The 287,059-nt window shown below is 41.3% G+C and overlaps 11 protein-coding genes across 20 annotated transcripts; 8 read left to right on the top strand and 3 right to left on the bottom strand.

Annotated features, from left to right (window-relative positions):
* Positions 1-11,136: 11,136 nt before the first annotated feature.
* Positions 11,137-22,533, top strand: LOC129205200 (cysteine-rich venom protein TEL1-like). Its single transcript, XM_054822402.1, has 8 exons — positions 11,137-11,326; positions 14,259-14,320; positions 15,625-15,744; positions 16,243-16,330; positions 17,897-18,042; positions 18,781-18,875; positions 20,582-20,670; positions 21,642-22,533. The coding sequence occupies exons 1-8, from the start codon at positions 11,152-11,154 to the stop codon at positions 21,650-21,652; spliced, it is 786 nt and encodes a 261-aa protein (XP_054678377.1). The 5' UTR covers positions 11,137-11,151; the 3' UTR covers positions 21,653-22,533.
* A 31,014-nt stretch (positions 22,534-53,547) lies between these two features.
* LOC129205201 (cysteine-rich venom protein TEL1-like) lies at positions 53,548-64,454 on the top strand. Its single transcript, XM_054822403.1, has 8 exons — positions 53,548-53,637; positions 57,572-57,633; positions 59,356-59,487; positions 60,698-60,788; positions 61,326-61,471; positions 62,054-62,148; positions 63,159-63,247; positions 63,893-64,454. The coding sequence occupies exons 2-8, from the start codon at positions 57,574-57,576 to the stop codon at positions 64,018-64,020; spliced, it is 741 nt and encodes a 246-aa protein (XP_054678378.1). The 5' UTR covers positions 53,548-53,637; positions 57,572-57,573; the 3' UTR covers positions 64,021-64,454.
* Positions 64,455-81,215: 16,761 nt separating this feature from the next.
* RHAG (Rh associated glycoprotein) lies at positions 81,216-101,272 on the top strand. 2 transcript variants are annotated; one of them, XM_054821199.1, is made up of 11 exons: positions 81,336-81,459; positions 86,910-87,076; positions 88,966-89,149; positions 90,410-90,560; positions 90,757-90,904; positions 91,655-91,821; positions 92,745-92,882; positions 93,685-93,806; positions 94,443-94,528; positions 94,981-95,054; positions 96,798-101,272. In XM_054821199.1, the coding sequence occupies exons 3-11, from the start codon at positions 88,986-88,988 to the stop codon at positions 96,873-96,875; spliced, it is 1,128 nt and encodes a 375-aa protein (XP_054677174.1). In that variant the 5' UTR covers positions 81,336-81,459; positions 86,910-87,076; positions 88,966-88,985; the 3' UTR covers positions 96,876-101,272. The 2 variants fall into 2 exon arrangements, with proteins under 2 accessions (XP_054677173.1, XP_054677174.1); XM_054821198.1 differs by lacking the exon at positions 86,910-87,076 and having other exon boundaries at positions 81,216-81,459.
* A 2,975-nt stretch (positions 101,273-104,247) lies between these two features.
* LOC129204304 (cytochrome P450 2K6-like) lies at positions 104,248-112,959 on the top strand. Its single transcript, XM_054819996.1, has 10 exons — positions 104,248-104,352; positions 104,395-104,703; positions 106,068-106,224; positions 107,596-107,745; positions 108,830-108,990; positions 109,657-109,830; positions 110,899-111,040; positions 111,212-111,396; positions 111,621-111,762; positions 112,060-112,959. Exons 2-10 carry the CDS (start codon positions 104,518-104,520, stop codon positions 112,245-112,247), a joined length of 1,485 nt encoding a protein of 494 aa, XP_054675971.1. The 5' UTR covers positions 104,248-104,352; positions 104,395-104,517; the 3' UTR covers positions 112,248-112,959.
* Positions 112,960-115,645: 2,686 nt separating this feature from the next.
* Positions 115,646-124,578, top strand: LOC129204303 (cytochrome P450 2K6-like). The gene is made up of 9 exons (XM_054819995.1): positions 115,646-116,066; positions 117,874-118,036; positions 119,157-119,306; positions 119,589-119,749; positions 121,264-121,437; positions 122,054-122,195; positions 122,914-123,098; positions 123,301-123,442; positions 124,252-124,578. Exons 1-9 carry the CDS (start codon positions 115,881-115,883, stop codon positions 124,437-124,439), a joined length of 1,491 nt encoding a protein of 496 aa, XP_054675970.1. The 5' UTR covers positions 115,646-115,880; the 3' UTR covers positions 124,440-124,578.
* Positions 124,579-132,716: 8,138 nt separating this feature from the next.
* GLYATL3 (glycine-N-acyltransferase like 3) lies at positions 132,717-142,028 on the bottom strand. Of its 3 annotated transcripts, none has more exons than XM_054820393.1 (6): positions 139,764-142,028; positions 137,223-137,308; positions 136,672-136,779; positions 135,342-135,468; positions 134,464-134,590; positions 132,717-133,566 (listed from the first exon to the last, which is right to left on the bottom strand). In XM_054820393.1, exons 1-6 carry the CDS (start codon positions 139,780-139,782, stop codon positions 133,140-133,142), a joined length of 894 nt encoding a protein of 297 aa, XP_054676368.1. In that variant the 5' UTR covers positions 139,783-142,028; the 3' UTR covers positions 132,717-133,139. The 3 variants fall into 3 exon arrangements, with proteins under 3 accessions (XP_054676368.1, XP_054676367.1, XP_054676369.1); XM_054820392.1 differs by having other exon boundaries at positions 135,342-135,483; XM_054820394.1 differs by having other exon boundaries at positions 135,342-135,483; positions 139,687-142,028.
* Positions 142,029-142,157: 129 nt separating this feature from the next.
* CENPQ (centromere protein Q) lies at positions 142,158-148,511 on the bottom strand. Of its 4 annotated transcripts, none has more exons than XM_054820389.1 (9): positions 148,177-148,290; positions 147,312-147,467; positions 146,520-146,574; positions 145,703-145,817; positions 145,371-145,439; positions 143,964-144,093; positions 143,582-143,701; positions 143,246-143,323; positions 142,158-142,819 (listed from the first exon to the last, which is right to left on the bottom strand). In XM_054820389.1, exons 1-9 carry the CDS (start codon positions 148,246-148,248, stop codon positions 142,691-142,693), a joined length of 924 nt encoding a protein of 307 aa, XP_054676364.1. In that variant the 5' UTR covers positions 148,249-148,290; the 3' UTR covers positions 142,158-142,690. The 4 variants fall into 4 exon arrangements, with proteins under 4 accessions (XP_054676364.1, XP_054676363.1, XP_054676366.1 ...); XM_054820388.1 differs by having other exon boundaries at positions 142,161-142,819; positions 146,520-146,577; positions 148,177-148,286; XM_054820391.1 differs by lacking the exon at positions 148,177-148,290 and adding an exon at positions 147,992-148,153 and having other exon boundaries at positions 142,162-142,819; positions 146,520-146,577.
* Positions 148,512-148,535: 24 nt separating this feature from the next.
* MMUT (methylmalonyl-CoA mutase) lies at positions 148,536-172,557 on the top strand. Of its 4 annotated transcripts, none has more exons than XM_054820384.1 (13): positions 148,536-148,612; positions 149,988-150,399; positions 152,494-152,861; positions 153,633-153,790; positions 155,173-155,344; positions 157,582-157,830; positions 159,155-159,266; positions 160,505-160,620; positions 161,279-161,394; positions 167,255-167,386; positions 170,381-170,528; positions 170,644-170,811; positions 172,127-172,557. In XM_054820384.1, exons 2-13 carry the CDS (start codon positions 150,021-150,023, stop codon positions 172,253-172,255), a joined length of 2,247 nt encoding a protein of 748 aa, XP_054676359.1. In that variant the 5' UTR covers positions 148,536-148,612; positions 149,988-150,020; the 3' UTR covers positions 172,256-172,557. The 4 variants fall into 4 exon arrangements, with proteins under 4 accessions (XP_054676359.1, XP_054676362.1, XP_054676361.1 ...); XM_054820387.1 differs by having other exon boundaries at positions 148,611-148,745; XM_054820386.1 differs by lacking the exon at positions 148,536-148,612 and adding an exon at positions 148,772-148,915.
* A 5,647-nt stretch (positions 172,558-178,204) lies between these two features.
* On the bottom strand, positions 178,205-185,750 carry LOC129203981 (opsin-5-like). The gene is made up of 4 exons (XM_054819096.1): positions 185,678-185,750; positions 181,635-181,967; positions 180,702-181,033; positions 178,205-179,911 (listed from the first exon to the last, which is right to left on the bottom strand). The coding sequence occupies exons 1-4, from the start codon at positions 185,748-185,750 to the stop codon at positions 179,564-179,566; spliced, it is 1,086 nt and encodes a 361-aa protein (XP_054675071.1). The 3' UTR covers positions 178,205-179,563.
* A 28,698-nt stretch (positions 185,751-214,448) lies between these two features.
* LOC129205105 (zinc finger protein 493-like) lies at positions 214,449-221,008 on the top strand. The gene is made up of 3 exons (XM_054822186.1): positions 214,449-214,575; positions 214,885-215,517; positions 216,214-221,008. The coding sequence occupies exons 1-3, from the start codon at positions 214,533-214,535 to the stop codon at positions 218,865-218,867; spliced, it is 3,330 nt and encodes a 1,109-aa protein (XP_054678161.1). The 5' UTR covers positions 214,449-214,532; the 3' UTR covers positions 218,868-221,008.
* A 1,260-nt stretch (positions 221,009-222,268) lies between these two features.
* On the top strand, positions 222,269-259,743 carry CDC5L (cell division cycle 5 like). Its single transcript, XM_054821735.1, has 16 exons — positions 222,269-222,449; positions 224,840-224,943; positions 225,889-226,050; positions 226,896-227,023; positions 228,290-228,389; positions 228,617-228,835; positions 229,826-229,970; positions 230,092-230,280; positions 231,720-231,868; positions 234,643-234,805; positions 237,079-237,243; positions 238,859-238,939; positions 239,290-239,535; positions 242,203-242,400; positions 257,258-257,470; positions 259,237-259,743. The coding sequence occupies exons 1-16, from the start codon at positions 222,405-222,407 to the stop codon at positions 259,339-259,341; spliced, it is 2,412 nt and encodes an 803-aa protein (XP_054677710.1). The 5' UTR covers positions 222,269-222,404; the 3' UTR covers positions 259,342-259,743.
* Positions 259,744-287,059: the final 27,316 nt, after the last annotated feature.

Consider the following 287,059-nt stretch of genomic DNA (forward strand, 5'->3'; position numbering starts at 1 on the left):
CAACTCTAAGACAAACATAAGGGAAAAAGACTTGATGTGAATGGATGAATGGTCCAGGCTGACTCATAGAGTATGAACTACAAATCACCCCATCGCGATCCTCCTTCATTTGAGTACTTACATGGCACCTGGTAATGCATTTTCATAAGTCTAGCATGGTTAGGGCACACTTGTCTAAGGTACATTGCAGTGAAGTCACAGTGTTTATCCAATGTGCTGGGGCTCCGAGTGAAATATCCTCTTGTACTGTAACAAAAAGCTGTTGTCTTTTCCTACAGCACCAGCTGAATCCTGCCTGTAAACAGGATGGAGTATTCACAGAAATCAAAAGAAGCATCTCAGGTGCATCCGGTCTGGAATCAGGTCTCAAAAAACCTTGTTTGTTCAAGATCTGGCCAAGTAAAGCACCTGGGCTGGAGTACACAAATGACAAAAGAAACTCCTTGATTTTCTTGTGACTCAGAGACATATTTTAGATCCATTAGGTTGCACGACTCTTTTAGTGTAATCTATAAATCTAAACAAACAACATGGACCACATGAGTATCTCTAATATATATTAGTATTCTTAATGTCTCTGGATGCCTGTAGACAACTGAATCTTACTGCCAGTGATTACTACAAGAGTCACGACATACGGGTCAAGTGTAGACACTTCCAATTAGGTGTGCGAACGTGAATCCTGCCATAGGCTCAGTCTTAGTCACTGGAGAGATATAGGCACCTGTAGAGGGTGGTTCATCCTTTTCTAAGACTGAGAAAAGACGTGTCAAATATAAATTGGATAGAAATGTCTGAATTTTATCTTCATTGAGTATGGACTGAGTCCTAAAGTGGACTAAATGCCTAACATTTAGACAGCTGAGTCTCCATTTCTTTCCCTGAGCTTAGCTATTCTTCGCTGTGTAAGATGCCCTGGCATAGCTGAGACAGCCACCCAGGGCTGTCAGAGATGACAAAACATCAATGGGAAGCTCAAACTTTCTGAACCAGTGGCTAATGTTAAAGCAGAATATCTTACAGCATCTCAAGACAGTGCCAGGCACTGAAGTTGAGGTAACTGGATTCAACATCTAAAGGAAAGTGATTGAATCAGGCAGTGGGCTGTATTCAGCTGCCCCAACTTCGGTATTTACCGTCATTTTAGAAGCCGTGCAGATATGACAGACAACTTCTGGGAAATCCCCGAAGTTTTGAAGCATAGCTGAGGCCAAGCAAGATAACTCACGAGGCCTGAAACAATAGGGATGTGATTGTAAGTACTGCAGGATGTCCTACCTAGCCTCCATCTGATACTCCAGAAGGGTAGTCTCCCACAAGTGCTGTGTAATACCTGACAGTACCACGCATATGTCTCAAATATGCTACAGCAAAATTGGCAACAGACATCCGTGTTTCAGCAACAAAATCCTCTCTTATATGTCTGCACTTCAAACTTCCCTGAGCATGTGGAGATCCAACCTTGCACGTTGTCACCCGCATAGCACAGAACTGCAAGTATCAGCCAGCTAAGGCACAGAGCAGTATAGTGCAGTATGGTGAGTAATCCAAGGCAGATAATCCTCATCCCCAGCCGGCGTTCATGTCTCCATGAGTGGAGGCATTAGTGCCTTCTTGCAAATAATTCTAGCTTGCTCAGTTTTCTCTACGCTTGCTACAGAGAATGTCCAAAGAGGATGGTCAGACCCTTCTGGTGGATGTACAGCATACGAGTTAAGATCTGCAGCATGCAGGTCTCCCTTAATGATGTTTTTTGTAAGACATGGAGAAAGGAAGGGCTGTCTTTGTGTACAGAAATAAAGTTCCATTTGTGACTGAGCCACAAACTTCCTGCATTTGACAAGCAACTCTTTTCCTCTTGTCTCCTCCTATCTCATCCTGCAATTAATATTACTTCCCCTTTTCTGAGATAATTTGGGTGGACACATTCATTGATGCTTATCAAATACATCCAGAAATATTTTTACCACTGAAATTTTTAGAATCCTCAGGGGTTCTTGCCAGAGAGATAACAATCATAGTTACCTTCTGACAATGATGAACTTTTCACTTCTCTTCCACCTCTCTGGTCCTTCTTTTTTTTTCTTTCTGATGAGCACCAAAAAGCCCCTCTTAACCTCCACAAATTCAGCCTTCATCTAAAGACAAAGAGTTCACTTTCACTTCCACACTTCAGCATTTGGCATTCTCTTGCCCAGCATGAGAAACCAGAGAAAATTGCACACAAACCGGAGAGAAGCTACAGAAATTCCCTGTGAAGAGAAGAACAGAAAAGACTAACTATCCAGGGGTGTGCACCAGCTTTGAAGATGCTATTCCCTTCCTTCACGCATTTCCCTCATCTTCTGCTACACATTTATCCTAACAAGGCTAACTTTTAGTATCTTTTTCATTAATTAGTTAAATAATTTTTTTTTTTTTAAAAAAGGAAGAATTAAAAAAATCTGAAACTTTAGTATGTCCGTTCAATAATCATAAGATAAACAGGGACTTCTAGGACACAGTATGATTTTGTTCAGATGTTGACTTCAGGATGAAATGAAACATACCCTAAAGATGCCTGTTAATTTCCAAAATGTATGAAAAGAGTTTTGCTCAAATGTAGATGCCTGTGTTTAAATAAATTGATTCCACTTCTGGTACCTAAATGACTCAGAGAATGTACTCTTAATGGTCTTTGTAATATTCTTTTCTCCAGAACATTTCATCATCTTTCCTAGTAGCCCTTGTTTTTAAGCGAATGCAAAGGGGATGTGACTATATAAGCCACTAATGCAGGAGATGGCCACAGCTATAATATTGTGTAGACTACAAATACTTGCTTCTTAAAAAGAAACAAAATGCACGATTCAGTAACATTGTCTATATTTCCTTCTTATATTGTAATCACGCTTGACTTAGTTTTGGCACAGCACTTCTTTAGATGTGTAGGTTGATAGATAAGGTTTCCTGTATTGCGTATGTCTATTAACATAGTATACCTAAAAAAAAAAAAAAAAAAAAAAAAAAGTTTAGCTTTTATTATCTTTGTATGCATAGGATTTAGTGTGGTGATGGAGACCGTATTACTTCAGAAGCCATTTGAAATCATGTCCAGGTACTTGACAGCAGAATATGTTGTTAACCTGTAGAAGGAAAGGAAATTACTCCCAAAGATTTTGGGGGTTCTCAGTAAATCTGGAAGTACATTATTCATAGAAATAATTATTAAGGTCTCTGACTGTGGTAAATTTGTGCCTGAACATTTCCTGTTCATGGTATTAAGACAAGGCCTTTTTTGTGGGAGGCAGTCCAAAAAGATTTTAGGCTTTTGTCCTTCTTTGAAAGGCCATAAGGTGTAATTCTGCACCACCATTAACAACATTATGTGTGTTCATAGAGATGTTGAAAAGGTCCACAGAAGCTCTTTTGGCTCTTGGAGCCCTCTCTTTCTCCTACACATTGATGAAGGACATAATAAAGAGCAAATAAGATATTGGGATTCAGGGTTGAGTGGACACCTTGGCTTTGGCCATAAGGGGAGATGTGACACTTTAGTTCTCAGGTCCTTTCATGTCATAACATGTATACCACCACAGCCAGTGAAACAATGACTGAATTTCCAACAAAATTGTCTTGAGTCAGCCCAAAAGACCTGAAGATTTGCTCTGATGTGCAATGCTTGGGGAGCCACGGGAGCTGGAGGAAAATGTGTTTGCACTGTGAACACAACTCACCTTGCCCAGTGGATTTTCTTCTCTACTATGAGTCATGGAGAGATAAATAAACACCTACAGGGATATAGAAAAACAGAAATACAGTTTTACAACAAAATTTTCTTCCGCTCAGATTCCTTGATAGAATTAATTTTTAATTCCAAATCTACTTTCTTAATAAAGTACATTACTAGTGTTAAACACAAGACTTCGCTATTTCTGTAATGGACTCTTGCTTTAGACCACCTCAGGGTTTGATGAGGTTAAAGGCTAGACTCTACCTCAAAAATCCCTTTGGGAAGAGGAGAAATGAGAGCTCCACTAGTCCAGTGCATAATTCAGTGAAGATACTGAATTTTGGAACATATCCATGGAAGTAGTATTTCCCCAAATGATCCATGTTCAACAAAGAGTGAGAAATATATATCAGACATTTATAAAAACCCACAGAATGCTCCTTTTCTATCATCTTTTCCAGGTCCAAAATGATTATCACAGATGTTCCCTTCTATGATATCTAACACGTTCTTCTTGACATTTTTAAATCAGCACTGATAACAGCAGGTATGCTGGGAATTAACTGTACCAAAAATCTAAATGAGGCCTTATAGAAAAGCATGGTATGGTACAAGGATATTGTTATGCAACCTTGCTATACTGCTAAAATAGTGGCAAGTAATATCTCACCCTAAACTTGGAAAAACTTCCTTCAGATAAACTATGGAAATTTAATTTCATTTTTAGTTGCGTTTTTCTATGTGACCGCCTAATAGAATAGATAATTGAAACATAATCCTTCTAAATAAATATACCGTTGCTAAATGCGTTTACTATAGCAGAAGCCTGAAGTCACTAAATAAAGGAGTTGTTTAACCTTCTTCTAAGTTTTGCTTGCTTAGAGTTACTGGCTTTAGTACTCCGAGAAGAGCTACGGAAGAGTCTGGGGTTTTTGTTCCATGTGCAGAAGTTAAGGATGATGGAGAGGGAAGAAAGAACCATTGCCCCTTGAAAGAACCAGTATCATCTTTAAGATGGAAGCGCTATACCTCGGTGATTGACTTTGCAATCAGGCTGTTCCTAGAGATACATAGTGGAGACTTCAGGCTGCTGTTTTGCAAAGATTATGCTTGATGGCACAGTATTTCCATCGGTTTACTGGTAAAAATGAGGCCTTGGGAAACACAAAAGTGAGGTAGAAATAAAAGCTGAGGCATCAAGTTTCTTTCAGGATTATTAATATTGTTTGGAATCTCAATAATGGACTCGAAATATTTATCAAGTATGTGATCTGAGGTTACACTGTTCACAGAGGAATTAACTCCCTGAGATAAATGCATATGATACATAGAAAAGAGCACACTTGTGTTCAGGGTAATAAAAAAATGATATGGTCGAATAATTGAGAACATTTTGGTCATATGGAGCATGAGGAAAGAATGTGGCTGATTATGTCTAAAATACCAGTGGGAAAGCTGCCAGAAAGCCTCTTTGGCCTTTAAAAGCAACACATTTATTGACTGTTCCATTTGCGTAACAGGCATGAAACTCCAGATGAGCATTTGGGCTTTCAGCTTGTGGCAGGCAGAAAATGAGACAGCTCCACCCATTTATAATGCAGGACTGCTGAACAGAAGTGATTATATGGTTGGGAAGATGAAATTTCTCTCTCAAATGTTTTGACATCTCTAATTCAGGTGTCTGATTTCTTTAGTGATCAGGGATGTCACCCAAGGTTGGTCTTTAAATAGGATGAACTTGGAGATTATCTGCCACTTTAAATACTAAAAATGAATTTTTAGGTTGATAAACTTAGCTGAGATTAGTCTTAATCTATGATAACAATTATTTTTTCCTCCACTGCAAAAAATCTAATTTTTTCTACATCTAATTCTCATCTTTCTATAATCATGAACCAGGAACTTATAGATATTTGGAGACTGCCTCCCACACATAGGAATATTTTGGCAGAGTGGAGTTTAAGGGGCTTTTGTGGCATCTAGACTAGGTTAGACCCTCTTTGTAGCCAACAGTAACAGAACAATATTTTCAGAAGCTAATTTACTTAAGATAGGTGTCTAAGATAGGAAAAGAGAAAGATATCTCTTACTCTCTGTTGACTACTGAGAGACCCTAGACATCTAGTTTGTGCTAGATATGCATCGTCTGGACATCTAAAGACAGGTGAGAGGAATCTGAAGTATGATTCTTTATATAGTTTATTGTTGCTTTTTGTACTTACTGTGATAGTCTCTGGGGCCCTGTTCTGTGCTAAGAAACCATTTTAGATGTTGTACAAATGAGAACAAATAGATGATAAATGGATGTCCTTCTTCCTAGAGGGTATATAGCTAGCTACCAGACAAGATAAAAAAGGGGTACAGATAAACAGGAATAGTAAATGGAGATAATAAGAACAAAATAAAATGGTTTTGACCTATTTGTAAGACAATATCCACAGACTAGAGCTAGCTTACTGCACTGAAATATTTTGTAGGCATCAAAGCAAATAAGATCCAGAGATAGCTCCGCAAATGTTTACTGACCATTTTCCAATAACAAAACTAACGACGCTGAAAATTTACAACTAAAACGTGAAAGTCATCACCAGGGGCTGAGGAAGTCATGGTCAAAATCTGAAGAGTAGTTGAAAGATGAATGCCAGGAGACAGAGAGGGTCTCTACATATGTGAAAAATGGAAACAAGTAGCTTATGACTGATGAGATAAAGCTGACATGAAAATTTTAAGAAAGATAAGGAATTGTATTTATTTGAGCAATGCCACGCATACAGACACATTATAAATGCCTGAGACTTAATGGGATTTACTAGAAAAGTGAAGTTTAGATAATCATGTTTCTGTGTGCATGACCACTTTGCTTCCTCAGTGGACTTGATTTATTTCATCAACCTTTAGACATCTTCAGTATAGAAGTCTACAGCTGAGTTAGTTGCTCTAGGTTTTATTTAGAGAAAATGAACTAAACCAGACATTTGTAGGCTTTCATGGATATGATCTATTTTAGATAAGTAATAGAGGATGAAATGATTCTTGTCCTGGAAGTGTCCATTTTTCTCCATATGCTATCAAGGGAGATGCGCCTGACTAGCTTCAATGACATCACAGTTAATTTCCCAAACTTAATGAAAATTACCAGCCAGGCATAAAAAGAAGACATTTACGGGGTGGGTGGGCGGGGGAGGCTAGTAGATCAACTTTTACTAAACATTCAAGAATTTACATATCTATCTTAGATCTTATTTTAATAGGAAGCCTAACACTGAATTTTCTGATTAGCAATAACAAGGCATTTCAGTTCAGTGTAATACTACAATGAATTCTCTACAAAACAGTACAGAGTAAACTGATGAGAGCTCACAAGAAAACCAGTTGTTTCCTCTCAAGGGTCAATACTGGCGCCAATAATGTGAGACATCCTCATTAATCAGTTAGTTGATGGGACAGCCTACACCTTCAGCAAGTTTGCTCATGATATAAAACTGAGAGGAGTGACTCATACACCAGGTGGTTGTGCTACCATTCAGAGGGACCTCAACAGGATGGAGAAGTGGACCAACAGGAACCTCATGAAGTTAAGCAAAGGGAAACACCAAGTCGTGCCCCTTAGAAAAAATAGCCCCATACGTTAGTATGTGCTGGGGACCAGCTTGCCTGAAAGCAGCTTTACAGAGAGAGACCTGTGGATCCTGCTAGACAACAAGTTGAATATGAGCCAACAATACACCTTTGTGGCAACAGTGGCCAACTGCTTCCCGGGCTGCAGAAGACAGAGTGTTGCCAGCAGGTCAAGGGAGGTGATCCTTCCCCTCTACTCAGCACTAACAGGAGTGCTGTGTCCAGTTCTGAGCTCCCCGGTACAAAAGAGAAATGAACATACTGGACCAAGCCCAGAGAAGAGCCACTAAGATGATTAAGGGACTGGAGCATCTCTCATATGAGGACGGGCTGAGAGAGTTGGGTCTGTTCAGCCTGGAGGAGAGAAGGCTCAGGCCAGATCTTATCAGTATGTACAAGTATCTGATGAGAGTGTGTAAAGATGATAAAACAAGACTCTTCTCAGTGGTATCCAGGGAAAGGATGAGAAGCAGCATACACAAATTGAAATACAATAAATTATTGTTAATATTAATATTATCTATTTAAACTTGAGAAAAAACTTTTTACAGTGAGGGCAATCAAACACTGGAACCTGTCTTGCCCAGAGAGGTTGTGGAATCTCCATCTTTGAAGACATTCAAAACCCAATTGGACACAACCTTGAGCAGTCTGCTCTAAGTGACCCTGCTCTGAGCAGGAAAATTGAACTAGGTGATCTCCAGAGGTACCATTCCAACCTCAATTATTCTGCAGTCCTGAGATTAGCATAACTAAGTCTTCCAGCAAGAACAGAATTCTGTGAGAGGGAAAATTTTGACTGACAATAAATGAGATCCAAAGTCTAGCAATGGAAGGCATGGAAATTCAAGGAAGTGCTTTATGAGAATAAATGTGTTGTATCATTGGCCTCTAATAGGAGACTGAACTCTAGCGCCAGAGAGGCAATTTCTAAGCCTGTGTTTACACAATGCAAGTTTTTGTCAGTCAAGGTAAAACCACTTGATATAGCCACCTTTTATCATCCCTGATACACATTTTAGCAGTTAGTTTTGCTTCAGAATCAGGGAGAGGAGTCTCAAGTCCCCTGTACACATGGAGGTGGTGTTCCTTCCACTAGAAAAGCTTTAGTAGAAGTCCTTTATATACAAATTAAAGCCAACGAACAGGACGAAGTGGAGCCCCATGCCCAGTCTGACAGTTATGATATCATATCATAACCAAAGAGCCCCGTACAGGCTAGGATCTGTGTGGCTGGGAAGCAGCCTTGCTGAAAGGGACATGAGGTTCCTGGTGGATAACAAGATGAATACGAGTCAGCAGTGTGTTGCTGCAGCAACAAAGGCAAATTGTATCCTCAGAAGCTAGCAGAGATAATACATCATCATCCCACTCTACACACTGCTTGGCAGGCTGCATCTGGGATATGGTGTCCAGTTCTGGCACCCACAGTTCAAGGAAGACGCAGACAGACTGGAGGGGGTCCAAAGGAAGGCCACAAAGATGATCAATATGCTGGAGAACCTGCCCTCTGTGGAAAGATTGAAGTTAGGTCTCAGGAGGGCTCAGGAGGGACCTCATCGCAGTATTCCAGGATTTAAAGGGCAGCTACAAAGATGATGGATAATGTCTCTTCACAAGGCGCCACATAGAGAAGATGGGGGCAATGGGTACAAGTTGCACCAGGAGAGGTTTCACCTTAACATAAGAAATAAATTTTTCACAGTGAGAACAATCATTCGCTGGAACGACTTCCTCAGGGACATGGTAGAGTCCACATCACTGGAGGTTTTCAAGATGGGACTTGACAGGGTGCTAGATAATCCCATGGAAGGCTGAACCAGTGATCTTTTGAGGACCCTTCCAACCTCGTCTATTCTATGATTCTATGATATTAAACTATAGGAACAATTTATGAAGTGTCATGACAGAATCTCTATTCACAGAAATGTTATTATGGGATTGGATGTTGTTCTGAATCATTCACTCAGGTTTATAGACAGCGCTCACACTTGAATGGGGTGTTGATTCAAGAGGTCTCAGTGTACATTAGGCAGAAGGATGAATGACATGAGTATAATAGGGTATAGTCTTTACCTTAGGATCCACGGTTCACTGATGACCGGAATGCAACCTTTTTCATTAGTAATTGCTATAATGATTATGTTAGTAACACTTGCTTTCTCATATAGCAATTAGAGGTTCCCACTGTAATTAATTAAACTGTCATCTCTGTCAACAAGTAAAATAAGACAAGTCTGATTTGGTGCCTTTCCAGTGTAAACAATATAAAAATCACACAACCTTAGAACAGTTTTGGTTGTACAGCACCTCTGAAGCTCATTTGGTCTAACACCATGTTCAAAGCATTGCCAACTTGAAAGTTAGATTAGGTTGCTCAGCACCTTGTCCAGTTTCGACTTTCTCCAAGTCTGCAAAAAGTACTACCTCACTAGACATTCTGCTTCAGTGCTTAACAAGCATCACTGTAAAAATTATTTTTCTTAATGTCTAGTCAGGTTTACAATCTGTTACTTCATGTCCATGTTGTAAAAGGGTCCACCTCTGCCTTTCCCCTTTCTGACATAGTGGCCTTAGCTAGGCTTACTCCAGTTTGTTAATGTCTGTCTTGTAGTGGGGACTCCAAAACTGGACACAGTAGTCCAGACACAGCTTCAAAAGTGCTGAAAAAGTGGGTGTAATCACTACTCTCAGTACTCGCACTACGTAGTGGCTAATGTAGCGCGGTACTTGGTTAGCTCTCACTGTTGCAAGGGAGCACTGTTGACTCATATGGAACTTATCGTCCACCAACAACCTTCAAGTGCTTTTTGTTAGAGCTGCTCCCTAGACAACTGGTCTCTCCCAATTGTTTACTTTCAGATCCTTTCTGTCAAATCACTTCTTCAGCTTTTTGATATTCATCTGAATATCAGCCTTAGTATCCAGCATATCAACTGCTCCCTGCAATTTGGTGTCAACCACAAACTTGCTGACAGAGTGTTTCTTTCCGTATAATTACAAAATAACAAATCACACCACTACCATTTTGTCTGGTAGGGCCAATATACTGGTTTCCCAGGCAATGAAAAGCAAAAGGTTGTTCTGAAGGCATACTTCACAAGGGACTAGGGTAGGATTTGAGTGACTGCAAGGAAGGAAGACCTAAATTTAAATAGAAAAATAAGATTTTATATAAAAGCAGACAATGACAGGTGGTCTGGTCAGTAATTACTTGAGACTGAATGTGGACAGAAACAATCAATGTGCACAGAAACAGTCAATGTGCACACAAATACTCTTTTGATGTGGCAGCCTTTCCACTCATTCTCAGCTTACCCCATGTACCTGGAAACGCCAAAACAAATATGTGCTTTAATGTTAATGCACACAATAATCTTTTAATTTTTATCCAATACTGGGTAAAAGTATCAATTACAGAAATATCCTTGTCTCCTTCTTTGACTTTTACACTATAGAACTGATGTAAAGAAGCCATAGCATGAAGAGGAACTTGGCCCAAGACATTTTTTAGCCCATGGAAAAATCAATAGGCAAGATTCCATCTTGGTTATCACAACGTCAGTCTGGAGCCACCTCAATAGACAGGTGAGCTTATTTGGAGCTGGAGATTAAGATCAAGTCTTACTATAACTGGATACGTCAATCATTAGCAGAGAGTCTTTGTACCTGGCATTCACGCTGACTGCAAATTTCACATATAAGGACAAATACACACAAAACTCAGAGTATTGCATCTCTTCCAATACAAGAAGTAAAGAGGAAATAAAAATGGAACACAAGCAAACAACTTCCTTCTTGGAAGAACGTGCAGTTGACAAATGCGCTGTTCTATCTGGTCACTATTTGAATTTTATAATACCTGTAACGCTGAGTCACCTTGTCCTATCAGGAAACAGAAGACCTATAAATCACCCTCAGGTGAAGAACTCCAGTCACTTCCACAACCACCTGAAGAAGGACAGAAGAAACTTCTGATCTTCCTGGAAACAAAAGGTAGGACTTAGATTTGTTTGTTTACTTAAAGTATTGTGATTTTTTTCCATGTATTAAAATGTATTTTAAAAAACCCCTCTTGTCAGAAGATTTGTTGAACAATTTAGGACAATCACAGAAAGAGGATTTTATTCAGCAAAAAATAAGGATTACATAGGCAATAGTGTAAAAGGGAGGAAAAATTGATGAACAGTCAAAACCAGATGCAAAGCTGCCTGTCCGCAAGAAAGCAGTATCTTGGCAGATTATATGTACACAGAGAAAGAGACAGAGACAGACCGAACATATTGAATTGGATATATATTCTGTTCAGTATATTCTATTGCTATATGTAGCTATCACCACTTATTTTCAGAGTGGGGAAATTACCACCTTGTGCAACTTACCACTCTTGTGTAAGGTAGCTGCTAAGCAGGACTTTGTGCAAGAATGCTGTACAAGTGAAGTGACAGCTTGTATTATTCCATTCCAGGTCTTTTTCAAGGGTAATAAAAAACAATGGGGATGTTATTTTGTAATAGATATTCAATTGTATGAATAATTTAGGATACACTTCCCCCCCCCCCCCCCGCCCCAGGAAGAGGGATGGGAGAAACGTATTATATTCACACAAGTTTGCTAAACTCATACAAACTAGGGATGCTAAAGCACTATCTTTCAGTAGCAGATCCCTGTACACAGATGGAGTTGCAGGAAAGTCAGTAAGACTTGGCACATGTCCTGATTTATGTTTGATTGAGGGGGAAGAGGGGAGGGGGACAGAGAGACTGATTTTAGGACCAGTGCCTAGAAATTAATGCAGAGCAATTAAATTTACATCTCATAAACTATAAGCATTTGGTTGAAATCAGTGGGATTGCCAAAAGTATGTTAATATCTTGGAGCAGGAAACCCACTGGGTCTTAAAAAGCATTCCAATGGCATTTTGAAACTTGCATCAATATTAAATTACCAATTATATTTAATTGCAAGATAATTCATAGAAAATATTACAGTGAATGAATACTTTGCCCATGTCTTTAAGTTAGCTTCTTCAGTTTGGTTTGCAAAATAGAAAGTTTCACCTTTTCAATGAAGAGTTATTTTTTCTTTGAAACAGAGAATTTGTTTTTACATGTTTTAGGTGCAAAAAGGGTTGTTTCCATTTGCATATCATCACATTTTGCACTCAAAAGACATATTTTTGCTTGTAACTTGAGTACAGCTAAAAATAACCCCCACCTTTATTTACTTTCTAGTTAGAAATTAACTGAAAAGAAGAATTTTTCATGTTATTGGGAGTAAAATCTTTTATTCCTAACCACCTAAGTCATATTCACTGCAAAGTTTTGTAACGACTCTGAGAAATAAGTGGTAGAAAAGTTACCAAGAAAAAACTTCTGTGATCCTAAAGCACTTCAAGAAGGCATAGGTGATGTCAAAATTAAACAATAAGTGACAAAGGCAATACCAATAACAGGAAAACAATGACTTATACTGTTAATTACCAGTATGTTTTTCCCCTGGATCAGCTAGATCTTTCCTTAACTATAAGTGCTTGGAATAAGCCACCCTATTTTGAAGGCTGTGAGAGTTTAATTGTACAGATGTGTCCAGGCTGCCCAGTTTTTTGGCCTCTGAACTACAGCTGCCCATAGTCACAGTCCACCTCAACGGGCTTTGCTCTTTAGCAGAGCTGGAGCAGCATCCCTGCTTACAGCTGGGGTCTGTGGGTCACCTCCAGTGCAACGTGAGCTGGCTGGTGAGGAAAATGGGCCTTGTTGTACCATTTGGAAAAGGGTAGTTTTACTTACCCACATGTTCTCCACAAGCCGGAGCACCTTGTGTTTTATATAAACTGGTTGCCTTGAGGGAAAGGGGCTTTGCTGAATATCGAAAGATCAGCAAATCCTATTGGCCTTTCCCCAAGAATAAATTAAAACTAAAACCAGAAGCCCCTCAAAACCAAATAAGAAGTTAAGCTTATAATATATCTCTGTGGTAACATGCCCATAAATTCCCTCGGAGTTGGAGGCTTGGAAAAATGCCAAAATAAGCTAATTTCACTCTAGTCACCTGCTTGCCTGCCCAAGGTAGCTGAGCAGAAACGAGCTGAATGTAACTCTGACTGCAATCAGGCACCTGAACTTTGAAGTGACCTACATTACCTCCTGGATCGCTGTAGTGGGATGATATGGTGCTTTGAGCCTCCTAAAGCAAGTAGAGTCTTGGCATCCCAGGGTCTGGTGGTTGCTTCTTCAATCAGAGAAGGCTCCCATTTCTCTTGCCGTTCCACACTACCTGTAAGATAATCAAGAGTTGTCTTTAAAAAATAAAACCAAAAAATGCTTTCTGAAACAAACCTTTCCCAGGAAGCCAGTGCTGGTCCGTTTCTGGTCCAGCCAGTTCTTCCCCAGCTCACATGCAAGGCTTCACAGTGCTGGTCATTAAGTAAGGGTTTTGAATCCTGACTCAGACACCTAGGTGTGGAGGTCTGCACATGGGCTGAGTGTCTAATTCCCCTTTCAACCAATGCAGTCCAGTCAAAGCAGGCAATGGGGAGTAGGGAGTTTCAGGCTAACACAGACATAGAAACAAGCTAAAAGCAGCGTCCTACTCCAGCCATTCCACAGCGTGGCAATGAGCAGAATGCTTCCTACAGGAAGGGAAACACTAATTTCCTCCTGTACTGTGAATTCAGGTGAAGGTATTTGGCCAGGATTTCATTGGGAAGTATGAGATGTACAGAGCAGTTGATTCATAGAAATTTGGAAGTGCGGTGGGTGAATTAATTTTATATTTTTATTTCTAAAAATGTGAGGAGGAAAGAAAAAACTTTACTACTTAAAAAAAAAAAAACCACAAGGAAATACACAGGAGAAAGATGCATTCAGAGAAATGGAAGAACCATAAGAGAAAAAAATGAACTAAATCCTCATTCTCCCCTTTTCAGAGATGATTTTGCCAGTGGTGTTCCTGTGTCTCACAGCTGTGCTGCCTCTGTCCACTGCAGAGGTAGGATCCCTGCTTTGTACTCAGAAAATCTGGATGGGGCCTGAGGCACCCATGGTCTGCCTGAATGTGGCTTTTCTTGTGCACACCGATCAGATGCAGAGTCTGATTACATATCTACGATCTGGAAAGCATTTATCCTTGAAGTCTGTTTAATTTCAAAGCAGTAGACAGGTTCCACACTTGTATAACAAACTATCTGTATATGCTCAGCGTTACTTATGAACTGGGTCAGAGATAACTACATGTTCCACAAGCTCCCATACACAGATCCAGTAATCTGGATCTCTCCAAGATCCAGCCCTTTTCCTGGTAATTCCCCCCGGTTTTGCAGGCAGCAGTTACCTAAGTCTTTTCCTTTCTTGTCCTGCAGGTCCTGAGCTATGTGCCTCTCCCTTTGCTCAGTCTCATCCTCTCAATATGTATCATTGATTTCCCTCAAACAACCAACCAACCAAACATACTCAACGCACACTGAAAGTGGTTACTCCCAAACCATACTTAGTCTGAAGTTTGAAGTTTGCCACTTCTGCTTCAGAAACACTAATGTGACTGAAGGCTTGAGGACATTTCCCCCTAATTCTTCAATTTCTGATCTCCATGCTGCAGTCTAGAAGACTAGTGAAAATGGTTGTAAAGTGGAGGCTGAGTTCTTCACAGGGCTATTTTTTAATTAGAAAAAACATGAAAAGTTTGAGAAATGCTTCCAGTTACGGCAGGAGTAGAACACAATCTATGGCATGCAAAGCATAGGCACACATTTTTGTTCAGTAGGATGTTGTGGTAAGTACCACAAGAGGTCTGTGACGGTCCTGTGATTAAACAACAGGTTCCTTCAATTAAAAAAACATTGATAGGCATGTTAAAATACTGAAGAAGGGGAACACATCATAAGCACATTCATGTCTTCAGCTGATTTTTAGATCTTGTTTCCTCAAAGCCTCATGAAGGAAATTATAATAGTAAATGAAGTCTGATGCAGTTGCCCAAATTTAAGAGTCTGCAAGCACATGAAATGTTCCAGGATATCTCAGCCATCCACAGAGGGTTGGCAGATATGACGCAGGAACCGGTGTTTTTCCTGCTAAGCTCTATGCTGTGGAACCACTTAAAGTGTTACTCCACATGGAAGCACACCTAGAGATACTTGGGAGACAAAGTGTATCACTGTCACAGTACCTCCTCCAGCACAAGAATCATCTCCTTGATTGGTGTTATTATTTTGGTATTTTAATATTTCCTAGACAGGATTCAGGATTTAGTTACATTCAAATAAAAAAGAAATATAACATATCCTTTCAATTTAGAAACCTGAAGATTTCAATGCCCTGTCAACCAGCAAAGCAAATCAGCAAAAGCTGATTGTTGACAAACATAATACCCTCAGGAGAGGAGTAAAACCATCTGCCAGCAACATGATGAAGATGGTAAGTTGCGTGCTGTAAATCTATTTTTAATGAGTAATGGACCCTATGAGAGATCTGGGACTGTATGAATGGTCATTTTATTTTACTTATCTGGAAGTTCACCCTCCAGACCTTTCCTAAGGCTTGAGCATGGCCAGCACCAAGAGAAACATAAAGATGGGCAAGTGGAAAAAAAGTCTGGAAAATTTTGTGGTGTATGAACAATAACCTCTCTTCCTTTTGGAGGAAAAACGAAAGGGAAAGGAGGAGCCACAGCACTGTTCATTTCTTTCTGATACATTCTTCATCAGTCTTCACATTTTCTATTCTTCTCCTGGGTGTATAGCAACTTTGTTCCAACTCCCCTTACCCCCCCCAAAAAAGGGAAGAAAAGTATTTTGTATATGATTTTTTTCTGGTTTGAAGTGTAATTTCAAAATGTTGGGTTATTAATTGGTGTAATGTGGGGTTATTAATTGGTACATGTCTGAATGATTAATATTTTCTTCTTTCATTGAGGAATGGTGTCCTCCAGCTGCAAAAAATGCCAAAAATTGGGCCAATAAATGTACTTTAAGACACAGTCCTGCTAACATGAGAAGAACCAGTAAGTGAAGCATGCGTGCTAACTGAATGTCATACACGTTACTGATGTGACCAGTTTGGTTTTTGTTTGTTTGTGGGTTGTTTTTTCTTTTGGTTTGTTTTTTTTTTTTTTATATGCCATTTATATTCAATGTGATTTTATTAGTGCACAGGACAAAGGCAAAATTCTAGATATAAATCTGTCCAGTAAGTGAGAAAAGTTCAATTCCATTGTCATCCCATTGCATCAGTTTTACATAGGTATATCCTATTTTCTTCAGTAGGTGAAAAAAAATCAGTGAGAAAGCATATTCTTTCAAAATATCCATCAGAAAGAAGAGAATCTAGACCCAGTTTACTGCAGAACCCAGATAGCATGTGCTGGATGAAACTGTCTGGGAAGGAAGGGGCAAAGGGTGAACTTCCAAAAACCTCTGGTGGTGCCAAGCATAATTGCTGAGCCAAGACTCATAATTTTTAAATGCCCTGTCAACTTGCAACCTATAACTATCTTGGAGGTTCATATAAACACTTCAGTCTTTGAATATTGAAGTTACAAGTGTGCTATGTAAACATAGAATCACAGAATTGTTTGGGTTGGAAGGGACCTCAAAGATCATCTAGTTCCAACCCCCTGCCATGGGCAGGGACACCCTCCACTAGACCAGGTTGCCCAAAGCCCCATCCAACCTGGCCTTGAACACTGCCAGGGATCCAGGGGCAGCCACAGCTTCTCTGGGCAACCTGGTCCAGTGCCTCACCACCCTCACAGGGAAGAATTTCTTCCTAATATATAATCTAAATCTGCCCTCTTTTAGTTTCAAGTCATTCTCCCTTGCCCTATCACTCCCTGCCCTTGTAAACAGTCCCTCTCCAGCTTTCCTGGAGCCCCTGCAGGTACTGGAAGGTGCTATAAGTTCTCCCCGGAGCCTTCTCTTCTCCAGGCTGAACAACCCCAACTCTCTCAGCCTGTCCTCATAGGAGAGGTGCTCCAGCTCTCTGATCATCTTCGTGGCCTTCTGATTGACCTCTGTCTATACTGTATGTAAGATGAGGACTGTCCTTCAGTCCCCATACTTTTTTTGCCTAAAAAACAAATCTTCTGGTTCTTGCTAAGGTGAGCCTCAGATGAGAACTAATGCACATGCGGTAGGGTGGATCAGGGCACCAGACCTGAATAAAAACAATAGGTGAATTCATGTGACAGTGTAGACCCTTTCCTGTGTACCAGAAGTAAACTTTAAATTATTGGGATTTTCCCAAGATTTCTGAGCTGTGATCACAATAACTAGGTTGCTAACTTTCAAATAGCAAAATTACAGCTGTGAATCTGTGGTGCACATGTGCAGGTGTATCTACAGACATGCAGAAGGTCTGTCAATAACCAAACTACCAGCCAAACAGGCTGGCAAACTGCTCAACTGACAACTTCAGTGTTGACAAAGGGTTATGGCACTGAACTGGATAAAAAAACAGCCTTGCTGTCCCATCTGGGATGAGAATTTCCCTGGAAATCATACCACCTTTTGCTGTCTTTTTCTTGCACATGTTTCTTTTTTTGCCTTTCTCACTGCCTTTCTTTTTTCAGCTGAACAATGTGGTGAAAATCTCTTCATGTCATCTGCCCCACTCTCGTGGTCCTATGTTATTCAGGCCTGGTACAATGAGGAGAAAGATTTCCAATATGGAACTGGAGCAAAAACACAAGGTGGTGTGGTTGGCCATTACACTCAGGTAGGTGCAACTTTTTTATGTTTCAGGCTGCATAAATAAATATCTGTATGTTAGCTAAGCAACATTTACCCTCTCATTATCTTTAAAGGGAATAAGCACAATGGAGACATGAGAGTTATTCTGACAAAGCAAGATGAAAACTTTCGATGTAACAGAATTAAAAAGAAAATAATAGGCTGTGTATTTACAGAGTAAAGCATAAAGATACTGGTATTTCAAAATTTCAGGAAGAAATAAAGGGAAGAAATTTATTTGTTTAACTTCTGAAAATTGCTCAGACACTGGAAGAATGGGGTTATTAAAATATCAGGAAGAAAATATAAGTAAGTTTGTTACGGTCTACAGAGTTCCATTGACTCAGAGAGTTTCCAGTTTGAAAGTGGCGTATGATAACCTCCTCTATTCAACTGCACGAAACACAAGATACAAAATTTTACAGCATGATTCCAACATCTTCTTCAACAGTTTTAATTGAATGAAAACATATATAACTGAGACAGTTTAACTCAAATGTTTTATATGTATAGGTGATAAATTATCAGTATATCCTTAATGTTGTTTGGTTCAAGGGTGAAAGCAGGGGAAAAAAATGTTTTTACAGCAAGATGGGATTTATATTTTACTATAAAGGGTAAATAACGTGACTTAACGTTAATGTATCTTTAAAGCATATTGTACTTCAATGATTTTCATATGTATATTTTCATTCTCTCATGATTTTTATTCTTATACCTACAGGTGGTTTGGTACAACTCTTATCAAATTGGATGTGCTGTCGCTTTCTGTCCCAAGACTACGTACAAATACTTTTATGTCTGCCAGTACTGCCCCGCGTACGTACTGATTCTTATTCTGGAACTTCTTATTACATTATCAAAATTAGTTGGGAGATGGTGAACTTTGTAATAGGGCACATCACCTATAGCTGAGCAACAGGTTTGCTGAGTGTATTAGGAGTATGAAAAGACAGGAAAATGCTCATCAAAAAAATTGACAAACAAGCAAAAACATAAAACACGTAAAAGTGACACTGATTTTCAGATTAAATTTCATGTGCCTAAAAATCCTAATTTTCATAATAGTAAATCACAAAGAAATATTTTCCACATTCTACTTGAAATCTTGGTTCAGAAAGGCATAACAATATGTACAATACAGTGAAGACTACAATTAATACCAAGAACTTTAGTGGGAATTTTAAGACATAATGATGATTTCATAAACTGTCTAAAATTAATTTTCACATTCACATTACAAAATATTGCAATGGGTTGACCTTGGCTGGCCGCCAGTAGCCCACCAAGCTGCTCTGTCACTCCCCCTCCTCAACAGGACAGGGGGAGAAAAAAATATGACAAAAAGCTCGTGGATCAAGATAAGGTCAGAGAGACTCACTAGTTACCGTCACGGGCAAAACAGACTCAACTCAGGAAAATTAGTTTAATTTATTGCTAATCAAACAGACTAGGTTAATGAGAAATAAGAATAAATCTAAAAACACCTCCCCCCACCCCTCCCTTCTTCCCAGGCTCAACTTCACTACCGATTTCTCTCCCTCCTCCCCGCCCCCAGCAGCACAGGGGGACAGGGAATGGGGGTTGTAGTCAGGTCAGTTCATCACACGGTGTCTCTGCCGCTCCTTCCTCCTCAGGGGGAGGACTCCTCACACTTGGCCCCTGCTCCAGCGTGGGGTCCCTCCCACGGCAGACAGTCCTGCACCAACTTCTCCAATGTGAGTCCTTCCCACAGGTTGCAGTCCTTCATGAACTGCTCCAGCGTGGGTCCCTCCCACGGGGTGCAGACCTTCAGGAGCAGACTGCTCCCGCGTGGGTCCACCACGGGGTCACAAGTCCTGCCAGCAACCTTGCCCTGGCGTGGGCTCCTCTCTCCATGGGGCCACAGGTCCGGCCAGTAACTTGCTCCAGCATGGGCTTCCCACGGTGTCACAACCTCCTTCAGGTGCCTCCACCTGCTCTGGCATGGGGTCCCCCATGGACTGCAGGTGGAATCTCTGCTCCCCCATCATCCTCCATGGGCTGCAGGGGGACAGCCTGCCTCACCATGGTCTTCACCATGGGCTGCAGGGGAATCTCTGCTCCAGCATCTGGACCACCTCCTCCCATCCTTCTTCACTGACCTTGGTGTCGTCAGAGTTGTTCCTCTCACATCTTCTCGCTCCTATCTCCCAGCTGCTGTTACACAGCAGTTTTTACTCTTTCTTAAATATGTTACCACAGAGATTTTACCACCGTCACTGATTGGGTCAACTTCAGGCAGTGGTGGGTCTGACTTGGAGCCAGCTGGAAATGGCTCTGTCTGACATGGGAGCAGCTTCTGGTGTCTTCTCACAGAAGCCATTCCTGCAGTCCCCCCACTACCAAAACCTTTCCAGATAAATCCAACACATATATAAAAATTGCTTCACATATAACAAAGACTGAGAGAAAATTAATATATGTATGTATCCATATAATTAAGTTTTACTCTCAGATGTGTTATAGTGACTTCATAGCTCATGTTGGTAATCTTGATGTTTCAGGGGGAATCTTCTAAATTCAATTCAGACACCCTACAAAAAAGGAGAACCCTGTGGTGACTGCCCTAATGCTTGTGAGAATGGATTATGCAGTAAGTTTTAAGCATTTTAATTGTATCTCAGGTAAAGTTGATGCTTTTAAAAAATCCTAATTAATTTATGCAGATTGAAAGATTTTGAAATTATTTGTTCAAATACCAGGCCAAAAGCACTATTACAGAATCACACTTGAGCATGCTAGGTGCCTCACCTAGGTGGAACAACTTGTGGAGTGAAACCAAAGGAGGAGTCTCTGATAAGGGTGGGCAAATGTTAGACAGTAGTTGGTGTACATCAGGATGCAGTTACCCTCCACCTCATGGATCAAGATACTCATGTGGCCTAGATATCTTCATTAAAGATTACAATGTCTGAATCTCCATATGGAAACTTTCATGAATACTTCCTAGTGTAAGAAGATGCATTGACTGTTGTGAGGTCAAAGATACATTTATACCAATGGAGGCACAGAAATCTCAGCTTCAGATTTCCAGCTGTGGCTTATATGGTTTTCCATACCCAAGAGAGCCAATTCTCATCCTTGAATCCAGGAAATGCCAGGGAAGGAGAAGAAGGGGACTTCTTTATCTGTTTTTCTTCTTCCTTCTTTGAACAATGGTGGCTGATCAGGTAGCAGTAGCAACATACTTGATAAGAGCAAGTAGCAAATCTGAGTTTTAAGAATTCTAGTAGAAAATAAAAACATATGAGCTGAATCTCATAATGCAAGACTTAATTTCAAATCTAACTTCTGTTACATAATTAACCTAATTCTCATCATGAGCTATAGTATAAAGAAATAAAGCTTCAAAACACCTTGCAAGTTCAGTGAGAAACCTCCTGGAAAGAGCTACGAATTTCGTATGTGTCGTCAAAGGTTTTAGATGCTGCTGTGGACTAAAAGGAAACAAAGAGGAAAAAATTGCAGAGAAAAGAAATATTGATGGCAAATTATTCTAAAAGGAAATGCTGTAGGTTCTCATTCCCCGTTTATATCTAATTTTGTGTTTCAATTCATTTTCAGCCAAGCTTTGAAAGTTTGAAGATGTTTATTCCAACTGCCTTGGCAAAGTCTCCTGGACATAACCATATCTTCATCAAATTCACTGCCCTGCTTCCTGCTAATGCAAAACTGAAATAAAATGACAGGCTCAACTTTTCCCTTCCTGGACATCCATCTCCTTAGTGACTTCTTCCATAAGAACAGATTCCATCCTGCCTCTCCCACATATGCAGAAGAACTAACTTCAGTCCAATGACCCACACAAAAAAAAAAAAAAAAAAAAAAATGTATATATTCTGTTCATATAATGGTTTAGAATACAGTGGAGATCTTAATTGAAATTTGGCATTTGTGTACCAAGTTCCCAAAATGTTATCTAAGGAGCATTGTTTGAAGTTCTGTGCTTCCATATGTTTCATATGATGAACAGTTCTTGATCATGCAACTAGTCTTAACTTGACCAACATTTTGAACTATTGTACTGTTAACAGAACCAGAAGATAAACAGAATTACCGGAAATATACAGTTCTCAAAATGAATTAGGAGAGCAGTGCAGTTTCCACTAGAACTATTCTGGTTTAGAATCTGTATCTTTTGCTGACGTACATTCTACTTTATAATGCTCAGTTGTACCTAAACATTTTTTAAAAAGTGTATTTCATTTAAATTAATAATTCTGCTTATAGTATAAGATTACCTTTAGTGTAAATACAGCTAACCAAACCTGCCCTCTAATGGAAAAGAACTTTCTGAGAAAAGGGCTTAATTCACAAAAATAGGTAGCCATGTGGAAAGATCCCTGCATTTGGAACCTTTGCTTTTAATAACAAGTAAGAATGTCTTCCAAAATTATTTTTTTAATATCTGCTTTTGCTGTATCAATCATTAAATTACTAATTCTTCACTGACAAATTCATTGTATTTTTTCTTATTACTGTGAAATACTGTTCACTTAACTTCCACCAACTTTATGACTTTATAAGCATTAAGCCTGATTCTTTAGTAGCGTAAGCAGGAGGAGTTCATGTGAGAAACTGAGGATTTCCTAGGCAAAAACAGAAGCCAGGCAAACAACTTTCCTTCAGACTCTCTTTCAGAGAGAATAACTATTAAGATAAATAACATGCAATATTCACTTCTGTGACTTTTGGGAAGCAAGTGTTCTACTGTGCAGTCAACAGTGGGACTAAATATCATTTCAGTCTCATCTTACAATGGTTTCAGATTCTAGTCCTCTCTTAGTAAGGAAGCTGCTGTCATAATTGAGATTCCAGGTCCCTGAGTCTTTGGCACAGAATAATTTTAGCACACACTTCTGACTCATTCATTTCAATGGCAATTTCAACACACATTTCCAACTCATTCATTTCAGTGGCATGTCTTCTAGTATGAAAGATGTGCATTAAGTTAAAAGCCTTTCACAATTTAAAGTGCTTATTGTTTCTGTTGTTTGGTTTCTTTTCTCATTCATCTCCAACACTTTTTCCCTCTATGGTATACTGACCTCTCAAGTGGGTACATCTGCTAGTAAATTAAGCAATGTCAGGACACAGACGTGAGCGCTGGAACATGACTTACTGCACTTTTAAATAGCACAGATCCAAGTAAGAATAATGATAATGCAATAGCTAATCCAGTGTTGTTACTAGTAGGGAAATGGGTAGACCTGTCACCCTCCACTCCTAAAAAAGTCCGTTTACTGTGAGTAACGGGTCTAGAAATCTATTCCCTTCCATTGCAACCCATAACACAAGAACTGATTTCTCAGTCACTCACAAGAGGCAAGAAGTAGTGTAATGAGGTAAAAATCAGCCCTCATACATCTCACCTGTGAAGACCCAGGGAAATAAAGTTCAATAAGCCTAATTTAGGTATCCAGAAAGATAATGGACCAAATTGTTTACTAGTCATTTTGTCATCAGTAAAGTATAAAATACCAGCATGTATTTGTCACAAGGTGATATTGCCAAACCAAACTTTCTTCTTCAGTGAGTAAATTGGACAAGTGGATGTTGTTTTGGCTTAGGTAGCATGTTTGACAGTTGTAAAAGACATTTGCAAACCACGGAGATGTGGTTCAGATGAAAGTAATAACATATGGCACATACACACTGTTGAACACACAGATCCATGATGCTCCTGTGCAGGGGGAAGAGATAGAGGCCTCTGGCAATGTGGTTAGCCTTTGACACCATTTCCCACAGCATTCTGCTGGAGAAACTGGCTGCTCATGGCTTGGACAGGAGGACACTTCGCTGGGTAAACAACTGGCTGGATGGCTGGGCCCAAAGAGTTGTAGTGAAAGCAGTTACATCCAGTTGGTGGCTAGTCACACGTGGTGTTCCCCAGGGCTCAGTACTGGGGTTAGTTCTCTTTAATATCTTTATCAGTGATCTGGATGAGGGGATCGAGTGCACCCTCAGTAAGTTCGCAGACAACACCAAGTTGGGCGGGAGTGTTGATCTGCTGGAGGGTAGGAAGCCTCTACAGAGGGGTCTGGACAGGCTGGATCAATGGCCCGAGGCCACTGTATGAGGTTCAACAAGGCCAAGTGCCAGGTCCTGCACTTGGGTCACAACAGCCCCATGCAATGCTACAGGGTTGGGGAAGAGTGGCTGGAAAGCTGCCCAGTGGAAAAGGACCTGGGGGTGCTGGTTGGCAGCCAGCTGAATACGAGCTAGCAGTGTGCCCAGGTGGCCAAGAAGGCCAACAGCATCCTGGCTTGTATCAGGAATAGTGTGGCCAGCAGGACCAGGGCAGTGACCGTCCCCCTGTACTTGGCACTGGTGAGGCCACACCTCGAGTGCTGTGTTCAGTTTTGGGCCCCCTCACTACAAGAAGGACATTGAGGTGCTGGAGCATGTCCAGAGAAGGGCAACGAAGCTGGTGAAGGGTCTGGAGAACAAGTCTTATGAGGAGCGGCTGAGGGAACTGGGGTTGTTTAGGCTGGAGAAAAGGAGACTGAGGGGAGACCTGATCGCTCTCTACAGCCACCTGCAAGGAGGTTGTAGCCAGGTGGGCGTTGGTCTCTTCTCCCAAGTAACAAGTGACAGGACAAGACAAAATGGCCTCACGTTGTGCCAGGGGAGGTTTAGATTGGATGTTAGGAAAAATTTCTTTGCCAAAGAAATCAAGCACTCGAACAGGCGGCCCAGGGAAGTGGTGGAGTCACCATCCCTGGAGGTATTTAAAAGACGTGTAGATGTGGTGCTTAGGGACATGGTTTAGTGGTGGACTTGGCAGTGCTAGGTTAACGGTTGGACTTGATGATCTTAAAGGTCTTTTCCAAGCAGAAAAATTCTATCATTCTGTGATTCTATGATTCTATATATTATAATGGCTTTCAAGTCTTTTACTAGCACTGCTTGGTTGTAGCACAATGGTTTGGTCCCAGAGTCAGTCACTAAACCTTTCTTATGCCCAAGAAAAAACAGTAGCTCAACCCCACATAAAGCAGTGGTCATAGCCATCTTCCTTCCAATATATGCTTAAATGAAAAAAGTTGTTGTTGGAGGTCTACTTTTACTTCATAATGCATTGCAAGGCATTGTGCCTTGTCCTTGATAGCTCCCTGAGGTCACTGGGGTCCCTACATCAGATCGTGCATTCCTCCTAACACATCCTGTTCCTGGGTTGTTTCACCTTTCATGGTGAAACCCTTGAAACCCTTCCTACCTTTACCAATGATCCAGAGCTGACAAAGAGCTGCCATGGGAGGGCCCAAGGAAAGGGGCTGTTTCCCACTCATCCTTCTCACCTACTTCTGATGGAGCTCCCTGAAGACAGCTGGCTGCTCTAGGACAGTGCCTGAATTATGTCCCATAACATGGGCCCCTGCTTCACTGTGGAAAAGTACACAGTTTGGAGAAGGATAGGATAGGGTAGGGTAGGGTAGGGTAGGGTAGGATAAATTCAGTTGGAAGGGACCCAAAACAATCATCTAGTCCAACTGCCTGACCACAAACTACTTAAGTTTACTCTCACTTTGTGCAATGGTGTAACAGGAACAGCAAAACTTCATCATACACATGGTTCAGCTAAGGCAGTATCCTGTCTCTCACCATTACAAAAATAATGTCTTTTGATGGCAGGTAGAAATTTCCTGTGGCAGGTAGAACTGAGTTTGCTCTTTCCCAGATTTGATATCTAACAGTCATGACATCCTTTTAGTGCTGAAACAGAAACTTTAATGTCATTTTGAAAATGTATCATCATTAGTTATGAAACTTCTGGATATTCCTAGAACGTATGCCGCCTTCTGAAAGCTGTAAGATGGAAGTATTTTACACCCTTCTCATGCTGTAGGCCTTATTTTTTCAGAATTTGAAGAAATGTTCTTGAAACCTGCAAAGCAAAAACATGCAGTACAGTTTTAAATGTGTGCCTAGAGCCTTGATTGATTTGACACTTTAAAGTGTTACAACCATGTTTCAAGGGTAAGGATGGAAAAATAGTGAAGTCTTGTTATGTGCGGTGGGTTAGAAAAATCCCTCCTGAAACTGTGGATTGCCTCTAACTTAGCATCTCTCCTGGTTGCACGATGCAACAGCTCTTTCCCAAAATTCAAGAAAAAGATATTTTATGTGCTTTAAAGTAACATTTGTTCTCTGTGAGAGGGAGCTGAATGAAACAAAGTGTGTGTCCATCTGAACAACATAACTGCAAGAAGGATCTCTAATTTTTAAATAACACCCTCATCATAGAGCCAACTTCCCCTAAGCTAATGAATGCTTTGCACTCGTTGGCATGTGACAGGAAGATACTGTTTAACAATAGATTTGTATATCCAACAGCTTTATGAAAGAAGTTAATTTTAGGTAAATGGCAATGCATTCCAAAGATTGGTGAGACCTATTATAACTTCCAAATTGTATATCATGTAGGATATACAACAGGAGGAGAAAAATGACTACATGTCTCTTTTCAAGACTATTTTCACATGAATAGGTTGGGGTTTTTTTTACTTCATTTTGCTTGTACCTTTTTATTCATTTTCAAATAACAGCCAAGGAGCACACTCCACGTGTTAAAAGACAGGGCTAGCAACCAATCATGTGGGCTTAGTATAAGGATAGCTTGTCTTTGGGAGCAGAAATGACAAACCAACAAATCTCATAAATTAATCTAAACTGTTGAAAACTGACTTTTGATAATGTAATGTCTTCAGTGAATTTCTTTCCATACTTTCTTGAGATTTGAAGAGGGAGCTGTGTTTTTTTTAATCTGCCTGACAGCTTTCAGCAAAGCACTGCCTGGCATGTACCTAAAAGACAAAAATGTACTTGCTGCAAGAGACATCATCATTAGATAATACAGTTCACAAATATTAATGTTTTAAAATATGCTAATGAAATTTAACATCCTGCACACTATTTTTAATATAGCTATCAACTTTTTTTCCCCTTTTTCACACTAAACATAAGTTATTAACATTTGAGGAAGCCAAGAAATGTAGGCTCTGCAATTACTACCAACATCTTGCTATGAAAACTTACATGAATGCAGTGATCAAAATATGGAAAATTTCCTAGTATTCAAATACAGTCTTGAAGAAAGTCCTGAGCTTTAAATGGAAGGACAGCTTGACTTGTTGAAATGCATGTCACAAGTAGCTGAAATTGCATGGTAGATAAAATTTTCCATTCCTCAGCTAAACCTAATTGGATGATAACTAAAAAGAGAGAGAGACTACAGTGAGCTTTTAAGGACTGGGAGTATAGTACCATAGTGAAGTTACATTTGTACTTTTCACACTTCCGATTTTGATTGACACAGTAGACAAATACATTGATTTTTAGTGCATTTTTTCCCTATGTTTTTTGCAGGAGCATGTACCTTTGGCTTTATCTCTTACATAATTATGTAAACCCAGACAAATTAATTTGAATTGTACGTTTACACAAAACCAAGAAATGGTGGGTTTTTTTTTTTCCTATCCAGTTAAATCCTGCCAATGCTGGGTTGTCCTTCCATACTGTTTGTCTAACTTTTAACCTATCATATGTAAGATTGGATTTCTCAAACAGATTTCCTCAGAGGCTGAGTCATCATCTGCTACATACTATGCTGTATCTAATACCAGCCTGTTCACAATCTGCATTGGCCAGGTTTTTATTCTGTTCTGCAAGAGTAAAGACATCATAAAAAGTACAGTGGACTTTAAAATGGCCTAAAAAAAAAAAGATACTTCAAATATTAATCATCTGAGCAGAAAGGTGCCTTTTTTACTTGTATGGAGATAATCCCCACTAATTTTCTGTGTAACAGCCACGGAAAAGCCTTTTAGATAAGTCTTATGCAACAAAGTAATGAATGTTGTTCTAACTCTTTCTATGCCATTTTCAGATAGATTTCCTGACTTTACATGTGCGTCCACCTGCTCTGCTACATCACCTTGCTGGACAGGTAAGCATGATAAGACAAACTTTAAAGAAAACAGAAATAATCTACAGATAGTTTTGCCTATTTGTAGATTATTGTTTTATCATTTTGCAGCTGCAAAATAAAACAATGGATATATACCCAGGAGATGCATGTGCAGGTCTTATGAAGGCCAGAGATCATGTGTGCCCTCAGCTGGTCCAAGAAATACTGATGTTTTTCAGCCTGAAATCCAGCCGTGGCACCCACAATCCTCTGTTTGGCACCCAGGCTGCCTGCACAGTGCCTTACACAAGAGGTAACTGTCTACAAATTAGAGGCAAATTGCAACAAAAGACTGAGCAAGGAGTGGCCTATTTCAATTTAATAGGGAACAAGGTTTTAATCCTCCCACTCCCTCCGTGCTGTGGCACGCATGAGGGTTACAGATTTCCCTTGGCATGGCAGAGAGCTATCAGAGGGGGTTAGGACCACACATCTGGATTTAAGCAGCTGTATTTCTCCCAGAGCTGTCTGTAGGGATCTTTTAATCTGGGTCTCAGCCCGTCCACAAATGAGCAGTCTCTGTAATATGTCAAGAATAAACCTCTTACTGTTTCAGCTTTAATGGCAGGGACTGTCCATTGCTGTAAGGATATTTATTACTCTGCCCATAATATGCTATGGCCATAGTTTGCTAAGTTCATCATGTAGTAGCAGTGCCGTATCAAACAATTTCCATCAATTTTTCCATAAGTATTGCTGTTAATGCTGTTCTGGCTGTTTTGGAGGCATCTGGTTTTCAGGGAGTTGGTGTACGATTCAAAAAACTTATCAAAAATCAGTCCATTTTGATCTGGGTAAGCTCCTCAGCACAATTTACCATAAGGTCCAAAATCAAGTCTTTTTGTTACAACTGAGGGGCTGTAAAAAGGCAGAAATGAGCTTTGTGGGAGGGGGAATGTTAAAATATGCTGTTACTTCATGCATAGCTCATGGGTGGGATTTCAGACATCATCTGTTAAAGTCCAGACACTGAGTTTGTAGGGGTGGAATTGAGAGACAGGGAAGCAGCAAAAAATTACTAGAACAGTTTGGCTGTCTCATCTAACAGCACCATGGAAGTGAAGTTACCTGGGATGGCTTACACAGGTTACCACCAACAGAAGAAGATTATCCCCAGTGCCACCACTACATTTCCTCCTTATTGATTCCATTTCCCAATCTGGCAGAAAACTCCGCTGGTCTGGCTGGTACTGAGACATGCAGACACAGAAATGAATAGAATCTCCCCCAGCAACAGTGGGAAGCTGCTAGATGGCTCCAAATCAGGTGCATCCCAGGAGCGTATTTGGAAGAGATGGCTAAGCTCCCCTTTTCTCTCCTTTCATCTATTTCCCCACTTCAGCCACCAGCAAGGTCCCTCCTCATCAACAGTAAGTTGATGTGCTTGTGGTCCTTATCAAGTAGATGTGCTGTGAAGGGAATGAATTAAAAGCAAAGGATAAGGAAGGCTGTGGGTGGGAAGTGGTCATCTCATCCACTGTTTATTCAGCCCGCACTGCAGCTCGGACAGAGGGACAGATCCAGCTTTTCTTATTTCTTTAAGAAATCCAGTCCTGCTGCTGCAAGCAGTCCCCAGTGCTGTGCAAATCAGTGCTTTTAATCCCACAGTCCTCAGTACAGGAAAACAATAAATGAAAGACTTGGGATGGTCCACCTATATGTAGTCGCAGTGCTGCATTAAAATAATTCACTGGGTTTTCCAGAGCCTGTGCTTCTCCATTTACATCCAGTTATGTACCACACTTCATTCTGGGGACTCTCACCAACACCCACATCCCTATGCATGAGACTCTTGCTTCCATGTGAAATCAGGCTTAGTTCAGAGAAGAAATTTTCTTCTTTCAATACCTGCTATTTATTACCAGCAGAGTGGTCAAGTTTTTCACCTAGGGGTGTGAAAATTAAGTGCTTAATCCCATTCTGTCTCCGTCAACTGTATTGCTAAATTTTGAGGATAATTTGTCTCTATATCTTTGCTTGGCTGCATAGTTTGCTCTGCCTAGTTAGGCATAATGGTTCTCTGAATGGTAGACAGGAGTTTGTACAGCACCCTTTGGGATAAGCTCTAAACTAGATTTCCATCCCCTCGATATACCCTTTGCTATGAGGTTCAGTACACCAACTGTGTACAGGTCAGATCTGGCCTTCATTTTCTGTATATCTCATACTCTAAAAATCAGTTTCATAATTTACAGCAAATCAGACCCTTTAAACAGATGTTTAAAGCAATCTGAAGGAAAGCAAATATCTTCTAAAGACTTAAGTCTTTAGAAGTCTTAGATATGTCGGTTCTGGAAGATGGCTGAAAACATTTCATGAAAAGGATCTCATTCCCTAGTCAGTCTGGTTTTTGAGAGCCATTTCTCATGACATTTAATCACGAATAAAGGTACTTCTTGGTATGAATAAAAATTATAAAGCTTTGGAGAGGTTTTTGTCCAAAACAGGTATGAAATACAAGACTTTTTGTTAGCCCCTTCACAGAAGGGTGTCTTTGGGAAACATTTCTTGTGAGACTGACTGGCAGAGATTTGAACCCCTTGCCCAGGTTAGACTGGTGAGGTGTATGGTGTAACCAAAGGTTCTACCCTTCTGACTTGGAAAATTATAGAAAAGAGATAGCACTTTAAGAAAGCTGCATCTTTCTCATTTCCACTTCATTAAATCAGCCATCTTCCCATTTGAAATCAGCTAGGACGAGCACACACAGCAGAATGGACTTGCAGTGCTTGGCAATCTGTAATGTTAAGTATGGCTTGAAAGCTGGTTCATCTATCACGTTTTCAAATTTTCCATTATTTATATTTCAGCAAACTCTTGCAAATGTGCAGACAACTATACAAATTGTCATGTATACAAATTTAAAAAGGAGGTGAACATATTACTGCAATTTAGTTCAGCACCATTGTCAGGCTTCCTGTGCACTATTGAAATAAGATAAGCAGGGCCATATTCCTCACAGTGATATGACAACGAAAACACTGTTTGCATCCTAGGACTGTGGTCTTTAGTCTAGTCACCCAGCTTAGCTTTAGGCAAGGTGTGGGGAATCCCATGCTCTCACCTGCAGTGACACCATGGCTCAGTTACTGCTGCTCTCTCTGCTTTCCTTTTGTCTCATAGCGTCCTCTTGCCATGACATGCTCTCTGGGAAGAAGCTATCCCCACGGTGTATCCATGCTGTTATTTTAATGACTGAAGTCCATGTGGCTCTAAGTGTTTCTTTGGAACTGATTTATCCTGGCCGTAGCTCAGGTAATACCAGCAGCCTCCATGGCTCCATGGAGTGCAGCTGCCCTGCTATTTACCCCCCACCTGTGTGGGTTTTGTAGCCTTTGCAAGAGCTCTGGGTGGCCCCCAGGATCAGGCACAGCCTCAGGGGGATGGAGAGACCGTGCAGTCACACAACAGTCTCACACCATTACCATCATACTGGCCAGTACTAACAAGGACCTGCATTTCCCTAATCCATCCCTTCGTCTCTCTCCTCACCAAATCCGTATCTGCTTGCCATGAGCCGTAGCCAAGTTAGTTTTAGCTGTCTGTGAAAGTGTCCTGGTGCCTGATTAACCTTTACTGAGATAAATCAGCACACTAACCCAGCAGAAAACCATTCCTCTAGTTACTTTTCTCTTAGAGGGGATCTCTCCTCTAATCACAGCATCAAAGCTAATACAAACCAGGACCTTAAGCAATTGAATGTGTTTGACTTGCCTGCATCCTGTACCTGTCCTGAGCTGCTAGCATTAAACACCCACACTCACACAAAGACAAAAAACTTCCCGAGGCGTGGGGAACGGCTAAACAAGAATTTGTTTCTCGTTTAAATGTGCCTTAAGATCTGCAGCTGCAACACTCTAACAAAACAGAAAACAGGTCAAAAGAAGCACTCATTAGATGCAACCCCTCTACAGCGTTACTGCTAAGATTTTAGTGCCAGGGGAATACATTGTGGAGTCTGTCATGTATTTATCTCTCAGCTTATCAGAGGCTTGTGTCAAAGAAAATGATAAGTAAAAGATAAGTTAGTTCGAGACTGACAAGACCATGTTGTCTAGGTTGCTTGAACAGCAACACAGCAACATGTTAACCAGCATCGTTAGCAAAATCGTGAATAGGAATTGCATGCCTGATGGCACTTGTGAGGAGCAGCTACCATCTAATGAGTGCTACGGGTCTTTGGTTAGTGCCGTGTACTGCCAGCTACATCTGTGAAACAAGGTGAAGATAAAAGATAAGGAATAATAAAGTAGGATGTCATTAATCAGCTTCTACAAAAGTAGCATATCAGTAGATAGCATTTAATAATACATCGCCCCAAGCAGCTCGATGTCTGAGCCTGATCTCATCTTCTGCATAAAGCATCTCCCTTGAGCCCAAGCTGTCTTTGTTCACTTTATGAACTGCAGCATCGGACCCGCTTTGCTGTTAGTGGGTGGTAGGAGGAGGCTTATCCTGCCAGGAGGTGATACACAATACATAGGTTACCTTTTTGCTGCCTTTTAGGGACTAACGAGAAATAACAAGGCCATTGAGGTTAACCCATCACCTAATGAGCCATAACTGCCAGCCAGTCCACCCATTGCCAGTTAATAAGAAACAAGATTGCACAGGTTAGGCACTGAAGACACCTGTTAGCCAACAGGTACCACACAGCTCCTGTGTCAACCAAAGGAAATGAGCTTACCTATTAAAACATCAGGAATATCAATATGGGGGGTGGGATCCATCCTGAGTTACTTTGATCGTCTACAGCCAGTTTAGTCATACTGACTAAAGGGAAATAGATTTGTAATTTTGTGGAATAATCCATAGGAAACTCAAAAATTTTTCTCAAACAGCATTATGTGATACTCTGGGTTGGCAAAAATCTGCACATAGGGATGGTGGGTACTCTACGGGATCTACAGAAAAATGAAAGGATAGTTTTAGAGTGCTAAAAGCAATTGCTATGGATCTTCATCTTTGCAGTCAGTGAAGCTGTTTGCCATTATATTGTTTTTTGCAGGGCTAGAATTAATTTTCTTCATTGGGAGCTCGTATGGTGCTGTGTCTTGGATTTGTGACCAAAACAATGTTGATAACACGCTGGTGTTTTAGTTATTGCTAAGCAGCGATTACCCAGCTTCAAGGTCATCTCTGCTTCTCACACCACCTCACCAGTGAGTAGGCTGGGGGTGCCCAAAAAGATTAAAGAAGACACAGTCAGGACAGCTGACCCCAACTGGCCAAAGGAATATCCCACACCAAATGATGTCATGCTCAGCAATAAAAGCTGTGGGAAAGGAGGAGGAAGGGAGAGATGTTTGGAGTGATGGTGTTACGCATGATGGAGTCCTGCTTTCCTGGAGATGGCTGAACACCTGCCTGTCGATGGGAAGTAGTGAATGAATTCTTTATTTTGCTTTGTTCGTGCATGCAGCTTTTGCTTTCCCTATTAAACTGTCTCTATCCCAACCCATGAGTTTTTGCACTTTTACCCTTCTGATTCTCTCCCGCCATCCCACTGAGAAGGAGGGAGCAAGTGACTGTGTGGGACTTAGCTCCCTACCAGGGCTAAACCACAACAGCCATAAAAACTTTGCCATCTCTCATGATGTTCCTGTCGATGGAACTAGATATCTTTCAAGGTCCCTTCCAACCCAAATCATTCTATGATTTTATGAGACCCATTATTCTGCACGAAAAGCAATTTTTTTTCATGCCACTGTTTCCAGTAGGTGTCTCGCATAAGTGCACCATGCAGGTGAACAAGTGTATGAGGTCAATTCTGGGGAAGCAGCAGGCATGTTTCAAACACAAAATATCAATTGTGCAGCATGCCTGCATATTCCACGTATATGGAATACGTATGGTATGTGTAGTATTGTCCATCCTCATGAACAGGTGTTGTGTGACTGTGCAACTGGGAAACATGTCAACAACTGCACTGCACTCTAAAAATAGCCCTCATATCCAGGGCAGGAATGGGTGACGTGTGTACACATCAGAGCTATGAAGGTACTTGTGATTAGCTAAGCAGCTGAAGAAGTGGAGAGGTGCAATTTTGCATTGCTGCTCACAGAGTAAACACAGCACATTTTAATCATTCCTACAGACCATATAAAGACACCATCAAGCACACCCTGAAGGCAACACTCTGATGAGAAGATGAATCAGTTGGGAACAGGTTTTCCTCCTGGTGACTTTGTGCCGCTAATTCCAACAAACATGAACTAGCCCATAGGCCTTCCTTACGTGTGTCCATTGCAGTCTAACACATTCCCTGTTTATTTTAGAGGATACATACACTCTTTTGGTCAATCGCTGATGGCATTCTACAGTAGGAAGAATAAATGCTGTCTCCATGGCATGACCTGAATCTATTCTTAGCTTTAGACCTTTTTCTAGATCTTCCTCCAAACCCTTTCCACCTATTGTTTTTTCCATGTCTATCTATATTGATAGGTTACAGATAGCCAAAAGACAGGCTTAAGTGCTCATGTGATTTTCTGTGTCTTTACAGTCTTAGTCCTTGACACTATTTTGGCTTAGACCAACCAGCATTACCCTCCAGAAAAGCCTTGACATGGTTGAGAGGTTAGTAATGCCAAGGGCACTTCCTTACCAGCAGCTTGGAAGATGTCATAGTGGTTCAAGAGGTAGAGTTCAGCTATACTGACCAGAGCCAAACCAGCTGGTCTTAAAGCCCGAAAAGTTATCCTAGACACATAGTACTATAGGATAGTGTTTATATCCTTACAGCTCCCCCTTACATCTCTTCCTGAAACAATTGTTTTCTGCAACCTTGTCCTCAAAGAGATATAGAATAGTGAATGACTTGGCCCATATGATACTTCTTTTTAAGTCTTGGTGATGTCAAGGCAGTCATTTAACTTAACTGCTTATCCAGCCTATCATCTCAGACATCTGTTCTATATGGAGATGAAATGCAGATCTGAAGTGCCTCCATTACCTCTAAAGGCAGCATAAGGAGAATGGCTCTGAAGTGGACCCCTAGCTTCTAGAGCTGGATGAGATGAATCCCAGCCCAGCAGTCTAGATCACTCTTGCAGCGGCAGGTCATCATCATCATCATCTGCAATCTCAAGAGACTTGTGTGGAGGCTAGCTATACTGAGGCTAACTTTACTGACAGCAGGCTTGGCAGGGGTGGGGCTGGGAGGTGAGAGATCTGCTGAAAAGCAAGAGATTGCAGAGTGGAGATACCAGCAGGCAGTTAAACATGGAGATATTTTCTGCAGTGGGTCAAAAGAAGAAGTTTAAGAAGTGCTTTAAAACAAGTAGTCACAAAATATTCCAGAGAAGTGACTGATCCCATTAGATGAACTAACTTTCATTCCTCATATTCAGATATTTAATTCCCCATATTCACATCTTGTAAGCACAGAGGTCATCTGTCTCCTCCTGAAGTGCAACATCACAGGTTCATAGGAGACTCTATATTCTTGATCTCCCTTTGATTACATTATGGATGATGAGTTTGGCCCAGAACAGACAGTGACTGATGCATTAGCTGGAGCACAAGAGGTGGCAAGGTGGAGAGGTGTCATCACAGAACTATGCAGTCAAGGAAGTCATCTTATTTCACAGTATGTTTCTCTGTGATTTTCTCTGCTTCTGACTAGATAGGCAGGTCACAGGCACGTGACATCTGTAGGTCCATTAAAGACTGCTGATTTTGTAAGCACCTCTTGGAGAGCTATAACCAGCTGGGAAAAAAACCTGTGACAGAAAAAACATGCCAAAGGTGTCCATAGGAAAAACACAATTGAGAGGAAAGGATGGGAGGAACAAAAAAAAAAAAAAACCCAAACCAAAACCACATGCTTACACCTGTGTTAGCTTAGTCTGGCTCTCCCTTGTTGTCTCCACTGGGTTCAGGTTAATATAGATGCTTCTTTGGTGTACAGCTGACAGTCCGATTTCAGGTTGTTGCTTCTCACTGTTTTCCTGTTCGGTTTAAGAGTTGCTGTGAGAATCTGTCACTTGTGACATGGTGCCAGAACAGGTAAACCATTTGGTGTGCCATACTTCCAATCTCTGCTTACTCTGTTCATATATATTTTGGTCAAATTACCAGAAGAGTTTATTTCCTTCTTAAACTGCTTTTGCCAACTATTTCAAGAACTAAAGAATGAGACTAACTTTAATAAATCCTTAGGAGGTAATTCAGCCTTGACAGAGCCTGTTAAGAAATGTGTTTTAGTCTTATACACCTGGATAAAACAAACTTCTTATTTTCTCTAGCATTGTTCTTCAAAAAGCTTTGGCTTCCTCATGTGGATACCCTAAAAACTATGCATTCTCTTCTGTCATTAAAAAAAACCCCAAACCTACCAAGATTTTCTTCTTCCAAGTATATTACCTTAACTACCTTAATATTGTTCTAAAAATGAATAAAAAAAACAAAAAAGGCTCAAAAAGCCCTATCATATATGACTGCTAATAGGGACACAGTCTAGCTAAACTAACAGGTTCTTCAGTCTCTACGTATTTGACTGCAGATATTTGTTTTTTATTGTGCATTGATATAAATTTTCAGTCATCAAAGCTACAAAATCAACCCAAGCTGCATCAACTCTCAAAGTGATTTACTTTTTATAACAATGAGTATTTCCACGAACTAAAATAAAATCACTGGGCTGTGCAGGGGATGGAATATTCCATAGAAAATGTTGAAATCTGGTACCAACCCTGGTGACACAGGTGGCCTCCTCCCTCCTCAGGAGGAAGACACAGATCCCTTCAGTCACACCCTGGCCACATCGCTCTGTGTATGAACTGGTTGGCTATTTTACGTGCGTAAGCCTGACACATCTGGCACGCTGAGGACTTGCTGTGCACGATTGGCTAGCAGTGGAGGGTGCCAGATGATGCATAGTGTTGACAGATGCGCGGCGAGGTGAGTCTGATCCCGCATTTTTCTGCTTGCCGTGTCGCAGCAAGAACTGTACCATACACGCCAAGCTACGCAAGCCTGCCTGGCGTTGTTCAGAAACTTGCCTTCATTAAAAATATAGGAGTGCCCTCTGGTGGAAAACTGAACGTGTAAAGCTGAAGTTTCAGTGTCACTAAAAATTACCTTTTTCCTCAACTGTAAATACATGCAATTTGTTGCTGGTAAACCAAAAGAAACTGCAGAGCCCAGATCAGTTCTTAGTTACATCAGTGGATATTTTCACCTAAACATTGCCCCTGCTATGGCAACCTGGAGACTTTTTTTTTCTATTCTTACAAAAATTTGGTTTAGATTTCATCTTCTTTCCTACTTTAATAAAAGCATGGGGACACAGCTTGTCTTGGGGTACTAGGGATTGATGTTTCATCTCCTGAAATGTAAAAAGACTACCTGCTTAACAGATACCAAGCGTAACACATTTTATGTTGAATATATAATTTTGGTGGGTTTGTAGCATATGGAGCTCTGGTTTAGGTGACTAAACTTTCTCTGTAGCTATGGGGGAGTTAGGTACTGCAAAAAGGGCATCTTTTACTGACAATATGCCACAAAAACTACTCTTGCAGGTAGTGGTGTAAACTCCTTATGTTTTGGACTTTGGTGAACATCCTGTGCATGTCTATATCATAAAGGAGGTCTATATCTAAATGTATAACTTTTAGACCTTCATGCCAGGGTAGAAGAATCTCCCCTGTTGGTGATTTCGGAATAGGGGACAGTCTGTGTCTGTTTAATGGCTGTAAATTCCTCACACTCAAAGAAAAGCACAGTAAGAAGACAAAAACAACCTCTGCCCACCTCAGGCTTCTGGCAGCCTAGCTTGTGATAGAGAAATGGTTTACATCTAGCAGGATCCCTCTGTGTTAAAATTATTTATTTAAAGCTAACAGTCACTCATGCAGAATTTGATTCTCCAAGACACTCAGTGTTTTGGCTTGAATATAAAAGCTCTTGTGCTTAAACTTACATGTATGCCAAAGTATTTGTCTGGATCGGGGCCCAGTGCAGTCAACTATTTCTTCTGTCAAAGTTGTACTCAGAAACTAGTACAGATATGCCAAAGAGTTTTGCACAGTTATGGTCCAGAAAAGAAATAACATCCTTGTTCGAATATCTTGTAAGTATATGCAACGGGGCTTTACGTATCCTAAGATACAAAAAATGTATCTTGAGGTGTTTGGAAAAATGCAGCACAAAGTAGAGTGAATCAGGAACTCAGATTCAATTTGTCAAGTTTATGAAAATAGTTATTTTTGTGCTAGTTTCTACAGAAAAGGAAGGGGCGGGGGGGGGAGGATGTCCATGCAAGAGCACAATAACTGGTTTCAAAGGGGACAAGGTTGTAAAACCTGATTCTTACATTTGGTAAGGGCTTGGTACCTGCCTTTCTGCAGATGATAACAACAACTGCAGCACTATTTTAAAATATTTCACCTTGTTTTACTTGTATAACTTTTTCTTCTTAAAACTCATTGTGCTATGTTTTTGAAACATTTTGTAGTTTCAAAGGTTATGAGGCCAACTGATGAAAGAAAAATCTATCAAAGGTATTAAATGCAAATACATTATCTCTAATTCAAGGAATCTAGCAGAGGCTGGGAGATAGTCTGGAAAGCATCATATCTTTACCCTGCCCTCCAATTCTTCCTAAGAGTTTGCTTTTTTCCTTTCCTGCAGAAAGACAGTGGGGTTAGGCTGACTTTTGGTGTGACCCACTGGTGCCATTTTCATGTTCATATTCATTTATCTACTTAAGCTTGGACTCACTAGGTCTGTGCTACAGCACTGCAAGATCAGCTGAAAGAGTTAAGTGCAAAAGTAATGTCAGTTCTGCCGTGCAGAGCAAAATTACTGCTTCTCTTTAACCTCAGGGCTCTGAAGACTTCCTTGAAGACCAACAAGGCTCAAGACCAGTTTGAGGTTGCAGCAGAGCTTTCCCTGTGGCCGGGATGCTGAGGGAGACAGTTGGTTTGGGAAATTTCAGACATTTCACCTTCAGAGAGCAGGACAGGAAGGCAGGTGCCATTTCATCCTACCTCTCAGAGTGCGTCTATATGTGTTATCATATAATAAACTGATCTGATATTATGAATAGTGGACAAGTAAGCATAAGCAACAACTGCAGGCAGCATATGTTCAATGCAACTTTTATAATGTTTATAGAGAATAATATAACAAGAAATCAAAGATAAGAAAATTCAGAAGAAAGAAATTAGTCAAGGTTTTTCCATGAGAAATATAACCCAGCTATAAACCAATCACTGTTTGTATAGAGTAATATAACTACGTATTATCAGCAAACACCATGTGGTGCTAATGATATCCGATCAACTTCCATAGAGGAAGAAAAATTTTAATTAGTGATAAAATTATAAAACAAATATTTTGTGATAGGACTCTTTTTTCTGGCACTGAGCCTGTCTTCAGTTAGAGATTTCCGTTCACTCATATCCCACACATTTTTGAAATTTTGTCTCTGAAGGAACATAATCTTATATGTTATTTCTTTCCTCATATTTATTTAAGGTTACATGAGTAATGAGTGAGAAGGAAAATATCATACAGTTCATCATATTGTAATGCACAAATGACTACAACTAAGCTTTTATTTAATGTACAGTGATGTGTTTAAAGTTTGATTTTATGTTATTTTATTATTTACTCTGAGAGACCAATCTCTTGGGAGGGGGTACGGAGGCAATTGTCTCCCAGAGGCAATTCAACAGAGACTACATTCAACAGAGGCGAATCCAATTTAGGCTAACAGCCGTCTGGAATGGTTTAGGTCTGTTGCATTCTGCATTTGGACTTTTCAAAGTTGCTTCCGACTTTATTTTTTATTTAAGCAAGTACCTTCAAAGTGAAGTGCAAGTTACTTTTCATTGTTCACCATTTGTTTATAAGCCTTAAAGGAGAAATGAAAAGCATCTTCTATAAGGAAAAATTACTAAGCAGGGTACTTCAAATTAAAATGACGAATCTCCAGGGGCTCCTAGATATACTGTCATCACCCCAGGAAAAAGTAAAACAGCATGAGCCAAGACTGTAATTTCAGTGGCACTGACATGAAACTGTCCTATAGTGATACGGCTGTCCCTACTGTGAGCAGACCTGTGTGGATATAATAAATCTGTGTCAGTATAAAGCCTTTCTGTCTGCATGTCAAAGTGTATAGATTTGAAGCTGCAGATATCACGCCCTGAGCAAATCTACTGGACTCAGAAAAAAACTTGCCAGGTTGGGCTTGCAAAGAGGTGGGAAAGCCTCTGTCGTGACACCCACGCAGTCGTATCCCAAGAACAACCACCCTAACGAGTGCCCAGCAAATTGCTGTGTATGGCTGCTCTCCGTTAGAGGGCAACAGGACACCATGCTCGCAGGAAGATTATTGTCTGGGACTCCTTTTTAGTGGGACTACTCAACAGTGTGTTCAGTAGCCTCCGCTTTCTCCACGATAAAAGCTCGGGACTGGGGTTTTCCCTGTGTGTTTGGTTAATCCTGCAGGTTGTAGGGGAAGCTGTGCGTGCAAAGTGTGCTAGCCGCCCAGAGGTAACGTCCCACCGATGCTGCAATTAATGGTCAGTGCAAAATCTCTGCTCAGTGGAAATGGTCTCCAAAGTCATTCTGGGGGATCCACCACATTGAACTGAGGGATTTATCATAGCTGGCTGCGCTTTGGACAGGGTTCTCCGTGGGATGGGTCAGGGAAGGATCTCTGGTTTGCTGCCCCACGGTGCCCTGCAGAGAAGCCTCTCTCTGCAGATGGAATCTGGGATGGCTTACTCTGTGTGTTAGGTACGGGCGAGTATCCCCTCTCATTTGTCCCTTTGATTTGAATAAGGGCAAAATGAAATGGAGATCTTAAAACAATATTTGGACTGTATAAGTTTACCAAATCAGCCACTTCCTCCACTTCACAAGAGACTTCAGCTGGCGTAACTGCCCTTGCAAAGCTGACTTGATGCACAGCTTTGACAGCCCGCTGAGCATCCTCTCCCTCACCAATGATCTGTTCCTGGTCCACACATTTGACCAATATTGTTGTCACTATGTATGGTTTTCCCTGTATTTTCTCAGGCCTTTCACACAGGAGTAAGGGACAAAGAAAGAAAAATATTTAGGAAGAAAAATCAAGGAAAGGAGTTGTAATTTGCTCTTAAATTCAGCCTTTCAGATGATGACGTTCTTTTAAGGTAAATATACATTAACTTGTTTATTTGATAAGCTGAACAGGGCTTGTGATTTGTTGCTTGGCACTAAAAGTATTCTTGGAGCAGATGAAAAAATGCCCTGGTTGTACAACATGGAATATTAAAGAAAAATTACTTTAGCAAACAGAAAGTTTCCTGGTAAACATTCTCTGGCTCTGTGGGAGTGGTATTTCACGGACCCAAAGTGTTTGCTTTCCACAGAGCAAAGGACAAGCAAGACAAAAGTCCGTGAGACTGTAATCTACAGATCTGTCATATGAGAATGTCACGATGTAAAATCTTTTTTCTATTTCTCTCCTGAAGCCACACAGGTATGGGGATGACCCACGCAGTGAAATTTAAACACCTAGTCATACACAGGGGAAATACAATAAAACTCCATGTAAATTGTCTTCACTGCAGTAGAAGATAGGACAAATCCATCTGCAAGATTACAGCTAGCAGTGTATTCAAGTTAGATTAAATTAACCACTGATACTTTAGGAACTAATTGAACAAATCTTTGAACTCTAAACAAGCAACTTCATGAAGGCAATAACCTCATGGAAGAAGTGATTTAGATTTTTGGGAAGATGAATATGGAACTTCTGCTTAAAAAGGGAACTAAAGGACCATTTGAATCATTGACCTGGTTTGATCCAGGGAAAAATTCCGTATCAAATTTTTGAAAAATCAATCCATAAATCCATTGTTGATAACAAAACACATCTAATATCTCAAATTTCCATGAAGCAGGCCTGCGAGATGAAGAGGCCTCATGGTAGTTAAGTCCTTAAAAGGGAACTTTTACGTACACAAAACAGAAATGTGAAACAAGTTACTCTGCTGCTCCGGTATGCAGACTACTGGCACATAAGATAAGAACCTGCTTATGTTCAACTGCAGCTAGGCAGAAGAACCAAGGCTAAAGCAGAATATGGTAAAGTAAATACAACCAGTATGAACTGGAAAATGGCAGGGGTGTTTTGGGCTGCAATTATACTCACACCTACCATATCAGTAATACTGTATAAGGGCAAGATTGCCTAGGCAATGCTATCAGAGATACCAGGTTTTGGATACACTAGAAGCAAAACTAGGATCAAAGTGGAAACTGTAATTAGGAAAGGACTGTGTATTTGAGAGGAGTTTGAGAAGAGAAAATGGGGTGCAAGGACAGTGAAAAGGCAGGCTTAAACTAAGAAAAATGGAAAATAAAGAACAAAATCAAAGAACAACAGTAAATTAATCTTCTGGCCACAAGTGTGTGGATACCTACAGACATCTGTGATGCCAACCTGCAGACCTAAGTCCACCAGGACAGTTAAGAGTCCTCCCATTGAACAGTCCACTTTATATCAGGTCAACATCTGGGGGGAGGGGAACAGCATTGGGTGGCAGTATTTATAGAATTGTAATTTAATAATGGATCTAGATCTTAAATTAGATTTAAGAGCTATAATTGAGAGTTGGGCTTGTTCAGCCTAGAGAAGAGGAGACTTATAGCACCTTCCAGTACCTGAAGAGGCCTACAGGAAAGCTGGAGAAGGACTGTTTACAAGGGCATGGAGTGACAGGACAAGGGGGAATGGATTTAAACTGAAGGAGGGCAGATTTAGATTAGATACTGGGAAGAAATTCTTCCCTGTGAGGTTTGTGAGGCCCTGGCAGAGGTTGCCCAGAGAAGCTGTGGCTGCCCCTGGATCCCTGGCAGTGTTCAAGGCCAGGTTGGATGGGGCTTTGGGCAACCTGGTCTAGTGGAGGGTGTCCCTGCCCATGGCAGGGGGTTGGAACTAGGTGATCTTTGAGGTCCCTTCCAACCCAAACCAGTCTACGATTCTATGATTCTATTACTAGTTTCATAGTTGCACATAAATGCCTGCATAGCTATACAAGTCAATTAATATTAGTAGATTGTTATTTTATTAATTGGATTATAGATTATTTTGGTTTCTTAGATTACTGATTGAGATTACTGGCTGCTTTGTTTGTTACCTCAGAGTGTGTTCACTAATCAATAAACAATTGATTTGCATAAGTTACATCTCAGGTGTCTGATCCAAAGGGGCAGTATCAACCCTCAGCTGTAACAGATGGATAACTGGCAAAATGAGTAAACTGAAAGCAACAGACAAGAAATATACTTTGACTTTAATAAGACTTTTGATATTGACTTATATGTCATTACATATAAAGAAAGAAAATTGTGGTTTAGATTACATCTCCATGAAGGAAACACACACTTATTTGAAACTCAGAAAAGTTTTAATTCACTTTGACATGAAGAATTGGTATCAGGTAAGGGCCCTGAGCGCTCCCAGGCTGAGCGAGCCAATCACTATTTTAATTGTTTACTTGTGCAGTTGAACAGGGAGTTCAATTCCTAAAATTTTTTTTATAACTGAACCTGGTTGAGGTTCCACATCATGTAGGGGACGGGACTGGGACTGGATTTCAGAAAAGAGCCTAATAAATTGGAAATATTATCTGGGCTAATAAAAGATGAGGTAATAGAATAACAAACTTTATAAATGCGAATTGGAGGATAGTAAGTTTCAAAATGGATGAAACATCAAACAAGATACGTTTTGTTCTGGGATGTATTAACCACTTTCCTGTTAGCAAGACTTATAAGTTAATTATTTCACTCTGTTCACCATCAGTAAGTCCTAAGTTGATAAACTATTATTCCAAAGCAATTTATAATGTATTTTTATGTAAATATTAGTACAGAGATGACTCAGTATTTAACAACTCTACTGCACTTTCTGGAAATTCCTAGCACAGTTTTTTAGAACAGTGATATATGAGTTCAACTTTATGCTAAGCTAAGTAATTTGCATGGTAACTTAAAATATTACATGGCTGCAGTAAGCAAGAAAGTGGCTTCTTTCTTGCAGATATTTGAAATTTTCAAGGTTTTTTTTCCTACTAGAAATTTACAGCTGTAATAATCCCAGTAGCATCATTTCTCCATCTAGAGCAACACTTTACCTCAGGCAATGGGAATTTTAGTGAGGATACATTTGGCCCACACAATATATCAAGACCTTCCTCAGTTTCTCAAGGTGATTGTGAGACTGATAATGTTCAGAAAAAAGATAGCAGGAAGCAGTTTCAGTAACTAGAACTAGGAGATTTATTTATTCTTCCTTTTTGAGGGGGAAGGAGTAACCAGACCAACATGAATAGATGGTCAGAATGAAATACAACATGCAATATAATAATAATCAAAGACAGAGTTCTGGGTGGCCTGTACACTGTAGTGCATGTTTCCAAAAAGAGATGATCCATAAATCAGTAGTTCTACTTCATAAAGTAACAATCCTCAAAAAATGACAGGACAAATAAGAAAAAGGCAAAAAATCAACAAGCATCTGTAACAGAAAGCTACAGACAAAGTTTTAAGATTTCACCAAAATGCTTTAAATGACAGTGTTGGAAGTTTAATTGCACTTGAAACAAGAACCCTGAAAAAGTCACCACCACGGGACTCCTGTAGCTGCTCTTAAGCACTCCCAAAAAACATTCATATGCATTCTCTATATTTTGCATCCAGTGCATTGTTTCCCCAAGATTATGAGATCATTCTTTGACAAAGTGCTTAAAATTATTGGCTGGAAGTTATTTTTCAAATCTGGATAGAGACTGTTCTTTCTCCCACCAGACCTTTACAAATGCTAACATCAATCCTATTCCCAAACCTCTCTCACCACAGATGAACTGAAAGCTGTCCAGGGTTGTGATATAATAAAGTATTCTCAAAGAGAAATATGAATGTGAAGCATTATTGAGAGCAAGCACGAGGATCTGTAATCAGCAAATACCCTAACCTGCTAAATGCAGTGTCGAACTGTGACTGTAAAAACTAAATAAACTACAGAAAGGTCTATTGAAGAGTCTCTTTAAGAGACACAAATTTAAAATTAAGGCTCAGACTCTGGAAATGACGCATTTGATCCTGTAAAGATGATTAAAATAATGTTACTCTTCTGATGCTCTTTTTCTGCAGCTCAACCAGGGACATAAAGGTGGAACTTCATTTGAAATAAATAAAAATAACCTTTTCTTTCCCATTTTCTCCAACACATTAGGAAAAAAATAATTCAGCCTGGATTACTCCATTCATTTGGGACCAAGGTGCTTAATTCAGGACATTTATGGGAAAATCAGAGACAAAGAGAAGTGGAAGTTGTGCTTGGATCTCCATCTCCTCCACAGTTAGTAGCTACATGAATAAAATACTTTACCCACTGGGTAGCAAACTTGGATGGATCCCTCTCCTGTCTGTGCTAAAGCACATGTCCCTCCTAGAAAAGTACCCTAATCCTCATGTCACCAGGGATTTGGAGTGGCTGGCACTCATGAACATGCCTTCTTTATCCCCTCTTCTCCCTCTTCCCAATGACTTCTGGAAGTGGTTAAGATGCTCAAACGTAAGCATGTAATGCCATATTAGATGACCCAGTGCTTAAAGTACATCTGTGTGGGGCCGGCAGATGCTTTGTGAGAGACCCATACCCTTCTGGAATAGAAGGAAGAGGCCAGGAAAGACCTACGTGGCATCCACAGCCACACTGGGGTATCTGTGCAGGGTTTGCCATTTCTAAAGCAACGCTGGAATGCATCGGCATTGCTTCCTAGGGGAATGTCTTAACCATGAGGCCGCAGAGTTGATATCAACAGGGGAGAATAGCTTCCTCAATGTATAAATGCCTTTTGGGGAGCTCTGTGAAGATCTGCTATGTCTTCTCTGTTAAAACAGAGGGAATTGAACTAGATTTCATGTAGCCTGCTTGGGTGCTAGCCATGCCAGTCAGAGAAAGGACCTGTGTTTATCCAACTCTGAAAAATTACTTTCAAACAGAACTTATTGGCTGATGTGATCCAAACCAAATAACTAAAACAGTGCTCTTCAGCTAGCTCACAATTTTCCGAATGAGAATACGAAAGAAACCCTCTCCTACTTCCACAGCAGAACATTCTGGGCCAGAACCTGTAAAACTTTTGCTCATGTTTGCAGACCCACTGGAGACTTCCCACTCTGAGAAACTGAGCCATTTTCAGAAATTGTTTTCTTGCAGTTTTTCACAGGACTAAAATCTCACAGATTGAAAGCAATCCAGTCACATACCAGAGCAGTACTTTCTTTAGGTCAGACCATCCAGATACGGTATTCCTTTTTCTCAGAAGAAGCTAGTATGTAGTTCATGAGTCATCTAGGTTGAGGACAGCTTGTTACGGCTTGCGAAGGGGACAGATTAAAATGTAGATTGTGTCAACACCACTACCCTTTCTCTGTTGGCTCTACTCTCCTAAGGATCAGTGAATGTCAGCCTGACTTCACAACCCAAGCTGACATTAAAAAGTAACATACTTGTGATATCTCTTCTTCATCTTCAGTGTCAGAGGTAGGATGTGAAAGATCTTCTCCTTACAACGTCAGAGATTTTTTTTCAGCTCTATGTTGACTCCCAGCATGTGTGTGTGGACATGTTACCATGAGAGAAGTCTCTCCCAAGACACCCCTTATTCATTGTCTTATCTAAGCATTTAATTCAGTTGAGAGTCCACAACATCCTGAGATGCCTCAGAATATCCTGCCAGGACTTCAGCTACAATTTGCAGGGGCCCAGGTCTTCCATATGTCCTTTTTATCATCTTTAGCACTGCAAGGGTGTCTGGGACATCTTGTTTTATATGAAATGATGTCAGGTTTCTCCATATAGGCTGCTGCTTTTAGACTTAGGTCTCCACTAACCTAGAAGATCTCCTTCCCTCTGTTGGGATAACTAGCTCAAATGTAGAAACCTACTTTTTAGATACCCTTTTTTAGTTAGACACAACTATATTTTATGACTTCTTTCAAAAGAGTCTATTCATTGATTTATGAAGAAATGTATGTATTTGCTTTTCCCCGCCTTGAACATAGAAAAGCACTAACGTAAGCACACGTGCTTAGATACCGTTGATACTAGTGTGAATAACTGGGTACTTTCCAACCGTAGAAACCTGTAAAAGACGTGTATCAGTTTCAGCCAGGAAATATTTTTTTTCTTAGCAATTATTTTTCTGCAGTTCATTACAGAACAGAGTGTTCCAGGTTCTGCTTCCTGGACTTTGTGTACATTTTCTATCAGATCATGTCTCCCTAAAAGGGAAAAACATTACAGGATGCAGAAAACAGAAATCTATGCCTCCCTTTACACTGCTTTTTCTCGGGGTCTTTTTCATGCAATTACATACTCCTTCTTTCCTTTTTTTCCATCTAGCCCTATGGTTCCTGCACATCAAACTGTGGAATGGTTCAGCTTCAGCAAGGTGTGTGGAAAGCCCTCTCAGTCAAGATACACTGTGAATGGATATCTAATATGTACTCTGGTTACGTAGGTTAGATTCGTCTCTTATCGAGTAGTTTCCCATTTCAGACTGTTATAAGCTCTATGCTCTTACAAAAAAAAAAGGTGAGAAGCCGCTCCATGAACAAGCTTGACTGTGGCCAAATGCAGTTAGTTCAATAATTATTTTAAGTCAATCTGCAATTAATCACCAATATCATTTCCAAATGACTCTTCATGCTTGGATACTGTGATTTTAAATGGAGATTATCTTAATACTTCTTTTCACTGCTACAAACGTTTCTCATTTGCTTACTGTAACTAGTCCAATAGAATGGTCCATGCAGGATTCCTGACTTGCAAATCAGATTTTCCTGTTTTCTTCTACATTTTAACATGCTTCTCAGTCTTAACAAGTTCAAGATATTTTTCATGAACTGGACACTGCTACAAGAAGATCAACCCACTTTCTGTGCCATCTACAATACCTCTGGTATACTCTTATGTCAAGTGCATGAAAAGGCTAAAATGCTTAAATATGGAATGAATTTAGGGCTGACACTATTTTAAAGAATTCACAGCAAAAGTCCCAACGTTGTCATCACTATAGTTAGACTAGAGAAACATCATTTCCCAGCAAACAAATGTAGCAAAGAAAAAGGCATTAATGAAAAACTTCACTTTGTACAGACTTTTTTACACAGAGGTAGTTATGGCTGAAGTCATTATCCAAGTAAAATGAAGCTGAGCCCTTATTTCAAATAATAGATGTGTTCTAAACGATCAGCTGAGCATAATTACGGTGGGGTTTTTGGTCATATTAGACTCTCACAGAGGAAGATATATCTGAAGAAAAAAGTGTTGTTCCACATGAGGTTTCCATACAGAAGTCTTCTGTGCTCACTTTCTTTGTATCCTTCCATACTGTTGTTAACATTTGCTTACATCAGGCATTGGTTTATTTGTTTTATGGGAGAAACGTGAATGAAGGGATGTAGCTTATCTGTCTCATTGACCTGTATCTGATAGCTTCTCCTATTCTAATCTAACATTTTAAATGCATTAGATACGTTGCTTCCTAAAGGTGACTTTATAAGTGGTTTTTAGTTATTTACAAGAAAGGGAGATGAAAAAGACTAGCTCAAATGCAAGTGCTTTCTCTATTGAGTTGTCCCAGGAGTTAGAATGAATTTTACCCCAGATTTCTTTTCTAGAGCCAGATCCTTGATGTCCCATAGTAGAGATTTAGACGTTTCTAATGAATTACTACATTTAAACTGCAGCTGAAATGCCAATCCGTATACAGTTAAAAAAACCCAACAATGCTACATTTTTACATTGCTCAGCTTTGCCACATTTCAACGGAGAAGATTGAAAAGAGCATGAACACATGCACATATTGAGCTTTGATATCAAAAGTGTATGATTTTAGTAATTGAATCTTTTGCTAATCCATTTTGGAATCCATGCACATGACTTCCGCCAAAAAAAAAAAAATTTCCTTCTGAAATTTCATACATTAGACTTTAAGAGCAGTTTTTGAATGGTAAGAATAGAAAGTAATAAAGTTTATTACCCAGGGAAACCATGAATTCTCCTTGAAGCAAACTTTTAAGAACCATGTAGAAAAACATTTGTCAGACACAGCCTATTTATAACAGATCCTGTTCTGTGGGCAGAAGGGAGGCAAAATTTCTTGTCGACAATTTTTTAAATTATTCAATGTATTATGCTTCTGCACAGTTACTGTTGGTTCATTTACTTTTGGGGGGATTTTCCCTTGGGTATGAATAGTCACTTAGTCACACAGTGTCATGAAAGGAGCCTTAGTGCAATCACTCAGCACTGCAAAAGGTTGAATTCCTTTAATGGGGGAAATCCCTCCTGGAGGATCTAGACCCATATTTTTTCCTTCAGGATGAATACTTTCATAGCTTAGCTGCGGTCCAAAGGATGGGTACTAGGAGTAGGTTAGCAGCAATGACTACAATTTGTGCATTGCAGTCAGTGCCGTCTCCATTTGCTTGAGAGATCTGGGGCTTTGCAGAAGCAGGAGTGTCTAGAAAAAATAATATGCCTGTGCTCAAAACATCCAGAAGTATCTCGCCCCCTCCCACAAAGGGGCAGCATGTAGAAGGGACGTGATGGGACTGCTTGTTAGCGTGCTTAGCTCCTACGTCATATGCTCTTAATTCAACCCATGCACCTGAGATCCCTGACTTCCAATGGAAAGAGTGACCTACTGGTTACACCTGCCTCATCCACTGACTACTAAGGGTTTAGACAATGAGTTTGGAGTAGATGTTTAACTTTGCAGCAGACAATGTAAGGGAAGTGAATCCCACTTCAAATCTGGTAGTCATAACTTTATTCAATAAAACTAGCAAATTAAGATATACTCAGTGGGAATTTCCTAGTGTGATGATTATAAGAAGTGATAAACTAGACTAGAGAAATAAGATAGACTCATATTTGACTATGAAAAATAAATTAAAATATTATTTTGGTTTTTATTAACAATATTTTTTTTAAATAACAATTTGCGAGGGTTATTACAAGTTTCTGAATTCAGTTGTAAAGCCATCATTCTTTTAAAAAAGATTATTACTAACCAAGAATCAGACTAGTACTTCAGAACAGATGTTTTGTCAAACAAATCAAAATTGTATTGGAAATTAAAGGATTTAATCTGGCTAGTCCTTGCAGGTAGTGGGAGTGACTAACATGACTATGCTGACAATTTTTTTAAATTGCTAAGATGACCTCTATCTTTGAAAAAAAGAGAGCAAAAAACATTACTCTATATTTTCCTCTCCTGTGCTCTGTTTCTAGGGTGCTGATTTCTGTAAGGAAGAATGTAAGAGTAATGAACTCCTGTTCAAAAAGTCACAAAAAGTTAAAAATCTCCCTTTTCATTTCAAAGCCAGAGATCAGGAAATTTAGAAACCCTTCCTGTTTTGTACATTATTTGCAAATATATTTAAATATTAAAACTATTTATGAGATGATTTGTCTGTGGCAGAAGTGAGTAGTTATTGAAATAACACTGCCTCAGGTGACCACAGTCAGACACAGTTATGTTTGTGCTTAGCCTACAGCCTCACATGCTGTGAAGTTCCTTGCTACTGGCCAGGTAGAAAATATTTATTTGGATTTATTTATTAATATTTATTAATAGACTAAATATTTATTCACAGTATTTTTAAAGTTACAAGTCAGTCACATTATATTATGTATATAAGCATACAAAGCTCAGCAGCAGCCACTAGAAGGACAAGACAAAAACAATCTCAGGATTGAGCAGAAGTCTCTTTCCAAATCTAGCTAGTAGGCACTGGTTTGGGTCTTTCTCAGCTGCTCCTCATCCCTCAACACCGCAGGTCTGATTAAGCCGTGTTCAGCAGAGGCTTAAACTCAGCAGTCAAGTCAATGCAGCCCAGCAAACAAGGAGCAATCACGCTGCCAGTCTGCAGGTCTGCCTCCGGCAGCGGACCTGAAAATTCACCTGGATGCAATGGTACCTGAAACGTCTCCTTTGTAAAGCGAAAGCAAATTTCAACCCTTAAAGACTTCAGCTGTGCCACAGTGGGCAGCGATCTAATCAGTACACCTGCTTGGACTGAAAGATGGCAGAGAAGAGCCATGGTGAGCAGCTTTGCTCTCTGAAGACTGACAGCAGACATGGAATGGTGTGTTTCTCTGAGGAGGGTGGATTTGTTCCACCTGCTCTCCATGCTGGCTGAATGTACACCTCCTCCAGTTCAAAAACAATGGTGCGGTAGTATAATGGTGCTGTAGTCAAAATTTCCAATTTGAAAGTCATCTGCGCCCAGTATCTCAACCCTGGCTGTCCAACAGCCTTCAAAGAGACTTGTAGCTTCTGCATTTTCATGCCTTGCCTTTGCCTGGGATAGCTTTTTTTGTGTGGCATCTACCCCCATCTGACATTAACTGTTTGAATTATTATTCTGTCAGTTATGTCCCTAACAACAATCTGGAGTGGAAGGTGAGTTGGGTTGTGTGGAAGAAATTAATAATGTTCCTTTTTGGAAAATAAAGTTGGCTAAAAGGATCAGGTCTGCAAGGTGTTTTGTACAGCTAAGAGAAAGATCTCTGCAAAGCCTGAACAACACAGAACAGCATGAATTTTAATTGAAGACACTAGTTAAACTGTCATTAACTTCAGTGGAACTGAAGAATTGAAGAAACGGGAACTTTGCCTTCGTTGCTTGGGCTCAAATCAGATTCTTGTAGTTCAGGCTTATATAAGGGCTGGAAGAAGAACTTCCACAGTCAAATCCCTCAATCATCTGATTTTTTTTTTTTTTTAAAGAACTTTCCATAGATTTATCTTTAAAAATTACATTTATTTGCAGAACCCTGTGGAACTGATTTTTTATTTATTTTTTTTTAATTAAATTACTCCACCCCTAGAGGTAATCCACATGAGGAAGTGGGAATTGATATGCTAAATTGCTCTTTGTACCATGGTCCCGGATGTCAGTTTTATTAATCTTTGTTTTCTCCCCAATTATTTTACCCATAGACCATGAATTGTAACATATCTCAGAGACATTCTTTATAGAACAAATGGATTTCACTATTTAAACAGGTGTGGCATGCTTTAAAGAAACACTTGCAGTAGCATTATTTCATTTTACCAATACAAATAAAGCTCAGGTGACTGCAGCAAATTAACGAAAATTAATGAGTACAGTGGATGGGGTGAAATAATGGAACTATCTCCCAGATCATTGAGTATCTGGAGGTGCTACACTGTCTCCCCTCACAGTCAATAGAGGTGCAGTCTTAATAACTACAGTAGGCAGTTTATTAGGCTTTTCTGATGGTGATAACCCTGGTCTCATCAAAGTTGTCACAAGCACTTCAGATAAAAAAATCACCCTTGCCCTTATCTCAGAACATGGAAGGATATGGGAGACCTTATCACAAGGGACTTCCCATAATGCTGCCCGCTATACAAACAAAGAACAAAAGCAGCTGTGTTAGAAAGGAATTATAATCCAATATGAAAATGCTGGCAGCACCATATAGCTGCAGAAATACTGCAGAAAACAGGAAAAAATGAGAAAATATTGAGTTGTACTGTGGACAGCAACCTCAACCCAGCATAATGAAAATGGTGCTCAGTGTGCAAGGCATCACAACAAAAGCATGGATGAGGAAGGGAACTGCAAGAAAAGAATGAGGAGATGTGCAGATGCTTCATGCCTTTTGAAAGTCAACAGGCAGCATGGAAGGAAGCAGGACAGGTTGTGTTTAAATAGAGCAGAGTTGAGCATTGAGGACCTGTCAAAGCTGACTTTGTGATATTACCTTATAAATGAGTGGAAGCAAAGGTTGTGCAAAAAGGAAAGGTGAGCTCAGGGATGCTGCATTGGAGCAAAAAAGCAAACACGTCACACATCTCTTCACACTACAGAGGGAAGATGTACCCATCTGTAGCCATTCTGCAAGTAGGTTACTCTTGAGCAACACATGGGGTGACTTGTATGTACAATAGTGCCTAGTGCCACAGCCTTTTGGCCTCAGTGAGCTAATGCAATATAAATTTTATTTAGCCACTTGGAAGAAAATATCACTGTGGTGCCCAGTGTGCAGGTCATTCTGTGCATGGCTGTGGAGTTGCTGACATGTTTCTGCATCAAAATATTTACCCCACTCTTTTGCCTGAGTCAGAAAAGACAATTGCAAAGTGACCGTCCCTAAACTGGCACTTACATTTTGTGAACACATCATCACTGCAGCTTTCTGATCAGGCTACAAGTATTTTGGCAAAGTGCTGCAAAAGGACAGGCCTTTGATTTTCTTTCTTTCCTTGCCCTGGAGACAAGCAAAAAAAAAAAAAAAAAAAAAGCCAGAACAATGCAGTTGGACTGGTTCATTTTCAGTCACCTGCTCCTTAAGAAAAGTTCTTTCTTCTAAAATGTGCAGCCCCAAAGCTGATGTCATTTATTGGCAATAAATATTGACAAAGAAAGAGAAGGGAAAGCATATATATATATGTAACCCTAGAGTGAGGAAAGCCTCTCACTTCTGCCCTTCTTCCTAGGATACAGAAGGATTCTGGCTGGACAAAGGTAATGTATGCGGAATTTAATTTCAGTGTTAGAGATTTTATCCGTAGAGTCACTTGGTCAGTACTGACTGGGCACTGTGTTACAAAGGCTAATGTAGTTAATATCTAAATTGTACCACATGCGATAATTAAAAGAAAGTATCTGCTTATAATAATCCCAGAGGAAGAATTTAAAAATAAACTATATCTTCTGCTTAGAAGGCACGCCTGCCACCTGTGTGTGGGAGAAATGTCTTCAGTGAAGTCTAATTCCCATATTTTTTTAGATCACAAGGTAACACCTTGACTCGCTTCATTCTTCAAATGTGAACATAAATTAATCCATTTTGCGGAGGGTGGTCAATCATGGGAAATTATTTTCTAACGTCCTTTGAATTATTTTTATGTTGAATTTATTTCACTTGAGTATTGGGATATATCAGTACAGCTGAACTCAGAATTTTGCCATCTAGAAACGTTACCTATCTGTCCACACTTTCAGGTATACATGCTATTAAAATATCTATTATATCTTATACTATGCAGTAAGCTGATTGCATTTTCTTAATGAAGCATGAAAATTCTTTTACAAAATGAAAGTTAAAGATGTAAACTCAGAGAAGGTAGAAAAAATTTATATCAAAGTAAGTGAAAAGAGAAATATTCCCACTCTTACAAACTTTGAAACCTACTATGGTCTGAAAGCTTTACCATGTGGCAGAAAAGAGACTCTGCTGAGGAGTGCAGCACCAGGACTAAACACAAAAATCCTGGACTGTATTTTTCAAATAGAACTTTGTTTCTAGCTTTTTAGCTATAGATTTTATTTATTTATTTATTTATACATCCAATCAAATTTGCACGAAATGGCCAATTTTAAAGCAGAGCTACCAAAAAGTGCATTGCTAGCATTTGTCTTTTCAGAGGCATAGAAGTGATTTAGTGGACTGAATACTATCGACATGGAAGGATAATTGTATCTGGGAACCGTCGTCTTTTGACTTTGAAAGTAATGCCAAGTACATTTACTCCAAGGGACAGATTTGATTGCACAGTCTGACAGTTGAAGACGTGCAGCAGTATTTTAATCAAGTCTAATTCTGGAGATAGAAATGCTTTATGTTTCCAGTTGTAGGACTTATATGGAGAGTCCCAGAAAGATCTTGTTTCTGTATGTAAGGACAAAGCAACTACTCAGTGGTCAAAGATATCCTTTCAGCGTAAGCATTTATTCTTCATTAATATGAGTGAGATCCCTGCCTCTACCTCATGCAAGTGATTTACTTATGCAATCATGGGAAAACAAGCTAAAGAATGAATATCTGAATGACATGAGGTCTTTGGTGTGATAGGATATGTCTTATTTATTTACATCATGCAACGGAATACGGTACTGAAATAAGTGATCAATCTAGCTGAAACCTGTCTAGGACCAGGAGCATTATAGTCACCAGATCACATTCTCCTGATGTTTTCATAGGCTGAATAGACCTCCTAAGAGTTAAGATTTGTTAGCCAAGGCACAATGTCATTGTAACGTAACTATGAAGCCCATTGGATTCAAACTCACATCTCTGCATGGCCGTGCTGTACTATCATTTTTGTTAGTATCAGTTTGGTAATGAATATGCCAAGCTCGTTACTTTGTGAGCTCATGAAAGAAAACAGCACATTGCATAAATCAACAGGGCGTGATTTTGGTCTGAACTCAGGCAACTTTGTCTTGTGTTGCTACCATGCAAGTGAAAAGAGAATAGTGTTACCATTTTTCTTCTTTGTTTTAATTTCCTTAGAGGTAGGTTGAAACTCTGCATAGCTGGGCATCTAAAAACAATAAAGAACTTACCTTGTTCCAACAGTGGCTTGATTGCCTTCTTGTGATGTATGGATTCATGCCTTATACTTGTTCACGAACACTTTGCTGTGAATATTACCCTAAGGTCTTTTGGCTGGGTGTAAAAGTCACATGGTACATTCATGTTCTCTGGTTGATTGATCTCCAGTCTTAGTGGAAAGTCTTTCCTGTGTTGTAAAAATGATGAATGTTTCTAGCTATGCCTATAGTTATCAGTATCTAAATTCAGAGGAAGTAATTCTCAGCCTCAAAGCTAAATGCTGGCAAGAGCATAGCTACATCAAGCCCTTTACCATGACATTATACACCGTGACGTGTATGTTGGGATACTCCTACAGCAGTGTGGAATATTCATAAAATATGAACATAAAAGGGGTCTCACACAAAAGAAAGATGTTTGAAAAACGTCATATTTTCCAGTGTTCTGGCAGGCCTTTCCCAGGCCCTCTGTCCAGGATTGAATTTTAGTTGGAAATTTAGCCCCAAATGAGGGTTATATGTGGACATTCTTGTGCCCAGTTAGAGACCAGAATGTACAGAACTTGCTCCTCGGGGAACATGAAAGTATCGGAGCTGATGCACTATTTGCAAATGAAAGAGTCACACCAAAGCATCTGAGAAGAAAACTAACACTCTTTCTGGACCACCAACATTATTCTTTTTATTATTATCATTATTTTCCTTCACAGCAATTTCTGACACCACAGATGCAGGATGACTCACTCACACAGCACTAGATAGCAAGTAAATCTACTGACTTCAGTAGCATAAACCCAACATCAATAAAAGGGAGATCAGATCAAAGATCTAGAGGCAATTTCAGGTGTTAAACAATGAACTGGATATGAATAATGCTATCAATGCCATCTCTTCCAAGTCATCATTCTAGGAGCAAGAAATATTCATTCTACTCAGTGAAAGAAGAATGACATGGAAGTTGTTTTTTTCAGGACCCTGGTAACTTGCTGTTAATTCTTTGAGATGGTAATCCATTCTACAGTTCCTGATGGAAGGAAAAGCTCTCTGCAGCCTTTCTTAACTCATTCTTCTCACCTAACAGTACTGCTTTCAGCTCTGGGGCCCCCAACATAAGAAGGACATGGACCTGTTGGAGCGAGTCCACAAAGATGATCAGAGGGCTGGAGCACATCTGCTATGAGGACAGGCTGAGGGAGTTGGGGTTGTTCAGCCTGGAGAAGAGAAGGCTCTCTGGAGAACTTATAGCAGCCTTGCAGTACCTGAAGGGGCCTACAGGAAAGCTGGGGAGGGACTGTTTACAAGGGCGTGGAGTGACAGGACAAGGGGGAATGGCTTTAGGCGGAAGGAGGGTAGATTTAGATTAGAGATTAGGAGGAAATTCTTCCCTGTGAGGGTGGTGAAGCCCTGGCACAGGTTGCCCAGAGAGGTTGTGGCTGCCCCTGGATCCCTGGCAGTGTTCAAGGCCAGGTTGGATGGGGCTTTGGGCAACCTGGTCTAGTGGAGGGTGTCCCTGCCCATGGCAGGGGGGTTGGAACTAGATGATCTTTAAGGTCCCTTCCAAATGAAACAATTCTATGATTCTGTGATAATGATGCTGATTTAATGAGGAAACAAGGAGCAGGAAAGAAATGGAGACAACTGTTGATGTTCAGTGCTTCACTCCAAAATACCAGTTCCCATTACGGATGATGCTTGCTTGAGCAGGACACTGATATGACCCTACTGAATAAATTAATGGGCGTTTTTCTATACAAGGAGATAAAGATGAAGGAAATGTTGCAAATTCAAGATATCTTGAATAAAGAGGTCAAGAGGGGGCTGGTCCATCTGTTACAAGAGGCATGCAACTTTATGCAACTTTATGCTACTTACAGCCCCTGCTTCAATGCAAGCTGGAGTATTCTCTCCGTACAAGATGGTGGTGCCCATCCACCATCATATACTCATCTGCACAGTTTCAGCACATTCAACTGTATGAGGTATCAACTAAAATCATCTTCTGTGTTGCAGGCTTGACTTTCCAACAGTTTTGTATCTTGCTCACATACCACGTTACACCACAAACTTTATGCAACAGAGATTAATGGATTTTGTTTTGTTTTGTTTTTCTTCTTCTCTGCAGAAATGGATCTACTAACTGCAATCGTTTTCCTGGCTGCTTTGCTACACCAATCTGATGGACAGGTAGGGTCATTCATCTATGCAAAAGAGCCATATCTGAGCACATTGTATAGATATCTGACATGGTGTAGTCTGGTCTAGTGATATCTAGAGCTTTATAATTCATGGTTGAAATTATTGTCAACATGTTAATATAACACAATAAAGATGAAATCTGATTTTTCAAAGATTTTTGTATTAAGATATTTCTTCTGCCTATCAAAATAGTCTTGTCTTCACAGGTCTAATTTTAAAATCATATTTTAAAAAAAAAAAAATGAATTGAAGCTATTCTAAAATAGTTTTGCTAAGTAGCAGAAATCTAATCTTCACTCTTCTTTAGAGAGGATTAATCTTGTAAGATGTAGAGATCTACTGTGTAGTTCTATTTATCCAGGTCTGCTTATTAATGAATGAAAAGAAATAAGTACTTCAGGGATGCAAATCATCTCTTCAATAAATCTCAGGTGCTACGTTGCTTGTTTCTTTTACCTGAGTATAATATATATAATATATACCTAAAATAACAGGCCGAGATGATATTTCTACCACTGTAAAAGTCTTAAGTTAAATAAGATGTATGACACCTCTTGGGGTAGGTTCAACTGCCCAAACAGAGGTGTCTTAGTGCAGCTTGAGACTCTCCAGAGTATCTGAGCAGTTCATGGGTGGCTGTACAGACAGCTATATCTTTTTGGAGCAACAATCTGAGGCTAGGTAGCGCTCTCTGGGCATTGCAAATGGCATTAGGTGCCATTTTAAGCCACTGACTACAACCTTTAAAACCTACAATTGAACTCTGAAGGCAAAGCAGTGAGATTCACATTACTTGGACATTTCAGAATTTAGTCTCTCTCTTTTTATGCTTTTCTCATTGACCATAAAGGCAAACTGAGATGACTTTTAGATATTTACGTCTATGGTACAGATATCTAAAATTAAATAAGATGAACTAGCGCCTAGAAAATAGACCATCACACCAATGATGGAACTCATCTCACTGACTTAAGCCTCAAAGTATTAGTTGTCCAGATCTCTGTCAGGCTCTCTATACAAACAAAGGAAGAAGAAAGAGATACTTATAGAGAATGGTTCTTCCAGTCCTGAAAAGGAGTTCAGATTTTGTGGGATGAGCTACTTCTGCCCTCTCCAGTAACGATGAGCAGTGAAAGTGTCTAGCTTAGACTGAGATGTCTCATTTTTAGACATTAAGTGGGAAGAATCTTTTCCTGAGGGATGTTCTATTCTGAAAATTCCAACGTAAGCTTTGCAGTAATTTTTCTCTGCGAGGATTTACTATGTAAGAGACAATATAAATTATTGATTGCTTACTTGACCTTAGGTATTTCAGAAGACGGTCTGCAAACAGTCCTAAGTTCTGATCCAGCTTCACATACTTCCAAAGTTTACAACCAACAAGAGCTAGGGACTTTTTTAGTGCACACAAGAGGTCAAAACCAGTCTTGAGATTTGGTTCCAGAGCTAAGCTTTCTCCATGTTTAATGTGGAGACATCTGAAGATAGAATTCCTATGTACAAATTTCATTTAGGGTCATGTCTCCTAATGAGAAGTGCAGTTCAAATCAAGGAAGGAAGAAAAAAAAAATACCAGCAATTATGGGAATAGAAGAACCAGTAAAGAAAAGTTGGGAATTTCTGCAAAGCTTTACTTTGACAAGAAGCTCATAATTTATCTTGTTTATTAAACTTCGGATAACTGGAACTTTTATTATTATTGTTTTGCAGGGTTTTCAGTATAAACAAATTGGCATCCCCTCCCTTCCTCATTTTAAGTTTCAAAACCGAAAACTGATCGTTGAACAACACAATGAAATACGGAGATCTGTAATTCCCACGGCCAGGAACATGCTGAAGATGGTAAACTATACGTTGCAACTAGCCTGCTTTCCACATCATTAGCAGAAGATTGTAGCCTCCTAAACAACCCACAGTCAGTAAACAGAGAGGGCGGGAAAGGTGCTTGGGATTGAGATGAAGTCAGAATTTTATCCCTTTGTTTCTGCAGGCTTCATGCTTAATTTTGCACACCTTGATACTGCAAGCACTTGTAAAATCATTGCAAAGGTCTCAGGATGGGCCATATGTGAAACCTCTCTCCAAACTAACATGTCTCCACTTAGAAAAACTCAGTTAAGCAACATAGAAACTGTTCCATGCCTAGGGTTATTTGTCTACAGTAACCATGAACACAGGTTTGCCCCAACCACATCTATTATTGCTGTCAAAACTACGTTAACATAGCCTGCACAGTGAATCACAAGATCTTGCTTTATGTTTGTTCATTACAACAGACAGTAACTGCAAGCCTTTCCAGGGAAAACATTTAACCTGGGGATAGGGCACAAAATGCAGTGATGGGTAGCACTCTTAGTCTGTGGGATAAGCAGCTGCCTCAGAGGAAGAGAAATACATGCCTTGCATAAAGGAAATATTATGTAAAGCAAAGGTGGAGTAGAAGCGCGAGCAGCAGCGTGCTTCCGAATCGCACAGTCGGGGGGCAAAAAAGACCTAGATCTGCATAGCCATTTGTCCTCAGCTGAGCTTGCTTTGCCCATCACTGCTCTCATCCCTGTCACCCCAGGTATTCTTTGGTATGCCTATCCCATGAGCAGATGAGCTGGTCAGTGCTTTATGGTTAAGTCTGCACGGTAAGACTTGCAGGCATTCCCCAGGTTCAAAGTCCAGCTGGTATCTCTGGCTACATCTCAGCTGCACCTGGGCTCACAACCAGTTTTATACCATTTAGCGCACTGCACCCTGCAAAGCTAACTCGGACACAAAGCCAAAAGAAAGTATCAGTATGTTATAAAATTCCTATTAATCAGGACCATCTGGAGATCAGGACCGTGTGATACTGTGCACGATAACCTGCTCCGCAGCCTTTAAGAGCTGAAAAAATGTGGTGCCTGTGCCCTGATAGTGTAAACTGGCACGACTGCTCCACTTTCTGTTGAGGGCTACCAGAGCATTCAGCACACAACGCCCAAGTCACTCCCCATTTTTTTTCTTCTCATGGACTGCACTAACCTATCTGTGACCCGGATACTTTTTCCTTTGTGTTTTTCAGGTGTGGAGTGAGAAAGCCGCCAGAAATGCTCAGAAATGGGCAAATAAGTGTGGGATGAAAATCAGTCCAAGAGATCAGAGAGTCATTAATGGTACATGGCAAATACGGAGCCAAAGCTGAAGGGTTAACGACAATCTGCAGATGACTCCTGTGAACTAGAAATAAGGATAACTTTTAATCTCTTGTAGAATATCTTTTTAGGATTATTAAATACAAAAACATCATCCTTGTCAGATAAGTACCCTGAAATAGAAATTTTTGGAACTCGAGAGGGAGGGATACTATGTGCTTGCCCTATATTTGTACTTCTCTTGAAATGTCCACGTCTGGCTCCTGCTGGAGACAAGACAGTGCAATAGATGACCGTTGGTATGGATAAGTACAGACGTTCTTGTGTAACATTTTGTAGTCAAATAAGTATCTGTAACTGAAAGCTCATGAAATTTAGAGTAACATTTCCTGCAGCTTTCATAGGATCAGGTGTACTGTCCTCTTCTTAAAATCACAGGGCAAATAGGTTGGCATACTAGAGATTTTTTTAGGATATAGCTACAACCCCTCTGTCCTACCTCCCACGCTACAGCTTGCTTCTCTCCTAAGTAATAAAATAGACTTACTTCTACTTCAGGTGCCACCTGCGGTGAGAACATATTACTATCATCTTACCCAAGAACATGGGCTGATGCAATTCAAGTCTGGTACAGTCAGTCCTCCAATTTCAAGTATGGGTATGGAGCAACCTCAAAAAATGTCAATATCGAGAACTATACTCAGGTATGGAGAATTGAAACAAACTGCAATGATACGCTAGAATCACAGGAGCATACTTAAGGGAACTGGGAGATATTTATCATCAGGAAAAAAAAAAATCACCATCATCAAACCATTATCTATCATTCACACTCTGAACCAAAAATGAATGATAAATTAAAACTCTTTTTCATCTAATTCTGAGGCAATGGAATAAGTATTTTGGAAGAGCTGTCCAAAAGACAAATATTATTCAGTAGGAGAAAAAAAAATCAATACCTTTAAATTAGAAATAAATATTTTCCTATATAGGAATTTAAATATCTGATTAAAAAAAGTCAAAGCAAAATGTCTATGATGAAAATATTTGAATTAAATTTTAGTGTCCTGCTAGAAACTATGTTCAAAAAAATTTGGAAACTGGAGGACATGATGATTAACTCATTTTTCTATTTATAGTTTCTGACAGCTAAACTGTACACTTAAAAGCTAAATGGACAAAATGAAACAAAAAATTGTCTTCTGGTTCTGTTATTTTGTGAGCTCTTTGATGAGAACTCAATAAAACATGACTCTAAAATAATGTGTTTATTTTTTATTCTACAGCTAATCTGGTACAACAGTTATCAGATTGGATGTGCAGTTGCCTACTGTCCTAGGAGCCAGTTCAGCTACTTTTACGTCTGCCAATACTGTCCTCCGTACGTACTGCCTTTTTACTCATTTAAGATGGAATAATTATGGATAGGTTTTCCAAAACTCCTGTGGTCTGTTGGTCATGTGTAGGATAAAATTATTATAGCTTGTTTTAACCATTGATAATTTTGAAAATAGTGATGGGCTGTGGGTTTAACATCAAGTTAAATAGTAATATTTATTTTATTTCACATTTAAACATATTTTAGGGAAATTTTAGCATATGAACAAAGGTCTGTTGCTGTCAGTATCAGGTATCATGCACAAATCATCCTATAATTTTGACCACAAACAAGAAAGTCATATGCAAAGTGAAAGCCAACAGCAAATTAATATTCACAGAAGTAAAGAGTACATCTGAAACAGCTACACGTCAGAAGGCGTCTGCTGACGTTATTTCCTTTTAAGCCACAATCACTTGAAAGCCATTAGAAAACCAGAATTAGAAAGCACATAAAATACATTTTTTAACTGATAATGCAATACAAATGCAAACAAATGATTAATTTTCTCTCTTTAAACCTTATTATCCCTCATTACTTTTTAAAAGGGCATGTAGCAATAGGGCAAGGGGTAATGGCTTTAAATTGAAAGAGGGCAGATTTATGTTAGATATAAGGAAGAAATTTTTTATGATGAGAATGATGAGACACTGGCACAAGTTGCCCAGAGAAGCCGTGGCTGCCCCTGGATCCCTGGCAGTGTTCAAGGCCAGGTTGGATGGGGCTTTGGGCAACCTGGGCTAGTGGAGGGTGTCCCTGCCCATGGCAGGGGGTTGGAACTGGATGGGCTTTGAGGTCCCTTCCAACCCAAACCATTCCATGATTCTATGATGATTATATTTAAAATCAAAGTTCTTGTATTCTGTGAATACCTGAAACTAAACTATGACTGTCTATGAAAATAATTTCATCCAAAAACTTCTGGATGCCTTTCATTGTAATAAATAACTCCTGTTAATGGCTCAGAGATACACTTTGATCTTGTGTTGTGTTGTATTTCTTCCAAATTTCAGAGGAAATAATGCAATGCAAATAGCTACACCTTACAAAAGTGGACCAAAATGTGCAGACTGTCCTGGCCACTGTGACAGAGGGCTTTGCAGTAAGTGAATGTATTTTCTTCACAACAAACATTACATTACCTCAGATAATAATGTTCCTTTGTAGCATGTTACTTTTGCATAGTTACTTCCTGCTAATCTGAACAAAAGATCCTAGAACTGCCCCTTTCATTTCCCCCAAAAAATAACAGTGGTTAAATATCCCACCAGAACAGCCACAGTCTTGAGCAGGAGAGCTGGGTCAGATGACCTCCAGAGGTCCCTTCCAACCTCAGCCATCCTATGGTAATGGGTAAACTGTGTTGCTGTTGAGCAATAGGTGCATTATCACACTACCAATCTTCTGCTGCCCTCTTCTGGAATGCTCAAGACCAAGTGTCTTGATGTACATCTATACCTAAGGGCACAGATTGTCACACTTCACACATCCATATGTCCGTGAAGATCTGCACAGGCTCCTTCCATGTGGAGCAAGACAAAGTGTACAAATAGATGGGAACTGTAAGATACCACCTTTCTGCCTGCATTCCCTTTTCTATAACATTCAAGCAATTTCAACAGCAGAGCAAAAGTACAAAGACTATATAGACATGACAATTTTTAATTTTTAGAAAATGCAGAAGTATCAGGCCAGGACTTGGTTTTCAATTAATATTTCACGGATTTGTTTCTCTCTTGTATTTCAGCCAATCCTTGCCAGTTTCAAGATGACTTTGGAAACTGCAGAAATCTGCAAACCTTGTTTAGCTGTAGCCATTCAATGGTGAAGCAGAAGTGTCCTGCTACCTGTAGATGCACCAAGCAAATCATGTAATGTCCTGCTGGATGTCTTTATAGCTGCTGTGGGACTTACTTATTAGGAAAGAGTAGAACCCAGTATGAAGTGTATTCAGTCTCAGTGCATCAGCTCAGATTGACCTATAGGTAACATTTTTTTTCTGAAATCTCACCATTACTTCAGTCCTAAATAAGTCTAATAGCTCAAAATAACCTCTGATGTTATTTTAGACTTTGTAGGAATCGTGCTTAAGCTACTAATGTGTTACTTTGTGGTTTTCCTTGCAGTGAATCTTCCACTGATTCATTTCTCTTTAACGGGAAATACACTTTTAAAACACTTTAGGTTTGGGTTTTTTTGCAGAATATGTTAAATGCCACTTAACTTTCTTCTGTTACCTTTTCTTTGATTATCAATGGAATGTATTCCTGCTAAATAAATACATGATTTACCACCAGTTCACAAACAGAGCTTTTCATTGAAATTATTTAGAACTCAATTTTTACATTTGGAAAATTCCTTATGGATATTTCAAGGCTCTTTGATACTTCATGTGAGTGGGGATGAGACATGAAAAGAAAGACAAAGCAAAAAGTGATGCATTTTTTGTACAGCCAAAATAGGAGGTACACGTTGAGTCTGCCAGCTGTTACTCTATGGCCTAAACATAAGGCTTCTGATACATCTGTGTATGCAGGTGATAAATGATAATTTTTTCATATGGCACCAACAGTCAAGAAATATGAAGCTTTTTAAAAGCATTCATACAAAAGAAAGATATATATATCCCTTCCCATCCTCTCTATGAGTAAGTCAGTCCCACAGTTGCTTGGAATTCATATTGCAGCATGCAGAAAAAAATGTTGCTTTAAAAAAAAGAAAAGAAAAAGCAGGAGATAAAAGTCCCCAAAAATCCACATCAAAATATCTGATTTTCTCCAGAACTTTCCAGGAACCATCTTAGTGCCTGTTCCTAGCAGGGCACACCTTTAGGATGTCTCCAAGAGGATTAAGTTCAGCTGAGGGCCTTAGATGTACCTTCTCCCACCTCTATTTGGAGGCACACCACCAGCTCCTGCCTAGGGAGAAGTTTAGCTGGATCTGCTGCTCGTGGTCACAGTGCCATGCTAGTTTGTGTATTGCTTCTAATTATGCATTTCCCTGAGTAAAGTTTTTCATTTCACATTTTTCCAGGCCCTTTACAACGCGGGGCATGACTTCAAAGGACTGTGTATGTGTATTGACCCAGAATTGAGGACTTAGATTTGTTGCCTGTCAGTGGCATTGATTACTTGGAGAAACTTTCTGACCCATTTAGTGAGGGGCATTATCACAATCATGTCTCTTTAGCTACTGACAGTATTATTACATTGATAAAACCGTATTGCAGAATCATCTTACAGGGGGGTTTTATATGTTATAGCTTTTATCTGATCTTTATTTATCTAACTTTAATAAAAGGCAGATACAGAGGAAATAGAAGCTCTTCTTACAGTTTATAAACCTTGACAGATGTTAAAAAATGAGCAAACACCTGGAACAGCATCTTCTCACTGAACAGAGAAGCTCCTTCCCGCTAACCTTCCTCCTGACGCTTCTCCCAAGTGATACACCCTGGTGCCGTGCAGGATTCCCTAGGGCGTCCCAACGGACCTCCAGCTGCTCCTCAAGATGGGTGCTGGTCTCCCATAGGTCTTGAGTCACAGATACCAGCCCTGAGCAGGACTGATCCCACTTACCACCTTCCCTTCCTATTTTAGACCAGTAAAAATAATTTTATCCAGAGAACTGCAGTTCTGGTTAAAAACACAAGAGGGTGAACCATACCCGGACATCCAGCTGCGTTGGTTTTTCATTTTGCTACCTGTATAAAGAGCTCCCGCTTTTACTAGAAATTAAAAGTTCTGGGCTTCCCCTGGCCTGTTTTTAACACTTGCTTGCACAGAATTTCTTAGCTAATACTGGATGAATAAATAATCACTACATATAGAAACACTTTGGTAGCGGTTTCTTCCCCTCCATTGTTTCATCCTGTCTGTTGGCCAAATTGCTATCATATTAAAGCAATTTATATCATTAAATTAAGGTAATTTATGTTTTCCAGGATATCAATGACTATTTCTAGTAGCCTTGTTTTTCTGCCTGCCTGAAGCTCAGTTTCAACATCATGACTGCGTGCCACTATTCAAGGCTCCTACACCCACAGTGTTATTTGTAGAAAGTCTAATTCAAACCAAAGATGGGTGAAAATCTCCTGATAAACCAGTTTTCCTCAGAAAACACTATTCTATAAAACCCCAGTTCTCTTACAGGAGGATACATAATTTTGGCAAAATTTTCAGCTGTTTTCTGGGATGTTTCCCAAGATTTAATTTCTGCTTACAACCAAGGAGATGTGTGTTAAAACTCCTTCCATGCACACACTTTCTCTTTCCTCCCTCTTTGTCTGGACCAATGAATATTTAAAGAGGAATGATTTTACTATCAGAGATTTCTGAGAGACCTCCCTCCCCAAAGAGCCAGCTTTTGTGCTCTGGATATCCAGCTGTAGTGTTTGAGCATGGCAGCACCAGGAGATGGAAGAGATCTTCTGCATCACGAAGTGCCACCCTGGAGCATCATGCATCCCGCTGGGCTACTGCAGGGTATCCAGGCATTAAACTTCTTATTTCCATAGGGGATTTCAAAAGATACTTCTTCCTTATTGATGTGGAATAGAAAAAATAGCAGGTGAGATGAAACGCTACCTGAGTGATCCTGTTTCTCAATAGAGACTTCAAGGAAAGCTCGGGTCTCTCCACTTAGTTGTCCATATCCCTGGAAAGGCTGAGATGCTTCTGAATATGAGTTTCTCATATACAGGTGAGGTAAAAGTAATACAATGTTCACTGAGATCCAGCATGTCAAATAACATTTTTCTCCATTCTCTGACTGTATTTTCACAAGTTTATTTTTTTATACTGAGAGTTGTTTCCTTTGTGGTACTAGCACATGGTTTTTGGTGTGTGCTGAAGTTACATCCACAGAATTGTGCTACTTTTTAGGTGTAGTTCAGGCAAGAAGCTCATAACACTGAAAAATTTGTAAAATTTCTATTCTGGTTCCAGATATACTCACCAGAAGTACATATGCTGAGAGATGATAAGAGCAACTAGTACAGTACAAGTCTAAGTCTTATCTGTGGAGAATGCTGTAAGAGCTCTTCAGCAGTTAACTTACATGACAACGACTTTAAATACAGAGCTTTGAACAAACGTTAAGAAGTAACTAAGAGTCTTATGGCTTGTGAAGAAAGAACATTTTTTTATATTTAAAATGTGCCAACTGCAGTAGTCACATTATCAAATTTGGCTGCCTGAGAATCAGCCTCTGGGCTACGCAAAATGGAAGGTCTTTCGCTTTCATATCACAAAGTCTGGCTGAGAGTCACAGACCTAAATCTTCCCTGTTTTTCTCCACCTATGTGTATGACAGAGAGAACAGCTCTTCCGTAAATCTTGCCTCGCTCATGTCCTTATATCACACCTACAATAACAACAGGTTAAGCAGCTAAAGCTGAGACTAGATGGAAAGCAAGGGCTGGAAACCTTGACAAGCCATTAGAAATTTGTGTTGTCGGAATATCCAGTTAATGCCCAAGAAACAAAACTGTAGCAAGGTGCTTGAGCAAGACCAAGCAGCAAAGGGCCATCAGAGCAGGGACAGGACGAGGATGTTCCCCACCCCTGGGCTGCTCCCAACTCTTCTAGGCCAGGCTGCCAAAATTGGATTCCTCTAAGTGTAAGGGCCACAGTTAACCTGTGAAAAACAGGAGATGGACTTTCTCATTAAGAAAGTACTTGGCAGCTACTGTCTCTGCTCTGGGCTGCAAGCAAGACATTTAACCTCCATGCCTCGGTCTCACCAACTGCAATGCAGAGATAAACTGACATAGTCAGGGCAAGGAAGATTAATTAGTGAATGCTGAGAAAGAGCCTATGAAGCACTAAGACCTGTTTAATTATAATATCACATTTGGTAGCCACACCTCCAGTATATTTATATCTCAGTTTAACCACAAGTCAAGGGGACACGGGGCACCAGGAGATAGAAGTGAGGAAATGACACTCCCTCCAGCACTGACCCGCCGGTGATGTCTGAAGGTTCATGGGTTGGTCACTGGGCTCAGTCCTCTGGTCTTAGGTCTGTGCAATGCAGCCATGGGGATGTTCCCTAGGACTAACAGATATTCTGACACCTGCATCAATAACAAGTCTTGAAGAAAGGCAACTTTTAGGAAAAGTTAGGTAACAGACTGGCATGGAAATACTCTCGTGTACATTAAGGAAACTGCCCATATTAACTATTAATTCTTTTACTGATGGGCAACCCATGTGTAATTGAAAATCACTCTTCAAAATGCTTACTGTCAGATCATAGAATCATAGAATCTTAAGGTTGGAAAAGACCTCTAAGATCATCAAGACCAACCGTCAACCCAACACCACCATGTCTACTAAACCATGTCCCGAAGTTGGGTGTTGCCACAATAATAGAAATGATCATTTCAAATCAAATGACATTTTTCTCTTTCTGTTTCGCATCATTAATACTCCTCTGCTCTCTTCTCCCACTTCCACATAAAGTGATGGAAGTAAAGCAGGAAAATCCAGCTTGCTAAACTAAAATCAAATTAAGGCTTTTATATGTTTTGTTGACAAATTTTGAATGAAATACAATTTTTTTATTTTATTCAATTACTTTAAAGCACCAATTTTTATTTTAGAGCATGCATAACCATTCACCTAGCTTCTTTAAAAAGTTCTTTCCCAATGTAAACATATTCCAGACCTATACTGAAGATAATAAAGGAAGTATATGTTAAACCATGTTATTTTTATTTAGCGATATACAGAATTCTTTGTGCAGACACATACCATAACTGAAGTTTCCCACAAAGTGATTCCTGAAGGGTTAAAAGCCGTTTATTTTGGCAAAAGTTGAGATGTAGGCCTTGTGATGTTTGCACAGGATTGAAACACTGAGGAGAAAGGGAGAGTTTCTAAGCTTTACTGCATCTGAAGCACAGAAATTACACAAAACTAGTCATTTCAAAGCAAGAATGGATTCACTTCTTATACAGATGTGGCTATGCAACTCTGGCCATGTAATGGAGAAGACTTTCCTCTCTCACCCAACAATGGATCAGAAAACATAAAAATGTCTCCTATTTTTTTGAAGTAGACTTCTAAGTTAGTGTTTTGTTTTTAGGAGTGGTTCCTGTGCAGGTGTCACTATTTCTTATGTCAGAAGATGTTTCTCAACATATTGGTTACCGCAAGTGACAAAACTGCTTTTTTTCCCCTTCCTTTTACAGGTGGTAATGCATTAGTAATGCAAAACTGTGTTTGATCAAAAGGAACAAATCTGAAAGAGAATTGAGCTTTTGCATGAACATTTAATATCCTGGAGATCTATCACATGGAACAATTTAATCATTCAGTTTAACTACAAGTTCTAGATGTCCTTTGCATTCATCCCCTATTTGTGGCTTACAGGTAAACCCCCTTGAAATTTTTTTTCAGTCCTACGCTTGACTCCATGCATATTTTCTCTTCTGATGAAAAGCACAAAATACAGTACTGTTCAAGCACAGTCTGAATGTTATAATGATTTATGGGAATATTTTTGTCAACTCAGAGCTGTGAAAAATTCTGACCTTCCAACATTTCTATGCTGACAGAAGTTCTACTGCACAGAAGCTTACAGCAGCAATGTCGTTCATCAGAGATTCTTTCTTAATATTGGAAATGTTACCAAAAAAGCTCTTTTGCTACAAAAATCTGTGTATCCAGCTAAGAAGGAGTTGGCAGGATGTTCCATTTATATATGAATACAGACTTCTCATCTACAGGTAGACTAACTCAAAGTCAAGTTTTGTTTTCACCACCTTGATCCATAAAGCAATGGAAGTCTAATGAGACAAGATTCTAGCCATAAATACTTCCAGTAAGTAGAAGAGCCTACTAATTGTTGTGACAGCAGCATATGTCAGAGTGAGTCAGTTAATATTTGGCAAGATCCAGATGAAGATCTAGGAGCATCTAGTTTGCACGCACTCTAACTCTTCTGAAAGTGTAAGGACAACATTCTTTCTCTTGGTTTAAGGTAAAATCTGGGTATCTGAGACAATGGCAGGAAATGATGCAAACACTGCATGTCTGAAAGTTTGGTAAATCTGGAGACATTTTACTCACAAGCCGTTCCAGATCAAAATCAGGTTTTGAGTCTCCTCCCTGCTATTTTTTTCCAAAGCAGGCACTATTGTTGTGACTTGGTGGTTATCTGGCAGACTTTCCTGGAATTCTGTGGTTTCTTGACTGTCTGGAGAAATATTGTTGCAGGTTAAGGAGTTTTATTTACTGCTTTATGTACCCAGAGGAGGAAGCTAAAATATTTACCCTCTCTCCTTCCTCAGGCACCTATACTGAGTGGATTGTTTGCATGCAGAAATGGTGCTATCTAGTACACCTATCTAGTTGTCTCAGCTAACCCTGTTCCTAGGAGAAATTAAAACAGCCCTTGTTTAAAATACCTATTTATTTTTATTACATATTTGTCTTTAGCTGTAAATAACAGGCACAGAGTCATGTGTTTATCTTCAGGATGTGCTAGGAGTAGTCATGCCTAAAAAAAGTTCTTTCCAAAGCCCATTGGAGACAATGGAATGAGTGGATCTGACTGACACCTTCCAGTGACACACAAGATGGGACATGTTTCATTTGCCAAAATATACACCCAAACTTCTTGCTGCCATTCACATTGAATATTCTGATGAGTCTTCCTAGTATTTTAAGAATTACTTGACATTGAAAACATAAGAGTAACCTGACCAGGTGTCCTGCAGTCTCAAAGGAGACCTCAAAAGACAGATTGATGCTTTGACATCTCTTCATATCACCTCATCTCAGCCAGCTGACGACAATACTTGCAGTTAAGGGACTGGTGCTGGACCATAGCAGACAGGAGTCCTGGTGCCAAACTTCTTGCTTGTCCCCTGGAAAGGATCCTGGAATAAGTCAGGGCCTGATCCTCAGACTGTGGAGGATTCTTTGCTTCAATTCCTCATCTCTGAAACAGAAATTATGTTTTCTCAAATTAATAATCTGCTATGCAGCTGAACTTGTTAAAATCTGTGACAATTTCAGGTGGGATTCATCTCACCTAACTTTAAAGGCCTGTGGAGTTAGTCCTTTATATATTTGAGAGAGGCAGAAAGAGAATGGAAGAGTGAGAGAGAAGTAAGTCAATTTTACCTACTTTGGGTATCTGTATTAGGATATGTTTACTTACACTCCTTAAGTAGCTATTTCCCTTACCTCTTATAAAGTGAGCACCAGGTCTCTGAGATAAATGTGGACATCTACAACGTAGATGTTCATTTCTGCAGATGCCACATGGACTTAAAACCTAGAAACTCCCCTTTCTCCCTTTTAGCAATACAAGAAATGTATTATCACAGAAACCTTAAAGACACTTGAAATGTGCTATTATGTGTCCTCCTAGTCTTCTCTTGTTCTAAGTAAAACGAAACCTGTCAATTGTTCTTTCTGGGTCATTGGGTAGAAGGCAGATATGCTGCAGGTAGGTAAAGGACCTTCTTTAGACAATGATAAGTTATTTGTCCGGTTCCGAGCAGCTCAATCTGGAGCACATATTTGCAGAAAACAGAAGAGCTAATGCTATCTTACATGATATCTGTGAGAATTTATTTGAAATTCTGTTTACAGCTCTAGTTATTTGTTATTAAATGAGCTGAAATTAAGCCCCAGAAGAAGAGATATTAAAATATTCAGGAAAACAGACAGTTTGCAATATCAGAGAAAACTAAAGAGCCCACTTGTTTAGAAAAAGTAAAAGCTGAAAGGGAATACGATAGCTCTCTACAAACATCAGAAGGGTTAAAAAAAATATAAGAGCTGTTTGAGCTACCAGGTATTTTTATCACAAGAACAAGATATATACACTGTATTAATAAACTTGGTGAAGAAATCAGTTTATAAGCATTAAAACTGGAAAGGTCAGCAGCAGTCTTCCAAATGAATGAAGGACATAAAAAATTTACAAATAGAGGGCAAAACATTTAAGGAAAGGATTATGTGATAAGCTACCTACAATTCCAGGAAAAGTCCTCAATGACCTAAAAATTTCCTGTGTTCCTAAACAGACAAATGCTGGGTGATTGAAGAGGTAAAAAACGTCAGTCACAATAAATAATGTGTTGGAAGCAGCCAGCGTGCTTCTTCCACAGATTGTAGTGGGTGAGTGTTCATGAGGAAATCAGCTTATAAATGGGAACGGAGAGAGGAGAGAAAGGGAGAAAAGGAAATGCATAAAGAACCAGGAGGGAAAACTGAAATGAAAGCAAGCAGTGGAATATGAAGGCAGGGAGACAAACCATGAGGTAAGGCAGATGCCATCCAAAAATATAGAAAGTTTGCTGGACAGGCAAAAATCAAGAGAAATATGAATGACCGTCCAAGCCTAGTATTTAATTATGAGCTTTGAGGAGATTTTAGGGCACTGAGGACACTCATAGGCTTTAATGGTCCTGACCAGCCTCTCTTGAAGCTTCTCACCACCTGCCCATGGCCCTAGGAGCCCCATTTTGGCTCAGCCTGTCTCATCTCAGTGTACCTTGTTTCTTGCCCTGCCTCCTGGATGGGCCTTGTACCCTCCGTTATGTAATCAATAAACATAAGGATGAATGCTTTTGAAACACAATGATCCAGACCACTTTGACATAATATTGATCATAATATGTCAAAAGCCAATCTTAAATCTTTGGAGCTTATATTATTCCAGTAGCCCCACACTAACAGTCATTGCAGATCTAGCTGGACAGATCAGTCAAACAAACCAGTACAAAAGATTTTTATCCAGCCTTATATGAGTTATTTAATGCTGGTAAGCATATGTTTCAGGTGTACCTGGCAAGTGTCTAAGAAGAATGTGGCATCTAATGAATTATGGCATGAAAAATTGTATCTTTCACAGATTGGGATGAACACTTCAGAGACTGGACTTTTCCATGAAATTATTTTTTCTTATATGCCCATATTTATTTGCTCTCAATTCATTGTAGTACCTCCAGTGTTGGCTTGTCCCGGAAGGGGTGTTGTATTTTAGATAGTAAGTTGGGTTGCAGTTGTTCATTGAATTTGTGTTTGGCCCGTTGCAAGGAAATAATAAATTCATCTCGTCAGTTCAATAGCACAGGACTACTTCTGGGTATTCAGTGATTTAGTACCTACTTCCTGTTAACTAAAACACAGTCATGTAAATTAATTATGAAGGTCACAAATCATGTCTTCCATTTGGTCAGCATTCAAGCTACAAACAAAGAAGTCCCTACTTGCCTAATATTCAGACAACTGAAGGAGATGTTAGTTGTACATAGGAAAAACAAACAACAGGGGAGTTTCTTGTAGGAATTATTTATGTACTGATTGTTCTACCTACATCCGCGACTTGTGCCAAGGTCAGACTGATTAGAACTTGCAGATCAGTGTTAACATATGTACAAAATGCACAGTTTATTTCGGGTTTTAACTTGTGCTGTGGCTCAGAGTTTACAGCACTCATCGAGTCATCTAAATCAGATATTTACTATCTGTCTGTCTTGACAAATCCTCATGGAGGTCAGACCAATTATTTCATGCATTGCCACTAAACGGCACCTTGCTGCTGTGCCATGAAGAACATTACATCTCGGCCTCTGAGAGGCTGATGTTTATATAAATGATGAGAGTGCCACACATAGCAGGAGGTCTTCTGGGATCACCTCCCTGGAGCCTGTTTCCTATAGTCTCAGTCTGCAGACACCCTCTCCGGTCTGGCTGCTGTGGATGGATTGCTGTACAAAAGTAGCACTGGGAGCTATATTAGCTCGGGAAATTGAAGCTAGCACATCTTTTCATTGAGGAATATTCCCTCACCGCCCTCTTTGACTCTTCATGCATGCACTGCAATTATTGCGGCAAACTTAACATTATGTAGCTCACTTAAGATTTCTGTACCATTTGTGTACTCTGCAAGATTTAGTGGAGAGAGAAGTACTTAACCTTCTCAATAGGCGGGCACGATGAAGAGGAAGAGATGGGAACAGGCCCCTTTCCTGAAACAGAAAGCATGCCAATTTTCCCGTAGTCATCACTCCAGTGATGTGGCCTTTCCTTACAGCAAATGGAGCACACAGGACCTTTGCAGAAATAGCAGAGAAAAGTACTCAGTACTGAGCAAAACTGTAACCTTAAAAGACCATTGCGGGGAAAAACAAGAGGATTTATAAAGCTCAAAGGGGTTTCTTTAGTTTTCAGCAAACAGGGAAATGGAAATCACAAACAACATTTACAGATAACGGAACAGACACCTTAAAACTTGATATGAGGAACAGAAGTTCATGGGCCACAATACAGGGATTGTAAATCAACTGTAAGGCAAAGAGACAAAGACACTTACCATTGCAGTTACGTCACCTGATGTCATAGTTCTCTAGAGCCACGATTTCTCAAAAGCGCTTTTTTTTTGCTGTTATTCCTCACAGGGAAACAGATCCCCACCCATATGCAAACTGAGGCACCTAAGTTGATCATTTAAATTATTAAAGTGGTACATGTGATCTGTGCATAAGCCCAGAAAAATACCTTGTATATGTTGAGCAAATACTTTCTACAAGGTGGTGTTTGGAAGCAAGGGAAGCTGGGGGGGGGCGGGGGGGCAGGGCAGGGGCAGGGGGTGGAAGGCCACTACGTAAATGAAACTGTTAGGAAGAAAAGAATTAGTAGAGAAAATTCATATTACTTGCCAGGAAGGGTGAAACTAATGAGGGAAATCAGCACATTACAGAATCTGTGCACATTCACAGGTGATCAAGACTTCCATCCAGAGCTGAAAGTCCACTTAAATTTTATCTCCACTGATGGATGAACATAGAAGGGGTGTGCTGGTTTTGGCTGGGATAGAGTTAATTTTCTTCATAGTAGCTAGTATGAGGCTCTGTTTTGGATTTGTGCTGAAAACGTTGTTAATATAGAGATTTTTTTTTTTTATTCTTGAGCAGTGCTTACACAGAGCCAAGGCCTTTTCTGCTCCTCACCCCACCCCACCAGCGAGTAGCTGGGGGTGCACGAGAATTTGGGAGGGGACACAGATGGGACAGCTGACCCCAGCTGACCAAAGGGATATTCTATACCGTATGACGTCATGCTCAGCCTATAAGGGGCTGGGGGAAAAAGAAGGAATAAGAGGGACATTTGGAGTGATGACGTTTGTCTTCCCAAGTCACCTTTACATGTGATGGAGCCCTGCTTTCCTGGGGATGGCTGAACACCTGCCTGCCATGGGAAGTGGTGAATGAATTCCTTGGTTTCCTTTGCTTGTGCACAGCATTTGCTTTACTTATTAAACTGTCTTTATCTCAACCCACAAGTTTTCTCACTTTCACTTTTCCAATTCTCTCCCCCATCTCGCTGAGAGGGAGTAAGCGAGTGTCTGCGTCGGGTTTAGTTGCCAGCCGGGGTTAAACCACAACAGGGGTTGCTAGAAACTGTTTTGAAGACTCCTTTGTGCATTATGTGATCTTCAGGTAAAAGGTAATTCAGAAGAATAAATAACTTCCTTGACACTGGAAAACAACCCTCCAAACTCCATGTTGTAAATAACTCTATAGCTAGCACACCTATGAAATCCTGTAAACAAGATTGAAAAATTATTTTTAGGTGCACCTTTCCAGTTTTCTTTTTTAACAGCATCCCCACTACTAAGCTTCTACCAAAGTCTTTGCATTGGTAGAATAAAACTTTCTGTTTCCATTTAAATCTTGTCCTGTGATTTGGGAAATTTTTGTTTCGATTAATATGAATGTAACAAGAACACATTGAAGGCAACAAAATCAAGTGATGTTGTAGAGTGTCTGCAATCCAAAAGAAAGTTGGAGGTCACTCAGATTGACATTCACTTGCATTTGCTGATGCCAGTAAGGAAAGCTGTATCACGAACGGTCAGTGAGGAACCAAAGACTTCTCCTCAGTTTCCCTGACAAGTGCCCTTTCCCAGTGCTCTTCTGTCAAGATGCAGAGAGTAGAGTGAACACAAATACAGGTGTATTCACAGCTCCAGATGGCATTTTAAAACCTAGAGACAGTCCTCAGTAAGGAAAGACAACTGAGATGATACATTGCCATGTCTGAAGTCATCTCCTTGTGCTTTTTCAGAAGCCTAATACCTGCTTGCCTTTAGGGCAAGACTTGAATAAGGGACCTCACACTGGCAGGAGCAGCATCTCTGTAAGAGCCACTTCAAGTGCCCAGATATGATTAAGCACAGAAGACTGATGGGGAGCAAGAGAAACACTTACATTACCACAAGAAAGAACAACAGAAATGCATGATTCATCACTAATATCTTTTGCAAGTAGCATCCGAGACTTAAAGCATTCATCTCATTTATACTGTTTCTTATTGCTTTCTCAGGATAATAGGCAGACCTTTAAGGTGTATGTAAAGCATCCATCATCCCTGTGGTGGTCCCTTTTTTATCACAAGAGCAGCACAAACTGGCCCTTGTGTAAGGGAGAACGAACCCCATTATCTCTTGTAAACAGCTTTCTTGCAACTTTGGGATACACCTCAACCAAAAGCTTCTGCTTCTGCATTTTATTCCTTCTTTGCAACGCTCATGCAGTAAAAGCAGAACATGAAAGAGTGAAGTTTTTAAGCCCACCATGCTCCTCTTCAGCGAGGTACACTTTAGCCAAACACGGCTTAACTAGATATAATTCTCTGGCCTATTTTATTTAGAGGGGAGAACAAGAAGACTGAGTAATTCCTAGTCTTAACCTCTATCAGTTCTTTGTGTACTGGAGAGGAAAAGCATTGTATAGTAACCAAGCAAGGTCTTCCATAGAGAAGAAAGTCTGTGTTATTTCAAATGGAAAAATAAAACACAGTTACTTCAGCAAGATACCCTGTAATAACAAGGCAAACTAAACCATCATCTATCTATTAAGCTGTGATTGCTACTTGTCCATTGTGTTTTCTCCTTCTTCCGATGGACATCTTAGTGCTCCCTGTAATTAATTTTTAGTGGTGCATTAATGGCCTTATTTTCCCTGTGTTTGTAAGAAATCAGGTAAGAGGCTGATGGGGGTGATATGGATCCAGTCAAGACAATCTCATCGACACTATCCAAAGAGTCAAAAAATACACTTACTGTTACTTCCCTCTTCAAAGTGAAGGATGCTGTTTAGGGACTGCATGGACAAACTGCATTTACTTGGGTGAGCTTTCAACTGGAGATGAGGTAGGTGTCTGCTGACTCAGAGCATTAAAGTTAATGTTTAATGAAAAAAACTCTTCTACTGTGACACCACAGAAAGGGGATAAATGTCAATGTTCTCAAAAAAACTTATTCAGCTCAAAGTTTAGGAGATCCAAGAAATATTTTTGTCACAGTGTGCAGGCAAACTGCACCTTATCCTACCTTTCTGGTCTCTGTAGCTATGTCCACAATAAGAGCACATACCAAGAAGTAGCTTAAAGATTGGTGTGCACCCAAGTCATGTTCCATAAATCCACATCATTGTCTGAGGAATACTCATAGCTCTGACTTCAGTGAACTGAACTCAGAGTTTTAAATAACACCAGTCTCTTCAGCAGACCACATCAGTTCTCTTCTAGGAGGCATCCTGAAGCTGATTTGAGCCTGTGTCAGCCAACAAGTGTGACCAAAAGGGCATTGAGTGCCAGGTCCTTGCATTCACCTGGCCTGTTTAGCCTATTTCAGGTATCTTCCTTTAAGATTAAATCAATTGCTCTTGGAGGTTTCTTTTTCTCTCTTCTGACTTAAAAGGGAAGCATTACTGTTAGATCAGATACAGAAATGTATAGCATATGTCTGGTCAGGTGAATGCCACTCCTAATGATGCTTGAGGGGATTCTGTAAGAAGATTGTTAAATGCAGCTTCTTTCTCATTCTTTAGGCAAAAATATTGCTCAAATTGACCCTTTATCTCTTATTTCTCTTCCTCTGGAAAACTGATAGGGTGCCATAACTTTTCACACTTATTTACATAAAGGCTGTGTTACCTCATCAGCACCATATTTTTCCATCAGATGGAAGGTAGGGTGAAAAACACAATGGCCATTTAAAAGACAAATACTTGAAGTTAGTAGATCCAGGCATGCAACAATATTTATCAAAGAACACCCTCACTTCTTCCATTGTATTTATAGCCAACATGATTGGGCTGAAGTTAATGAGACACAAGGGAATGTCCTAGACACTAAAGCCCGGCAGCTCAAGGTGTGTTCAATTTCGATTGCCCTATGCAGCAGTTGGATGGACATGTAAAGATCGCTGGTGTTTGAAATGAGATGTTGCAGGTGGCTGTTCCCCATCACCTGGTAAGCTTGTGTCAGAAAGAAGACAATCAGGAAAAAAGATGGGAATGACAGCCAGCCATTGACGTGCCAGCTGCTTCAGCTGGGAAATATATCAGGCCAAAATGCAGGACCTACCGACTTTCTCCTATGCACAAAGTTTCCACTGTGATATAGGGCTGCAGGATCAAGACCTTGTTTTCATGATTTAACAAGATAAACATTTCTTATTCTCCGCAGATGGTATGATTGAGGGCCCACAGCAATCTGTATAAGTTTATGTATTTAATAGAAAATTACTAAAGGTGTGGGAATAATTAAATAATAAAGAAAAAGGGGGTGCAGGAAGAGGAAAAGCTAGGCATTGGGCAAGCTTAGCCTGCTAAGAAGGCAACGTGAGGTTTGCTAAATGTAATTCCTAAGGACTGTGTATTCCAGCCACAGTGGTACATCAGCTTTCTGGCACACACATGCTGGAGCACAGCTTTTGTTTGTACTCTCAGGTAACAGATCTGCATCTCATGCACTGCACAGGCCACGTGAATTACAGCAGAGCAAACGAGCACATTTGGCAAGTCCTCGAAAATCTTGGGTGAAAAGCCTGGTCCTGAGTCAAGTTTCTAGAGTTTGAATGTTCAAATCTGAACAACTCACCAAAGGCTTGCATTATAACCAAATAAGGGAAATAGCTCTCTAAAAGATTATGCATCTTTTCCTAAGACAACTGTTGAAGAGAGTTAAGACTAATCATTTTCTTGAGATGCACATATTTTCATCTAAATACAAAGGTAGTATAACATGACCAACTAAGACATGTGTGAATACTCTTTCAATATAAATTGTGTGTTTGTGTGCGTACGTGTTTATGCATACCTGTATGCAATTTAAGATATAGAGAAAGTCCTGACTGAATGAACTTGACCCATTTTAAAATTTAAACATTTATTAACAGGCACTTTCCCCAATAACATTTCAACAAGGAGCCTTTTCTGGACCCCTGAAAGGATGTGAGATATCACTAGGGAAAACATTATGTAATGAATAACACAAGATATTCATTGCTGAGCTATGGGTAAAAACCAATGAACTTTACTTGTGATTTTGTTCTTTTTTAATCACTTCCTATGCACACGAAGGAGCTCACAGGTCCTTACAATCAAACACTGCCGTCCGTCTTATCCTGTGGTACAGCGAGGATGAGCAATAGCTTTTTAACAAAGCTCTGCTTCCTCTCTTTGAGCTGTTCAAATGAAATACAGTCACTACAAAGAAAAAAATACGTATATGCTTATTTTAGCTTTGCCACTTGCCAGTTTGATTCTGTGATAGACTGGTATGTTCTTCTTGCTAAATAATTTGGTTTCCATTCCAAATCCACAGACCCATTTTCAAGGAGAAAAAGCTGAGATAATTTTAAACTTAGGCAATGGTCTAACTCTACCTGTATACTAGAAGACTGAACAGTGCCAGGGCTTTTACCCTCCCTAAGATTAAAACAGCAGTGTCAAGCAGACTTAGTCCAGGGGTTATCATGAACAGGGCACCATTCCTAAAATGTGCCTGGCATCAGCCACCCCACTTGGCAAGCTAAAGATTGACAAATATGTAAATTGGTCTCATGACCAGAGAAAAGGCCAGGGCACTGACTGGTACACCAGTATAGATGGACCCTAAAAATTATGTACCCTCAGTTCTTTAAAACTCATAGTATATGAGCAGTGCTCCAACAGTAGTCTCACCAGGACAGCAGCCCAATGGAGCGTCACCTCCCAGCATCTATAGATCATGCCAATTTTTATACCCAAGTACTGACACGACATTTTATTGCTGTATCCTAGCACTACTACTTCATAGCCATTTATTCTACTACTGCAATATCGTCCCTTTTTCTAATAGATATTTTCATGAAATAAAGGCTCCTACCATACAATTTTGGCCTATCTTCTGAATACTGAATTAAGAGAGGCCAAGTTACTCAATATCACAACAATAAAATATTTTATCCGTAAAACTTTTAAGAATCATTTTGACAAGCAATGTGAATCTCAAGAATAAGTGATCATCCAACAGTAATCTAAATGAAATTTAGTTTGCTCCTTCATTCCTGAGAAAGTTTACAAACTGAGATTTTTAAAAGCATTTAAGATACTTGGTCTCTGATCTATTTGCATTCTCCGAGCTAAGGGAAATGCAAAAAGCAAGAATTAAAATTGAAAAAATTAGTTGTTTTTTCAAATACCTCTTTTTAATAATCCACAGCTTTTTTTTTAACAACTAGGAATATCCTTTTTTCTTATGAAGAAGTATAATTATTTTCTTTTTAAATAAGGCTTCACAATGAGAAATTGTGCTCTGAGTACTTCATTCACTGTGAAATAAGAACAAGTACTTCTTCAGCCTGCTGAAAGAGATTCTCTCTGTTTATCGTATCCTATATGAAGAGATAGGAGATTATCCATGTTTCATATAAGGTGAAAAATTGTTTACCTTTTAAAATGAAAGCTGCATTTCGAAGAAATTATTGACAACAGGAAACACAATTCACTGTCACTGTGTTCCTTACTATGTGCGGCAAACCAGGCTCTGTGACATTTTCTTTTAGGTTATTTCCTTTTTTTAAAATGCATAAAAGACAGTGAGAAGCAAATCTGTGGCTAAATGAGCCGGTTTGCGTTCCATATTGAAAAAATATTTAAGCCAGCATTTCACGCACAGAAATAACCTGGGAAATAGAAATTGCTATGTTGACCCATACTGTTTCCCTCCCATAGTGGGCGTGACAATGTGTTCGCCTGTCTCTCTGTTTCTTTTTTTTGGTTGTTGTTTGTTTTGCTGTATCACCCAGATCCACTGAATTCGGCAGCTCCGCTGAAGGCAAGCGTCCTTTATCAGGCTCTGACAGCCGCCTGCCCTCCTGTAATGCCTTCAGCCCTTGACACCAACATGAGGTTCAAGTTCTCGATCGTGGCTCTTCTTCTGGAAGTGATCATCATTGTTCTGTTTGGGATATTTGTGGAATATGACAACAGTGATGCCTCTCAAACTTCATACCCACGTAAGTGTTGATGTCTAAGATTTATGGGAGTTAGAATTTCTTTAAACTGATCTTAAGCAAGATTTCTGAATAACTTATGAGACCTACCAATAAAGCTAGAAAAGAAAGGCATGCTTTGGGGCAAACAAACTTTTTCTGAGGTGTGAAAGAAGCAGGCTTCAAAGACAAATTCAAGTTGAACACATACAAAATTCTGAAAGTAGCTAACTGCTAAGAAGTTAGCTGTTCTGGGAGAGAAGAGTCCTGAAAATAGTTCTAGTGTTTGCATAGCAGGTTAAAATTTGGAAAAATATGAATTGTTTTTAACAATTCTAGCATTTTCTAGAAATGGATGGTAGTGCTTCTATCCTGATTACTGTATCAAATAATGAAACTGAACATTTCAATACTATCATCCAGGTTTCAATAGGTTGTCTTATGAGAGCATGGAAATTGGGCAGCATATTCATCATTGTTACAAAATATTTTTGCAGAAACTGGAGTCCACAAAGGGCAATACCTTTCGTCACAATGTGGATAACCCCCTCCTACCTTTCAAAGCTGTGGCTCAGTTTTAGACAGTAATGGTTTAGCCTGCAAATGTTTCTGTCAATTTGTTGTTCTGCAAACACTTGATGAAGTTCAGGGAAAAAGCTTTTGGCCTGAGAAGTAGTTGCTAACATCTCCCACCCTTCTCCTCCTCATGCAAAGATCAGACTGTTGTAAATAAACAGAAAAATAAGTCCGCAGAGCGGCAGCCTGTATTTTGTTGGCAATATTGAAGGTTTGTGGTTTGTTTTCTTGGCTCTGCTGTCTTAACAACTTGTAGCCCTGATTGCAATTCTCTTAACGATTATTATAAGGGTAGAGAACTCCTTGCCTGTATGTAGTACCCATGTAATTTTGAATGTATCCCTTTTTGTCTCATTCTAACTGACGTTTCAGTGACTGTTACTGTGCAATATGATCCCGAGGTCACTTCACTCCCTCGTAGTCTTGTGTTGTGTATTATCACTCAGAGCATTGTCCAGTTGAGAGAAGAGTGAATGCACAGCATTATTCAGCTCCAGAAGCAAGTCCACTGATGAACATCAGGGGCTAAATACTCACATTTGGGTTAACTCCACTGAGATGCAGCAGTATCCCCGAGAGACAATATCTTAGGCTATGCCAGAGCCTGTTGTCCTTCTGAGACACAGAAATACCATGTCCATGATATTGAACTACCCCAGCTCCTAAATTAGGTGGCCTTGACTAGATGTCATATTGGGAATGACCCTTAGGCCACTGCCACCCAGGAGGTGACAGCTGGTTTAGGCCAGAGACGACACTAATAATTTAACAGCACAGATAATTCTACTCTGGTACTGTTATTGCCTAAAACACCTGTCCACCTACCTCTTCTCCGACTCTACCCCAAAACAACACAACAACAACAGATACAGCCACAGAACAATAGTGTTTTGGGCATCTTTGTATAATTTGGTAAGCCAGAAGGATGCTATCTAGGACACAGGTCCTTCAGACTCAGATTAAGGTCTATTTGCCCCGCAAGAACAGGGAAAATGACCTTCTCCAGTCTGAATAACTGCTGGCTCTGGTACTAAAATGACCTGCATTTTCTTGGAGTCCCCCTTAGCAAGGCAAATGAAGAAAGGCGCATGGGCTCCTCATGCTTATGCCAGTAATTTAATAGTCCTCAGTGGCCCCTTACAGAATTGTGGTGCATTTCTTAGTAAATCTTGAGTCTTCTGGATGGAGATTGCCTGTACCATACGCATCACCGTGGGTACCATGTTCCTTGGGGAGCTACCGGGATAGGCTGTTCTCGCACTTAACAAAGCCCTCTCCCTGCCCTTTTGTGCAGCCCTGTTTATTAATTTAATATCTCCATTTTAAAAAGGCATCAGAGAGAAGGCATGAGCCTCATCAACATCACAGAGAAAAGGATTCTTCTCACCAAATATTAACACTACGATATAGGCCTTTAAATGTAATCTATCCAGTTAAGAATCACCTATAGTTATGTCCTCCCTAATACCAGTGTCTAAAATATGTGGGAGAAATTGCCAGCTGTCTGCCATGCCTTTCTGACAGGCAGTGTATGCCCGTTATACCATATATATATATATATATGGTATTGATATCAATATATATCAATATATTGATATATTTTGGTATATATCACTATATATATACTCTCCCCCAGCTGCCCACACTATTAAACTGCTAGCAAGCTTCTGGCATGGTTTCGGCTCATGCACACCAGCACCTTGACCTCCTCCTAGGTATGGCTTTAGGCGTAGCATAGATAAGGGACTAGTCTTAATAAATAGTACAGGTGGGAACAGTGTTTTGGGAGAGAAAATCATGTAGCTGCGCAGATGTAAGTCAACCTATGCCATTTGTCTTTTGGCCAGGCTGTTCGGTTTACCAGTAGAGACATAAACCAAGCAAACACTGTAGATGTAATGCGGGACTTTTAGATGCTGACCTAAAAGTTGATGGATCTCATTCACAATAAAGAAGTGGAATAAAAGCAGGAATTCCTAATACCTGTATTTTCACTTTTAGGCTCTCTTCCTCTCAAACTTCCCTGTCTACAAAGTGCACACAAAAGCACAGTTTGCCTGAGGACCTGGCAGAAAGTTAATGCTATGGTTTTATAAATGTATTAGGACATATCCTGAGCCAGGACTTCCCCTGAGTTCACAAAATGACTGGTTCAAACTACTTCCCATGGCACCCCCAGGGATGTTAACCTCATAGATTTAGTTGTCTCATCCAGAAGCCAAGTTACATGCTAAGAACTGCAGTGCAGGGCCTGTTTTTAGATGCCTTAAATACCTCAGCACCATGAATCCAAACGGTTTCAGTATTTTTGGACTGAAGAAAGATGAAAATAATAATTGAGGATCACCATAGTTTTACACTCAGGTAAGGGGGGGCTGAGCTGAGATCATTCCCAAAGCATAGCTTTGTGTTATAGCTACTTAGAATCATAGAATCAGAGAATGGTTTGGGTTGGAAGGGACCTCAAAGATCACCTAGTTCCAACCCCCCTGCCATGGGCAGGGACACCCTCCACTAGACCACATTGCCCCCATCCAACCTGGCCTTGAACACTGCCAGGGATCCAGGGGCAGCCACAGCTTCTCTGGGCAACCTGGTCCAGTGCCTCACCACCCTCACAGGGAAGAATTTCCTTCTAACACCTAATCTAAATCTGCCCTCCTTCAGCTTGAACCCATTACCCCTTGTCCTGTCACTACACTCCCTGATAAACAGTCCCTCACCAGCTTTCCTGTAGGCCCCTTCAGGTACTGGAAGGCCACAATTAGGTCTCCCCGGAGCCGCCTTTTCTCCAGGCTGAACAATCCCAACTCTCTCAGCCTGTCCTCACAGGAGAGGTGCTCCAGCCCTCTGATCATCTCCCTGGCCCTCCTCTGGACTTGCTCCAACAGCTCCATGTCTCTCCTGTACTGGGGCCCCCAGAGCTGGACGCAGTACTCCAGGTGGGGTCTCACAAGAGCGGAGCAGACGGGCAGGATCACCTCCCTCGACCTGCTCATCACGCTGCTTTTGATGCAGCCCAGGACACGGTTGGCTTTGTGGGCTGCAAGCACACACTGCAGGCTCATGTTGAGCTTCTCATCAATCAGTACCCCCAAGTCCTTCTCCTCGGGGCTGCTTTCAATCCATTCTCTGCCCAGCCTATAGTTGTGCTTGGGATTGCACCGACCCACGTGCAGGACCTTGCACTTGGCCTTGTTGAACTTCATGCAGTTCACATGGGCCCACCTCTCCAGCCTGTCAAGGTCCCTCTGGATGGCATCCCTTCCCTCCAGCGTGTCAACCACACCACGCAGCTTGGTGTCATCAGCAAACTTGCTGAGGGTGCACTCGATCCCATTGTCCATGTCGCTGACAAAGATGTTGAACAGTGCCGGTCCCAATACCGACCCCTGAGGAACACCACTCGTCACTGTTCTCCACTTGGACATTGAGCCGTTGACAACAACTCTTTGAGTGCGACCATCCAGCCAATTCCTTATCCACCGAGTGGTCCATCCATCAAATCCATGTCTCTCCAATTTAGAGACAAGGATGTCATGCGGGACAGTGTCAAATGCCTTGCACAAGTCCAGGTAGATGACGTCTGTCGCTCTTTCCTTGTCCACCAACACTGTAACCCCATCATAGAAGGCCACCAAGTTTGTCAGGCACAATTTGCCCTTAGTGAAGCCATGTTGGCTGTCACAGATCACCTCCTTATTTTCCATATGCCTGAGCATAGTCTCCAGGAGGGTCTGCTCCATGATCTTGCCAGGCATGGAAGTGAGACTGACAGGCCTGTAGTTCCCTGGGTCTTCCTTTTTTCCCTTCTTAAAAATGGGGGTTATGTTCCCCCTCTTCCAGTCAGTGGGAACTTCGCCGGACTGCCAGGACTTCTCAAATATGATGGAGACTTCTCAAATACTTCTGGTGGATCCAAGTACAGGCATGGCGAATTGGATGGACAACTTCAGGTGTGCCATGCCACTAGAATTGGAGAACAAGGGCCTGTGATGGTTTTTCTTTAGTACTGGTATCCTTATGTAATGTCCTGTGAGCAAGCCATGACTCATGGCTTAGGAAAACTTATGCACCCCCTTGTTCAGAGTTCTACAGTTTAGTCCTTTAAGTAGAGCAAAATCAGTTTTAATATAAACCTAGATGCCACAAACATCTTTGCATTGAGACTGACCACCATGCAGAGACCTTGCAGTGGAATTATTATGTTGGTCTTGGGAAGCTTTGCAGAATCACATGCAGCAGTTTTGTTCAGGATCTGCTGGAGAGTTTTTCACAATCTTTATTTTCCTGTCACACAGAATAGAAGTACTATGTCTTGTTAAACACAACTAGTTACTGAAACAGTTTATTTCAAATCATGTTGTTTTCTCCATCCTTTGAAATCATTCCAAGTCTACTCTTCTTCAAAAGGATGCATAAGAGGTAGTTAAAGCACAAGGTATAGGCTAGACTGGTTTAAATTTGTCCTCAACATCTATGAATTAACCTAGTTCTAACCAGGACTTTTAATCTTTAGTGTAAGTAAGTCCAGACAGCTTTAAAACATTTATATGAATCCTGGCTAGCTCTCAGGAGGACCCAGGATTACATGTCAACCAGCTGCTTGTTTCAAACAGAATTGCTTCTAATCTTCAGGGCTGGGGTAAGATTTCTAAAAGCACCTTTCAAAAGAGACCTTAGCATGCAGAAACCCTGTTGATGGGCACTGAGAATTAAACTCCTCAGTCATTAACGTGCCTTTGAAACCTGTTCTTCTGCTCATGTGTAGAGTCAGGTTACTTAAGCAGTAAAGCATCTTTTACTAATCTAGGCATGATTTACTGAGATGTTGGATACATGAATGGGATTGATTTGATGAGAACAATTTACTTGCTTTGTCTGCAATGATTTAACAGGAGATTGCAAACAAGAGCAAGTAATGTGCTGAATGCCAACAAACTACAACTCCTCTGGGAGACTGGGAAAACTTTCTTACCTGGAGCTGACTACCCTGAATGGGCAAAACTAAAACTTTATTGGAAAGTCCATGGCATAGGCTCATTAAATAATAGAAAGAGCAGAAGTAAGTAATTTTCAAATGTACTCCTCATTTTGTGCGTGAAACTCAAGTGTGATATAAACTGAAAACTGTTGAAGTTGTATATCACTTTGACTTGTCATGCTAAGACTTTATTTAATATATTTCCATTTTCTTCTGCTAAAACCAAACAAAAAGGCTACTTCTGTAGACATTGCTGTGCAGCTTTTCTGGATTTGCCCTCTAGTTCTGTTTTGGTTTGGTTTTGTTTTGTAAAAACATTAACAAGCTTTTAATAAAGTAGTTTTACAAGAGTCAGACAAATAACCCAGGCCACTTCTCAAATGCAACAGTGCTGATCCCACAGGTTACTGGGTCAATGGTCACTCATAGAAAATTATTTTTTAAAGGGGTGAAAAAGGCTTGTTCAGCATCCGATTTCCACTTATCCTCAAAAAAAAGAGGGTAAGAGATCTTGGGTTACTCCTTCCTTTATTTAAGAAGAGCTTTCTCATGTGACCTGCCAACATATTTTTGTACCACTTAAAAAAAAAAAACAGGTGGGTGATCACCTGTACCCGAGATCATCAGGGTGGTGTTAGAGGAACACTGGGAAGGCTCTCCACTCTCAGCCTAATGGGCACTAACCACTGCTACATGTTTTCCAACACATTGGAAGGAGAGTTGCTTCCAAAGGACTGCAGGACCTCAAAAATCCCATCACAGGCTATTACTGAAATCAGGCAATAAATGTGAAAATGTGCAGCCTAAAGAGGAAGAAAAAGGGCTGGGGATGTCTGCAAATCTCCTGCATTTCCATGCGGTTTCTTAGATGTGTGAAGCCCAACGTAAAGGATCTTACTACATGTATGTATGTAGGTGCTAGGACAGGGCTGGAATATGACAATGCAAAGAATTAGATTTTGTTAGGAATCTCCAGTAACTTATTATACTTCTGGGCCCTCTTTTGGCTAAACATGGTAATGCATATAGCAAAACTAGGAATGCTCAAAGTACGTAACTGGAAAATGTAACTTCAAGCCAAATATTATACTAACCAGTTCAATGTCTCAAGTCTTTCCCGCATGTTGCATGTAAGAGGCAATGAAATAGAAATGAAAAGAAATAGTTTCTCTATACTGAGGTTCTTATTAGCAATAAGATTAGAGAAAAAACTTTAATCACAGGACTCAAACCTGTTTGGTGTGCAGTCCTTTAAAACACATAAAAGATTTGAGAAAAAAAAATATTTTAAAATATAAAATATCCATGTTGTGATAAACTCAGTTTGTATCAAAAAGTCTAAAAAAGCAAATTAAAAAAAAACACTTAAAAAAGTAGAAAATTAACTAGCCATATTTTAACAAAATTCCTATTTGAAAAAATAAAAAAGCATATTTGAAGTATATGCTGATTAGAAATATTAATTTACTAGTTCAGACACTACCTTAAGTACCTTTTTCTTTTACCCAGGCAAAGAAATCAATCTCTTGTACAGTAATTTTTAGGTATCACAAGTATATCTTTGCAATGGGACAACTAGCACTCTACCAAACAAATCCCATGTACAGTTTTGGAGTTAGGCAGAACACGCTGGACATGACAACCTTTATTTGAGGGAGAAGAGAAGTTTTCTGTAAGGACATGAAGCCATGATGTTCCAAGTAGCTTCACACACAGAGAACAGTTCCAGACACATTAAATTTGCTATTATAGATATCTGGTGTTATTTGCATGATGATATAGCAAGGAATAAAATCAATAATTGGGTCTTGCATTTTCCAGACACTCAATCTTCAACTAGTAGACTGGGCGTGAGGTAGCAAAGGATGGGTCACATTGATGACATGAGTTCGGAACTCTTTTATTAAAACCTCATTTGTCCCTAGCCTGCCTTCCTTCATAGTCGCTACGCAGACATGTTTTCTCTTCAGTCTTTCAGGATGTCCATGTGATGATATTTGTTGGATTTGGTTTCCTGATGACCTTTCTGAAGAAATATGGATTCAGCAGTGTTGGTATCAACATGCTCATTGCTGCCTTCGGCCTCCAGTGGGGAACCCTGATGCAAGGATTTTGGCACATGAAAGAAGGGAAAATTCGTGTTGATATTAAAAGGTACATGCAAATTTAACAAAATTGACACTTCTATATCCTTTAAGATATCAGGAGAAGTGGTAAACTGCATCATCTGTGGGATCAGTCTTCTAAGTTCACTGAAATTTGATTGAGCCTTACTGTCTACCTCTCACCATTCATCTGCCCTTCACCTCTAAAGGGGCAACACCTGGTGCACTGGGCCAAGGGAACCAAAGGGTGTGATGAAATGTGAGGTGTTACGTTACATGTGGGCCATAGGTCGTGTAGAAAAACTGCTTTGAACCTCTGGAGCTGTGGAAGCTGGAAGATTTCCAGCAGTAGCACAGCACCTCCTGCATCCAGCAGGCATGAAAGGATCTGTCCTTCCATGGCACATGGTGTCACAGAAGAAAGGCTGGAATAGTGTGTCTATCCACTCATGAAGTTTTCTCCTAATTCTCAAGGAATGATGTGCATGAGCACTATACTGCAGTGACCCCAGTCATGGAATAAGAGACCTCATGAGCAATGTCTCTAGATACTTTTAGTCCTCCTCCCATTCATCTGTCCTGCTTCTACCAAGATCTCAGAGTGTTTTCCACATCTGCAGTTCTGTTTTCTGAGACAACTTGTAGACAATTTTGAAAGGAAAATCATCCAAACATTACTGAAGGACAAGCAGAAATAATATAAGTAGCTCCTTAATGCTTACAGATAGGCATTTGTAGAGGGACCCTAAGTTAGTGCCCCTCTGTGCTGCAAGTTTTTGACCAATTTGTTGTTTTATTTATCTTTGCCATTCCCCATAACCTGTTAACACCAGTCCTTCCTGACAGCTACTGCAAACATGACGCACAGTGACAGAAAGGCTTGAAAGGCTTTTGAAATGAGATAAACCGTATCACCAAAGCTATGAGTGCCCTGTCATCTTTGGAGTTCAAGTGACAGTCAGAGCTGGAAATATCCCTGCACATCTGCAATACATATCTCATCTGACTTTTCACTGTAATTTCAAGCAGCTAAGCACATGTATGGTTTAAGCAGGAGGTAATCCTCCCACACTTTTTCCTCAGTAGCTGGCAAGACCTCTACAAAACCCATCTGGAAAGGTTTGATTTAATTTTCATCCATAACGATGATGTTGATAATTTTATATTTGAAGAGTTAAAGCCCTATCATTTTGATGATATGACAGGTTTGATATTACAGCCTTATTTCAGATTTCTTCAAACTGATTTTCTTTTTCCCTGTGGTTTTTGTTTTGCTTTGTTTTGGTTTTATTCGTTTTCTTAACTTCAGCATGATAAATGCAGACTTCAGTACAGCAACTGCTTTGATTTCATTTGGAGCAGTCCTGGGGAAAACAAGTCCTGTTCAGATGCTAATCTTGACAGTTCTGGAGATCACAATCTTTGCATGCAACGAGCACCTAGTTACAGAAATACTTCAGGTACAACCATTTAGCAATAATTGTTTTCTCTTTATAACAAATGCTTTCACTTTGTAATACTTCCAGTCTACATATTCTAGGTTCTAGTTTCTACCATAGAAAATAAACCACTGAAGTCATCCAGACTTCTCTTTCATTAAATCCTCATCTTTATGGTGTATAAAATCTGCAGCATTATTTTGGGTCCCTATTACAGGCCACAGATGTTGGAGCCTCAATGACTATCCATGCTTTTGGAGCTTATTTTGGTTTGGCCGTAACCCTAGTCTTGTATCGTCCTGGTTTGAAAAACAAACATGAAAATGAAGAATCTACCTATCATTCGGACATGTTTGCCATGATTGGTAAGTGAAGTAATAGTGAGTGTTGATCAGTTGTTCATCCATCTTTCATCCCTATGTTTTAATGATTGCTTAATATTACACTGCATTTATTTTCTCAAGTACACTCCTAGGGGCATATTTTTTTGGCTGATGCATGCACAATGTTTTCAGTGACACACATATATTTACAGTTTTCCCTTGGTTTAAAAAAAAAAAAAAGGAAAAATCAAATTAAAGATGCATTTTCACTATGCATTTGTGGTGACTCCCTTCTTGTTAAATCTTCTAAGGTTCTATATTTCCATACAAATTGGCCATAATTAAAAGTATTGAGCTGTGCCTGTCCCGTTAATGAATGTTAGAAACCATACATCTATCTGCCTGTGAGATCTATTCATAGATCAATTCACCAGCTAAAACTACCAGTTCTATCAATAGATGACAAAGAATTTGCATGTGAACTGTCTTGCTAATGCATCCTATTCTGGTATGGTTTTCACAGTGGTGGTGAGCTCTGGCAGTGAGTGGGGCATGACAAAAGGTCACAATGTGTTAAAGTCTTCCAGTAAGATTTGGCAGAGACAACGTGTCAAAATCCCAGCTGCCAGTGTCAAAAGCTTCTGCATAATCTATTTTTTTTTTCAGCATTTTGGCTATTTCAAGTTTCTTATTGATCATCTCCCTCATTTCTTCTGGCTAGTTCTGTTGTGTTGGATCTTTCACATTGAAATATCCCTTGTAACTGAATAGTCTTTTTTCGTTTTGATCCAGGTACCCTGTTCCTTTGGCTTTTTTGGCCCAGTTTTAACTCTGCCATTGCATCTGATACAATTCACCAGATGAAAGCCATTATCAACACTTACTATTCCTTGGCTGCATGTGCTGTCGTAACGTTTGCCCTCTCCAGCTTGGTGGATCAAAGGGGCAAATTCAGTATGGTGAGAATCACACCTTGTTAAATCAAATCACTCCTCTATAGCAAGGATGATTAGGCAGATTCCCAATGTCTGTGAGCTCTCTGGAGCCTTTGCTCATACTGTGAGCAAAATTAGAGCTATTACATTTCTAAAAACTATAATGTAAGATTGGGTCCTGAGGCAACCCACCCTGCTCTGGTATGTGGTGATTCCTCAGTGGGATCACTGCATCTGGAGAGTGAAAAGCTCTTAGACATTATAGCGATGGTCCTGGTCCCTTGTTCTCTCTTGTCCATAGAACCTGCTGGACCATGGACACATTAGTCCAACACTCAGGTGGACTTTTGGGTCTTGTTCCAAAGGGATCCTATGTGAGTTACCATATTGCAATAGCCAAAATGGGTCTCTCAAGGCAACAACCTTGAGAGATTCCCTGGCAGTCTCACAATGCAGGTGCACAACAGGCAAAGCCAAACTAGGTTGGGGCTGCCAGGCTGCCAACCTTTCATCTCCTTGCCCTAAAATCCAGCCCTATGTTTTCACCTACATCTTTCCAGCAGTTGCAGTGTTTATCTAAGCCCAGCTTGAGCAGACACATTTCAATGAGCTTGCAGAATTTGCTGCTGCTGTTGCAGGAGGCAGTTCTCACTGGCTCAGCCTGGCTTCTTGAGAGGTCAGACAAGTTTTAGTGACTTTGCAGAAGTTGGACTTCTATAAACTGGCCTCAGTTAAACTGGATTAGATCAGGTTCAAACCAACACCCTGAACATGTAACAGGGAACCCTATTTTAAATTCCTGTTCATTCTTCATTGAAAAAATCTCACCTGAAGAAAAGGAAAACTCCTGTATGCAAAAAAAAAAAAAAAAGCCTTCAAAGTCACTCAGCCCTAAAACAAGCCTCTGTTCCACATAGATCATCTCCACCTCTGTATACTCTTTGCAGGTTCTCATTCAAAATGCCACCCTGGCAGGAGGAGTAGCAGTGGGTACCTGTGCTGACCTGTCGATCCACCCTTTTGCTGCCATGTGCATTGGGATCATTGCTGGAATCATCTCCGTCCTTGGGTTCCACTTCCTGACTGTAAGTATTGAGGACCCACGTCTGCTCTCATTTACTTATTGCTTCTTTGGCTTTACTGGAGCTCCCTTGGTTTGATAGAAAGGGAATTTAGAAGCTGGCTGATACAGTAAGGATAGAAAGCTCTAGATAACGGTTATTTTAAAATCAGTGTGATTTAAATATATGCTTACAAGCTAACTTCAGTTCATCACCTAGCTAAAAACAGAGATCATGAAGACATTAGAGTTCGTTAAAGTCTGGATTTCTGTTCAAGGAGCTGCCAGAATTTTACTCCAAGCTCAAGTTTCAGTGAAATAGGATCAATTACAATTCAATTTCTAAATAGGTCTGTAATCAAAAAATACTTTTGAAGTCTAAAATGGAATTCTTTCATGTGCAAAATGTAGAAACAAAATATTCTGACTAAAACTGTTTAAACTGCCATTTCCTGATGGAGAAACATTCTGGAAGAAAATACCTGACCAGCAGACTCGGAACAGGCGTGTATATGTTACTTAGCCACCTCTCTCAACCTTTGCTGCAGTGGCTGAAAAGATTAGGATTATCAGTGGACTGTCATGTGGTTTGTACCGTTATATTTATGATGGTAGCTTGGACATTTGTATCACTATATGTACATACTTGGTTTTCTCTGCATATAAACAATTTCACAGAGAAGGGAAAGACAGCAGGTTTTATAGCTAAACTTTGCATGCATGAAATAAGTTAAATTGTTTCTTGTGCTTCTGCACTAGTTTCTTTCGCATATCATTTTAGAGATAATGGAAAATCACTATAAACTTCGTATTTCCCCTCATTTCAGCCTTTGTTGGCATCCAAGCTGCACATTCAAGACACTTGTGGAGTTCATAATTTACATGGTTTACCTGGAATACTGGGCGGTATCGCTGGCATCATAGTAACTGCCATAAAAGAAGAAGCTAGGTGAGTTATAGAGAAAAGAGAGAAAGGAGTTTATTGATTTTTGAAGGTCTATACTAATTTTCCACCTTCTTTGGATCTAATTATGATACTTTTATTCAGAAACTGCATCTTTGATTTGATGATCAGACATTGTGTTCTGGTTTAAATAGGACTCTTCTTGATATCCTGCCTTTCACACACTGTTTATATGCCAAGCTTGTTCCAAATCAAAAGATCAAGTAAAGATAAATAAATTAAAAACATCATAAAAAGCAGTATGCAGAACCATTCAAATGTAGAAGAATCTTTATTATGATTCTATAATTACAGTGCTGGTAATGGTAAGATTTCCAAGAAAATTGGCAAAATGGACTATTTTCACTCTCTTAAAAGACTCCAAGAAGATGAAATGTTAGTATTTTTGACAAAGGCTTGCAAGATACTAATAACCTTTTCAAGTAACTTGTTTTTTTCTGTAGCCTAAAACAAAACCAAAATAAAATCATGGTTTCTGTCTTGTACAAGACAATGCAATATCCTGCAATGGCAGGGTATTTTCCTATGAGCCATCCTGTCCAGCAGACAGCAAGTGCAATTATCAGTCTCAAAATGTAACAATTTTTTGATTGTTAATGGTTTATTTTTCTGCCTTTTCAGGCAAAGTGTCCGATTTACTCCTGGCAAGCAGGCTGCTGCCCTGGGCAGTACAATTGGAATTGCACTGGTGGGTGGAGCATTGACAGGTCAGTGTGATGTGTATAGCAACTGAAATATATGTGAATTTAGAGGTTTGCTCATGGAGAACCTCAATGTATCAACAATTTCATGTGAATGGTACAAAACAGAAAAATAGTAATAATGCAGGATGGCACAGTGGCAGAAACTTAAATATGGAAAAGCAGTTTTCCAATAATTTTGTCTTCAAATGGAGCCTAGATATCTTACTGAATCATGCTTCAGAGATACTGGGTTGTATATATAGGAATAGTAAGATGTTCTGGATGAACTTCTCTAGATTCAGACACTTAAAATTCTGAACAGAAACTAGTTTGAGATTAAGACATATCCCTTTTGGTGTCACATGTTTCCATGTGATTGTGGATATTTTCCAAATAAAAATTCAGGCTGAAATAGAAAATTCCACACCTTGGGCATTTTGCCCATTTTTTAACATCTGATGCTTTTTTTCCTTCAGGTGGTATTCTAAAGCTGCCCTTCTTTGGACAAGCATCCGACCAGAACTGCTTTGATGACTCTGTTTATTGGGAGGTAAGATAGAACCTCCCTTTATTTTCATTATGTTGGAAGATGTACAGCACACTCCAGTACTGCTCTCCTGGGGTTTGCAGTTTGCACACATGAGTCAGCTTTCAAAAATGTTGCTCTCCCTCAGGCTGTGAATTTATCAAGACGACCTTCAGGATCTTTTTTGGATTTGCTAGCTAGTCATGACATTTACATTGGACTAACCTTGAACAAAAAGCAGAAATAGAGCCAACAAATTGAGACCTCAGTGGAGCTCTTTATCTCTCTTTTAAGTGCTTGCTGTGTCAGGTATCCTCTTCCTTCTTGTAGCTTAGACACATGACATTTGCATTTTTGGCTAAATGGCACTGCTTTTCTAGTGTCATCTAGAGTTTCATATTGAATGAAATTTAGAGTACTTCTTCAGTATTTGTAGGACAAGTCTCCCTTAGGCTGAGCAGAAGCTCTTCTGCTTCATGGTTGAATGATCTGACTCCTGAGGTTATCAGAAGAAGACGGGCCTCCTGGCACTATTGTTTTATGTATGAAGACACAAATAATGGGGCTGAGAAACAAGTACATCTGAAATAGCCCTGCTAGGCTCCCTTTACGCTCAACGAAGAAATGGCCCTAGATTGCAGTTCATTTGAATCCTTCCAGATCTATCTTAGGTTACATGAATTAAAACCTTGAAAGTCTCTATATTCCCCACTGATAATGAAAGACCTTTCATTGCCTACCTCAAATGTAGAGCTCTATAACATAGATCAGTTTGATCAGTTGAGTCCCACATACGTCTCTGAGATTAACGCCTACAATCAAGCCCAGAGCAGAAACTCAGACATACCTTTCCTCTTGACTAACCTAAGAAGATCCCTGTACTGTTTGAGGGCTTTCTGCATCTCCCTTCATTAGAGACTGATGACAGGTTCTTAATTTAGGCAATCTGAATTTTATCCTTTATGCCAGGACAAACTCAAAAAGGCAAGACAAGAAGAAATACATGATATACATTCCTTGTAAATAAAATGTTGTGAACCCAAAAGGAGATACTAGTTTTTAATGAATTAAACTCCATTATGAACCACACAACTTGGCTTTCAGTGAAAGAAAGTTTGGAGTCTAAGGGGAAGTTTTGAGCCAAAAGATCAGCTGTAGCAATGACAATCAGAAAAAAAATGACTTTTAACAACAGCTCTGCAAGTCATTTTCTGTTTGACCTTGGGAAAGTCAAAGCACTGGTTTTCAGCAAGACCTGATATAGGCTGTCATATATAAATGATAAAAAATGTTAGGAAAGGGAAAGTTTTAAAGTGTGGCTGAAGAATTCAGAGCCTGTGTTGGCCAGTGATAATAATACAATCCTCAATTGAAGGTCCTGCAGTATCAGTAGAACTGCTCAGAAATATTCTATTCTAAGTGAGCTTTATCAGGTAATAGGAAGGGAAATTTATATTTGGCATACAGTATTATTCACATTTCATTAGAGACGGTCACCTTGTTTCTTTAGAGGTCTCTGAAAATCCCAGGTATTAATTTTGCACTCTTGTAGCTAACATCAGTGTTAAGGAATTCTTCTATTAAGAAAACCCTGAATTCATCCCTCAGAATTCAGAACTGGTGGTTCATGTAAGGGTGGGTCAATGTTAGTAAACAGACACATAATATACACAAACAGAATTACATTCTCAGTGCACTTTAGTCTCCTTTTATAGCAAAAGAAAGTTTGTATCTCATCCACTGACTCTTCTCTGAATTTCATGGCAGGTTCCAGAAGAGGAGAAACTACATGAAATTCACTCCAACAACCATGATGAGCACAGCAGATTTGAAGCCACCATGTAGAAAAATAATTCAGCTGTAATATTTGTCCTAATGATGCTCTTTTCAGTTTCTAAAACTGAAAAACATCCAAGTATTGTCCTAACCATACTAGGTTTTCAAGAAGGGGCTATAGATAGCTATATTTTTGTAGTATAAAACAAACTTGATATATAGTCATTATGCTAAGCTCAGGTGAATTAATTAGATCTTTCCAATATACCCACCACAGACTGCTCTACAAAATTATCTGTATTTTACCTTTTGTCGTCACTGAGTCAATATAGCCATTGAAACAACCTTTGTGTTTCAAGCCTATTACAGGATAGGCTGATAGGAAAGATTTCTGAGTTACAGTCACATCCTTCAACTGCATATGGGTAATCAAGAAGAAATGGCTTGATATTGTTTATTTGGATTCTAACAAGTTTTTCACCAGAGCATCCCAGATTAACTTTTTTTAGAAAGTGTGTTGTCCTATTTTTGGGTGGGGGACAAAATGTACTATATTTTGAAGATTGGTTATGACAGGAAACAAAATGTTGAAATCCTTTTCAAGGAAAAGTGCAGAATATAGCGATTTATGAGTTATAGTATCAAGAGTCCTTGTTAATATGTTTATCAAAAGAGAGGAGAAAGTGAAATGATGAAAAATGTCATTATTGGTATAGATTTATTTAGACTGTTTCAAGGACACAGTAAGGGAATTAAGTAGGAGCTGTGAAAAACGGGTAATTACATAGAAGTATTATGTGATATGTCTTATTATGTCCAACAGCAATAAGTGGATATTAGCACTGGTAATGTGAATAGGTATAAACTGAACCAAAAGCTAGCTCCAAGAAAAAGCATGAGCTGTTAGGAATTGGTCAGAAAGCAACTATGTTCAGCCTACAGAAGACCCAGTGGAGAATTTCTGTGCGGTGAGTTGCCATCTTTGAAGTCATTGCCTCCTAAAACAAGAGAAAGCATAAAGAAGAAAATTAAAGCTAAATTAAGGTAAATTAGCTCCACTTGAGAAGTGATGATAATGGCTGTCCAATTAAGAAAGACAAAAAATGAGGTATCTGAAGGAACTCTGTGAGATGACAGCAGCTGGGAGCAGAGTCACACATATGTGCCTACCTACATGGGGTGATGCATTGGGAAGCAATGGATAGGAGATGAAAATCTAACAGAAGGATCACAGTGCCTCTAGGCATTATGCAGACACAGAAAGATACCACTGATGTCTCAGGACAAGCTACAGTGCATGAACTTTCAAGACTTTTTTATATTAGCATCTTATTTCAATTCTTACTTATCAGATTTAAGGTGAAAACTCCTCTTATAAAAATAGCACAGATATTTTCAGTTCTGCTGATGTATTTTTCCTTGAAAAACTTTAGAAAAATATAAGGCAGGGCTGTCCCGTATGTTATATCAGCTGTATACTGCTATATATGTCAGATTTCTGTCTATGAATGAAAATACATTTGTCGTAACACACTTTAGTTCAGCTATGCTCTTTTGCAGATGTGCAATGTCTGACTCTTTTCTACCTTGTTGGCTATAAGACATCTTTTATCCTTTCAAAGCTTTCACACAATCATTTTTGTAAAACCTGAGAAAGCATTTAGCAATGTAAATATTGCCTATGTAAAGATTTTAGAAGTATTTTGTGCATAATTTAAAAACACAAAGTATTGAAGTGCTTTACAGACTGTAAAAATCTTATCCTTGATATACGAAGTTCACCCCTCAAAATCCTACTTGGGGATTCAGAGGGTCTTTCATTCACCTACAGCCGTGAGGTAATTTCACTGATGGTGAGTGTTGACCACAAAGGTGAAAGTGAGTGAAAAAGTACCACTCACTGTGAGTAAATCTTTCAGAATGATGCCCTCAATAGTTATCTTTAGTCCTTTAAAACAAAAGGGGGGTGGGGGGAAATAAACTATGCAGTTTTGTTCTCTGTTTCTCATAATCTTTCCATAGTATCCCAGACTCTCACCAACTAAGTACTCATTATTGTCCTCTGCCTTTTTTCAGAAGGTTAACCCTCCAGAGAAATCAGTCCTTCAGGTTTTCTTAAAAAACAGAGTAGGGATATAGATCCCTTTACATGGTGATTTATTCCACCTAACCTAGATATCATTTTCAGGAAATTCTTTGTTTCCTTCTTGACCAAGAAGGACCCTGGAAGTAGGGCCTGTAGTGATAGGACAAGGAGTAATGATTTTAAACTAAAAGAGGGTAGATTCAGACTAGATGTAAGGAAGAAATTTTTTACAATGAGGGTGGTGAAACACTGGCACAGGTTGCCCAGGAGGTGGTAGATGCCCCATCCCTGGAAACATTCAAGGTCAGGTTGTACAGGGCTCTAAGCAACCTGATCTAGTTGAAAATGTCCCTACTTACTACAGGTGGGTTGGACTAGATGACCTTTAAAGGTCCCTTCCAACCCAAACTCTTCTATGATTCTATGGTTCTAAGCCTAGCTTAGCCTGGGAAACTATATTTTAGATGGCTAAAACCATGTGAGGAGTATATGACTTTAACAACTGGAAGAGGGATTACAAATGCATCTCTGAAAAAAGCTTCGATAGGTCCATTCTGATGTTCACAATACTCAAAAACTAGCGAATAATACAGAAAAATCATTAGGACAATTAAAAATGTAAAAAGCATGTGTTGTAAAAACATCAAATATGAAATAAGACTGGAAGTGACCTCTTGAACAACATAGTGCACCCAGATGACTAAACCCTCATGTGAAGTTAAGTTAAATGAACAGGACGTGAGAAACTACAGACTAATGTATGAGAAAATTGCTGGATGTGACAGGAAACTATATAACATTCTGAAAAGAATTACAGGTAACACCATGAAAAATGAGTTATATGAGAAATGGCCTAATAGCACAGATAATTGTAGGGGAGAATTGGGGACCTTCTGGAGAGCATAAACTTGAAAGGCCAGCAGTGCCCCTGTAAGCATAGCTGAAATACCAAACTCAGGTACAGATGTAGCAAATCTGAGACAAAAAAAAAATTAATTAGTAGTGGGCAAAGATGGGGAAGGCAAAGAAATAGGAAAAGGGACAACAAGGTATGAAAAAAAACCTGCAATGAGGGCTGTCTGGGTATCAGGCAGTCCTGAGAGAGATCACTGCAGCCCAGAGCAAGACAATAAACCAAATCTCTTGCTTTGATCATCCACGCATATTTGATTTCCTCCTGTGGTCTCCCTGTGGTCTCTCCACCCTGCTATGGTGGAGAGCTGCTGATCATGCACAACCCAAAATCCACTCATTACCCATGGTCAGAAGCCTTAGACAAGTGCCTCAGCTCAAGACAGATAAATCCAGGCCTTATGGTTTGACCACCCTGTATGAAAAGGTTGGACACAGAATTTTCCCAGCATGTTTCAGACTGCTTTTCAATCCAAATAGACTCTATGCAACAGAAGGTGCACAAAGATCGCTCACTTCCATACTTCAGAGGTCAGTGGCATTTGGTTCTCTGTCTGAGGGTATTTTCTTCAGTTGGTTATCTCCAAATTAATCAAAACTTTGAATACCCTGAGTCAGTAGAGCTTCTTTTGTGCATACTTACAACTTAGGTGTAATATGTTACTGGACACTATGGGGAGCTGTCCAGACTTAGTGAAGCTTAAAATGTTTTGCTGAGAACCCTTTTGCTCACCAATGACGAGCCATACACTGGTGGAAAGGAAAGGAAAGGAAAGGAAAGGAAAGGAAAGGAAAGGAAAGGAAAGGAAAGGAAAGGAAAGGAAAGGAAAGGAAAGGAAAGAGTTAAACGAGATATAGGGTGGAGGATGGGACTGAAAAGTAAACCAAAGTTAAAGTACAACTACTCCAAATTAGAGGTTCATGATGACTAGCATTTCTTTTCTTTTTCATAAAAGACTGACAATGTCTTATCCTCTCCAATAACCACTGAATGTCTTACCTTTGTTCTCACCTTGACTTGTTTTTACATGAAAAGCTTAAGTAAGTAAAAAGTTATTCAGTATCAACACTTATTAAGCTGTGCATAAAAAATCTGAAAGAGTTAAATGGCAACTGTGTGTAAATTTCCACTTGAAATTAGATTCCACCATCAGGATGTTGAAAGCTCTTAGACTGTCATTCTCAGAAGAAACCTTAGGAGACTGTTCATATTTTTCAAATTAGCATTGTTTAAAAGATATTTTCTGTACCTAGTTCTAATCAGAAAACAGATCTCTTTCTCTGTAAAGGTCAAACTGACAGAATTCACTGGGATTGGTGGTTTTCTAACTGAAAACTACAAATTTTATCTTTCTAATGCAGTGTATCTTTTTTGTGTGTGTGTGTGTGGTTTTTTTTAAGAGACTAAATACAGATAGATTAAATTTTAATGAAATTAAACAAAGGCATTAGACTTAAAAAATAAAAAGTTTTGTCTTATTATTATTTCCTCTAATTAGCAATTATTTCTTATTTAAAATAATCAAAGGTCAAGCTTATTGACATTCAGCCCTTTTCCAAAACACCAGTGGATGATCATAACTTTGAAGACTGTCTTCAGTACTACCTCCTTCAGAGCAATATCTTTGTATCTCATTACTGAAAGGCAAATTTCTTTTAAAGCTATTTACTGAACATTTGCCTACAAAATTTCTTTTAACATTTGTATCCAAATCTGTTGCTGATTAAATGCATGAATTAAATGACCAGATGATCAATTGTATTTCTTTGATGTTTCTTGGGGACATACAGTCCTCTTCCTCTCTCACTGGGTTCAACCTGTTAACAAACTATGTATGGTGAGGCTCTTGCCAAAAGAGAGCTCTTCCTCTTCTTCACAAGCCTCCTGCAGAAGTTCACCTTTCACCCTCCCCTAGGGGTTTCCATCTCAGACCTCTTCCGCTCCACTGGGTTTTCCATCCACCCAAAGCCTTACAAAGTTTACACTATACTGCATCCCTAGAGTTTTTCTCAGGTGTATTTCTGATGCAGAAACAAAAAATGCGTACATTCAGCACAAAATATATTAATAGTCCAATGCCACATCTGTGTCCTACACCTATGCATCTTCTCATCAAGCAAACAGGCCAGGGATCAGTGCCTGGTACTGCACAGATCACATACCCACACAATACCACTTTCTCCTCCCTGACCTCCAAGGCAGACCTTGGTTCTTCACGCATTCCTCCAAATACAGACACGCACACGGAGATGCACACAAATGCTAGTACAACCTACTGCAAGAAAATGACAGATGTTGTCCCAACTGAGAACTACTGTGGAAAGATGTTGGGGTACCAGAGGAAATCCTGTACTTGGAACTAAGAACTAATTTACTTCAGAATAGTATGCATATCGATGAGATCCATTGAACTCTTAAAAAAAACCCTCAACTTTCCCACTTTAGAATCAAACTGTCTCCAGCATTGTCTTCAAAGCTGCAAAGATGCTTACTCTATTATGGGTGACATAGCTAATGTGACCAGATCCCCCAATTTTCCAGCAAGATGTCTGCATATGTTTTGGGTATTTTTTTCTTGAGTTCATGTTAGATGAGGAGAATTGGGACAGTGCAAAGAATTACTCTTGCTCTACTGAGTCTTGCTCACTGAGATAACTAAGCACCACAAGAATTTTCTCCTGTTCCTAAAAGAACCTGGCCAAGTTTTCCTCATGCATCATGTAAAACATCATAGAACAGTGAAGTATTTGACTATCATAAACTTAACAAACACTGTAGAAACAACTCATCTGGTTCAAGATGTGTGTCTAGAGACATTGCCTGTCAGACCTTGAAGGAGCCACAAATATTGGTCCAAAGCAAGAGCTTGAATCTCCACTTCAAAATAAGGCCAAGGGGAAATGTTCCCAAGCAGGGAAGAAACACAGCCTATCACTCATGTCTGTGACAATCTCAGGAGTCAGTATCTGACTCATTTTTTGTTAATAGTTAAGTCCCAGATATATGTGGAAAGAATGACATTCTCAGTGCCTTTTTACCTCCTTTGGGGAGGTGGAGCAGAAACAGGCCAACTGGCACACAGTTGGACATAGGCCCTGGACTTTTTCCAGGACACTTTTCAGGTAGGTGAAATGTCCTGATCTTTCCTCCAGAGACCCCAGGGGCAGCAGCAGGCTCGGGGCAAGCGGGTACAAGAGCAGGCTTGCTCTAGCTCCTCTTCCAGGCTCCTGGCCAGGTGCCCATGCTGTTTTACTCTAGGTCTCTGCACTCCCATCCCCTGGGGGTCTGACTCCTCTCCTACTCCTTTGGTCACTCTCTGCAGGGATCTTGACACTTTAAAGAGTCAAGGACACAAGGCTCAGCCTGGGAACCTCACCTCACACAGGATTCACGTTCTTGCCTCAAGGTAATGTGCAATTTAGATCTCTACACTTCTAGAAAGCTCTTCCAAACACCATTCTGAAGGCTGCAGCTCATCTTCTCTGGTCAGGCTTAATGAAAGCCCTGGATGATTTCTTCTCCATGGATGCATCTTTTAACACTTCCTTCTCTGCTGCTCACTCACTCAGACTCTAAGATACAAGAGTCAGAGTGTACCTCAGCTCTCTTTCCTCAACCAACAGAGGCCATCTTTTCTCAACTTTCCCCTCAGCTTTGGCTCCTCATTCAGAGATAATCATACAAGCTCTTCTTTCCACCTTTCTTCCTGAAATGGCTACAGCTGAATGTCAAAGGCAATTGCCACAGCTGAAGATACAGGCCCTACTGTACAACTGGCTGTAGGTTGCCCTGCTTGAACAGCAGTGTTGGACCAGATGACCTCCAGAGTTCCATTTCAGCCTCAACTATTTTTTGAAAATCTGGAACAGGTAAGGCATGGATTGTCTGACCAATTTCAGCTTCTGGTTTTGGAAGAGAAGGTGTCCCTTGCCCTCTACTGACTTCAAAGGAAGTTGAGGCTATCAGATCAATACAGACCTCACCATTTGGCCAGATCAGTCTGACCCTACATTTCACTCTGCTTGAACTCCTGCTAGAGCAAAGATGTGTTTGCCTCAACAAATTATTCAGCTAGTTCAGAGGAGGTTAGCACTGAGTTCTTCCTCTCTTGAGTACTTCTGATCAATGCAGCTTTCCACTATAGGACCCACAGCGCATCAAGACCATAAATCCACATTCCAGTTACTCAAGAGAAATCTTCACAGCTGTCTCAGATTCCCAGTCAGCTGAGCTTTTGCTCTTGTCAAGACCTGGCATCTGCAACAACATTCATAAAGGCAGAAGGGAAAGCCTGAGCAACCAGTGGAACCTCTTCCTTCTTCTCCCACCTCCTCCCAGTCTCAAAGTTCAAGGCAGTGTTTGAGTTGCTGTTTCTAAATTGGACTTATGCCCACAGACATCTCTGCCAATGCACAGGACTAGTTTAGACATCACCAATTAAACAGTAACCAGCATAGGGTAAAGTGAGCACACACGATGGTGAAAGTGCCTAGTAGGGATTCTCCAGGGGTAAAACCCCAGACAAGCATTTCTACCATTTCTTAGAGGTGAAGCTTGCATCTCTGTATGTGTAGAACCATTTCTTAGAGGTGAAGCTTGCATCTCTGTATGTGTAGAACTGCCATTAATGCTTGAAACTCTTAACTTCTGACAGGAGATTGCACTCTTTTCCTAAATTTTCATCTTCTCAGCTAAGCCTTTGCTGAAAGACAATGGATTGGGTCAACCTTGTTCCTGTAGGGTTACTCTTTATACTCATTCTCCTGCTGATTCTGAAAAGACAACCTGTCTGGAAGAGCCATGCAAGAGAAAACTTCCCCCCAGGACCCAGGCCTTTACCCATCATTGGAAATCTGTGCATCATGGATCTGAAGAGACCTTACCTGACAATGCTAGAGGTAACTTCTGTTGTTCCTTTTCTGAGATATCTCTGTCTAAGGTAGTCACTGAGCCCCAAAAGAAGTACAATTTTTTCTCTGGACAGGTAGATGCAAATGCAACAGAATTAATTATCTGCAGTAACTGCTCTTCCTATCACATGATGTTGTGTCAGTGCAGGGGAATTGACTTCCAGTCGCATCAAGAGAATTGACCTATTTCTGTGCAACATAGGGAATGCTGAGGTTCTCAAGACAAGGGTAACTAGAAGAGAGGGACCCTACAGTTCCTACAGGAACTTCCACCAGGGGCTGCTGAAATATTTAGTGAGGAGACCAGAACTTTCTGGAGGCTGTTTGGTGGACTCAGTCATCAGGGAACTGGCAGAAAACAGCTTCTTTATCCTCTCCCTTCATCCTCACCATGAAGGAGGAATTTCCCTGGTTTCCCAAAGCAAAGTAGGAAACAAACAAACACTATTTATTCTTTCATATCTGGTGGCAGTAAACTCCAGGACTTCTGGGAAGATGGTGTGTGACAGTCAGATAGTGTATGATTTTGGGGGGAAGATGGCATGTGACAGTCAGTGTATGATTTTGGGGGTCCTCTCACTGTGCTACTCCTCAAAGCCATGAACAGCAAACCTAAGAGTTTCAGACAGTTTCCTGTGCCCTGATGTACTACCACCTTGAAAACTGGTCTCCTTCTGGGTTGGGGAACATTGCCTACATATCTCCTACAAGTTCTCAGCTTCTCAATCACAAGTACCTACAGAGTCCGTGTAGTGGACACAGTTACCTCATAACTCAAAATGAAGCCATTCTTAACCTGCTTTCTTGGATTTCATTCCCATGTGAGCCATGCAGTCTATCCCTGCCTGGTTGTGGCTGCAGCTCTTGCACCTGGTCTCTGAAGGCATAACTCCAGACTATTTAAGAGTTGTAACTCATGATTCCAGCTGATTTGTACCTCCCCAGACTTGTATACCAAGAACTAAACAGGTTTTGCCACAATTATTGAGAAATTCACTTTCCGTTTGTCTCTTCAAAGGAACACAGGGCCAAGCCTATCTGCTCTTCAGCCTTTCCTTTAGCCCCTTTAAAAGTCCTTTATTCAAATACCTAACAGAAGATTACAGACCCCATTGTAATTCTTTTTCTTCATAAGAGCTCCAACATTTGTATGACAAATTATCCACGTTTTAGACAGTGAATGAAAAGCCAATGCCATGCAGGAAAGACAATATCAAATCTGCTGAAAAACCAGCATTTTGAGCTTGCTGAAAATCATCTTAGAATCATAGAATCATAGAAATATGGAATGGTTTGGCGTGGAAGGCACCTTAAAGATCACCTCCTTTTATTGTCTCCTTTCATCCCACAAGCTATCCAAAACTTATGGTCCAGTCTTCACCATTCAGATGGGACTAAGGAAAATAGTGGTGCTATCAGGATATGACACAGTGAAGGAAGCTCTGGTGAACCAGGCAGATGCATTTGCAGGGAGACCTAAAATACCAGTCGTTGAAGAAACAGGAAAAGGTGAGTGTGCTGTTCTGTTCCCCATACATCTGCCTTCTGCAAAGAACAATGAGACTTTCTCCATGGAGAGGAGAATGCAGAACGTCTCACTTTGCTTTTTGCTAAGCATATGAGGCAATGGAAATGAGGGGAAAATTGAACAATGTGTGGTGATATTCTTTGGGGATAAGGAGAGATTATATTCTTAATTTCCACATAAACATGTAATTTAGAGGTTTGAATCTTCAGCTGAGTCTTCCCTTAGAGGTCACATGTTGAGGAGCTGACATGGGGGCGTCTCCTGATCTCTTCTCACAAAAGTCAACCCTGCAGCTGCCCAGCTACCACCAGCTACAAAAACTTTGCCTCATAAACCCAATACAAACTGAGAAGTGTTTACTACATCGGCAGCACTATATCCAAATACTCCCTGTGAGATTGATATTATTGAATGCTTATTTTAAATTTTCCAGTTCAATTTACATTTGAGAATAAATCTCTCTTTAAGAGAGAATAAACAATAACTCAAGCCTTTAATTTGCTTCCCCAGAGGGAGCTCGCTCTTGCTCTGAGTTCTTCTGGTGCAGATTTCACCCTCCACAGGTATTAGACCCAGAACCTGATCTTTTGATTCCCATAAAAACTGATGGGATACATGGAAGTAGGGACATGAGAGATTGTAGTCTTCTGACAGGAAAGCAATGATGGGCACATTTGTATCGTGTGACCAGCTCTGAGTAACCAATGTATTGTTAAATGCCAACCTACCTGCAACTGTTTTCTTTCCTCACTATGGACAGTTTTTTAAACAAGATTCCAAGCAAGAATAAGACAGCATAACAGGTGCTAGGAGAGTAACTACCAGCAGCAGCTTGACTGAAACTTCTCCACAGATGTCACTGAGAATTCTCTGTAGCTTTTCTGGTGTGTAGGGGGATGGGATTACCCCCATCAAGTGGGGAGACTTTCCAAACAGATGCCTGTATTTGAGGTTTCATTTACTCTCTACAGTCTACATAAGAACACAATGCTCTTGAGAGAGGATGCATCTCACCTAAGGGAGACATCTAAGGTTAATGAGCACACTCATCATCCCAGGTGATGTCCCAGAGGCACAAATCCAACTCTCCGCTCTAACCAAAGCTGCACAAAAGCCCTCGTGTCTCAGGGCACATCAGACACCTCATGAACTCAGAATGGTTGCTGCTTCCTTCAGAGCTTTTTCCTGACATATTTTTCCTGTCTTATTTCATTCTATGTAGGGACATAACATGTCTTGAGAGGTTGACAGGTTTCCTGCCAGCACTCATCTTTACCAGGATTCAGGGTAGATGAGGAATCTTTGCTCTCATGATGAAATTTCTATTTCTGTGTTTTAATTTTCCATTTCAGGAGTTATATTTTCTGATGGAGAAAACTGGAAAGTGATGCGAAGATTTACTCTTACAACCTTACGAGACTTTGGAATGGGCAAGAAGGCCATAGAGGATCGTGTTGTAGAAGAGTATGGATATCTGGCAGACACCATTGAGGCACAGAAAGGTAGGGGGAATCTTACCTTCATAATACTCTGATTTTCCTCAAGCCTCCTACAAAAATGCCAAGGGTCAAGGAAGAAGAGTCTCTGAACTCTTTTGGAGACCTACCTTTCTCCAGCATCCATGCTCAGAGGAGTTTATACGAGCTGTCTGTCTCTGTCTGTCTACCTGGCAATTGCCTGACATGAGAATGAAAACCATTTGTTGAGGCATTGGAAGTCAAACGTGGAGTCAGACATCAAACAGCACACCTGAGAAGAGTAATTTGTTCCTCCGTGTGCAGCACCTTAGATTTAGTGGCATTGGGAGAGCAGAAGGCTATCGCAAGGACTTGCATATCTATACTAAAAAATCAAATTCCCCTAAAGTCACATCTCTGGGAAATCCCTTCCAATAGGAGGCAGAACATCCAGTTACACATTTTGCCAGCATCATCCAAGATTATTTCTCACTAAGCTCAGTTGCCAACAGGAGGACTTCAGTAGGTAGCTCCTGTGACCAAGCAGATTTGGGATAAAAACAGATTTCTACATTATCATTCTAGTTCAGGCTTCAGGTCCTCACCTTGAACCCCTGAAAGCAGGAGCTGTATCCAGCTGCAAAGGGAATGCACCAGAGGGATCCAGAAGCTGTAGAAGCGAGAGCCTCAGCAGGAAAGACTGAGTGACCAAGAGCTACTGAGTTAGGAGATTGGACCTAAAGGGCCTACAGGGACACAGTCTAACTCTCAAAGAATAGTGGTGGTAAGGAGCAGCCCAGGACAGCACCAATGGGGGAAGTGGCAATGCTGAGCTTCCCTTATACCAGAAAACTTTAAGATCATGTATGCCCAAACAGAGCAGTCTGGGGAAGGGACACAGAGACCCAGGGCCACAATAGTCTTGGAGAAAATGGAGGGGAGAACAATAGACTCGCATTCAGTCTCTGGTCTGTCTAAATGCCAACAGGGACGTGAGAACCCTGAGATGGGGGAGCCTTTCCTCCTGCCAGCTCTGTGCCTATCATGTCCTAGACTTCACTGAGCCTCTGCATGCTACTTTAATTAATTAGAATAACTATTGACTTTGCACCACCTTTTCCTATCCTAGGGAAGCCCCTTGAGATGACTCTGATGATGAATGCTGCTATTGCTAATGTCATCATATCCATATTGCTTGGAAAGCGATATGACTATGAAGACCCCACATTTAAAAGGCTCGTGTCATTGGTGAACAAAAATGTCAGCATTTTTGGAAGTCCATCAGTTTCGGTAATTCATACTGTTTGAATATTGCTCTTCAAAAGAATGATTATACAGCAGTATGCAGAGGTACACCTCTTCAATGCTGACCATTGCAACGCATTTATCTGCACATGACGAATGCACCCAGAAATGGCAGAAAGTCGACCTCTGATGCTATTTATGGATTCCTTTTCGCAGCATTTTCTGGGAAATTATAAGTTCCTCCTTTCATGAAGAATTGAACGACATGTAAAATGATATAAGTATTGTGTCCCCTAGCAATAGAAGTTGGTGATTATTCTCCATCTCCCATTACAAACAACAAGGTCAAAATCAGTGTGGGAATGCCTGTAACTGCCTCTTAAGCTTGAGACTCACAATTCCAACCAGCGTGGAGAGGGAGAGATGAATTCTCTAGGAGTGGAGAGGTAGGAAATAGTGTCAAGGACGATGCACAAACAAGGGATTTCTAGGCCATCATCAACTAGTGTGATTAATACTCAGTGTAAGAGGGAATAAATTTTAACCATTTTACACAGTTGGTCAGGGAAGGAGGACAAAGGGACATATTGCATCATGAGTATAAGGCTATACACCATTTTCTGTAAGGGCTTTTCTTAATATACACTGTTGAACTGTGGTACATTTACTTGGCAACAGTTTTTTCTTCCTAATCATCTCTGCATCTTGCAGATGTACAACATGTTCCCAGTCCTTGGATTCCTCCTGAAGGACCACAAAATTTTTATTCAGAATGTAAAAGAAATCAATGCTTTTATCAAGGTTACTTTCATAGAACATCTCAAAGCCCTGGACAGAAATGACCAGAGGAGTTTCATTGACACTTTCCTCGTGAGACAAGAAGAGGTAATTGAATTCCAGCAGCTTGTTCAAATCTCCTCACTTTCCTTTCAAGCCTTGATAAAGAAACAAATGTTCTTCAGCAGAGATCTAGCATGTGCAAAAGTCCTACCATAACCTGTGGTCAGGCTAAAAGACTGTGCATTCATTTCAGCTAGGAGATAAATTAATCACAGACAAGCATCTTTTATGTGTCCTCAGTAATTTATCAGGAAAATACAAAACACTATTTCAGCAAGCAAAGCATAAGAAGCTGTCTTTACCCATAGTTTAAAATCCCTTTCTGACTCCAGCATTTCTGACTTTTTTTAAACTCACATCCCCCTTCACAGAGACAAACCCAGGGACAGCTCTAGGCCCAGGACTCTTTGGTACATATTTCTTGGTTTCAGTTGCCAGCTCACACAAGATTGCATTTACCTGCTTCAACAAAACTCTAGTTTTACAGTTCTTGTAAAAATGTGGCAGTGTTTGTACCCAGCCCTCACCTCTATGTGTATGGACTCACGAGGTTTCAGCCCAAGTCTGCTATAGCAAAAGTATGGGTTGGCCTCTGGATTACAGGGGAACATGAACCACCTTTCTAGGCTCTCTTTTGATGCTAGTGGCAGGTAAAGGCAATATCACCATGGGCCAAATTCCCAGCACCTCCTGAGTTCATGCCAAAATGCAGCTCTGAGAGCAAATTTATTCTTCTTCCGAACAAAACATCCTGCAAGATGCTCTGCTACATGACCCGGGGGCAGAAAAGCTCTGAAGCAAATGATTGAATCACATGGATGGCCCCAGCGACTGCTCACTCTTTTCCAAAACATTCTTGTCATCACTGACATTATCCAAGGGGAAGACCCTTTTTGACTCGAGTGTGTGTTCTTGTGGGCAGCATGGGCAGTCCAAACTCTCAAGACTCAGCTTAGAACATGTTTCTCAAGGCATCCCTTCAAACCCTTCCTATCCTTTACATGCTTAACTCCTCCTTGAGAGCTGCATATGAATGTTTTTCCCTGTTCTCCATGAAAAAGTGCTTTCTTGAATCTTTAATCAGGTGATATTATTATTGTTTCATATATCCAGGAGAATGGAAAGGCCAATGGGTATTTCCATAATGAAAACTTAACTGGGGTTGTGAGAAATCTGTTTGTAGCTGGCATGGAGACCACATCCACCACTTTGCGCTGGGGCCTTCTGCTCATGATGAAATATCCTGAAATTCAGAGTAAGTGGAAACTAGGCAATCAGCGGCTTCCTTCTCATCAAGTCACCTCAAATGTGACTTCATGTTGAGCAAGGCTGAACAAAAAGTGAATTCTCCACATCCCCCTCTTCCCAGTAGGAGAAAGAGACATTCAAGTGATTTATCTATGTATGATGCCTATTCCTTTCACAGAGAAAGTCCAAGAAGAGATAGAGAGAGTGATAGGGACAAACCCCCCACGAATCGAGCATCGAACTCAAATGCCATATACAGATGCTGTTGTCCATGAAATTCAAAGGTTTGCTAATATCCTGCCATTGAACTTGCCTCATGAGACTACTACAGACGTGACCCTCAAAGGCTATTTCATTCCCAAGGTGAGACAACTTCTGCACTACTTCCCTCAATTCCCAGTGTAACACCTTTCCCTTTCAAGTCCTGCTTGTGTCCAAGGACACTCGCTCACACTGGGGTTCTCACAGCTACTATGGCAGGAGTCCCCCTATTAAAGTGCGTGTTTCGAGCTCCAACACTCGCCGTCGCTCTGATGGTGACAGCAACACCATCCTCAGTGCAATAACTGGTCTACCTTGACTTGCAGGGAACCTACATTATCCCCTTACTGGCCTCCGTCCTGCGAGACAAATCCCAGTGGGAGAAACCAGACATCTTCTACCCTGAGCATTTCCTCGACTCTGAGGGGAAGTTTGTAAAGAAAGACGCTTTCATTCCTTTTTCAGCAGGTATCTTTCATTTTGTTTTTAGGGTTCTTAGGGGAACTGGACACCTAAGACTCCTTTTTTATTGGTGCTGGCCTCACAGCTTCTTCCCAGAGCTCTCTCCTCTCCTCTTTCTCCTCTCTCTCCTCTCCTCTCCTCTCCTCTCCTCTCCTCTCCTCTCCTCTCCTCTCCTCTCCTCTCTCTCCTCTCCTCTCCTCTCCTCTCCTCTCCTCTCCTCTCCTCTCCTCTCCTCTCCTCTGACAAAAGCTCAAGAAGCAGCTCCCACTGACTCTCTTATGGCCGTTCTGCATTTTGTTCCAGGGCGGAGGATCTGTGCCGGTGAGACTCTTGCCAAAATGGAACTCTTCCTCTTCTTCACCAGCCTCCTGCAGAGGTTCACCTTCCACCCTCCCCCTGGAGTTTCCATCTCCGACCTGGACCTCTCTCCCGCCATCGGGATCACCTCCCCACCAGTGACTCATGAGGTCTGCGCCGTGCCACGTTCCTAGGGCTTTTCTTAGTCATGTCCTTTTCCTGAAACACCCAGATGAAATACCGTGTCTCTAGTCCCACGTGAGAAATTTGGCACTTCTTAATCCAGTGCAGGATTTTTAGTCCAAGTTCACCTTGGCTCATAGCCAGAGGTGTCTCACCCACCATTATGGCAGGCAGCAGTCCTGACTTCCAGCCACTCCTTGAAAGGGAAGGTGATGATCACTGTAAGGATGAACCCCATGAGGGAGATGATAGCAAAGTCCATTTCATTCTGTCCTTCCCTACACCTCTGCATGTTCTGCTTGATAAAAGAGGCCGGGGTCAGTCTCTGGGCCAGATCTCAAAAGGTACTGCACTGATCTACACACACACACACAAATATTAAAAAATCCCAAGGGCTCTCACCTTCCACACCTCCAGCACAGCTACAACCAAAATGCCTAGGCAAAATGGTCCGTTACACAATTTATCCCTGCACCAGTGCCCTAAATGCGCACACACACACACACACAGAAATATAACTGAAAGCTCAACCTGAGACAAGGAAATGTAAGAGGTTCACCCGATGCAGAACTGCAGTGCAGATGCATAGAGGGCTCTCAGGTGATGCCATGTGGTTATACACTGCCTGGAAGTTAAAATTAATTTAGTTTACTATAGAGTAATGTGCATATTAATGATAAAGATAAAAGCATAGAAAAATAAAAAACCCTTCTGCATTTCAAATCAAATTGTTGCCAATATTGTCTTCAAAGCTGGAAAGATCTTCTTTCACACCTGTGGTGGGTTGACCCTGGCTGGAGGCCAGGTACCCACCAGAGCCGCTCTCTCACTCCCCTCATTCACTAAACAGGGGAGAAAAGGCATAACGAAACGCGTGTGGGTCGAGATAAGGACAGGGAGAGATCACTCACTAATTATCCTCACGAGCAAAACAGACCGAACTTAGAGAGGGAATTCATCTACTTTATTACTAAGCAAAACAGAGTAGAGGAATGAGAAATAAAATCAACTCTTAAAACACTTCCCCCCACCCCTCCCATCTTCCCGGGCTCAACTTCACTCCCGGCTTCAACCTTCCCCCCCTCAGCGGCACAGGGGGACGGGGAGTGGGGGTTATGGTCAGTTCATCTCACGGTGTCTCTGCCGCTTCTTCATCCTCAGGGGGAGGACTCCTCTCATCGTTCCCCTGCTCCAGCATGGAGTCCCTCTCACGGGGTGCAGACCTTCAGGAGCCAACTGCTCCAGCGTGGGGTCCCCCACGGGGTCACAAGTCCTGCCAGCAAACCTGCCCTGGCGTGGGCTCCCCTCTTCACGGGTCCACCGGTCCGGCCAGGAGCTTGCTCCAGCGTGGGCTTCCCACGGGCCGCAGCCTCCTTCAGGTGCCTCCACCTGCTCCGGCGTGGGGTCCTCCATGGGCTGCAGGTGGAATCTCTACACCCCCTCATCCTTCCTCCATGGGCTGCAGGGGGACAGCCTGCTTCACCATGGCCTTCACCACGGGCTGCAGGGGGATCTCTGCTCCGGTGCTTGGAGCACCTCCTGCCCCTCCTTCTGCACTGACCTTGGCGTCTGCAGAGTTTCTTACATCTTCTCACTCCTCTCTCCGGCTGCAAAAGCTCTCTAAGTGTTTTTCTTCTTCTTAAATATGTTATCACAGAGGCGCTGATTGGCTTGGCCTTGGCCAGCGGTGGGTCCGTCTTGGAGCCGGCTGGCATTGGCTCTATCAGACACAGGGGAAGCTTCTAGCAGCTTCTCACAGAAGCCACCCCTGTAGCCCCCCCGCTACCAAAACCTTGCCACGCAAACCCAACACAACACCTGAAATGGCTTCTGTGGATGCACCCTTGCCTGGAAGAGACCACCAGTGCTGTGGTCCCAGTAGAAACCGAGCAAACCAGTCCTTCTGTGGCACCTCTTAGGCCTCTCCCAATTTCTTTCTCATACATCCCTGCTGTATCTTTTTAGTCACAAGAACAAGTCATCTAAGTCACAAGAAGTCTTCTTAGACTTCATTAAGGCTTTTGACACTATCTACCATAGGCTCCTCATAGACAAGTTGTTCATGTATGGGCTGGATGAGCAGACTGTGAGGTGGGTTGAAAACTTGCTGAAAAGCCAAGTCCAGAGGCCAGTGATCAGTGGTGTGAAGTCCAGTTGGATGCCAGTAACTAGCGGGGTACTCCAGGGGTCAGTACTGGGTCCAGTCCTGTTTAATGTCTCCATTAATGATCTAGATGATGGAGCAGAGTGTACCCTCAGCAAGTTTGCTGATGACGCCAAACTGGGACGGGTGGCTGATACACCAGAAGGTTATGCCACTATCTAAAGGCACCTCAGTAGGCTAGCAAAATGGACTGATAGGAACCTCATGAAGTTCAACAAGAAGTGCAAAGTCCTGCACCTGAAGAGGAACAACCTCAGGCAACAGTACATGTTGGGGGCCACCCATCTGGTAAGCAGCTTGACAGAAAATGACCTGGGGGTCCTGGTGGACACCAAGTTGAACATGAGACAACCATGTGCCATTGCTGCAAAGAAGACCATTGGTATCCTGGACTGTATTAGGAGTATTGCCAGGAGTTTGAGGGGGGTGATCCTTCCTCTCTACGCAGCACTGGTGAGGCCACACCTGGAGTACTGTGTCTAGTTCTGGGATCCCCAGTACAAAAAGAGATATGAACATACTGGAGAGAGTTCAAGAAAGGGACACAAAGATGCTGAAGGGACTGGAGCATCTCTTATATGAGGAAACACTGAAAGAGCTGGGCCTGTTTAGCCTAGAGGAGAGAAGGCTCAGGGAGATCTTATCAGTATGTATAAACACCTGGAGGAAGGGTAGAAAGAAGACCGAGCCAGGCTCTTTTCAGAGGTGTCCAGTGACAGGACCAGAGGCAATGAACACAAACTGAAACACAGGAGGTTCCCTCTGAACATCAGGAAACACTTTCTTACTGTGAGAGTGACCGAGCACTGGCACAGGTTGCACAAGGAGGTTGTGGAGTCTCCCTCCTTGGAGATACTCAAAAGCTGTCCGGACATAGTCTAGGGCAACTGGCTCTCGGTGGCCCTGTTTGAGCAGGGGGGTTGGATCAGATGACTTTCAGAGGTCCTTTCCAACCTCAACCATTCTGTGATTCTGTGATTTGAAATTCCCAATGAATTAAACAGGAGCAAAGTTATACTAATTCCTAAATGCTTAAAAAAAAAAAAATCTTTGTGCACGTGGGCATTGGCATTTTAATTTCAGCTCTCAGGGTATCAAGGCTGTGCCAGTACTAATGACAAAAATATAACTAATCAGTAATCTGAAGAGCGTGCAGAATTTATGACTTTTAGACCAAACACCAGGTTAATGACCTGTGGTTCTCCATGTTCTTGGACTTTCGTGCTTGGACAGTGAGCACACTCACCCAGTCACAGACGTTTAGCTAGCAAACATTTATCTCCTCTGTACCATACTGAGGATTCATTAGCAAGGACAGGGGAAGAGAACAAAACCAGTCACCAATTACAAGAAAAACATACCTTTCACTGAGAAAGAGGTTTATGGTCTATTACAAGTGTCTCTCATGGGAAATTTTTGCAGGACAGAGATCCAGAGTCCACATTTTCTCTTCTGTAGCAAATACTTTCGCTGAATAGAGATGGACTGGAGCAGCTGCACTTCCATTGGTTTAGTGTTCATCCTGGCTTTTCTATCCATTTTGAAAATGGGAGGTTTCTGGAATAACCTCCGGACAAAGAATTTTCCTCCAGGACCAAGAACATTGCCTATCATTGGAAATCTGCATTTGTTTGATTTGAAGAGACCCTACAGGACTTATCTACAGGTAGTCATTATCTTTTCTATTGGTTCCGTAATTGCACATATCACCAAGCCCCATAGTCCAAGATGTCAGAGAGTTTTTCCTATTGCACCCAACCTGTCGCATCCCTTAAGATGACCCTTAGCAAGGTGACAGGAGACTGTTATTTGGGCAGGAAACTTTGAATGCAGCATGATTTGTTCTTTACTGTAATTCTTTCTTTCTTCCCTGCAATTTCATGCATCTAGGTTTCAGCCTTAAACAACTCTCAAATTAATCACCTTATTTTTGTGATAATTTTAGGAATAAGGAGTGATTTTGGTATGTGGTATAACTCCCTCCACCTTCCACTGGTTGACATGTCTGAGGTCGTTGCTGCAGCCTCCTGCCTTCACTGATTTAGCAGTCCTTCTCACTGCCCTTTCCTCCTTTCTTCCCCAGCAGCTGAAGAGAACTATATACTCCTAATATTCAAGGCCAACAGTTGCCAGAATATACAGCAAAGCAGTAAGCAAATCAAAGCAATAAATGTTTCGGGTTTTTTCTAGTGCTTTCTTTACCTAGGTTATTGTAGGACTTTCCTGATCTTAAGTCAGAAGACTTCTGTGAACCTGGTCCTTTCTTAGAGATTTTTTTCTACTCAGACATTAAAATTACATATGTCCTCCTTGCTGATTATTTTCAAAGGGATATTTGCACCTATGTCTCTGTATGTGTGTTACACCCACAAATCAAAAGACTGCTCAGATGCAGTATCTGGAAGATCACCTGTAGCTATCCAATGCAGCCTAACTCTGTTGGCAAAAGCAAGCTCCATCTCTTTTCAGTCCAACAGAGCCAACATGTCTCTGCTGTAATTTCAGTGAATCCATTCTAATGGAGAAGGTTGGTTCTCTGACTTGAGCTTAGCTCAAAGTTTAAGATTCACACATATTCAATGTGCAAATGCAACTGCAGACCATACGCTCATCCTGAGCATCACCATTGCAAGCATCGGAAAGTCCTTACTGGAGAACACGCTTTGAAAAGATCGCATTCTGCCACAGCTACAGCAGTCTTGGGATAACAGTATCACCATCAAAGAAGCTGTTCTTAATTCAGACACGTGTTGGTGCTGCTATGTTATTTCATATAGCTGGCTGGACTTGCTACCAGTTGCTAAACATTTTGCATATCGATGCTAAACAGTTGTCTTCTGTTTTGCTGTGCAAACACACTAGAAAATAAATGCAGCCAGGAAAAGCCCCTCCTATTGTCAGAACAATCAGGTCATATGAAAATAAATCTGCCTTACAAGGTAAAAAGGTACTAGCTGAGGCCAAACGTTGTCTCTGAACCAGATTCATGGTGGATGTAGTCATATTCAAAAAGTCAGAATTTACCTAATCTAGATCCTGGCCCAGAAAGACACTGGCTTTTTTGTACAATAGTTGTAGTAAAGGTTTGAACACGGTTAGCCTTTAAACAAAAGAAACACAATAACATAGAGATCAGTGTGAAAACATGTGTAAAAAATTGAATTTACAGGGGTTCCTGAGGGAAGACAGAGCTGTCAGCACAATCCTTTACTGACTTTGGGTTTCAGCTGTTAACACTTCTGCTCGGTTTAGCACAATGGGACTTGACTCCTGACTGCGCCATTTAGTCATTAGCCATCATAATGTCTGGCACATTCACATTTTTTAAATCAATTCTCTTTCTCTGTACTTAGGAAAATATTTAACATTTTAGTAACTAAGAGGCGGGACAGGAAAATTAGCAGCACTGAAAGGGTGGTGAATTTCTTTGTAAGATGTAAAAGCTGTAAATCACTGTTGTCTTCTTCTGACAGCTGTCAAAAATATATGGTCCTGTCTTCAGTGTTCAGATGGGGCTAAGGAAAATCGTAGTGATTTCTGGGTATGAGACAGTGAAGGAAGCTCTTGTAAACCAGGCAGATGCATTTGCAGAGAGACCTAAAATCCCAATCTTTGAAGATTTGACTAGAGGAAATGGTGAGTTGTTTTTCTTCATCAGCTTGACTTATTCCAAATATTTTTTTCCTACAGAAGCAGCCGGCACATCACTTTGGATCAGAGACCCTATAAGACATTGGAAATAGGGAGAAATTTCATTGATTTCAGTGGGTTTGTTCAAATTTGAAACTACTGACAGTGATAACAAAACAACCATAACTATAACAATAGCCACAGCAACAGATAATCGATAGTGTCACGCTTTTGGGATCTAGAGCAGGGTCATGCATGCCAGGGAAAGCATTTTCAGCTCTCATGATACAGTCCTGGACTTCTGTTGCTTTGGGCTTATCATAGAACCTCCTTTTCCTGAACTGAGTATTATACCACTGCTTCTTATTTCAAGTGGTGAATGGTGCTTTTAAAATCTGAATGTGACAATAGAATGGAACACATACAAAACTGGGGATTTATTTTAATAAGGGAAATACAGTATACTGAGCTGGGTTCCCAAATGAGAATTTCACACCCAAACTTCATTCTAACTTTGCATGAGAGTTTCATATTCACATCTCCAAAGACCCTTGGACAAATTCAGGAGTAATTCTGCAAACATTTTAGCAGTTGAATCTTTTGATCACATTATTGCATGTAAGCTTTCTTTACACCTTACTTTTTTTCCTTGAAAATATACAGCTAAAGTCATTAATTACATGGTGTAACAATAAGAGCAAAAAAGTTGAATGAGGAGGGTTTGAGATGTTACCTAAATGTTAAAGACATTTGTGCCTAGTGAGGTTTCTCCTGCAATCATCAGAGACATGAGATCTCAGTTCAATTCCACTTCAAAAGTATGATGATCAGCGGTTTGAACTTGAATTTCCAATGCCCTCTTTCTTTCAGTGACAAGTGTCTCTCAGAGACATATATTCTTCTTAAGATTTGATTAAATACCTCTTAAATAGTTTATCCTCCTTTTTTGTGTGCAGTAAACATATTGTTGAGGCCTGAAAATATTTAAGGGAAAGTTGGAGTTTTTCCTCAGCCAGGCGTAATTTAGCTTATTTTAAAAGTGACTGCTACTAAATAGCTACACTATTTGTCTACAAATTAGTTACTTAAAATCTTCTGCCACCTTGAAATGTCCTCTTTGCACCAGGGATTGTTTTTGCTCACGGTGAAAACTGGAAGGTAATGCGAAGATTTACTCTCACAACCTTACGAGACTTTGGAATGGGAAAAAGGGCCATTGAGGACCGCATTGTGGAGGAGTACGGGTATCTGGCAGATGCCATTGGGTCACAAGAAGGTGGGTAGATTCTTCAAACCTCTAAGGTTTTGTTCAAGTATCCAGAGGCTTGCCAGTAACCTTCTCAAGTTCAGATCTTTTTAAGAAATGTGGTACTTCAGGATGAACCAATTGGATGAATTTAGCTCCTCTGGCATTTTTGTGTCTTGGCATGGAATTCTAACATTGAATGATAATCAATACCAGCAATCAATAATAAAAAATAAATAAATAGCTCTAATGAGTGTTAAATATACATAGTCTCTTGCCACAGCGTAATGTATTCTTTTGTTCATTGTGTAGGAAAGCCCTTTGATGCTAGCAAAATAATTAATGCAGCAGTTGCTAACATAATTGTGTCAATATTACTTGGAAAACGATTTGACTACAAAGACTCCAGATTTGTGAGACTTCTACATTTGACCAATGAAAGCATGAGGCTTGCTGGGAAACCTTTGGTTACGGTAATGATAAACATTTTTATGTTGCTGTTCCTATGGATGCCATAGGAACACTAATACTAGTGGCCAATTGTTTCTATTAAACAGGAAAACCTGAGACTTTGAGAGATATTGGGTTTAAAAGCACCTCCCGGGACAACACAAAGCTTGAAAGACAGTCTGGAAACCTTGAAGCCAACAATCAAACCCCCCATCTCTTAAAAACATACTTGAGCTATAGTTTGAAGAGTGCTAAATCTGGACTAAAAAAATCAGACCCTAGTTCCCCTCTCTACTTGCTCGAAGCTATTTTGTCCCTTGTGACTGCAGCACTCTGAGGTGATCTGAATGTAGAAAATAATCCAACTTAAAAAAAAATATATATATATATAGGTCAAGAGATTTTTAGAGAGTTTAATTTTCTATGAGATAACTTTCCCAATCAAGTGTATTGTTCAGACACACAGATGTTTGTGTTGGCACAGCAGAGCCTGGTATGAGGAAAGGAGCTCCTGAGAAAAGAGAACAACAAGGCTTGTTTTTTCTGGCAGCAACGCTTGCTGAGATGCACACTGAATTGGTCTTTAAGAAAAGCAATGGAGCCTTCTAAGCTGATGCCTCTCAGGGAAGGGAGAATGCTGAGTGGCCTCCCTGCTCTTCCTACTCCACTTGGTAAATGCAACACTCATGATACAACATGAGGCAGATCTAAACATCCAGCTTATGGACCATAAAATGACTGCCAGGACAATTCTTCTAGACAGACGTAAGCTAGAAGAACTGGTGTGAAGGCAACAGCAACTCCTTTTCCAGAGCACAAAAAACCTCAAAGCTAATTATACACCACATGAATTACTTGTGTGAACACAGCCTTCTACCAGACACTCTTTTCTGAGAGGGCAGAGATTATCTGTGCACATACACACCATTCAGTGCATGAACAGCAAGGACAGCATTCCCCAAAAATATGGTTCACACATATAACATGACGGAGCAATACAGTATATTCTCTCAGAACATGAGGAAGGAGAAGCTATAGAGTATGTGGTCTACCTGTATGAGGAACCCTGATACAAAATATATTTTCCCATGCTTCTAATACACTGAAATGTCTCAATGAGTAACAAATACTCTCTGATACCCACAGGCAATGCTGCCACACACCAGGTTCACTACTGTTCCTTTAAATTTTGAAACAGAAAAAAAGTTAGCAGAAGAGCTGGCCAAAACAATAAAATGTTTCTGGCCAACGTTTCTATCTCCCTGGAGGCAGGTTACAGGTGTTTGAGTCTGACATCCACACTACTCCTGCAAAATAGTCTTTCCTTACAGTAATTTGGGGCTAAGAAGTTTCTTTGTATTCAGTGATCCTCGATGGATATTCTACCCTGATTTAATCCAGTAACTTTTTCATATTCTAAAGAACAAAATATTAAGTCTTGGCATTCACAAAATAGGCATAATATTATTAATTTGTTTCTGCAGTGTTTTCATATCTCTGGCTTGTAAATTCTCTCTGATATCTTTCACTCTTGTAGATGTACAACATCTTTCCACACCTTGGATTCCTCCTAAGGGCTAACAAGACTCTTCTCCAAAACAGAGATGAATTCCATGCTTATATAAAAGTTACCTTTGTAGAACATCTCAAAACCCTGGACAAAAATGATCAAAGAAATTTTATTGATGCATTCCTGGTTAAACAGCAGGAGGTAAATGGATCTTTTCTCATTTATTCCAACTTTTATGGTTACATGAAGATATTTACAATTTCCTTTCAGTCCTTATAAGAATAGCTGTATTTCTTTAGGGAAGCTGTCTTTGACAAAGCACATATAATGAACTAGTAGAGCTGAACAGATATTTCACTCTGTCACAGTTCCAATGCCTTTTAAACAGCAAACATTTATTCTTATTTATGCTTTTCTTCAGACTATATCAATGTATTTACAGAGGCTGCATCTTTTTATCTGCTCTCCCTGTTGTCCTAGCCCTTCTGGCTCTTTCAAAAACATAGTGCTTTACAGAACAAAAGTGCTACCTGTGCTTTACTGGGATCCTAATTTGGGGTCTCTGATATATCTGGGTTACCTTCTTCACAGAGGAACCAGCGCTCTTTGCAGCTGGCCCCAGTAAACACAGAGATCGTGTAAAACATAAAACCTATGTCAACAGTTTCCTCCAGGTAGAAGCCCAAAGCTCTTCTTTGTCTTCCACACTTTTTAAAAATGCAGGATTTACTTCTTAGTAAATGTTTAGCTACATAAATTTCATTTTCACATGGAAAGCTTTACGTTTCCATCCTTTTATCTCAATCACTTCCTTCAGGAGAAATCAACCACCAATGGGTATTTCCATAATGGCAACTTGCTGAGCTTGGTGAGCAATTTGTTTACTGCTGGTGTTGAGACAATTTCCACCACACTAAACTGGAGCTTTCTGCTGATGCTGAAGTACCCTGAAATTCAGAGTAAGTGGTTTTATGACAGATGCTGTTACACCCAGGGAATTAGCAACTGAACAGGAACCTGGAGGGCCAACATATCTGTTAACACACTAAGTTACAAAAAGCCAAGCTTTCCAGCTAATTATTGTCTAGGTTTCGCTGTGCCCTGTGGTTCAGACCCAGTGAGGGGCACGCTTGTCAGCCTACCAGTAGATTATAAATAGACTTCATATGGGCCAGGTCCTTTCCTCAGTAAACAAAACCTCACTAATTAAAAAGAAGAGAGTTGTCCTGTGTTAGTCAATGAAATTGTTCCAGGTTTCCCTCAGAAACAGGATGCTGATAAACCAAAGGCCTGTGCAGATGTTAAATGGACTGTACCAAGGTTTTAAATACCTGAGAAGATTCAGGGAATAGCTCTTTGTCTGATATCTGCATTCCAGTTTATGGTACGCAGTTGTTAGGAGTCAAGTGGGGTTTTTGAGACACCTCTTGGTCAGAGTAAGAAACTTTATGCAGAAAAGAGGGCAGAAAAATACATGTATTTTGATCTCTTATTGATGAAGAAATAATCAAACACTGTACTTCTGTCCACCTCCCATTATTTCTGAAAGGAAAATCAGATTTTTGGAGAATTTATCATTTTTACTCAAGGTCTTTTATGCTTTACATCAGTAAAACATAGTATGTCCCAGAGATGAATAAGCCCTTGTCACTTTCTTATAGTTGATTCTTTCCTCAGGAAAGGTCCAAGAAGAGATAGAGCAAGTGATAGGGTCAAACCCCCCACGGATCGAGCATCGAACTCAGATGCCATATACGGATGCTGTCATCCACGAAATTCAGAGGTTCTCTAATATCCTGCCACTGGATTTGCCTCATGAGACTGCTGCAGATGTCACTCTCAAAGGCTATTTCATTCCCAAGGTGAGATGCCTACGGGATTTTTTCTTTTAGCATTTCTTCTTTCTCAAACCTGGTTAATGTGATAAACATGAACACTCTAATGAAGTCACATAACAGCAGTCAGAATAATCTCTTTCTTCACGCTGACAATCTTGAAGCATTATTGCCATTACTGCCACCAAGATATTTATCCACTGATTAATTCCACTGTCTTGTTTTGCAGGGAACCTACATCATCCCCTTGCTGACCTCTGTCCTGCGAGACAAATTGCAGTGGGAAAAACCAGACATGTTCTATCCTGAGCACTTTCTTGATGCCAATGGAAAATTTGTGAAGAAAGATGCTTTCATGCCTTTTTCAGCAGGTGCCTTCTCTTTTCCATTTACTGCTGTTGCAAGTACAGATCTTAGACAAGAACTTCTTAAATATGAGGGAGGTTTTCAGCAAATTACATGATGGTTTAGATAACAGATTTCTGCATTATACTCTGTAGACCACAACTGCTCTGTGGCCTGGGCTTCTTTGTCTCTGACTCTTACCATCCCCAGCTGCATTGTCTATGACCACAGACAAAGTACACAGAGAAGGTGGCTTCTGTGTCTTTCCTGGGGAACCACATTTCATTTTTGCATGTCCCATAGAATATCTCCACCACCATCCTCCTCAGTCCCACTCTAGTCAGCATTTGTGAGTCTCCAAGATCCTTTCTGACAAAATTCAACATAAAAAAAATGCCTGTGACTACACTAATAGAGCCAAAGTCTAGACTAAACCAGCCAAAGTTGGTCTGGGATCCAAAAATTGAACCAAGTAGAGGAAAAATCTGAAAATGAAGAAAAATACAAATGTTATTGAAAAATGGAATTAAGGAATTCAGACACCATTTCCATACATTTGTCCCCAAATGCAAGCATTTAGACAAAGGGAAAGAAAAAAAAATCACCAGGTGACTTTTTTATCATACCTCTGAAGACCAAGTATCCTCTCTCAGATGATTCTTCTACTCAATAAACTTTTAACAGCTACTGTGTTCTTTATCCATAGCTAGGATATTTCAAGTGTTCTGGATTCAGCGGCTCAGAATAAGAGCTGCTCAGAGGTTTTTCTTTCTTCCAACTATTGAAGAAGCAGCTCCCACTGACTCTCTTATGGCCGTTCTGCATTTTGTTCCAGGGCGGAGGATCTGTGCCGGTGAGACTCTTGCCAAAATGGAACTCTTCCTCTTCTTCACCAGCCTCCTGCAGAGGTTCACCTTCCACCCTCCCCCTGGAGTTTCCATCTCAGACCTAGACCTCAGCCCTGCTATTTCATTTAACGTCATCCCCAAACCCTATAAAATGTGTGCTGTAGCACGTTCCTAGAGCTCTAATCAGCATGAATTTGTTTCAAAAAATGTTTACATTACTTTTCTTTTTCATGATATCTGCCTTTTTAATTCTTTGGACAAAATAATTCACAACATTACATCTTAATGAAGGTTTCCAGTACTTCTAAAACAAAGTGGTGTTCTTTTATTTTTTTATTTATTGGGGGAGGGCAGAAGTGGACTGGCAATGTGGACTAATTTATGACTCATCGATCAACCTATTACATCACCTAATCTCGGCTAAATAATACAGACCCTCAGCTTTCACATTCTTACTTTAATTTTCACTTGGTAATGTGTGTTTGTTGAAAGCATATCCCCCAGAACACTCCCAAGCCCAGGTTTTTCCAAAGAGACATATGGACCATGAAGCTGTAGCTAGGTTGTACTATCCTGCTTAAAGATAAGCACTGCAGAGCCTCTGTGGTGAATATGGCATGTTCAGAATTCCAGGTCTTCAGAACAGAAGGGTGGTTTGGGCTTGGCAGGCAGGTGGGTTTGAAGCTGGGTTGGATATACATATCTGCCCCAATACCTCACCGAGGCTTCTCCCCTTGGGTCTTCCCACAATATTCCATGTCCTGCTATTTGTCCTGAGACGAGGTGTTGAAGTAGGTGAAACTTTTGGGTCTCCTTACTCAAGCAAGGTTCTGATCATTAGGCTGTAAATAATTAAATAATTATGATGAGATTCAATCCACTTTAAAGTTGATCTACAGACAATTGCTTTAACTCCAAGCCTCTAGCACCATTTTAGATACCCTCAGATCTTTTGCTTGGCCTTCAGCTGCCAGGTTGGGGGAGACAGGTCCTATGCCATATAAGCCCCACGTGCATGTTTCAGATAATGTAGATACTGAAAACATCTATGAGTTCAAATGTAGACTGCTAGATAGAGACTAATGATTAAAGACTCAAAAGTGAAAATGAAAATCCAAAAATTACATGAATGGTTACATCATTTTTATTTTCAGAAGCAAATTTGCCCTCCTCTTGAATTCTTCTATTGTAATAATTTCCTTTTAATTTTAAGGAAAAATTTTACATAGGAGTAGTAAACTTTCTCATATAGATCTGTTTATTTTAGTTTCTGGATTCACAAAGGTGTTAGGAAATTAAGCCTAAGGTTTTTCTTTGTTTCCAAATTTCAAGAGGAAAAGGCTTTTAAACTCATGCCTTTCCTACTTTCCAATCTGGGTTGCAGAGCAGGTGCAGGTGAAAACCTTGCCAACATGGAGCTCTTCCTGTTCTTTACAAGACTTTCCAAATCCATCATTCATCCTGGCCATTTTAAACAATACACAGTTGTCTCCATTTCCAGTAGAGGACAGACCAGAAAAGCAATGCAGAAGAATGGTCAGACTAGATATACAACAGGAGAATACTTCTGTATATCTTCATGGTGCCCTATGAGCTGGATATGTTGTTATTGCCTCTGAACTGTGCTAACTGTACATCCCCATTATCAGGTACTGCTTTGCATCCCAGGGGGAACAACTTAAAACAAAACAGAGCTGCTGCACTGGAGGTCATAGTACTCCAGATTCCAGTTCAAGAAAAACTAATGTAACTTACAGGACATTTCCATTGCAGTCTTATGTGTGTTTTCTGAGCTGTGTTTGCACTTGGAGAAGATGTTTTTCATTGGTTAGCTGATATCTGTGAAAATTGCAATTTCATTAGCTTTACCAGGAATATTTTTTTTTTCATTCTCTGTCCCTGAATTTTAAATGTTAAAAAACATTTATGAAAATATGGAGGAGTTCCACTGAAGGTAAGGTTTGAAAAAGGGAATCACTGTAGAAAAGATATTGGAAGTTGGTGTGGTGATCACATTTCATTTTCTGAAACTGTTCTTTCTCATATCATCAAAGTACTCAAAACAGATGCATTTCTTGCTCCTATTAACCTTTAAACAAAACACATTTATCTCGGGAATAAAAGAAATATAATGTAACAAGAAGCCTTGCATTTATCTTATAAATAAAGATTATGAAGCCATAGAAAGAATGTGATAATTAAAAGTGTGATCGCAGTGCATGGAGAGGCGGGAGGTGATATTATTGCACTGTGTTTTCTTGAGAGAGTGTTTCTGTGTGTACAAGTCAGCTAATCTTATCTAACCACCTTTGTATGTATTGATTTACATGACCTCCATTATCCTACTATCTGTATCTGAGGCTTCTCCACGTACATATCTTCAAAGACACAGCTACATCAAAATGGATTTTTTAGTCATTTTCCAACTCCAACATTTCAGAAAAAAACCCACTCAGTTTAAACACTGTTTTTCACTTTGGGGGTTGGAGACAAAATAATGAAAAAAAAAAATTATTTTTCCATGAGCAAAACAGGCCCCTGTTCCTTACACTACTTCTTGTCAGCAGGTGCCATCAGCCCTGAAGAGGCTAAACCTCCATTTCTAGGTCTTTACTAATTCAGAAGGATGTGGACGTCATCTGAAAGATGGCAATGCCAGATTGTGCATGAACTATCGTACAGTTGCTTGGCATTTGCAAGATCACCAGAATGAACACCGTCGTGGAGGCTGTAACTCCTCCAGGCAAGACCCACACACTTCAGAAGAAGGCAGACCCCAGTTGTACTAGAAGCAGGACATTTACGCACATCTAATGTTCACTGAAAAGGCCCAGAGTTATAATCACAAGAGTGCTTGCACAACTGCCTGGGACAGTTGACACACCAGCTGACTGCCTGCTTCTCAACCCGAAAAGAAATTCTCCTTCCACCACGTGACACTTGCATCCGTAAAGTGGCAATTTCCTCTTTAATTGTTATTTCTCTCTTATTTCCCTGCTATTTTCTGTTGACCTTCTTGCAATGACGAAAAGCCTACAATGCTACAAGTAAGTCAAATAGCCCTGAAAATTTACTTCGCAAATATAGATGTATCTGCGCAGCCTACCGTATGCAAAGAAATACCAGTTGAGTACTTTTTATAGCAGATCTCTTCTCAGGAAAAACCTTAAGCCAAGTTAACATGAGTCCAGAGGGTCATTAAGATAACCTCAGTAAATAAAGCATTTTTTGCACCCATGGCAAAATAGCTGGTGCTTTTGTAATGAACCTTCTGACTTGCTATTAAACATTGCATAAACACTGTCTGCAAATTCCAGCTGGCAGAGGGCTCCCACCTCCTGGCGACAGTAATAGGAAGTTAAAATTGACTGAGAGCCAAGAGAGCCTTAGGTTGATATTGCTTCAAGCCTCCACATCTGCTTTCTCCCCGTAGGCAGCACGGGAGTTGAGTGGTACTCTTGGTTCAGGTCCAGCATCCTCAGGGTGCCACCCAGACACATCAGGGCTCATTGGCCAAGTGCTGGTGCAATGGACATCGTTGTTTGTTAAGGAATCATGACAGGGTGCGCAGAGGAACCTTCCCTCATGAAGCGGGATGATGGTCATCCTTTTTGTGTGTGCTTATTGCTTGTCCTGACTTTTCTATTGACTATGAAAAATAGGTGCTCTCTATTTAAACGTCAACCCTGAACTCCACCTAAAAGTGCAATAGGAGGAAAACTTCAAATACTACATAATTCATTCTCTTTACTGCAGATGCCCTTTTATCACACCACCATATAATTTCTGATTTGTGTCAAAAATATTTTTTGGCAATTAAAAGGGATCATCCCAGTTATGAAGAATTCATATCATTTTGGGACTAATATACAAAGCATGACCAGAAAAGAAGGGGTTGTAGAGAGGCACAAGATCACACATGCCTCTGTGCGAATCTGTTGCAAGGACATCAGTATATCTAGACTGTGGGCACAGCCTGCTCCAGTACTGAGTCTGTAGACCTGTCATCTGCACTTCACATGGCAGATGGCTCCTCACACTCTTCCATTAACTGGCAATACTTCTAGGAGTAGACAGAAAAGATAAATCCACTTCCATGAAAATTTCATGTTCTTCTTATCAACACTTTTCTGCAGGCAAGAAGACAGAAACAGCAAAGCTCATATTAGTGCTTCAGTGGGTTCCCCACACTGGTTATACATTGAGGGTTTCCAATCAAAAAGTCAACAGTCTTGTCTGAACTGACCCTGCTCTTTCTTCCAGGACGTTTATTTGCCTAGGCAGCCTGAATTTCTGCCTTTCATGTGACAGGATCCTACATTGCATGACCATCTCAGGCTCTTTGCTGTGGTATCTCTGTTTATCAGATGGTTATTTTCTGTCTTCAAATCAAACCACCACTGGATGTAGTTACCTGGAAATTATTGTCCCTCTTGATAAATACAGGATCTCCACAGCTTCTGTAAAAATGGTCTAATTGGGCTGAATGAGATAGAATTTAGAAGTAGACATCTGGCCCTATTGAATGCAATGCCAGACTTTACCTGGACTTGATAAAGACAAGGATTGTAATCTTTATATATTCCGTTATCCTAAAATACTGGGCTGCCTTAAACCCAGATTGTCCTTTGTATCAGATGTGTATACATCTGTGCACCTGCTCACACACCAACAAAGCACTACCATTTCCTGCAATTCTCACTTTTCTATGGTCTTGCAGAAATTCTCTGTTGTATGACAATAGTTTTCTCCTGTCAGGTATCCCTGCTTTGCTCAAAAAATATTTTCATTTTTTTTAAAATTGATGATTTTGGTTTTCTGAAACCAGATCTGCCAGCCCTGCATGAGTGATTCAGATACACATACTATCTTTCAAATGGCAGCGCACATACAAATGACATTCTTATATTTAATTCAGTATGAAACTCAGAAAGCTAAAATAATAATGGAATATTTGAATATTAATGAAATTAAATGTCTCAATCCACCCTTTTGCCCTCCTTTTAAAAATGTTGTAATTTTTTAGTCCAGGACCTGCTGATCTTTTGTGCGCTAAAAGGATATGTGCCTCCTACTGTGCTCCAGCCATAGATTTAGCAAGGGAAGGTGCCTTCCATTAGTACCATCCTGTCAGGTACCCACTGCAAGTCAAGTTACCCTGGAACTAGCTCATGCCTGTGTCAGCATCACCTCCTCACAGACCTGCAGGCATCCAGCCCTGTATCGCTCTGTCCCTTCCAAAGGTCTATGTACATAAATTATTTATCTTTCCTGCTCACCTGGGCCGTTGTTAGTTAACCCATTAGATCACATTGTTAGTGATGCCAAAGGATGCAGGGAAGAAAACTAGCAAGCAAATCAGTTGGGTACTATATGAAGCTTTGAAACTACATGAAGCCAGAACTCATAATGTCTGAATTTTTAGCATCTTGACAGCTGCTGTGCAGAGGCTCCCTGGCAGCTTTTCGGCCAGCAATATGCCACTGCTATGCCTCTCGTCCACATTGCCTAAATCAAAGGAGATCTGAGTGACAGTGTTGACATAAGTCAAGCCAGCAGCTTAGAGGACAGGCGAACCCTGGAGGAAGTAACAATCTCTTGGGTATTAACCAACCTACTTTTTTACTTGAATATGTGTAGAATGCACTTTTTCCTCTCTTGCTTACACTTCCTGGGCATATGCTGTCTCCATTAAACCTTTACAGCAATGGGGCCAACTGCTTAGCTTTCATATAGGACTAAGGACACCCTTGCTGTCAATACCAGTAGAAAGAGGTAGAAAATACAATGAACAGGCCCATGTTTCCTCCCCAGTCGCTCCAGAGCATTTCTGTAGGCTTGATTCTCTAAGGTCCGTCCCCTGAAGCTCGTGGTTCATTTTCTCAAGTAGAGAAACCAACCTAACATTGTTTCTCCAACAGGCTAGCCCCTCAAACCTTCTTTCCCTTTCCCCCATGGCTTGTCCCTCTTTTTCTCTCTTTTGCTCTGTTTCCCAGAGAAATTCAGGAATTAATCTGCACGGCTTTACCTGAACTCTTTGTTCAGCCTTTTTTTGTCATCCACCTTTCTGCTCTCCTTCCTTTGCCAGACAGGACCGACAAAACTGGTTCTCACTCAGGATTTCGTTAATCTCCTTGTCAAAAGGAAACAGGACTCCTTTTATTCTGGATCTGACTCCTGTGAAGTGCTGCAATCATGGCCCCTTCCAATTCAGTAGATAAACACAAGCTTAAGGCTAAATCTTAATAGTCCCCATTAAGCATTTAACGATCGACTCATTTCAGGTCTGTGAGGTACCTTACTAGCAGTGCTGTGTATATGTTTGCACAGAGAGATCCATTAGAGATACCCACTAGAGATACATAGCAAACTCACCAGAAATCAGCACCTGTAGACACACATCCCCTTCACAGTCACATCCTGCTTCCAGTCACACCCATTCAAATTCAAAAAGGGAAACTGTGATGCAAAACTGGAATGACAATGGATTCACAAGCTCACAGTGCCACTGGATAATTCAGGTTGGAAGGGACTACAGGAGGTCAGTGTCAGCCATGAGGTCAGACCAGACTGCTCAGGGCTTTATCCAATCTGATTTTGAATCCAGATGGAGCCAAATACAGTTTTGGACATACAGAGGTGTAACAGAAAGTACAATACCTCTCCGGGTCAAAGTTAAATGCCAAAATAATATATTAAGCCTCCCACTGTTCTATTTTCCAGTGGAGATCTGATTTTGGTACACTTCTCGCTCTTTAGATGAGCTTGCATGGTGTGATGCTTATTGCTCTACTTTGCCATGAGCAGAAGGCACTGCTGTGACAGATGCAGTCTCCACGACGGTGACAAATTGCTCACAAGGAAAATTATCAATAGAAGACCACCACTGCATTACCAATTTGCTTTTCTCTGGAGATATACTGGTAAATAGACATGCTGTAACATGGAAAGCTAAGAAATACTGACTAAATAACAAAGTCTAGTGATTCTTAAAATATAAAAGAGAAGCGGGTGTATTGGACCAGATGCCCTGTGAAACAAGAGTCCTCCTATTTTAAACTATCTCCTGCAAGGTGCTGGAAAAGGTGGTCCAGAGTAGCAGTTTATACAATACCAGGAATCAACAGAAATACTACAAGTTATGAATATCCTCTGGAATCAACTGCCTCGATTAGCAAAGCACGGTGACCACCAGCAATAAAAACATTCAGAGCTGCTCTTCCCATGTTACCGTGTTGGTAGCACCTCAACACACAAGCTGTTAGTTAAAAGCATGTGCAACTGGCAGGATTCAGCTACAAATTCAGATGTAAATTTAGGTGTCTGATTATCAGTGTCTATATGTGCCCTTGTGATTTATCCAGTTGTTTGCATCTTGAGTGTTGTTTGAGATGCTTTATGAGAGTAGATGTCCAATGGGTAGCCCAGAAGAGCGTTGGTTTCCCATTCAGCCTTTCAACATCAAGAAGGTATCTCAAATATTCTAAGATGCCTGAAGCTGGACTAGACACCCGTGCCTAGGCAAATAAGTAGCAGCTTAGTCTACATTGTCATTATTTAGTGAGGATCTCCTGAAAACAGTCAGTGGAGCCTAGACTTAAACAGACACGTTTGTTCAGCATTAATTGAACCCTGCCCTTAGTGTCATTTCAGACACCATGGAGCATTGGAGATACCTGCACAGGGTTAACAGATGTGACATGTAGGAGATTTGTTGCCTTCTGGACCAGCAGCTGCAGATCAGAAAGGGTACCCTGGGGCACTGCCTGCCTTCGGCCAACCAGATAGAGCCCTCGTTGTATTTTATATCATAGGCAACCGGCCTTTGATAGTTGTGCTGCTCAGGGAACAACCTCTCAGTCAAGTCGTTGTCCTCCTAGTAGGCTCCTGTGCAAAAGCCTTATCAGCTTTGGCATATACAGGACTTCCATGTGTCCTCCCACAGCCTTCAGTGATAGCATCTTCATCGCTGCTCCCAGGCATTCTCCTGGCATGTAGGGTTTAGCCATGTCCCCAGGAAGTGTGGTCACTTCTCTTAAATACGTATCTATACTTGGACACTCTTGATTGAGAGACAACGTAGATATCTGACAGCTTCTGCCAAATTTTATGTAAGCTTTAAACTGGTGTGAAAACAATGAGACTTACTCTACACCCAGAAGGAGTATTTGCAAAGCATTTGGAGTTATTTACTGATAGAACTGATGAAAATGACTTTTAGCAAGCCCTTCCGACTTCTGCTAAAACACCTATGTGTTGGAGTTAAAATCTGCAAGACTTTATCCAGCCTCTGCATGTTTAGCTCTACCATGAGTAGAAGACAGACAGACAGATTTGTCGATATGTACCTTGAGCATAAAGGAGACACACAGTAGAAAGGAGACAGACTTGTTCCTGTATTGGACATTAAACCACTTCTTTATAAAGTTTTTCTTTAATTCAGACAGCTCCTTGCAGGTTTCTCTGCTTCTTAATTTCACATATTTAATTTCACTCTTTTAGGCCATCTTAGGGAAAGGAGAGGCTTGAGGACTTATACCAAAACAGACAGATTGTGTTAGAGGTGTTCAAGGATTCTGCTGTGGATATCCCAGAAAATGGCTATATAGAAGGAATAATTCTTCAGTCAGAAGCAGTACAATCAGAATATCCATTACAGTTCAACTATTAAACTTACAACCATTCCTAGTCTTTTGGATTTGCCATGCACAGCTTTCCCCAAGCAGAGAAGTAACGAGCAGTCAGTACCTTCTATTTTAGGCTTATGCAGGAACCTCTTCTATGATTTCTGATCTCACCCAAGTTATTAAATTCCACCAGAGTGCTCCTGCAGTACACAAAAGTTGATCTGAATGTAGAGGTTCGTGAGGTCTGACTATAAGTCAGATTTGGCTAAAAGTTGAAAAGGTGTATGAATCACTCTGAAAAACGAGCAGGGAAGAAACTGGGCATTCATGCTTTTCAGCAAAGTTATTGATGGTATATTCGTCTCCAGGACATTACCCTGTGCTGGAAAGCCACAGCTATGTAATTTCTTAGCTAAAGTGGTAGCCACAAGCCTGCTATAACCCTTTCTCCGATACTCTGGGAGAGTATAACCATGAATCATGGTGGCAAACTGGTCCGTCAGGCTCCAGGAGAGGGGATACCCATTGTCATCCAAGACACAGACACTGGGGAAGCAGCAAATGAGGTTAGCAAGGTACTTCTGGCTCCTTGGGTTGCCCCCCCGTGACCAGGTTTTGCTGAGCAGGCTGGCATGGGAGATGTCCAGGTAAGTCAGTGTTAATTTAGGGTCCATCCTAAGAGACAATACAGAAAGTGTATTAGGCAGAAAGCTGTACCTCCTAATCTCCAAGCAACTGCACTAGATTTAAAGCTGTCTTCTCCAGACAAACAGATTTCCAAGTTTATATCATAAAGCAGAATCAAAGAGAGCTGAGTTCATTAGGCTGGAGGTTTGGGAATAATTATAGAGGGAAGTGCCTCTTCAATTTAGGTCTTTGTTTATATAAAATCCTGAGTCCACACAACACACTCCAGAGGTGCCTTATTCCTTACAGGAAGAGTGGAGAACATGTTAAGGAAGGCAAGGAGCCCCAGTGACACATTAGGTGGCACAGGAGCGTGGAAAGGATTTGATTTCTAGCCTCTCATCCTCCAAGGCTGATAGCTTCTCTCTGGATTTTGAATCCACTGCTGAGAAATTTATTCCAGGAAAAATGGAGCCTCTGGTTCCCCTACTCTTCTGCTCTGATGTCAGACCGATACCTAACCAGCAGATGGACGTTAGAAAACTTACAAGGCTTCGAGCAGTCGTGTAAAGCCTCCTTGTGAAAAACAAACTTCGCAGGAGTCCCGGGTCCAAATATCAAATCTAAGGAGCTTTGACAGAGGAAGGTCAAAGGAGATGGAAACCAGACCTGTGGATTCCATGTATAGACAAAGAGAGGAGGGGATGGGGACTATTCTGGAATATAAAACTGCAAAAGTGATAGATGGATTAAAGAAAAATCTTGGGGGATTTTTAAGTATTTAAGGGAATAGTTCCTCCCTACCAAGTAATTCCTCAGTCAGGTTTTTGACCCAGTCATAGAAAGACTAGCAGTCTTCCTGATATTTTTTATGAAAATATATTTTCAGGAAATATATTGCTATAGTAAGGACATCAAAAAATGACATGGCATGCTTAGACGTACTGAAGTCTGACATCTGGCAGCGTGTCCGGGTCCGAATGGATAACCATCTGGAAACAGGATATTTTCACATCTACCTTCTTAGATAAAGCCACCGTTCTGGATATTTCACGTATTCCATCCTGGAGCCCTATGTATACAAAGATAAATACTGAGGAACTTTAAAAAGAAAGCTGCTTTTTTTTTTTTTTTTTTTTTAGATAAAGTCCAGTAGTACACTTTTAATGGAACTAGCCAGGTATTTAAAATCTCCAAAATTAACTAGGTTGCCTCCACACTTTGGCTATAGCTTTATATACACGAAGGTCAGAAGACATCACACTTTTCATCTAATCCAATCACTAGAATAATGATTCTCTCCAAGTGACTTCCCTATCTAACTCCTACCCTCAGTTTGATCCACAGTAAATTACCCAGACGTAATGCAAGGATTTCAATCATGGAGAAATCACCTATTCCATAAGCAAGTTCTTCTACTGATTGGTAACCTTCACCATTAGAAATGTGTATATTGTTTCCCATTTAGGTCTTGTCTAGGTTGAGCTTCCAAATGCTGTTACCACATTAACTACTGCTCAGCTCAGTCTGTATGTTGTCCACAGAATTCTATGGCCAGTAGCAAAAATAAACATAAATATACATGCCTTCCTGCCAAGGAAATAGCTCCATCTAATTGAAAGCTGAACTTGAAATGGTAACAGTGAATATGATACAGATTAAATCCAAAAGCTAGAAAAGCTATATCCTAGATCTTGTGTTTTACTAAGTACAAGAAATCTTTCTATAGAGCAGAATGGCAGGGTCTGCACTCCATGAAGCCTTTTTAAACTAACTGCTTTATCTAGTCTGTTTCCTCTAAACCAAGTAAGGCTGCACTGCACCTTGTATCTGAAAAATTTGTCCCCAGTTGATGGCATTTGTGTTTTCCAGTAGCTCCTGGTAAGCTTGTAGCTCCTTGTAGAAAACTGCATGAGCATTGGTATAATGGTCAAGGTCATCCATCTCATTCTGGGGAGAAAAAATCTGCAAGAATCAAATATTCTCCCCCTTCCCACACACACATCTTTCACATTGGAATCAAAACTCAGTGAAAGCCAACCCCAGAGATTTAACAAATGTTAAAAGCTTCAAGGTGGCTTCTTTTAGGACATTTTCAGTAGCGACTCTCAAGCAAGACACCAGAAATATCTGTTGCTCTCTCTAGTGTCATACTAGCAGAAAGCAGCAATGGTAGTAAATGCTCACGTACCTAAGGCACAGTAACCCAAACCTGGCGGCAGTTTCTTGAGATTCTTGCCTAATTCAAAGCTCACGTCTACTACTGTTTGTCCCAAAACCAATGCTGTGTTATTTGGTTGCCAAGGTCAACACATGTAGAACACACCTCTTCTGGTAAACAAAATAGTATCAGTGCTTGCTCTCTGCCCTTGAGCTGAAGTAGCAGAGTCTGGCCTCGTCAATACTATTAAACTCTCATAGTCTTCAAAACAGGTTGGAAACATCCAAACTGCCAAGTAGGGATTGTCCATGTCCTGTGCTGACTCCTGCATTGCTGGCCTAGGAGAGCTGGTTGTCCCAGAGAGCATGCCAAGGATTTAACTGCACAGGCAGTACTTAGGTGAATAGTACACCACCAAGAGCTTGTCTCCTAGTCCGGAGGCACAAATCCATGCAAGTCAGATTGCTTTATCATGGTGGACAGAAAGACTGAGGCAATGCCCTCTCCCAGCATCTCATTAGCACTGCATGTTATGGAATAAGACTGCAGAAGGACCCTTCTTTCACCTTATAGCTGCATTTGCCCCATCACTAAAGCTCTTTTTTTCTGTCTGCACAAAAACTAGAAAGACCAAGGAATCCTGGGAAAGTTCGGTTATGCAGCATGAGTGCAGGTAAAATGTGTCTGCATAAACTATGCGAGTTATTCTTCAGTCGGTACAATCAATTAGAGCATGTACTTCATAGGCAAGCTTCGTTAGGCTGTAATTGCGAGGCAGAACGTTTCTGGAAAGAGCAGCACTCTCTCTAGTGGGCTTTGTGCTGGCACCCACCAGGATGTCCTATTGCACTTTATGGTTCCACATGCTCCCGTTACATGGTTCCCAGATAAAGCTAGACCCATCCACAAAGCTCTCAGATAGCTGAGAGCAACACCCCAGTGATGTTGGATCCACCTCTGAGAAAGAAAGATAAAACCCCATGTCAATCTACCTCCCTCTGCGGCCGGGTGATAACAGCTTTGAAGTCTGGCCATGAGTCCACCACCACTTCCTTCCTGAAGGGGTTCCCTCGGTTGATGTTCATCACAGCTCCATAAACCTGCAGGACGAACAGCCAAGAGAAGAAAGACAGTTTGAGACTTGAGACACCCTAACGTGGCACCTGTGTTATGAACTGGAGACTGAACCGGTGACACGGAGCTGAAAACACACATTTAAATTTTCACGCACACACGTATTTCTCACATAGGTCGATACCTACACACTCACCAGTAAGGCATATTATCATGAAGATAAGCCATTGTCTAATTATGCCAACCCTAATTATTTTGGAGACGAGGTGAACTGGTTTGCTTCTTTCTTAAGTACATGGATTTGAGTTAGTAGGCAGGGCCAAATGGATATCTCAGATGTAGTCATCTAAGCAGCAAATATCAGTCAGTCCAGAAGCGGCACAACCGTTTCCCCACAGCTTTGATTCCCCAACAAACGTCCTGATTCACTGATGGAAATTCCACAGAAAACAAATCAGAGCTGTGTTACCTTGAGGGACTCGGGGAAACTCCACCTTAGCATTTTCTCCAGCATCTGCAACTTCATGGAGCATTTGAGTACCAGCATCTTCCTTGCTAGGAACACACAGAAGGTATAAAGAGACATTCGGAAAAGCAATAGTGTGGAGGAACTGAGTAGCATAATTGCTAGTTTCACACTGCAATAAGTGCCCTGCTTCAGCATTTTCCTATGAAAAGTGTTTCAGAATATTTTTTTTTCCAATGTTCAGAGAACAGCAAGATGGGATGGTGTTTGGCAGACCATGCTGGAGTCAGAAAATCCTGGGCTTAATTTGTTATTCTATACCAGGTTGCTTGTGTAACATCAGGCAGGTCACCTACAGATAGGTTCAAAAAGAAAGCTTTCTCATGTCTGCCCCAGAAAATCATGTTAGTTTTTGCTGGTAAAAACTGTAAAAATGAATTCTTACCGCCAAATTCTTTAAGCCTAGATATGACTGACCTCTTCTACTGGTTACTAATAAGTAATTTGTGCTACGTTAATTCAGCTTCTAACTTTTTAAGCTACATTTCACAGAATCACAGAATGGTTTGGGTTGGAAGGGACCTCAAAGCCCATCTAGTTCCAACCCCCTGCCATGGGCAGGGATACCCTCCACTAGACCAGGTTGCCCAAAGCTCCATCCAACCTGGCCTTGAACACTGCCAGGGATGGGGCACCCACAGCTTCTCTGAGCAACAACAGGTTGCCTCACTATTCTTATCATAAAAAATTTCTACCTTATATCTAATCTAAATCTATCTAATCTAATCTTCCCCTCCTTCATCTTAAGGCCATTACCCCTTGTCCTATCACTCCCTGCCCTTGTAAACAGTCCCTCTCCAGCTTTCCTGTAGCCCTTTCAGGTACTAGAAGGTGCTCTAAGGTCTCCCCAGAGCCTTCTCTTCTCCAGGCTGAACAACCCCAATTTGGGACAGTTCATCCCCCAGGGTAACTTCCTTAACAGAGGAGTTATCACAAGAATGACAGCCAGAAATATTATTAGTGAAACAGCTGCCTTGCCTGGGTAATATTTTTTTTTTCTTTTCAGGTTGCTGTAAATCCAGAGTAGCCCATCCAAAACAACATAGTTACGGTCTGTCAAAAAAACCCCCCAACAAATGAAAAACCTAAAACCAAAACAAACCAAAAAGAAACCCTGAGAAGCAATAAAAATGTATCTTCAATTAAAAAGTCCAAGGAAAGAATTCAAATCCTAAGGTTTCTCAGAAGTACCACATCCTTCATCCTCTCTTTTATCTCTTAAATATGCACCAATTAATCGTAAAAGCATTTCTCTTTGCTGCAGTTCACTATAAAGCTTAACATAAGTTACAAATCATTGCAGCTATCAAGTATCTACCTTATTACTAATGAACATCTTACAAGCAGCCACCTCTCAGGATCACAGATGGAGCAATAAATCCTGTACAGGGGGCTAGGTGGTCATCCATCCTCAGCTCCCATGTTCGCTTATTAGACGTTATATGCCTACTACAAATTTACTGATCCAACAGACAGACCACAAGTAAGACAACAATCAGGTGTCACTCAGTCTGATTTTTAAGGGAAATGAATAACACCCACATACTACAAATGTTGAAGGGTCGGTCTTAGCACTGATGACTTATCTTGTCAGCACTATACATTAACCTTAGAATTGATCTCCTACTGCAAGTTAGTCAAGGAGTCTTTCCACGATCACTGCTACAGCTGATCTGTGACCCATAGAAAAAGGCTTCTACTCACTTATTCTTAACACAATGCGCCAATCTGGCCATTTTCTTATTTTCTTTAATTCTACAGATTGCACAGCATGTATTTTTTTCTAAGGGCTTTTGTATCTCGTAACTTGAATCTTCCTTCCAGGCTATGTTTAGGTTTCAAACAGTTCAGTTTCCAAGTGACAAGGCTCTGTTTAACAGAGAAATTACACAACGGTCAGCACTAATGGCCTCCTCCTGTTGTCCCCAGCGGGCAGATTAAGGGTTGAATAAACCATTGCATTAATTGACACACTTACACAGTCAATCTGCTTCCCCAGGTCAGGGTAGAGATATGTGAACACAGCAAGATAGTGAAGCTCAGGCTGCCCCATTAAGACACCTGCGACTTAGAGAAGAAAATATCTTCCAGCATCCATATGATCCACCATCAGTCTCAAGCCCTCCTCTTGTTCCTTGTCTTGCTTCACCAAACATAAAAATTCTAAAAAACTAGCCCATTCTATGATCACATGTGCATATTTACTTTTCTTGAAGCTTATACTCCATTTTCAAGGGGAAAATTGCCTCTGTATCACAGCCCATCAGTATACATGCAACTATACGTAAAGGCAGCGTTGGTATGCGTTTAAATATACAGCTACTTCTACTTAAGGAGAGTTTTTACACCTGGAAGTACTTTCAGATTTAAAACAAATATTGCACTGAGAGACTACCTGATCGCTTACCTGCTTTCAGTCTTGTAGCTCGTCCTTCCAAAGTGCAATGATAAACTTGAAGTTAGAAAACAATAAAACACACCTACTTTGTGGCTGCTTCTGCATGGGGAATGATGAAAGCCCTTGTCCAGAATCCTAAAACTGTAATTTTATTGATCCAAGTTGTTCTAAACTGGTGTGCTGTTCCTGAAAGCTTTTTTTTTTTTTTTTGGTGGGGAGAGTTTGGAAATAAAAGACGGAGCCAGCCACACCTTCAGAGGAGGAGGGTGTAAGCATCGTTAACAGTCAAAAGGCTTGTTCAATAGTATAGGCTCTAGCAGGAACCTTTAATTTTTTCATTAAGACATTTAATCTCTTTGCATTCATACCAGTGAATGATCTGCTTTGCACATAATTATCCTTTTTTTCCTCAGTGGCAGTGAAATTTAAGTAGTCAAGTCTCATTCTCAGTGCCAAGCTGCGTACCATGAGGGAATTTAGAGCCTGAGATAAACTGAGATGTGTTCTGCCAAAGAGAAAATCAGCCCAGCTAAGCAGACCCAAACATCATTTTGGGGTGGCAGCCCTGTTCAAACTTTGCCTAATTTTTCGGTTGTCCCCGTCAGTCCAGTTTGATGATGCCAACCCATATCGCCCTTTTGATTTGGACTTGATAACCTATAGCACAAGGCAGAACAGTCAATACAGAAGGAACATCAAAGCGTTACAGGAGACCACATGCAGAAAGATGCTTTATTTGAACGTGAGGAAGAGTTGATACGGGATACAGATTGATATTCCTGCTGTATCTTAAGAAAACTGTGGCTTGTAGCTTACCTACTTGAAGCCAAGTTTTGTGAAATTGAAGTTTCAGGTGCTCTCAGGTCAAATCACACAAGTTCACAGCTCCACGCACACTGATCAACAGTGAACCTTCTCCTAGAAGAGTCCTCTCATCAGAAACCACAATCCCATCATTCCACAACTCTGCCCAAGGGCATCCGCCATCAACTTATTGTTGAGCTACAACCACCTCCTAAAAGTCTAGATTTACATTCCCGTTTTATGTTGTCCTGTTTATGCACGCACATCAACACCAAAGTAACAACATCCGCAGCCAGCCTACCGTAAATCACCCAACATCAGCAGAAAAAACCATTAATCATGGCTTGCTTCAGTAAGAATCTAGCCCTGCAATGCAACACCTCCATCACTAGTGATGGCTTTGCACTGCGTTTACAAGGCCTCAGGACTGAGGCTCATCAGGTGAATGTTTTACTTAGCCATCTAATTCAGCATTTTCCCATGTTGACCAGGTGACTATGAATAATTATTTTAGTTATCTTTGGTACAACCACAGTTTGAAACAGACAGCAGCAACAGTTATTCCATGTCAAATGAGTTATTTATGATTAGTATAGAGTATGACAGGCAGAGTATCACAGCAGAGGCCTTGAGAAATGGAGATATGGGATGCAGCACAGAGAAGTACAGGTGTGGGGTGGTAAGCGATGGGACATGGGAGACCGAGGAGGATGGTAAGAGATGAGGCTTGGAAGGGGAGACCCTTCAGCTACAAAGAACTCGCCAACAAAGAGACCTGGAGCTGAACAAAACCAGTTTTACGAGTATCAAAGAAATAGCATTTAACATTAATAAAAAGCATGATACCCTACCCCCAAGGAGTGCTTCCTCTTTTTTGAGCAGAACACACTGCAATCTAAACAACTGGATTTGCAAGGCAGGGAAGAGATCACAAATCTCAATGCCGGGAGTTGACCACATCAGAAGAATTGCAAAACAACTTGTGATTACAGCCTTTCTTGGGGAAAAATAGGAAGTGCCGCAAATCGCATTTAATCCATAATCTGGATTAAATTACTTTTAGTAGTTGTTATGTCAGTAAGTGCTCCCCTCGTTGAGTGATCAAAAATTTGAGAAATATTTCTAAATATTTATCTACTTTTTCATGTGATTTGGTATAAAGCAAGCACATACTCAGTCTGGTTTTCCTGATCCTACATGTAGCAACTACAGAGAGGCTTTTAATCTTGTATAAGAGAATACAGATAATGAGCTCATGTCTCATTAAGAGTACCAGCAGCTTGTAAACAAAAGAACAAGTGTTTCTATGGTAAGTCGATGTAAAGACTACTGCTGTCTTCTAGCAGATAATTTGACTGGAGAGAGCACTTTATAACAACTGAATCTCTTACGGGAGAAGATCTATCATGGAAAAAAATAGATGAGATATCAAAGTGCATGGGAAAATAGACTTTTGACTTAATTTTCTTCCTCTGAAGATGAGGAATATCTGACAATGAAATATAAGGTGAGCACACAATTCTGAGACTAGAACTTTGCTCTATAATGTTACCTGCTTTCCCCAACCACCTGGATTTTTAAAAAAAAGACACCAACTGTGAATATAAGTAGTGAATATGAAAATGTAAAAAACCCAAAAGCTGTACATTTAATAAAAATTATTCCATTTCCTGCCATGGAGGTTTTTTTATTATAAAATGGTGAGAAAGTTGATCAGGGAATTTACAACTGAGCATGAGATAACAATATTTTTACTACATGTTTGGGTTTACAGAGGATTTAACTCCAAAACAAAAGTTAGTTTGGCAAGAGATATTGCTTTCACTGATTTACAGATGTGATATGCAAGTCCAAACGTAATGGAAGATGTTGCCTTATTCTACAAAAAAGCCCAAATAAACCCAGGATCCATTTCCCTCCCTTCACCTAAGACAGCATATATCATCATTAGAAGTCATCACGGGTCCAAAACAAACCCCCCAAAAAACTCTCGACTGATCACTTAAATCACTAAAGGCCCAGAATGTATCTACAGATTTATATACCAATATTAACAGAAAATGTTTTAACAGAAATTCAGCAGTCAGAACAGTAAAGCCATTAGGAAGAAATCACTGTTTCCATGATCAGCATCCTGCTGCGCTACATTAACACGGACTGCTGTCATAGGTTATCTTCTCTAAAGGAGACTCCGTATTATTTTGGTTTCTCAAAGGAAGTCTACCTTCTCATAGATCTTTTCAATGAGGGTTAACATGTTCTTCATGTCAGCTGACTGCTGAATAGTGTTCATATCCTTTAAAAGGCCTTTCTGATTTTTTATCTTCAAAATTTCTTCCTAAAGAAGGAAAGAAAGAATAACAGATAATAAAAAAAACAGCTTTCATTGAGTCCAACAGAAATTTCACTTTCATGCAGCCTAGCTGTATTTAAATAGAGCTAAAATAAAAAGGATTCAAAGACACAGAATTAAGACAGCCTTCCTTCCATCAGTTAGAGATATATATAATTATAGGTTCCCTAGGACCATAGGGCTCCTAGGAAAAGACATGTGACCCTTTAAATGGCAGGTTTTTGAGGGTTTTGTTCTGTTTTTAAAACTTAAGCATATAGTTGTCAAGAAAAAAAGAGAGAGAGGAACAAGAGAGAAAACTTCCAGATATTTCAGAATTGCTCCCTCTGGCAGAGGTTAAGTGATAAAAGCACATTCTTCTGCCTTCCTTCTCATAGCCACGCTGTCTCTGAAAATATATTCCATGCTCACCTGCAAAGTGGGTGCCTGTAAACTGCGCTTGGGGAGTTCTGGAAGGTGGAGTGCTCCACTGCCATTTTCCTGGAATACCTAGAATGGGAAAAAGAAAAAATAATCCAAAACTAAACATCAGGCACACAAGTAGGAAAACAAACCAGCTGTTATGACCCAACTTCTGAAAACTAAACATCTTAATTTTGCAAGTCAAGATGGAAAGACTGAAAAGTTACATTCCCAAAGACAGATAAGGCCTTCCTCATACGACACTCTCAGCAGAAACAGCTTGTATCAGCTAGCTCTGGAAACACCTTCTCCTTGGAGAAATGCACCAACATCTATTGGAAGTACCTTCCTGGCCTTTTTTTCATCTTCCTCTAACTGGTTCTTGAGCACCTGGATTTTGTACTGCAGTTGCTGTATAGTTTCTTCAATGTGTTCTGCTGATCGCTCAGCTTCATTTATTTCTTCCTAAGATAAAATAGACATAAAAACAGAATAACATTTCCTTTAGAGATGGTGAGCCTTTTGTGTATAAAATACTGATAATAAGCATCAGTTGAGTCACTGAAAAAACATCCAAAAAAGATAAACTGCTTTGTAGCAAAGGTGGGTGACGATGCAGTGGACAACTCCTCCACAACAGCACAGGCATAGCCAGCAGTTCTTCTACTAAAAAGTTACAAAACACTGAGCAGCAGCAGACGGGCAAGATATTTTCTTCCCTTCATACCTGCAATTGTACCAAAGACGCTTCGTTTGTCTCAAGCATTTGTTTCTCTGCCATTTGAAGGCCTGGGACATTCTTCAGATTGCCCAGCTTCCCTGGAGGCACCTTTAAAGTCTTGAAAAATCTCAGCACCCTTTATTAGAGAAAAAGGAAAGCATGACTTGTTTGGAGTTCTTTGCAAAACAAAAAGAAAACTGGCTAATGACTTCTCTGGCGAAAAACTAAACTCAGTTTAGCCCAATTGCTGCCAGTGAAGTAACAGGATCCAGACAGCAAAAAAAGCTGTCTTGGATTGTTTTCCAAAAATCATGCAGAATAGATTATCCAAGGAAGGCACCAGGAACAAGAAACCCCACCATTCTAACATTTGCTAATACACTGACGTTGTGCTGTTTCAACCCCATTGGCCTGTACAGTCCCTGACTGTAATTCGACATTAACTAATATTTTCCCAGTTGTGACCTTTCTGCTTTTCAAAGTAAAACTAAGTTCCAAAAGCAGCATTTTTAACTGCTTCCATGAAAAAACATTTTAGTTACATCAGATTTCACAAAAGTATTTACAGATTTTTAGTTTTATGCCAAAGGAAGAGTTTTAGTTTGCTCTCAAAGATCCTTCTGATTCTGAGGAAGACTTGAATTCTTCCAAGTTGGATCTGTCTGTTAGATACACCAAACTGCCACAATTTCCATGCATCTCAGATGAGATTGCAGGAGTTTGGCAACTCAGAAAATCAGACCCAACATGTCACAAATTAAATGTTAAAAAAAAAAAAAAAAAAGAAAAAAGAAAACCATTTATGAAGAACTAGCTCTTCATGTTAGAATCCCGAGGTACTGAAATAACAATGAAAACAACACAGATGCTCAGGCTCTATCTTGATAAGAATCTAGTATATCAACACACATGCACACAGAAGTTCTCAGACACTCAAGCATACATAATTACTCCCACAATGACATAAATTACTCCCCAAGATAAAATTTCAACCCTCTTTGAAGTTACTTCAACAGACAGAAAATGAATTAGCATTTAAGAAAATTTAGCTATAACTGCTCTCACTACTATCGTAAAATGCTAACAAAATAAATAGCCGCCTACAAATTTAAACCCTGCATAAAGCGTACAAAGCTGATTCAAGGAGATCTTAAGAATACCTCCTAGGTTCTGTTACTCATATAGAAGTAGTTGAAGTGGGTCTTTCAACAACTCTTGCTTGACCACTTCAATCAAGGTACTGCCAAGATACTTCCCTCCTTGATTTCACATCAACTCTCCCTTCCAAGATTTCCTAAATGTGATTGCTCCCAGGAAGAATTCTGTAAGCATGGTACAAAACAACTGGGTAAACTAAATCCCTCCTCTCCCTCTTTTTTTGTTTCATTTTCTTTTTAAATTATAATTTCTTACTTTTCTTTCAGTAAATTGAGATGCTTCTGAACATCATCTTTTCTCTCACGTTGTTGGCACAAAACAGATCTGGAAGGAAAACAAAGGCAGAATTTCATCACAAAGCCTGCAAGCACAGAGAACACATCAAGTGAAGTAAACATAGTCAGAACTTCTCTAGCTAAACATGTCCAACTTCAGATAGAAAGTGTTAAATTATACTGGACAAAATATACACAGTCAGCCATATTGCCCAAAAAAGCTCCAAAGCTTTTCCAATTCAAGCAATGTTATGATTTTTATTTTATTCCTTGTAGAAACAAAGAACCACCACAGGGACAGTTGCCACTTACAGTATTACTGAATCCATTACAGTTTCCAGAAACTGCCTACTGCTCTCAGAGAGAGTCTGCCAAGATCCTATTTTAGTGCTGGTTAGCTTCACCTTCTTTGAAGAACCTTTTTCTCCTGTTAACACAAAGGAAAAAAGGAAGATATGATTTGTCAAACCTGGATAGACAGCTTTGTGACTCAGTCAGATCGTAGTCAAAGGTGTAACAGTTAAGATTTTTCCAGGTCACAAAGCCATCAGGACAAATATATCTACATTAGATGGTACCTATTATTTGCAAGTCATAAGTTGTTTAAAAAGCACAAAACAGAACAGATTCTTTCTTACCGTAGTTTCATTCTAAACAGATACTATCCCAAAATCGTTGACGATACAAGTGACAAAACCCAGAATGAAATAAAAAGAGTGGGAATATACATAAGTGAGAAACTCAATGCAGCAGGGGCCTCATCTCATTTGTATGTTCAATACAACACATGCCAGTCTTAAGACAGGAGGTTAACAGAGAAGACAATAAACTGTGACGAGAAAATAAAACGTTCTGGGTGCTTGTGGTGGAATTTTGCAAGAGAAGAGCACTGCTTGCAAACAAAAGGCTATGGTTAATATGTGCATATGCAACACATAATATGAATGCACACTGGCCAAGTGTATACTGCAAATACTCGCTGTTACTGTTCAGAAAGAAAACTGAAAATTATTTCAGTGACATCTCAGACATCTATGATTTCAACACAGCAGTTACTACTATTACTTTCAGTGTTTTTTCAAAACATTGATTTTGCATGAGACAAACATAAGAAAGAATACAATCCTACCTGCAGGGGAATAGTCTCCATGTTCCTTAGCTTTCCTTTTGACTGTCTGAGTGACCTGCTGTAAAGAAAAAATTACAGCAAATATGGTAATTTTGAAACATCCTTTGCTGTGCAACCATTCATTTACTACTAGCAATCCGCTATAAAAAGGCTGTCAAAGCACTTCAGTGCTTGACAGAAGCTTGTTGCTATTGTCCACAAAAAAGGCTTTTTAATAGAATTGTAAAACAATAATTCATCTCCAGCAAGACAGGGAAAGCAATTTGCAACTCTTAGTTCCACCCATTCAAAGAATGAGGTCATGAAATAAGAAATGCACAAGATGTTTGGCTATCAAACTGCATCTTGAGATCATGCCATTCATAAGCAGTTAAGCAAGCTCTCTCCAACAGAAAGCTGCCTACGCCAATCCTGAGAGATGCATAGAATATTTTCCAGAACTGAATAAATGTCATCTGAGTTGCATGAGCTCTGATTTTATCACTCTGTTCAAACAGATGCTATGCAGCTCTTCAAAACAGCCAGCTTGCCTTTTTATTAATTATCAGGCAATGCTTCATTCTACTTGTCACAGGCATAGTGGCATGTGACTAGAAATTCTGAAAACCAGGGAGCAGCCAAGGCAGTGGGTCTCAAAACAGCTGTTCACACTAGACATTTCCTCAAGAGGACTACATTTAGTTAAGAAAATATTTGCTATAAATTCCAGTAGAAAATTGGGCAAAATTGCCCTTTTTTTTTCCCCCCCTTTGGTTACTTTTCTAACTTATTTGATAAAAAAATAATGATTACCTTTCTTTTTTGACCTTGTTTTCTTCCTTCTCCATCTGTTCCCTTTTTTTTGCTGGAAGGCCCTTGCTGATTTTGTGATTTAAAGGCTTTTTTTGCTGGTCCTCCACCAGTGGTCTCCCCCATTTTACCAGAGGATGGGTGGTGGCGTTTCATTATCTGTAAACCAAACAGAACAGGAGGAAATAAAAACAAAATTAAAATCCAATTATAATCCATGCAGTACAAACCACACACTAACAAGCAAAATTATGGAAATACCCTGTACTAAATGAGCCCGAACGTTTGCATGTTTTCTATCCCAAAGCCTAAATCTTGCATATTTATCTAAATGCAAGGCCACAAAAAAAAAAATCCCCGTTTACCTTTTAGACAAGTCTTTGTGTGCTCAACATTTAAGTTTAAAAGTCGGCATATCTGTATGCCAAAGAGCAGCAATGGCAATGGAACAGTAACTACACTGAGAACAGCCTAATTTGCTCCTAAAAGCCTGCAACAATAGAAATTCTTTATCTTTCTAATGCAGTTCAGTGCAGTCATCCTATTACCAGAACTTTTTACCCTAACACCTAACCACAACACTCCTTGCTGCAGTTTAAACCCATAGTTTCTCTTCTTACTCACTGTAGAGATGGAGGAAAAAGAAGTCAGACAGAAGAGAGTAATCATTACACCCCACTAACCTTCTCTTTTCTAACCACAACGACTCAGATGTATTCGGTTTTCCTACCATACCCTCAGGCCGCTTCTTCCCTCAGGCAGAGGCCCCGTCACGGCTCGCCAGGCGGCAGTCGCGACCGACACCAGGTAAGCAAGCCCTGCCTCCACCCCCCCTCTAAGGAACTACCGATTTTGGGGGACAGAATACCTCAGCGTGCGAAGCGCGGACTACAACTCCCGGCATGCAACGCTGCCCGCCACAGCTATGGCCCGGGCCCATCGAGCGAAACGCATGCTGGGAGATGTAGTCTTCACCACTCACGCCCCTCACATCCCCACAAATCCTTCTCCCCGTTGTTGCCGGATAACACCGCAGGAACCTCCACAAAACCTCCCACCAGCTCATCCCGCCCCGAGACTCACCGCCCCGGCGTCTCCTCAGAGCTGCCGCCAATCCCGCCTCACCCCGCCGAGCCGTTAGTAGACCACATTCCCCGCGCACCCACGCGCATGCGCACTGCTAGTTCCCGCCTCCTGCGAGGCAGTCGGAGCTCAGGGCGGCTCTAAGCGCATGCGCGCTAAGCGGAAGGGTGCATGCGCACTGCCGCGCGGGGCGTGGGTGCCGGCGGAGGGGCCGACAGCAGGTAGCGGGGGGCGGCCGGGGCCTGTCCTGAGCCCGCAGCCCGCCCAGCGCTCCCGTCCCTCGGGCGAGCAGGGCCATGAACCCCCTGGGCAGCCCCCAAACCGGCCTCCCCTCCCTATTGGCCGCCGAAGGGGGTGTGTTGGGGGCGGGTTGTGGCGCCGGGGGATTGCTGGGCGCTCGGCGCTGCGCTCGGGCGGGCCTGTCAGGACGGTGTGGGGCTGCCAGGCCGGGCCGGTGAACGGTGCTTTCCGGTCCCTGTCCCGCTCCGGCTGTGGGTGCTGTGCTGTGAGGGGTGGAGGGAGAGGTGTGGAGGAGGGTGGCAGGGCAGCTTTGTGGTTCCTTCGGGGTACGGGGCCGGGGGATCGCGTTGGGACCCGTGCAGCAGCGGAGGCAGGGGTTATCTTCCATCCTGGCTGCAGGATGACGTCTCTGCAGGGAACTGGGTGCTCCTCTGGTGTTCCTTTGCACTCATCAGATTATATGTGTTCCATATGTAGCATATATATTATTAAAGCACTTGTGTGGAATGTGTTGCAGCACCATAACAGCGATAGAGATGCTTTCCAGTTTTGCACAGACTTCCTCATAAAGGTGTCAGGGAAGTGTGTGTTTCCAGGGAGTTGTCAAGGAGATGAGGCACAAAGGAGGTGACTGGCCCTTGGAGCCGAGCTGTAAAGGTTTTAGCTTGGGGAAGAAGTACAGGGATAGGGTACAGAGAGCAGAAGCAGAGGAGCTTACAGCTTTCAAGAGTTAGTGAACTTATCCACCATCTCAATCTTACGCATAGTGAGATGACCTCTGCAACTTGTGTTATCCCTGTGTTCTTGCATACCACATGTTTTGGTCCTTTCTTTCTTAGTATAGCTCTGATTTTCATCCTGCCCAAGCCACCTTTTCCAAAGTGCGTGACATGTCAGTAGTTTTCTGACAGTCCACTTCCTTCAGAGTGTCTGTTTGATGTTGAAGGTCCCTCTTTGACATAACGGAATTGGTAGATGAGAGAGAGATGGGAAGGTGAGAGGGTAGCTAGGCATGCCATCTTCATGCGTAATACTGGCTTTTCAGTGACAGATAAATGATGGTGCTGCTTAGGGACTGAAATAAGTTACACATTTCATACGTGGATATAGAGGAGTTGTAGGAATGTTTTCCTTAGCTAGAGGAAAATGTATAATTTTTCCTGAATTCTGTTTTATGCGTTTTCTGGTTGAAAGGCAAGGACACGGGGTGTCTGTCAAATGAATAAGTGAATAAATACACTTAGTTTTTTTCCTGAGTAATTGTTTTCGCTTTAGCAAACTGCTTGATTTCTCTGTGCTCACTTCTCCCATGTCAGATTTATATGATAATGAAAAACTTGTTTTTATTTTCTTCAGCTTACCCCGTAGTTGCCAACCAGTGGGGCAGACATGCTAAGAGCCAAGGATGCTTTCCTGCGCCTGTGGCCCCACTGCTCCACATGCCTGGCACAACTTCCAGCCTCCATGCTTACCTGGCGTTTGCTGCATGGGCAGCCGCTGCACCCCGAGTGGGCTGCCCTTGCGGAAAAGCAACTGAAGGGCAAGAATCCAAAGGATTTAATTTGGCACACCCCAGAGGGGATCGACATCAAGCCCTTGTACTCCAAAAGGGACACAAAAGACCTCCCTGAGGAGCTGCCAGGGGTGAAACCTTTCACTCGAGGACCCTACCCAACCATGTACACATACAGGCCATGGACTATCCGTCAGTATGCTGGCTTCAGTACTGTGGAGGAGAGCAACAAGTTCTACAAGGACAACATTAAAGGTAAGACAGCTGATTTGGGAAACAACATCGCCTTGCAAAGCAATGGGGAACATTCATATGGTGATGTATATGGCAAATGTGATTATTTTGCCTTGTGAGTTTTGATTTCTGATAGGCTTTTCCCAGTGGCGCTGTATTTCTTTAGTACTGAGAAATTGGGTCATTTTTTAAACTGTCCTTGCTTCATTTTACTATTGAGGTGGAAAAATGAATGCGTTAAATGCTATTTTTAGTTATTCTGCCTTGACATTGACAGAGATGAAATTTGGCTGTATCCCAGGGTCCAACCAGCAGAGATCATGGAGCACTTTACACTCATTTTGTGACCGTGACAGAAAGTTATAGTGGAAAAATCTGTTGAACTTTGCCACTTAGCTAAACTTCTGGTGTTAGTGCATTCTGATGTTTTGGGTTTCCATCTCATGTTGTAAATTTTAAATGAGCTCATATAAATACATATGAATAGTGTCATTCGTGATGTGCTAGTAATGCCAGCTTCCTAGAAGTATTGATATTTTCCTTATTTGAGAGTGGTTTTCTGCAGAGTATTGTGCTTTAGCATTGGCCAAAATACCATTTGGTATTGGCATTGTAAAACCACTACTAAAAGGTTGTTCTTAATAGACTGAAGCATTAGTTTTACACCAGCTATACATTTTAGCAATTGTTTGAAGTTAATTATAACCTTACCAGTCAAACAACAGGCCACTGAAATTTGCCTTCTGAGGCATCTGTGATCCTTTTATTTCTCACTTTACAGGCCTTCCAACTCAAAACATTGCTGTTTAGGGCAGGGGAGAGGAGTTGTTTGGGGAATTTTACCTCTTGCTATATCCTAGTTAGCTAATATGAAGCAATAATAGCTGCTGCAATATTCTTGCAAGTATTCTTGATTCTTTCAATTTATAAAACTCTCAGTAAATTAAGAAATTATAAATACAGAGTATTAGAGGTTTGCAAACAAACATTTCAATAGAAAGATTGTTCTGAATATACTCTGCCTGACTGCTGAACGTTGCTGCTGAAGTGGAAGTGCTAACACTTGAGTTAACTGGTAGCACAGCTGAGTTACTCAAGAACGTTTGCTGCCAGGAATTTTTCATCTGTTCGAGTTTTGACATTGTGATATTGTAATTTTGTCTGTTGTTGTGTTAATGGTTGTATTAATATTGAATTATTTAGCATAGCTTCTTAATCTGACCTATTTATAAAGCATTTTTTATAATTCAATTAAAATCTCTCTGTAGTTAGAGGAATGCTGAAAAAGAATTAATTGTCAGTTCTCATAATTGCTGAAATGTCTATTGGTTGAAACTGGGCAAAAATTGAAATTTTTTTCATTGTGCTTCAGAGCTAACACCTAGCTTTGTAGGTCAAAGACAATATCTGGTGTCTGACAATTAAGAGCTCTGCTGATGTTGGGAAGCAGATTTGCAAATGCAGTAGATATAGTTACTTTAAGAACAGCAGTGCTGGTCGGAGGGTGAATGCCTGGGATTACCACAGTTTCAGCTGCTGCTTTTGGGTCGGAGCAGCAAATCTGCCTAGAGCTCTAATTATCCTGTTCCCTGCTTTATATGAGTAGTTTTCTCTTCCTGCAGCTTTAGTAATGCATCACTTCAGGAATAAACAAGGCATGTCGGTAGAGCCAGGATAACAACCAGTGTGTGTGTGTTTACCTTCTCTTTATCACAAATAGTTGTGACGTAGTTTATCACACTTTTGTTTCCAGCTAAGCTAAGTAGAGTTCCTGTATATAAATCCTGATACTGTCTGTCTATGCACATTTGTAACTTGTGGCTAAACTATTATGCAGTAATTTGTTAAGCATCGTAAGCTGGTTGTGTGGCTGAACTGGAACAACTATGATACTTTCTTTCTCAATTAAAAGCTTTTTCATCTAAAGTTTAAGAGTAGAAGACCTTGGACAAGTTTGGGGAGGGAACAGCATTTAACATCAAAATTGATTTGTTGTCCAAGCCTGGATGATGTAAAATAAAATTAATAAATTTAGATCCAGTCCTAATGCAAATCCATTTAACGCTTCTGAATCTCTCTCTGTTGTGGTTTTTTTTTTGTTTTGTTTTCATTTAGCTGGCCAGCAGGGATTATCTGTTGCTTTTGATTTAGCCACCCACCGTGGTTATGATTCAGACAATCCACGAGTTCGAGGAGACGTTGGAATGGCTGGAGTTGCCATTGATACAGTGGAAGACACCAAAATCCTTTTTGATGGAATTCCTTTAGAGAAAATGTCCGTTTCTATGACAATGAACGGGGCAGTCATTCCCGTGTTGGCAACATTCATTGTAACTGGAGAAGAACAGGGAGTGCCTCAGGCCAAGCTGACAGGGACAATCCAAAATGACATCTTGAAGGAGTTCATGGTCCGAAATACGTACATTTTCCCCCCAGAACCATCCATGCGGATTATTGCTGACATATTCCAGTACACCTCAAAGGTATCAATTGTTTAAATGTAATTATTTCTGTTATTATATCTAGTTAACTACTTATGAGGCACTTGGGAGAACAAAGCAGAAGACAGGAAGACCTGTGGTAGTGTAGAATGATGTGGTTGTAGAAAGGGCCAGGAGGAGAAGTTAAGATCCCAAATCACTTATGGCATAAATTTTAAGATTTTTAAGTCAATTCAAATCAAAGTCAGTTTAAGATGAGCCTAAGCCTGAAAGGATGGCAGGAAGCTTGGAGACGAGGAACAGACAGGCTGTTCTTTGCATAGAAAGTAAGAAGCCACATACTTAAGCAGCATTATACAGCTGTTAGCAGGAGTGAAGAGGTGAGAAAAGTTGAAGGACTTCTGCTCTGAAATTGAGCATGAGAAGCCACTAATGAAAAGAGTGAAGTCCTGAACTGATGAGTGGAAGTTCAGTACTACGAGTTGTTTTCTTAGCTGTTTTCATTGGAGAGGTGGAACACAGCCTGTAATCGAGAAAGGGACTTAAGGTGGGTGATAGTTTAAGCACACTGAATAGTGCAAAAAGGTAAAAGCATGTAAAGTATACATCTGCAAACACTGTTGAATAGAGGTGGGTTGCATTCGCGATCTACAAAGAATGGATTGTTTGTGAATGTTGGTAGAACAATTATCTGATCTTCCCCTCTTCTGCTGTCATGGAATCATAGAATAGTTTGGGTTGAAAGGGACTATTAAAGGTCATCTAGTCCAACCCACCTGCAATGTCATACCATCTTGTCTTTTATTTTTGCAGTATATGCCAAAATTTAATTCCATTTCAATCAGCGGATACCATATGCAAGAGGCAGGAGCTGATACCATTCTGGAATTAGCTTATACTATAGCAGATGGCTTGGAGTACTGCAGAACTGGACTTAAAGCAGGCCTTACCATTGATGAATTTGCACCAAGGTGAGCTAAAGAAATTCACAACTATAAAACTCACTTTTGGTAAAACCTCTAGAGTTTAATATCAAATTCAGTATTTTTACACATACGAGCAATATTGGCAATGTTCACATTGCAGATAGGTTTTGTTTTGATTTTGTTACAGTTTCAGCGGTAGGAGAATATCTGGTCCAATGGACACTTAGACTACATCTACGCTAATAAACTGAATAAAGCTCATGTCCAAGTCCAAGCATTGTCAAGGTCTGTTGGCACAGTTGGTCTCTGGTCAGAAGGAAGATCCCTAAGCTGTTATATCTAATACAGCTGTAGCTTTAGGACTGCAGAATGCAACAACAGCTCTCGCAGTTCTTTTATACTGTAGTATTATTGTATTTTTTTCATTAGTATCATTTTGAAATATTTGAGAAAAAAAGCTTAACAAGGGGAAGGGGTTCAGGTAGTTCAATTTACAGTTGCAAATTTCCTAAAAATAAAAATTATTTTTAAGCAGAATATTGTATTTTTGTGTAGTTACTGCCAAGCTGAGCAGAATCACACTTTCAGTGGTCTAGGTGATTTACAGATAACCTAACTATATGGTGAGTCTGAAAAACAAAAGGCATGGTTCATGTAGCCTGTTGCACATTCAGTATATCAGTCAGCTGAACTAACCTGTTTCCAAGATCTGTGGCAAAATCAAAGTAGATCATGTAGAAAATGATACAGCCTTATTTTCAGACATTCTACTGATGGAGAATCTGTAAGAGCCTTTGGCAAATTGTTTCAGTAGCTAATTCACTGTTAAAAAAATGCATCTTCAGTATAATGAGTTTTACTGGCTTTAACTATGCATGTGTACATTTATAAATCATAGAAGCTTTAAGTAGGAAAAAGTAGATCAATCAGTCCATTCCCTGATATGCCATCCAGTATTGAACTGATATTTGATTCGGGTTTTGATTAAAATCATCAGGAAAAGGATGAAAGCATGCTTATAGTATGTAACGTCTTCTCATTATAAATAGTTTGTGAGCGTAACTACACTAGTAGATTGTGTCCAGGAGCGTTCCCTGGCACTAGAGTGTCACTATCCGTATTAGTGAGTTGCTGGGACACTGCTTGACCTAGGGCTCCCCTAAAACAGTCCCTGGGGACAGTTTAGCAGTTCCAGGGACCATTGTCACTGGCAGTTTGCCTGCAGTCACCTTGTTTGGAGGCTAAGACAGGTTATTGGCATAAATGTCATTCTGTACAATTGGCGGCAGTGTCCAGGAATATTCTCATCATCTTATGTCTGGGTTATATCTGTAAGAGTAAATTAATCAGAGACTTTGCTTCTCCTTTACTGAAACAATTATTAGAATGGTTTAATGTTTTATCCTGTTCATGTGCTGTTATTACAGGCTCTCGTTCTTCTGGGGAATTGGCATGAACTTCTATATGGAAATAGCTAAGCTGAGAGCTGGGAGACGGCTGTGGGCTCACTTAATAGAGAAAATGTTTAAGCCCAAGGATCCCAAATCTCTTCTACTGAGAGCTCATTGTCAGACTTCGGGCTGGTCACTCACTGAGCAGGTTAGAAATTGGACTCTCATCAACTTCCTCATTTAAATATGTTCTCGTGGTGTGTATCTTAAAGGTGGCTGATGGTTTTACTTGTAAAAATGCAGTTTCTGAAGGAGACAACCTGTCTTACTCTCAGTCTGACAAATGCGCACACTAGCATCGGATACATCTTTTTGCTTATGTAACACAAAAAGTCTTGTTGAGTGCCAGCAGCATTGCTTCCCAAAATGCTGGTTTACCAAATACCTCAGTATTCTGCTGAGGTAAAAGGGCAGAAACTAAAGGCTGGAGACTGTATCCACAGAGGGATTGCAGTGTAGGCAGAGTCTCAGTGCCTAGCTTTTCGTTGTCTGGCTTCATTTTCATTCTGGAATCACTGTCTTAAGCGTGTGATCTTTCAGTGTAGAGGCTACTGAATTGAGAATAGGATCCAAACCTGCTACGTAGAGAGAGAATTGCAGATAAGTGCTTATATTAATTCAGGACTCAGAGGATGAAGCGCTCTCTTTGATTTGTCCCGTGAATTATCCTTTCAGAATGCAGCTGAATAAGGAAATAGAGGCATCTTTTTCTCAAAATCACTGGCTTGAAAATTCATTTGAGCATCCAAGGAAATCATTCATGCCCCTGTCTCTCACTGCTGAAGAGTGAAGTAATAGTTACAGCTTATCTGTTCTTTTGAAACCGCGTGCACTTTCTGCTTTTCCTCTTGAGTTATATCACTTCACAACAAGAAAATAAATCATTGGACTGCATATATAGTTACCCAAGTGAGTTGGAGCTGAGTTCTAGCTCTTATTCCAAGGCCTGTTCTCAATCAGTTTCAAGCAATATGAATTATTTTTAGGTTGTTATTTGACTTCTATGCCTTGGTTTTATTCTTTTTATTTTTTCCAAGCAAATGTAATGTTTACTTACATTACAGGAATGCAGTAAAACTAAAACAATGGAATTTTTTGAACAGTAGCCTTTGTGAGTCCTCCAATGAAAAGTATTATATGAGTGCAAAATATTAATATTACCAAAAATATAATCAACCGTCTTCCAGTGTCCAGTGTAAATTTATTTCTGGCTGGATCATAACCCTTTTTTCCTCTCTAAACATTATTTATCTTAATACAGCTTCTCAGTGCCCAGTGTTTGTTTCTTATAGGTTTCAGAGGGCAAATACATTTTCCTTCGGCCTGCCTTTAGATAGGTATCCACTTGTAAATTAGGTTTTACATTCTTGCTTATCCAAATCACCTTTTTTCTGTAATTCTTTAAACGGAATACTTGAAACAGAAATAGACTCTAGTGTGGGTATAATTATCTGTGTCCTTGTAAAATAGTGATATTAATTGCATTTCTTTATGGAAAATAATTCACAGATTTCATGATTCCTTTACCATCTTGAAGGCTCTTAATTATTTTGGATACATTTCATCCCAACTAAGCATGTCAAGAATTAGGTATGCAGTCTGAGCTACTGTTACATTCCTCAATAATCAAATGAAATAAGATGAGCAAATGCAGTGGGTGGATCTTCACTCTGTCTCAAAACGCAAGTCAGCCCCTGGAGATCATGATAACTCTTCTTTGACTGAAAAGGCACATATAGACAACTATCTAGATGTATGAAAAGAGCAGATAAAAATTTTGACCTAAAGGCTGAGATTATATTCTGTAATACTCTCTTTCTATACCTTGTACTCCAGATTATCCATTTGTTTTGGTTAATATCCCAGTTCTCCCATAGATACCTTCCCGTTTTATGGCACCAGCAAATTTCAACAGCAATTCCTACCTTTGTGTAATGCTGTCATTAATTCAAATATTAAGCACATTTAGTTCCAAAACACATCTTAACTAGTCACCTCTCTGACAGATCTGGTATTTGGTACTCCAAGACTTCTGGAATCCCAGGATGGAGGACATCAGGACTATCTGTTCCATCCTCTCCAACTTGGATTCATTAAGTTCTTTGAAACACCACTAAATATAAGTCAGGCTTTGCTTTGTTACTCATAAACTGATACTTTTGGCTTTCTTTATGGATTAATGTTTTTGTCCGAGATATTCATAAATGATATATCAGTTTGACTGGATGTTTTTTATTGACTGTTTTCTTTTTCAGCTTTTGTTACGATTACAGTATTTCAGTGGGGAATCTTGCATTCATTTCATTGCAGTAGTATGCGTGTGACTAATCTGCCTCAGCCCCATGGCAGAACTGTTGAGCTGCAGAGCTCTCCTTTTGCTTCCAGGATCCCTTTAACAATGTTATCCGTACTACAATTGAAGCAATGGCTGCAGTGTTTGGAGGTACACAGTCTTTGCATACAAATTCATTTGATGAAGCTTTGGGTTTGCCTACAGTGAAGAGTGCTCGCATTGCTCGGAACACGCAGATCATAATTCAAGAGGAGTCAGGTATTCCTAAAGTGGCAGACCCCTGGGGGGGATCTTACCTCATGGAGTGCCTCACCAACGATGTCTATGAAGCTGCTTTAAAGGTCAGTTGACATAACCTTTTATGTTTTGTGGGAAGACTTTAGGTAGAGTTTTGAGAAGTGTCCTGTAAGGGACTATTTCATAAGTTGGTAACTTCTGAAGAGGGAATCATTTTACACTTATGCTTCAGTGATTTCTTTGTAAATGAACTTTACAAAAATATTTAGAGAAAGAGAGACTTCAGCCTTCTAGTAGACTACATTCAAAAGGGAAATATCCCAGTGTGGAATAAATAGTCAAGCCCTGCAAACTCCCTTGCACACTGAAGACTCCCAGTTTGCTGGGATCTCTGTTTTATGTATAAGAAAAAAAAAAAAAAAAAGAGTTCAACAGAAGAAAGAGTCAAACCAACCTACTTAGTTACATGCCTACTCATGCTTGTGGTGATCTGCTTGAGACTCTCAAACTAGGGGTTATTGAAAGCAAGGTTTTATAGCCAAGCATGTAGATAGACAATTGTCTGGCTAGGCTTCAGTATTATGCAGAATTTAGGAGAAATTTTTCTGTTGGATCAGAATTTTTTTTTTATAACGTTTTTAGCTACCAGTCATTACTTGCATGTGAAAAGTACTGTGCAGGAGTAGTCTGACCAGTGGCAATCCTGCATAAAGATACATGCCTACATGTCTAGTCTACAGCTAAACCCAGTGATTCGCCTTTTGAGCAAATTATTGCTCTTATGCAAAGTCCCAAATTAATAAGCTAATACAGGACCAAATTAATAAGCTAATACAGGCCCAAACAGTAGCCTGGAACTGTGCAGACAGTTAGCACATTCTGACGTGGTATTTTAGGTCCTTGTCAACTAGGACTCTTCTAGACAGTGCCAGGCATGGTCTGATGGCCATTTTCAGTAGGCAGTTTGAATGTGATCACCATGTTTTAGAGCTGAATAGGCTTCTGCTGTGTGAGAGCTGAACCATGCCATGCCACTTGTCTTCAGGATCAGAGAACTGACCTAGGCTTTTTTCAATTTATTTGTGTTTGTATACATGTAACCATAAAGGCTGGTTGGCAGGCAGAAATCAGTGCAGAGTCAAGGTCTCAAATTGAAAGCCTTTTCATGCATAGATGTTACTGGTTGAACAATATGCTATGCACAGTTATTGAATTAATGGAGTTTTGGTAATAAAAATGCTCTTTTGTTTGAGATGTCTCTTAATTTATACCCAAACCTGTAGTCAGAGACATGGAGATAAGAAACACACTTTTAGAGCACAGGCCTGTATATATAGGTATAATAAAAATTTGGATGGTAGTACAAGTGCAAAGCTCATTTTGTGAACCTTGCTACTACTCACTTTCTCGATCCTATTCATTTCTCAGCTTGTTGAGGAGATAGAAGAAATGGGTGGAATGGCCAAAGCTGTTGCTGAGGGGATTCCCAAACTTCGTATTGAAGAGTGTGCAGCTCGAAGACAAGCCAGGATTGACTCTGGTAGGGAGCGGGGAGCTGAAAGAAGGGAAAACTGCCAATAGTATACCTTTGTATAAAGGTTTTTTACACACATTTTCATTGTTTTTTCTCTCCTCAGTTTAGGAGTAGCAGATTGTGAGTCATAAAATGGTAATTTCTTAGTTTTATCTTTGAAAGCTTCTGGAAAGAGATAGCAGCATGTCTGAAATACATTACCAGTATGAAAACAGTCTTGCCTGACATATTTAAGACTAGATTAGACAGAGCACTAGAAAGACTATTTTAAAGGCGTATTTTGGGTCTTCAGTAGTTAATTGCTTAATTTCTGACACGATCTTTAAACTATGATTCCTGAATTTAAAAGCATGACTGCCAGCAGATGGCGATATTGAATGATCTGGCCAAATTCCTGGTTTTGCTTGAGAGCTGCCCATTTTTCCTGAAGACCAGAAAAAATGTAGTCATCTCAGATTAGCGGATGTGTATACATGTGTGCTTATAGTTCTGTTCCACTTTTTGTAGTCTGCATTCCAGTAGCATTCCAGTAACAGAAACTAGGGATAACTCAAACATGAAAGAAGTTAGATGAACTTTTTTATTTGGAAGATAAATTTGAGGCAGGTCTTTAATTAAGAATAAAGAATAATCAATAAAGTTTTGTGTTTTCTCTCCCAAGGTAAATTACTTCATGTTGCTTTGAAGAGTGTAGTAATGTTATCAGGCACTGCAAATAAAAATGGTTGTTAAGTCCATACTGTCTGAAAGCTAAAATATAGTTTTCCAACATGATAAATTAATTTTTATTCACTTGGAGTAGTTTTAGATAGGAACTTCACGTTCTTATTTATCTGGTAAATCAAAAAAGGAAGTGCAGAGCAGTGCAGGAGACCAGCACTTCTGCTTAATTCTGTAAGATTCAGTTATGTAAACTTAAAAAGAGAAAAATAGCTAATGTACATTAGTAACTCATTACTAAATCAGTTTGTAAGATAAATATTGTTCTATTTCAAATCTTTTTTCTGGCCTGATATTCACTGAGTTGAATGTTCATGCATCTAATCATCTATCATCATAAAATACGGAAAATACAGACTTAAGTCCTTCCTATAAGAAGAAATTTTAAGTTTTTGAAATGTATATAGTTATAAAGCAAAGTGTTACATTATAATGCTCAAAATTTTCTTGTCCTGTTAATATTGTGTCTTTTCACAGTAGTTTACAAATGTATTCTGAGTTTCTGGTGTTTCCACTGGAAATAGGGTCTGAAGTAATTGTTGGAGTAAACAAGCATCAGCTAGAAAAAGAGGAGACAGTCGAAGTTCTGGCTATTGATAATACTTCAGTCCGTAGCAAGCAGATCGAGAAGATTAATAAGGTGGGAACTATCTTCTTAAAAATCAAAGTTCTTGTAATTGCAGGTAGAACTTGAGTAAAGATGGCTTGCCAGAAACTTGACCCTCAAATTTCTGAGAATCCGCTCTGGTCTTTAGTGGAGAAGCTAGATTTCTGTTCAGCTTCAGTGGAGGCTGATGGAAAATCCCAAGAAACAGTATTAGAATCCAAGCAAAAATGTTTTTGTTACATTCATTTGATTTTGATCATTGTATTTCAGATAGTCTCATGTCTAACCTTTCAAAATTGAGAACTTTGCTTTTTCTGAAAAGAAGATAGAAAATATCTATGCAATGTTTTGCTCTAAAAGTATGTAACATTACTTAATCACTCAGACTATTTGGTGCAGCTTGTCAAGTGCTATTAAGGGACAGGGTTACGGAACCAGAAATCAACGTCCACTTTCACAATTAGTAAAAATGTAGATAAAATGGTTTTAGAGTTATTTTATGGACTTGTACACGTTTTAAGGTCTGAGATGCCATTTTACTTGTAATCTTATTGAAATATGTAGCATATATTGACAGTTGACAATTCCATGCCTCCAGAGTTAATATCTGCAATCAGAAAGTCTTACACACTCATCTTCCCAGTTCACTTTGTAGTTTGTTTTAGCTTAATGTTTTTCTCTTCCGCTTTAGGTGAAGGCTAGTAGAGATCAAGCGGCAGCCCAGCAATGTCTTGCTGCTCTAACACAGTGTGCTGCTACTGGGGAAGGGAACTTGCTTGCGCTTGCAGTGGAAGCAGCACGTGCAAGGTATTGGGGGTAGGGGTGAATATCCAACTGCTGTTTAAAGATTGATGGTTCATTTTCACCTTTTAACTGGTTTTGGATATGGTGTCAGTGAGGTTGGTGTCTTGAGATGTTTTGGGGTTTTCTTCAGAGGTGGAAGTAAAAGATGGCTGCAGTTTGACATTGTAAGATAGAATATTATATTTTACAGTCTTTTAAGGCTGTGCTTTAATTTCTCACGAAGAATATGGATACAAAGAATCTCACATGAAATGATGATGTTCATGCACATTGTGTTGTTTACAACTCAAACTCTTACCAGTTTCAGGGTGTAACTAGGTTTCTCTGTCACCCTGCTGTTTCATAGGTCAGGGAGCTTAAGAAGTGTCTGAGATGTGAGAATGGATATTCACAATCTTATCATGGTCTGGTGCTTCATCCTTCCTTGCACTACAGATTGGTGTGAAAACATTTTTTTGATTGAAGGAGAAATAAGTTTGCTTTAGTCAGGCAAAGATGTAAAAGCTGCTTTTGAGAAGAGCAGTGAGGCATCCTGTAGAGTCCAGTGGAATGTTTACTTTTTTCACCTAAGATGCTTTTAAGACTGTTTTCATTCCTGCTTCAAAGGAAGCATCACTTTTTAGAATAGATCCTATCTGTCTGTTCCTTATTTAACTAAATGCCCCCAAAATGAGCAAACCAAATTCACTCCTTATTGGGGTGCTGTCCTGTTTTTACTGCGATGTCTCAAATTCTTTCATTCCTTTTCCTTGAACACTTAACAGACATATTTTGAATACATTTTCTCCCACAGAGAGCTTGTCACAATTCTCCAGCCGCATGTCTGCACCCATCTTTGAACTGTAAAGGTCACGGGAGGGTAGTGTCGAATTTACCAGGGATTCATATCTTCTGTACCAAAATTGACCAGTTAACAAGTAGTTTCTGTCCTGGTCTTGTTTTTATTATTTGTAAAAGCATTAATGGACTGCAGATCCTCTTTGTAAGTTGCAAACACAAAACTTTGCCCCAAAACTATATAGGACGTGACCACAGAAAGCAGTTGTCATGGCATTTGATAAAGAGTGTTTGAAGGAGGATTGTGAGCTCTGTGAATATACGAAGGTGATCAAAGGACTGGGAAGCCTGACAGATAAGAAAGGCTGAGAGGACTGGGTTTGTTCAGCCTTGAAAAAGAAGGCTTAGGGGTGACCTCATCACCATGTTTCATTACTTAAAGGGTGGCTACAAAGAAGATGGAGACTCGCTTTTTACAAGGAGTCACATGGAAAAGACAAGGGGTAACGGGTGCAAGTTAGTCCTGGGGAGGTTCCAATTGAACACAAGAAGAAAATGGTTCACAACAAGAACAATCAGCCATTGGAATAATCCCCAGAGAAGTGGTGGATTCCCCAACATTGGACACTTTTAAGATTCGGCTGGACAGGGTACTGGGCCATCTTGTCTAGACCATGCTTTTGTCTAGACAGAACTTTTGCCAAGAAAGGTTGGACCAGAACTTTTGCCAAGAAAGGCTGGACCAGATGATCCTTGAGGTCCCTTCCAACCTGATATTCTATGATTTACACAAAGCCCTTCTGTTAGGGGCAACATGGGAAAAGATTTTCAAGTGATCCCATTCATCCTTTACTGGTAGTAGACAAGTAGACAGTATGACTGGCATGGGAGTGACAGATGCCTGTCTCCTGCTGAATGGAAAATGATGGGCTTTGATCATGAAGTAATGTAATTCAATGGAAATAAAAGGAGTAGCACAGAATTTTCAGCATTGAGCTATGGAAAAGACTCCATGGACTAATATGGAGAAGTAAAGTCATTTTATTATTGTAACCAAAGTAGTAAGTCAGACCAAAGGTGATAGGGAACAGGAAGCAGTACTGCCTCCCTTCTTTGCCTCATTTCTCATGAGAAGCCATGTTACAGGAAAATGGGTGTACTTAGGTAGGGCTATGAGACAGATTATCCTAACTTCTTTCTCATCTCCTTCATCTGCGGTGCTGTTTTTCTGAATCTCTCCAGACTTGCTGTGCCAGCTATCAGTGATGGAAAAGGAAGGCATGAAATGCAGTGTAGCATGCAGTGCTGCTTCTTTGTCTGCCCAGTCTGTGTCCTCATGGTTCTTTTTCACCTGATTACACAGTGCTACCTCTCATTACTGGTGAGATGCAGAGAGGCAGTAGGGTGAGACCGAACAGACAGAAGATGTCCTAACAGGCACATTATGGTCATTGACTTTCTTTCTTCAAATTCTTATTTGTGCCGCATAGCCTGTGCAGCTGCTTTTGAACCACTGGCAGCAAGTCATAGCAGTAATTGCTCAAGAAGATAGATCTTGTGCCTGATAGGACACACTGAATTGAACAATATCCTCTCTGGCCATCACCGTTGTGGTTGTATTTCATCCCACTGACCTTGTTGAATTGCCCAAAAACTTAGCAAAGAGCTGAGCTCCCCTTATTTGGAAACCCTTTGTTTTTGAGGAGGCTCAGGGAGTCTTTGAATAGTTGAAGGCTCTGATAGAGCACAGTTGGTCAACAGGAATTCTGAGCAGTGCAGAAGTTTGTAGGATGCAGGCAACAGTTCATGTACAAACATGCTGTCCTTGCCACAAGACGCAGTGTAAGGGCTATAGGCTAATAAAACACAAAATGGAGAATATAGCTATCTTTTGGTCTCTACTTCAAAATTTTAAGTTTACATAAAACCACAGATTAGGTTATAAAATACCTGTTATTCATCAAAACAAAGGGTGCTACCAAAACAAATTTATATAGTAAAGGCAAAGTGACTTCTCTTCTGCCAATTTTGCATAATTGTCTAGTAGGTTTTTATCAGCATGCATTGAAAAACCTCTAAATTAATAATAAGAATTGTTGCTTATGCTACTGAAGTTTTATAACAGTGAGATGAAAATGGTTGTCTCCAGAACAAATTTTTGCTGTAGAAATAAACAGAAATGGGAGGCGGCTTATATGTCCAGATTGTAAAGAACTTGTCCAATATTCTGGCTAGCTGATTAAAGAAAAGTGTAATCTTCATTAACAGGAGAGGCTGTATTCCTGGCTTCAGGCAGAGCCATTCCACTGTGGATGCAGAGATGGCACCCACCAATGCAGCAGGACTAAGAACTAAGTAGAAGTGTTTTTTTAAAAAACAATATATATTTGATAAATAGTAGGAAAACAGTCATGAGTAGTTTAAAAGCCAAACTCCTACTATTACTTAGGAATTTTAGATTTAAAGTGTTGTAGAGACTTAGGGCAGAATTTTCAAAATACTCTAAAGGGATTCTAGAAGCAATATTTAGAGAAGAAAGAAATGGATTTAATTTTTTGTGCAGTATACAAAAAACTTCATCCCAGCCACTAGATTATATTTCAATAAAATAGATAGTCCAAACCATTTATTTTTCACTTGCTATGTGACACTTCCATTCACACTTTTACATAGTAAGAACAGAAAAGCATACCACAACTATTTCTACACGTGCTATGCTTTAATTTGATACTGAAGTTATGCTCAGATGCTGCTTCTGCAAAAGAGAAGGAGAAGAAAGATTTATCTAAGCTTACGATTTTCTCTAGAAGAAAATATGCATGTTATGTCACTGTCAGCCTTCACCAAACTGCCACTGTTTACACAGGAGTAAGTCATCAATGTTTATGCGTGGGATGTTTCTATATCAGGCTGCAATCTGGGGTGTCTAGCACTCTGAGAGGGAGTCAATATTTCTAGATACTGTTTTTAAGTCTGCTGAAAACTTGCTTTTTAACCTGTCATTTAATCTAGCCCTTACGCAGTTTACTTACCAATTTTTTGTTAGTAATATCAGAACACAGTAATATCAATAAGATTATTTACATATCCTGAAAAACAAAACCTGATGATAGCAGTTAGTAAGGTATGAGAACTACTGTAACTCAGGTAGTGCTTGCTAAGCTTTCTGAGATCCTGCAGGCGCTGTAAAAATCAAGCGTTTTGCATAGCAATGTCAATGGGTTCTGATGCAGTTGTGGACAGGTTGCTTTATAACTAATGCTTTTTAAATCATTGTTAATAAATAAATTCAAAGAGAGTATCAGACAGAGTCACATTCACACACAGCCGTACAGATACTATAAATTTGGTATTACTTTGCGTTAGCTGCTTTTCTAGACTATTATCCTCATAAATCCAGATACGAACTCCTTAGTGCGCTGCGGAAGAAAATGGATAAAAGCAGAGAACTTTAAAAATATAATTCCAGAAAGCCAGGAGAGGGTTGATGACAAAAAGCAGCCAAGACTGTGTCAATAATGTGAGTTAAAAACATGCGTTCCAGCGTGATACTGTCTTCCAGACAAAGCAGGTCAACTGTGAAGAGCAATACCTAGAGATAAGAGGGCAGCTTCAGGCACGTGCATTATACAGATCTTGCCTATATGCTCAAGGTAGGGTTTCTGCCATTTTACATTGGCGTGGTTACAGTTTATAGCTATGTTTAAGTTTGCTGAGTATAAAAAACACGAGGTAGCAAATTAGCTGAGGGGTCACGGGAAGTAAAATATGTCTGTGAAATTTACTGGAGGATTCAGTTAATAGAAATCCGTCTTCTGTGACATTGGATGTGTGGAAGATTGCATAAGGTAGAAATCAGATAATACTGAAACTGCAAACAGCAGAAGGAAGACCGAGAACAATTCATTTGGCCATCCCCTTCTAAAAGTATGTGGACAAGAAGTTGCATCTTGTCTCAGAGTAGCTTACAGTTAAATACAGTATGACAGGAGAAAATGTGAATGCTAGGGGTTTGAAATGTGCTTAGCAGTAGCTAGATGGGTAGGGTTTGGTCTCTGTATTTGTATGCGTACTATAAGAGTAGTAATTTTCTTTCTTTCCTTTGACAAAGTTTGCAGCAAGTTGTATTAATTTCTTAGTAAACACGAATTCTCTAGTCTTTTCCTATTCAAGTATAAGCTGAAATATTTTCATCAAAATATTTTTGATGGAAGATTTCAAGAGCTGAGTAGCGTACCTTCACAATCATTACACAGTACTGACACCCAGTTAATTTCATACCAGAAATACGAAGCTTGCTGTGATGGGGCTGCTAGCTGAACTGCTCTTCTCTTTTTTGGTACAGTCTGTGTTATAGAATTTACACTGAAGGATAGAATACATTAAGCATGAGATTTGAAATGCTTTGGGGCAGAGGCTGTTATTTCTGAAGAAGACGACAGCACAGCCTGTTAGCTTCTAGCATTTGTGCTACAGCAGTAAAGTGTGTATTATTTCTAACACGCACAGTGTCTCCAGTAGCAAAAGAAGTTTGTACCTCGCATGTAAATGGATTTCCCAGCTTTTTCTGCATCTCGGTGGATAAAGGAACTATGTCAAGGGTAGAGAAGAAGAATAAATACTAAAATATAAACATCAAGGGAAAGGCAAACAAATTCCAGTTAAAAAGTTAGGCTTCAGTCTTTTCTGTGTGTTCTTCCTTTTTTTTTTTTCCTCTTGATTTATATTTTGAATTTTAGTATAAATCCAAATGCAAGATCTTGCAGTCTGAGCCCCAAAAAATTCCCAGTTGAGAAAATTTGATTTAAATACCTGAAATATTTTGGCATGCTGTGGTCCCTGCTGCCTTGTCACATGTAAAATAACTTCTCACATCAGCAAAAACGTATTTTCTTAAAAATACTTTTGCATGTTTTATTAGTGGGTGACACTGGGGTGAGTCAGATGTTCAGTATTGTAGCACCAAAGGGGAAACAATTGTAATTGAATTTGTCCTGCAGCAAGGCAAATAGTTGGGCCTCTGCCAGTGATTTCTGTTTCCATATAAACCTCCTGATAACATTAATTCTTTGTTTCTGTATCTTAGGTGCACCGTTGGAGAAATAACAGATGCAATGAAGAAGGTGTTCGGGGAGCATAAAGCCAGTGACCGAATGGTGAGCGGAGCTTATCGCCAGGAGTTTGGAGAGAGTGATGAAATTCTTCATGCCATCAATAGGTGAGAATAGCTTCCCAGGAAGCCAGACACAGCCTCACGTTTAATCCATGAGATACATGTGCTACTAACTGTGCCTTAAAAAAGCGTTTCCCAAACCTGAATGACTTCCCCAGAACAAAACAATGGCCTGCATAGGCACTCTCATGCCTGTAAGCAAGTAAGCAGAATAAGAAGAAATAAGTGCAATAAGAGAATAGTTAAAACTTAATTGAACTTGTATTTGCTTGGAAACAAAATCCACTGAGGTGATGTGGAGGATTTTGGTCAAATAGACTATGCAGCCGTACGATTAAGAAGCTGAGAAACATTGCCTGAAGTCCCCATACACTGGATTGCTTCTTTTGAAGACTCTGTAATCTCAGAATCCCAGAACGGTAGGAGTTGGAAGAGACCTCTGGAGATCATCTAGTCCAACCCCTCTGCTAAAGCAGGATCACCTAGAGCAGGTTGCACAGGATGGCGTCCAGGTGGGTTTTGAACATCTCCAGAGAAGGAGACTCCACAACTTCTCTGGGCAGCCTGTTCCAGTGCTTGGTCACTCTCAGAGTGAAGAAGTTTTTCCTCATGTTCAGATGGAACTTCCTGTGTTCCAGTTTGTGCCCATTGCCCCTTGTCCTGTCACTGGGCACCACTGAGAAGAGTCTGGTCCCATCCTCCTGACGTCCATATTTATAAGTATTGATCCGATCCCCTCTCAGTCTTCTCTTCTCCAGGCTAACCAGACCCAGCTCTCTCAGCCTTTCCTCATACCAGAGATGCTCCAGTCCCCTCCTCATCCTCATAGCCCTCCCCTGCACTCTCTCCAGTAGTTCTCTGTCTGTCTTGAACTGGGGAGCCCAGAACTGGACACAGAGCTCCAGATGTGGCCTCACTAGAGCAGAGTAGAGGGGAAGGATAACCTCCCTTGACCTGCTGGCCATGCTCTTCTCAATGCACCCCAGGACACCATTGGCCACCTTGGCCGTGAGGGCACACTGCTGGTTCATGGAGAGCTTGTTGTCCACCAGGACTCCCAGGTCCTTCTCTGCAGTGCTGCTTCCCAGCAGGTCAACCCCTTACCTGTACTGGTGCCTGGGGTTATTCCTCCCTGGGTGTAGGACATTACATTTGTCTTTGTAATAGTAATCTCTAAAATATTTCCAGCAGTTCATATTTACAAAACCTGCCCATAAGTTGTCCCTGCAACTTCGCTCGTGCTGTTCCTAAAATTGTAAAGCTAAAATCTATCTGGATATCCACATACAACTCCCAGTCTATGCGTGTTACTTATTCATATCACGAGGGAGAAAACATCAGAAGATGGTAGTATGTGTGAAAACAGTTGCCTATTTGTGCCTTTTATCAGCTTCTGCCTTTGCTGCTGTCCTCTTGGGTAAAGAGACTGAATTGCTGTAGTGGGTGGTGATGTAATATGAATCAATGCTCATAAGTCCCTGCTGTGTTGGGGCTGACACATTAAAGAGTTACAGGCTCCCTTGAAAGGGAATTACGTGATGGCTTCACAATGGTGATGTTTAGCCTGACTTGAAAGAAGTTGTGCTGGGGGATGTCACCATTGTTTTTTATTTTAAATATTTATTTTAAATTTAAGTATTTGTCATTATGCATTTACGTGAAACTGAACTGAACTGATTCCTCAAGAATCAAGATGTAAGTCCCTTTTTTACATACCTGCCTGTAAGTCCAAGGTCAAACGTACCAGTTAGTAAACATGATAACGAAACTGGATTTACTGTGTGTCACCTTTCCACAGGCCTTCAAAAGTGTGATTCCACACTTGCCGCACACTTAAACCAAGCCCTGAGTTGCAGTGACTCAGGTGGTCTTAGCCCGGCAGGCTTGGAGCACCTAGAGCTGTTCTGGTTGGGAGGGAGCCTGTGGGTGGGGAAGTAGGGAAACAAGAATATGGAAGCAGAAAACAATAAGGAGAAAAGGATTTAAAGATGTAACAAATCAATTCAGATACCTACTGCATTGATATTCTCAGCAGTCCTTAGGAATAACGAAGGCAGGTCCAACTCTTGTACATTCTCAAACAGAAGCTTTGTCAGTCTGCTTCTTCAGGCTCTCTTGACATAATTCCGTTTTAAGCTGTATGAGTTTTTATTTTGTCCCTCTTACATGAGCATTTTCCTGTCCCAGAATCATCTCCTGAGGCTGTTCAAATCTGTGCTGATAAACACTTTATCTAGAATCATTCTTTTGCCCAAACTAAGCCACATCCCAGCCAGGTCAGCATGTGGTTTCAAGGCACATCAAATCCATACAACTCCATCATGAACAGAATGCTCAGAACGGTACAATATTTTAAAAAAACAAAACACAAACCCAACTTTTATTTCTGAGAAGTGGTGGTCTTAGTGTCCCACTCAAGGGCAGATACTGGTGGTACATGGGTAATGAGAAGTAAGATGAAAGATGAACCCCTGAGGCTGTGGTTACACAGTCACTTTTACTCAACAGAAATCTGAACTGCCGCTAACCAGAAAACTGGAGGCGCTGGCATGAGTGTGCAGAATGGGGGATACGGTAATCATTTCTGCGCAGGCTTCTGCCCAGTCGAATGATGATGCGCAGCATGATGACTGGGACCCATCTCTATAGCCTGTGTGCCATGCAAGTACTTTCTGAATAATTGGTCATAATTATTCTTAAAATCTAAAAATTATGTTTTAGTTGTAATTCAGTCCATTAAACCCTCAGAGAATTCAGTATTTTTTTCTCTTACAAAGCAGAAAAGTAGGGGGTTGGTTTTCTTTAAAAAAGGTTTTATTGTTCAGGACGGTAATTACAAGAAATTGGCTAGTAATCATGTAACATGAGTATTAACATAGTGGGCTGACTACATAGACAAACCGTGAACTTAGAAGATCTTTTGGTTTGATGTACAGAAATGATGCTACAGTTGCAGCCAGTAGGTTTTCTTTTTATTTGTGGAAATAATTGTAATGGATGTCAGTGACTCACAATGATACAATATGTGTTTTCAATCAGAGTTAACAAATTCATGGATCGTGAGGGACGCAGGCCTCGTATACTTGTTGCAAAGATGGGTCAAGATGGCCATGACAGAGGAGCTAAAGTTATTGCTACAGGATTTGCAGACATTGGCTTTGACGTGGACATAGGTCCCCTCTTCCAGGTAAGACTGACTGAGAAATATCCAATGTATTTCAAATGCAGCAATTTCCCCTCTAACACTTGTTCAGAAGCCTGGCTGGGGCTATGACTTGTCACGTAATCCTCTTCCCACACAGACACCTCGAGAAGTGGCCCAGCAGGCAGTTGATGCAGATGTGCACTGTGTTGGTGTGAGCACACTTGCAGCAGGTCATAAAACTCTTGTGCCTGAACTCATCAAAGAACTCAATGCCCTTGGCCGGCCAGACATTCTTGTCATATGTGGAGGTGTCATCCCACCTCAGGTACGGGTCAACATAATTTCCATCAAGACTAGGAGACTGCTTTATTTCTGTCTGTGCTGGTTTTAGCTAATTCCCATATTCTGTTAGGGTCAGAGGTGATTTACGGTGCTGAAGGCTACTGTGCACAATCACCAGGGTCAGCACAGATCAACAGGACGGTCGCAGAGCGCTGTCAGGTCTCATTGATCTGGTTTTCTGTACGCTGTGTCCTGGTTTCACTTACAGTCTGTCTTGGATGGAATATTAAGTTGTGTTGTGAAAAGACTAGCCTCAGGAAGATGTTCTTTATGCTCTGTTTTTTCCAGTTACCTTGCATATTACTGATAAAGGCTAGCTCCTCTCTTAAGAGACTTTATGGGTTCAAATAATAGTTTGGAAGAGGCATAGCTAGTGACTAAGACACGTGGCAGGTGCCAGCACATATGGGCTACACATCTCATTCACCGTTTCGCCTCTCCTCATGTTCCCCATCGTCAGGCCTCAGTGTTGCCTCTTGTTTCCTCTGCTTGAAAGTTTCTTCTAAACTGCTGAACACTTTGTTGAATTCCCTTGCAGTCAGATCTGTGCTTTTGTCTTTAAATTTTCCTTAGTTCATCCACATTGTGCCTGGCTGTATATCACCTGTAGGGTCATCTTCTGTCTAGAGAGATTCAAACTGATTTTGCCTATAAATCTCCTGTTACTCCCTTTTCCCACACTCCTTCCTTTTCTAGCCAAGTAGGTAAGTGTTCAGGAATTACAGACTTTTAAATTGAACGAACAAAACTCGTAGTATTTTTCTAAGACGCAAATTGTGTTCTATCCAGTCTCTCAATGGGATTTTACTGGCCTGTGGTTGGAAAGGTATAATATATCCTGTATAGAAATGAGAGACTACGTAACTGCTTCCCCGGTCTTTTCGAAATTTCAGGACAATCATAAAACTAGAGTAACTTAGATTGCAAGAGACCACTGGCAGTTATCTGGTCCAAGCCCTTGTTTAAAGCACTATTTTCGAAAGTAGAAGTTAGATCAAATTTAGATGAGGTTATTCAAGGTTCCATCCAGTTGATTTTGAATATTTTCCAAGGATCTGACATTAGTCTGATTCTAAACAAACAAACCTTTCCCGTGGATGTTTTTTAATATTTCTTTTTTACCTCCTGACTACCTCATTTTTCCCATTTCCCTTGATGCTCTGCTGCCTCTCTCTGAGACTTGTTGCATATGCTTTCTCAGGCCCAGCATACAGGATAGAGCAGACACCAATTAATAAATAAATTATCAATTTTCTCTTGCACTGTTAACTATATATGTTAAATTCCTTTCTGAACAGGATTACGACTTCCTGTATGAAGCTGGTGTTACCAATGTGTTCGGTCCAGGGACTCGTATTCCAAAAGCAGCTGTCCAAGTGTTGGATGATATTGAGAAGTGCCTAGAGAAGAGGCAGCAATCTATGTAACGCTGAAACATCACACAACGCAACCAGCCTTAAGCTAATCGCTCACAGAATGTAATCATCAGCAAGGGATGGCCAGCCACATACCTTTGGCTCCACTGCCCCAGTGGCCTGGTGTTTTCTGCTTTCTAAGAAAGTTGTAAATTCTCTGCTTGTTCTATTTGAGGATTATTTATATATGTACCCACAAGAAAATTTTATCTTTAGGATTATGACTTCAGGGAATGAAGAGAATTGAGTAGGTAGGTTTGGTTGGTTTGGGTTTTATTTGCAGATATACTGATAAATAAAATATCCGTTCTGGCTCTTGGGTTGATCTCTTTTGCATGCAGAGAACTTCTGAATTTTTTTGGCAGGCATTGCAGACCTAGAAGTCTCCAGGCAAAACCACTAAAGTTCAGCAGAGATGTGATTGAATCCAGCAGCACCTTGATGTTAACGTTAATCTGATTTAACTCTCTTTAGAAATGTATGAGTAGATAAACCGTAATTTTTCAAAGTTCATGGTTTGTTTACTGAGATATAAATGCTGTATCTGGCAGTAACCAGTACAGGAGCAGCTGTGCACCTCTGCTCTCCCTGCATCACTGCCCTTCCCTGATACTTAAAGGGGGTCTACAGGAAAGCTGGAGAGGGACTGTTTATCAGGGAGTGTAGTGACAGGACAAGGGGTAATGGGTTTAAACGAAAAGAGGGTAGATTTAGATTAGATACTAGGAAGAAATTAGATATTGGGAAGAATTCTTCTCTGTGGGGGTGGTGAGGTACTGAAACAAGTTGCCCAGAGAAGCTGTGGCTGCCCCTGGCTCCCTGGCAGTGTTCAAGGCCAGGTTGGATGGGGCTTTGGGCAACCTGGGCTAGTGGAGGGTGTCCCTGCCCATGGCAGGGGGGTTGGAACTAGATGATGTCCAGAGAAGGGCAACAAAGCTGGTGAAGGGTGTGGAGCACAAGTCTTATGAGGAGCGGCTGAGGGAACTGAGGTTGCTTAGGCTAGAGAAGAGGAGGCTGAGGGGAGACCTTATCACTCTCTACAACTACCTGAAAGGAGGTTGTGGTGAGGTGGGTGTTGGTCTCTTCTCCCAAGCAACAAGTGATAGGACAAGAGGAAACGGCCTCAAATTGCTCCAGGGGAGGTTTAGGTTGGATGTTAGGAAAAATTTCTTTGCTGAAAGGGTGGTCAGACATTAGAACAGCCTCCCCAGAGAGGTGGTGGAGTCACCGCCCCGGAGGTGTTCAAAAAGCGTGTAGACATGGCACTTCAGGACATGGTCTAGTAGACATGGTGGTGTTGGGTTGACGATTGGACTAGGTCTTTTCCAACCTTAAAGATTCTATGATTCTATCTTTAAGGTCCCTTCCAACCCAAACCATTCTGTGATTCTATGATTCTATACTTTCTACACTTTTCTCAGATGAAGTTCATTCCAGTGCTCCTTCTCCTGTACTTAGTTCTGTAGGTTTGTCCAGTATTGTTCTTGCCATCCCTGTCTATTCAGCAGTTGGACTTTCTTCAGGTAAATTGATCCTAAATTCTCACCATTTCCATCTCCCCTCCAGAAGGAATATTGATTTCTACTTGTGAAAAGCCCTTTATGGAATCCATACAGGGCAAAGTGGGTGTGAGGGTCTTTTGGGGGACAGTCTCTGGCATTATGGCTCTATCCCACTTCATTTTGCCTTGCTGCTCGTGGCATCCCTTCATAAAAGGAGACCGCAGCCTCCCTAGGGTAATGCTTGTAGCTGCACCATGGTGGAAGAGGCTGTAGCACGCTTCTAAGAGCGTCAGCACCATCATACTTTATTCAAAATGAGATTAAGGTGTAAAATATTGATCCCAATCCACACTTTTGCCTTGAAAACTCCTTGGGGGTTTATCCTTAGCTATTTGTAAGTATCTGATTCCTTCCAAGAAAGATTGGTATGGTTCAAATCTGGATATACAGAAAGTAAGAACAATAAAAATACTCCCTTACATCTTTTCGCAAGCCCTCTTGCCTGCCAACTGGAAAAAATACATAGTCAACGTGTTGGTCACCTCTAAACTTTATAATGATACTGGTTTCATTCATTTCTTTCTGTCTATGGTTTCTCTGCTCTTCGATAATGTATGTCATCTACCTGTGTTTGCCTTACAGATTCCGCTTTTCTTTAATGATCTTTAAAATCTGCATCTTGTTCCCTTGAATTCAATACAAAAATCCCCACCAACTTCAGTTGGAATCGCTCTAGGCCTTCAGTGCTTGAAGGAGGGGCCGTCAGAGCTCTAGATTGGGACTGACTAACATACAGTGATTCTCTCTGGTTGTATCAAGGTTGGAAAACAAAACGGTGAGTCTAAGGACAGAATAGTTATCTCACCCGGCACACAGTGTTTGTATTAGGTCCTTTAAGGAAAGAAGATACTCAAGTGAACAGACTTTCCTTCAGGCTTGTCGTCAGTTCGCTGCCTAACTAGAGATTCCTTAGGGGATGACAAGCTAAGATGGAACACGCTTTTCCCATATGTTCTCCGCTGCAGGAGCAGCACAGCAATGAACGTAGTGCTTACTGACAAGCTGGCGTCGGGCTGCCGGCCCCCGTTGATAACGGTGAACGGTTGCCAGGTAACATCTCGGATGCTGTACACACTCCTCCTCAACTCAGCTGCTTTAAAACTGCGCTGCTGCTCAGGCTGGTGAGAATTTGGGTTAGTGCAAAATCAAGTAGGTACTCCCCAAATATACTGAAACATTTTGTTTCAATATGATTATTTTTGGCATATTCCAGGACAAAATGATAACTCTAAAATGTGGGACTAGGCACTCGGATCTTTCCAATAGGAATGAGCAGCAGGTTGCTGCATGACTACATTTCCCTTGGGAAGTTCCAAAATAGTAGATCATTTTTTACGTGTAAGACATACTCTGTTTTGCACAGATGCAAGGAATAGAGACAGGACAAAGGGCTGGAGATGTGGATCCGAAGTTACACATAGGAATTGGCCTACTGAGTGCATTGGCTTTCATGGAAGAAGCTCTGATAAAACAAGAACTTGAGCATGGCACCAAGTCCCAGGCCAGCACCTTCACTGTGAAACAAACTTTCCACTTGGTTTTCAATTGTAAAAACTCCTGAGCATGGTAGATGGATCCTACAAAGGACAAATTTCTGTAAGGAGTGGCAATCCATTTTCCATTCTTAGTGTTTCACAACCTTCAAGATCAGTGCTTTTGCACTTGCATTAAGCTGTTCATCAAACAATTGGTGCTCTACAGTGACAAGCAGCAAGACCATCTCTACTGTGTGGATGAGAGAAGAACCCAAGACAAAGTTTATGTGATTTCTCCATTTGCACAGCGTAATTGGCAAAGTGATGGAATGGAACCTGGGTCTCCACAGTGTTAGTAGCCTCTTGCTCTAACTGCTAGAACAATGTTCTCCCTCAAATAATTGATCTTTGTTCTGAAATGAGTCACATTTAATTTTACAGATGGAAAATTGACCATTAATACAAGTGATCTAGTTCTGTCAGTTATTCCTGTGCTGAGATGGACAAACTGGCTAGAAGGTTTTTCAAATTAAGGCACTCAATTCCAACTTATTTTAATGCACATCAGGGTGCTAGCTGTGTTATTTCACTTTTTAAGTCATCACCTGAAGTGGAAGTTCCATTTATCCTCAATGGAAAGGAAAGAGCCAAAGATGGCTTGCTCACATGTGGATGTCTGCATTGTAAACTTCCAGGGTTTGGTGAGATAACTCCTAGTACGTGAGCAGGTTAGATGCTGTTGGAGTTTTTACCTTAAACAGTTGTTGGGATGACTGTGCTGGTGATTGCAAACCTAAGGTGCCCAGGTTAGCTCCTGAGGTAAGCGCTTGCATTCTGCTCCAGTGTCCTAGAAGATCACTTAGTCGACAACATAGTAAAGGGCTGAGCAGGAAATACCATGGAATTAGAGTTATAATTTGATCATAAGTCAACTTCATGAAACTTAAGAAAAAACTACTAGTCCCCTATATAGTATGCTATGCTTCCTTTCCTAGTTCTCTGGTCAAGCGCAGCCCCACTTTCCCAATTTTCTGTATATAACATAAACCCATCTAAAATTCAATCTGTACTGGGGAAGTTTCAATTTGCTTCTCACTGAGTCTGAGAAATGAAAAGAGATGTGAGCCATATTTGGTACACAAACACCTGGACTTTGATTTTTAAAACTGAAGTACATTAACAGGTAATCAATCAGGCTATTGAAGCATTATACGCTACCAACATACAGATCTTTTGGGTTTACAGTGATTTTGTCTGTATTGTAGAGTGGGATATTTTCCATATTATGTACACTTTACGAGCATTTACAAGTGGATGTGGACCTGTTCTGCTCCTAAATTTTTCACAGAGGAAGCTCACGTTACATTACATTATCAACATGCACGTCATTGTTCCATTCCCTAATCTGCAATTAGCAGATGGGGATATATCTTTTGCTATTTATTTTAAACATCAAGCAACTGAGCATGTGAAAGCAAAAACTCTGAGGTGGAAGATGATTACTAAAATACAGTTTCATTTTCCTATCAGGGAAAACCTGAAAGGTTTTTAAACCTGAAAAAATGCTGATAATGGACATTTACCACAATGAGACCCTTTCCAGCACATCCTCTGACCCCTCTTTTGTTTTACACTATTGTCCCTTCTGCATTTCCCTCCACCATCTCCTTGCCCTCCCCACCAACACACTTGCCTAACGCTCTCCTGCCTCTTCCCCTCCTCCCAAACATTTCCCTTCAGCTTTCATGAGCTCCCCTCTCAGTGTTTTCTCTTCCTCCCCACATTTCCCTTTTGCCATTTCCCGGTGCCATGGGATGTCGGAGGTGATCGTTTCCCAGAGGATGCTTCACCTCTTTGTATTTGGGCAAGAAGACTGAGCACAGTCTCGTTCTGCATGGAGCATCTGTGAGTGACAACCCAGGACAAGATAATGTCAGCCTGGATGCCAACTTAATTTAGGAATTTTTTCACAACTTTTTACAAATAAACCTAGTTTAATCTAGCGGAATATATATGAGAGTTAGCGATACTGCCAGTGGCAGGAACTCAGGGGAAGGCAAGCTCTGTAAAGTTTCCTAACCCAGAGTAAGTAATTAATTTGTGCCTCAGTGTATGTTACAGCTCATGTCTCATTTTGTTTGTTCTTTTGTAATCCACGCTCCACAGGAACCAAAATTCTCGTAGCCACAGAAGAGTTTAAGCCTATTTTTTAATCCTGTTCTTGGCCTTAGCTGTAGTTTATCAAATGAAACTAATTAATGGGGTTTGAGTGTGGTAGAAGTTTTCATGAACTCAAAGTCCATTCTCTATTGTTTTAGATTGTCGTTTAAAATCTGTGCCAGACCTGCCTGTGGTTTAACTCTTCTTGTCTTCACCAAACCTACAGCAAAGATGGATCATAGAATCATAGAATCGTTCTGGTTGGAAAAGACCTTTAAGACCATCAAGTCCACCACCATGTCCCTAAGCACCCCATCTACACATCTTTTAAATACCTCCAGGGATGGTGACTCCACCACTTCCCTGGGCAGCCTGTTCCAGTGATTGACAACCCTTTCAGTGAAGAATTTTTCCTAACATCCAATCTAAACCTCCCCTGGCACAACTTGAGGCCGTTTCCTCTTGTCCTATCACTTGTCGCTTGGGAGAAGAGACCAACACCCCCCTGGGTACAACCTCCTTTCAGGTAGTTATAGAGAGCAATAAGGTCTCCCCTCAGCCTCCTTTTCTCCAGCCTAAACAACCCCAGTTCTGTCACCCTCTCCTCATCAGACTTGTGCTCCAGACCCTTCACCACTTCGTTGCCCTTCTCTGGACACACTCCAGCACCTCAATGTCCTTCTTGTAGTGAAGGGCCCAAAACTGAACACAGCACTTGAGGTGCAGCCTCACCAGAGCCAAGTACAGGGGGACGATCACTGCCCTGGTCCTGCTGGCCACGCTATTTCTGAGAAAAGCCAGGATGCTGTTGGCCTTCTTGGCCACCTGGGCACACTGCTGGCTCATGTTCAGCCAGCTGTCAACCAGCACCCCCAGGTCCTTTTCTGCTGGGCAGCTTTCCAGCCACTCTTCCCCAGATGTGGTCAGCTGAGCAAACAGGGGAAGCAAGAATGACTGCAGCTATCAAGGCATATTCTGTACAATATTTCAAACCCTAAAGATAGGTGTTTATGTCCTTTAAAATCACAAACAGTAAGTCAGAGAGCGAGAGAGATTTAAACTGTAGGAGGTCATCATTTCCACCTCAGAATCTCTTGTTAAAACTGTCTAGCAGGATGATGTTACAGTTGTACGTATGCTTTAAACTGAGTCAGCGAACCCTGTTCTCAGTTGCAGTTGTGTCAGTGCTCCAGCCAGTGGGGAACTCGGTATCTCAGAAGCTCCCACTCAAGTGAGGAGAGCTAGGACTGCCTCTGCAGGATTACTTACTGCCGGGCTGGTTATCCTGGGGATGTCTTTTGGCATGCTATACAGAGCGCTCCTCCAGAAAATAAATGCTCTGCCAGCTTTCACGCTAGGAGAGCTGTTATACCTCAGCAAGCAACAGCGTAAGTGCGCGGTTCCTTTTGCCAAGAGGTTCCTTCACTTCTCGCTGGGCTCTCTGTGACAGGCAGAAGAAGACATCCTTTGCCGACTGCCACATCCCCACCTAACCTCTTCAGACGAAGACTGCTTGACTCCTGTTCGAGCGTGCGTTTTGAGGAGCTGGCGCTGTACCTCTGACAGAGCAAGGAACTGTAGATCTCTGTAAGACATTTTGATAGCAGCCACTTTATCATTTTTTTCCTGGCAGTGAATATTTCTTGCTACCCATATGGTTTTCTATCTGTATTGCTGGAAAGCTACACTCTACAGCTGTATTTATTTGGTAACATTTTGTGTTCAACCTACGGTTTTCTCTGATGGCTGTTTTACTGATAGAGCCAAGAGTTCGCAGATAGATTGCATTGAAAAGTTAAAAATATAAGAAAAAAAAAACCACAAAAATAATAAATCCTCTTTTAATTATAGCTGTTTCCCTGAAAATAGTTTACATGTTTTTATTTTCTAGTACATTATCTATTTCCTCTAAAGTGGAAATTCTTGGAAAAAAAATAGCAGGGTTGGGGTTTTTTTGTTGTGTAGCTTAAAGACAAGATTTGAGAGTTGCTTAAAAACATATACTTAAACCGCTGTATCTGACATAAGATATGCAGTGATAACCCCACATGCTGCATTCCTACTCATTTGGACCCACGAGCGAGCCCATGTTTTGACCCACGTTGTGAAACCATCGCTGCATTTCAGCGAGTTGCAGCTCCCTGGTTCTCCACCTTCGCAGCTGAAGAGAGACGTACGTTGTCTCTCCCACTCCACATCATCGACACGGGATTTTCAGCTGAGTTGTCGGTGCTGAAGAAATGAACTCGCCAGCCGCAGCAACAATGCAATTGTTTAATTTCACGACGGAAAGTTTTGCTGAAGATGTAGTAAATAAAAGGGTTATAGGCTGTCGAAGATTTGGCAAACAGACAGGGCAGCAGCGTAACAATGGGCTGTAGGGAATCGCTGGAGTTAAATATGGACCAGAAGCTGGCTGCTGCGTAGGGTGTCCACGAGCTCAGGAAGCCGACCGAGATGAGCACAGCCATCTGAAAGGGAAACAGGGCTTCAGTTCTCAGCTTGCACTGGCTGGCTCTGGTACTCAGGCACGTGGCGTGTGGATGAAACCACATGTGAACCAGCCAAAATACCTGAAGCCGTATGCGTGCTGTGTTGTGACATGAGCACAGGCAACACTGGACCGTGCATCTATGCTTTTATTCCCACCCAGCAGATCTACACTGTGGGCTTGTTTGGAGGCAGTTGCTTCCATCTCTTTCCGTGACTCGGGCTGCAGTATGTCATGGGAGACACAGCCCAACCAGAAACTATAGCCTATCAATAGATCAGCATCTAGAAAGCTTAGGTCGTTCTGCTTTTCCACAAGAAATGAGCAACTGAAGTGCGTATTTGAAAAAATGTTATATTAAAAACTCCTGTTTCCAAAGAGGATTCTGTGTAGCTCTCACTCAGAATAGCCACTTAATTAGAAATACCTAGGATGACAGAACAGGACCTCCACCCCAGCTACAACATGAAAGGATCCAGCAGCTATGCCAGCATGAAATTGCATCTCGGATGCAACTGCCTAAAGATTTAACAAGCTGCATCGTACCTGCGATATATTATCCTGATCAAGCTACTGAAATGACAAGGATTCCAGGAGCCCCCTGCTCCTCTGAGGAGTGCAGAGTGTGGGTGAGACTCGAACCGCATCTCCATCTTTGGTCAATACTAGGCAAAAGCAATGAAGGGTCATCATGAACCATGCATGAGCAGAGCCAGTTCTCTGCAAGCTCCTGATTACTGCAGACTCTTCTCATCACTGGGATAACTCACCAATGTCAGCTTCTTCTCCAGTTTAGCTGCATTAGGGATCCTGTCGATATTCTGGATCTCCTGGTACGTTTTATGAACCTTCCAGGCAATTCCCAAGTAACAGGCAACGATGGTCAGTGCAGGCAGGACTGTGCACAGGAGGAACATGCTCAGGATGAACGAAAAGCCATTGGAGGAGCTGTGGAACTTGCTCCAGGCTATTGTGCAGGAGATGCCAAATGGCTCAGGACCATAGTAGCCCCAGCCTACCAAGGGCAGAATAGCCCAGAGCAAGGAGTAGAGCCAGATGAGAGCAATCAAGATGCGAACAGTGTTCTTGGTGATTTTGTTACCTGCCAGAAAGAGGAAGAGCAAGCATATATGAATCTCATCTCACCGCATGGTTTTCACCACAACTTCTCCAACAGAAGGATGGTGGCTACAAATATGCCTGGGCTGCTGCTGCAGTTCCCTACCCTTTGGGCTTTTTGAGAGACAAAACAGAGAGTGTCTATGGATTGGGCGAGACCTCAATGCAGCCCTCAGTGCTGATCTACAGTTTGGTAAGTCAAGGAGCTTCACAAGAACAAGTTGACCCAAAATGTACTGTGCTCCCAGTGCAGGAATGCCAGAACACTCTTTCCTCTCAAGTTTCAGTATGTCTGCTTGCACACAAACAGGAAGATAAGACAGTCTGGTCCAGCAAAACATTTGGGCTCTGCACCATCAGGTAGTTTCACTTGGTACTACTGAGAACTGAGAAGCCTCGCTTTTTAATAAGGAATTTAATCAGATCCTTCTTGCAACACTGGAGGTTTGATATTGGACTAAAAGTTGAGGCTTATTCCTACAGTTATTGAACTGATACTCCATGCCATATTCAGCAAAGTACTTCTCTGAACATAGTAGCCCAAATGTACCGTTATGAGGTTACCAGAGATGTAATTTACTTACTGTTAGATTTTGATGAATTGGTAACAAGGAATCGAATCACAGCCATGGCACACAGGGTCATCATGCTGCAGACACCAAAAAGGAAACCCATCAGGGCATAATATATGCAGGACGCATCTCCTCCCAGCCAAGCATGGTTCCAGGCGGATGCAATGGCCAGCGGATACATGCTGATTGCCATTCCAATATCTGCTACTGCCAAGTTGACTGTTAGCAGCTCCGGTGACTTCAGGAGGGAAGAGCGTTTCACAGCTGTAGCAAGGACGGCTGAATTTCCAAGGATTGTGAGAATGGCTGAAAGAGAAGAATCGGCACAGACAACAATATCACATAGTTAGCATACCTGTGAAATGCTTATCTATACAAAGGATGTGAAAAATGCCAGTCATTAGTCTGGGACTAAAGTCTAGAAGACAGGACAGACTGGGAGCCTAGCCAGAATTCAGCACCTCCCAGGCCAACACTATGTTGTGCTGATGCTTTGAAAACACTCCAGTGTGTATCCGCCAGCCCCTGCTGTCCTGGTTTCAGCTGAGATAGAGTTAATTTTCTTCCTAGCAGCTGGTGTAGTGCTGTGTTTTGCATTTAGGATGAGAATAATGCTGATAACACACTGATGTTTTAGTTGTTGCCAAGCAGTCAAGGACTTTTCAGTTTCTCATATTGCCCTGCCAACGAGAAGACGGGGGGCACCAAGAACCTGGGAGGGTACACAGCCAGGGCAGCTGACCCAAACTGGCCAAAGGGATATTCCATACCATATGACATCCTGCTCAGTATATAACTGGGAGGTTGGCCGGGAGGTGGGGTGGCTCGGGAACTAACTGAGCATTGGCTTCACGTGGTGAGAAATTGTGCTGTGCATCACTTGTTTTGTATATTCTTCTATTATTATTGTTATTATTATCATCCTCCTCGTCATCATCATCCTTCTCTGTCCTATTAAACTGTCTTTATCTCAACCCATGAGTTTTTACTTTTTTTTTTTCCTTTTCGATTCTCTCCCTGATTCCACTGCGGGGGTGGGGGGTCACTGAGAGAATGGCTGCATGGTAGTTCTAGCTGCCGGCCAGGTTAAACCACGACACCTACTATGAAACCATGATCTTTAGCTCATGGCAAGGAAATACCTGGATGGCATTTCTGAGAGCTGCTACACAGCTCGGCATCCTCACCACAGCATCTGCTGTTTTGCTTCAGCCAGCTCTCGGGTTTCAATTCCTGCCTCCCTGCTAAACGGGGATTTCCCTGTCAGGCTGTTTCCACTATGGACCTGCTAGAGCAAAGAGTGCTTCAGATTTCTGTTCACACCCTCCTAATGCCGGCCAGCATTACCAACTGGGGGAAATTTTGTCATATGAATAGTAGACCACATCTTGCCCTTTCCTATCACGGCACTATAGCCCTTCACTGCCATGTCATGCTGCATATCCCACCTATTCCCCTGTGGCTGCTATCTCAGGTGAATATCCCACACTATCAGGTAAAACGGGCCTACCCACCTTCCTTTTTCCCTGGTAATATTCCCACTTCTCCTTCCTACTGAAGAACTCCAGCTGTCCTGCCCGCTTGTGCCCTCCATTCATCTGGTGTCCTCCACTTCCCAAAGCCTTCCCTCTTTGCAGTGCATCTTCCATTGGAGCCCCAGCTCCAACCTCCTGGGCTCTGAGCTGCCTCAACAGTCAACATGTGCTGGTCAAGGACCACAATCGCTCCGTGACACCCACCCTGTTCTGGTGGTCTCTGAGAGCAGTGAGACACACCATAGAAATTGTTTTGCCAGAAGCATGCAGCTGAGCAGAGACTGCTTTGCAAAGAGACCTGTTGGACATACATTATTCAGATATGCCATAGGGCTTCAAAGCGTTCATGACATCAGTGTCAAAAGTACACAAAGGAAACAAATAATTTTTTCTTTTCTTTCAAGTGAACATTGTGCTGGAGCTACATTTTGAGCAAAGGCTTTCCTGAGAAGGTGTCCTCTAAAGTCAGACGTGAAATAGGGAAACAGAAAAAGATTCTGTCCTGGTCCCTTGTCGCTGTGAAAGCAGAAAGGCCGCATTTGCTCACAGATACCACATAAAAAAGTGCCCACACAGGAATTAATAAAAGCACGTGCAACAAAATGGAACAAATATACATTGGCATAAAACCAATCCTCAAGCTTCAAGAGGAAAATGAACCCAGTTCACTTTCTTCTGTGAGACCCCTAACCACTGCGCAAGAGGTAGGAAGTAGCTCTTACTCTTACCGTCAGGGGTTGACATCCAGGCCCACCCTCTTTTTTACTTTGGCAGATGCTGTCCCCCCCCATCCCACTGCCTGAGAGGCTGCTGGACAGCACAGGACAAAGCTGTGCCAGCGCGGGCTAGTAATCCAACAGCAGAGAGGTGGTGGTGAGTGCTGCAGCCCGTGCCCTGGCCTTGTTGCTTCCTAATGAAAATCATCAATACTTATCATCAGTGCTTATCAATATCTAAAAGGTGAGTGTCAAGAGGAAGGGGCCAGACTCTTCTCAGTGGTGCCCAGTGACAGGACAAGGGGCAACGGGCACAAACTGGAACACAGGAAGGTCCATTTCAATATGAGGGAAAATTTCTTGACTCTGAGAGTGACCGAGCACTGGGACAGGCTGCCCAGAGAGGTTGTGGAGTCTCCTTCTCTGGAGAGATTCAAAACCCGCCTGGACGTGATCCTGTGCAACCTGCTCTGGGTGATCCTGCTCTAGCAGGGGGTTTGGACTAGATGATCTCCAGAGGTCCCTTCCAACCCTTACCAAAAAAAAAAAAAAAATTTAAAAAAACCCTCAGGGGACAAATAAACAGGCCTTGCTGCAGCCCCCAGTGAGGTGGCAAAGCTACAGATAAATACAACAGGGTTTCCAGGTAAGCTCACTGCTTCCTATATGGGATGCAGTGAGCCTGGTGCCACACAGGGCTCTTGATCCAATGCTGGAAGCCACACCTGGAGCTTAGGTGCCTAAAAGCTCTTTAGGAAAGGTGTGAGACTGTAGCATGGTGGCACAAGAGCAATTATCAGCAATGGGAGCTCCAGCCTCCAGCCCTTTGCTGCTGCCCCGTCCCATGACCTTAACTGCATCTACATATTTATGTTTGTGTAGAAAGGAGCTGACATCCTGACTTGGATTAAAAGAAAAACCCTTCATTGTTTTGCAGATAGTGATTTTTCTCACCCTGAGTTGTACTCTCCGCTGTCAGCACGACTGAGGGGACAGCAGAGCACGGTGCAAAGTGTGCAGGAACGGGTGAGATGCGAAATGCTAAAGCCCAGCATTGCTGCCCAAAGCCTCTCTGTTAAAGCACATAAAAACATATGCCTGTCTTTCTTAAAAGCATCTCAGCCAGGGTTTTCAAGTGAGCTGAAGGGAGGAGGGTACTTGTGTCTTAGCAAAATTCAGTTGGACTGCGCATGTAAACCAATTCATCTCCTCTCCAAATCTACACCGACAGTAAACAAATCACCCGGGTACACGCAACAAACAGTCACGGAAGAAAATACTTTGCTAAAGCCATGCTGGAGCAAACTGGTACATATCCCCACTTGTATTTCATTGTAAATCTGCCTTCAGCAGGGCAAACAGGCCATTATAAAAACCAGAAGTGCTATTTAGAAACCCTTTGCTATTTTATCCCAGTCTATCCTACCAAGGCACAGCTGCTCTTCATGCATAATGAACTTCCCCCCCCTGCAAGGGTCGGAACATCAAGCAGGCTGCCTCATCTCTCCATTCGCAGGGCTGAGATGCCAGGATAAGCAGTAGACAACTGATTTTGAAAACTTATGATGCCGCAGAGGCAAACTTATGCTAGCAGGTCTTCAGCATCGAAACAAAAGATCGCAAATCTGACAGTGGATATTAATCCTGGCACCCAACCGACTCGAAGGCAATAAGCAGGAACCTGTGTGGAAACAGATTTTCTGTCATTTCCCTCCAGCTTCCTGCAGCAGCACAGGCAGGACAGCCCCAGCGTGTCTGCTCCTAGGCTTGAAGCAAAGAAGCAGGCTGAGAAGGCAGAACTCACCTATGATCAGAAGAAAGACCCCAACTCCATAATCCACTACCGGGTGGAGTTTGGAGATGTATTGCTCCTCCATTGTCCCTTGTGGAAGTAGGCGAAAGTTTTAAATCAAAGGCAAAGTGACCGTAAGGGCAAAGAGACCCTTCCTCATGGTTCGCCTGCTGCCGATGCGAGCCGGGCAGTTGGGTGCTGTCGGTGTGAAGGGACCCTTCTGCTTTCTCCTCTCTCCCTCCCTCTCGCGTGGCAGGGGAGAAGCCTGGAGTGAGAGAAAGGCTCCCTCCCCGGGGAGACAGAGTGAAAGCTGGGCAGAGCCACTGCCAGAGCGATCCCGCCTGCCTGGCTGGCAGAGCATCTCTCCACCCACCCCCTCCTCTCACACCGCTCCTTGGCTTGTCAAGAAAGTTTCACAATGCAAATCCCCTCAGACTGCCATTGCTGAGCAAAAACAATTGTCGTTCAACCATCAGCAGCCTTGGGAAATCAATCCAGGCAGGGGAAGGAAGGTTGGGAGGTTTGTTTTCCAGCTTTATGGCTGTGTATGAGAAATACGAGGTGATCTCTGTGTTGAAGTATTAGAGGAAAGCTGTTTGCTCCAGGGGTTCAGAAGGGCCAAAGGCACACCGCCGCAGGCAGGACGTTCAGAGCTGCTGCAGGGCAGAACTGGAGGACGCGCAGCCCGGTGTGCACAGCTGCAGAGCACCACAGCAGAACCAAGCGCTGAGTTCGCTCTAGTGACACTCTAGTGTTGGTACTCGGCAAGCAACGAGAGCAACGCCTCACATCCAAGTTTACCTTCTCCTTATAATATCTGAGCCTAAAATCAACATAACAGTCTCTCAGTCTTTATAAACAATGCGAAGTTTTGCTCCAGGCTCCAAATATCTATCAATTTACATGTGCAATGCACACAGTTTACAGGTCTGTAGTTGCAATGCCATTAAGTCGACTTTTAGCCTGGGCAGTACCCAGCCACCACACTGAAGAGCTGATCTATTTGAAATTAATTAATTCCAGTACCTGGATATGCCAAGCTGCATTAGCAACATTCTCTGCTTGGCCTATTTTACTGCGTTCAGACATAGGGAATTTTAAGATCCCCAAGAGCATATAGGCATCTCATGTGCAAGCTAGGTGGAATTTAGGTGCCTAAGTATAGCAGTACCAGCCTAAATTCTGAAATCCTTAGGAATCTGCGAGACTTTAAGAGCTTTGAGTTCCACCAGAAAGCAAAACTGGCCACGCACAGATGTGCTGCCACCTCAGCTTTACTGCATGTCTCCATGCTTGCTCCTTGCTGAAGCTGTCTGGGATTTACACACCGGGGATCCCTGCACTGAGGACTTTGAGGAATTTAATTCAGTACCAAGTACATGCAACACAACACATACAGCACGGGGCTCAGTAGCACTCAGAGCATTCTCAGGGCACCATTGTTCTAAAATCTTAGCCATCCTATGTGAAATGCAGAAATCAGTTCCCTCCTCTGGTTTCTGAGACTCGAATACATGTTTTTCCTGTAAGAGTGTTTTATTCTGCAGGTTATAGATGCTTTGGGGTGAAGAAAATGGCCTAACAGAGAGACGCTTTCCCCTCCACTTGAAGCTGGATTGCTCCACACTTAAGTCACAAGATTGGAGGGAGAAAAAGCAAATGGTATCTGACTCTCTGGTATGGTGCTGAAGGGAGCTCTTGCTCCAAAAGTTGTTAATACATTTTGCATGAACAGCTATGGCATAAAATAAATTCTGCAGGGGTAATGGTGATTCAGTATTAGCCACTAGCTACGGCTTCAAAGTGAACCAGTCTCACAGAGGTGCTGCTCAGGGTGGAGTTATCACTTCAGAGAAACGAAATCCCTGTGTCTGGGTCCATGGCCCCACATCAGGATTCCCCACTGTCAGCATGCTGGGTGTTACGAGTTTTGTTCTTGGTAAATCTGCCTCCACCACTGAACACAGAACTTGGGTACTTGGGTACCAAAATCAGCACTAATTCTGCTGTCACAGATACAAACCCTATTTTTAAAGGAAACTGAGCACTACTAAGAGTTAGGTGGCTTCGTTAGCCCACAGCAACACTCGAGTTCCCAAGTTCTGCTGCCAGGAGCTAAATGTAGGCAAGATACAGTGGAGGAGAGCAAAGAGAGGATGTCTGGTTTTCCATCAGAGAATAGACACTGTACCTCATAGTATTATCAGAATGGAGGCTTCAAGAGATGCTACAACCCAATCATTCCCATCCTCAGAAACCACTTCGCTGTGCTAAGCTACTTCTTGACCGAGGCTGGCTTATGTGTAGTCAGCTCAAGAGTTTCTGAAAAATTCCCCCAACCCATCCCACGTCACTCCAAAGTCAGTAGAAACACAATGGAGTCTGCATAGATAAGTACTAGGAGATGGAACGGTTCACTGGTTCTTCTCCAGAGCTTATAACATTCTAATTCAATGACAGAAATTGCTGGCCTGAAAAATCTGAACAGATAAGGAAAAAAAAATTGTGAGGTTCCTGTTTAAACTGGGCAGCTAGGGAGGCATGAGTTCTGGGTAGAGGGAAGAAAAAACAGGCAGGAAGGACTTTGACTCTTATCTGGGTGAAGACAGTCTGATGTTCCAAACCTTGATCCAACAAAAAGAGCACACAGAATCACAGAGTCACTGAGGCTGGAAGTCATCTCTGAAGATCACCTAGTCCAAGCCTGTTGCTCCGAACAGGATCAGCTACAGTCGATTGCTCAAGGCTGTATCCAGTTGGGTTCTGTATATCTCCAAGGACGGAAACTCCACATCAGGTGGAGCTGCTCTGTGGACAACTTGTTCCATTGCCCCTTCATGGTCTCACTCAAAGTCTCATACAGTTTTTGAACAATGATATCAGCTAACTCAAGAAATCAAGGACCTACTCATTAGATGTTCACTGCAGATGTCCTTCACTGAATGTTCCTTGGCAGTGGGTATTCAGCTGAACGTGGTTGGTTGTTGCAATGCTTCTCAAGCCTTGGGTGTATAAGCACGTGAGTATCAGTTTAGTCCAGGAAGGTAGGATATATACAATATTAATTATAAAAGGAAGTTATTCTACCAGAAAAGGCTAAAAAAGGACAGATACGATGTCTGAAAAAATTCCTAGTAATGAAAGTCTTAAATAGCTTTATCAAATCAGTTCAGTCTGTTCAAGAAAGAGAGGTTACCATTTGATCCCAGTTTGGGGAAGGTATGTCTGTTAGTCAGCAAAAGACACAGTAAATCCTGTGACAGAAAGTAGAAGATTGCTGCATTCTGACAACTAATCCAGTATAATGCACACAAAAGCATAATATTGGTAAATTGAACAATGCCAGATCATCTCAGAGATGCTGGAATTTGACTGTTCACCTTGTTAAATGCACAGAACAGTTACTGGTGCTGTTTTGGGCTGGACCGACTAGCACTGCCCTAAGTCATTGCCAGGCACAGGCCAGCTGAAGTGGGCCGAGGACCACTCCCAGGAGGCGGTAAGGCCATCTGTTTCGAAGACAAAGGGACACTGTTTAGTTCCCTGGTACAGATGTTGCCCATGGGTTTTGCTCTTATCCTGGGTGCCAGCATTTAGCTAATAGATTCTCAAGGTGCAGTCATTAGATGAGAAGTGACTTTTAAAGGATTGTTAGTGCTCAAATAGAGCTTATAATTCTGATAAAGAAAATTTTTAGAAAGTTTCCTGGCCTGTGCAAGGTAGTCAGCTCACCTAAAGTTTCTTTTTGGCCTTTCTTGGTGAAAACATGACAGAGGGCTCAGCTCAGGGAGCCTGATGTCACCCAGTCCAAGCCCGATCTCCTGCTTTCCCACTTGTTGCATGGTCCATCCTCTCACTACTGAAATAAGATATTAAATTTCTTCAGGCAAGCAAAGAGAAACCATAGGCAAATTAAAACATTTTGCTGAGAATTTAATTACTCCCTGGAGACCCCATTGGCTACATCAGGAGCCTAGTCCTCTTCCAACTTTTGTGGGCACCTTAGATTACACTATGTGGATATCTCATGCTGGTTTAGATGGCATTTCATTTATTGTGAAACCCCGAATTTAACATTCACATGGGTAGGATTACATCAACAGTTCAGTTACGAAATGGAAGAAAAGAAAATAAATTATTAAAACCAGAAGAGTTGACTGATCCCAAATCCAGTGCATGTGTTGTTTAACAATAGCAAGTTGTACCCAGCATTATCTTTCTGCATGTCAGATCAATCTAGATTATCTGTTTACAACCAAAGCACAGTCAAAGTTTATACATCTTGACAGACCCAATTTTTGGGGATCATATTTTAGAATTGTTTTGTGACATTTCCCTTCAATTTAAGAAAGTAATCTTTAAATTACACAGATGGAAGAATAAAGGTGCTACCTACTCACTTCTGAAAGGGTATGTGAAACTTCGAACAAAAAATGAACTCACCATGAAAACACATATACATATTTGATATAAATACATACATGTATATAAAACAAGTTCCTATTGTTGATGTAAAACAGGGTATGGTTTGAGTAATTACTTGATGCTACAAAGTTAGAACGTCCTACAACTTTATTCTTCCTTTCCACAGGAAAAAAACAAAAAGGCGAGTATTCTGAATCTGTAGGAACAAGGGAATTGTTCTGAATTATCAATTTGCCAGTATGTGGTAGTTCATTTTTCAGACATAAAAAGTCTCAATGTTTGGAGCTGCTTAGGCCAAGAATATTGGGTTTGGTTTGGTACCATATATCAATATTGTTGATATGTCCTGATATCTGGAGAGGGCTATGAATCTATGTCTATATCTGCACAGAATTCATGTCTATCAAAAATAGTCAGGTATCATTTAGAAGAGGAGCATGGCTTTGCTATTCCTGTTTATCTCTGGCTGCTCTGTCCACATCTTCTGTTTTGTGAAGACTCCAAGATTTCAAGCTGAGCAGAGTACTGCAAAGAGTCTATTTGGACAGTCCATTTTGTGTGCCTTCTTGCTTCAAAACAAGTCTGCCAAGATGCACGCTTGAGATTTTTCATTAACAAATGCCACGTTTTTCAAACTCCTTGGAGGAGATGACTTCATCATATTCTCCAGGAATTCCTACAACTTCCTTCCATTTAACTATTAGGCTATTTCTGCAGTCTTAATTTTGGAAGCTCATCTTTGAGCTGAGACCTCTAGCTGAGCTTCTAGCTTTCACCTCCATTTATGAAAACCAGAATCAGCATTTAAGTTGCAGTCTCAGAGTCTGCTCATGAAGTTGTATGTTTCCAACAACCAAATCTTGTTTAAGCTGGTATTTGCAACCTCCAGCATAGTAATTTGTAAATTGTTTTCTTCTGGATGTCTGCACTGACTTGCATGTTATTGCCTGAGGGGTTATTTACAAAGTCTAAATTTGGTCTAGGGATACTTATCTCCCTAGCTTCCCTCTACAGTAACTGAAGGTAGCTGTCCCCTTGAAGAATCCAGTTTGGATCAATAAATTTTGCTTTGTAAAACCATTTTTACATAAAATATTTGGCTTGTACTCCATTCAAAGTGAGTACAGGTCTCCACCACAGCAGCTACAGACCCACCAGGAAGACCTGAGTTGCAGCTGTTATTCCAGTGAGTGTTTGAGCCCAGACAGAAAATGGACTCCAAACCCAAGACCATCTTGTACACGCAGGACTGAAAGATGACTTTAAGGCTTTTTTACATCACTTTTATTCTTCATTTTTAAGAGTTGTTCAATGCTACTGGCAGTTTGAGGTGAGAGTAAATAGCAGTTTAACACTAAATGAATGACCAGTGATTGAGACAATGATGAAACAAAAACTTGTACAACTCCCACTTTAGGACTAGTAAATGCATCATGGAACTAAAGCCAGAAGCTCACATTTATTAAACAACAATGTCATCATTTGTTTGTAGCTGGTAACCATCGATACTCATTCTGCATTGGTGAAAAGGAGAGGACAAGATGTACAGCTGCAAGAAAAGTCACATATGGAGTAAAGATGTGCTGTGTCCCTGACATGACAAGCCAGTTCTTTTCAACTGGGCAACAGGCTGCCCACTCAGGGACTATTTCTTACTTTTTTTTTTCCCCAACAGTTCCCAAATATGAAATGAAAGACACTAATTTGAGAAGCAATATGAAAACAAGACAAAGCAGAAACATATCATGAGGTGGAAAGGAAAAGATGGTAATGAGATACGAAAAGGTAAATTCAACATGCAAGTACGCAGCATATTATAGCTATTTCTTTTAAAGGTGTGAGAAGACAGACAGTAATACACTATAAGTGAAAAGGAAATGGCACCAAAGGTATTAATATAAAATGAAAACTACTATTATGTCAAGAAAAGAGAAGAAGAAAATATATTGCCCATGGTGTGGAATTTGACAATGCAAACCTGCTCATATTTAAAAGGATGACAGTGTTCCCAGATGTCAGTTTAACAGTAGTATGAACAGCACTAATTCTCCCATTTACAAAGTTTCAAAGACAAATTCATGTCCTGTTATGCTGGATATTGCACAAATAATCATGAGGGGACACCTGCTTGCAGTTCAAGTAATTTTTCAATCATTTATTGACAGTAGTTTTTGGTAGCAAGCTCCACTGAATTTTCCTTTGCATTTTGGTCCTGCACCCCATTTATTCATGGTTCCTCTGTGCCATTCAGACCATGGGAAAAAGTCATACATTTTGTAGAATGGGCCACTCAGAGCTCTGCCACCACAAGAATATTCCTGTGCAGTAGCTCTGTATCATCATCCTCTGCACGCCCCTAGGCAGACTGCACTCAAGAGTGCAGCTGAAGAGAAGGTTGAACTGAGAAGCAAAGCATCACAGCCACTCCACACACCAAAACCCCAGTGAACAGATCGAATCATTTAAGACTCTCCAGTTCTGTGTAACTGTAGCATGGTGGCAACAAAGACTTGACTGTGATCCTAAGCTCAGAAACGTCCTGGAAGTAGCAAAATAGCAACTATGCCACTGGGGGAGACATCAGAAAGGGATCACAGCATGTAGGGTTAGGACCATACCTGCCCAGATCCCTCCAGCAGCACTGGGACCAGGAAGGCCAGCTCCTCAGGAGTCTCCCCAGCTTCAAGACTAGTCCCAGCTCTGCTCCTTCTTTGTGACTTTTTCATATGACCTAGTGCTGATTTGGACTCACTCCTTCCTCTTTTGAAAGACAAAAATTCAATTCTCTCCACTTTGTTGGGAAATCTGGCACCATGCTGAGAGGTAGCATCACTCCAACAGCAGAGGTGAAACTGGTCCTTCTCTTCGATCCTTAACTTTCGTAGCAGGATGAGGATCCGGCAGAATTGTGACAGGAGAAAACAGGCTGTGGTGGTGATGGCCACAAATGGGGATATCTGGTGTGTAGGGTCATACGGAATGGCAAACACTAGAGGGACCTTTTGGACATAGGCAGGAGGACAGTAATACTCACCCAGCACTGCCTCTGGTAGAGGCCATTGATTACATTCTTGCTTGTGTTGGTGTTGTGTGCTTCACTGGAGGAGGGAAAGGGGGATTTGGTTTGAGAGGAGCTTGTTAGATTTATTTAAAGGTAGTCAGAGGAAAGGCTACCAGAATGGGAGACAACAGATCAAGGTGTTTTTACTACCTTTGGGGACAGAGCTGAAGTATATAGTGATATTCTTTACCCGAACGGTTTAACCTAGTTGTGTTGACATCATCGAGTCTCTGGACACTGTCTGGGTTTACAAACACGATCTGCAAGACTGAAGCTCCAAGGTGCACCCACCTCTATTCCCTCTTCCAGTTTCTCCACAAAGGCAGGAATAGAACAGATCAGGGGTGTGATACCAAAGCAAACATGGCTGTGTATCCAGTGCAGACAGTAGAGTAGGGTTCAAGGATGCAATCATCTGGCACTACAGATGAGCTCGATGGTACTGCTCTGGCCCTGCTACTGCCTACTGTGTGACACTCATCAAGTCACTTCCTTCCTCCTTCTGCCTCTGATTTATCCACTGAGATCGTACATTTTTCAAGTCCTGACTGATCTCCTACTATTTCTGCTCAGTGTCTGGTAACAATGCAGGGCCAGTATTGGCTTGTGCCTCTCAGCACCATTGTGATACAACAACAATAGTTTTAAGAAGGAGGACAATTTTCTTTCATATTAGGATTTGGCTAATTTTACTAATTTCTAAATGGATCCACCCTGGGAATTCAGAAATGCCAGGATTACGACTTATTATTTAGAAAGACTTGGAAGAGAAAAATAGCTGAGAGACCGAATCCTGTAAAAATACAGTGGAAAATATGAGTGGAAATTCATGGAGATGCTTCTCTTGGATGGAAAAGAACAGGTTTCCTTGTTCAATCTGTAACACAGTGTTTAATGGAGAGAGAAGACAGAAAGATTGGGAAACAACGGTGTAACAGAGACTTGACTTCTTAACTTCATGTGAAAGATCTTGCTTGGCTGAATGAGTTTAAGGATCCTGAGCAGCAGGGATGGCACCAGAAGCCTCATGTCAAACCCTCTGTCACTTTTGAGGTCTTTATCAAATTTGCAAAATCATGTTCAGGTCTCTTTTTCAGCCTTCAGATTATATTTATGTGAGTGAGAGAAGTCACAGCTATTCTGTCTTGACTTGCTTTCCGTGGCCTTTTGACCCTTTAAACCAAGTAGTGTTTAATCCTTGCTAGAGAAAACTGCCAAGCTTCAAGCTGGTAGTAAATATGGCACAAGTAGGATTGCGAGGCAAAGATGAGAAACTCCTGTACTACTTTCTCGATATTATTAGATATTAGGCACTAGCAGTTCAATTGCTTAAATTTTCCAAGATAACTGAGCTGCAGCCACGTGTTGCTTTCAGAGAGCATATCCCACACGTCTGTATTGGAAGGTGCTTTAGGTTTTATTTCCTAGCGCTTCATTCCCCCTTTGCAGTGGTGTGAAATGCCCTTTGCAGGGATGTAAGAGATCATCGAAGTGTTATTAACTTGCAGTCAGGTGCTCTGCTCATTGCTCTTGATACTTGACAGGAAACCAAAGTGGGATCAGGGGATTAGTTAGTGGATTTTCCCTGCTTTTGCACAGAGAAACTTTCAGATAATTCATAGAATCATAGAATCATAGAATGGTTTGGGTTGGAAGGGACCTTAAAGATCATCTAGTTCCAACCCCCCTGCCATTGGCAGGGACACCCTCCACTAGACCACGTTGCCCAAAGCCTCATCCAACCTGGCCTTGAACACTTCCAGGGATGGGGCCTCCACAACCTCTCTGGGCAACCTGGTCCAGTGCCTCACCACCCTCACAGGGAAGAATTTCTTTCTAACACCTAATCTAAATCTGCCCTCCTTCAGCTTAAACCCATTACTCCTTGTCCTGTCACTACACTCCCTCATAAACAGTCCCTCACCATCTTCCCCGTAGGCCCCTTCAGGTACTGGAAGGCCACAGTTAGATCTCCCTGGAGCCACCTTTTCTCCAGGCTGAACAACCCCAACTGTCTCAGCCTGTCCTCATAGGAGAGGTGCTCCAGCCCTCTGATCAGCTTCGTGGCCTCCTCTGGACTCTCTCCAACAGCTCCATGTCTCTCCTGTACTGCAGACCCCAGAGCTGGACGCAGTACTGCAGGTGGGGTCTCACAAGAGCAGACTAGAGGGGCAGGATCACCTCCCTCGACCTGCTGGTCACATCTCTTTTGATGCAGCCCAGGACACGGTTGGCTTTGTGGGCTGCAAGCACACACTGCAGGCTCATGTTGAGCTTCCCATCAATCAATACCCCCAAGTCCTTCTCCTCGGGGCTGCTTTCAATCCATTCCTTGCCCAGCCTATAGTTGTGCTTGGGATTGCACCGACCCATGTGCAGGACCTTGCACTTGGCCTTGTTGAACTTCATGCAGTTCGCATGGGCTCACCTCTCCAGCCTGTCAAGATCCCTCTGAATGGCATCCCTTCCCTCCAGCGTGTCGACCACACCACGCAGCTTGGTGTCGTCGGCAAACTTGCCTCCATGGTTAAATTCCTCCATGCTTAAAGAGTGCTCCACTATGCTTTGCTAATATTGAGTTATCCCTCTGATTACCTTCCACTACAGTGAAAAACTAGTAAGAAGACAAAAGGCCTCCAAAAAGCTATGCATCACTGCAGCCTTCTGCATCTCTGGGTAGTAGGTACAACACAAATTCCTCTGCTGTTTAAGTTATCTGCTGTACATTGGAAAAAATACTGTCTCACTTTTAAGACACTGGTTCAGATTATTCTGTAATAGACCATGCTTAAAAACAGCAACAGCAACTGTGAATACTTTCTGCACTCAATTACCCTGAAAAGACAGAGAGGAACCCAGTTTAGGAAAAAAAACCAACAAACAACAACAAAAAACCCCAGTCCTGTGGCAAGGGCCCTGGGGAGTGCTGGGTTCAGTTCCTTGCCTTGCTGCTGTCTTCTTGTCTGCTTTTGGCAAGTGATTAAATCTGCCTTAATGCCCCCAAAAATTAAACTGTAGATGTCAGTAAAGCTTTCTTCTTCTTTATATCCTTTAAATGGCCAGCACGCTCCATGGCAGAATTCTGGCCTGTGCAAATCAGCATTCTCTCAGGCAATGCCTGGACATGGTTCAAAGGAACCAGGGACCATTCCTGGTGGGCAGTTTCCCTCCCGTGCTGGGAGGGAAGAAGGTTCAGGCACGCAGATCTGAGTTGTGCTACGCCGCCTGCCATGCTGCTCAGAGCTCAGTCGATGGTTTGTTTTACTCACATAAGCACCGAGTGTGGCGGCAAACGGGGCTTGTTGGGGGCTTGAACTCACATCAGCACGTGGGGGCCTTTGCACGGCACACATTGGCTTATGTGGAAGTAGAGATGCTTGTCACTTGGAGAATCCCTCCCCATGAGCGTTTTCTATTCAATCTGTGTTGCAAACATGTTTGTTTGTTTGATTGTTTGTAGACTCCATTTCCTCATTAGGAGAGAATCTCTGTATTCATTCTAGGCCATCTTTATCCATTACGGTTGTTTAGAAAAACTCTGACAGCATGAATACAACAGGCACAAAAAGCATGAGGTAAATAAAGAACGATAATTATGATGCTTTTTTCACTCCTCATTTCTGTGATACTGACTTGTGACCACTTTAATGCGTGGAGTTGACAGGATAATATTAATCTGGTTTTGCCTGTAACTGAATATATTAAAATGTTTGTCTGTCACATGTACTTAAATGGTTTTTATAACCCTAACATTAGAAGCAAAACTTATTGGCTTGTAACTGAATATATTAAAATCTGTCTGTCACATGCACTCAGATGGATTTTATAACCCTAACATTAGAACAGAATTTATTTCAGCTAAATCTAACTATTTAAATGTTTCAGATCTAGATTAAACTGGTCGTCCAGACTTCTTCTAGAGTCAATGGTGAAAGACAGGCACTCTTGGTGGAGAAATATGCACCTTATCTGAATGAGATCAGTTGCCATTTGGAAGTGCCTATTGACATTACAGGGAGCCCAGAGAGGTGTCTTAGACAAGCCAACTGGTTTGAGGTGGCTAGACTTGGTTGAGCTGGATCCTGTCCTGACAGACACACAAGAAACCTATAGCAAAGGATGGTGTCTCAAATCTTGAGTTAAGGCTTTAAACTTTGCGTATATTCTCCTTGTTTCCATTACTACCAAAACCTGAAATTCCTCAGACCGTGCAACAGCCATGAATCCTGCTTTCTATTTAAAATGAAAAAGTATTTTAGCCGTCCAACTTTAATATTATTTTCCCAAAGGTTTTAAATGACCAGTTTCTTCCTGTAGAAACACGATAAGGACAAATGATGTTAGTATGTGAGTGATCTCAGTTTTACTGTGAAAGTCATATTACACTGTCCTGAACAACAGGGGTAACATGAGTTTTCCACTTTGTTGTTGCAGAAAATTGTTGTTACCTGTAAGGCTCTGCTCGTAAGGCAATAGCATGTTCTCTCAGGCATTCTCCAAGCACAAGAGAGTAATCTTTCCCAGAAACTGAAAAGGAAGATTGGAGCAGTGGAGTAAAAGTATAAGTATTGCAAAAGCACCCACAATGCCACAAAAATAAGACAAATCCTTAAACGCTCATATTTTCTCTCCAAAGTCTTCACTTGCCCCAAAAGCTAGAATTTCATATTACTTATTGTTGATTAATGAAGTTTCAGGCTTCAGTAATACAGTTCAAGAATGTATTTCCTCTTATCAATTCTCCCTCATATAAACAACATGTTTGGCAGAGAGGAAGAACGTGCAGTTTGATCCCAAAAGTTTTGCCTACCTCGAATTCTTATCAAAGGTACCTTGAGTCCCCTCATCACCACAGGTAGTTTGTTTAATCCACCAGACTTACTACTGAGATGTAGGCTTCAAGATGGTCAGATGATGAAAGGACAGAGAACCTATGTCAGAGAAACATTTAATGATGGATTCACATTCTGGTTACAGTCCTGTGAATGTTAGTTGCCCACAGGTACCCCTGACAACACAGAGACCCACATCCTCCATATGAAATACCACTCCATCTCCATTCAGCTGGAGATGACCTGCCTTTCACAGATCCTAACGAGAACCTAGGTAGTCGGTTCAAAATAAACTCCCTAACTCACTCCTGTCTCTGGTGAGCCAGCTGACCAGACTGCTGGGGCTCTTTGAGGAAGGCAGTAACACTTATTGGATGGGGAAGCTGCTCTTTGTAAACCATACACCAGTGGTAGCCTTGGATTAGATGGACACATGGATTAAGTATTGATTGCTGTGATAATGAAGACTGTGGACTAGATCCACCAAATCAGAGGAGACTCAGGTACTAAGGGAAGGGATTGTTGTGCTAATGTATACTATCAGGATAGCATTTACACAGCCTTTATGACTGAGTGAGCCCTCATATTAATCTGTGACTCACTTTGTTCTGCCAGCTCTGCTGTGAGAGTGACGACCTTTGGCAAAACATTAATAATAGAAAACAGAAGAATGATGTTATCTTAAATTGTGGCACCCAGCTGCTAAACTAATGTATGCCGAAACCCCAGGGTTTGCAAAGCCCACTGAAGCCAGTGGAAAGATTCCCGTTGACCTCAGTGGACTGTGAATCATTCTCAAATGGAAATGGAGCTCCAGTTCCAGTGGCTATTCTCATCTCCACGCAGATTAGTCTTGGGCCAGATCCTGTATCAGCCATGGTGTTTGTTGGGTGATAAAGCTATTTGCTGCTGCTAAGGCGAAGCATACCCTCATTGTACTCTGGAATGGGGACGGGAGGACTTAATCTAATCCCATTAGACATCTACATCTAAATTAATCACCCTCTGCTCCTCTGGTACTCAATGGAGAGAAGTCAGCATTTCATCTGCAACTCATCACTCCAAAATGGACATCTAAAATAGGTCAGATGACTCACACTCTAAAAGCTTGTTTCTTCCCATTGACAATAAAGGGAGCCTGGGGTAATTTTCTCAGATTCAGACATTGACATGTGGTTGGAGGAATTTCACTCCAAGCATCTTCATTAGACAAGCTTCAAAAATGTTGTGTTTTTATATCTGATTGCTAAATCAAATGGCCAAGTCAACACAAGATCGTAGTGGAGAAAGGTTCAGGTAATCCCAGTCAGCTTTGAGTTGTCTTGCTTTAACTACAGAGCTTTGCCTCAGTAGGATTTTATATTAACAGCTTAAAAATATACCAATTTTTTTCAGGGATTAGATAGCCTGTGATGTACCCTGCTCTGCTTACATGCTTTGGATGATGGGTCCAAAATGTTCTCAGGTATATTCCAAAGATAATAATAGTGAATAGACAAAAGGCTTCAAACTATTGCCATTACTTTGTTCTCAGAAAGCTCTCATCCCACTGGTGAACAGTATAGGGCAAAATTCAAACCTAAATATACTTGCCTACAATAGCGTCTAGGCTCCCATCATAGTTACTGGAGAACTAGTCAATGCAGGCAATAGAGACTGGAAAGCAATTCACCTGCCTAGTTATAGGTATCTACTTTAAAGTGATTTGGACTACTCTTTACACTCTGATGGCTGTAGAAAATCCCTCTCCAAAGCAGGAATTTGGCCATCAGCTCCAGTGTAGTCACTACACAAAGAAGATACCTAAAATGAGGTAGGTAATTGTAGCTGAATCCCATCCACAGTATTGGAAACTGCCCACGTGGTTGCCCAGTAATAACATCCTTACCTGGACCACATTCTGACAGGATTCAATGTGGTGAGATGTGCCACATCCTGGACCACTAGAACTGTTATGCCAGGAGCTAACAACTCACACAGAGATAAAAAGAACCAAAAATAAGCTTTGAAGTTTCCTGTGTACATATATCTATAAATATACTTTTTTTTTAAAGTAACACTTTTCTAAATGGGCAGGAAAGTTTTTATACTTGTGGTTTTGTTCATACTGAGAATGAAAATATAGTGTGCAACTCTGACATTTGCCATGAAATGGAAATGCTGAGTTTCAGACAGCTCAAGTAAATTTGATAAAGCCCTGCAAAGATGAAGTGTACATCTTTAGCACAACCAAAACCATAAACTGGCTCCACAAGCAGGCATGTTACATATGACTGCCAGTCTTTGTTGTGTCATTCTGATCCCCTTCCACCAGATGTTTCTTGGATGAGAGTCCAGACACACCAACATAAAGCTTCTCACGAAATTACCCAAAACATAATAGAGTCCTTGCGTATTTGTAAAGCTCTATTCAGAAACACAGCTTCTAACTTGGCACTTACCCTCAAAATATTCATGATTGTCAGCAGCTATTAAAACCAAGAATAACAATGGCTATTTCCATAATAGCTGTATTTTGAAATCTCAGAGCATTTTGTGAACTTAACAGACTTATCTGAGATGTACAGACTCATATCATTTGTTAGGGAAATGCAGCTCCCTCTGGGGCAAGAACTGGACTTCTGTTCTCAAAAAGTCTATAAAGAAATACAGATAAGGCATGAATACAGATTTCTGAAAATTGAGGCCAGTTTGGATTTTCAGGTAGGCTAAATATGAGTTTTGCTCTCAGAATGTGCCTACAAACTATACTTAACCTTTGAAAGAGTGGAATGATTTTTTTTAATGAGCAGCAGTAAGTAGGATTTCTCTCTTTTGCATAAAGTTCTGAAGTACTTCAATATCAGGCAAAGGAGCCGGTGCAAGGGGATAGCACGGTCTGCAGAACTGTCAGTGCAATAAACAGCATTAACTGCCTTCTGTGTTCCCATCGATACAGCACTGAGCTGGCACCTGGGACACCAGGACTGTGTTCCAGATTTTTGTTTAGGCAAGAGAGTCCTCTGTGTTTTCTTTTTTCCATCTCTAAAATAAGATCTCTTCTTGGTAATATCTTTGATGAGAAGCTTGTCTAATAGAAATACGGTTTGGTTTGTTTCCGAGTGAACTACAACTATTCCAGGTAACTTTAACTAGGGAGAAGTCTGTCAATTCTGGAATATGTGCTAAATGCAGCCACAGCAAATGACCCGCTGGAAAAACCCCAAGTGGTGGTTTTGTCTGTCAGGGAAGGAACAAAGTGTCTTCCTATAGCATGTCACAGGTTGGTCTCTGGGGAAGCACCACGAGTTAGTGGCTTGGGACAGTTCAGAGAAATCATGTGTGCCAAATAAGTTTCTTTCTAGCCCACTCCCCTGGAAAGCTCCTTCAATTCAGCATTATGTGAACTGTATTTTTCAGAGCAATGCTTGCTTGTGGGTCTCATCTGTGCTTAATTACAACATAGCCAATGCAAATATAATGCCTTTTGACTGATAAGTCACCCTAGTAATCATCCTACTCTGATGAGAAGTCCATACCACTCGGTGAAAGCCTCAATCACTTCTAACATGCTGTGTTCCTATCACTTATGCATGACAAAATGATGGAAAAAAAAGAGTATTTTGTACTTGCATTAATGGGATTCGCTTTAAGCCAGACTTGGTACTTTGCAACACGCAGGAGAAAATCAATTCTGGAGACAATTTTTGTATCACATAAAATGCCCCTCCTGTTTTTCCATTATTAAAAGTATAACCTAAACTCTTTTAGCATGGAATAATCTAAGCTGGAAGGAAAATACAAAAATAGGCTAGGAGGGACTTGACGTGTTTAGCTGGGGAAAAGGTTGCAAACATGAAAAGCTTTGGCTTCGCCTTTTCCATAATTTTCCATCATTTTCAATCTTGTCAGCATGAATAATACAGTTGATTTTTGCTATGATTATGAAGCAGCTGCAGAATACATAACAAAGTTGAAAAAAAAGCTGAAAAAACATTTATCTATTTTGTTTCCAATTGAGACACTCCTCCCAACTGCAGGAAAGTAACCAACCTGACTATAATTCCATAAGCCACATCTGATCAGCATATAGTTCAGGTTTTGGAGGGAATTTTAGGAAATCTTTTGAAAAAAAAAAGAAGTTACTGATATGTTATAGTCAGATAAAATGTCTTTTCTATTTAGGCAAACAAAATATCCTTTTTGCAGCCCAGAAGTCCTAACTCTGAGGTTTCTTGTTCTGCATGTACCGTTTAGTCTCTCTTGCTGAGGACTTTAGTGGTTAGTGGACTAAGTTTGCAAGTAGAATCTTCTCAGGAAATTACAGAGGTACATTTTGATGGGAGTCATCTAAGCTAGTCTAGAACCCCTTTAGACACTACAACAGGTATTTCTAGGTGAAAGACTCATCTTTTTTTAAGTAGACATCTAAAAGTCAGATGGATCGCACACAAAAGGTGCCTATTTCTTTTAGCTGTAAGGAGGTGTCTACTTTAAAGGAAGCCTTATAGGAGGGTAGATAGGTGAGCCAATACATTATTCTAAAAATTGGCAAAAGAGAAGAAAAAAAAAAGGTGGATTTAGTTCTGACTGGCCCAGTTTTATGTTGTAGCAATTGTGATTCTAGATGACTTCACTGGTGCTAGAAGTTTTGACCTGATTTAGTAAGGAAATTAATCTTCCCTGGTTATTCCCTCTGTTTGCTTCTCTGTCTTGCTCTCTGTGCTGGGAAATTGTCCCTGGCCCATGCTAACTCCTAAAGTGCACCTGGAAATTGCTTAGGAGAGTTTTAGTTTGCCTGGATCCAAGCCAGGCCAGTATCTTGTTGACAATATAGATGGATTGAGTTCTGCTGCCTTGTGCAGGCGTCTGTCACTGTTTAATTTGTTGGTGTAGCCTGGCAGAGACAGAGAGATGGATGTATAATTTCCAAATGGCAACTGGGATCTAGCCACCCACTTTTGGAGGGTAAGAGAATGTCACAATAGGACATGACCAGATCACACCAAAACGTCTCAAGTTAGCAAAAAAAGCCCTGCCACATGCAAAACCTATTGCAAGAAACAGCTAAACAATCAAATAATATCCAGTCAAAGGCAAGCAGAACACTCTCCATTTGGAGTGAGGTACCTTAGCCATCAAGTTCTGCTTATGTTTTCAGATTGGTCTTCAATTCTTGTGCCTGTGAAGAAACTTGTCCATAAATAAATCATGTGCAGTTTATTTTATCTAGTATGGATGTTTTATTTTAAGTTATTTTAAGTCCATTAGGGATACATCAAAACTAAATAAAGGAACTTTTAATTGTTATTCATGTTCAGCCAACTGAATTGAGCCTGCAGCCAATGTTATCAATTGACCAAATGCAGCAGGTAGGCTGCATTGCCTTAATAAAAGTGTCAAGCCATTTGAGATGCCCTGATTTATCTTGCCTGGTCTACAGATGCTCTTCCAGAAGGGCTTATTTTCCCATCAAATCTGTCATATCTGCCAGCCCACACAGATGTCTCGCATGCCCTATGGCACCTCAAATGGTTCTAGACACCCATGTTTATGCAGCTGAACCACGTCTGCAGTGGCTGATCAGCTTAATTACGCCCTAGGATCTACAGTCTATAAAGGGAGCTTCAACATCTGCCGCACCTGTAGACATACACGGTGCAGGTGTCTTAATCTGTAGCTCAATCTCATTTTAAGGACTTGTGTCAGTTCATAGATGGACTTCTGGCACTGTTTTAAATGCTTTGTAATATGGGAGACATCATAGAATCATTTTGGTTGGAAAAGACCTTTAAGATCATCAAGTCCAACCATTACCTAGCACACATCCTCACAGGGCTGGCCAGTACGACACAATTTGGACACCTGCTCCTTCCAGACCACCAGCAGCAGAACCCAAAGGGTAGTCTAGAGCTTCTCAATCAGCCCAAGGCACCTACCTATGTGCAAGTAACCAGACTGAGCCTTGCGTCTTAATCATAACCTGAACTCCACCAAAGCTGGCTGCTTCTTGTCTATAGAACACATATTTTACTCTTACATGCTCCACTGAAGAAAACTTCACACAGATGGTAAATCATTAAATTCTTTCATTAAGCAAATATACTCTCCTTCAGCTGTGGGTTACCCAGCAACTGATGATTTGGCAGCAATGGACTTATTTTTATGATTAACCTTGTCAATCCACAGGCTCTTGCTTTCCCAAACAGCTGACCTTTTCCTACAATATTATTTTTGACAAGTGATGGCTCATTACTCTCTATTAAACTGTCAGTATTTTAATGTTCAGTTTTCAAATTATTATTGAAGGCAGAGGCACCAATATCCTATATTAAGATTTCCTCATGCTTTCTACAATAAAGTGTTGCTACGCTGGAACTTTCAAGCTGAAATTTCCTTTGCCACATTTGTTTCATGTTGATATTTTTTCAGAAAGGTTCAATAAGAAAAATCAGTAATTTCCAAGACCAAAGTTAAGAAATATTTTGTGTATGTAATTTAATTAAAAAAAAAAATACAATCAGTCACACGCTATTGCTGAAAAGCTCTAGCATCTTTGTGCTTTGAAGCAGGAACGTGAAATCGAGCCACACGTGTAACCCAGGGGACAATCTTGTGTCTTTGGCTGTTTTCATTATGTTCTTCCAAACACAACACAGCTCTGAGCCCCTGGAAAAATCAGTTTATACATGCTCAGGAGAGACTTAGTTTGACAGCTCTATTGTCCAGTGTGCTGGCACTGAGCTCTTTCTCAGCACTCTTCTTCCCACCATCCCTTGGATCATTAGGCACATCCACCCTGCGGTCACCAGCTAGGCAAAGCCTTTCCTGTAAAGATTTCTCCAAGAAGCTACTGGTCAGCGATAGAGAGAGCAGAAGGAATTGCTGGAGCCTTACCACGCAAAGAAAGGTGTGAACTGAGTCAAATGAAGATTCCTGACAAATGAGGATGACTGGGAGTTAAAAGGTTTAGGAGAGAAAGAACAAGGAAAGAGCAGGAAGAAAGATGAGAATCTGAGGAATGCGAAAAGAAAATTGGCAGGTAGGAAAAAGGGACAGAAAACTGTAAAAGAATAGAAACAAGAGCAGAGGGAAGAGCAGATTCTGCAACGTTTCTTGCAGAACATGGGCAAGAGAGAAAGGGAAGTGAATAGCTTATGCATTTTAGCATGCATTTAAATCGCAAAACCTCCAGGAGTCCCTCCCTTCTAGGGAAACAGCTGCAACCAGGACTGCATGAGAGAAATACATGGTATCATCTCTTGTTCCTCTCTCAAACTGCAACAAACCCCACAACCCAGAATTTTTGGCTAACTGTTCAGATCAAAACATTTGGTTTTTAGTATATTACCAGTTCTTTCTGCATACCTTCAAGAATAGCAACTTTGGTACCAGACTGGTCCTTAAATGTGGCTTTATAAAAAGCAATCAGTTGACTCAGGAGTTCTCAGATTGGTGTCACTGCTGGCAGAGATTCTCTGTCTTTCACATTAGAAAAGCACAAAGAACTGTAAGGGCAGAGAAAGAGCAAATTCAGTAGAATGAACCATGTTTGATTTACCAGAGAAAGGGCCGTGTATTTCCAGATTCTCCTAAGTTCTACCTTGGATATATTTGTCTCCTGATTTAGGGAAATGCTGTGTACGGCAATAAATCCAACCCTGTTTCCAATTATCAAGAGCTGCAAACACTTACATAATAGCACTGCACTGTTCAATTTAAGCAATGTGAAAAACTTGAAACACTTCACGAACAACAGTGACCTACACAAACCTGCACAAAAATCAGGAGTGGAAATCAAACTTCCTGGCTCCTATGCCCTAACTGCAAAACTGATTTTCTTCCCTAGTCATACAGTTTCAACAAGGTCAAGGTGAACTTAATGACAAGGAGATCAGCTTGAGGCAGAAAGTATTGAAAAGAAGAGTGTGCTGGGGACTTCGCTGACTCTCAATCCGCAGCTGCCTCTCTGCGTGGGTGTTTGGTGTTGAAGGCTCTGTCCCTAAGTGTTGCTCAGTTCTTTGTCAATGACTATCTCCTCACTGACGTGTTTTCTTCTCTTCCCTCTGGAACAGAATTTAGTGGAGCTGTATACAAAAAAAAAAAAAAAGTCAGTGGCAGCGTGAAAATGAGAAAAACAACAACCCAGCAGGTTTTACAATAAAAGAAGCCATTTAGTTACTAAGTCTTGGTCTGCTATTGCAACATCCTGGCTCTTAAAAAGCTCTCAGTGTTGTAGCTCACAGTCCTAATACAGCTGACACTGTGCTGACCAACCCTTCTAGAGAGATATTTTCTTTCTTTACATTAGCTGATAGATTAACGATTTCATTCCCAACTCATCCAGCCTGTTTCTATGTTTTTCCAGATGGATTTCTATTCAGCTACCACTTTTCCTGCTCTAACTGCCAGATCATAACTGCTCTTAGATTATTTTCCTAGGAACGATTCTCTGACTCTCCCTGGTCTAAAAGTGACATCTTTTATCCCTGAGGGTTTCAGGCTTTTTGCTCAACTCAGATATTTCCAGCTTGATTTTTTGTTACGTGTCAAAGCCCCAAAGGTTTAACTGAAATTACTAGGAGCAGTGGATGTCTATGGCCAGATGACAATATGAAAGCATCTACACATGATCATACTTGTCTTGAGGTTTTAAACAACACATTGCAATGCCTAGGATAGAACTTGTATTGCCATCTGCCAGCATTTACAAAGGACAGGTTCTGCTGGTATCTATGTGAGTGATAATGACACACAGCCACTAACAGAAACCAAATCAAGAGCATAAAATAGGAACTGGCATGTGCAACTGCTGCAATAACAGTATTTATACAGCAACAGCACTCAGAGGTTGTAATCAGACTGTGCTCCACTAAGTAAGGTACTATGCAAACAGGTACAGAGGCAGATGGCCACACGTACTCCATCTTGGTTTAGTCTTGTAGCCAAAGCTTGCATATTAGGAATGTAATTTCTGTAGATTGTTCCTCCATAATCAAGAAAGACATGCTCTGAAAAGTGATTCAGTCTAGCTGCTCTGTGGGAGAGTACATCACCTCTGCTTTCACTGAACATCATGGTTTTCAGTCTTTGTCAGCCTGGAGAAGACTTAAAGCTCCCTCTTAGAGGTACAGAGTCCTGTCTGGCAAACTGAAGCATTTATTTTTTTTTGGGGGGATATGTCAATTTCTCATAGTGTCCAATATTTTCCATACTGTTTTTCAAAATTTATTATCTTCCATAAATCTAAGACACATATTTGACTGTCAATCACTGCAGACAAAGCTTCAGTACAAATCAATGTCTGGTTTTTATCTTGCAGACAGAAAGCTGTAGGTTGCTGGGTTGTTTTTGGTCAAAGTACATTTTTCAAAAATGTAATATCTCATATGCATTTCCCTGTTTCTGTCACTGCTGCCTAGGAAATCAAAGGAACATTCACTGGCCAAGACACACACATGCACTGATAATCGTAATCGAAGCTCATAAATAAAGACTTTCAGCTATTAATAATTAGTGGCAACTCCTCCTCCAGATAACAGTGGATCTGAAATGCTCTCTTTCTCTCAGATTTGTCACAGAGTTAGAAGGCAGAGATGCAGGAATCACAGGGATTCCTTACAAGGTACTTTCCACAATCCTCTCTTTTCATGCTGGAGAGTGGGCACGAGCACTGTTGCAGACAGGCTTCTATCACTCCATTGCAAGTTGAGTTTGCAGAATGGAGTTTTGTGCAATGGGTGTGGAAAGACAGCTTCATTGTTCCCCAGACTCACTTTCTGTAGGCCAGATTTACTCTTTAGCAACTGCATGATAACTTTATTAGCCAGATGACAGCATCTTACTTTAAGACAAAGAGTGGAAATATTCACTTTCAAGGAAAAAGGCTTGTCATTTATAGCTTTGTAAAGTTTGCACAAAGTTTTGCAGGGTTTTTTTATGGGGGAGATATGCTTCAAATAAGATTGTTTAAAAGTTTATGTTTTAGAAAAGAAATAATGGAAAGAGATATTAATCTCCTTCCAGTGAGAATATATGACCAACTAAAACATTCCAAATTAAGTTCTTCTTTTCCTCATTTTCTGCATTTCCTCAGATGCAGACCAAGGATACAAGAAACACCAGCTGTCTGAGTTGTGTGATACCCTTTTCAGCTGTTAACCCCTGTGCTATTAAAATGCAAAATGGGAACTAGCTCAGGGAAAAGAGTAAGCAAATGGCTAAGACACAAATCGTAGAATCACAGAATGGTTTGGGTTGGAAGGGACCTCAAAGATCAGCTGGTTCCAACCCCCTTGCCATGGGCAGGGACACCCTCCACTAGACCAGGTTGCCCAAAGCCCCATCCAACCTGGCCTTGAACACTTCCAGGGAGGGGGCATCCACAACTTCTCTGGGCAACCTGCTCCAGTGCCTCACCACCCTTACAGAGAAGAATTTCCTCCTAATCTCTAATCTAAATCTACCCTCCTTCCGCCTAAAGCCATTCCCCCTTGTCCTGTCACTCCATGCCCTTGTAAACAGTTCCTCCCCAGCTTTCCTGTAGGCCCCTTCAGGTACTGCAAGGCTGCTATAAGTTCTCCCGAGAGCCTTCTCTTCTCCAGGCTGAACAACCCCAACTCTCTCAGCCTGTCCTCATAGCAGATGTGCTCCAGCCCTCTGATCATCTTTGTGGACTCGCTCCAACAGGTCCATGTCCTTCTTATGTTGGGGGCCCCAGAGCTGAAAGCAGTACTGTTAGGTGAGAAGAATGAGTTAAGAAAGGCTGCAGAGAGCTTTTCCTTCCATCAGGAACTGTAGAATGGATTACCATCTCAAAGAATTAACAGCAAGTTACCAGGGTCCTGAAAAAAACAACTTCCATGTCATTCTTCTTTCACTGAGTAGAATGAATATTTCTTGCTCCTAGAATGATGACTTGGAAGAGGTGGCATTGATAGCATTATTCATATCCAGTTCATTGTTTAACACCTGAAATTGCCTCTAGAATTTTGATCTGATCTCCCTTTTATTGATGTTGGGTTTATGCTACTGAAGTCAGTAGATTTACTTGCTATCTAGTGCTGTGTGAGTGAGTCATCCTGCATCTGTGGTGTCAGAAATTGCTGTGAAGGAAAATAATAATAATAAAAAGAATAATGTTGGTGGTCCAGAAAGAGTGTTAGTTTTCTTCTCAGATGCTTTGGTGTGACTCTTTCATTTGCAAATAGTGCATCAGCTCCGATACTTTCATGTTCCCTGAGGAGCAAGTTCTGTACATTCTGGTCTCTAACTGGGCACAAGAATGTCCACATATCATTCCATACCCTGATAAACAGTTCCTCTCCATCTTTCCTGTAGGCCCCTTTAGGTACTGGAAGGCCGCAATCAGGTCTCACTGCTGTATGCAGTACTCCAGGTGGGGTCTCACAAGAGCGGAGTAGAGGGGCAGAATCCCATCCCTCGACCTGCTGGTCACACTTCTTTTGATGCAGCCCAGGACATGGTTGGCTTTCTGGGCTGCAAGCACACACTGCCGGCTTATGTTGAGCTTTGTGCATGTGCATGTGCATGACCTAACATCTAACCTCATTTCTTCCTAATATCTCATCTAAATCTACCCTCCTTCAGCTTAAAGCCATTACCCCTTCTCCTGTCACTCCATACCCTGATAAACAGTCCCTCTCCAGCTTTCCTGCAGGCCCTTTTAGGTACTGGAAGGCCACAATTAGATCTCTCCAGAGCCTTCTCTTCTCCAGGCTGAACAACCCCTACTCTCTCAGCCTGTCTTCATAGGAGAGGTGCTCCAGCCCTCTGATCATCTTCGTGGCCTCCTCTGGACTGACTCCAACAGGTCCATGTCCTTCTTGTACTGGGGACCCCAGAGCTGGATGCAGTACTGCAGGTGAGTGGAGTAGAGAGGGAGAATCACCTCCCTCGACCTGCTGGTCATGCTTCTTTTGATGCAGCCCAGGATGAGGTTGGCCATCACTACAAGAAATCAGTGTATACATCACTGAGAATTCAGACATGGCTCACAGCCAAAAAAAAAATAGAAATCCTATTCATAAAGGATTTCTTGCAGTTTAGTCTCTTTAAAACGGCTGGGGTTTGTGCATTTTGAAAGTCATCTGTGAAATGGGAATAACAAATGTGTGGGATATTACATTTCCATTAGCTTTGATAATTACAACTAAGATGATGTTATTTTCAGGTCTTTCCTTGCAGAGCCTTTCCCAACGCAGCTGCGGAGCAAACCCATGGCTGCAGAGCCCTCTTGTGGAAAATCAGGCATTCTGGCAGGAGTAAACTTTTTTGTTTCTTTTTGCATAGTAGGAACAAGAAAAAGGACGTCCTATGGATTGCTGTGGCAGGAAAAACTCCAGGCAAGACATCCTGTTCACCCTAGCATCTGCTTCACCCAGCTTGGAGTGTCAATGAGTCTTCTTACCCCCAGAGCTGAAATACAGAAACCAATATTCCTCTCATCTTTGCCTAAGTTAATACTCCCAGTTAGGAGGGTTTTGACAATGCTCCTACCAAGAGGTTTTGCCACATCTATTTGAAAATATAACTATGCTATCTGCATTTCACAAACTGAATCAATGTTTCTACACATAAAGGCAGGACAAAGACGGGTATTTCAGTTATTCATTCTAACTGTGTTGGAGTTTCACATTACCTTCTGCTAAAAGGGGGCTGCAACCCTGCAGTTAGGAAAAACCACCTTATTTTAAAAATAAAGGCTTCCAGAATAAAGGCTACCAGCACACTTGTATGTACAAGAAAATCACCCCATCGAGTATGCACCTGGCCAGCATTCACGGAAGACAGAGACGTACAGTAGATAACCTTAGAAGCAGGCACAAATTTAGCTTTGGATGGTACTGCCTTTCTCTATCCTCTTTTAGCTTTCGAGCTGTAATGTTTCTGTGCATATAAAAGAAATTTTTGCAAATGATGACTAGCTACATACCAAAGTTAGCACGGATTTGGTTGAATTTTGACTGGATAGAGAAGGTTATACCTTGTCCTTGTCTTTATCTATTATCCATGCATATTTTGATCAGACCTAATCAAATATCACTGTATGTTAAACATGTTATACTTTTACTTTAACTCAACCCAAAGCAGTGACCTACATACACAACACCTGCCTGTTGATAAAAAAAAAAATGAGTGCAGCTGCATGTATGTCAGGAAGCATGGTTCTGAAGTCAAAGACTGTAATTAGATCTTTACATGCTTTTTACAGGGGGGAGGAAGAAGAAAGGGAATAGAGGCAATTCCTCTCCTCAGAACGGCTAAACGTGCCACCCTCTTGGAGGCACCATTAATGAGTACAAAGCCTGTAAAATGTGAGCTGGAAAACCTCTAGCAGTGTAGGACATGGGATCACAACCTGGGGGGGTGATAAAACACTGCCAGGGCACTGTGCAGGCTGGCTGCTCCTTCAGGACCAGGGTGCTGGGAGCAGAGGGGTCCCTGGGCTGGCAGGACAAGGACCTTGCTGGCCAGGGTCTGTCCCTCTGCCCCCAGTGAGGGAGCAGGTGGCTGCCTGGATCAATGAAGAGCCCAGATCCTCAGACAAGCAGTGATGGGGTAGGTCCGAGGTCAGGTTGGGAACACAAGTCAGCAAGTCATGGTCAGGATCAGGCCTCATGAGAGTAACCAGGGTCAGGCATGGCTCAGCAATAGACGGGCAAGTCAGTGGAGCTGAGGCAAGCCTGCTGTCAGGCCAGGCAGCCAGCCCACGGGTCAGGGTCAGGGTCCATATCAGTGGGTCCATGGCCAGGCACACTCAGTGCTGCGATGCTGCAGAGCTGTAGCTCAGGCAGGAGTGGGGCTAATCCTTATATGAGATCTAATTTTTCAGAAAAAGAAATAATAATCAATAGTTTTTCACATCGTTAGCTTCTGCCATTTCCCCGGTGGTGTGCTCAGCCTCCTCCTGCTCCTTATAAGGCAGGTAATTTCACTCGGGTTGTGAGGGACATTACAGCAAACTGTCCTTTGCCCAGAGGAAAGCTCCCTGCATGTACAATTTGGCATGAGTATGATCTCCTTTGGGAACATTAACTTTTCTAGAGATTTTATACCCATGTTTGCAGAAATTGTAAGCCCTTAACCGAGCTGTTGAAGAAAAAACAGGACTGGGAATCTGAATCAGATCAGGACTAAGCCCTATCAGCTTTGAAAATCAAGTTAGCGTAGGCACTTGCATTACAATTTCCTGATCCAGTAAAACCATTTCACTTTGTTTGCAACCACTCTAGAAGGAGGTATCACAAAAAAAGGGAAAGAAGCCACAAGCTAGTGCATATGGATCCTATGCCCTAACACTGAAAACCAGTTCATTTTGTGTGAAAAAGTATGTGGCACCAATATGGACCTTAGAACACTGGTCATATATCATAGGAGACAGCCCAGTTACAGTTCAGGAAAAACAAGGACCCTTGAAGTGTCAGGAAAAGTACCAAACAGGCACATTCCCAGTCTGTGGACCACAAGGCAGATACTTGCCTTAATGAACTGGGGAACTGCCATGAATTAAGGACAGATTCTGTCGCTTGCAGCTTGTGGACTGTTAAGTATAGGTGCTGAACATGAATGTCCACTACTGCAGAAAGGAGAAACCAGCAACATCAACATCATCTTCTTCACAATGAAGGACTCGGGGATGACAATTCAGTTGTTATCCTCCTCACAGTCAAAAACTTCTGACTAATACCCAGAGAAACAATGAAAGGGTGAGCATAACACCAAGAAAAAGTGATAGAAACTAAGTGCATGTTTTCCAATTGCATTACTATTATTGAGATTTCTTCTCCACAGAAGTATTCTAAATATTCTTTGGTTTTCTTCTTAATAATTAGATCTTTGACTTTTGAATTAGACTGTTAAGATATCAGTTGTGCTAACAATAATTTTTTGGCTTGATATATACCTATAAGGTATGCTGCTTTGCCCATAAACAAGATTTTGGGCACAACACCAGCTATTGCAATGATCCATACTGTGTATGCCTACACACACATATATGTATATATAGTATGCACAGATACATATATATATACACACACATTTCTCTATGTATATCCATTCCATTAGCAGAATCCCACCCCGATCAGGCAGTGAGGAAGAACAGGATCAGACCACCCATACCATCCATATTTGCATGAGTGCTTTGTGTTTTCTGTCCGAGTATAGCTGTTTGTATGTATATTTAGGTATGCACAGATATATATTTGTGTACTGTGTTCTACTGGATTCAGCAAACCCTCACACTTTTCTCTAAGGCCTTGCATGAGGGATTCACTGTGTCCTTACCTTGATATAAGAGACAGCAGGTTTTGGCAGCATCTGAGAGCTTATCAGACCAGTTGAGAACAATCTCTTCAGGGCAAATATGGCCAATGTTACTCTCATTACTGGTTTACTATTTATTTCAGTTCACCTTCCTTTGCTGTCTCTTCTCTCAACAGCCCCAGAGCATGGATAGGTGAACAGTAAACAAAAACGGAACAAAATCTCTTATCACCTTGTAAGATGGTATCAGCACCTGCACTGGCTGGGATGGAGTTAACTCTTCTCATAGCAGCTTGCATGGTGCTGTGTTTTAGATCTGTAACTAAAGAGTGTCAGTAACACACAAGGTAGTCATATGGTATAGAATGACCCTGTCAGTCATTTGGATCAAACTCCTTTGGGCAGTTTGGGTCAGCATCCCAGTTGAGTCCTCTCCCAACCTCCTGCCCACCCCAGCCTACTCCATGGCAGGACAAGGTGAGAAACAGTGAAGGCCTTGCATGACTTTGTTTTTTCCTCAGTTTATAAGCAGAGTTGTCAAGGACCTGGAACAAAGGGGCAAGTAAGCGTGGGGCAAAGCAGTCCCTAGGCCCTGAGAAACCGCTCACTGACCCGGAAAACCCTTCCTTCTGTATGCCCTTCGGGAAAGCAGGACACTCATTTCTGAGCTCAGACCCTCACCAACACGCTCTGGAGTTCACTCCTGAAGCCACCTCCAAGAGCTTGTCCAGAATAGCCACGGAAACAGCAGGCTGGGAAGGCTGCTCTGCAGACCTTGTGGCTCCTCATCCTCGCTCAACAAACGTGTCCACAGGCCGGCTCTGTAACAGCCTCTCCCCCCGACATGCTCTCAGTCCTCCACCTCCCCTCCCGAGAAGCAAGGCCAGGTTTCCACTGCCAGGCCACGGCCACCACCTCTGTACTTCTGCCTGAGGAAGAAATGCTTCCGAGCCCTCCGCCGCCTGGTTGATGGGCTACCTTATCTATTTGCTTGGCTTAAAATAGGAAAACATTTTGCAGAGCTTTCAAAAAAACCCTCTCTGTCCAACCTCCTCAGCGAGGCGGAGACCCCAACCCCTTCTCAGGCCACTCCCCCCGCCGCTCCCTCCAATCAGGAGGCCGCAGCCGTGCACATACACACCCCCCGGAAACCGCGTGACCGGCAGCGCCGTCCTCCGCTCCCGTGCGCACGCGCGCCAGGCCGGCGCATGCGCGACGCTGCTGCGGGGTTGTTTGAGTACAACGCAGAGCCAGCCGGGTGCGGGCTGGACCGCGACAGGAGATGTCGGTGGAGCCGGTGAGGCCGGAGCCGGCGGACGACAGCGGTAGGTGCCCATTTCTCTGGTAGGGACCCAACGGGGCTCCGAGCGGGCGGGGGCCGAGGGGCGCGAAAAACCGGGGCGGGGGGGGGGGGAGGAGGAGGAGGAGGAGGAGGAGGAGGAGGAGGAGGAGGAGATAGGGATGGGGGGAGGGAGGGAGGGAGGGAGGGAGGGAGGGAGGGAGAGCTCACCTCTATCCAGGGCGGGTGGGCGGGGCCTGGGCGTGCGCATGCGCACTGCTTGGCGCACAGGCACATCTGCGGTTGTGTCAGGTGTTCTGGCAATCGCACTAATACCGTCTTTTTCTGCCTTCAGAGTCGGATGTCTTTGAAATTGTTCTCCCGATCACTGTCTTTGTGCTGAGCGATGATGATTTTCTCCAAGATGACGCTGAGGACCAAGTAGTGTCGGTTCCCAAGTTGAAGAAGGAGGATGAGCAGGATGTTAACTTAAACAATAGCGTTTTTCTAGAAAGTAATGTGATGCCTTCAAATGACAGTAATGGTTTAAGCATCTGTGAAGAAAACAAGACTGCTTCAAATAAGGATAATAATATGAAATACTCTGAAGAAAAATGTGTTGCTGAGAGTGTGTGTAACAGATCAAAATCATCTTTAAGTGATTGGTGCGATACAGGCACAGATAAGTACAGTCAGAATTATGTGTTGCCTACATCGTCTTGCAAAACAGAGCTTACAGAGATAAATGAAAGCAGTGACAGAAGAGAATGTGATGGCGATGACGGCTTTCAGAAGATTCCTCCTCCTCTCTCCTCTGCTGTCAATGAGGGTAGAGATGAGATCATCAAGACAAGCAGACAGGTGATGTTGGCAGCGATATCCAAACATGAAGAGGAACTTGTGAGCGTTGCAAGTGTTCTTTCTGATGGCAGTCAAGAAAAACAACCAGAAATCCACAAAGAGATGGAGACAGTTGTTGAAATAGAAGGTAAATCATTCATAAGACTACTGCAAGAGTTTTAAGAAATCTGGTAAATCTTATGTTTTTGAAATAGGTAGGAAAGTCTATAAGAAGAATGCCAAACCCATTTATTTTAGAGTAAGCATTTCAACATAGATTAATATCATGTGCAGCAGAAAGAGAATATTGGCTAGAGTGTCCTTAGTTCTTCCACAGAGTCCTGTGAATAGTAGTGAAACTACAATAAGTTGGGACTGTTTCATTCTGCTGCAGTTTGCAAAAGGGCGGCCTTTCGTGAGGGAAAAAGATCTGAAATTGGAGGAAAAAAAAAAGGCAAAAAGAGCATCATACTTGTCAGAATGGAGCCCTGGCAGAGTTCGGTGACAGTACTTTCATAGGAATTCTGGCATAAAGCTGTTTCATTAAAATCTGTAGGGGCTGCTGGATTGTCCTGTGAAATTCAGAGCTTTGAGTGAGATCAGGAAGTGGGAAGGAGGAGACTGCTAACTAGGATTTCTTCTCTTAAAACATTATTTCAGTGTTGTGAGGGGAAAGCATGGAGAGTGACATTAGGAAAGAAGTGGAGACAGGAAAATATTAAGGAAACGAAAGGAGTGAAGAGCAAGCAAGTTGTTAGACAATTCGGGATTATTACTACCAATTACTAATGAATGTTGGTGATTTTATGACCTGTCATGCATGTGACTTTTTATCCCACTGTAGATCCTGATTCTTCAAAGAATGGAGACAATGAAGCTAATAACAGAAACAGAAGCAAATCTGAAGATGAAACTCAGTGTTCGTTTTTGGAACATAGCTTGAAAGAAGAACCAAAATTTACCTATAATTGTTCTGCTCCGTTTCCTAATGGATGTTCTACTTCAGAAGAATTGCTAAAAGATGTAGGGAAACTGGAGATGTATGCTTCCACTTCTGGTGAATCAAATACTACTGGAGAGCATATTTATAAGACATTAACACCATTTCCTAAGAAAAGACGTCGGCAACAAAACGTTTTTTCTCCTCATTCAAGCCCAAAAGAATTGCAAGGCCAGCAAGAAGGTTTAGCATGGCTAAGCAATAGTGTGACCATCAAGCCTCTTTCTAAAGCATCTTGTTCTATAAATAAGCACGAAAGATTGAATTTGAAGTGCAAGTTTTGTTTTTCTGTGTATAAATGCAGTGCACATCTAAAGAAACATGTTTATTCTGCTCATAAAGATAAGAAAATACATAAATGCTGCTTTTGTAAAAGAACCTTTTTCTCTTCTGTCAACCTGAAGAATCACCTGAAATTTCATAAAATAAGTAAGTTGCAAAAGGCAAGAAAAAATAGAATGAATGCCAGAAAAGTTAGGCAGAGAAGATCTGAAGAAAGAAAATCTGAGACCAAGAAAAAAGAAAGTAAATATGAGAAATTTTTCATCAAAATTGAAAGGGACTTTACACCTCTGGGTGTGCCAGTTAGTTTTTCCTGCAAATATTGTTTCTTTTCTTCATCAAATCCTAGGATTTTTATTCATCACATGAAGGGACATAAAGAGAGACCACCTTACCAGTGTCCTCAGTGTGACTACTCCTGCGTTAGTTTATCCTACCTGATAAATCACATCTACTGGCATGCTGGGTACAAGCTGTACCAGTGCAGGTTTTGCACCTTTTTTTCATTATATTTTGCAAGCATGGTGAGGCATAGCTACATACACACCGGGGCTAAACCATATTCCTGTGAGTTCTGCCAGTCAGCGTTCACGAGCACCACTGGGTTAAAGAGACACAGGAGATTACATGCAGGCAAAGAAATGTGCCAAGGGCAGCAACTTGACTTCGTAAGTGGAAGAAAGAGAACTCGAAGACCTTTAAAGAATTACACATGTGATGAGTGTAACGTAGTGTTTTACACTAGAGGACATCTCAGCTTTCATAAGAAATTTCACGAACAGTTTAAGGCTACCGCTAATGGTTATGCGAATCAGAGCAATGAATATCACAAAGGCAAAATACACGAAGTTGGCAGTGATTCCCAGGATCATGTTTCTCTGTCTCCTGCTAGTAAAGAAAATGATTGTCTCAGTGGGGGAATGCTGGCTTCAGAAGTAGGCTTCAAGCAGGCAGGTGATGTGCGGGACAATAAGAAAATGTGCTCTCGAAAGAAATTCCCTGAAAACAGCCATGGAAGCAACAGCTTACCTATTATTGGGAATAGACCAGACATTCATCTGAATTCGTACAAACTGGACACTGTCATCTGCAAAGAGGAAGCTCTCTTCAACTCCAGGGCGTCTTGTTCACAAGCTCGGGATGATGATGCGTATCATAAATTTGTAGAAAACTTAAGGGATATGTGGCCTCCTAATTGGTCTACATTCAAAATGTACAAGTGCCAACACTGCAGTTATGCTACCACTGTTCATAGCGACTTTAAGCTGCACCTAAAAATACATACAGATGAAAGACCATTTGTGTATAAAGAATGTAATAAGACATTTAAAACATCAAACCATGTGCAGAAGCACAGCCTTACTCACGTAAAGAACAGATACGAGTTTGGCCATTGCTTCTATGTAGATAGCCATTCAGAGAATCTTGAATTGCATCATGAAATGCATGTAGGCATGTGTCCAGAAAGAGATTTTGGTTCCTTGGAAGGTTCAAACAGTGTCTGTTCCTTGCTTGGTTCGGAAGTCTGTGGAGTACAGCCAGATGTCCAGAGGGGCAAAGAAAATGATGTGCTAGCACAAAGTCAGCAACGATTCTATCAGTGTGCAGAGTGTGAGTACTCTACTTACATTTTAAGCAACCTTGAACTACATGTAAGAACTCACACGGGTGAGAAACCATACAGCTGCAGCGTTTGTCAGAAGAAGTTCCGTACTTCCAGTCACCTGAAAAGACACAGTATCACGCATTTTAACATAGAGCATCTCAAGTGCAGGAACTGTGACTATTCAACAAACAAATGGCTGTCTTTGAAACAGCATCTGGCTTCACACTCGTGTGGGGAAAGCTCATCTACTGGCTGTCTCTACGAGCAGAAGCAGCTGCCTGTCAAAACATACACGTGCGAAGAGTGTGGCTATTCAACGGCCCACAATGGAAACCTGAAGCCACACTTGAGAATTCATACAGGGGAAAAGCCATTCAAGTGCAGTCAGTGCGCTGTTGCTTTCCGCACATCCAGCCATCTGAAGCGCCATTCACTGACTCATTTAAAGTTGCGCTGCAGAAGGTGTAGGTTTTCCACGGCAGATAAACAGGCTTTCCAAAAGCATGTAAAAACACACAAAAAAAAGTACAAGTGTGGAAAGTGTAATGTGATGCTGCCTACCAAAAAACTTCTGGAAAAGCATAAGCGGCAACATAAGCTTGGAATATAAGCTTGGGAATTGCAAGCTGGCAGTTGGTTCTGGAGAGGTTTGCATGTTTTGAATTTGTTCATTGCTTTACATTCCCCTGCTGTCCCCAGAACGACGGCAGGTAATGGAGGCATCCAGTGTTTTGGGCCAGAGAATGAACCTGGTTTGGTCTAGGTTCTTCTGAGAGCTTCAGTTCTAGCACAGGCTGTGCTAAAAAAGATCTTAGAGGCACCTTTTCATGCCTGAGTAACTTTTTAATACCATGAGGTCAGTTATTATTTGGCCAATGTTCGTTAGTTTAAACAGTTATTTTGTGCCACTTTCTTGCAAAAAAATAATAAAAAAAGTCTTGTCTAACTGAAAGAATGTTGAAAAAAGAAGAGAGGGAAGTGCACGTTATATTGTATAGTAATAACTTTTCATTTAAAAATTGTCAGTGTGTTTGGAGGCTTAACACCACCTCCCATCTGCTGAAAAGTTGCATTCCCTGATCCCAGGTTCTCTGGCAATACCTGCAAGCGATTAAAAAAACCAACAAAAAAAACCCCTCACAAAATCACAGAAACAAAAGATTTGTGTCATCACTGGATAACTGGGATATGAACATGTTTTCTGTATGTGAGTATATCCAAAGGGTTTATTAGGCAGTTATCTTGTCTGTACTCTTGATAATTCTTTGAGTAGTCTGACAGAAATGGTTTTGTTGTCCTTAATCAGTTATTTTATGATACTGAAAACCCTTAATCTTCATTAATTTTATGTAAATGTCTAATATTAATCTAGTATGAAATGCCTTATCTTTTCTCAGGCTGGTAGTTACTGTGTTCTTTGTTTCTTAAAATGGACAATATCATGCTTTTCAAAGAATTTCTCTGTTAATTTAACCACTTGTTATTGCAACTACTACTTAGCTACATTGAAAACCTTAGCAGTATCTTGAACTGTAAAATATATTTTGTTAAAGAGCTTTACTGTGCATCGAAAATACCATGTATAAGGACCACTTGTGCCAAACAGCAGTTGTTACCTGGTATGGTGAAGACAGATGGATGTTTCTTCCACTTTATACTCAAATCTAGACAAATCTTTGCTTGTTTTATAGAGTTATATGCTGCTCGAAACTCTGTGTGGACATCACTGACTGTATGATGTTTGGTGGTATCGATAACAGCGGTGTTACTCTCTTGTGTGAGGAAAGACAACGGCAAAGGACTGGTGCTAACTGTCCCCTGATGTTCCAATTCAGTCCATGAAACAGCAGAGTAAAGCTATAGCTTAATTTAGAGAATGTAAACATGGAACTATGACTGTTTTTTACTGCTCTCAGATGTATGCTTTTCTTTATAAATATAGATAATATCTTGCAGGGGCTTTCTGGTAACGTAGGAGACAGGTTGGAAATGATTGCCCAGACAGGTGGTGGAGTCTCCTTCTTTGGAGATACTCAAAACCCGTCTGGCTCTGGGTGGCCCTGCTTGAGCAGGGGGTTGGACCAGACGACCTCCAGAGGTCCTGCAGCCGTTCTGTGATTCAGAACGCAATTTTCTAAGAGTGGATTGAAACTCATGAATAGATGCCATCAGCAAAGGTATTTAAGTGATCTAGTTCTTTGTAAAATCAGGCAAGTAAATATCTGTGACTGGTGGTGACAGATGTTTTTACTACAGGCAGGGAAGTTGCTGTTCTGGAATGAGTGATTCTGAGATTAGAGTGATTGAGCTAACCACCTGGTACAGTTGTGAGAAAGAAGAACTTTATCCTGATATGAATAAAGAAAAGCATTTCTGGGAAATATTAACACTGTTATAAAAGCTTGGAGGAATTTTTACCTCCGTTACTGCACAATTCTGATAATTTATTTGAAGAAAAATTAAAAAAAAAACAGGTACACCAGTGAAAAGAATTGTAAGCCTGTATATCAGATGAGTCTAGGAAAGCTAAATCTGAGAATAATTGTTTGAAAGTGTGGTGTACAATGATGAAGAAAGGAGCCCAGTTTAAGGGGGATAAATTATTGAAGGAAATGTTAAAAAGAGTTTGTAAACAGCATAAGTTTCTTTTAGTTTTAAGTAAGAACAACAGAAGACATTTTCAGATGGAGCTTGATGAATTTGTAAAAATAATTATTCCAGTTGGTTGCCTCTAATAAAAATAAAGTGTTTCACGACTCCTCAGGTTCCCCTCTGTTCCTTATGCAGTGCACTGCACTTTTTGGGGATTGGAAGTGATTCTCAGTCTACCAAGTCAGAGAAAGTTAAATGTAAAGGCATACTTGTTTTAAAATAAGGACATGGGCTGTTCTTGTGTTCCCCTGCTCCCCCCCCCCAGCTAAAAGTGTAATATTTTTTATTCTTGCAGAGTTTTAACAAGAAAGCCCTTTCTAAATCATACTATGAACTTTTCTATTTCAACCAAAAAATTTTGCTTAATTTTCTTTATAAACACATTGTGAATGTGGACAAAACCGTAAAATGTAACAGGAAATTGCACTAATGACAACTTCAGCAAACGTGTCATTTTATCTGCTGTTCCTCTACTAAATAAGTGAATAAAAAAGTTAAACACAGGGTGACGTACATGAATGTAGGTGAATCAGACCATGCTGCAATATGGTTAGCCACCAACTAGGTTTATCTACGACAGAAGGAAGGACCTATTTTTTTACTTTACTGTACATTACTTTATGCTACTACCTCCATTTCCATTTGGGCTACAGTAAACACACGCTTTTCTGCAAATTGAAAAAACAAACTGTAAGTGTAACATTGGTGAAATCTAATTTTGTTCTGCTCTCCCTTTCCCCCCATTGAGCTGGAGGGAGTTGGAGCGAGTCCAGAGGAGGCCATGAAGCTGATCAGAGGGCTGGAGCACCTCTCCTATGAGGACAGGCTGAGAGAGTTGGGGTTGTTCAGCCTGGAGAAGAGAAGGCTCCGGGGAGACCTTAGAGCACCTTCCAGTCCCTGCAGTGCCTACAGGAAAGCTGGGGAGGGACTGTTTATGAGGGAGTGTAGTGACAGGACAAGGAGTAATGGGTTTAAGCTAAAGGAGGGCAGATTTAGATTAGATGTTAGAAAGAAATTCTTTACTAAAGACTTTTTTTTTACTTTAACAGAATGATTATATGCATTTTGTTAGATAGTTTGAATAAAATGACCACTCTGATAAAGAAAAGGGGGGGTGGAACTAGATGATCTTTAGGGTCCCTTCCAACCCAAACCATTCTGTGATTCTATGATTTGTGTCCGTTGAGGAATTTGCCAGAATTAAACGAACTCTTTATCCCCTCAGAGCACGCCGATGCACCGTCTCCCGCACCTTCGCCTCTCATTACTTTGCACCTGCGCAGAACAGCCACCCCCCCCGCCCCTCTGCGCCTGCGCCAGCGGTGCCGCCCCTCCCCCGGCGGCAGTTCCCGTACCGCTTGTGCGCCTGCGCAGAGTGCGCCTTCACCGCGGAGGGCGCCTGCGCGGGGTCTCGACCGGCCCCGCTGAAGCGAGTGGCGTTTCCTTCCTTTCACAGCTTTTTCTCTGCAGGACTTCGACCCTTTTCGCCGCCAAGATGCCGCGGATTATGATTAAAGGCGGTGTGTGGCGGAACACCGAGGTAGGGCTCCGATCGCTGTAATCCCCCGCCACCCCAAGCGTTGGGGCCTCAGTCGCTGGGGGTGGGGGGGGTGGTGGGGGTGAGGGTTATTGGCCTGGCTAGTGCGCGTGCGCCGCTGGAGGGAGGTCGTGGTGCGCATGCGCAGGGGGTTCATGTACAGGGGTGTCTTGTAGCAGCGCGGAGGTGCGGGAAGATTGGGATCTTCTTGGGCCCTCTGTAGCAGGGGATGTGGAGGGTTAGGTGTCTGCAGGCCACTGTGGCTCTGGTGGGCTTGATTCCTCAGCAGCCTGGACCTTCCTCCTCGTTCCTTGCCCTAGAGGGCAGAGGTTAAATCAGTGTTATTTCTCTTGAAAGCTGCGTGTTGGGGAGGATAGGAAGCTCAGCCATGCGTTTGTCCTGTCCCTGTCTCCTGGAGAAACCGTCCCCAAAGCAGCTGGAGGGGATGTGTGAGCCGTGTTGTCCTTGGAGATGTCCCTTTTATAGACTGGAGTGTGTCTTATACTGCATAGGGAGGGTTCTTATTCTCTGGAGGTATAAGGGAGCTGCAATCTCTTGCCCTTGAAGACTCTTCCAAATGTGGAAATAGTGAAGATGGGTATGGGCTCTTCATCTGTAGCCTGAAATGTTTTGTACACAGAAGTCTATGTGCCATTCAAAAAAGAGCAAAAAACCATTTTTGTCATCACATGCTTTCAGAACTACAGGTGATTGTGAAAAGGAAAATAATAACACAAGAAATCAAGGACGTCAGTTTTATTAGATGGCATGTTAAAACAAAAGGAAGTACTTGAAACTTGAAAATCCAGTATTCTACCACTGTATCCGGTGAACACTAGGCATGTACATAGTTCTAAAAAGCAGTGAGAAAAATTAATGGAAGATAAATATACCGTGTGCTGGGAAATGTACTGTATGTGCTTTTAATCTCTTGTGATATATCAGCTAGGTGCCAGGAGGCAGCTAAATTGGAGGTTGGCAGAGGATAGGAAGAACCGCTGTGTGCTTACCCTGTTCTTATGGTCTTCCATAATTGACTGGTGACTGTTAAGAGAAACAGTAGTGGGTTAAATAGATCATTGTTTCACCCATTTTGGTGTACCAGAGGTGAAATAACTCTCCTTGGTGCTATTTTCTTGATGAACATTTTGATTTTTACATACAACATAAAAATTACAGAAAGTGAAACCAGTTACTATCAGGTCACTAGGAAAATGACAAATTACTTGCAAAAAAAAAAAAAAGCCTGCTAGTGTCATCAGTATGGCTACTGCATGCCATATAACACCAAATACATTTAAAAAAGAGGATTTATTTCCATTTTTCAGTGGAAATTACATGAATTGTTTTCTGTAGCAGCTCAAGCCAGAGTTCATCAGCAGCTTAAAGTTAAAGCTGCTGTGTGCCCTGAGAAGTGTCTGTGCCAGACAGAGTATCTGTCCTTGATGACGAGCGTCTGCACGGTACAGCTGAACAGATTCTGGACACAGCTACAAGTACTTACTGGATACAGAAGAGGAACATCTGTGGTTGACAAGGCTGCAAGAATAGCTTTGATGCATTTAAAATACCACTTTCTGACCTATGAGGAAACTAGAAATAATGAACCCGCTTATCTAGGAGGAGGAGGGGCTGATGGATGGATTGACAGACAGTTGATAGGACTTCTAGCTTTTGATCAAATCTCAGTGCACACTTTGAGGCATATGAACCACCTGGCTCCCAAGCTGAATCCATTAAATTTTATTTTTTTCCCCTCAGAAGTTTATAAGCTTTGGGATCAGCACTTTTGGATGTTACATTCTGAACATTAAAGTGATTTATATTAAGATTTACTTGTAAAAGAGAAACTTACAATAAAGTTCCTTTATTTTTGTGCTTTTTTTTTTTAACAGTATATTCCATTGATAGGTAAAGATTCTATTTGCATTAAAATATACAAAACCAAAAGAAGATATTTTTATTGTATTATTTAAAACAAGCCACCCAAAGTTGTCTATCAGTTCTGGTTTTTTCCCAAATGTTGTGTCATTACCAGATACACACTTCCCTATCTCTTTATTGCTGTCCTTCAAGGAAGACATACAGAACCTTTAAAACCTGTGCGTTAGAGAGCGTTGAAAGTAATCGTTTTGGAAGTTTTGTCAGGTCTGTGAATGGTCACAATGATCATCACATGTCTTTTTCATTTAATCTTCATTGATTTCATTGGCCTTTGAAATACAAATCCTTATTCATCTTGAGAATAAAATGTGGAAAAGAAGCAGCAGTGCTGTGCTGTTTCCACTGGGTCAGCCCATTAGATGAAATCCACTGTCTTCTCTCCTTGAGCTCAGACTTTCTGTTTTGCAAGTTCTTGTGATCCATAACAATATTTATTTATTTTTTTAAAGGATGAAATTCTCAAAGCAGCTGTGATGAAATATGGCAAAAACCAGTGGTCTCGTATTGCTTCTTTATTGCATAGAAAATCAGCAAAGCAGTGCAAAGCCAGATGGTAAGTTAGAAGTGCTATGTCTGGGAATGTGATATTCATAATTAGTGGGCATTTAGAAATAACCACAGATTAATTTATGTACACAGAGGACCAACAGTTTTAAGATTGCTTGATTTCTGCTATTGTGGATATTTTGAATTCCTGTTGCTTGAAAGTAATTGAACAAAAGTAACCAAATGTTCTCTTTGCCAATGTTAGCAAATGCAGGATCACTTAAAATTCTGTACATGATTTTTTATCCGTATGTGCACATTTTTAATCATTGAGTATTACCAAGGAAGTAATTTTTAATCAGTGAGTATTAGCAAGGAAGTAAAATTATAAGATACTAATCTCTCTTACAGATAATTTTGTAATTTTGCATAATGAGATTTTGGCTTGAGGATAAATGTTTAGAAATTGCAGTGTAGAATTTCATTTTATATATTAAAAAAAGCTTAAAACTGATGCAAATACATGCAGTATGAATCTATTTGACAATCACTTAAGTTCTCGAGTACTGAACTGTATGTATTTATTAGAATACTTCTGTATAAAGGTAACAGTACTGGCACAGTTGAAAATTATTAAGATAACTGGTGAAGGATCCAGACCAAACAAATCTACCATTTCTGATACCTTTGTTTGTTGCAATTTTTACTTTTCTTTTTCTGGATTAATTTTGTGACTCTCTACTTTGCCAGAATAGAGATGGGGAAAGGAGGAAGAGGCAATATCTGTATGAAAAGTGGGGGATAAATAATACATTTTAAAGCTCAAATACATGTGTCGTAAAAATACTCTGGAGTCACATCCTTTTGTACGGAAAAAACTTGTATGAAATTCGCATGAGAAGATTTTGAAATCTCATTGTGATGATTTGGGTGAACAGTGCTTTGAATTAATTCAAGACAAATCAATGGATAGCTTGGATCTGTCATCCTTAATTTTTTCCCTCTTTAACAGGTATGAATGGCTAGACCCGAGCATCAAGAAGACAGAATGGTCACGGGAAGAGGAGGAGAAACTGCTGCACCTGGCCAAGCTAATGCCAACCCAGTGGAGAACCATTGCTCCAATTATTGGGAGAACTGCTGCACAGTGTTTGGAACACTATGAATTTCTGCTGTGAGTTACTGTTTTGCTAGAGGTGCATACCGGGAAAATCTGCGGAGTTTGTTGTAGCAATGTGTCATTCCCTTCTCCCACGGTGCTGAAGTATGGTGGTTTCAAGTTGGCAGAGTCCTTTTGTAGGCAAATCCTTAAGGACTGTTTCTTTTCACTTGATGTGTCTAGCTTGAAAGAAGAAGCTTCTAGAACCTGGAGTGCAGGCTTGAATAGAGATAGGTGTATGTTTTCTTGCTTCTGGTCATTCTGGCTAGTGGAGCGTCTAGATTAATGCTTTTTATAGGCTTCCACTTCAGGTTTATTTGGGTATTTTTTGACTGGCTGATCAGCATGAGTGGGTGAGAAGCAGACAGACAGACATAAAACACATGCTGTTGAAATGGCTGAATGTGAAGCCGTCATCGCTGTATGCTGCAGAGGGTTTCTTTAGGCCATGAGAAGAGAAGGAAAATACTGTTCTCCCTTGTGAGCTTTCTTAATTCTGGTGCGATTGGTTGAATATAAAAGCTTGATGGGAAACTCAATTGTTCATTTTGTCACGCTGCTTGAATTCTCATCCTTACTGCTCAAGATTACCTGAGGAGAGTTCTCTACTATTAGCTTTGTCAATATTGTATTTTATGTCATATTTTGTTGTTTTAATGTAATACTATGTTGGCTTCTTTCTCTTGTCTGATCTAAGATTAGGTAACTGTATGGTGTTCCTGAATCTTTTCTGCAGTAAGTGTATATCAAGTTTAATGTATGGTACAAGTTTACTTTTTTTGATCAGTCCTTGGGGACATTTAAGGGATGGTTATTATGAGCCTGAGGGAAGTTGTGACATATGTACAATGTGTTTTTAGGGACAAAGCTGCTCAGAGAGACAACGAGGAAGAAACTGCTGATGATCCTCGGAAACTTAAGCCTGGAGAAATTGATCCAAATCCAGAAACCAAACCAGCCAGGCCAGATCCTATTGATATGGATGAAGGTAAGATAGGAGTTTGTTTACCATTTTTGATAGAAATCTGATCTCTTTTGTTTTTGTTTTTACACAGCCTCTGTACCCTGGGTTTCTTTTGTCTTTTCTTCATAGAATCATAGAATGGTTTGGATTGGAAGGGACCTCAAAGATCATCTAGTTCCAACCCCCCTGCCATAGGCAGGGACACCCTCCACTAGACCAGGGTGCCCAAAGCCCCATCCAGCCTGGCCTTGAACACTTTCAGGGAGGGGGCATCCACAACCTCTCTGGGCAACCTGTTCCAGTGTCTCATCACTCTAGAGATTAGGAAGAAATTCTTTACTGTTAATCTAAATCGACCCTCCTTCAGCTTAAACCCATTCCCCCTTGTCCTGTCACTACACTCCCTCATAGACAGTCCCTCACCATCTTTCCTGTAGGCCCCTTCAGGTACTGGAAGGCCACAATTAGATCTCCCCAGAGCCTTCTCTTCTCCAGGCTGAACAACCCCAACTCTCCCAGCCTGTCCTCATAGGAGAGGTGCTCCAGCCCTCTGATCGTTTTTTCTTACAGGTTTTGTTTTATTTCTGTATCCGGCTAGTCAGTTACAGTTTTCCGGTTTTCTTTTCCTTTTCTTGGTGTTTTCTGCCTTCTACGCTGTCTTCATCATCTCTTTACCATGACTGACTGCTCTTTGCTTTGACAACTACTCTGCAATTTGCATTCTTATTTCTGTATCTTCATCTTTTCCCATCAGCTCATATCTCCCAGTTGAATCCCTGCTGAAGCACAGGAGGACTACATGGCTTTTTTTCCTTTGCACATAGCAATGTTATGAACTAAAAAATGAACATTTTAAAAATTCCATGGATGGACCAAAAGTGCTTTTGAACAATCCCAGGTTCACTAATATAGCGCTCTTGGATCCGGATGTAAATGAAGTTAACAAGTTCTGTAATATAGTACTCTGATGCAGATGTAAATGAAATTAAAATTTGATTAGTGTGGTCAGTTTGCCTCTTTATGTGGATATTTTGATTTGCTCTGGGTGTTAGTTGAATTATTTTCAACATTAGGCATTTTTTTTCTTAAAGTCTTCATTTCATCTAGCCAGTGATTTAGAAAACGTGCTGGAGCGACTTAGAGAAAATGAGTTTAGCAATCATGCAGAATGCCTGTTAAAACATTGATTCATGCAGCTTTTACAGATTGCTTTCTGATCTTAATGTCACTTTTTCCCTTCTCCCATCTTTAAGTGCAAATTCATGGCTGTATTTATCTGTACTATTGTAGATGAACTTGAAATGCTGTCTGAAGCTAGAGCTCGTCTGGCTAATACACAGGGAAAGAAGGCCAAAAGAAAAGCAAGAGAGAAGCAGCTGGAAGAAGCTCGGTAAACTTACGCTTAGTTTCATATACTGGGACTGCTTTTTTTGGCTCTGGAGCATTTACAATGCATAATAAGGTCGGGCATAGCCTTAAGTCAGCGCAGAATCATTCTTGTTGAGATACGCGCAGCCCTATCTCAGCAGCAACTGATTAAAGTGGTACCAAATCTTAGGACACAGGAGCCACCTATAGGTATGCACTTTAAATGACGTAGTGTTACTGTTTCTTTAGACGGCTTGCTGCTCTCCAGAAAAGACGAGAGCTTCGGGCTGCTGGAATTGAGATCCAGAAGAAAAGAAAAAAGAAGAGAGGTGTGGATTATAATGCAGAAATTCCATTTGAAAAGAAGCCTGCCCCTGGATTTTATGATACGTCAGAGGAGAACTACCAGTCTCTGGATGCAGATTTCAGGAAGCTGCGTCAGCAAGATCTGGATGGAGAATTAAGATCGTAAGTGTGTGTTATCCTAAGGAGGGAACAGTGTATTTAAAAAAAAAAAATCTAGGTGTTCCTTATGCACATTCTTGCTCTTTAAATGGAAATCTTACAGTTTTTGAGGTTCATTTTCTTTTAGCAGTAGATTTGCTTGTGTATTTGCAGTCCTTTCTTCAAGTAATAATGTTACTAAGATTGCTTACAGGAGTAGATTTTACTTGGTGTAGTATTACTCTTGATGGAACTGTTCTTAAATAGAATCTCCTTAAATGCTTAATTTCTCCCCCTCTCCCCAAAAAATCCCAAAACATGCAGTTGAGAAATTAAATGTCTACCTTCATCATGAGCAGTATGGTGCATATTTAATTGTGCAAATGCATTTCCCACTACTTCCACCAACTGCTTCTTACTGAGAGCGTAGGTCCAGTACTACATACAGTTTGGTTTATTAGGTTGTGATCTAATTGATTCTTTCTGTATGGCTCTTACTTCAGAGGGTCTGGCAGGAGCTTCAGACTGAAGTTTATGATTTCATAGGCTGACTCCATTGCTGTTTGAAGAAAATACCATTTTTATTAAATACTGAAGAGAAATTGGTTCCAATATCCCACAGAAAATTTTCATTTTCCCTTAGCAGCTGCTGGAGAAAAAGGGACTGTTAACATCTTCTGATTCTTGCTATCTAAATTATTGGACTGACGTTTTTTTCTTGCTCCACTGACCCTGTTGATTGTAGCTGAAGCAACCACCTGTTGCCTAATTCCATAATTCAGAAGCATTACACTGCCTTGTAGGTTCTGCTGCAAGATTGCAGACTGTATCTGAAGATTGCAGGCCGCATCTCATCACTTAACTTCTGCACCACAAGGTGGTTCACTCTTCCTGCAACATGTGTTATTTCAGCATATCCAACTTTTGGTTAGGGTACACGCTTTTTGCTTGTTTGTTTTACTTTGTAGCTGTTCTGTGTGTATTCTAAAATGATTCTCTTATCCATCATGACAGTGAAAGGGAGGGGAGAGAGCGCAAAAAAGACAAACAACATATGAAACGGAAAAAAGAGTCAGACTTGCCTTCAGCTATTCTACAGACCAGTGGAGTGTCAGAATTTACCAAAAAAAGAAGTAAACTAGTGCTTCCAGCTCCTCAGGTAAGCTCATTGATTAATAAATTACTTATAAGGCCAATGCCAATCAACTATTTCTGTTTCATCAAGTGGATCTCGTGGTTGTATTTTATCTTACTATGCCTTGGAATTTTCTCTTTTAAAGATATCTGATATAGAACTTGAAGAAGTTGTAAAAGTAGGACAGGCAAGTGAGATCGCACGCCAGACTGCTGAGGAATCTGGAATTACAAACTCAGCTTCCAGCACTCTTCTCTCTGAATATAATGTGACCAACAACAGCATAGCACTAAGGACTCCCAAAACTCCGGCAGCACAAGACAGGATCCTGCAGGTAGAGTACAAATGTACAGAATGAGCTTTTAGTTTTAGTGCAATAGACAACTGAATAGAAGGTTTAAGTACCATAGAAACATTCCTTAGATTATGTGTGGTACTGGACATGTGATCTCCAGGACCCACTGAAAGACATAGAAGCAGATTTGCTTCTATCTGGTCATTTGTCACCATGTTTCAAAACACTATAGTACTCTTTTTTTTATTATTATTATTATTATACAATGTGTGTGACTTTTAGCATTAACCATTCTCCTGGTGTCTTAACTTCTCCTTGTCTTGGGTACCTCTCAGTATCGAAGGGGTATATGGTGTTCATGTCCTTAGAATCTGAACAGCAAAACTAAGTAGGAAAGAAGATAAAAAACTTTGTTTTATTTCATTGGACAAGAAGTAATTAACTGCAACAATGCATGAGTATTTTCCTAGCACTTTATTGGCTTAAAACCTCTTAAGACAAAGATTGTCAAAAACCTACCTTTGCAGCCTCTGAATTATATTTGTGTTGCACTGATTGTGTGTCTGGTTTCCTTCAAAAACTAGTAGTGTTGGGTAATGTTTTGTTGAGTGTGAAGAAGCGGCTAAATGAAGTCAGTGCAGCCAGTGCGTAAAACAAACAAAACTCCACTCCAAAACAAGAACCCCCACCCCTATGTTGATAATGAGCTGTATTTCAACAGTTTCATGATAGGATAAAAGAGAAAGTTCCTGACTCTACAGATCATGACCTAAGTCTCTGCAGTGTTTGCAGGAATGTGGTCACGTTCACCTTCAAATGGAGTAGTCTGACATCACATGTGTCGCAGTATTATGCATATACACAATTCTATAGATGGGTTAGTAGTCTTCTGTGAAGGTAATTGCTATATGCAATAGTTTCATTATCTCAGCTCATTTTCAGAGTGCCTTAATTCTTCATTATAAAAAGGAAAAAGAAATAATACGAGGGCATTTATAAAAGCTCCGGTTGAGTCATAGATCAAAAATCTGAATAGTGACCATCTCTTTTGGAACATTCTCTTTGAAGTGCAATTTGGATAAACTTCATTGATGTTGGATTTCAGAGTGCAAGTGTGCTGTTCCCCCTGAAAATCAGGATCCTTAGGATCACTTGAGTATTTGGTCACTAGTAAATCTTGTAGATTTATGGAGTCTAGCAAACTGAAGCAAGTTGAAACATTAAATAACCCACTCATTTTTGCAACTCCAATTTATAATATATTTCACTGGAAATGAAAATTAAAATCCCTTTCAGTGGAATAGTAGAGTTTGTAAATACCAGTGTATGAGTGTTAAGAAGTGTTAAATGTTTTCCAGAAACCGATTGATACTCAAATAACTCTTCAGCTGTTCTTACTGCTAGTGAATCTGTTAAGTATGTATAGTAGAGACTGTAGAAGTCTTGTTGATGTACTGTATGTGTTGTCTGTTATACAGGAAGCACAGAATTTGATGGCTCTCACAAATGTGGATACCCCCCTGAAAGGAGGTCTTAACACTCCCCTGCATGAGAGTGACTTTTCGGGGGTAACACCACAGAAACAGGTTGTTCAGACTCCAAATACTGTGCTCTCCACACCGTTCAGGTAAAGCAGGCTCTTTTTCTAATGGGTCCTTGGATGGGCATGTATCTGGCGGAGGGAGTGGATGCAATGTGTGAAATAGCAGGGGTATGATCAGTGCTTCAAAACAAATTTTGACTTGCTTTTATGTCAAGTGCTCGTTGTACAACTTTTTCCTTCTCTGTGTCTTTCACAAGCTCAGCCACATCATCTATATTTGCACAGTGTATAGCTCACTGGAGTTTTGGTCCAAAATGAGGTCTTCTGTGGTCTGGAGCAATATAAATTATACTGAAGTAATACAGGAGTATAAATAGTAAGATGGATTTTCATTCTGTATGTGGATCCGAGCGTTTCCAAAGTATTACCTCTGAATCAAAGGTGCAGGAGGTCCCTTAGCCAAACCCACATTGAATTTTTGAAAATCTGAAGTAAATATTTTATAAGCCATATATATCCAAAATAAAATATTTCTTATATTGCCAATCTAAATAGTATGGAATTACTGGTTTAACTCTTACAGTGGGTCCTGCATAAATATATATCCCACAAATGCCAAATAGCATACAGCTAAAAAAATTACGCTTGGTACATTTTGTCCGTCAATTTTTTCAACTTAGGTTCTAATTTTACTTGTATCACGCTAGTACGAAAAGTGGAGAATGAAATAAAAAGGACCTTTATGGCAGCTTTTCAAAAGCACCTTTATTTTGTTGTTTAAAAGCTGTGTGCAAAAGCCCTGCTTTTTTAATTGCAGCTACGTAAATGAATCCTTTTCTGGAGATCTATTGGCGTCAATGCGGTGCAGAATGAATGTAGAGTTTGGCCTGGAGTGATCTGACTCTTCATTTGGGTTATTTTATATTAATAAATGTAAAGACATTCTAATTTTGTTGGGTTTGGGGGTTTTTTGTTTGTTTGTGGTGTTTTTTTAGCTTCTGAAGTTCAGATTTGTGTGTGTAAATATGGTACCTACGTATCAACTTGGCTTGCTTGCAGAAATGCTCTATCAGTGTGAAAATCCAAGACATTGAGCAGAGAGGAGAAAAAACCACAAACCACCATTAAATGGTTAAAAATACAGAGAAGCCTTAAGTTTTTAAGGAGCCAAAGTAATGAAGCAGAGGCATCATCTTATTATTTAGGCCAAAAGAGCAAATATTTAATTTAAGTACACCTTTTTTTCTTTTGGTATGAAATTTATAATATTTTGATGCATGGTTTTTATGGAAGTTGTTGCCTGGCAGTAGGTTTTTTTTCATGTCCTAGTTATAAGAATTTTCTTAAAAGGTATTAAGTTGAAAATTGTAATAGGGTTTTAAACACTGCATGGAACTGAGACAACTAGAAAAAAACCAACCCACTTACTTGGATATTGTCTCTTCTGGAAAGTCAGCGTAGAACTTTTTCTACTAGTATAATCAACAAAGTAAATATATCCTATGAAATATTAATTTGAAATCATAAAAATGACTTTTGCTGATTTTTGTGGGTGTCATCCTGCAAATGTTACTGCTTGTATTTGTTATCTTAAATGAGAGTTCATAAAAATCTGTGAATGCCCTCAAGTAAGAGGGAAGTATCACTTGCCTCTCACAGACATACCCAGTAAATAGGGCACTGTTGTATCCCTTAAAAGAGGACGAGTAGTGTGTGTCAGGCCATATGTACAGTTGTGTTTGTCCACCGTTACGACGTCTTACTGGCACTACAGAATTACAGTAACTGCTAGCAGAAATGATGTATTAAATCATCATGTCCAGTGTATCTCTGCCAGGGTTATTCTCTACAGCACGCATATTTGTCATTGCTGTTGGAAAATACTTATGTAAGTGTAGATGAGTACCATAATGTAGGCTTTTCTCTAAAAGTTTTTCCTCTTCCTGAACTTGTTTTCTTTGAGACATTTAATTGTCTTATCAGTTTATTATTATTATCATCACTATGTGAAACCTCATTATAAGTTGGCAACAGAAAAACTTGTGACTATATTCAAGACAGTGTCTGCACACCTTTCACGTAGTAGGTTATTGGGATAGAGAACAATATTTCTTCCCAGTCTAGAGGAGAAGCAACTGAGGCCCACAAAATCTAAGACTTAATCCATCTTGCCTAACCTTAGGTGCTTAAAAGTGATTATTGCAATGTTACTCCTTCAATAATCAGGTGAAAGCAAAGAGGCATCTTCAGAGTGATTCATTCAGTTGTAGGATGGGACAGCTGTTAAGCCAGATAAATTCAGAGTGAATGACTTGCCACAGGTGGTAGGGAAATCAGAGCTGGCAATTAAATCCTGATTACTGTATCCCAGAATAGTACCTGGTGACTGGATAATCTCTTCTCTCAAAAGTAGCAGTGGGAGTTTGTGTTGATGGAGTTCGTGAAACTTCTCTTAACGTAATGATGTGCCTGGATTTCTGCTTGACAGGTACTTAGTAACACTTTGGCAGATTTAAATAATTTATTTTTTTGATTCTTCTAATTGCATATTATAGTTTCACTGCCTCCCAAGAAAAAAAAAATCTAGATTGAATTTATTAATGGTATTTATGTAAATTTTGCAGCATTCATAGAATAGAATCATAGACTGGTTTGGGTTGGAAGGGACCTCAAAGATCATCTAGTTCCAACCCCCCTGCTGCAGGGAGGGACACCCTCCACTAGACCACATTGCCCAAAGCCTCATCCAACCTGGTCTTAAACACTTCCAGGGATGGGGCCTCCACAACCTATTCATACTTTTCTAAATAGGGCTCTTTAGGAATAAAAGTCAATGACTGTATCTGCGCTTTCTCTAGAACACCTTCTCATGGACCAGAAGGCTTAACTCCTCGTGGAGGACTAACTCCTAAACCCGTAGTTGGTACAACTCCTGGTAGAACTCCACTGCGTGATAAACTGAACATCAACCCAGAAGAGGGAATGGCAGATTACAGTGACCCATCTTACGCAAAACAAATGGTAAGAAGTACTTCAGAAGTGGAGATCAGTGCTGTATGAATTTTCAGGATTTTTAATGCTCGTTTCCTGAACAGGGTTTTATTTTATAGCAAGTGTTATTTCTACCACTTGTATACAGGCATGTACTCATCACCTGATAAAATCAAATCTTTATTTGAAAGAACAGAAATCTTACCACTTAGAATGGCTTTCAGTGTGCTCAGTAAAAGCACGCTAAAGCTATTTGTCAAAGAAGACATAGTTCAGTTTCAGTCCTACTTATATCTTTGAAGGTGAGCAGGAAATATATCTCAAGGAAAGATTCATTTTCCTTGCAATCCTATGCAGCCTTCAAATCCCTCATCATCTTGGCTCCCTGATTTACCTACAGGACCTTTTCATCAGTCTGTCCTGTTGACAACATTGAGCTGAAGGAGTTTAATTTTTGCCATTAGGAGCACTTGGTTTTTAGATGTCCAGTAATCTGAGTCCCATCCAGATTCTTTCATCGCCTTTGGCAACAGATGTTTCCATTCTTGGAGATTCAGCCAGATGTACCCTGCCAATTAGACATGTTATAAAAGGGCATATACCTAATAGGTAGCACCTTGGGAACTCCTTTTATGTGGCCGATTCCGCAGCCATAACTGTGGCTTTGGATATCTCCCACCAGAGCTATTGACATTTTTCTTTTTTCTTTTTGGGCTAGCTAAGGATATCCACTTCAAGTTTTTGGCATGTTCTTCTTGCAAAAATAACTCTTCAAGTTCAGAATTTTAGATTTCCTCTTAGCTTGAAGGACAAGGTTTATTTGATGTCCTTATACTTACTTTGGTTCTGTCTTAGCCTTTTTATAGTAAAACGGCTTTTTGCTGCTAGAAGGAAAACTGGAGCTTCAGTGTCCTGATGAACTCCACTGGTTTCCAGATCTGGTACTGTTTGTCTCATTTTTGTACTGTGCCACAATCCCCAGTTTTGTGAGCAACTGCAAAGAAAAAAGTTCCAGTTCGGCTTGCAAATACCCCTCTTTCCTTCGTCAGGATGGACACGTTTTCACATATTTTCAGTTTCTTGAAAGGCATTTATGTGAATCTGTACTGTTTTACTGAAGCTACGAAGGAGGTGAAGGTGCCATGCTGTTGCTTTACTTGAGTGTATTTCAGCCTGTTTGAAGATTTCATTAGCTATATGTAAGAAAGCTGTGTGGTGTTTTTTTAGCATCAGAGTGTGTGTGCTTACTAGTGCATAAACTCTGAGGTGATGGTCTGTAGGCCAGCCTGGATTAGTAACATGCCCCTTTTGTCAGACTTCAGAGATTTTATTTCTGTTGACTTTGTAGTAGACTAAGATTGTCAGATGATATTAGTTGTATATTGTTTGTGTCTGTTCATGATTAATTGCAGATGACACCAAATCGAGCGGGAGTGTCAATCTGCTTGAGGGTAGGAAGGCTTTATAGAGGGATCTGGACAGGCTGGATCGAAGGGCTGAGGCCAGCTGTATGAGGTTCAGCAAGGCCAAGTGCCAGGTCCTGCACTTGGGTCACAACAGCCCCAGGCAATGCTACAGGCTTGGGGAAGAGTGGCTGGAAAGCTGCCGGGCAGAAAAGGACCTGGGGGTGCTGGTTGACAGCTGGCTGAACATGAGCCGGCAGTGTGTCCAGGTGGCCAAGAAGGCCAACAGCATCCTGGCTTTTCTCAGAAATAGTGTGGCCAGCAGGACCAGGGCAGTGATCGTCCCCCTGTACTTGGCTCTGGTGAGGCCACACCTCGAGTTCTGTGTTCAGTTTTGGGCCCCTCACTACAGGAAGGACATTGAGGTGCTGGAGCATGTCCAGAGAAGGGCAACAGAAACTGGGGTTGTTTAGGCTGGAGAAGAGGAGGCTGAGGGGAGACTTTATTGCTCTCTACAGCTACCTCAAAGGAGGATGTGGTGAGGTGGGTGTTGGTCTCTTCTCTCAAGTAACTAGTGAAAAGACAAGAGGAAATGGTCTCAAGTTGCATCAGGGGAGGTTTAGATTAGATATTAGGAAAAATTTCTTCACCGATAGAGTCGTCAGGTATTGGAACAGGCTGCCCAGAGAGGTGGTGGAGTCACCATCCATGGAGGTGTTCAAAAAACGTGTAGACGTAGCACTTCAGGTCATGGTTTAGTAAACGTGGTGGTGTTGGACTTGATGATCTTAGAGGTCTCTTCCAACCTTAAAGATTCTGTGTTTCTATGAATGGAATTTGACTGTGTTGCACCTTAGTGTGTGAATTCAGAAGCTTTATATCTTTCTATTATTTCAACAGGAGAGAGAGTCTCGTGAACACCTGCGCCTTGGACTCATGGCCCTTCCTGCTCCAAAGAATGACTTTGAGATTGTTTTACCTGAAAATGCAGAAAAAGAACTTGAGGAACATGAAGTAGATGAAGCCTTTGTAGAAGATACTGCTGATATAGATGCCCGCAAGCAGGTATGTGTGTGTGAGATGCGGATAGTACCTTTTGTTCAAAATAACATACATTGTTCCTTGTATGATTCTCATAGTTTCATACATGTTTAGTAGAAGTGGTACAGCTTTGACAGAATAACAAAGTAAAATGTACCTGTTTTCTGTGCTGCTCTTGGAGTGTACGCACACAGAGGCTAAATCAATTTTCTCTCTGAATCCTTTTCTTACTTTGTTAATGTCATGTATCACACTTCATTTTCTACGAGGAACTCTCTAAAAGTGCATGTGTCCTACCTCCTGTCATTGTCTCCCAAAAGATAAAAAGATAATTAAAAGCATTTTTCTAGCGGCACATGCTTGATTTTAAGCATGTGAGAATTGAGTCTTTTTTCCTTTCCCTTCCAGTTTCAGATTATTCTCTCAAGGTTAAAAGTTACTGTTTGTAAAATGTAAGACAGGTATATACGAATGCAGGCAGGCTGGTAGCACACAGAAGAAATCTGCCAGGCAGTGATCTTGGTCCCTTTTGTATGACTTGTACCACAGGATTACCCAGACAGCCAAGTTGTGAATGAGTCCCTGTTGTTTTGTTTTGTTTCAGAATCAAGAAAGGCTGGATAAAGTGCTAGTTTAAATTCTGCTGGTTAAATAGCTGTACTAGCCAGTAATTAGAGACACTTTAAATTTTTATGTTTATAAGAACAGTCTCTTTTCCATTTATTGCTTATCCTAATTTGTGTGAGGCCAATTTGTTTTTGTTACATGCCTTCAAATAATTTATTTTTTTTTTAGTTCGGAGGGGTTTTTGCCAATGACCATGCTTTGACATGTGACAAAATATTTGGAAAAAAGTCTTATGCTCTGATATCTTCTAATATGATAACTATTTCCCAGAACTGGATTCCTAGCATGTCCCATTTGGGGAGGAACATACTGTATACATTTATACGCATGTCTTGTGCGTACACTTACAAAAAAAAGTCTGCATAAATACAGATAATTTATGTGTGTAGAATAGAGAAAAGAATTTCAGTTGTAATATGATACATGAGAATAGCATCCTGCCTTTCAAATAACGGCATGACATGGCTGTGATTAGAACATGGAAGATCTTGGTCATTGTTCATGAAGTTTTAGACAGCACTGCCTTTTCATGTTACTGCCTGAAAGTGGCAATGTAAGGAAAAATCTCATGGTTTTATACTTTAACAAGTAGTGTTTTACTGAAGTAGTTACTTTATGTCATAGAAGAGGACAAATAGAGTCCTGTCTGCAAACTTAAGAGTCTTCCTGGTGGATTTCCTGTCTGGAGAGTTAGAGCAGATGTCAAACTTGATGTAGAGAAATTCGTAAAGAATGAAGTCTGCTGGGGTTGAGCCCGAAGGAGAATTTGATGGCTGGAAATGACTTTTTAGGATCTCTCTCCTTTTAGAGTTAGTCTGCTGTGCTCTTCGGAGTCAGTAAATAATGATGTTGTCACATAGAGAGTGACCTGTTACTTGACGCTGGCTTCATAACATGAAGTCTTTAAGGAATCTTTGCTGCAGTAATGAATTAGTTTTTATACTGCATGCATTTGTAGAAAGCATCTGATTGCATTATAGCAGCTGGAGTAACACTTGGCTTGTTTGTATAGGCTCTTCGAGATGCAGAGCGTGCAAAGGAACTGAAGAGAATGCACAAAGCTGTTCAGAAGAATCTACCGCGGCCCTCAGAAGTAAGTGGAAAAAAAATTCACTTTAGGAGAAAAAATAGAAATAAAGCTGTTAACCATTATAGGAGGAAATACAGTCTAGGTAGATCGTGAGAGAATGAAATCTTTATGCGACTATGCTGTTTTCAGCATTATAGGAAACTTCAACAGCGAAATTGTCACGAGGTATTTCATATGCACAAATGAAAGCACAATTGGGTGTTTGGATTGCTGTGTGTGTCACACTGTAAAGGATTTTGGCACCTGTTCTGGGTTAGTTGAGATACAAAATTCATGCTGAGGTGGAGGTATGTAAATTTAATGTGGTCTTTGGTGTGTATGGTGTTTATGAACTTTTTTTAATTCCTGGGCAGGTTAATGAAACAATACTGAGACCCTTAAATGTGGAACCACCTCTAACAGACTTGCAGAAAAGTGAAGAGCTAATAAAGAAAGAGATGATTACTATGCTTCATTTTGACCTTTTACACCACCCATTTGGAGAACAGCCTAGTGGTAAGAAGGGGAAAGGCCCAGGATTTGGAAGCAACAATGCAGAACACATGGCTTACTTGGAACAAAATCCTTATGAGAAGTTCTCCAAAGAGGATCTCAAGAAGGTGAGAATTGTGTGGCCTAATTACCAGTGACCTACTGTCTCCTTACGTCATGGTCCTGTGATCTTGCAAAAAAAGGTGGATTCAAGCCTGCACAGAATTTAGTTGGGAGATCTCCAGAGGGTTGTATGAAGAGCTGTAAGGATAATTTTAGTGCACATTCTCTTTTCTGTGAGCTGAAGTTAATCTAGGTACTCAGCAGAATGATGCTGCTGTATTTGTCCAGAGACGTTGTCTTAGAATTTTGAATGTGTTGTGATTGCTTATCATTTTAGGTCAGGGTAGGAGCTATAATACCCCAACAGTTACCAAATTCTACTTTGCTGTTTCTGGAAATTCATGTGAGACTAGCTGTGATATCCACTTTCTGCTGCCTGTGTAACTTGTTAACCCATAATTACAAGCATTTTTTTTCATAGCAGTGCAGACTAAATATGACAGTGGTAGCCAGTTTATAACTTCAAGCAGCAAATCAAGTTGTTTAATTATGCTTGTCAGACTTGATCCAACAGACCTGTGCTAGTGCAGACCCTGCTGGGCTATGGCAACTGATCTTAAAGCATACCTGGTTCAAAAGTGCTGAATAGGCAGAGTAGGTTGTTGCTGGATGAAATGAGTAGGCTGTCTGGGCGCTCTGTCCTGTTTTGCATTGTAATCCCAAGTTAAATAGCAGTCCTGTACCAAGGGTTCCGGTTCAGGTTGTTCATTTATTTAAGCAGCTACAGATGTTGCATTTTGCTGCCAAGTGACAGATAGACAGTTCAGACACACAGTGCTGTGGTTAGCTCTTTCAAAGAGTTTCACCTGTGAAGTTGTGCCAGTACCTTTTGACCAAATGCTCACAGGAATAAAAATGAGTGAAAAGGACAAAATCACATGCCACCAAGTCATCTGTTTTATGCAGACTCCTGCTATCTGAGACTTAGGTTCAGACAATAGCTGTGGTATCTCTACACCTAAATCCCCTGTTACTTTAAAGTGACTAAAGATACACAAGCAGATTTTAAATCCATCTCTTTGACCATATCTGACCAATGAATGAAGAGCCTAAAATGAGAAACACTGAACAGTACGTACTTCCAATTTGCTGTTAAATGAAAAATTATACTTGAAGATTTCTGAGCAGGAGAAGTTAAAGATGGAAAATAACAGTTAGATGATGAATTTCACTGTGCTGCCAGTGTCAGATTGTTCCCTTAGGAACACTCTCAGAGTGCTTTCTCTGGTTGAAGTGCAACAAGAATTAAGTTTTCTATCACTTCCCTTAGAGACTATTACACAGTCCAGTAGTTTTTGTCTGGAAACTTTCTTCAGAGTCCCTGGAAATTTTGTCTCCTAAGTGATGGGCAGAAGTTTTTTGCATCCTTGCTCTCTAACATTTAGCATAATATTCCCTCTCTGTCTAAAATCAAATTCAAACCAGGAAGTTTTCCCATCTCTGTGCTCCCATCTGGCGCTTATTTATTTTTCTTTATTTCTTCGTTTGTATTTAGAACATCTCCTACTAAAATCCCTTCACAAAATGCTCCTTTCTTCTCCTGATCTGTAGTGCTCTTTTGGAAAGGATTAGCAGTGGTGCTAAGCACAGTACGCTGAGCTCTTAAAGTGGTAGGACTGTTTTGGTGCAGCAACTAAATAGCCTTTAGTTCCTCACAGCGTACAAATAGAGGCTAATCGAAAGTGAATCTTCATAAGATTGAGCTTTGTCAGGTGTGGTTAGAATATTCCTATTTTATCTGTCTTGACCAGTGAGGACAAGTAATTAATTTCTCTTTCGCCATTATCCCTGGAATCATCTAATGTGGTGATACCTGAATTACTTCCTGGGTGATACGCAATTATAAAACATATATCTGCTTGCAGTGAGATATCTACTGCTGATACAGAAATTTCTGGTGCATGCATGAATCCTGTTGAAAGAGAGGACGTGCACTTACAACCAATGAAGTCCAGGTTGGCAAAGATATCTCAGGTTTTTTTAATTGCAAATAAAACTGGAAGGACTTGGGTGCCTATGTAGTTTTGTGGGCCAGGCTCTTTGACAGAAATATTAAGGGTTGTGAGAACAACATGCATCTTTTCAGTTCACTGTAAGTTATTTTGTAAACTAAACTGGAAACAGCAGAATGCTCATATCTCACTAGTAGTTCTCTAGCAACAGAATGCATGTTAATTAAAGTCAGAGTAGTATTTCCCACAATGGAGCTTATACAACTCACCCATTAATGTTTAGAGTTGACTTTCCAGGCTGTGTGGAGAAGGGCAAGCAAAAGGAAATGAAAAGTGATTTTTGTTTCATAGAACAGCTGCTTCTGTCTGTACAGTTCTCCCTCCCCTCAAGATCCTTGCTTTTATCTCTTCTCTTCTGCAGCAAGATGAAGTATCTAGCTGTGCCACAGCTTTCATTAGCTACAGCAGAGTGATGTCAGGTTTGGCCAAATTATATAAAATGAGGGGTAGTTGTGCTGTGAGTAGCCTTCTAGCCTGGGTTTAATTTATAATCCACAGCATCTGTGTTAGATTTCATCGTTAGCTTAACCTGATGGTGAGCTTTTAGTATGAAAAGAGAAACTGCCCCTGTGAATTGCACACTGAAGGATTGAAAAGAAGAGGAATTTTCTTGTATCCTGTGTATTGTAACTGCAGTTTATTTCTTATCATTTCCAACAGGCACAGGATCTACTGGCACAAGAGATGGAAGTGGTAAAGCAAGGAATGGGGCATGGAGAGCTCTCAAGTGAAGCTTATAACCAGGTGTGGGAAGAATGTTACAGCCAAGTGTTATACCTGCCTGGACAGAGCCGTTACACAAGAGCTAACTTGGCCAGCAAAAAAGACAGGATAGAGTCACTTGAAAAGAGGCTTGAGGTCAGTGTCAGTTTTGTGTGCTTTTTGCACCTGCTTTTTTTTTTTTTAAAAATCTCTCCCTGTGTTTTTTGTTTCTTTTTTCTATGTAGGAGTTACAAGTTACTTTATAAATAATTCAGGTCTTTTGGTGGGATTTGTTTGAAAAGATTGTTGAGGAATTCTAGGGAGTTCATAGATGTTCTTGAGGTGTTTAAATCGCCTTCTCTGATCTTCTTCATTTTCTTAAAATATATTCAGAGTATCCCTGCACAGTTTCTCCTTGCAGTGTTAGATGTAACACTGCTCATCTCACCCACTTTACTGTCAACTGAAGAGAACATCAGGTTCTGCTCTCTCTTAATTCCATGTTGATTTTTTTTTGCTGTTTTCTTAATCTCCACTATTAGCAGATCAGATACCTGATCTTTCTAGTTTTGCACTTTGTCCTTGATAGTGGCTGAAATGAGATACTTCAGAGAAAGTTGCTAAAAAAAAAAGTCTCTGTCCCAAAACTCCTCTCAAGTTTTATTTCCAACTTAAGATTTGGTTTCTGATTCACTATTACATACGTGAAGGCCCAGATAGTCCTGAATTCTTGCCAGACTGGCCTCCTCTGCCAATTCCAGTGATTCCCTCCAAAAAAAGAGAACAGTGGATGTTTGTGATCCCATTCCACTTTATCAGAAAATACTAGTCTTCCTTATTAGTGCATTTTAAACTCAAATTTCGAGTTTGCTGTTGTGTATTTGCATAACTGGTATTTGCTGCAAGTGCAAAATGCCAGAGTTCAGATAACAACATCTCACCAACATGTCTGCATGCAGTTTGAGTACTGTGGTAGGGCACTGGTTCTAAGGGTCCAAGAATTGAAACTACATCTTTTTCTGTGGAGTTGTAGAGTACAGCATTCTCCAGTGTCAACATACTTGCATGGTTTTATTCAAAATGCAGCAGTCACAGGCCTTAACTCAACGAGGCATTAAGATTTGGTAGGATGTGCTAGGATTGAGGGAGTTGTGTGTGGAGAAGAAATCATTTGAGGTATGGTGCACTACGCAGAAGGTGGCGATTCAAACCCTTTAACACTGATTTCCCTTGCTCTGTCCTCTCTCTAGAGTTTCACCCAAATGCTCCACACAAAACACAAAAATAGCTTTCATGATAAAAAGTAAGCTGGTTTAAAATTGTTTCTTCCCACAGAACATGTGTTTGTTCAGACTTGCAGTAAGTCATGAACTGTTTTCTAAAATGCCATTTTAGCCTAAAAGTCTCTAAATTATGCAGGCATGAGATTTATTTTTTTTTAAAGTTTTTCTGTATCATGGAAAAAAGTTTCCTTTTATTTAAGATAAACATAGCTACTGTTGCTAGAAGTAAACCTCCTCAAACAGCTACTGCCACAGAAGTAACATGAGAGAGAGGCCAGAAAGGCTGAATTTTTACTTGATTCATGCCTGTAAAATACAGCATGTATGTGTGTTTTGTAAAATCTGTCAGTCAAGAACTGTCCAGGTATAGACTCCACAGTTGTTAGTCAGCCACTTGGGCCAGGAGCCATTCACCTGCAGGTAGCCATAGCCGAGCGGTTTAGCATTAATGCCAGAGCCTACTCGTTGTGCTGCTGCTTACCCAGCAGAGAGCACCATTGCCCTGCCCAGCACTGCCTGACACGCTCTCGCAGGCTCTGCTCCGCTCCTGCTTTTACAAAAAAACAGTATCTGAGCCCAACAGCAGCAGCCAGCTTGCATGGCAGCAAGGGCCTGTGCTGGCATCACGCCAGCAGTCTGAGGGCTGTACCTAATTTGTGTACAAATGCTTTTGAAATTTAAATATCTTATGCCCAAAACTACATTAGAAGTACGTTACTGAAGTTGCAAAGTCAAACAGTCAAAGTAGGGGAACGCACAAACAGCCTTACTCTGGCTGCCTTAATTTGCATATGCATTATGAGACAGTCCTTAATTTCATGATTACAGATCAGTTTTTCCACAGACTCATTTACTGCACAGGGTGGATGGTACTTGCTTAATGAGTAGCTATTGAATATTTTGTTTTCTCTTTATTGTTCAGTGTGTGGCCCTGTGCCTTTACGCTGCGTGCTATTTCTGATGTCTGAATTGGTTACTTCTGTGTGGGCTTTCTGTGCTGTTGATTTCTGTTCATCTCCTCCCACTGTTTGAATAAGTAGTTGGTGGTGGTATGCTTATTAAGGATATTGAAGCAAAGAAAGTAAGGTCAAATAATCTGTTTGTCAAACTCCTGTTGCATTTGCTTGTTCTGTAAGTGCTCGTTGCTCTGTAGTCACAAAACAGTCACCCAGGAAGCAAAATACAAAGCAGAAGTCTTGGCAAGAAAAAAATTGGGTTTTATTTGTTACCAGTATTGCATGGGACTCCATGGAAGACACTTAACAAAACCCAGCTAGCTGTATCTACAGTGAGTTGCTGTGATCATAAGGCTCCATGTCTCGCTAATGTGCTACATCTCTTCAGGTTAGCTGGGAGCTTGGAGCGCTGCTAGACAAGGCTGATTGCTTGGTGCATTTACACAAGCTTATTCTCTCACTTTACTGTATGTGTTCAAAATACCACACATCCCAATTCAGTCAGAGCTTGCTGTGCCTGCAGGTGCAGTGAAAGTACTGTGCTGCCTTTCACAACTCACTGGTTGTTGAAGTGCAGGTGGACTCTTTGCAAAGTTAAATTTGAGCTGAAAATCTCTCCCAAGTGTGTGCAAAATGCGGTTTTGTGCAGCTCTGTTGCTTGACCTATTGAAAAGGCCCTTCCTAAAAGCAAGATATACAGTTTTCCAAGTATAGATCACCAGCTGAATTGTTTTTTGAAATTATAAATAAAAAGCATAGCAGTTTAATGAACAAATAAATACACAATAAAACTCTTTTTTCCTAACCCATTCTCAGCAATGGCAAACCCCATCTTCATTTTAATGTTTTTCCAAGGAAAATTGTCTGAAAGCAGTATCAGTTGAAATAGATATTTTAATGGGCAGTATCAGACAACCTTAATGAAAAGCAGGGATATTAGCTCAGCTTTCAATACCCCAAGATACTTGATTGTACTCTTAACTTCCTTTGAGAGAAGAGTAGAAACTGTAAAATAGAGTTTGCCAGCAACAGAAACTGATGTTGGTTAGCTTTTGGGCCTGCTTCTCCCTGTTCGTGTTGCACTAAGACCGTTATGAAAAAAGCCATGAGAATTTAGTGATATTTGTTGGAGACAGCTGCACATTGGGTCGTCGCTGTCTAGTACTTCCATCTGGGACTGCTGACACCCTGCAGATCCTCTGTAAAAAAGCTGGCTGTTTCTAGTGCTGTCTTTGTTGCTCAGAGATTTCTGGGTGGATTGATGATGTGGACAAACCATCTTCTTTCTCTGATTGGCCTGTTTCCACTGCCTGAGTGGTGGCAGCCTTGTATATGTTGACGTGACATTTATCTTTCTGAAATTGATGGTGATACCACAAACAGATTTGTGCTGTTATTGATGAACTTGAGGAGGCAAAGTGGAGCAGTTGTGGAGAGCTTCTGTTTGGCTAGATATCCTGTTCGGGCATTATCGGCAGTAATGCACAACTCAGCAATAATTTTAATATTGGAATGTACTGCTATGTATCAGTAATACTTTTCAGTTCTTTATTTTGAGGGTTTTGGGACTCTTTGTGACTTAACATGGCTTAAGAGTGTTAAAAGATTGGTATGTGACCTTTTTTGCATTACGGATGGGGAGTTTCACATCCATGTAAGTGAATCCCTGTGACCTTACTATGTGTCTGTGGTACCACTTAGATGGTGGAATCCTGGTGGAATTTTCTGTTCTTTCCATTAGCTTCTAGATGTCTAGCATATGTGTTCAAGGCTAGGTTACACTGCAGAGCTAGTAATTTCAGAAATGGGAGTTTTCTGATGCCCACAGTCACATGTAGTAACTGCTTCAGTTCTCCGCAATACCTTGTACTCCCTTCTCTTCCAAGCAATATATTTATGAAGAAAAGTATTCCTACCTAAGGCGTATGTTAAACTAGGAACCTTATCAGATGAAATGAGATAGTAGAGGCATCTATTTGACAAGCTAGTTGCTTCCCTTTGTAGTTCATAATGTAGAAACTTCCTGCCAGCATTACTTTTCCTTTGAAGACAGTTCATGATGTTGGCTTGCAGCATACAAATATTTTTATTAAAACTGTGGTAGTTCACGTCATTATTTCAGTTGATTGCTAAATTATAAACACTACTGAAAGTCTACAGGGGAGGAAGCTCTAGTTACACTGTGTACATAAAGCACAGTAAATTATCTGTTCTTTGCAATATCCAAGATACACCAAGATGGTAATTTACCAGACTAAAGTGTCCATTTTTGCTTTTGGTTGCAGCCCAAGTCCTCTGAATTAATTTACATTGAAAACCAGTTGCTTAGCTGGAGTTTATGCGTTACATGGTGCACTTTGCTGCAAGGTGTATCACTCACTAGTTTATTGGAGGTTATAACTTCTCTCTAGTTTACATGCTTCTAATGCTTGCACTTTCTTCTGGATTTTCAGGTGTGCTGTTACTGAGAGAACACCTGGACAAAATAAGAGAATTTGTAAGACTAGGAATAGAGCAAAAACTCATAAAACTAAAATATGGTGGAATCTCTGAGTAGTCTGCTTTTATGGTCATATATATTAATTTGTACTACTGTGTTGCCTTTGTGCAAGGTTGGTTTTTTTAATAAGATCTGTTGGGAACATACTTGGCACCAGAGGATCACATCTGAGGGTTAGTAGTGGTCTTCACTGTCAAGCTGCTCACAGTCTGACAGAGGTGACTCTTTATGGAAGACCACCATTGCAGTCTCTGATCTCTGCTTAATGTATGGTTGATCATCAGAGTATATGTATTTAGCACAGCAGTTTTGGAAGGTATATACTTCTCCTGGGTAACACGGATATATGGCAGATCCCATAGGAATTTTCTTTACCTGCATGTGAAAACACTTTTATGGTTTACCAGAATGGTTGCCATGCAGTTTGTGCTAGAGCTAGGATGCTCTAACGTTTTAGCTTCTGCTAAAAAGGGTATGTGCTACTTATTTTTCTTCAGCTGCCCCCTGCCATTTCCTCTGACCTTGTACTAGTGCTCTTGTAACTCTGAGGTAATCTGAATCAGTTCATTCGCTTGGCAGAAAATTAATTATTTTTAGATTAAACAGCTTTCCACAGTAGCCAGGTATTAGATCAGCTAGCTATAGCACATCATGTCTTTGCTTGCAGAATTTCGGAATATTTGTGAGGTCCACAATGAAGGTAACCCATAATCTATAATGAGGAAAGCAATAAATAAAAGTGTTTGTATTGCCAAGGATAACTTATGTCTACAGTAAGAAAAAATGTGCCAGGGAAGATAACTGGATTTAGCCAGAAATCTTGTGTTTTCTGTCTAGCAGAGGTAAGGATTCATTGCCTGTTGTTGAGCAATTCCCATGAGTTCAGATTTGATGCACCTTATTTTAGCCTCCTGAGTAAAACAAAGCTGCAATTGCCTCAGGCTCCCTTTGGTTTTGGTAGAAACAGGCACCTCCTGAGAGCAGCTTGGCCTGTTTACGGGTTGAATTTTCCTCTCGAGTTTCCTGTTTTTCTCTTTTTATTACAGAGGCACCTAGAGCACCTCAGATCAGTGAAACAAGACTAAGTCTTAATGTCTCCTTGGTTCCTCTGTCACCAGAAAAGAAGCAATGTCTACCTTATGGGGCTCTGTAGTTTTGTTTGCGAAGCACTTGTAGACCTGTGACTGACTGAAAATCACTATCTAAAACTGCTGAATCCTTAAGTGTACTTGTACTACCTGGAAAGTAGTTGTTTTTTCCATTTACAGCTTGTTGAGCTGAGCTGGAGCTTTGTATCTTTGCATGTTAGAAGTCTGGAAAGAAAACCCCATTGTTTGCTGTCCTTGAGGTGAATTAACTTATTAAATCCTTGGTTTTCCCCACAAATTATATTTGCAGTTAGCAGCTACCCGCCCCCAAAACCTTCATCGCCGTGAGCAGGAAGGAGGAAAGCAGATCTACTTTTATTCAAATATAACTAGTCAACCCTTAAAGCAATGACATTTCCCAGACTGCCAATTGAACGGTTTTGGGAAACAGAACTATACTTTTGCTGCTACACAGTTATTTTCAGAGGAAAATGCTACTGATTCATTTTATACCAGTTCTCTTACTGTTGAATTACTTTGACACCTTTGGAAAGAAGCAGATGAACGCCAGTAAGAGGGTTCTTATTATTTCTGTGATCTTGCCTATAATTCTGAAACTTGTCTTCAAATTGGACTGTTGCGCTAGCCTTTCTTCAAAGGTCATAATCTTTGGGGAGCTAGACAATTCTTTTGTATAGAAGAAAGTTGTCTTCTGCATGTCCTCAGTCCAGAATGTGCCAAAACATTAGAAATGAGCAATAAAAAAACCTTTTTTTAAAAATAAGCTTAGACTGCATGGCAGTTACTACAAGCAACTGGTCAAACAAAAAGTATGGTGGGAGGTTTTTCCCCTCCATGTCTAAAACCATTGATTTCCTCTGTGGTGGTTGGTGAAATCAGGTTTCACATTTGGAAACGTAGTTCATAATGGGAACTTAAGTGCTTAGAGATAAAGTTCAGTATTGACAAATCTCTCGTTGCAAAAGGCCTTTGCACACCATCACTGTTGAAAATTGTGTTTGGACAGAGAAAAGTGTAAATTGATACGGTCTTTTGCTGGAAGCCACCTCATCTGCAGATCTGTCGCTCTAAGGCCTGTCCTAATGTGAAGCAGTGTCAGAACCTGTGAATGTCGGGTCAGTGTAAGTTGGCTGCTCACAAAGTAACTTGCTTCATTTCTTATATAATAGTGGCTTCTGGGATACTAGTGACTGTTGAAAGCTCATCATGGAGCTTCTGCTGTGTATTCAGAGGGACCCAGGATGTTTGCTAACTTGTTTATTGAGTGAGCTTCCACAAGATTGTTAGCCTTTTGTCTGGAAGAGACCAGTCCAAGAACTCTGGAGTTGCAGTGATAGTTTTTGAAGGTAATTACACTGTGCTCGCTGCCATGTTATCTCATCAGACACAGCAGTAACCCACGTTTGCTTACAGTTAATCAAAGCTGTTAGCCTGAGGTAGCTGTTGCTGTCTGTGATCTTACTGTAACTTTTTTTTTCCCCCAGGGAGAGGTAGAGAGTTTTCAGAAAAGCTTAGTAAAAATAAATTATTTGATTTTCTTCTTAAACTGTGCTCTTCTAGCCATATTTCTACTGTGATTGTGATATATGGGTATCATTGATAATACTGCTGGTCTTGGAAGCAATTCACAAATAAAAATATTGACAGTGGGCTTTAATGTCATCATTGTAGATCAGCAGTGACTGATAACTTATCCAGTAACTTTTTGGATTATTCTAGATCTAGATAGTTGGATGCTATGAACTTTTGTGGGAACACTTGCTCTTGATGTATGCTGTACTGTCTTTACTCAACAGTCCTACCAACTCATGCTATGATGTTTGAAGGCAAGTCATCATCATTTCTGAAACAATTCACATGGACATTGCTCCTGGCTTATTAGTTTTGACTGTGAGTAGAGAGAATAGCCTTCTGTAGGTACATCAGTAAGTCGTAATAATATACGATCTACATAACAAAGTACAACATAGGAGTTTATGTTGAGGCTTCCCTATTAAATTGGGAAAAGGTAACTTTATATTTCCGTGCAAGCTTTGAACATTTGGTCTAGTTTCAGTTGTGAAGTTGCAGTTGCATACCAGCAGTGCCTTAATTTGGGGATCACCTATGACGGAATCTTTTAATGAAAAATTTTGTGTGATCCCAGTCAATTAGAATTAAATCCTACTTTGTCATGTCTTGAAAGTTATACTCTGTCTCTTTTTGACTGCTCTCATAGTGATCAGCACCTTTTCTTAACGGTCCTCGTATCCCCCCTGTACATTAAGTAAACATCATCTTCAGTTTAGATTGGGTCAAGTCATGGAGCAGTTACAGTTAGCTGAGCTAGGACTAATGTTAACATCAGGTTGATTGAGCCCGTATTGTTCTACACTGGAAATGCAATTTTTTGTTTGATAGTAACCCCAAGCCTCAGTTTCCAGCAGAGTTGACTTATCTTTTACAAACTCAGAGGTAATAGGCAGGCTCTACAGAGTTTTGCCTGGTCAAACTGTAGACAGATGAAACGGTGTTTCAAGACAAAAAAAAATGGGAGAATTCTATCCAAGAGCATGGAAGTGGAAAACTATTTTTATATAGAGCAATTAATGAATTTTTATTTTAAAATGGGCTATTGTAGGGTGCACCATTGAGCTTGTAAAGACAAATTGCCTAAACACGCACAGAGGATGCCCTGGTGTTACAGTCGTCATTGTTCTGCGGATGGTTTGAAACTCTGGTGAAACCTGTTCGGCGTAACCTGGCACTGAGCCGGAGGCTGTCGTCTTAGCATGTATTGTCTCATTCCAGCTGCTCTGACTGAGCCAATGTGAGGCAAGTTCACAAGCCCTGCTGTTTAAATTAAGTTAATCCAGCTCCTGCCAGCAGAATTGAATATGGGAGGGCCACTTGTGGGTCTGAGGTGAGGAAGGAAGTTATAGTAATGTTTGGAGTAGTCCTGTATAGTTTCCAAGAGTAACCTATTCAGCCAGCATAGCTGAAGCTGGCAGAGGATTTCTCTGCACACGCTAAGCAGCTTTATGATGATATGTTGATTCTCCAAGGTCACGGAACAAGTTGATTTACTTTTGACTGTGGCTCTGGTAAGAACATGCAGAAGTTTTTCTTCCATGTTTTTTATCCATTAGGCATGATTAAGAAGATCAATTTGAAGATAAGAGTACTTAATGCCGCTTAGGGATTACCGGAAGTTCCACGTTTAATAGAAGGAAAATAAAACGGTCAGTACAGGGAAAAACAGCCCTTTGAACTGAGGAGGGGTATCCTCAGTAGACTGAGTGAGATGAGGAGTTGTGAAAATGCAGTTTCAAAGGCACATGAGCCCTTCCTTCCTCAGGGTCAGTTTTTCTTGAATCTTTCCCAGTGGATGTTTGTTCTCATAAGCTGTCTTTCCCTCTTCTTTGTTGTCCTTAATTAAACCTTACAACTAACCTCCTATCTAAAATTGCCTTGCCAGATTTAAATCTCTCTTCCTTTCTGAGTGGACATAAGAACAGACTAATTTTTCACAATGATCTTTGGGATATTTAAAATGTGTTGTTGTATCTTTCCTCATTTTCTCTATTTTTGTTAGATGGATGGGAAAAAAAACCCAACCAAAATAAAAAAAAATCCCTAGTTTCTCAGTCAGTCTCCCTTTTCTAGATCATGTTTTATAACCCTCTGATTATGTCTGTTGCCCTGTTTTGGTTTCTCTTCTTTGGATCTCTAGTGTAGTATTAAAAACTGAACACAGCTCTCCTGGGCACGAGGGAAGACTTTTACATAAGAGATTTGGGATGGGATGAGGCTCTCGCACTTGCCCTGAGATCATGTATCATTTTACCCCATGTCTGTACATGCTGTTCCCATTTTGCTAGAGCTGGTACAAAAGTCAGCAGAACCAAAGCTGGCCAAGCAGCAGTAAAAAATAAATAAGTGCGTGCAGAAATCTTTCAAATGTCTTTACATTTTCTGCTAGGTTCAGGGGGGAAATGGTTGTCAGATTTTACTGAAATCTATTTCTTAGCTTTAAGCAAATAATGTAGACTACTGTTTAAACACACCTCTTCATAACTGCTTGGAATTTTTAACTTGGTATCTGAGCCTTAAAATTTTACGAAGCTTGAACTAAAATTATATGCAGTTGTTGGCATTAATGCAGCAGTCAGCAATTTTTAATAAATAGTATTTGTTACAAAAGCTGAGACCTCCTTTTGACCTTTTTGTAGTAGGTCCTAAAATCTTGTAGTTGGGAGGGCAGAGGAAAGGTGGTGAGTGTTCACATTTCTCTATATAAGCAGAGAAGGAAGAAAGGACTGTTATTTCTGGGTTTAGATACTTGGGAGGCTTTTTTCTTTCTTTTTTTCCCTCTTTTTTTTTTTTTTTTTTCTTTTGACAGCAGTGAGGCCTATGATAATCCAAGATAGACAAGGAACTAAGTAGAAAAGCAAGGGCTGAATAGCAGTATACAACCTAAGGAGCTCTAGTACTTAAAAGTAAGAATCTACATCCAAAACAACTCTGAAATACGAAGTCCAGTGTGAGCAATCAGTCTGTGCTCCCATCTCAGTTGGTGGCATGCTTAGTCTCATTTTGAGGCCCTGGATCAGATGAGCCATGCCCTGGAGTTGCCAGTTTCTCTCCTGATTATGGAAGGGCCTCGGTGATAAGCTCAGATGTTGATGTCTGAAGCCAAGCAAAGTGAATCCCAGCTGAAGTGTGTAAAATTGCAAAACCAACCCAATCCTGCTGCTGCTGAGACTTGGGAGTGTGCAGATAATTCAGGACTTCTGACCGCAGTGCCCTGATCCAGTCTCTTTTATGTATGGTGCAGATAGGGTATTGTATGTATTTCAGGTACTCAGTGTTTAACATTTTATTAGAAAACTAGGTTGTTGTCAGCTCTTCACTCGGTAGGACAGAATAGTGGAACTTTTCTAAATGGTCTTTTTTTAACCCATTCTAGAAAAGTGACGTTTGGATTGATGTTTCATTTCATAGAATGGTTTCACACCAGGCATACTCTATGTTCTCTGTAATGCTGTGAAACAACGTGGGACAATTGTTCTTTGTTACAGTAGACCTCTGTTACAAACAAAATTCTGTTTGCCTGTGCATCCATCTATTCCATGATTTCTAAATGTCAGTGGCTTTCAACACACGTTTTTCATCCAAGAAACAGTAATTGGAAAATAGTTCATTTACCACACAGCTGTATTTGTTGTTGCAGTAATAGCATATTATTTACCAGTGAAGACATTTAAAGCTTTCATACTTTTCCATCAGAGAGTATCCTCGCAAATCCCTAATCTATTTATTTAATTTTCTCTAGATTTATATAAATATTGAAAAAGAGGCGCCTTTCTGTATGCTTAAAGCACCTTGGGCATAGCTTAAGTCTACATTGCAAACAGAATCTGAAAAGCATAGCAGTCTGCATCTGTCTCCCCAGGAGCAAACTAGACAGCTCAGAAACTCAAATTTCTCTTTCACTCCCCCATTAACAGTTTTCTCCCTTGACCATTCACGTTGTTTATCTCTGCACCACCTACTGAAACTGTTTTAAATGAGTGAATAAATTGTTACGGAGTAGGGCATTTTACAGAAACATGCAGCTGTATAGTGGAGTGTACTTCAATAAAGTCGAACGGTTGAAAGGTTGATGAAATGCACTTTGCCATAGCTTGGTGCGTAAGACTGATGGCTGCACAATGGCTGGGGTTATCTGGCTGACAAGTTACCACTGTAAAGGACAGATCAGAAAGGAGTTCCTGCCCAATGGAGTTTAGTTTCATTGGTAAAAGACGGTATCTTGGGCAATTGTAGAGTGCAAAGCAGGGAAGAGCCTCTGCTTTTTGGTCGATCAGTGGTAATACCTTTGTATGTGTGGTAGGTTGATCCTGGCTGGAGGCCAGGTGCCCACCAGAGCCGCTCTCTCACTCCCCTCATTCACTAGACAGGGGAGAAAAGGTGTAACGAAATGCTTGTGTGTCCAGATAAGGACAGGGAGAGATCACTCACTAATTATCGTCATGAGCAAAACAGACTGAACTTAGGGAATTCATTTAATTTATTACTAAGCAAAACAGAGTAGAGGAATGAGAAATAAAATCAAATCTCAAAACACCTCCCCCCACCCCTCCCATCTTCCTGGGCTCAACTTCACTCCTGGCTACAACCTCCGCCCCCCCCTCAGCGGCACAGGGGGACGGGGAATGGGGGTTACGGTCAGTTCATCTCACGGTGTTTCTGCCGCTTCTTCATCCTCAGGGGGAGGACTCCTCTCATCGTTCCCCTGCTCCAGCGTGGAGTCCCTCTCACGGGGTGCAGACCTTCAGGAGCCAACTGCTCCAGCGTGGGGTCCCCCACGGGGTCACAAGTCCTGCCAGCAAACCTGCCCTGGCGTGGGCTCCCCTCTTCACGGGTCCACCGGTCCGGCCAGGAGCTTGCTCGAGTGTGGGCTTCCCACAGGCCGCAGCCTCCTTCAGGTGCCTCCACCTGCTCTGGTGTGGGGTCCTCCATGGGCTGCAGGTGGAATCTCTACACCCCCTCATCCTTCCTCCATGGGCTGCAGGGGGACAGCCTGCTTCACCATGGCCTTCACCACGGGCTGCAGGGGGGTCTCTGCTCCGGTGCTTGGAGCACCTCCTCCCCCTCCATCTGCACTGACCTTGGTGTCTGCAGAGTTTCTTACATCTTCTCACTCCTCTCTCCGGCTGCAAAAGCTCGCTCTCTCTAAGTGTTTTTCTTCTTCTTAAATATGTTATCACAGAGGCGCTGATTGGCTTGGCCTTGGCCAGCGGCGGGCCCGTCTTGGAGCCGGCTGGCATTGGCTCTATCAGACACAGGGGGAGCTTCTAGCAGCTTCTCACAGAAGCCACCCCTGTAGCCCCCCCCGCTACCAAAACCTTGCCACGCAAACCCAACACAGCATGTAAGAACGTTCACCAGCAAAGCTTTGATTTTTAAAGAAATGAGGCAGGATAGGCAATTTAGCCACTGTGGTTCCGAGCTAGGCTTTTACATTTTAACACTTGAAACTTACACATTTTTCTTCATCTCCTGCACTAATATATCTTTAACTGTGGCAAAAATCAAAATCTGAGAAGCTTTATTCCTTCTTTGTTGAATTTGGCATCTTTCACACAATAGTTTTTGAAAAAAGGGTATTCTTTTGTTTATTTTTTTTTTTTTTAAAGGAAGTAGCATTAAACCCAGGAACCTTATGTCCGTATTTAGAGATGTGAAATGCTACACTTCTCCACAGTTCTGCTCAGTTGTATATTTCTGTGTTATTTCTTAGTTTGTGATTCAGTGTTCAAGATTTCTTCTACTGGGCTTTAGAAATCTTGACGGCTGTTCGTGCTTTTACTGCCCATTTAATTTTGCTCTGCTGACTACAAGTATAAAAAATATGCAGAGGCTTCTGTTACCTTTGCTGTTTATAAATGTTTTATATAACATTTATAACACATTAACATGATTATGCTTGTTTATTTTTGTTGTGTCCCAGTTGGCAGAGTTTTGTAATTTGTATCACTTGTCTGTTTACGGATTATGTCTGGATTATGGTTTTAGAGGACTGGCCTGGAGAACTCTGGGGAAACTACAACTTCTAAATCCAGGGTGTACTGTGTAACGTTTACTGGAAGGATACAGGAAGGAGAGCTTCACTCCTAATGTGCCAATTGCTTTGTGGGTTTGATACTGCATTTTAATCTCATCACTTTGTCATACCTGTTGCGTACACCATTGGATTGTAAATTGTGGGGTTTTGCTTCTGGCTTTTGCCACTGATCTTAGGCAGCTGATTCATTGTGCTATTTCAGTATTTGTCTGCTAGCTAAAGATAATCTTACCTTCTTGCTGTGAGGTCCTTAAGGGAAAAGCCTTGTGCAAAAGCGGTGTTTCTTGAGAGGCCGCTGGGGAGCTCCAGGTTTTTGGTATGGCCTAGGAGGGAATAATGTTGCAACATTATAGCAATGTTGTAAAGCTGAATGGGAGATCTTACAGATTTTTTTAAGACAAAACCAATTTCACTTACTTGCAGTCTCAGACTCACATGCTTACAAACACGAGGACACGTAAACTTGGAAAGGTTTGGGTTGGAAGGGACCTTGTAAAGATCATCTGGTTTGACCGCCCTGCCATGGACAGGGACATCTTTCACTAGATCAGATTGCCTAAAGCCCCATCCATCCTGACTTTGGACAGATTACTTGATTAAGTATTCAGTATTCTGCTACAGAGATATTTGAATCCAAGCAGTCTTTCTGGGATGCTTTATGATGACACCAGAAATGAAGGGTCACCACCTGTCGAATTCTCATCATGGCATCTAGGTTGTTCTTGGGATGGTGACTGTGTTCTGGTTTTGGGTTTGTTTTTTGGATTTGCCTTTCATACCTTTTAGAAGCAGACAGTAGTTGGTGTCTCCACCCTGTCCCACCTCTGTGAGTTACCAGGATTTAGTCTTAGACCTTTGTCTCCTTATCTGGCTGTCCTGAGAAAGTGCACGCAGATAGGTGGTAGGATTTAGTTGGCATTCTAATAGTCCTTCTGCTGTTCTTTGCAGTGCCTCCATGCCCCCAGGTTGCCATTCATTTGCCAGTCGGACCAGTCTACGGGTTTTCATTATGGTTCTCTGCAACAGAGACACAGATTCAGAGCTGCCTTAACATTCCCAATTGCTTTTTTATTTTACAGAATATGATTTAGATGAATGCTGTTGGTATAGGCAGAGGGATTGCAAGATGTGGCTGGTTTTGAAGTGTAAGAATGTAATTTTAAAAAAGGGGAACATAATTTCTTTAGTTTTCCTTCACTAAGGCAAAGAACATCTCCTGTGTAAGTGGGAGGTGGCATAGCAACCTATCATGTGACATGGCTGCTTACTTAACTCAGCAACTATGATAATTCCTGTTTGTAAAGCTGTACTCATATAATATGTTGTCACCCCTGTTTGGGCTAGTGGGCTTCACGCCTGGAATAATGTATTTACATTGTAAAGGTTTTAATCCAGAAATCTAGGTGGTTGTGAAATGTGCAGTATGATTTGCTAATAGAAATCAAAGAACTCAATCAACTCTATACAGTTCCATGGATATATCTTTACTACTTTTTTTTTTTTTTCCTCTTTTGAGTTCCAAATAAATAAAACAATCACTGGGTTCCTTCTGACAGATAAACAGAGGTCACATGACAACTGAAGCAAAGAGGGCTGCCAAGATGGAGAAGAAGCTGAAAATCTTGCTTGGTGGTTATCAGTCTCGAGCAATGGGCCTCATCAAACAATTGAATGATTTGTGGGACCAAATTGAACAGGCACATCTGGAGCTACGTACTTTTGAGGAACTGAAGAAACATGAAGATGCTGCAATCCCACGGAGACTGGAGGTGAGATTACTAAATGTAATACTTTAGGTCAAATACAGGCACTTTGTGGAAAAGATGTTTTTACAATGTGTGGGCTCTGAGGTTCACAGCCTGAGTTTGTATCAAGTTTTTAATAGTCTTTTTAAATTACGCTTTTGGCTGTTACCAGACTCTTCTGCCGTTCACGTCAATGTCAAAGATTCTGTGACGTATTATAAGCTGGTACTAATCTGCTAGTGTGTGCTTTAACTTTTTGTTTTATTTCCTCATGTGGTTTATTTTACTAATCTTCTGTAATGCATATCGGCAGAAGTTCCATATCTATCTTAATTTGGCTCATTTTGGTTTTAATTACTGTTAGAACATAGGGTAGATCTGAAACTCGTGTAAAGCCTCTTGATTCCTTAAAAGTCAGTGGCCCAAATGCCAGTATATATATACACTACAGGAGATTTTTTTTTTTTTTTTTTTTTTTTGCTTGTTGATTGTATTCCTCCCTGAAGCTGCTGTTGCTGTCAGACTTGCAGACGTCTGGACTTGTATAAATCAGTACAATAACCCCATTTCAGTACTGGCTTTCAACGTGGCTCTCAGTTTCAGAAGTTGAGCAGTTGTTCTGTAATTATAGTTTTTAGCCATCCTCAGAGTTCAGGCCCTTTGCCTGCAGTCCTGTTGCTGGTTAACGATGTGTGCACATGTGTCTGGACCACTGCTCCTGAATAACACCACCTGCCTTACCAGCCTCTAACTGATTGGCATGGCTTTGAGGAGGAAGATACCAGTTTCTCTTAAGCAGCCTTAACTTCAGCCCAGAACTAGCAGAAACAGATACACTGAGGCACCTGACAACAGTGCCTCAGGGACACTGTTCTTTGTTTAAGTATCTCCAGGATATTCTTCCATGCTTTATTCAGCTAGCAAGGCAACCCTCAAGCAAGACTCAGTCCTAGACTTGAGCCAGTGCCAGACTTCCTTTCTGAAAAATCCGTGCTCGTCTGAGCACAATTTTTCTTTTATTTATTTTTTTCTTCCAGAAGGGAGGGTTCCATTGAGTCTCAAATCTTATCAAGCACTTGCTATAAAAAAGATAAAATGGATCAGTTCTTAATACTAATTTTTGTGAAGATGGTTTATAAATGCCAATAGATGTGTATACAAAATCAGAAGAGATTAATCGATTTAGTGAAAGTTAACAGTAAAAATATATTGACTAGCCTGATAGTTACTAATAGCACCTGGTTTTAGTAAATGGCACTTTACTCCAGGCTGATCCTCAGAATGCTTTCACGGTCTCCTCTGATACAGGAGAGAAGGGAGGTCAAATGAACCAGCAGCTTTAGAACAAACGGTAGTTCTCCTTTGTGCACTGTGTAGTTAGTAGAAGCCGCCTGTGGAAGGCTTTGTTGCAAGATGCTGAGTGAATTAGGAAGGTTACCCAAAAAAGGCTTTGAACAGACTCATGGAAGAAGAATCCATGGATAACTGTTTAATACAGTACACCGCTTGCAGCAAGTTTCCAATTTGAAGTCTTTCCTTTTGAAGCATTTGATACTAACTGCTGTCAAAACCAGGGTAAAATACCTGACATTTGAAGTAAGATAACGGTGATTCTTGATACTCTACATCAACTATTCTATTTTGCATTTACATTTAAAATAAGTAATTTTAGCAGTCCCCTCTCTCAGTTCTGACCCCCGAAGGAAGTAAAATATAACCTTTGCTAAAGATATTCATGAGTGTGACTATTGGTAGAACTGACTGGTTTCTTAATTATGATTTTCTTATAGTGTCTGAAGGAAGATGTGCAGCGACAGCAGGAGAGAGAAAAGGAGCTCCAGCAGCGATTTGCTGACTTTATGTTGGATAAAGAGACTTTTCAAGCAAAGTATTAAAGCACAAGAATCCATTCGTCACTGATGTAACATTTTTAAATTGTACATATACTTCTCCAGCAGCTTTTGCCATCAGTTGCAGAAATCAAGTGTAGTCTGCTGTTCGCATCTTGTCAAGTTTTGTTCCTTTAATGGACTATTCCAAATGCTGTAGGTATGAATGGCTTTGGCCAGTATTAAAAATTGGATTGAAATGTCCAAAATTTTATTAAAAAAAAAAATAAATCACTCTGGTATGATTTTAGCCATGTCTTCATTTGCTAGGATTATCACGTTATTCCTAGTGTTTTACCAGTCTTAAGACCTGTAAGATACCTGCCTGCATGTTTGAATAACAGGTTTGAATAAACCTGGAATGTTAAAAAATCATTAAGAAATAAAATGCCTTTCTTTTAGTTAAAATGGAATCCTCCCCTATCGCAGGCCTCGTTTGTGTTTCTGATAAACTGTCTGTCTTCCCTTTATTTTCCAAGACTGTAATTTGTAACAGGAAGGACCTATGCAGGATAATTGTGATCCATGTAATAACTGTGTTCCTGATTCTTCTCTGTGCACATGACTAAACACTTTCATTTATGTCAAGATGTTAAATGGTGATACCGGCATGACTTCACCATCCTGAAGCATAGTAGGTTTAAGCTTTATAAAAGCACCCAGCGTAGCCTAACTGTTCCCATAGGTTTAGCAGAAAATGTACCCTTAAATTTTCTCAGGCTAATGCTTTTAAAACAATCTGTGCATAATGCATGTTCCCTCCGTTTGATTGATGGAGTTTCCTGCAGTTTGACTTTCATACAGTGGGCTGAAGGACTTGAGTACCATCACAGTTCTGCCTTGGCCTGAACCTTGTGGAAGATGGCTGTGGAGGCTATGTCTTAGATGTCACAAGCACTGCAACTCAGCTGCTTGTTCAGCTCACTTTTTAGAATTGTCCTTTGCTCTGTTCTGGCTCTGATCAACCAGCATCTTCAAAGCACCTCCAGGTCACGGTTTGTGAAGTAGCGTAGGCATAGATGCTGGGAGTGCCCAATAGGCAGTGGGAATGCAGCCAGCCCTGGGAGCTTAACTGTGTGTGTCCATGCTGTGCCAGTGTGCCAGAGTGCTCGGGAGCTTGCCCTGAACTTCGTGTAGTTTACTGCTGCAGACAACGGCCACGCCATCTTGCCTTGTCACCTTCCATCGTGTAGGGATTTATGGAGTACATTCTGAGCACATGGTACTTCTGAGATCCTTGGCGATATTTCCTGTTGCTCCTTGAAAGCTGTTTATTCAGCATGCTTTGTTGGCCAGAGCAACCGTGGGGTGGAGAAAAGCTCTCTATTTACTACTCCTCTCACCACATCTCAACAGGTTTTCATTTTCTCACTACTTTGACTGCTCTTCTGAAGAGTAAGGATGTGATTATCGAAAGGGGTTGAAGGCATTTTTTCCTATTCATTGAGGTACATTTTCAAATCTCATCCAAAATCTTTCTCTGAGTACTGTTCAGTCAGACCATGCTTGAGTTAAATGTTACCATTTAAAATTTTATCAGCTATTGCCAATGCTTTTAATACATGCATTTGCCATGGTCAGGCATCTTGTTAGAGGATTCCTTTCACGCTTTTAATTTTGTGTTAATTGCTTCTTCAGGGATCCATCTTATTTTCAGCTCTTACACTTGGGTGTTTTGAGCAGTAGCTTGTGGAAATGCATGGAGAAAAAGGCAAAAACATGTATTGCTAACAGCACAGAATCCAGCAATTAAATACATCGTTTCATGCATTGTGCAATTTTGCTTTAATATCTTTGAATTTAAATGAGGCTTTTGCTGCTGGTGATTTTGCCGTGTTACAGAATGTCGCTTTGTTTAGGCCATGGTGACGCTGTTAGGGTTGTGGATGTGTAGATGTTTAAATGCCATCCATGGTGATCAGGTTTTTCAAAGGCAACCTGCCTGATTCTTGCTCATCCCTGGCGTGAGCAGATTACACAGCTAGCTTTGGAATATCTTTCTCTTTAGTCACCAGGACATCATTCTTCTGAAGTACTAATGCAATTATAGACTACATACTTACAGAAATGTGTTAAATATTTAACTAAACCAGAGCACATCTGGAAAGAAGTATTAAGCATCAATCTTCTAGTATATGAGGTATTTTAGTTTGGATGGTTATGCCCAAAAGGAAAAATCATATAAATGTATATCATGACAATTCTTGTGGTTGTGTGGTAGCTAGAGATATTAACAGAAAACCCTTGTAGGTTTACCAATACCACAACTACAATTATTTCCTTTCTTTTTAGGGCTGCAGCAGAGCCTCTTTAATGTTTCCTGTATTTTTGACAGCTTCGGAGCTAGACAGGTATTCAAGCACTCTGCCTTAGCAAATGTTTTTAATGGCAAATTCAGAAGGACTAATAAATCGCAAAAGACTCTCTTCTTTCTTGAAATGCATACAATTAACCAAATGTCAATTGTAGCAGATATGTAATTGTAGCAGATAGGTATTTGTAGCATGTAACACAGCAGATAGGAGGTTATTATATTGAAAAGGTACCCACAGGAGGTTTGTTCAGTGTTGTTTTCCAGTTCAGTTTGTTTAGGCAACACTTAAGCAAGTTCACTGTTTTTGCCTGTCTCCAGTCAGAGTTTTTGTCCTGATGTTTCTGCCTGTCTCAAAACTGAAAGAAAACTAATGAAACAGAGTTTCTTGTCTTACTTAAAGCTCAATGGTACCCTGCTTTGTCTTTTTATGTGCCCTGAGCTGCCAGGAAATCCTGCTGTGAGCCAGGGAGAGACCCTTTTGGTTCAGAAGGTACTCCAGGCCCTGTGGTGCTTCTTGAGCTAAAAAAGATTACTGGAGAAGGCTTGATGTCAGGTACTGCTGTGGGTCCGAAACAAGCCCTGCCGTAATCAGGACTCTAGTGACCAGAGGACAGAAAGTGCAAAGGTGATGTTAAGCTATAGAGACTCCCTCTTTCCCACCTGTCTTTATCCTAGGTAACTACTACTAGAGCTCTGGGCTTTTATTTTGCAGTCACAAAATATTGACAGAGGTGGGACTGTAGCGCTGCTCCTGCCTGCTTTTCCAGAAGTATTTCAGCATCGTGGGACAGTTACTTATCCCTGGCTGATGCTGAGGTGGTTAGTCCTGGGTATGCTTCACAGCTTTGGTGCCCACTCTAAGGTAGCTGGTCTTACATCTGCTGAAATCAACCCTAAGACTTCACACTGAATACTCTGTGTGTGTCTGTTGGATCCAGAGGGATGTTAATGGAGCAGCAGAGCCTGGCTAGGACATCCTGAGATCAATGAATTCATTTAAGCAATAGCTTAAACTGGAGTGCCTAGGAAATTTGTTCAACCAAGTTTGGATGCTGGTAGATGTCAGTGCTTCCAACAGCAGGTGGTAATGGAGCTTGGGCTTTATGCATCTCTTTTTTGGGCGTAGGTCCAGCGTACGTCCCAAACAGTGCTCCCTGAATCTCTTTCTAAAATGCTTTGTAATTGAATGCAGATGTTTGGTGGACACAAGAGTGACCAGAACACCTTGACACCAGCTTTTTATTTTATAAACTTCTGAAGCCGGCCACTAATTTGGTTTTTGTTTCCAAGAACAGTAGTAAGTATAACCACAAACAGTGCAAACCAGCTAAAAGTTTACTGCAGTGGGTAAACCATAACCTGAGTGACAGAGGTGGGATGGGGGTTGCGTTGTGTGTGCTAATAATTATTTTGAGAATTATTTAACATCCTCCCTGAGATACTCCTTCATTTCTATTTAGCATGCCAAGTTATATCTGCAAGTCTTTAAAGGATTTCAGCTGATGGTTTTCCTCCCTTCCCGGAATCAGACTTGGCACTTGCATATTGGGTCAATCCCGTAGCTGGAGCTTGCTTCAAAGTCTGTGGAGTTGATAAAACTGTCATTTACTTCAAGTGAGTTGGATTCAGGTACCTGGGAAAGCTAATAGGACAGCAGTGTTAAATTATAACAGCTGAGTGTCTCATCCGTACCTGGCAGATAACAAAAATCAAGCAAGAGCTAGAGTTCAGGAGACTTTTCTAAGGTACAGGAGGTTCCCTGTGAGAAATCCAACAGAGCTGGAGCCAGCTCTTCAAAATATGGCAAATCTCCAGAGAAATAAGCACTGGTTTAACATTGTAATTAGTCACTCTAGCCAGCAGTGGCCAAGAAACACTGTACTTCTCTGATTTCCTTAAGCAGAGACTTACAGTGCCACAGAAGGAGCATCTTGTCTTTGCATATTTCTGCTTGTTCTGCTTCTGCATCCTTGTTTGCTGATACCAGCATTGGGGCAGCCACATTTGGTTTATAGTGTGTTAATCCAGCTTGGTTGTCCTTTGCCCTGTACGGACGTGAGTTGGGCCAACTCTCAAGGTAGGAAGTGCAAGCAAAGGTAGAAGTGGAGCAGAATTACCTGTGGTAGAGGCTGTGCCCCTTCATTGTCTGCTTAAAGTGACTGTGAAACATGGTCTGCGGTGCTCCAAGACAAGAAGCTAATGTGAGGCAACTACCCACAGTTAGGCACTCCAGCTGACTCAACTGGATCTGAGCCCCTGATGATAAATGCTGGAGATTCATTGCTTTTTGCAAACATGACCTGAACATAGATTTCTAAATAAAATGCATCAACTTGTGCATGAACTTTTTGTTTTGGCTGCAAACTAGCTAGCAGTGTCTTAAACTAGTGTGTGAACTTTGGCTTGCCTTCAATATCCCAGGACAGTGATGTTGCTGAAGAAGATGACATTATTGTGGTCTGGACTTAATCTGCCTCACATTCATCTCGGGAATCCAGCTTGCAGTTATCTTCCATACTGCGGGTTCAAAGCAACACCTGTCTTCCAAGCAGGATTTAAAAGTGAAGTATCAAATAGCATTTCCCCCATTTTCTTAGATGAGTGAAATGCATGTTGAAAAATAGCCAGATACTCATCTAAAAGCAAAGCGTTCTTATAACTGATTCCAGACTTGTACTTTCTGGCTTTCTAGGACTCCAGCTTGTACCTTTGCTTACGAACAACAGAATACCTGGTTCTGCTGGTCTTGAAGACTGGCACTCACGTTACAGTTTCAAAGATTCACAGAATGGTAGGGGTTGGAAGGGACCTCTGGAGATCATCTAGTCCAACCCCCCTGCTAAAGCAGGATCACCCAGAGCAGGTTGCACAGGATCATGTCCAGGTGGGTTTGAATCTCTCCAGAGAAGGAGACTCTCCACAACTTCTCTGGGCAGCCTGTCCCAGTGCTTGGTCACCCTCAGAGTGAAGAAGTTTTTCCTCATGTTCAGATGGAACTTCCTGTGTTCCAGTTTGTGCCTGTTGCCCCTTGTCCTGTCATTGGGCATCACTGAAAACAGACTGGCCCCCATCCTCCTGACGTCCACCCTTTAGATATTGATAAGTATTGATCCGATCCCCTCTCAGTCTTCTCTTCTCCAGGCTCAACAGACCCAGTTCTCTCAGCCTTTCCTCATACCAGACATGCTCCAATCCCCTCCTCATCCTCGTAGCCCTCCCCTGGACTCTCTCCAGTAGTTCCTTGTGTTTCTTGAACTGGGGAGCCCAGAACTGGACACAGAGCTCCAGATGTGGCCTCAGCAGGGCAGAGTAGAGGAGGAGGATAACCTCCCTTGACCTGCTGGCCATACTCTTCTCAATGCACCCCAGGACACCATTGGCCTTCTTGGCCGTGAGGGCACACTGCTGGCTCATGGAGAGCTTGTTGTCCACCAGGACTCCCAGGTCCTTCTCTGCAGTGCTGCTTCCCAGCAGGTCAACCCCTAACCTGTACTGGTGCATGGGATTATTCCTCCCTGGGTGCAGGACCCTACACTTGCCCTTGTTGAATTTCATTAGATTCCTTAACTCACATGGTTCGTTAACTCACATGGGAGTGAGATCAGATTCAGAAAAGGACTTAAAATTCGTGCTTAACGTATATGTAAGCCAACCCGTCCCTGCATCTCTGCTAAGTACAAACAATTGTCCCACCAGTTTGAAAGTTCAACATGGTCTCTAAGTGCTTTGTTGAATCAGGGCCTTAATGGGGAGTAGCAGCGGATAAAAAGAGAATCTTCACTTTTTGGTTGCATGCGGCCACTGCCATTAAGTAAGTCTCTTCTCTCCCCTCCAGCGAGCCTATGGCTGATTAATTTTTTGATGTATTTAAAAGAGGTGGCTTTAACCAATTCCTGCTGCCTCGGGCATAACTGTGATCCACGCAGTAGGTGAAAAGGTAAAGAAGTGGGTACAAGCAGTGTTTTACATCACTTCTGCTGCCGGTATGATTACTCATAGTGGGTTTGATTGTTTGCCAGTTGTTGGGGGGTGTTTTATGGGTTTTCTTTATAATTTATTAAGAGATGCCTTAGTGTCAGGGTTAGAAAAAAATCTCACTTTCAAGTCAAAGGTTTTTCACGTATCAGATTAGACAGGGTCTGCATCATTAGATCACTTTCAGGTTTCCAAGTTACAACCGTGGTTCTGATGTATTTGGATTCCTTAAAGATTCCTCAAAGGAAATGCAAGTACCCCTTTTAACATCATTTATGTACATCGAAAGCATTTATGAATTGTGACGTGAGGAAACACAGCCTATTTTATTATTTATTCAGTTCATATATCAGATCTTTTGCCAAGTAAATGCTACAGGTAAATGCTTCATAGGATCAAACCTGTGTGTTAGGTTCCCCTCTTCTCCTCCCATTCCCTCCCCTCTCCCGGAAAATAAATGTGGGGTCTATTTTGTATAATTATCATGCCAGTAGCATTTTAAAGCATATTATGCAGCTTAGGTGAGATTGTGGCCCCAGTGAAACCAATAGGAAATTTGGCTTCAACTTCAATGAAGCTGAGATTTCCTTTCCTCTCCTCTCCTGTCTGTATTTGATGAGCCTTTCTGTCAGGAGAAGAAAGAGATCCTCCTTTGAAAAATAGTCATAGATGCTTAATAAAGCTGAATGAGCCAGACAGGATTACGTTTTTAGCTCCATGGCCAGCAAAATCTATTCCAGAACTAATTGCGATTAAAAGGACTGAATCCACTGGTTGAACCTCAGACACAAAGGCACCCCTGAAGTAATTCAACTGTATGATTATTTTTTTTAAACTAATTATTGCACTGATCTTTATAATATCTGGCCCTTGTGTAAAGCATTGATTTCAAAGCTGTCTCTCTCTTATCTATTAATGTTCATGAATTATCTTAGGGCTTGGGCAGGACCATCACTGTAGCTGGACCTTAAAGAGTGTGTTTACTGGCCACATTAATTAATCTGCATGAAAGACCATAAAATGACTATAAATAGCAGTTAAATTATTCCATAGATTGTGTTTGTGTGTTCCCTTTTTTCTTTCATAATTCAAACTCAACCAAATCACTCTCTAGCATAAAACCAGTTTTCCCCTCCTTGGTCCATACTCCTACCAAAGCACTTTCAAGGTTTGGGAAGAGGTAGGGTCTTTCATTAGACCATATAGGTGGAGAACAGAGATATTCATGAAGTCCTGACCTCTGAAACTAGAATCTCACCTCCTTTTTCCAGCTGGTTTATTGAAAGATATTGTCCCTTCTAACCATGCTGCTTCTATGTCCTTAGCTCATCCTGGCTACAACAGTGACCTCAAAGATTGTCATTCCCTTTTTCCTGATGCTTTAGTTGAAAACAGACAATGCTAGTGATCTTGATTTACGTTGAGAGGAAAACAAGACAAAACCTAAGAGCAGTAAGTCTTTTGGTGAAAGAGGAGAGAGTTCCTTAAATACTAATGTCCCCCAGCTCTCAGACATTGATGGATCCTAAGTGCTTGAGAAATCACGCTGTTGACCTGGAGTGAAGGAGCTCTGAACATAGAACCTACCTGGCTATGATCAACCTGCTTATTTTTCATCACTATTGATGAGCTGAATGTGGCTTAAATACTCTGACTGCGCCATCTCCTGGTGACTTGGGAAATGGGAGAGGTGGGTTTGACGGGTTTCAGCTCTGTGGGCTAAATCCCACAGGTACTGCTTTGTGGTGCATCTTCACATGTCTAAACCCAGCCTTGGGCTTTCTGGTGTTCCAGAAACCTGCCTCATTACCACGTAATAGCTCCGTGGTTTTTGTTTTGGCCATGTGCATCTCTGACCAGCATCCTAACAGGACTCACATGTGCACCACTTGCAGCCTTGGCCAAGCTGAGTCCTGCAGGGTCACCACCTGCATGCAGTTAATGGAGAAGGGACATAGGTTATTGGGAGAGCAGAAGGAAATCCTTACCATCCCTGGCTGTGTCAGGGCTGAAGTACTCCTTTAGGGAGCCAGAGCAACAGTCTTGAAGATGTGACTTGGAGCAGAGCATGAACCATGGTTTTCCCAGGCCAGGAAAGCCCCAGCCCTGCACCTCTCACCCCCATGGGGTGTTTTCACCCCATGTATTAAATGGATGATCATTGCTTTAGAGGGCCCAGCCAGTTTCTGTCCCTGTGCTGGCAGATGTTTGGTCACACAAGTGTGTCATTGGAGGAGATGACAAACCTTAAGCCCTGTCAGGAATTTGAAAGTCCGGAGCTTTAGTGACACTTTTGCCAGTTCCAGAGATTGACCATCTGACATCACTATGTTGCCTGGAAAGTGTCCAAATTCCAGTGAAGGTGGAATTTTTTGGCTCTGGCCTCCTGCCAGGTCTTGAGATGGGAAGGTGGGAGTAGCCGACTGTCCTCTACCTCACAAAAGGATGGTACAGAAAGGAAAAGAGGCTCAGGAATTGTATTTTATGTGTTTCATGCTTGCTATAGCACATCCTGTGGATTTGATTCTGTCATTCTTAATAATGACAATGCTACTAAAGTCCAGGCTAAAAAAAAAGTCTTTGAACCTGCTATCAACATAAAATAAATATCCCACCTAATTCTAAATCACATTAAACTGGGGGTGAACTTAATCATAGGGGCGAGGATAGCGTAGTGAATCCAATATCTTAGCAGGTCCTAAAATGTATTGTTAGCAGCAAAACAACCCCTCCAGCAGTGTATTTAACTTCCTTTTATTGCAAATGCCTTTTGGTTAACAGCAAGGATCTGGTTTAATTTTACAGTTACCCAGTGACCACAGGACGCAGATTGTGCATCACCAGAGAATGCACAAACGTCTGTCTGCCTTCCCTTGTTCCAGCAGTAATGAGTGATCGCAGGAGCACAGCCAAGCCGATGTGGCCAGGCAAGGGGTGGTTGTGACAGTAATTGAAGAAACTGCCGAATCAGCCAGAAGAACTAGGGTTCACAGCGAAAGCTTGAGCCAGGAATACACGTGTCTTGGAAACACCAAGCAAAAAATAACCACAAATAATGACGAAGACTTGGCCAGGAGAGGTCAAGAGATGCCAGTTGGTTCAGAGGCACATACCTACCTACCTATTAGGAAGTCCTCTTCGGCAGGACAGCAGGTTGCCAACCCTTTGGTGTTGTAAGGGATGGATTTTTCTAAAGGACTTCCTTGCCTTTGGATGCAGAGATACTGAGTGGTACCTCCAAAAGTCTTGAAGTGTAAGAATGAATGTAGTCATGGCCACTTATGCTGTGCTGAACTCCAAACTGGGGGCTGGGTTATACCGTACCTGGCCCTTCGGGGAACACTTTGGTTTGTGCAAATCATGGTGGTGTTTAGACTAGAAAGAAGCCTCCAGCCTAGGCCAGTTCTGGGCACGTTTGTGACAAAGAAATGAGGGGGCCTAAGGACTGCAGAGAGCTTTTTGGGCCAAACTAGCTAAATTCTGGGCAAGTCCTACTTGCAAGGGCTAAGGTCTTTCTATTGATCTCACCCAATCTACTTAGGCTGTTTCTCATGCATTCAGGAACACGAATGCAGCACTTCTGTCCTGTTGGTTTCAAGGAGAAGCAGACACCTTTGACAGAAGGAGAAGCAGATGCCTTTGGCGCTGTTTCCCACAGCAGAAACTGGCTGCTCCTGGCTTAGACAGGAGGACACTTCGCTGGGTAAACAACTGGCTGGATGGCCGGGCCCAAAGAGTTGTGGTAAATGGAGTTACATCCAGTTGGTGGCTAGTCACACGTGGTGTTCCCCAGGGCTCAGTACTGGGGCCAGTTCTCTTTAATATCTTTATCAGTGATCTGGATGAGGGGATCGAGTGCGCCCTCAGTAAGGTTGCAGATGACACCAAGTTGGGCGGGAGTGTTGATCTGCTGGAGGGTAGGAAGGCTCTACAGAGGGATCTGGACAGGCTGGATCGAGGGGCCGAGGCCAGCTGTATGAGGTTCAACAAGGCCAAGTGCCAGGTCCTGCACTTGGGTCACAACAGCCCCAGGCAATGCTACAGGGTTGGGGAAGAGTGGCTGGAAAGCTGCCCAGTGGAAAAGGACCTGGGGGTGCTGGTTGACAGCTGGCTGAACATGAGCCAGCAGTGTGCCCAGGTGGCCAAGAAGGCCAACAGCATCCTGGCTTGTATCAGGAATAGTGTGGCCAGCAGGACCAGGGCAGTGATCGTCCCCCTGTACTTGGCACTGGTGAGGCTGCACCTCGAGTGCTGTGTTCAGTTTTGGGCCCCTCACTACAGGAAGGACATTGAGGTGCTGGAGTGTGTCCAGAGAAGGGCAACGAAGTGGTGAAGGGTCTGGAGCACAAGTCTGATGAGGAGGGGCTGAGGGAACTGGGGTTGTTTAGCCTGGAGAAAAGGAGGCTGAGGGGAGACCTTATTGCTCTCTACAGCCACCTGCAAGGAGGTTGTTGCCAGGTGGGTGTTGGTCTCTTCTTCCAAGTAACAAGCAATAGGACAAGAGGAAATGGCCTCAAGTTGTGCCAGGGGAGGTGTAGATTGGAGATTAGGGAAAATGTCTTCACCCAAAAGGTTGTCAAGCATTGGAACAGGCTGCCCAGGGAAGTGGTGGAGTCACCATCCCTGGAGGTATTTAAAAGACGTGTAGATGTGGTGCTTAGGGACATGGTTTAGTGGTGGACTTGGCAGTGCTAGGTTAACGGTTGGACTTGATGATCTTAAACGACTTTTCCAACCGAAATGATTCTATGATTCTCTTCTACCCAACCTGTTTGTACATTGCTGAGAACAGCCCTTGGCGCAAAACAAAAGTTGCCTTAGGAAACTGGCTGAAAAGGTTCACAGGAATTTTAACCTTTCAGACAGAGAAATTTGATCTGCAGTGACCTGAATATCCAAGGCCATATGACCAAAGCCAGAGAGAGTGCTTTAAGGAGGCTTGAACAGCTTCCTTTGGAGTTTGATGGTATTTGACATCCAGGCAGACTGAGCCAGTAACAGGTTGAGAAGGTAACCAAATGTAGACGAAGCACGTCACAGACACCTGCCGACTGCATGGGCACAGCACAGACAAGATCCTTTTTTGTGAAATTTGCTGCAAGAATGGGAGATTCACCAAGCAGCCATTACACCCTTCTTGCATTAATGATGTGGATGACACCAGATTGCTACTACTCACCTTGCTGAAATCTTCCTTTTGCTCTTGTAGCCTGCGCATCGCTTCAGTTTGTCAGAAGGGTCCTGTGCCTGTTGCTGGCAGTGTCCAAAGGCAACCTCCAAGCTCAGGCTTGGTTAGCTGCTCCTAAAGACAGTCAGCAGTAAGGATCAGCCTTTCTCCACCCATCCCATTGGCGTATGGAGCAGAAGCCTGAGAACAGCTGCAGAGTGGCTGGAAGCCTGTCACGGCCCACAGCTGGAAGCAGTTTTCTTGCAGAGGCTGAGTGCAGCTTCCAAGCCCCAGGGTGGAAGGAGGATACTGCAGAGAAGCGGGGCAAAGCGGAGGAAGGGAGGGAGACAAGGAGCTCTAATGAAGTGCACACATGCGAATGTGTGAAGGAATGACCTGACACACGAGATGTGTGCCAGTGAAATTAAAAGAAAAAAAAAAAAGTGTGTCATGATGCTTTTCTGCTTCTGTCACACGTGCAGGGCTGACCTCAAATGCCTTCTGTCTGGCATCACCACACTCCCAGAGACGATGGGACTCAGGTGACATATTTGGTATTTGGCCATGTCTGGCTCAAGGTCCTTGGCAGAGCACTTGGCTCAATAAAAAACAAGAGGAGGGACAGCCTCAGCTGGAAGAGACTCATCCCTGTAGCTCGCTGCTGGGGAGCAATGCCTCGACCAGGAGCTGCCCAATTTTGTGCTGTAGCAACAAGACACTCGGCTCCTCTTCCCCTCTCCTCAGACCAGGCAGACAGGAGCACTTTAAGGAAGAGGTCAGGAGACTCTAGTCATGTTTGTCTTTGTTTGTTATATCCAGTCACTGTTAAATGAAAAATATCTGAGCAGTCCTTGGACCTGCTCACTGCTCGCTGCCTGCCCCACTGAAGTTACAGAGTCCTCCTTTGCAGTGCGGGCCAGGAAACTAAACCATGCCTATCCCTGCCCCTAAGGTGGGGTATGGCCATGCCTTTATTAAATTCATTCTCCCAGAATGTTAAAAACTGGCCTTGGCCCCTGCTACCATCTGAGGAAAGCTTGGGAATCGATGGCGCAAAGGGAGCATCCTACTAGGTGCACAATACAGACCTCCAGGTCCAGCACACTGGTGACACACAGCCCTGTGCTGCATCTGTAACTGCTTAATGGAAAGTAGGCAAGGAAGAGCTGCTCTCTCACTCCAAAAAGTGACAAGGTGATGGGAGCTTGTTTTGTGGCTGAGCATCCTACCCCCATGGGCTGTAGACCCACATGACACATCCCACTGCTATCACTTCCAGCATGAACAGTACCAAACCCATCCTCCCTGGGCTGGCTCTTGCCTCCCTTATGAGGGAACAGCCACAAACAGTCCTTGACCATCTCAGCAGATGCTGGTACAGCCACAGCCTAATGCTATCAGGTAGGATGGTATGATTAATTCATGACAGACTCATTTCTCTTAAAAGATGGTCTTTTACCACGGTCAAACAGCTACAACTATTGAAATAAAGGACTGCAGTGAATTATTTTTCTAACATGGTTTAAAGGTTTTAGATGGTTTCAAGCATGCCTAGCTCACATTCTAAAATGTTCCTTTTTTTCTGGCAATATTACCAGCTTATTCGCTTAGAGCTCTCACTCTACCTGAGAGAGGACTGATTTCTTCACCCCTGCACCCAAATCTTCATTCATAAAATATTCCAAGATTTGAAGTCAATTAAGCAGGTTCCCTCTCTCATGCAGGAGAGGAGAGGGGGCTCACTTGCACTATCGGTGCTGGTTTTTGGGAAGCCCACCATTTGCCAAGGAGCCCCTTGGGACTAAGCTGCAGGACTACTATTGTGTCCTCCTTCCTTCTGCATTCACGTATGGAGCCTGTGGCAGGGGGATGCGGACCCATCAGCTGGTATTTCTGCGGTATTTTGGTGGGCAGCATCACTGCTGGATTTGAAGCTCTAAGACTGCTTGAAAAATGGTGGCAACGCTCCCTGAGAGACTACAGTGGCCTCTTGCCCATGAGAAGATGTTCATCTAAAGCCATGAAAATGCTTCAGAGGTGAAGTCCATCTCCTTGTCCATGCTAATAATACAACGGCAGGAAACCTCAGAAACTCTAAGAGTATACCAGCAAATGGGCAATAATACTCTTACTCATGTCCCCTACATGGAGAAACTTGTCTCACAAGGTGGGATGAAATTCAACCCTCCAAAGCTCACTCTAAGACTGAAGGTCTTCTCCATATAGCACCTAAGCACATGGTCAAGGCCCAGTGACCGCACGGTAATAAATGCCAAGAACATGCTGAAGGACTCTGCTTGAGCTAAACTATGTGTTTTCCCCCAATTTCTGAGTCCTGACATGTTTTAAGGTTATGCCTCTGCCCTGCAGCCATATCTACTGATGTCCACAAACTCTTCTCAGCCCCTGGAGTCCAGCAACACTTCATTTCCACAGCAGGACACCCTTCTCCTGAACCACGTCTGCATGTCGTTAAAGGCAGTGCCAGACACCGACTTCCCTAGCTGTGTAAACACTGCAGAGGTACTAAAGATAGCATCAGATCATCTCTCAAAATCACATCTTTTCTTCTACGCTGAGGCTAGAAAATGGCAAACAGGATGCAGGATCTGGCTGCACAATATTCGCTGTTGTCATGACTCATGAGTTATTTTTATCTTTTTTGTAACGGAACAAATGGCTGCAGTAATTAATCTCTGTCTGTTTTGACAATGGCCTGGCCAAAACACATTATGTTCTTGCGTACAGTCAAAGTAAGGAGGGGAGCACAACAACATCATGTATGCGAGTCCGTATTTTAAATCTTTTCATTATGTTGGCTTTTTTACATGTCTTTAAAATATGCTTATGTACTGTACTTAAAGTATTAAATAAAGTCAAAAGGAGCAACAAGTGCTATTACACAGGTTAGCTGCACAGATATAAATCTCTGTTTTGAAGCTCAACCACATGTGAAACAAGAGCTAATAAAATCATGGCAAAGTCAAAATTAATTTGAATCTTTTCAAGAGGATCCAATGAGGAAGCACCCAATCCCAGTGGAGGATTTAAGTCTGCCAAACTCCTTCCAACTTTATTGGCTAATAATTATTTCTACAGAAAAAAATGTTGCAATCAAACACTCCCCCAACAGTACTTTTGTTTTCTACAGAGCTGGTTGAGCAATGAAAAGATTTATGAGAGGAGAATATTAATGAGGAATTTGAGGAGAAACAACCAAAAAGTCAGTGAGTGAGATTTCCACGAAATATCTCTGGGGTGTGAGTTTGCCTTACACACAGCTTGCAGATGCCTAGCACTCCCTATGGGGTAACGATCATACCCGAAACTCTGTAAACATGTGTTTTTGCCACTCAGCATGCCTAAAGGGGAATACCAATTTACAGTAGCAGTCCAGATCTACCGATACCAGCTCATCCGTCAGCTCAAAGGAGCAAGTACATTATCTTCTGAGTTCAGGCAACCCCTAATTGGTGGCTTAGCAAAATACTTCTGCAGAGGACTGCTCATCTCGTAAGCTTAAATTACGGTCTCTTGTCCCTTCCTATGAAGCATTACGTTCTTGTGGTCTAGCGGATATGAGCTAGACAAGCCCGTCTAGTAAAGTTGCCGTTGTATGACAGTCTGTCTTGGGACTTCTACAAGCACATCCTAAAATAAGAAACATCCATTTTCAATACCCACTACTCGCTACTAACATACTATCTGAACTATCCTGTCGCCTTTATTTAATAGAGTTTTCCTTGCAATGACCCATGAGATAAGACAATAATTAGACTTGTCCTTAATTGCTCAAAGTCTGTTGCACAATAGAACATTAGAAGAACACAATAATTTTTAAGCTCTCAGAAAACATCCTCCAAGTCTGTTGTAGCAGTAAGAGTGATGCTTTTGCTTCCTTCAGACTTTGTAAAAGTGAGAGGAAAAACTAGTTTATCACATTGTCTAGGCCTTTCATTTTTGTTTATCAACACAACCTCTTTTCGAGTTGCCTTTTTTTTCTGCCTATGGGAAAAGTTTGCAGGTTACATATTCCTACTTCTTCCAGTACTGGGATATCTGTATTTGAGTTGAAGATAAACAGTGACAAATTTCTCTTATTTCCAATTTACCGAGAATTTGGACTGATGTATTTCCTGGACTTTCATGGAACTGATGTGTTGGTAGAATTCAGAAGATATTTTTAAACCGTTAAAGGAAAATACACAAGTATTTCCTGAATTTGTTTCTTCTTATCCCATAGTTTACATGATCTGTTCAGCAAAGGGAAGCAAAAGCTGAGTTTCAACCAAACCCACACCAATACAGAGCTTCTGGTGGAAACCATGTTGGGATTAAATGATTTCCTTTGGTTTCCATCCAAAACCAAGCTGAACGTGGATTTCTGGGTTGAGTTTCACTTTGATTTTTTGGTTTTATTCAGTTATGAAGAATTAAGTGAAACTTGGGAGGTTCAAACCCTCATTGAATGATCCTGAAAAATGATCTGCAAACCCCTTTGCTATGGAGTCCTATTTCGTACCTTTGATCTCTGTGGATGCTAGGAGCAGCACTTGCATCTCTTCCAACCTATAAAAAACAGGCCAGTAAAGCCACTACATTTTTATGTAGAGACTTCAAAATCGAAGAGACAACATCTAATCCCAGTCACCACCCTGGGGCCAGCTGGAAATTAGGAAATCCCAGCGTTAACCCTTCTCCCAGACAGGGTCCATCAAAGTAAGCAGGCACCACCCTGAGGACTCCATGAGCCTACTGAGAAATGCAGAGAGAGGCAGACAACTGGGAGTCCTATGAACTTCTTCCTCTAGGAAGAGGAGAACATTTGCCTTCCTCAGCTCCCAGCTTGTGCTGAAATCACCAGCAGTGCTCTTTGGGCTTCCCATCATGGTTATACAATCCATGAGATCCTGATTACGTGGCGTGGCTGTCACTGGGCAGCCCGCCCCAGCAGATAGGAGGAATAGGGCAATCCTTGAGCTGCCCGCCCATCCAAGGACTAGGCAATTTACTTTTGCTTATCTACCCATCTGCGCCCTGGGGTGTAATCCCATGCTGCACCAGTTTTGGCAGGAGAGATGGTGCAAGAACTTCCTGCCCCACCAGCTTGCTTTTTAACTGGGGTTATTTTCATGATCTGACTTTAAGCCTGAGCCACACAAGGTCGTATGATGCAATGGGGGAGGGGTTAAATGCAACATAGGCTGAGTAGCTTTTGGGGGAAGAGAAGCCTTCGAAGTGACTGTCTCCCCAAAAATACCCTCAGGTACTCCTGTTGGACCCTTCTTGTAGATGTGTGACACATGTCTCCCAGTTAAGTCATCTTTATGGAGCACGTATTTCCTGCTCCCTCATGTTTTTATTCTCTTCTCCCTCTTCAAATACTTCCTGCCTTTGGCTGTCTGTGATTGAATTCCCTGGAGCCTTAATAGTCTTGGAATCCCTCCACTTTTATGACTTGATTCTACTATGCAGAAGAAAGTTTGATTCCCCCCGCCCCCCAAAAAAAAGAAAAAAGAGAGAGAAGAAAGGGGGAAAAACCCCCTATTCACTCACCAACAAAGCAGCAAGATACAAAAAGACAAGATTACTCTTCTCATTCGGCTATTCATAGCATTGGAGTGCATTTCATTTCAGTGTCTGCACAGGCCTTTGTGGCAACCATCTGATTGAACATTACTTATACTGCATATTATATGCACTAATGAGAAAATGATTCTAAATTGCCCCTAGGGATGGTTGTGATTAAACTATTTGCCTTCACTTCCTCTACTAAATTAAAGCAACCAAAAGAAAGAGACTCAATCTGGAAAGCAGTCAGAATAACGGTTTGGTAACGTTTCTGAATTCCTAGGAACATTTTTACTCCTAAACCTGGTGACTGGCTGCGTATTTCATGCTGCAATTTGAAGCTAAAGCTGTGATAAAAATGTGACATGGAGAAGCATTTTGGAGGGCTGAACTGGGCATGGGTTTCCATATTGTCAACCAGTCCGAAGCCCTCATCAGCTTTAATTGCACACGACTGAAGCTGCTAAAGCCCTTTCTGCCACTGAGGAGCTCCTCCAAGGCGTCAGACGTCTGTCTCTTAAAAAGAGCGTTTCAGAGGCTCGCATACACGGAGCCTCATTCAGACATTTTATTTAAACTCTTAAATCTTTTGAGCTTTGGATGAATAAACAAGTCCCTTAAATGCAATCCATTCTTGCTGGTCAGAGTTTGCAAGTGTTTTTCACAGAGAAGAAACAAAATGTCATTTGTGTTTTCTTTGGCCTTTGAAACACAGCAGGATTTGGGGAGCGGGGAGCAGCGTTGCATTAAATGTGCGTGTGCCTGTGTGTGCTCACGCACTGGGACGTTAGTGGGAGTTTTATACATGATTGTTCATGGCTGTTGAATTACCTAATGAATTAATTAAATGTGTGCAAACTCCACGGGGCGAATTGCCAGGTCACACAGTTTCTGCAGCACTAGTTAAAATTACCTCAACTCCACTGTTCCCAAACTGGACCCCATGTCTCTCTTTTGGTCCCCAAGTCTCTGCAAGGTGGCCCTCATCATCTTCACGCTCTCGAACCTGGACACTGTCTCACTCCTATCACCTAACCCAACATGTTGGGGTCAATTGCTGCAGCTGGTTTATGGACTCCTCCCACGGTCCCAGTGACAGGGAACCACCCTGAGATGACCTGTCCACCGACATACCAAAGCACCACGGCCTCTCTGCCACAACCTGCGACGTGCACATCCCCAGCACAGAAGTGTGCTTGCACCCAGGCTGTACAAGACTTTGGCTCACCAAACCCTGCAGATGCCTTGGTGGTTCCTCAAAAGATAACTAGGTGCAGAGTTTAGAGACCCACGGAACAGCAAAAACCTGCATTGTGGAGTCTTACTATAGAGGTACTAATGATGTTGTATCACAGCTTTCAACAATATGTCCCTTCTTTTATTCTTTATATGTCACAGGGACATAAAAAAAAATTATTGTGAGCTTATCTGTACAATACCAGAGATCACCTGGAGCTTTGTATCACTTAGTTTGGGATGAGAGGAACCTGCTCTTCCTCTCCTTTGGCCGTGAGGAAGGGATAACTGAGGAATTCAGATGCAGGTGTCTGCATCAGTGACATCTGAAGTTGGGGGAGTTTTGTGGGTAACACTCCATTTGTCTGGGGTAATGGAGACAACGCTGGGTTCAAATGGTCTCTGAGATGCCAGGAAAGATCTTGTTCCAATGCTTGCATTAATGCAGATGGACACTGGGGCTTATTCACACTGCTTAATTTGGGGCGGACTACATTAGGGAGCTGAGGTCCTCATCGCTGAGGACCCAATCTGTGCCAAGACTGTAGGTGTCTACATAATTTGTTCCCCCGAAGGAAGACATTCCTCTCCACATACAGTCAGTGGTGAGAGAAAAAGCATTTGAAGGTCTCGCAGGGAGACCAAAACACAAGTACCCTACCTACCTACTCCAAGGTAGACAGGCTTTTCCCTCTAGAGACTCTCAAAGGTGCTCACCATCAAAAGAAATGTGGATCTCCATGACAGAAACATCTACAACTTTGCCATTATCTAGATGCCTGAATAAGACAGGATTTAGGCTACCTGTCAAGAAACGAAACTGAATGTCATGCTCTTGGCTAACAGGGACAAGGTTAAATTTCATGCATTCAACTGATATGCAGGTATCTGCACCACCAGGTCACCCCCATGGAGTCTGGCCGTGCGTGTTTCTGTGCACCAAGTGTATAGGTGGAAGGAGAGAGGTGGAGGAGGCAGACTCTTCTGGACATATGCATTACAACCCAGAAGCTGTCCCTTAAATCTCCTGGCCTCTCGTGCAGAAGGATTCTGGCGTTGGTGGCAGAAATGCATTTTCAACTGACCCCATACTCAAACATGAAGGCAGTCGTCTTTGTTTCCTCCCCACACTGCTCCCCCCCTATAACTGGAGGGTTATGTGTTTCTTAGCTACTGGTCAGACTGGTAGTGACTGCCAAGAAGCTTTCAGGGAATTTCCTCACTATGTAACAAATTTATGAGTCATATGAAAATCTGGGAAATGATTCAACCAGCTGTCTTTCGTTGACTCAAAGATTTTTACAACACCTCGGTGCCTCATCTTTGATTTGAGCCAGCAGAATGGTTTATTGTAACATCAAATGGTCTTACGTTCACTCGAAGGATGCTTCCTACTACCAAAAAAAAAAAAAAAAAGAAAAAAGAAAAAAAAGCTGTAAAACTTTTGAAAACAGCCTGCTGCTAGGTGAATGATGCACAGAGCTGCTATATTTATTCACTATGAACTGATGAATGTGGCTGGACTGCTTCTTCCCTCCAGGATGTCTGCGGAGGTGGCTGTCACTGAGCAGTGGGGCTCAGCTGCTGCAGGTAGAGCCTTCGTGCAGGGCAGGGAGCAGGCTTGCAAGAGCTTTTGTTCAGTTTCTGGGCACATTTGGGGTTAACCGGCTCTTTGAAGGAATTTGAGCAGATCCCGACTGAACAGCAATTCTAGTTAAAGCCGGGGAATGTTATTAGTTGTTATCTTTTTATCCTGCAGTTTCAGGCACAGCCTTCAAAAAACCTTGGATTCGACCATGCAGATAGGGATCCTGGCCAAACGACCACCGAGCAGCCTTTGGAGAGAACTCACAGGGGAAGTCTGCACTCACGCATGGTTTTAGACACCTCGATCAAGACAACACACAGTTCCTGCTCGCAGCCACAGGGCTCACAGCTGGGCAGGACGGGCTCCTGCCCTCCAAACCACATTCCTGAGATAGTCTCTGTCCTATATTCAAGCAGTGCAATTTGACCTACATCAATGGCCCAGGGAGCGGAGACTTAGGGTGCCTCTGTCCCAGCTGAGGGTGCAAAAAAAAAAAATGCTTTACCTGTTTTCCTCCTGTCCCCAAATATCTTGCAGTCCTGCCTGCAGAGATGCCAAAGATAAAAAAAGGGTCTTATTCTGTATCCTGTCCAGGTGGGAGAGATAGGTTGCATCCCCTCAAACAGAAGCAGGAACTGGACCAGGATCTTCCACGAACCGTGGAAAATGCTCACTGTAGGAGACAATTGTAAAGAACATTGTTTACATCATCCTTTTTGAGCAAAACCATCCAGAGCTGCTCTTTGCTGTGCTGGAATCACTGATACCCACGTGCAGGAGCGATACTCGCAGACAGGGTTGGCTGAAAGGCAAGGGGGAGCCCCATCTTAGAGGTGCCTTCGGATGGTCCCACGCATGTGGAGCACTTGGAGAACAGAGCTTCAGCTGGAAGAGAGCTGGACTGAAGAGCAGACAGATATCTACAGCTGTGGGCACTAGGCTAAGGAGCAAAGTGGGTTAATCCTTTAATCGAGGACATATATTTGGGTGAATGCCTCTCTCTTGGGTGACACAGCCAGCTTTGGCCTCCCCTCCTCTTCCTAAGGGGCCTTCAAGTACCAAACAAATCCATCTGTAAGTTATTGCAGGTGGGGGATGTTCCCTCAAAGCCTCACTTGGCACCAGGACAGCGTACCAGCCAGGGCTGAACCTCTAGCCAGCGGCTAACGTGTGTGCCTGTGGTGGGGTACACCATTACAGTCCTGGGGGCACCAATATGGGAAAGTGTTCCCTTGAAAGGTTTTCAATCTCCCCCTCCTCCAACTTCCATAGTTATTCTCCCAATGGAGGAAAAATGAATAAAAGTCATCGGATTCAGGCCTAGAGTAATGTTCTCATAGGCACTGAAATTGCTTCCTCAGCATGGAAAAGCAGGTCTGTCAGGAGCATCTGAGCCTTGCCAACAGCCTCCTGCGTGGGAGAAAGGGCAAAGGAGACCTCTGAAATCTCCATCAGGAGCCTGTGGGCAAGGCTCTTGTCCCATAAGTGTCATGAGCATGGCCAGTGTTTACACCCAGCAAACACTGTAGGTTTGTAGGTCTTGGTGAGAAGAAACTGGGTTCAGGCATGCAGCTTGCCATGGCATGGCACCCAGGAGAGGGACACCAATGCACCCTGAGATGCTTATTGAGGACAGCACCACCAGCAACCAGCCTTTGCTGGAGGCAAAGCAGGACCATGGGTCTTCTGCTGCTCACCCAGGCACTGCAGGCAACGTCCTACAGCCAGGGCTGTGCTAGCAGACCTCAGTTCTTTATTACCACTGCTGTTGCCATTAATCATCATTAATGAGAGCTGCACTTGTTGCTCAAGAGTACCAGAATAAGATCAGTGCGATTTTGGCAGAGCTACATGAGACCTGAAAAGCCAGCCCACCTAAAGAGCCAGAGCGCAACAAGGGTGTCATTAAACAACTTCAGCCACAGTTTAATCATTTAGGATTCATAGATTTGTATTTGCTAATTTGATATACTTACAAATATAGAGAAATCGCTGGCATCCTGTGCTTTTTAAAAACTGTGTAGGTGGATAAATCCATTTAATAGGTGGCACTAGAGCTAACCAGGGAGTGGGAAGCAGAAGTAGAACAGAAATGATTCTACAAGTAAGACTTAAAGTGCTGCAAACAGAACAGAAGAAAAACTGGAATTTATTATTACAGAACTAAACCAACACTCTATATTAAATATCCAAATGAATTTAATGATTAGAACCATATTTCCAGCATGCACTTCCACGTCTATGAAAGCAATCAGCCACACAAAGAATTGCCCAGAGTAGCCCAAAATCTTTTGTTTTAGCCACTCGATTTCACTGCCAAAATGCTTGTGGCAAGCAGCGCTCAGCATAGCTGAAATTACTGCACCTCTTGCAGCATTCACCCAGCACTTTGCAGGCGTAATGTGGCTTACAAATCTTGAAATGCTTTGTGTCAGCACCTGGGGAATCCACTGTACAACATGGTAAAGGCAAATACAATATACTTTAAACAGACAGGACAAGTAAGGGTTCAGAGGAGAGCAGTACTATTTCAGTTTATTGAGGGTGACAGCCTATATTCAGTGAATTGAACCACCCTTATTTGTCCAGAGACACAGAGCAGCTGTACTCTTAATACAAGTATTCAGGTAAGCAGTATAAATCCTTGTCAAAAGTTTTCATCCGTATCACAAATACACATATACTAGCTTGCATGAAACTCTTGTTTACAATTATATTTATAATTCACAAACTGTTTATAATGCCTGTTTCCATCCATTTCCAAAGGATACAAAGCTGGGAAGGTGGAGGATGAGAGAATTAGAAACTCAGGGGAAAAAAAAAAAAATCTTAAATGGTGGTATTGTGTCGTGACTATTTTCTGGTTGAGAATTCCCCTTTCATCCTTCTACCCCGTTCCCGTTGAGCAGCATCGTGGCTACCATTTGTAACAGGCAGAGAGCGCAAAGATATCTGACTTCAGGGGATTTGGCAAAGATTCTGGGCTTGAACCTAGCAGCAGATACAGAGCACTTGTAACATTCAAAACGGGCCCCCTCTTTCCTGACCTCTGTGATTTTTATTGCTTATCTGGGTATACGTAATCATTTTAAGATGTCTCCCTTTACTTACCATAAAATAACCATGAATTATTTTTTAAAAGGTAGATAATAAACTTCAGAATAACTCTTAAATGTACCCAAGCAGACAAGGGGGAATATGAGGTTACTGTCATAAAGGATAGCTTCTGGCAACTGATCTGAGCGAGCTGCTAATGATTTTAATTAGCTTTTGGAAGCGCAATCCACCCATTCTGAAGCCGATACCCTGCTGCCAGTGACGATGCTTTGGAAGATCGACAGCATAAAACATTTTCTGTAATGAGACTTCGTACAACTCCGCACGTCATGCAAGGAGCGATTTGTCTCCCGCAGAATTGCAATAGGAAATCTGTAGCTGGAAGGCTTTCCAGCTGCGGACCTCCGGCAGGTAACGCACGTGCTCCCCCGGGCCATTGGGGATTAACGACTGGGCACCGAGACCTGGCGCCGTCAGGTGCAAAACTGAAAATCAGGTTTTGCTCCTGGTAAATCATTTCACCTCCTTATTTATTTCATCTGTTTAGGTTATAGGCTTTTCAGAGGGATGTTAATCTCTGCCTATGTGTTTGCACAGCACCTAGTACGTAGTAAGGGCTTAATCGCAGTTGAAGCTATTGGCCTACAGTAATAGGAACAGTGAAGTAGCAATGAATGGGCAAAGCAGCAGGAGACATTGGTCCCTTGGAGATGGTTGGGATGAGGTCCTCCACTGGAGGACCAAAGCTGGATCACAGTTAGCAAGGAACAGCAAATCTGTTCTAGTGAGGAAAGTGCAACAGGAAAAGATAATTAAACTGTTTTAAAAAAATAAAACTACATGAAGGACCGTTACCTGCATTCTCCCTTGGAGTCTGGTGAACCTGTAGATGTTTTGCATGTTTGTACAGCCATACCTGTGCTGGCCAGAGCTGGGAGCAGTCCTGCTGCCATTCAGGGTCTGGCTGGCCTCAGGGTTAGAGCAGAGACAGCTATCCCTGCATGTCGCACAGTCCTCTCACTGAGGAGCCATCCCTTAGACCTGAGAGCTGAAAGGGTGAGAAATGCATGCATACAAGAATGACAAGCAGCTGCCCAACCAGGCAGCCGGTGTGCAAAGGCAGGAACTGATGGCTTCCCGAAAATCCATCTCCTGCTGAGGTGCCTCAAGTCAGGCGATGAAAAGCGGAGGAACCCAAAGGCAATAATATCTTTGGAGTCTTTCAGCATGTCCCAGCAGGACAGTTAGCAGAGCTTGATGGCCCACAGTACACATAACAGCATGGCTTTGCCATCCTACGGCACCTTCAACTTCTCCATTACAGCTCACTTGGGAAGAGCCAAGAACAACCCAGGGAACCAAGGGAGAGACACTTGTACAAGACTTCAAAAACTGCCTGATGTCAGAACATACAGTGTAACTTGGACAACTTCAAAATTACCTAACTCAACACCCTCCAGGTCTGCAGCTACCCTCTAATGCATGCATTTTAGGAGGCAAGCTCGAAGCAATGGCTGAGACAGAGAACAGTCGGTCCTTCAACACAGATGACTGTTTACAGCCGGGGAATGCAGAAGAAAAAAATTGCAAGGGATGTATATTACTGGTAGGCAAAGAGAGATTTAGACTAGGAGACATTTAGACTAAGGCATAATTATCTCAAGTGTTTGTGCTGAATTTTTGACCAGGTAGAGTGACACTGGACAAGGACAAAGACATCCCTGGCTCAACAGGTTATAGCTGCTGCCCTCCCAGTCCACGGGGGAATTTAAAGTATTCCAGAAGAGACGAGGAGGAATCAGCGGATGCAGAGGTGGAGTCACCAACGATTTTAAGCGCAGTGTGACTTTATGCTGACTGATGGAATCATAGATAGACATTGAACATGTTATCATTTAAAACAGATCAGATCAAAGATTAGAGGAATTGACCAGATTTTTCACTGAAAATGCAAATGAAAGCTGAGCTGAGTATTTTCACAGAATCACACAGAATCCCAGAATGGTAGGGGTTGGAAGGGACCTCTGGAGATCATCTAGTCCAACCCCCCTGCTAAAGCAGGATCACCTAGAGCAGGTTGCACAGGATCGTGTCCAGGCGGGTTTTGAATCTCTCCACAGAAGGAGACTCCACAACCTCTCTGGGCAGCCTGTCCCAGTGCCCGGTCACCCTCAGAGTCAAGAAGTTTTTCCTCAATATATTGAGATGGACCTTCCTGTGTTCCACTTTGTGCCCATTGCCCCTTGTCCTGTCACTGGGCACCACTGAGAAGAGTCTTGCCCCATCCTCTTGACATCCACTCTTTAGATATTTTCTGCAACTTAGAAAAAATTTGGGTTACTTTTATACCCTCTATTATAAATCACTGGGCCCAAGGCACATGTTTAAGTACTTTGCTGAATCAGGGCCATTATGAATAAGAGCCTGGCAATGCTCCCCTGTTAATGAGCTTCCAGGAAATGTACAATTGTTTTTAGAAGAAGTCTAATGAAGACAGATTTGTATGAGATCTCATTTGATGCAGCCAGAAAACCCAAACTCATCAACCAAACAAAAGCATGGGAGTAATTTTTTTTCAGTGTCTGATTATACTTCCAGGAGTGCTGGTGTGTAATGCTTTCAAACTTTCATTGAACTTTACTCTCTCACTCCAGGCGATTATTTTTCCTTGATGTCTGATGTTGAATGATATACGTGCACCTGCGTGATAATGGCTGGTTAGATATATCTTTACTGAGCTGGGAAAACCCAGAACGTCACCTCTACACTTAACTATTTTATTTCTTTTATGGCTCTGGTATGGATCCCTTCTCTAAAAAGCTACCGACGGAGCTTACATTTGTCAGGGGAAATGTGGGTGTTTTATCATACCAGCTGTTTAAAGTCTCCTACAACTTTTTGCAAACTGCTTTAAGAGTCCTTGCTTTTATCATTGCTCAAACTTCCAAGCAGTCACCAGAACAAAGGAAAGAACAGCTGGGAAGTTTTAAAAGCAGCAATGTTTGCCATTTCACTCAGGTTTAAGCACAATAATTAATAAAACTTCCCCTCCTCTTCCATCCCATCTCAGTGCACAATCACTTCGGAACAGGACTTCTTACCAGCCCCTTCCGCTGGATTTCAGAATTTTATACCCCTGTTCCAAAATAGCAATTATTATTATCATTTCACATCCATGTTGTGCTAGTGTCCCGGTGTCAACCTACTAAGAGGCAGTGTGCTCAGGGCTATTTTTTATTAAGCATGAGCAAATCGTATTTCATTCGTCTGAAGTATTTCATTCATCTGAAGAAGACATCCTGCAGAGGAGCATGGCCAAGGAAGGCGAGAGACACCTCGCATTGCTTCAGCCATCTAGAAGTTAAGTATCACACAGGCGAATGATATGGGCTCTACCTACAGCCAACGCAAAGAGTCGGGGCCTCCGAAGGGTGATTTATTTCGGCTGCCTTGGACACCTCTCTTAGCATGGGATGAATCATCCCCTGACCCTCTCCCGCTCTCTCCACCGACTAGAGAAGGATATCTGGCGTTAGCCAAACTTGTAGGCAGTTGCAGTTAGGTCAGGCGAATCCCATCTGGGCAGCGCGGTGGTCTGTCCAGCCCGGCTTTTGGTCAGGCTTTCCATCAGCAGACGATGACGGATGCTCTGCAAGGATGAGAAACAAAGAGCGGCACCGCGATCTGTAACGTACGGGGCTGCACAGTAATAAAGTGTGAAGAAAATTGCTTCCTTCCCCTCTGCGGTGATTAGCGTATGCTCTGAAGTATGAGGGCTGGATTGATGGCCGTTGTAATTTTATCCCAACTGAAGCTGCTGGAGTAGATTTGAGAGGCGGAAATAGTGCTGCAGATCCCTAGAAGATGAGGCTGGGTACTCTGAAAGGACCCAGAGGCTTGAAACGGTGCTTGTAGGCAAACCAAATTGTGGGATTTTAATGGGAAATAGCAGTGATCACGTTTTCACACAGCACATGCTTGGAGACATATCTGCAGCAGGTACAATTCTGAGTATTTCCTAAAGGCACTTAGGGGTCTTAACTCCCTCTAAATACAAATAAAGACATTGAAATAACTGATTTTTTTCCCTTTCTCTGACACTTAATGCCAGGACTGGTGGCTTTGGCCTTTTTGCTCTGCTCAGGGCGTCCCCACAGCTGCTGTTCTCCATCCCAGTGAGACACTCTCCGTGCCAGGAATTGAGTCCTCCTTCCGACAGGTGAGATGGGTCCCTTATTCATATAACAGCAGCATCCAGCTGTGGTTGCAGCAGGGATCTTCCAGGGATGATATACCCTCACTCAGAAATGACCCGGTGCATTCCCCAAGATGTCCTGGTCCCCATGCCCCGGGCTAATGCCTTCTGCTCCCCGTGGTGACCTCCCACACGCCACCGGAGGAAGGGACGGCTGAATCGAGCCCGAGACCTTGGCCGTTCAGGGGAGTATCGTTTCGCCCTGGCAGCTGTGGCCACACAGACTTGTGGCATTAACAGGTGTTATTGCAAGGAAAAGCACTCGAAGCACGTGAAGTAACACGAGGTACCTGTGTTTCCCAGCCGAGACTTTTCCAAGATAGTGGCAGCAACACTTCCGACAGACCGGCGTTTACAAATCATTATTAACAAAACAAAACACTTTAAAGAGAGTCACCCCAGGGCACTCTGGCCTCTGTTAAAACAGACTTTTCAAAAACATTTATGGACTTAAATAAAACTCATTTCAGAACGCCAGCGAAATTGCCTCCAGGTTTCACTCTGGCTTTGCTACCAGTCTAGTCCTTAAAATTACTCACCGGGAAAGGGAAAGGGTTTTTT

The sequence above is a fragment of the Grus americana genome, chromosome 3 (assembly GCF_028858705.1).
Source record: "Grus americana isolate bGruAme1 chromosome 3, bGruAme1.mat, whole genome shotgun sequence".
NCBI lineage: Eukaryota > Metazoa > Chordata > Aves > Gruiformes > Gruidae > Grus > Grus americana.

Excerpts from the sequence above, each read along its gene's own strand:
- RHAG (XM_054821198.1), top strand. The coding sequence starts at position 81,324 with ATGCCTTCAGCCCTTGACACCAACATGAGGTTCAAGTTCTCGATCGTG. Across the intron at positions 81,460-88,965 it reads CTCTCAAACTTCATACCCAC|TCTTTCAGGATGTCCATGTG; the intron begins GTAAGTGTTGAT and ends TTTTCTCTTCAG. Across the intron at positions 91,822-92,744 it reads AAAGGGGCAAATTCAGTATG|GTTCTCATTCAAAATGCCAC; the intron begins GTGAGAATCACA and ends TACTCTTTGCAG.
- LOC129204303 (XM_054819995.1), top strand. The coding sequence starts at position 115,881 with ATGGACTGGAGCAGCTGCACTTCCATTGGTTTAGTGTTCATCCTGGCT. Across the intron at positions 118,037-119,156 it reads AGATTTGACTAGAGGAAATG|GGATTGTTTTTGCTCACGGT; the intron begins GTGAGTTGTTTT and ends TCTTTGCACCAG. Across the intron at positions 121,438-122,053 it reads TCCTGGTTAAACAGCAGGAG|GAGAAATCAACCACCAATGG; the intron begins GTAAATGGATCT and ends CACTTCCTTCAG.
- GLYATL3 (XM_054820392.1), bottom strand. Across the intron at positions 135,484-136,671 it reads TCACCCGGCCGCAGAGGGAG|ATTTTTTCTCCCCAGAATGA; the intron begins GTAGATTGACAT and ends TGATTCTTGCAG. Across the intron at positions 134,591-135,341 it reads ACAAATTTTTCAGATACAAG|GGCTCCAGGATGGAATACGT; the intron begins GTGCAGTGCAGC and ends TTGTATACATAG.
- LOC129203981 (XM_054819096.1), bottom strand. The coding sequence starts at position 185,750 with ATGGAGGAGCAATACATCTCCAAACTCCACCCGGTAGTGGATTATGGA. Across the intron at positions 181,034-181,634 it reads CAATTCATCAAAATCTAACA|GTAACAAAATCACCAAGAAC; the intron begins GTAAGTAAATTA and ends TCTTTCTGGCAG. Across the intron at positions 179,912-180,701 it reads TGGAGAAGAAGCTGACATTG|ATGGCTGTGCTCATCTCGGT; the intron begins GTGAGTTATCCC and ends TTTCCCTTTCAG.
- LOC129204304 (XM_054819996.1), top strand. The coding sequence starts at position 104,518 with ATGGATTGGGTCAACCTTGTTCCTGTAGGGTTACTCTTTATACTCATT. Across the intron at positions 109,831-110,898 it reads TCCTCGTGAGACAAGAAGAG|GAGAATGGAAAGGCCAATGG; the intron begins GTAATTGAATTC and ends TCATATATCCAG. Across the intron at positions 111,397-111,620 it reads AAGGCTATTTCATTCCCAAG|GGAACCTACATTATCCCCTT; the intron begins GTGAGACAACTT and ends CTTGACTTGCAG.
- MMUT (XM_054820384.1), top strand. The coding sequence starts at position 150,021 with ATGCTAAGAGCCAAGGATGCTTTCCTGCGCCTGTGGCCCCACTGCTCC. Across the intron at positions 155,345-157,581 it reads GCTGGTCACTCACTGAGCAG|GATCCCTTTAACAATGTTAT; the intron begins GTTAGAAATTGG and ends TTTTGCTTCCAG. Across the intron at positions 161,395-167,254 it reads GTGGAAGCAGCACGTGCAAG|GTGCACCGTTGGAGAAATAA; the intron begins GTATTGGGGGTA and ends TCTGTATCTTAG.
- LOC129205201 (XM_054822403.1), top strand. The coding sequence starts at position 57,574 with ATGGATCTACTAACTGCAATCGTTTTCCTGGCTGCTTTGCTACACCAA. Across the intron at positions 61,472-62,053 it reads ATATCGAGAACTATACTCAG|CTAATCTGGTACAACAGTTA; the intron begins GTATGGAGAATT and ends TTTATTCTACAG. Across the intron at positions 63,248-63,892 it reads CTGTGACAGAGGGCTTTGCA|CCAATCCTTGCCAGTTTCAA; the intron begins GTAAGTGAATGT and ends CTTGTATTTCAG.
- LOC129205200 (XM_054822402.1), top strand. The coding sequence starts at position 11,152 with ATGCGCTGTTCTATCTGGTCACTATTTGAATTTTATAATACCTGTAAC. Across the intron at positions 15,745-16,242 it reads CCAGCAACATGATGAAGATG|GAATGGTGTCCTCCAGCTGC; the intron begins GTAAGTTGCGTG and ends TCTTTCATTGAG. Across the intron at positions 16,331-17,896 it reads TGCTAACATGAGAAGAACCA|CTGAACAATGTGGTGAAAAT; the intron begins GTAAGTGAAGCA and ends TTCTTTTTTCAG.
- LOC129205105 (XM_054822186.1), top strand. The coding sequence starts at position 214,533 with ATGTCGGTGGAGCCGGTGAGGCCGGAGCCGGCGGACGACAGCG. Across the intron at positions 214,576-214,884 it reads GGAGCCGGCGGACGACAGCG|AGTCGGATGTCTTTGAAATT; the intron begins GTAGGTGCCCAT and ends TTCTGCCTTCAG. Across the intron at positions 215,518-216,213 it reads GACAGTTGTTGAAATAGAAG|ATCCTGATTCTTCAAAGAAT; the intron begins GTAAATCATTCA and ends ATCCCACTGTAG.
- CENPQ (XM_054820388.1), bottom strand. The coding sequence starts at position 148,248 with ATGGGCCCGGGCCATAGCTGTGGCGGGCAGCGTTGCATGCCGGGAGTT. Across the intron at positions 145,440-145,702 it reads GTAATGGATTCAGTAATACT|ATCTGTTTTGTGCCAACAAC; the intron begins GTAAGTGGCAAC and ends TTTTCCTTCCAG. Across the intron at positions 143,324-143,581 it reads ATGAAAAAAAGGCCAGGAAG|GTATTCCAGGAAAATGGCAG; the intron begins GTACTTCCAATA and ends TTCCCATTCTAG.
- CDC5L (XM_054821735.1), top strand. The coding sequence starts at position 222,405 with ATGCCGCGGATTATGATTAAAGGCGGTGTGTGGCGGAACACCGAG. Across the intron at positions 228,836-229,825 it reads CTGGATGGAGAATTAAGATC|TGAAAGGGAGGGGAGAGAGC; the intron begins GTAAGTGTGTGT and ends CCATCATGACAG. Across the intron at positions 231,869-234,642 it reads GTGCTCTCCACACCGTTCAG|AACACCTTCTCATGGACCAG; the intron begins GTAAAGCAGGCT and ends CGCTTTCTCTAG.